This window comes from Aotus nancymaae, unplaced genomic scaffold (assembly GCF_030222135.1).
Source record: "Aotus nancymaae isolate 86718 unplaced genomic scaffold, 86718_ANA_hifiasm-v0.15.2.pri h1tg000025l, whole genome shotgun sequence".
Classification (NCBI taxonomy): domain Eukaryota; kingdom Metazoa; phylum Chordata; class Mammalia; order Primates; family Aotidae; genus Aotus; species Aotus nancymaae.
Genome location: NW_026988438.1, coordinates 35,994,821 through 36,283,178, shown reverse-complemented (window position 1 = coordinate 36,283,178; position 288,358 = coordinate 35,994,821). Strand labels below are relative to the sequence as shown.

The 288,358-nt window shown below is 40.1% G+C and overlaps 1 long non-coding RNA gene across 1 annotated transcript; it reads left to right on the top strand.

Moving 5' to 3' along the window:
* Positions 1-116,524: 116,524 nt before the first annotated feature.
* Positions 116,525-269,367, top strand: LOC105713923 (uncharacterized). Its single transcript, XR_001106676.2, has 4 exons — positions 116,525-116,582; positions 164,660-164,785; positions 184,476-184,511; positions 269,313-269,367. It is a non-coding gene; the product is annotated as an uncharacterized LOC105713923 (long non-coding RNA).
* Positions 269,368-288,358: the final 18,991 nt, after the last annotated feature.

The following is a 288,358-nucleotide window of genomic DNA, read 5'->3' as shown; positions in this document are numbered from 1 at the left end:
TTTGGGTCTGACTGTGTTATTTCAAAACACCTGTCTTCAAGTTCAGACATTCTTTCTTCTTCTTGATCAAGTCTGTTCTAGACTAGATTGTGTTTTTTAATTTCTTGAAGCTCTGGATTTTATTTTTAAATTTAATTCCTTGAATTCCTCAGCTCAAAAATTTGTTTTTTAAAAAATTATATCTATCTCTTTGTTGAATTTCTGATTCAAATAAAATAATAATTTCCCCCAATATCATTGAATTATCTATCTGTTTTCTCTTGTTACAGAATTCCCTTAAGATTATTATTTGGAATTATTTTTCTGCATTTTATATATTTCCTTATGATTGTGGTCTGTTGAGAATTATTGTTTTCCTTTGGAAGTGACATGTTTCTTTGCTTTTTCATGATTGTGTTCCTACATTGATTTTTATACAGCTGGATATTTGCTTCTTCCAAATTCATAGAGTAGGTTTTGTGGAGAAGGATTTATTTATAGGAATGAGTTTTAGCCTATAGTTTTATTGGGTTGTGCTGGCCTTGGTTCTAGATGGATGCAGGAGTGTAGTAATTGTATAGTTTGCTCAGCTTAATCCATACTACTGGCATTTGTGAATTTCTCAGAGGCCTAGACTGACAGAGTTTGTGGTGACAGTGGTGCAGCTTTGCCAGGAGAGGGCTCACTGGGCTATTTCTCAGGTTGAGGGCGCTTGCAGCTTGGTTCATGATTAGGGGTGGATAGGGAGTACACCTATCCAGGACAGTGCCACCATGTGAATTTCTGAAAGTTCTCCAAACTGGACTCAGAGCTTGTGAGATGGTGGCATTCTTCTGTAGTAAGAACTATAGGTGTTTGCAGTGACAATGAGAGCTGGTAGGAATCTTCTGCCTAATATTCCTCCTATCTCCAGGCAGATCTGATCTGATTGGAGGAGATGGGGCTACAGAGGCTGGGTGCCTCCATGTTGCTCCCCTGGACTTCCAGTCATTACAAGTGTGCCTTTACTCTGCTGCTGCACTCCAGCACTCTCCTTAGACATGCCAATCAAATCTTAGCTGTTTTTTCATTGCCGTGGTCCATTCTTGTGGGAGGGACTAGAGATGCTAGGCATCTTGCTGATGTCATTCTACTTTTATTTTTTTAAAATGTGGCTATAGTCAGGCACAGTGGCTCACATCTATAATCCCAGCACTCTGGGAGGCTGAGGAGGGTGGATTGCTTGAGCCCAGGAGTTCAAAACCAACCTGGGCAACGTGGCAAAATCCCATCTCTACAAAAAATACAAAAATTAGCTGGGCATGGTGATGTGTGCCTGTAATCCCAGCTACTTGGAAGGCTGAGGTGAGAGGATCTCTTGAACCTGGCAGGTCAAGGCTTCAGTGAGCCATGGCCATGCCACTGCACTCCAGCCTGGGTAATAGAGTTAGATCCTGTCTGAAAAATAAAATATGACGACTAAAAAATTTAAAATTACATTGGGACTTAGTGGTATATTTCCACTGGACAACACTGTGCTTGAGAGTAGGAGAAGAAAGGGTATTTTTATAGTGATTGCTGTGGGTTGTACATTTGGACATCTTTAAATGTTTTTCAAAGATGTTCATAGAGATTGGAATTTCTGTTCCTTTACTGAACATCTAGTAGCTTCTGGAAATATGTTGGTGAACAAGACAGAACCCTTTATGACTGAACAGACTAAGGGACTTGCTTTTCTATAAAGGTGTGTGTTGAGATAAATAGATAAGAAACAAACATGTTAAATGAGATAATTAGGGATTCCATTATATAAAGGAAAAAAGGAGGATAAGTTGGGGAATCTGCTTTAAATAGGGATGTCAGAAGACACTACCCTAAGGTAGTATCATTTTCAGGAGGAGCCTGCTGTAGGAAGAACATAAAAGCCTCTATTCACAGTCTCACAGTCCTGCCTTACCTCTTCTAAGTTTAGCATTAACAGTCGGCTTCACATTGCAATACAAAGCTTTTCTAATTAGTTTTATTTTCTTCTTCAAAAAAAGAGTGTGACAATTTCTCAAGTTTGTCAGGTAGGGAGGCAGAGACTGCAAGGATGAGTGCACTGATGATCCCCTGAAGACAGTGTTCCAGATAGTTTTTTGGGGAATTCCCTCAGCAGTTGGTCCACAGAGCCATTCAGCTCCCTTGGCATTTATTGAATTACTTGTCTAAATGGGATGCTTAAAAATGTGCCATTCCTCCAGGATGGGTTTTAAGATTCTTGCTTGTAAAGAGTGTTTCTCTTTTTTTTCCATGCAACTTAAACAAGGTTAGAAGTCTACTCTAAAATTGTGCTGTTATTCCTCTATCTTAGGTACCATCCTGTACTTCAATTTTTAAATAATAATAATTATAATAAAAATAATAGGCTGGGCGCAGTGGCTCACGCCTGTAATCCCAGCACTTTGGGAGACCAAGGTGGGCGGATCACGAGGTCAGGAGATTGAGACCATCCTGGTCAACATGGTGAAACCCCGTCTATATTAAAAACAAAAAAAAATTAGCTGGACATGGTGGCACATGCCTATAGTCCCAGCTACTTGGGAAGGTGAGGCAGGAGAATTGCTTGAACCCAGGAGGCAGAGATTGCAGTGACCTGAGGTTGTGCCACTGCACTATAGCCTGGGTGACTGTAGGAGACTCCGTCTAAAATAATAATAATAATAATAATAATAATGGCATAGTGTTAATGAAGCATATGGATATGTGCTACCATGGTTTACATACATCATATCATTTAATCCTCACAGCATGAAGAAGCTGTATAGTTTGGTGGTGAGTCATTCTCAGATTGCTTGGGGTCAGGTCTTAGTTCTGCTAAGCAATTTGACTGCTAGCAAACTTAGACAAATTACTTAACTTCTTTCCCTCATTCACTCATCTGTAAAGTGGGGATAACAATAGATTCTACTCAGTGTATCCCATGGGGCCAGGGGAAAAATGAAATGAATGAATATATGCAATGTGTTTAGAGAAATGCCTCATCTGTATTAAGCCCTATGGTATGGCTAGTCATTATTGAAATAAAGTAGCACCACCATTAGTCCCATTGAACACATGAGAAGACTAAAGTTCAAATTAAGTCTCCTGTCCAAGGTCACATACCAAGGTGACTTCTCCCACCGCCACATTGAGATACTGAGAATGTTGTCTGTTGGTCCACAATGCTTCTAGGTGTGGCGGGCTTTGAAAAATAAGCAGTACAGACTTGTTTTTGGCCCTGGGCTCCCTAGAACCATATGCTGTAATGGGCTGGAAAAATTAGATTTTTGGTAATTTTTTTCTGTAACTGTAAAGTAGACCTTTTCCTGCTAATAGCATCTCTCTTGACTGCATTTCTTAGTATGAAATGACAGTATGGACAGGACAGTTGGAGGCTTAGCAGCATGATGAGTTGTTTTGCTTTGGAACTTGTTTCTTAAACCTCAGGGAAAGAAAAAAGTTCATCTGTTATGTTAACTTTCTAGAAACTTGTTGCCTAGATATTAGGAGGAGAGCTATGGAGTCAGACAGGTCTGGGTTTGCATCATGACATTGGCATTTCCTTGTCAAGTGGGACTCTTGGATTAGTCCTTCATATTTTTGAAACTTAATTTCTTCATGTATAAAGTGGGGATGATGATCATGCCTACCTCATAGAGTTGTTTTGAGGATTGAGTGAGATAATACATAACAATCACAACAAAAAGATAGATAATATGAACTCAGGGCTGCATCAACAACTATTTACAATGATTATTCCACGTTAATAAATAAGGTCATATGTAGGGTTTGTTATGTAGTATTGGTTTAATAAATGTAAGCTGCTGTAATTCAATTCTCTAATGTCTTGAGTCTTTGGTTTAATTGAGCATGTTCTACTGTTAGAGAACCAAGGTTAGATGATTGTCTGGTTGGCATTAGGCACATGGGATTACCTGTCGCTCTTCCACCTTGAACTAAAGGTCAAATTGCTGACTGTTGGAATAATATTGACTCTTACACTCTTCTAGAATCTATTAATCTTGCCATTTAGTAAACAACAGAGCCCAGACCTTTCTACTGAGATCTAGGCCTATCTATCCAACTATCGATTTGGCTTCTCTATGTGGATGCCTTACAAATCTGGCCAAAATCTTGCCCAAACAGAGTTCACTGTATGTTCCTTCAAATATGTTTTCTTCTCCCAGAATCTGATCTCAGTAAATATCAACATCTACTGTGTTACACAAAGAAGAAAGGTCAAGTCTTCCTTGACCCCTCTGTTCCCTTTACCTGCTATAGCCTGTCAATCACCAAGTCCTGTTCATCCTTCTTTACATATATCTTTCTTGAATCTCCCTGATTCTCTGCATCCTATTGCTGTGACCCTAGTCTTGTTCCTGGATTACCACCTTAACCACCCAACTGGTCTGCTGACCTCAGCGCCACCCTCTTCCCATCCGTTCTCTCTCTCTTCTGCAGGCAGATGATCTTTTAATGACATTCCCCTGTTTAATCTCTGCAGAGGCTTCCAATTGTCTATAGGATAATACCCCACATTTTTGCCATAAGCAACATGACCTTGTATAATCCAGCCCTGTCTAGCCCTCTTGCTCCACCTGCTGCCCTCTGGATTTAACACAGACTCCCACCCTGGGGCTTCACACACACTGCCCCTTCTGCTGGGAATGGACTCTTCCAACCCCTTTTCCCTGACCCCCTTTTCGAAGCTACTTCAGGTCTTGGCACAAATATTTAAAATATCTCTTTCAAAGGCAAGTATTGTTCAACTATACTTATAGTATTGTTCAACTATACTTATACCCTCCCGTCAAGTTGAACCCCTGTATTACATGCTTATAAGTCTTGTGTAAGTATTCACCACATTTGTGATTATTTGCTTACTATCTGTGTTCTTTGCTAGAATATAAAGTCTGTGAAGGTTTTAAAATTTTGTTTAAACCAGAAGGGCCTGTCATCCTGTATCTAATCCAGTTACCTTAATTTACGTATTAAAAAAATGGAGCCCATAGAGTAGAGTATTCAGTTTCCTAATTTGTAAATTTTCTATGAATGTAACTGAAATGCGACCAGGCAATTTAATCCCTCAAAACATTTGTTGGTTTAGAGCAACTTCCCAATGTGGGGAAAGGGTGAGTGAGAAACTTCCAGTAGCCCACAGCCCCATCATGGAACTATACAGTTCTGGCCATGGGAGAACCACTTGACACTCTGAACCCCTGAAATGAACCCAGTAAGTGCTGGGAGACCATCGGATGTAACTGCCTCAGTTCTCATTGCTGGGTGCCACATCTTTTCTGAGACCTAAGCAGATAATACAGCAAGATGCCATTTTCAAACCTAGTTTTTGGCAGACTGCACATTATTTTGGGGCCTAATGGTGCCAAGAACTTTGGCATTACGGAAATGTAAGCTATTGTTCCTGAGGCTGGGGAGCATGCTGGGAATGCTACCGTATCCAGGGCTAAGAAATGAGTGAGGTGTGGGCTGCAGCTGCTGGTGCCAGGAAACGAGCAGGGTGTGAGTTGCTACTGGAATTGGGTTGTCAGCTGGGTGAGGGGCTCCTGCTGCTGGGGTTGAGGTATGAGCTAGGCATTAAGTACCACTGCCAGGGTAGGGGGCAAGCCCTTCTGGGACCTGTGTGTGAAAGGGGCACACATTCCCTACCCACTGGCCCAGGCTGTGGCCACCGAGGGCAGCCCCATTCTCCCAGTGGCAGGGCTTCAGTGCAGCTGCTATCACCCCTTACCTGCGCACTCTGCCTAGGGCCTGAGGATTGCTCTACCTCTGCCAGTGATGACTGGTGCCTGCTGTCACCACTGGGGGGCCTGAGCACAAGCATGCCCAGCCCAGTTTCATCCCCTCTCAGACAGAGCATATAGCCCTGGGTTCTGAGGGTTGCCAACTGCATCTACAACTTTGGGCACCTGAGCACTTCTCATAGGGGCCTAAGGTTGGGACTAGACTCCTGGCTGCTATTACTTCAGCTTGCACCTACTTGCAAGCACCACCTGAGGACCTGGGACTGGTCTGCTCAGCTCATCACAGCCTCTGCCAACATCAGTAGACACCATTCAGGACCCAGAGAATTGTCCTGCCACTGCTGTTGCCATTCCTCCTGCCACACTGGCTGCACAGAAGCCTAAGCACCTGCCCACCTACCCAGTCCACCACTGCCACTACTAACATCCAAGCAAGCCACTGGAAGGCTCAAGAACTGGCCTGCCAGCAAGTATAAACACAGGTGCCAGTGTATACCACTCTGGGGCCCAAAGATAGTCATATTCCTCCCATCACTGCCACCACTAGAGACTGAAGATTGGCCCACCTGGCATTTCAGTCCTCAGCAAAACTTTGCTACAGCCTCAACTAATAACCATGTCCTAACCTACTGAGGATATCACAGAAACCACTGACAATGTTTAGGACCAAAGAAATCATACTGAGACTACACTACTGCATGCACCAAGAATCAAGATCAATGTGCCCTATACAACCAATACCATAGATATATCTTCAGGAAAAAGTTATCCTCTGCCAAAGTAAATTCAAAAATAGGAAGAAACAGCTATTACACCATATGCACAGATATTAATATAAGGACACAAGGCATATGAAGAAGCAAAGACATATAACACTTCCAAAGGAACACAATAATTAGTAATTTGATCTTGAATCAAAATAAGTTTTCAAAGTCCCTGATAAATAATTCAAAATATTGATTTTAAAGAAACCCAGTGAAATATAAGAGAATTCTGAAAAACAATACAAATAGGAAAACTATTTAGGATGTGAATGAGAAATTTACAAAAGAGATAGATATTTTTCAAAAGAACCAAAATAGAAATTTTGAAACTGAAGAATTCATTGAAAGAAATACAAAATACATTTGAAATCTTCAGCAATAAAGTAGATTAGACAGAAGAAAGAATCACAGAACTTGAATATAAGTCTTGGGTCCCACACTTTTTGAAAGTTTTTTGAAGTAATCCAGTCAGACAAAACTTAAAAAAAAAAAAAAAGAATAAAAAAGAATGATCAAAGCACTAATCACATTTGGAACAACATAAACTGATTGAATATTTGAATGATTGGTATTACTGAGAGTGAAGAGATAAAGGAGTAGAAAACCCATTTAACAAATTACAGATGAAAATTTCTCAAGTCTAACAAGAGATTTAGACATCAAGATACAGAAGGCTAAGTATTCCAGGCACATATAATGCAAAAAGGTCTTCTCCATGGCACATCTTAGTCACTGTTCAAAGTCAAAGACAAAGACCAAATTCTTCAAAACAGCAAGAGAAGAGTGTCTATTTACCTATAAAGGAAAATCAATTCGACTAACATTGGATTTCTCAGCAGAAACATTATAGGACAGAAGAGAATGGGATGGTATATTCAAAGTGCGAAAAGAAAGAAACTGCCAACCAAGCAAAATTATCTTTCTCAAATGAAGGAGAAATAAAATCCTTCCTAGACAACAAGTGCTGAATGAATTCATTATCACTAGAGCAGTTCTACAAGCAATGCGTAAAGGATTCCTAAACCTGGAAGTGAAGTACCTTTACCATCATGAAAACACATGAAAGGATAAAACTCACTAGCAAAATAATTACACAAAGGAGGATGACAAAGGACTCAAATGGTACTTCTACAGAAATTGACTAAACCATAATGACAATAGTAAGAAAAAGGAACAAAGAATATATGAAACAACCAGAAAACAATGATAAGACAGGAAAAAAGCCTCACATATCAATAATAACCTCTGATGTAAATAAATTCTCCACCTAAAAGACACAGAATGGCTGAATGGATGAAATTCAAAAACCCCATAATCTGACTATATGCTACTTACAAGAAACTAACCTTAATAGTAAAGATACATACAGACTGAAAGCAAAGGGGTAGAAAAATATATTCCACACAAATGGAAAGCAGAACCAGGCAGGAGTAGCTATAGTTACATCAGATAAAAGATCTTTAAATCAAGAACAGTAAAAAAAGGAGGTCATTATATAATGATAAAGGGATCAATCCAGCAGGAGGCCATAATGATTCTCAATATATGCATACAATGGTAGAGTACCCATTATCAAATATCTAGCAAATATTACTAGATCTAAAGAGAGCAATAGACTGCAATATAATAATAATGGGAGCTTCCAATACCCCTTCTTAGCATTAGATAGATTTATCAACACAGAAAATCAACAAAGAAACATTGGATTTGAACTGGACTTTAGACAAAATGGCCCTAATAGACAAACATAATATTTTACTCAACAACTGCAGAATATACATCTTTTCATCAACACACGGAATAATCTGTAGGATAGACCACATGGTAGGCCACAAAACAAGTGTCAACACATTTAAAAATGTCAAAATCATATCAGTTATTTTGTCAGACCACAGTGGAATAAAACTAGAAATTAATACAAAAAGGAACTTTGGAAATTGTCCAAATAAGTGGAAATTAAACAACTTGCCCCTGAATGATCATTAGTTCAGTGAAGAAATTAGTATGGACATTTAAAAATTTCTTGAAACAAATGAAAATGGAAACAACATACCAAAACCTGAGGGATATAGCAAAAGCGGTGCTAAGAGGGAAGTTTATAGCAATAAATGCCTACATTGAAAGGTAGCAAGATTACAGATTAACAATATAACAGTGCATATTAAAGAAGTAGAAAAGCAAGAACAAACCAAAGCCAAAATTAGCAGAAGAAAAGAAGTAATAAAGACCAGAGAACTAAATGAAATGAGACTAAAAAAAATTACAGAGCATCAACAAAACAAAAGTTAGTTATTTGAAAGATAAACAAAATTGATAAACCACTAGCTAAACTAACAAAGAAAAGAGGAGACCCAAATAAACAAAATCAGAAATGAAAAAGGAAAAATACTCTTTTTCTCATACCTGAAAAATACAGAAGATCATCAGAGACTATTATGAACAATTATATGCCAAGAAACTGGAAAACTTAGAGGAAATAGATGAATTCCTAGAAGCATACAACCTACAAAGGTGTAATTAGGAACAAATAGAACAAACCAATAAATAATGAGCAGTAAGATTGAGTCAGTAATAAAAAGTCTTCAGACAAAGAAAAGCTTAGGACAGGATGGATTCACAGTTGAATTCTACTAACCATGCAAAGAAGAACCAATACCAATTCTCTTGAAACTATTCCAAAAAAATCTAAGAGGAAGGAATTCTCTCCAACTCATTCTATGAGGCCAGTATAACCCTGATACTAAAGCCAGATAAGGGCAAAACACAACAAAAACACTTCAGGCCAGTATCTCTGATGAACATTGACACAAAAATCATCAAAACAGTACTAGCAAACTAAATACAACATTACATTAAAAAGACAATATACAGTGATCAAGTGAGACTTTCCCCAGAAATGCAAGAGATAGTTCAATAAAAGTGACACATCATCACATCATCAGAATGAAGAACAAAAATCATATGATTATCTTAGTAGACACGGATAAAACATTTGATAAAATGCAACATCTCTTTATGATAAAAACTCTAAAACTGGGGATAGAAGGAACATATCTCAAAACAACAAAGGCCATATATGACAGACCCACAGCTAACATAATACTGAATGGGGAGAAGTTTTAAAGCCTTTTCTCTAAGAACTGAAAAAAGACAAAGATGCCAACTTTCACCACTTCTATTCAACATAATACTAGAAGTCCTTGCCAGGGCAGTTAGGCAAGAGAAAGGGAAAAAACATCCAAATTGAAAAAGAAGTCAAATTGTCCCTCTTTGCTGATGACATGATCTTATATCTTCGAAAACCTAAAGAATCCACCAATAAACTCTTACATTTGATAAATTAATTTGATCAAGTTGCAGGATACAAAATCAGTGTACAAAAATCAGTAGCATTTCTATACACCAATAATGATCTAGCTAAGAAAGAAATCAAGAGAGCAACACCACTAACTATACCTACAAACTCTCCTAGACATTGGTCTAGGCAAATAATTTATGACTGAGGTCTCAAAAGTATAGGTAACCGAAACAAAAGTAGATAAATGGGACTATATTGTATCAAAAAGCTTCTGCACAGCCAAGGAAACAATCAACAGGGTGAAGTGACAACCTGCTGAATGAGAGAAAATATTTGCAGACTGTTCATCTGGCAGGATGAATCTGGGCAGATGACTAATAAACAAAATATACAAGGAACTCGACACGAATAAAAAAAAATCCCATTAAAAATTGAGCAAAGGACATGAATAGCCATTTCTCAAAGGAGGACTTACAAATAGCCAACAGGTATATGAAAAAATGCTGAACACCACTAATCATCAGAGAAATGAAAATTTAAACCACAATGAGATATCATCTTACCCTTGTTAGAATGACTAGTATTAAAAAGACAAAAAAATAACAGATGTTGATGAGGATGTGGAGATAAAGGAACTGTTATACCTGTTGGTGGGAATGTAAATTAGTGCAGCCACTACGTATATGGTGGTGGTGGAAAGCCTCAGTGAGAAGGTGACATCTCAGTAAAGACCTCACTAAAGTGAAGTAGAAACCATGTGGCTATATGTGGAAAGAGCATTTTATACAAAGGGAACAGTAAGCACAAATGCCCTGAGGCAGGAGTGTGCCTGAATGTCAGTGGAACAGCAAGGATGGTGGAACGTCTGGAGCAAAGTAAATGGGGCTGGGGGAAAGAAACAACAGGCGATAAACTCAGAGAAGTAGCAGGGCCACCTTACGGAAAGAATTTGGATTGTCTCCTGACTGTATGGAAGGCTGCTGGAGGGTTTTAATCAGGAAGTGACAAGGTCTGATTTATAGTCATTTGGGGAAGAAGGCTGATGGAAAGCAAGTCAGGGAGACAGTTAGAAAGCCGAAACATAAATCTCCATTTTGTAACAATTTTTTCTGGTGGGGAGACGGAGTCTCACTTTGTCACCCAGTTTGGAATACAGTGGTGTGATCTCAGCTCAGTACAAGCTCCACCACCTGGGTTCAAATGATTCCTGCCTCAGCCTCCCCAGTAGCTGGGATTATAGGCGTGCACCACCATGACCAGCTAATTTTGTATATTTAGTAGAGACAGGGTTTCACCATGTCAGCCAGGCTGATCTGGAACTCTTAACCTCAGGTGATCTACCTGCCTCGGTCTCCCAAATTGCTGGGATTACAGGCGTGATGGAACAATTTAATTGATCATCTGAATCTGGAAAAATTACAAAGCTTCCTGTCTGGAACTTGCCCTTAGGAGAATTTGATTTGCCTTATGTTGATGACCTTCTCTCCCCAACCCTTAATAGACAAAACCTCATGTTACATAAATTAACAGAGAAAAATTGTCTCAATAAATTGATGGATCCTGAACATCTTACTGGACAAATACTGTGTCCCCATTCAAATGCTTGTCAGAATCCTTTACAAATAGCCCCTTACAGATTGCTGAGGTATAACCATAAGGTATAACCCCCTTTCGTCCCTGAGTGTTACAAGTCACTCTCCTCTCGCTGGAGTGGCTAAGCCTCCTCCCCTGCTGACCACAAAGTAATTCTTCAGTAGATATTAAGTTGGTACTAATATGCAAGAGAAGCTTTGCATAGCATGAAAAAAAAAAAAAAAAACGCAAAACCTTTTGCTGTGTAAAGAAACTGGGTGTGGTGGTTGCCCAGCACCTGGCTGTGTGGGTTCCTAATCTTTCTGCCTTCCTGCCCAGCTATTTTTAGAAAAAGGACAGTTTGTTTACAGTGCTGAGTCCATTGTTTTACATTCCCCAGCACCCAGGCCAGGGGTCTCTCTCTGAGTTCACCCAGAACAGAATCCAGCTCAAAGCTGGCTAGGCTTGATTACAGCTTCAGGGAGCAGAAGTTACTTTGGACCAAAGCTCACGACCTTTGCCTGGGGTGTCCTGTTAGTCAGGGGATCTTGTAAGACCACATGGAGGGGACTAGAGTGTTTCTATAGTGACAGAGAAGGAATTTCCTTGCAGTTCCTGGTGAGTGAATGTTCACAGCAGTTTTTATTTGATTTAGAGAGCTGTAGAAATGTGACATTTTAAAACCCTTAAGTGTTGTGGAGTTATATCCATGCCCACTGTAGCAGCACGGTCATCTGGGCAGAGCTGTGTAGATTTCTAGTTAAAAGCCAGGAAGTTCAGCAGTCACCTCAGGTGTGTTACTGATGGCTGTGCCCTGCCAGGTTTCTGAGGCTCAGCACATCGTAGAGTTGAAATACTGCCAAAGTCACTCATTTGTTTTGACAGTGATGAGGGTAGTGGAAGGCTCTGGGCGTCTTTGCTTCTCTAAAAATATAAGCTGCACAACCCTACTCTTGGCTTCTGTATAGTTATGGTGGGTTGAGAGGATCAGGCATGAGAGAATGTAATACAAACTGATAAAGATAATAATGCCAGATGTGGTGGCTCATGCCTATAATCCCAGCACTTTGGGAGGCTGAGGTGGGTGGATCACTTGAGGTCAGGAGTTTGAAACCAGCCTGGCCAACAGGGTGAAACCCCGTCTCTACTAAACATAGAAAATAATTAGCTGGGTGTGATGGCAGGCACCTGTAATCCCAGCTAGTCGGGAGGCTGAGGCACAAGAATTGCTTGAACCCAGGAGGTGGAGGTTGCACTGAGCTGAGATCCCGCCACTGCACTCCTGCCTTTCAACAGAGTGAGACTCCATCTCAAGTAAAAATAATAATAACTGGCATTTGCACAGCTCTTTAGAGTCTTCATACACTATTCTCAGTTGGTCCTCATGCTACAAAGTGAGAGGGGAAGGTTTGTTATTATCATCCTACTTTTACGGGCGAGGTAGCTGAAGCTCAGGGAGGTTGAGATGTGTTCCAGATCATACAGCTCTCAAGTTCTGCCTTGTGGTAGAACAAGCACTGACACCCACTAAACTCAATGCAGCTCATCTCTGTCCCCTGGGGTGGCTTTTCTTCTCGACCCCACTTTATATTTTGGTGAACTGAGGTGCAGAAATGTTAATTTGCCCAAGTTCACTGTAAGGTATATTGCTGAGTCAAAATGAGGAAACTGAGGCCAGCATAAGAAAATGAAAATCCAATTTATTCAGCTCCCGGGTGAGGTTCTATGGTCCAGGAAGTGGGGCCAGAGAAGTCGTGCTGGGCTTCTCAGGGCGTGGGATTTTATAGGGAGTGGAGGTAGTTGATTGGTTATCAGGGAAACAAAGAAAAGACAGTCTCATTGGTTATGGGGAGACAGGGCGCTGATGGGATGAGCCGCTATTGGTAGCCAGGCGGGGCTATCGGTAGGCGGGCTGGCTAAGGACGTCCGTGGAGAGCTGCTGTTGGGCAAGTCTTTGGCGGAATTTTTAAATTTTGGCACGGTAGAGTGTGGAATGCAGAGGTGGGTGTGGGGAGCCCGCATGGAGAGGCCAGATGCTGAGTAATGTGTTCGGAATGGTGACGTTGTTATCGGGCACGGAGAGGGATGGGTGTGTCCATTTGGCTTCCGGCGAGGCAACCGGCCTTACGTTCACACCACTCAGATTTCAATCAAGACCTCTGACTTCAGAGTGCGTGCTCTTTTTTAAAACTTCTTTTTAATGTTTTTAACATCATTTTTAATATTTGTTTTTAATGTTAATCAATAATTAGTAATTTTGTATATTTATGGGATATGATTTTTTTAACTTTCAACTTTTATTTTAGGTATGGGGGTACCTGTGCAGATTCATTACATGGGAATATTGGTGATGCTGAGGTGTGGAGTATGTGGTGAGTCACCCAGGTAGTGAGCATAGTACCCAATAGGTAATTTTTTAACTGACCGCCCTCCCTCCACCCTTCAGAAGTCCAAGTGTCTGTTGTTCCCGTATTTATGTCCATGTGTGCTCAGTGTTTAGCTCCCACTTATAAGTGAGAACATGCAGTATTTGGTTCTTTCCTGCCTTTATTTGCTTAGAATTATGGCCTGTAGTTACATCCATGTTGCTTCGAAAGACTTGATTTCATTCTTTTTTTATGGCTGTGTAGCAGTATTCTCTGGTGTATATGTACCATGTTTTCTTTATCCAGTGTACCACTGATGGGCACCTGGATTGACTTTGCTGTTGTGAACGGTGCAGCAATGAGCGTAAGACTGAATGTGTCTTTTTGGTGGAATGATTTATCTTCTTTTGAGTATATGTCCATTAATGGTAGTGCTAGGTTGAATGGTAGCCCATTTTAAATTCTTTGAAACATCTCCAGACTACTTTTCACAGTGGCTGGACTAACCTCATTTACATTGAGTCCATGCTCTTAATGAATGTTTGGGCTTCAGAATGGAGCAATCCTACTGAACCAGTCATTATGACATGTGCTGAATTTTTTTTTTTTGCATGTGTATCTATATAGGCAGATAAATGGAGAATGCCATATCTGCAAATCTCAAATCTTATTTGAGAGAATCCTGAAGAATCTGGGAAACACAACCCAGTGCTGTGTGCTTCATTCTACATGGAATCAGCGTGCAGTCAGATTTGGTTGCATGTGACTTATGAGCCCAAGAAAGCAAAATTGGAGTGGTGGAGAAGAAATGATGGGAAATACATTAGTGTAAAAGTCATGCCATAGATTCCAAACTTTTAACAAAAAATATTTTTACATTTTAGTCCCCTCTGTACAGCAAGACATACTCACTATGTAAAATACAGAAAACACAGGTATGTAAAAGCAGAGAAAAAAATTCACCTGAAATCCTACCCAGAGAAAAATCACTGCTAATTTGGTGCATATCTCTCTTTAGCTGTCTTCTATCCATATATAAAGCTTCAGGTGCTGTTAAGGTTCTTGATACATGTTGCCAAGTCTCTTTCCCTAAAGGCTGTAGAGTTTGCATTTCAATCTTCAGTAAATGAGAGAAACTCTTAGCACTGTTGTCTCACTAAGGCCAATGAGTAGTATCATACAATGTTGTCAGTTTGGTAAGAAAACGTAGTATCTCTTCTTTAATCATTTTTTTTTTTTTTTTTGCCACATCTCTTAAGATTTTTAGAAGGAAGGAAAATAAGAGCTCTGGGATATGAACTTTTTATTCTTGACCAGCTTAGCTCTCTGCTCCACCCCTTCTTTTCCCCTTTCACCTGGGAGCCCCTTGACTGAGGACCATTCTCTTTCAGTTTATGGAGGCCAATCTTAAACTTAATCAAGGAGTCTGCAAGGTTCTTTGTGTTTCTCATCCATGGCTGCACATTAAAACCACTGGGGAGCTTTAAGACATCCTTCAGGCTCTGGCTGCATCCTGGACCAATTAAATTAGAACCTCTGGTGGAGGAGATTTTCTTAGTATTTCTCAGTATTTTCTAAACCTCTCCAGCTCATCCGAGGAAAGCTCTGGATCAGCACAGGGTGATTTAAGTCAGCCTGGCTTTTCTGTTAAGACTCCTTTTTGCGGAATATGAACTTTTCTGGCTTCCACTGGAAACAAGGTCTCTACATTGACCCCCACCCTCCCGTAGAACTGATTATGGATCTCTGAGCTGTTCCTCAGATACTGCAGGATTCTCTCAAACCAGCAGATTTGAGGGCGCAGGAAGGAATGCACTTTAAAAAAATAGCCTGTGTATCCGCAGGCAGAGAAATGGAGAGAACCCGGTAGATGCACAGGCTATTTAGAAAAGCACATTTACTTCATGTATAGCGTTTCAGCTATTTCTTATCTGTATGAACTTATGCAATTATACCCCAATTTAGGGATAATAATACATTATAAGGTTGTTGAAATGATTAAGTAAGATAATATATGTCAAGTGCTTTTCACAGCACCTGGTGTACTTACCCACCTACTCCTAGCTGTGGTTGCCTGAGGCCTCTCATTCCTTTAGGAGCTGCCTGCCTTTCTCTGGGGTGCTGTGGGGGCTCCCAGGTCAGTGTGGAGGCATCTGCCTGCATCCATTTTCACTATGGCATCTGCCTGGCACACTTATGTTCATAAACACTCATGGAGCTTGGCCTAGGCCTCTCTCCCCTGGATAGTGCTGGCTGCACCCTGATGATATTTTTCTTTTGGACTTCTTTCTATGGATAACAAGCAGAGGTAGCAACCCCCTTTTCATCAGCTTATTATTTCCAGAACACACTGCAATTACTGAGTGTCAGCTTCTTTGTCCAGTTACCATTTAGTCATGCTTCTCATAGGTCACCTTGAGTGGATGTTGTGTTGGGTGTTTGAACAGTCTCTAAGCTTATATCAAGAGTTTGTTGCTCTAATCACTTAAACCCCCCTGTTCTCCCAGTCATGGCATTCAAGCTAGAGATTAAGAACACAGCTTTGGTACCACTGCCTAGGCTTGAATTCTGGCTTCACTACTCCAGAAAAGTGAATTCTCTTTTTTGAGCCCTCAGTTACTTCATATAAAATAATCAGAATAATACTTCTTCCACTAGCTTTTTATGGCAAAGCTGAAGTGACATGAATCTTACCATTTACCTAGTTATCCCAGCTGGGAAATGTTTAGGAAAAGCAAAGTAAAGATTTTAGATATCTCAAATAAGTAAGGTAGCTGATCTTACTAACGTGATAAAGTCTAAGAGATTTATAAAAATTACATATCTATCTGGTTAAACTGACAAGGTATGTAATGGACAATGCGGCTTTGGCTGGAGTAGGAAAATGGATTATTGGGAAGATCAAGGGACAGAGAGTTTTAGAAACTCAGGACAAATGTACTAAGAAAAGCCATCCAAATCAGAGAAGGATTTGTCAGCATCCTTGCAAAGCAAGATAAGAGTAAATCAGATGAAGTGCATGGTGAGATACGGCTGTATGACAGTTTGCAGAGATATTTTTCTTTTCCCTTCCAGACCCTATCTTAGTAATGATAAAACTAAAGTAGTAGGACATCAAGGCATTATTCTGTATTAGACCATTCTTGCATTGCCATAAAGAAATACCTGAGACTGGATAATTTATAAAGAAAAGAGGTTTAATTGGTTAATGACTCTGCAGGCAGTGCAGGAAGCATGATGCTGGCATCTGGTCAGCTTCCATGGAGACCTCAGGAAACTTACAATCATGGCAGGAGATGAAGGGGACACAGGCACCACATGGCCAGAGCAGAAGCAGGAGAGAGAATGGTGGGGTGGGGAAGGTACCACACACTTTTGAATAAGCAGATCTTGTGAGAATCCACTCACTGTCTTGAGAACAACACCAAGGGGATGGTGCTTAACCATTCATGAGGAATCTACCCTCATGACCCAGTCGTCTCCCACCAGGCCCCGCCTCCAGTACTGGGGATGACATTTCAACATGAGATTTGAGCGGGAACACACATCCAAACTATATCATATTCCATGGCATCAAACCAGCAAACAAAAGGAACACGAATCAAGAAGAAATTGTAAACATTAAAAATGTTTTTCAAAGAATTTAAGTGCTCCCTCCAAAATTAAGTGTTCTCAGGAAAACTGATTACTGAGAAGGCTAAAGAAGGAAGCAGTTTTCCTCCTAGAAAAGAATACAAAGAAGTTCCCACTTTAAGGAAATCTTGTATACAGAAAAGGCATCTTTCAAAGCCTGCAAAATGAGGCAAATATACTTCTATGTATGTGTGAATAGATAGTGCACAAAATGATCTTGCAAGGTGATCTACAAGGACCCTTTAAACAGGACCTCTTTGATGTATTCAGAGATTCCTTTTCCTCTCATCTATGGCATTGGCAATAATGTGGAGTCCGGAAACGGAAAACTACGGTTTAGAAGTGATGACAAATTGAATATTGACCAAAATAATATGCTCTTTAAAGCTATTGTGGGAGTCCAAGGAAAAATGAAGAGAGAAATTATAGAAGAAAGTGAGGCCAGATTATATTTTAATATAATTTAATATGGAATGCTCTAAATTAAAAGTTGTTAAATTGAAGTTGTTTATGAAATTGTTTAAATGGAAAAGAACTGACAGAGTAAGTAGCCTATATGAGAGAGTTACATGGGATCATTAATGGCAGTGCTTTGATCTGAATGTTTGTGTCCCCTCAAAATTCATGTGTTGAGATTCTAACCCCTCAGGGGGATGGTATTAGAAGACAGGGACATTTGGAAGGCGATTGAGCTATAAGGGCAAAGCCCTAGTGAATGGGATTAGTGCCCTTTATACAAGAAGCCCAAGGGAGCTTGTTAGCACCTCTGCCATGTGAAGACAGAGTAAGAAAGCACCATCTATGAACCAGAAAGCCAGTTGTCACCAGATACTGAATCTTCCAGTGCCTTGATCTTGAACTTCTCAGACTCTATAACTGTGAGAGATAAATTTCTGTTGTTTATAAGCTCCTCATAAGGGAGCTCCCCTTATAAGCTCAGAATGTTTTTTTGTAGCATCCTGAACAGACTAAACCAGGCAGGACTCTGGCCCAGCTGTGAACCTGGTGAATTCTTGGTCTTGTGACTTGGGGCATCAATGAACATCACTCTGGAAAGCCAGGGAGATTTTGTGCAAATCTGATGAGGCAATACATTGGAAAATTAAACGTGGTAATAACTCTCTGGTGAACTGACACATGACTCTCCTTTTACCCAGCCTCTGTCAACCCCTACTCATCTCCACTCGGACACTGGGGCAAAGGTTACTTACATTTTTCTGGCAAATATTTTCTGGTTGGTAAATACAGATAACTTTGAGTCAGATGGCACCTCCTATCACTCACGGTATTGCCTTACCAGAAAATAAAGTTTTGTAAGAAACTTTCAGTGTTATTAGGGTCCAAAGTGAGGGTTGCCTCTGGAGGCAGGATCTGGATGGGCTTGTGTGTGGCAGGTCCCTGAGAGATTCCTCACTGAGGCCCCAGTCATCTTGTATGTGTGCTAGGGGTCAGTCCTTGGCAATGCTGGGCAGCAGCTGCTCACACTTCAAGCTGTTCTTGAGTCCCAGGGATGACAACAGACTATTCTGAAGGTGCTTCATCTTAGAGTTCTCTGAAATGATTAGCTATGTCTCACTTTTACCCACTATTGAAAAGAAGATTGTGCGGCACCTTCTCAGGCTCCCAATAGCCCAAATGGAGCATTGTCCCTGTCTGTGGAATAGCTGTCAGTTTTGTGATGGAATTTGTCTGGCAAATACCCAAGAATACTTTCCAAGGCTGGCAGAGGTTCCTTCCTGTATTTATGAACAGGTGTGTCTCAAGAGATCGCTGAGGGGGCACCGGCTCTTCTCACAACCAGCTCTCAAAGTTTCTTCTCACTGTAGATGGGAAAGCTGGCTGCTGTTTGCCAAGTACACAATGGCCTGGTGGAGAGCACTCACTCGACCTTCCTCAGCAACAAAAGCATTAGTATTTTCAGATTCGTATTTCAATATAATATTCAACTGCATTAATATAGGGGCCCCTGGATTAGTTTGCTAGAGCTGCCACAACAAACCAGGGGCTTGCACAACAAAGTTATTTTCTCACAGTTCTGGAGGCTGAAAGCTCAAGATCAAGGGGTCAGCGAGTTTCTCCTGAGGCCTCTCTCCTTGGCTTGCAGGTGGCCAACTTCCTGCTGGGTCTTCACATAGTCCTTTCTCTTGTGTGAACTTCCTTGGTATCTCTTTTGGGTGTCCAAATTTCCTCTTGTTTCCACCAATCATATTGGATTAGGGCTCACTATAATGGCCTTATTTAAATGTAATCATCTCTTTAAAGGCCCCCATCTCCAAAAACAGCCACATTCTGAGGTCCTGGTGGCTAGAGCTTCCACACATGAATTTTAGGGGCACACAATTCAGCCCATCACAGTCACCTGGTTTTGCTTTCACTCAGTGTGAGCAGTCAGATTTATGTTTTCAAGCAGGTAAGAAAACCAGGCCCATTTTCAGCCAGTCTGAGGAGGAAAGAGGTCCTTAAAGAGGCCTGGGGTTTGACTGCTGGGACCTAGTGGGGCAAGTGGCATGGATCAGTTGAAGTTGCTCAGTGTTGGGAAAATCCTTTTATCCTTATCTTTTAAAAGGAAGATGGCAGTATAAACCAAATGCCAGTTTTTGTGTGTCTTGAAACCATTTAACACCCTGCTTTGTAGTCTGCCTAGGTCCCAGGTGTAGCTGCACAGCCTTGCATTGCCTGAGGTACCATCTAACATTGAGCATCTGCCTCTGGCAATTTATTCTTTGTTGGCAGCTGAGCTGTCTGTCAGCAACTCCCAAAGCCCAGAAAAGTACATATATCTTAATTACAGTGGAGAACGCATGGAGGGGCATGGAGTCTGGGGCAGTGGATCCCAAAGGACACATCTTTGGGGGAAATGTCTGTGTAATCTGTTTTGTTGACCTTGAATACTTCTTTGAAAAAAGAAAACAGAATAATGGCACGTTTTTCTTTCTTGATTTATGGTCTGGTCCTCATCAGCCCCTGCCTCTCATAGCATTTTGTTTGACAACTAAAAGCCGGGGGGTTGCTTTAAATTTCTTGCACTTTCCATATAATCGCTGGCTATGTTGTGATGTCAGTAAAAGGGGCATGGCGATTGTCCTGGATGTTCGTGTGGTGTCATTAACATTACTTCCAGGGTCTAAGTCCATCAAGTGGCAGGGAAAAGTGATACTTAATTGGATTTCTGCAATCTTAAAGGCTACAATTGCTCTTTTCTTTAGAAGCCATATATTGAGTTCAGAGTTGAACCAGTTTTGGTTCCAGCATTGCGTCTACCTATTAACTTCACAGGCAGTTAAATAGAGGAGCATAAAACCGCATGACTAACTGTGCTCACAGCAGCTGAAACCCAGATAAGGCAATCTTGAAATCCTTTATTCCAGCACACTGTGGGTACTACATAAATTTTCAGTGATAAATAATAATGCAAAATTTCCCTTTGTCCACAGTCCTTTCACTGCTCCTTACTGCCTGTGTAAAAGCTCAAATTTATTACTTGGAAAGAAATTTGAGAAGGTGATTTTGGAAGGTCTTCATAGAAGGAATTGTCAAAAAAGAACTTGAGAGGACAGGCCCCAGGAGAGACAGAGAAGAAAGAGTAAGCAGCAATCCTAACCATTCACGGTAGCAATGGGCCAAGACTGCTTGCAGACCAGTGGTTCTGAACCCCGGCTAACCATGAGAACCACTGGGAGGCTTTAACTGACACCGATGCCTGGACCCTTCCCCAGATTAACTAAATCAGAATCTCTTGATAACTGGATATTTGTATATTTGTATGTTATCTGTTGGTAACTGGATATTTGTTAAAAGCTCCCAAGTGATTCTCATGTGCAGCCTGGGTTTGTGAACTTTTGCTATAGGGAAATGGCAGTGGCCATGCCCAAGGGTTTAGACACCTGCTAAGGGTCCAGGTCTTGGAACTCTGATTGTTGGGGATCTTGCCAAGGTATGCATTCAAGAACCCTTAGAATCCCGTTGTAGGGGCTCCGACATGATTGTGTTGGAACTCGTGCACTGAGGTGCAGCTTATGCCTCACCCCCTTACCTCCTTGATTCCTCAAGCTGTGCATTTGATTTTCTTTCCTACTGAATCAGTATCAGCAAAAAAGAATTACAAATTTGGTGGCCAATGAGCTATGAATTTGTGCTATTGATGCGACTGTATGAAAGACACTTTTTCCTGACCCCTAGTTTTCTCATCTGTAAAATGTAAATAATAATAATCTAAATGCACTTCTTGAAGCAGGTTGTGATTAACCTTCCCACTGACATTGTCCCCACTGGTTGCTGTGAGCATAAACAAAGACATGGACTACATTCATTTAGAAGTCGGCATTATTTTAGGAGATCCTAAAAGGTTCTAACTATGAGCTTTACATGGAAGATCCCTCTGCTGCTTCTGAGGATCCTGTGGTCACAGGGGAATTGTCCAGGATGTATAATGAGGCCATTAAAAGCTAAAAGTCCACCCTAGCCATCAGAGACCTGAGACAGTCAGGGTTGGGAAGGGACTAGAATGATGGTTTTGGAAATAGAATAACAGAGTATTTAGGGGATTTGTGAGGGTACCCTATTAAAGATACCCACATTTTACCTCCTTGTAATAATATCCCTCGCAAGTGATGAATATAAACCACCCCCGGGAGGTGTGGGCAACACAATTTTCTAAATATGAACTTGATTATTTCATAAGACTGAGAGAATATGGCACAGGGCAACTTGGTTTTGATGGAGAAACAGGAAAAAAAAAAAGAAATAAGGAAGCACCTGGTATGTAGCTTTGCTTTAAAAATGGTGCTGGATGAATGAAGAACTATATTTGGGTTCCCACGTTACTGAGTTACTCTTTTCCATAAATTTGAGCTCAAAAAAGAGCAGTTAAAAAGCACAATAGGATGTTCATAAAACACCACGAATAACCAGGAAAAAATGTTGGCAGCTTGTGTTACATCGTCTTTGCTCACTGAAAACAGATTGGTTGGGTGTGATTCAAAATAACGTTTACGCTGCATGAAGATGTAGGGGCCACTTGAAATGCTTTTTTTTTTCTTTTCCTCCCTTGCTTCTTCCCTTCTCTATACCTACCTACCTACCTACCTACCTACCTATGGTACCATAGTGGTTAAAAAAACAAAACAAAACAGGAAGTGAACAAACAAAAATTAAAAAGCAGATGGGTAGTAGTGCATCTTAAGGACTTTACTGATGACAGCTGAGCAAAGGCCCTATCTCAAACCAACTTCTGAGATGGACAGGGGCACACAGGAAAGGTGTGGCCTCAGGGGTCTTCTGTTAACAACTGACTTCTTGCTTGTCATCCAGATTTCTTTCTTTATTTTAAAAATTCAGAAATAGAGTCATAGGGCTGGGAAATTTTCTCCTTGAAGAGTGGCAGCAAAGGAAAACTGGAAATGCATTAATCATAAATGAGTCAATTAATTACAGCATTCCTTCCCCTGTGGGGTCAGCACTGGCACCAGCAGGCCCTCAGTTATTTAAGGAATTAGATACCAAAGATGCCCTTTATAGAGCCAATTATGTGGAAATGAATTACTCTTTCAGATGACAATATGCTTTTCTCTCAGAACATGTGGAGAAGGCTGTTCTTTTTGTCTTGGAATAGTCTGGACACCATTTTCCATGATAATTAAAGCCCTTACAGCATTCGTGGGAAAGCAAAGGTTTCTTCTGGCTCTGGTTCTCTGGATAGAACAATGCTGCATGCCTAGAAAATGTGGGGGTTTGTTTTGCTGAGTGATGTGTTGACAGTTGAGTAGGTTTCAGAGGTGTGATGGAAACTCTCAGCAGCCCCAGGGGGGTGGGGGCGAGGCCTCGGTGGCAGACAAATGATGTATGCTCCTCTCTGAGCCCTTTACTCACCCTGAGAGAATAGCAGGTTGGAAAGCCTAACAACTAGGTTTCAGAACTCACACAGCCCTATTGTAAATACCCATGAGCTAGGGGCAACCAGGGCTTGAGGAGCCCAAGGAAGTCCCTGCCCTCCCTGGAAGCCCTGGCTGTGCTTTCTTCATCCCCAGCCCCTTCCTTTCTGGTCCTCGGTGTCCCCCATCCTCCACATCCCCACCCCCTAGACCTGACCAGTGTGGGGGAATGGAGTGGGTTAGGATGCTCACTGGAGCATGGTTTTTACTAGTGTGAAAGGAAAATAAAACTTGGGGCCCCAATTCACTCCACCAAAAGAAAAAATTAAGCTGAAAACTGAGTCATGCAAGAAGCTGCATTTCCTTTTGTTCCTGAGCAGATAGCTACAGGTAAAAAGTTAAATATCTCCATAGGTAGCCACTCTACATTCACCCTCTCTTATGAAAAGTGCCAGTTTGCTGAGTGTGAGATAATACATAATTAACTATTCCCTACCTGCTCCTTTTCTCTTATAACATGTGGATTCAGTAATGTGTCCTATATCTTTCCTTTCCCCTCCAGCCTGCTTTTGCCCTTTAAATACTGAAGCCCTCAAAATCTTCTTTGGAAAAAGGCACAGACCTGTCTCCCAGGCGCATCCTTAGCTTTGACAAAATAAATGTCTAAACTGATTGAGACGTGTCTATCTGACCTACAGCCAATCTATAGACAATCTATCAGATAGTCCGCACCCAGAAGAGGACTGGAGATTTATCAGAGAGAGAAATGCTCAGATGCTTTTTGGTTTACACTAGCAAAGCACTGAAAACATCCAACATTCCTCCACAGGGGAGTGACTAAAGGACCACAGAAAGCCTTCTCAGCCAGAACATCACATAGTAGCTGTAAAGAATTGGATAGAGCTCTGACTCCAGACATAGAGAATCCTCCAGGCATACTGTTAAAGAAAAAAGAAAGCTGTAGAATGAGAAATAAAGCTATAGAATCAGAAAGAAAGCTATAGAATCAGAAAGAAAGCTATAGAATCATGCCATATGGTATGATATATTTACATAAGACAGCCACAAACAAAACTGTATGTTTCCATATATATATATATATATACACACACACACACACACAAATATATTAGGCTGAACCACATGAAATGGCCTCAGTCATTGGCAGTTTCACATAGTTCAACTTAGAGGTTCTTAGCTGTGGCACTGTGGCATTTGGGCTGCATAACTCTGTTGTGGAGACAGTCCTGTGTGAGCACTAACTGCTAGTGTCACAACTTGGGTGTAACAACCAAGAATGTCTCCAGATATTGCCAGATGTCCCCCTGAGGGGTAAAATTCTCCACCCACCTTTGAGAACTTCTTTAACTTGATATATGTAAATGCAGAAAGCTGTGAAGAAATGTACACCATGCTGATTTGTTATCAGTCACTTTTGGGGAGGAGCCTGAAAATGGGGCATTGCAGCTTTAGCTTATCTGTGTTGTTTGAATTATTTAATAGTCAGATTACATTCATATGTTGTCTATGTAATGAAAAAAAGAAAAAGAAACTTGGATTATGTTTAAACTACTAAAAAAGTGTGGGGGAGAGGCAGGGGGGCCCTTGGACCTCATAAAAATAGCAGGAGACAGCTGTCCAGCCCCTGCTTCCTCACATTGCTTATGGTCCTGTGCTTTGGCACTGGGGTTTTAATAAGGCCATCAACAAACTCTAATGAATGCCTTTCTCTCTTTGGGGTGAGGGAGGGGTGTTTGGGACCTGAGCTGCATTAGGGAGCTGGATAGGCTGAAGGGGAGAATTTCCAAGGCCCTATAGGAAGAAGAACACGGGAGTGAGAAAAGCATCAAATACATAAATATGTCCAAGGCCCAACAAGCCAGAGGGTAGAGACGAGGATAACCCAAACCAACTGGGTCAGGAGTGGGTGTCAAAATTGAGGTAGGAGGGGAATTTGGGGCTAGAAAGGGGAAAATAAGCAGAACTAAATTAGAAGGAGATTCTGTGTGTGTGTGTGTGTGTGTGTGTGTGTGTGTGTGGTGGGGATGGTGGTGCATGACTGGTTACTTAGAACAAATGTTTGCTATCTGGGGCAGTGGTTCTCAAATGTGGCTGCACATCAGAATTACCTGGGGGAAAATAAAGAGAAATAGATTTCCAGGCCCCACTTCAGACTGGTTGAGTCAGAATCAGTAAGCAAAGGGCTGAGAAACCTGTAATTTTCTTTCCTTCATCTTCTTCTTCTTCTTCTTTTTTTTTTTTTTAAGATATAGGGTCTTGCTCTGTCGCCCAGGCTGGAATGCAGTGGTGCAATCATAGCTCACTATAACCTTGAGCGCCTGGGCTTGCAATTCTCTGCCTCAGCCTCATGAGTAGCTAGGACTACAGGCATGTGCTGCCATGCCTGGCTTATTTAAACGATTTTTTTGTAGAGACAGGGCCTTGCTATTTTGCCCAGGCTGGTCGTGAACTCCTGGCCTCATGCAATCCGCCTGGCTCGGGCTCCCAAAGTGCTAGGATTACAGGTATGAGCCATTGCATCTGGCCTGGAATTTCTAATAGAGACCACACTTTGGGAAACAGTGCTTTGTGGCTGGCTTGTGGATATGAGGATCCAATTTAAAAGGCCAGGGGAAAATACATGGATCATAGAATTGAGACTGGGTTCCAGGATGTGGGGGAGACTCAGCTCCCTGAAAGGATGGGTTCTTACAGGCCCTTGGTCTCTCACTCACCTAAGAATGGGGGAGAGGACCCCACCAGGCACGGTGAGCTCATTTTAAGTAAATATCAGACCCCAAAGAGTTTAGCAGAAAATCATTTATTTAGGCAGAGAGAGAGAAAAAGGAGAAAGAAAAGCAGCTCCCATGATTTCGTGGAAGGGGCTCCAGAGATGGAGTCCACCCAGATGTTGGTGAAGGGGATTTTTAACCTGGGAGTTATTCCTGCCCTATTCAGGTTTTTTGTCATATGAAAGGAGTTCCTTTAAACTTCTGCTAGATCTTTGATTCTGACCTTTGATTTGTTGTTTGGCCCAGAGTCCTCCCATAGCTTTTCGTGGGCTTTCTAGACAAAGGAAGCTCACCTGGGCAGTCTATCTGCCCGTGCGCATGAAAGTTAGACAAAGAACTCTAAGCTCCCAGATGGAGAGGTAGGCAGAGATATGGCCTGGGAAGTTCTTGCCTTTGAAACCACGCCCCCTTGTGGACCCAAGAAGAGAATACATTCTCTCAGTCCCCACTCTGAACAGGAAAGTCCAACTGCTGTTGGGATATGGGCGTCGATCGCTCTTTGGCTACTTCCTGCTGAAATGGGGTGTAGAAGGGGCCCTGCAGTTGAGGTTTCCTCCAGAGGGGAGACTTTCAAGGGTGCAGGTTGATCCTGAGGTCCATGATAGAGCTCATGAGCCAAGGACATCCGGGGTTCCAGTTGCAGGATTATTTGTGGCCTTATGGTTCTAGAAGAAGTGAATGTGACAGGAAGGTTAAAGATGAAAAGTCCAGAGGCCAACAAATATAGAATGGTTACAGACAGGCCTAGGAGAGGATAGAGCCAGGACAGCCAGTTGTTCAGCTCCACGATACTATTTCTTGAGGTTTTTAGCCCTGTGTTTGACTGATTCCTGAGTTCTTTAACTTTGTTTAAAACAATACTTAATTGGTTTATAAAGTAGCAGCATTTCTTCCTAGAAAGAGACAGGCTTCCTCTCTCTCTATTGTTAGCAGATTTAGGACCCTTATCCTTTGAAGAGTTATGGCAACTAAAGAGTTAAGCGGTTTTGCAGAGTGAGCAGCCTTTGCCAAGGGAATTAGCACCTTTTATGTTATTAATTAACTCCTGAGATAGCTTATAGTAACTGAACAGAGGTAGTAACTTTTCTAATGCCAGCACCAACTTTTCCTATTTTTCTGGCTTTGAAAGGAATAATTGGAGTTTGAACGATAGCAAAGTGAAGAGTTACAGTCCTGTTAATGCCAGGATATAAATTAGACTCATTAGTAGTTACTTTCCTGGGGTTCTTGTTGGAAGAGCAGATGTAGGTCCTCTAATGGCTCACAGGTGTATGAAGGGGTGTCTCCTGGAACTTCAGGCTGTGGAGTGGAGGGTTTATGACTTTCTTCAGGAGGGGTCCAAGGCTTCAGCCGATTGTGATGAATCCATGAGTCAATTCCCACCACCTAAACTGCCGTTGGGGTAGACAGAATAACCGAAAATCGTCCTTCCCAAGATGGGCCTAGAGAGGGAGAGTCTGAGGGGAGAGATTTAACAAGCACCAAGTCTCCAGGGCAGAACACCTCTCTCTCTTTTCCCTAGGGTGTCCTTCAGGTAAAGTTTTAAGAGCCTGTTAGTACTTAGCCAAGGAGGTTATATCTTTTATTAGATCTGCTGTTTCCTTGTCTAATACAAGATCATTAGTAAGAAAGGGCTGTCCATAAAGCATCTCATTGGGGCTGGGAGAAATATCGGGAGACTGCTTGTCCTAGGGCTCCTCAGACAGTTACAGACTTGGCGGACAGTTGTTTAGGACAGAGGAGTAATACTGAGAAGGCTGTGCCAGTGTCCAGGGGGAGATTAATTTCCTGGCTTTTTATGGTCAACTTTATCCGGGGCTCAGTGAGGATGATGACTTGTGCTGGTGCTTGCCCTGGACACCCTCAGACCTGCAGTTGGGTCATCTGTTTAGACACCTCAGGCCCTGAGAACCTTCATCCCCTGGGACAGTGTGCTTTCCAGTGATCCCCTTGGCACAGTGGGCGAGGACAAGGTGGTGGTCCATTCCTCTGGGGACAATTTCTTATAAAATGTCCCTTCAGATCGCACTGGTAAAAAGCTCTGCCAGACTGACGACTAACCCGAACCTTTCCCTCATTTGAGCCCCTGGGATCTGCTTGCCTCAGGGCCATAACTAGGGCTACGGCTTTTCTCTGGTCTCTCCTGCTCCTTTCAGCCTGTTCCTCCTGGTCTCTATTATAAAACACTGAGGTTACCTGGTTCAGCAGTGATTCTAGACTTCGTTCTGGCTCCAAGCCAGCTTCCGGAGCGTCCTCCTAATATCTGCTGCTGACTGCATAATAAACTTGTCCTTTAGTATTAACTGACCCTCAGTGGAGTCTAGTGACAGGGGAGTATACGTTCTTAAGACCTCCTGCAATCACTCAAGGAAAGCTGTTGGGTTTTCTTCCTTTCCCTGAGTTACAGTGGATAACATTGTATAGTTGATGGGCTTCTGCCTAGTTTGCCTTAATCCCTCAAGTATGCAGGTCAGGAAATGCCTATGGCTCCAGTCCCCCTGTTCTGAATGGATCCCTGTGAGGGTCCGTGCTAGGGACTGCTTGTCCACCTGTAGGAAATCTATGCTTTTCTTGTGGCGTCATTAGGTCATGTACTTGACCAAGGTACCAGGCGTCCCCAGACTCTTGAGCCACTGCTAGAGCAGCCTCTCTCTCATTGCTGGTTAGGGTTTGATTAAGCAATAGCATGGTATATTTCCAGTCTAATTCGAAGGACTGACACAGGCACTGCAGAACATCCATGTATTTGTCCAGGTCATCTGAAAACTTTCCTAAGTCCACCTTAATTTGCTCTAAGTCAGAAAGTGAGAAGTGGGTGTGCACCTTGGTTGGGCCAAATTTTCCTCCTGCTGCCTGTAGGGGGCAGAGTCTGGGACTCTTTTAGCCTGAGAAGCCTTGGCCGTCTTGGCCTTCCCTGGCTCCTCTTGGGGTCCAGGGGCTGAGGAGCCGTGGTTGGCATTGGTGGAGGTAGAAGCCACAGGGAGTCCTGAAGAGGGGCAAGTAGGACATGGGGTACAGGCCTTACAGAGCTGAGGCTTATTCCTTAGAGAAAAGAAAAGTTGCACATAGGGGACCTTAAACCATTTACGTTTGCTCTTACAAAACAGGTCTAGTTGTAGAATAGTGTCATAATCTATACTTCCCTTAGGAGGCCAGTTTTCTCCACTTGTCAGGGGGTATTTTGGCCACGCTGTTCGACAGAGAAAATGAGCTGTTTCTTCTTCAAAGATCGTGTGTCAAATTGGTCCCAGTTTTCCAGGATGCACTTTAATGGGGACCTTGTTTTGGGAATAGTAGCACCTATCTGAAATTGAACATGAGGGATGCCTGCATCTCTGGTTATTAATTGCAATCGCTCCATCTGAGGCATCCCTCTGGTAGGGCACAGGATCTGGGGAATCTGCCAGTCAGCCCCTTGTAATTGCCATATGTCCAAGATGCATAATCATCTTTGGGTCCTCCCATGTGCTGGGCTTAATGACGTTACCAGCGCCATTGGTACTCACGCTCACTGTCTCTGTGCCTTTAGTGACCACCATAAAGACATGTGGACTACTGGGATGGGTAGTTCATGCCAGCAAGTCCCTGAACCAGGCCAGTGAGGCTTGGGAGATGGGTACCACTATTCCCTAGGAAGAGTCCAATTTACATAGGCCTGATTATAAAACTGCCCTAGAAGTACAAACTTCTAGGGAGGGACCTTAGTGCACACAATTCAAAGCAGGTGGTGCCTTATGGCTGAGGCTGGAACAATACCCTCAGGACCCAGGCCTCCTCCCCCACCCCATTTTCCATTATAGAAAAATGCCCTTAGGGTTGTGGGGCCTGCAATTAACTATTTGGGCCTAGAACCCAGTTTGACTATGATCTTCTAGATAGAAAATTTCTGCCGTAGGGAGAGCCAGTCCTAAGCAAGACATCCCTCAGTACATTATTAGATTCTGGCACTATTCAGTTGCACTGGGAAATTTACAGGTGACACAAGACACAATGTCCCATAGCCTTAAGCTTCTGGATTCCCCAGAGGGTTCCCCCACTCAAGCCTGACCCTACCAGGAATTTGAACCAGCTACTTTGCAGCTGCCGGTCCTACACTTTAACCACCATGCCAACTGGCCGTTCCTCCTAAAGACAGGCCAGGGAGCTCCTTAAGTCTCCCCTGAATGAAAATGCTGCACCCTGCAGCACCTTGGGGAGGGGGAAGCTCAGCCATAGTGGTGTGCATTGGTCCTCCTCCCTGCACTGCTGCTTCTGACCCGGGGGGATGCCAAAGAGGCTTACCTGGCTGTATGCCAGGCTGCTGTGTTCCCCGGTGGGCCCCCGGGTGTGTGAACTTTTGAAATTTGGGCTCCAGGGCTGTGCTCCCACAGTGCCACACAGGCCCTGCCTCTGGGACCGAGCAGCAGTCCACGGTCCCAGTTCCTGGCTGGGATGCACAAGCCAGCGAGTGAACAGGCCAGGCACTTTGGGTTTTTGAGGGCCGCACAATAGCGGCAGGAGCCTGGATGGCTTATGGTACCCATGGAGCCGTGACCACAAGCCACAGTGCCTGCCCTGAGCGCTGTTGTCCACTCAGGCCCAGGCCTTACCTCACGCCCTCCCTGATGATTTGCTCCCACCCACAGCACCGGCAACTGCCGCTGCTGCTTGCCCAGTAACTTGGCCTAGAGAGGGAGCAAAAAGCAGGCAGAGAGAGAGAGTTTGGAGGAAACTGGGCACAGTGCACTTTTGAATTTGGCCGAGGATTTCTGCAGACACCTCGGGGACCCCATGGTCCCACACAGGTCTGGCTGGCTCCGTGCCTGGCACTTTCTCCTTAAAGTGATAGGACAGATTTTAGCAGGTGAAAGGTGTCCGATTTACTCATTCACCGCTCCGAAGTAACAGTCTCATATGCTGTACCTCCTGCCTGGCTCGCCACAGATGAGAACGGTTCTGGGATACAGGGGAGGCTCAGCTCCCCAATAGGATGTGTTCTTCCAGGCCTTTGGTCCCTTACTCTCCCAAGAATGGGGGAGAGGACCCCTCAGGGAGCGATGAGCTCATTTTAAGTAAATCGAACCCCAAAGAGTTTTGCAGAAAGTGATTTATTTAGACAGAGAGAGAGAAAAAGGAGAAAGAAAAGCAGCTCTCACGATGTCATGGAAAGGGATCCAGAGACGGAGTCCTCCCAGATGTGGGGGAAGGGGATTTTTAACCTGGGAGTTATTCCCGCCCTATTCAGGTTTTTTGTCCTATGAAAGGAGTTCCTTTAAATGTCCACTAGAGTGATTGATCTTTGATTCTGACCTTTGATTTGTTGTTTGGCCCAGAGTCCTCCCATAGCTTTTCGTGGGCTTTCTAGACAAAGGAAGCTCACCTGGGCAGTCTATCTGCCCGTGTGCATGAAAGTTAGACAAAGAACTCTAAGCTCCCAGATGGAGAGGTAGGCAGAGCTATGGCCTGGGAAGTTCTTGCCTTTGAAACCACTCCCCGTTGTGGACTCGAGAAAATACATTCCCTCAGTATTTCCCAGCAGGCTCCGTGCTCTGCTTTTTCAGTTCCCTGAGCAGTCCCAGAAACTAGGATGGAAACAATAACTCTCTAGGTGGAATTTTGGGTTGGTTGTGAGTTGAGGAGGATCTTCATAGATTTCATTTTTAAAAGTTTTGGGCAGAAGCCTAATTAATATTACCAAGTCATAATGAGCCACTGTTTTGGCTCCAAATTGGCATTTTGAGGTATTGGAAGAAAGGGGAGGTACCACTGACTCATTCAACAGCCAATCTATAGACAATCTATCAGTTAGTCCCCACCCAGGAAAGGACTGGAGACTTATCAAAGAGACAGATATGCAAACAACTCCTTGTGTGTAGGGCAGAATCACCTCAGGGTTGGGAAAGAGATAGAAGTGATGTGCCGTGGACCCAACGGGAAGGGCAGTGAGTAATCATGGGAAGCTTCATGAGGCTAGAGTGTCGAAGTTCCACATATTTGGATCATTACTACTCACTGCTCTGCTAAATCTTGTTTTGTTTCAATTTATTATGCAAGTGGCCAGAACATTCAGACAAAAACTGGGCTCCGTCTAAGTATTTTTTCCCCTTTATTATGATACATTTCAAATATGTGAAGCTTCCAGGAGTAATGTAGTGAACACCCAAATATCTTACATATAGATTCAACAATTGCTAACTTACATTTTGTCATATTTACTTTACCTTTATGTATTTTTGGTGTAAATTTTGAATGTAGTATGTAAGCTTCATAACAGTTCATTCTGCATGCTTCTTCTAAGAATAAGTACTAATGCACGCTTCTTTTAAGAATAAGAACTTTTAAAAATAGTTTTCTTACCTTAGGAAGTTAACAGTAATTTCATAATACTACTAAGCTATAGTTCATACTAAAGCACTCACTGTTGTCCCCAAATGAAATCTGTAAAGGAGCCTACGCTCCCCCACCCCTTTTTGAACAGGGTTCCATCTTCATTTTACATATGGCATTTAGTTGTTATGTCTCAATAGTTTTTCAAAACTTTAATTCTTTGAAGAGCCCAGCCTGGTTGTCTTATATATTATAGATTTGTCTATTTCCTCATGGAACATTTAACCTCTAGTCCCTGTTATTTCCTGCAAACTGAAAGTAAACTCTAGAGCTTGACTGGTAGATTCAGATTAAAATTTTTTTGGTAAGAATATTTAATAGATGATATATATTTTTTATTGTATCACATCAGTTCTTTAAGTTTTTTTTTTTTTTTTTTTTTTTTTTTTTAAGTTTTGAGGGCAAGTGGGCATGTATCCAGTGCCTTAGCCAAAGAGATATTTTGTGGTGTCAGGCTGATTTTAGTAGAAAATTGCCAAGTGGAAGGCCAGTGTCTCTTGTTACATTCTTTCAGGTTTAGAAAGCAAGATGGTGGTTGATGAAGCACCACTAGATTGAACATTTTATTATTTGTGTGTCTATTCATCCCAGGGTAATTGCGGAAAATGTAACTGGAACCAGACCACAGAAGGATGGAGACATTTCCAAGTGGGCTGGAAATCAGCACAACATAAAAGTGAATAGGAAAGCTCTCCTTGAGCCCTCTAGTCAGGAAGTAGGAAGGAAGAACCAGAAGAAATTAGGAAAAGTAATTTTCCTTAGCTGTTAAAGAACACTGCTTGTAGGCATTTGATAATTAAGCAAACCCTCTTCTATTATGGGTTTTGATCCACTCGAAAGATGTAATTGTCACAAGAAGATAAAAGTGAAGTGTCAGCCGCATTACCCTAGTTTGAGGTTCTCTAAGAAAGCTAGATTAGAGAATGTGGTTTGTACTGGAGGCAGAAATAGGACTCTCTACACAATACCCACCTCCCTGAACTGAAATGACTTAACTTCTGTATTCCTAATTTTATTTGTCAACTTGACTGGGCCATGGGTTGCCCAGCTATTTGGTCAAGCATTATTTTAGGAATGTCTGTAAGGGTGTTTTTGGATGCAATTTGATTTGGTCGATGAGTGAAACAGATTGCCCTTTCTAATGTGCGTGCCCTCACAATCAGTTGAAAGCTGAAGTGGAACAAAAAGGCTGACTTCCCCATGGGTAAGAGGAGATTCCTGCTATCTGACTCTTCTGAGCCAGGGCAATAGACTTTTGCTGCCTTGAGACTCAATCTGGAACATCGGCTCTTCTTGAGTCTCAAGTCTACTGGCTTTCAGAGTTTGCTTTCCTGCACATCTTAGCCTTCATAATCATATGAGCTAATTCCTTATAACAATTCCCCTCACCCTTTCTCTTTCTATTGGAGAACTCTAATACGTAGCTCCTGTGTTAGGAACCCCATTGGTTCTCTTTCTCTGAAAAACCCTTCCTAATACAGCCCTCCCACCTGCAGGTGGGATAGCTGAAGAGTTTTGCCTGGTCTGCTTCTGCATGGTAGGAAAAAGTACAACATGAATAGTGACATTTGTTCCTCTTCCACATGTCAGATAAGTCATCCTTGACCTGTAGGGATCAGTGAGTAAGTGGAAACCACAGTCAACGGTAAACGTTCTCTCACCAGCATCTGGAAAAATTGAGCATAGCAAGCAGCAAAAGGGCTCAGAGGAAACCTGAAGAAAGGAACTCCATGTATCAATTGGGTGTACTGAGGATCAGAACACACATAGTATGATATCTTAAATATTACCTGGAAAGAGAAACTGACCTGAGCTAACTTTAAAAAGAAAAGCTGATTGGAGATGGATTCAGCCTAGACCAAGAAAGGTACCACTTAAAATATACTAATAAACATCAAAAATTATTTTTAGCTGTTTGTCCTGCATGGACCAATGAACACAGCAAATCTTTCCTGGAGAATATTTTATTTGTATTTGAGAATATGAATTCTTCAGCTGTTGGATGGAATATTCTGTATATATCTGTTAGGTCCATTTGATCCAGAGTGTACTTTATACCTAATGTTTTTGTTACTGATTTTACATCTAGAAAATCTTTTCATTACTGAATGTGGGCTATTGAAGTCCCTGACTATTAATATAGTGCAATCAATCTATCCCTTCAGATCTATTAATATTTGCTTCATGCATTTGTGTGCTCTGATGTTGGATGGATATATATTTACAATTGTTCTGTCCTCTTGCTGAATTGATACTTTATTACTATATAATAAACTTCTTTGTCTCTTTTTATAGTTTGTGACTTAAAGTCTATTTTGTCTGATGTAAGTATACCTACCCTTGCTTCTTTTGATTCCCATTTGTACAGAATATCTTTTTCTGCCCCTTCGCCTTCACTCTATGTGTATCTTTACAGGTGAAGTGAGTCTGTTGTAGGAAGCATATAGTTGGGTCTTTTTAAAAAATTCATTCATTCTCTCTATGCCTTTGATTGGATAATTTAATCTATTTATATTCAAGGTAATCATTAATAGGTAAGGACTTACTACTGCCATTTTGCCAATTGTTTTTTATCCAGTTGTTTATAGATCCTTGTGTTCCTTTCTTTCTCTCTGGCTGTTTTCCTTTGTAGCTAAGTGATTTTTCTAGTGGTGTCTTGATTCCCTGCTCTGTATTTTTTGTGTATTTACTGCTAAAAGAAAAACTTCAGCCAAATTAGATTTAAAGGAGTTTAATGAGCAATGAATGATTTGCAAATCAGACAGCCCCCAGAATCACAGCAGATTCAGAGACTCAGTGCAGCCATGTGGTGGAAGAAGAATTACATACAAGAAAAGGGAAGAATTACAGACAAGAAAAGGGAAGTGACATACAGAAATCAGAAGTGAGGTACAGAGACAACTAGATTGGTTACAGCTCAGCGTTTGCTTTATTTGAACACAGTTTGAACATTTGACAGTGTATGAGTAGTTGGTGTGTAACTGCTGGGATGGGCCAAGACATAGCCACTGTTACACACAGATACTCTCAAGTCAGGTTCTCAGTCTTATCTACCTGTTAAATTAGGTTGCAGTTCTTCTACAAGGATTCAAATATAGAAGTACAGAGTCCTTCTCAGGCCATATTTAGTTCACTTTTTTTTTAATGTCATATATGTAATTCCTTTATTATGAAAATGACTTTTTAATTCAACTGCTTTGTAACAGAGAAATTAATAGAAACTTCCAAGATTTTTTCCTTGCCTGTCTGCTTGCTTGCTTTTGTTTGGTATCAACTCTCTGTGACCTTGGTTACATTACCTGCATTTAAAAGTTTATTTTTTATTTTTTATTTTATTTTATTTTTTATTTATTTATTTATTTTTATTGCATTTTAGGTTTTGGGGTACATGTGAAAAACATGCAAGATTGTTGCATAGGTGCATACGTGGCAGTGTGATTTGCTGCCTTCCTTCCCTTCACCTATATGTGGCATTTCTCCCCATGCTATCTCTCCCTGACTCCCCACCCCCCGCTGTCCCCCCGACTTCCCCCCAACAGACCCCAGTGTATAGTGCTCCCCTCCCTGTGTCCATGTATTCCCATTGTTCAACACCTGTCTATGAGTGAGAACATGCGATGTTTGATTTTGTGTTCTTGTGTCAGTTTGCTGAGAATGATGGTTTCCAGTTTCATCCATGTCCCTACAAAGGACACGAACTCATCGTTTTTGATGGCTGCATAATATTCCATGGTGTATATGTGCCACATTTTCCCTGTCCAGTCTATCATCGATGGGCATTTGGGTTGGCTCCAGGTCTTTGCTATTGTAAACTGTGCTGCTATGAACATTCGTGTGCATGTGTCCTTATAGTAGAACGATTTATAATCCTTTGGATATATACCCAGTAATGGGATTGCTGGGTCAAATGGAATTTCTATTTCTAGGTCCTTGAAGAATCGCCACACTGTCTTCCACAATGGTTGAACTAATTTCCACTCCCACCAACAGTGTAAAAGTGTTCCTATTTCTCCACATCCTCTCCAGCATCTGTTGTCTCCAGATTTTTTAATGATCGCCGTTCTAACTGGTGTGAGATGGTATCTCAATGTAGTTTTGATTTGCATTTCTCTAATGACCAGTGATGATGAGCATTTTTTCATATGCTTGTTGGCCTCATGTATGTCTTCTTTTGTAAAGTGTCTGTTCATATCCTTCACTCATTTTTGAATGGGCTTGTTTTTTTTTTTCATGTAAATCTGTTTTAGTTCATTGTAAATTCTGGATATCAGCCCTTTGTCAGATGGGTAGGCTGCAAAAATTTTTTCCCATTCTGTTGGTTGCCAATTCACTCTATTGACTGTTTCTTTCACCGTGCAGAAGCGGTGGAGTTTGATTAGGTCCCATTTGTCTATTTTGGCTTTTGTTGCCAATGCTTTTGATGTTTTGGTCATGAAGTCCACAATCAAGTTAGAACTCAGAATTCAGAAACCAACCCAGAACCGCACAGCTTCATGGAAACTGAACAACTTTCTCCTGAATGTTGACTGGATAAACCATGAAATGAAGGCAGAAATTTAGTTCACTTTAACACTACTATAGGTTTTTTCTTTGCAACTGTTGGGATGCTTACAAAAAAATTATATAGTTATAACAGGTTGTTTTAAGCTGATTACAACTGAACTTTGACTGTAAAAACAAAAGAAAATAAAAAGTCAACTCTATGCTTTTGCTCCATCTCCATTTTTTTTTTTTTTGAGACAGGCTCTCACTCTGTCACTCAGGCTGGAGTGCAGTGGTTGCTCACTGCAACCTCCGCCTCCTAGGCTCAGGTGATTCTCCCATCTTAGCCTGCCAAGTATCTGGGACTACAAGCATGTACCACCATGCCTGGCTAATTTTTTTTTTTTTTTTTTTTTTTTTGAGACGGAGTTTGGCTCTCGTTACCCAGGCTGGAGTGCAATGGCGCGATCCCGGCTCACCGCAACCTCCGCCTCCTGGGTTCAGGCAATTCTCCTGCCTCAGCTTCCTGAGTAGCTGGGATTACAGGCACGCGCCACCATGCCCAGCTAATTTTTTTGTATTAGTAGAGACGGGGTTTCACAATGTTGACCAGGATGGTCTCGATCTCTTGACCTCGTGATCCACCCGCCTCGGCCTCCCAAAGTGCTGGGATTACAGGCGTGAGCCACCGCGCCCGGCCTGGCTAATTTTTGTAGCTTTTGTAGAGACAGGGTGTTGCCATGTTGCCCAGGCTGGTCTCAAACTCCTGGACTCAAGTGATCCACCTGCCTTAGCCTCTCAAAGTGCTGGGAGGCAAGAGCCACTGCACCCCATCCTGTTTTTGAATTTTTGATGTCACAATTTACATCTCTTTATAGTACATATTTCTTAACAAATTATTATAGCTATTACTATTTTTTTTCTTTATTGTACTTTAGGTTCTGGGGTGCATGTGCAGATCATACAGGAGTGTTGCATAGGTACATACATGGCAATGTGATTTGCTGCCTCCATCCCCCTGTCACCTATGTCTGGCATTTCTCCCCATGTTATCCCTCCCCAACCTCCCCACCCCCTGCTGTACCTCCCCTAGCCCCCCCAACAGACCCCAGTGTGTGATGCTCCCCTCCCTGTGTTCATGTGTTCTCATTGTTCAACACCCACCTATTAGTGAGAACATGCGGTGTTTGATTTTCTGTTCTTGTGTCAGTTTGCTGAGAATGATGGTTTCCAGGTTCATCCATGTCCCTACAAAGGACACGAACTCATCATTTTTGATGGCTGCATAATATTCCACGGTGTGTGTATATGTGCCATATTTTACCTGTCCATTCTATCATTGATGGGCATTTGGGTTGGTTCCAGATCTTTGCTATTGTAAGCAGCGCTGCAGTGAACATACCTGTGCATGTATCTTTATAATAGAATGATTTATAATCCTTTGTATATATACCCAGTAATGAGATATCTGGGTCAAATGGAATTTCTATTTCTAGGTCCTTGAGGAATCACCATGCTTTCTTCCACAATTGAACTAATTTACACTCCCACCAACAGTGTAAAATTGTTCCTCTTTCTTCACATCCTCTCCAGCATCTGTTGTCTCCAGATGCCATTCTAACTGGCATGAGATGGTATCTCAATGTGGTTTTGATTTGCATTTCTCTAATGACCAGTGATAATAAGCATTTTTCATATGTTTGTTGGCCTCATATATGTCTTCTTTTGAAAAGGGTCTGTTCATATCCTTCGCCTACTTTTGAATGGGTTTGTTTGTTTTTTTCTTGTAAATCTGTTTTAGTTCTTTGTAGATTTTGGATATTAGCCAGTTGTCAGATGGGTAGATGGCAAAACTTTTTTCCCATTCTGATGGTTGCTGGTTCACTCTATTGATTGTTTCTTTCGCTGTGCAGAAGCTCTTAAGTTTAATTAGACCCCATTTGTCTATTTTAGCTTTTGTTGCCAGTGCTTTTGGTGTTTTAATCATGAAGTCCTTGCCTATGCCTATGTCCTGAATGGTTTTGCCTAGGTTTTCTTCTAGGGTTTTTATGGTGTTAGGTCTTATGTTTAAATATTTAATCTATCTGGAGTTAATTTTAGTGTAAGGTGTCAGGAAGGGGTCCAGTTTCTGCTTTCTGCACATGGCTAGCCAGTTTTCCCAACACCATTTATTAAACAGGGAATCCTTTCCCCATTCCTTGTTTTTGTCAGGTTTGTCATAGATCAGATAGTTTTATCTTTCAACCTTTGTAATTAAGATATAAATAATTTACATACCACCATTATGGTATTAGAGAATTCTGAATTTGGCTGTGCACTTAATTTTAAAAGTCAATTTTATACTTTTTTGTTATTTTTTTTTTGTGTGCTGTTCATCAGGATCCTTTTCTTTCAGTTTGAAGGACTTCCTTTAACATTTCTTGTAACACAGGTCTGGTGGTGATGAATTTCCTCAGATTTTATTTGTCTGGAAAAGTCTTTATCCCTCTTATTTCTGAGAGACATATTTCTTGGTTACTGTATTTTTGGTTGATAGCTTTTTAAAATTGCACTTTGATTATAATACCTACTCTGTCCTGGCCTGTAAGGTTTCTTTTCTTTTCTTTTTTTTTACTTTAAGTTACAGGATACAAGTGCAGAATGTGTAGGTTTGTTATATAGATATGCATGTGCCATAGTGGTTTGCTGCACCTCTCAATCCGTCATCTAGGTTTTTCTTTCTTCCTTTTTTTTTTTTTTTGAGACAAGTTTGCTCTGTTGCTGATGCTGGAGTGCAGTGATGTGATCTTGGCTCACTGCAACCTCTGCCTCCTGGGTTCAAGCAATTCTCCTGTCTCAGCTTCCTGAGTAGCTGGGACTACAGGTGCACACCACCACGCCCAGGTAATTTTCATATTTTTAGTAGACATGAGGTTTCACCACATTGGTCAGGGTGGTCTTGAACTCCTGAACTTAGGTGATCCACCTGCCTTGGCCTCCTAAAGTGTTGGGATTACAGGAGTGAACCACCACGCCTGGCCCATCATCTAGGTTTTAAGCCCTGCATGCATTAGCCATTTGTCCAAATTCTCACCCTCTCCTTGATCCTCACCCCCAGCTGGCCCTAGTGTGTGCTGTTTCCCTCCCTGTAAGGTTTCTGGTGAGAATTTTGCTGCTAGCTATATTAGAGCTTCTTTATATGTTATCTTATTTTCTCTTGCTCCTTTTAGAATCTTCTTTCTGCCTTTAATCTTTGACAGTTTGATTATAATATGTAGTCTCATTTGGATTAAATTTGGCTGTAGAACGTTGACTTTCCTGTACCTGGCTATTTAAATCTTTCTCCAGGTTTTAAAATGTTCTGCTATTGTTTCTTTAAATCAGTGTTCTACTCCTTTATATTTCTCTTCTCTCTCTTAAACTCCAGTGATTGAAAGTTTGCTCTTTTGATTCTGCCCTATAAATCCTGTAAGCTTTCTTTATCATTTTTTACTTTTTTCTCCTCTGATTATATATTTTCAAATAAGCTATCATTGAGCACACAGATTCCTTCTTCTGCCTGATCAATTTTGCTATTGATGCTCTCCATTGCATTTTTCATTTTATTTGTTGTATCTTTACCTCTAGGGTTTCTGTTTGATTTTTAAAAATTATTTTCAACTACTCTATTACTTTTCATTCTGGTCCCTTATTGTTTTCTTATTTCATTGAATTTTTTTTCTCTGTATTTTCCTGAAGTTTGCTGAGCTTTCTTAAAATAGTTATTTTAAAATCTTCATCATGCTCTTCATACATCTTCATCTTTTTAGGGTTGGTCACTAGCACTTTATTTTGTCCATTGGTGTTGTCATGTTTCCTTGATCGTTCTGTATCCTTGTGATTGTACATTAATGTCTGTGCATTTGAAGAAGTGGATACTTATTCCAATCTTCACAGACTAACTTTGTCTGGGGAACCCCTATGGCAGGTACAACACTGGGATGTGCCAGAAGCTGGGGGCAGTTGTGGCCAATGTGTCACTGGGGCATGCCAGAAATCTGGGGCAGCTGCAGCTAGCATGGCACTGCCAGAAGCTGCGGGCTTACCATGCAGGCATAGTGCTGTGGTGTACCAGAAGCCTGATGCAGTTGTGGCTGGTATAGTGCTGCCAGAAGACTGGGGCTAACTACAGCAGGCACAGTGCTGGTGTAGGCCAAAAACCTGGAGTGGCTGAGGCCTGTCTGCTGCTGAGGGCTATTTGGATCATGGGCTGTTGATATCAGCCCTGTAGTGGTGCAGGCCTAAGATCAAGTTTGTCACACACTTCTGAAGTCTGAGGTTATGAAATCCTGCCTGGTCCTGGGGCAGACTGGATTATGGGGCTAAGGGTATCTGTATAGAACTAGGTTTTGCTGTGGTGGACTCAGTGTTGGGGTCCAAGTCCAGGTTCTTTGCTCACTTTCATTGTGCTATGCTGCCTGTGGTTGGGGGAGGGGTGATACAGGTAATGTAAAACTATCTTTTCTTCCCTCTTCAATGCATCTTTTCTTATTATTGTGCTGCAACCAAGTGCTGTGACCTATCGTTTTGTTTCCCTAGCTCTTGAGGGTATATTTTTTGTGGATAGTTGTTTAAATTGATGTTTCTGTAGAGGGATGATTGCTGGAGAGTCTTACTTCACAATTGTTCTTCTCTCCTCCACAAGAATCCTACTGGTTATTTTGTGTAAGGGCAGCTTAAACATATCTGGCCTTTTCCATACTGGAAACAATTAGCTAGGTAACCAAGAATTACTGCCAAGGACATTTAGTTTGTGAAAAATTTTTAATGCAGATGATGAAAACCACAAAAGTACCCATATTTTTGATTCTTGTCTGAGCATTTAATAAGGTAATGCTACAAGGTTTTAAATGGACTTGTATTTGAAAGCAGTTTCTCTATGCCTCTTTGTCTTTTCTTATAGTATACTTATACTTAAAATGTACTTTTAAAAATATTGTTACTGTCTGATTTATCCTGACTGGCCTTTCCCCAGTCACCCATTAAACACCTCTGAAAACATACGGTTACCATAATTATTTAATTCAATGAACATCTGTACTCCTATGAAGTACAAAATCCCATGTCAGTTTTTAGAGATGCAGATGTCCCACACAGTCCTTTCCCTTAAGTGACTCACGATTTAATCAGCAATTGCTCTCAAAATGAAGGATGAGAACTGACTACATACCATTATCCGGAAGGAATTTCTGCTGCTTCCTCTGAGAGGCTGGATTAAGAAACTGTAGCCATACTGTTTCTGGTATGGCTGCTCCTATGCAATACAACATCTCCAGGTATAATTTGAAGGTGGCCCCTTAGTTCACTTCCACTGCATCTTCCCAGTGAAGCTCTAGAAACCAGAGCATCAGGCAGTCACCTCTCTCTGAACAAAAATTGCTTCTGGAGATGGCTGGAATATATGTCAGAACCAGTTTAATACTACTGATTATGTACCCTGCTAGGCATTTTTTTTTTTTGATAGCCTCAAGAGATAGTATAGTAGGGAAGACAGATATTTAAACAAGTAAATAGAAGAGAAATATGCACATGGAGAGAAGTAGTAGAGATTAATCCTGTCTGCATGAAGGATTAGCCATAAAAGTCTTAAACAGAAGTTTGAAGAATAATCTAGAGTTTTATAGTTGGGTCATATAGGATAGGATACTGCAGCTGGCATATTAAATATGTGCAAAAACATGCAGTTATAAAACAAAGATATGATGTCTAGATTATAAGCATCAACTCTTCTTTTAAGGCTGCAGTTTTCAAATATAATGTGGCTGAAGCTGGAGAAGAATGAAAAGAACATGTTGAGAACTCTCAGGAGTAAAGATGTTGAAAAGATGTAACTCTTCTTACATCACTTTTCCCCATTAAAGAAAGAGAACTGGTTTAAAGATGGACTCAGTTTCCCCGGGAAATGCATTTTCTTCTTTATAAATAGGGAATGATGGAGGTGGTCCAGTGTTGGGTGAAATTACTTTGTTGACTCAACTACTAAGAACTGGGCTCAAAGCTCTGCACACAACTTATTCTTGGCTTCATATCTGATGGATGATTCTTCCAGTTCTAGAGGGGACATTATGGAAAACACACTTGTACAGTCTGTTCTCCAATATAGGAACTGTATGGGTCCTCCTGGTTAATAATAAGTAAATAAACAGTTGAAAGAACAGCCTGTACAGCACCAAATAAGGGAGACAAGACACAGAATAAAACTATAAAATATAAATTAGATTTGCTGTGAGAACCAGAAGAAAATTTTAGAAGATATTTACTTGATGATTTTTATTAATATACAAAAGGAAATCGCCTCTATGCACAAGAAGAAACTTTAAGAAGGGATTTGTTGAAATGAAAACCATACTAGTCAAATTCAAATTCAAATTCATATTCAAGTCAGAAAAGAACAAAATATTCCACAGAGAAAATGGAATAAGTAATATATAACAGCAGTTTTGAAATGTTTAAAAAAGCTATGGATCCCCCTTTTTTTTTTTTTTTTTTTTTTTTTTTTTTTTTTTTTGAGACGGAGTTTCGCTCTTGATACCCAGGCTGGAGCGCAATGGCGCGATCTCGGCTCACCGCAACCTCCGCCTCCTGGGTTCAGGCAATTCTCCTGCCTCAGCCTCCTGAGTAGCTGGGATTACAGGCACGCGCCACCGTGCCCAGCTAATTTTTTTGTATTAATAGAGACGGGGTTTCACCATGTTGACCAGGATGGTCTCGATCTCTTGACCTCGTGATCCACCCGCCTCGGCCTCCCAAAGTGCTGGGATTACAGGCTTGAGCCACCGCGCCCGGCCTGGATCCCCCTTTTTAAAGAGAGCTTGTATAGACTCTTTCATAGACCCTGTAAAAGTAATGAATGCGATTGTGGTTGAAGTGCAGATAGGGCTCCAGTGCCTTATTGACTACACTTTCTTCCTCCACCCAGTGGATCCCAAAGGGGTTCTCTGGAACTTCCATTGAAGTTTCTTTAGAACACTGAGAACCACTGAGGTAGAGGCTAAAATTGAGAGGGGACCCCCGGAATAAACAATAAAAAATTGAAAATGATGAGAGAAGATAAGAGATAAGAAAGAGTGACCACAAAGATCTAGCCCAGGAATAATAAATATTGCTGGAGGGGGACACATGATTAATTAAGGTTGAATTAATTTATAATGCAAGTTATAATAGAAGAAAACTCCTTATCAAAACAAACAAGCAAATCTGAATCTAAAGATTGAGAAAACACTTGTACTGCAGGCAGGATTAAAAGATCCATGATTCTTTTTTCCAGGATGGTAGATTGGAGGCATTATTAGCATACCTCCTGCACTTAGAAAGACAAAATAGTGTGTAGAGTCACACTGTGAACTTTTTCCTGAGAAGCAACACAGGAGCTGAACAGGGAAACTGAAAGAAATCACAGTCCGTTTGAAAGAAGTGGTGGACTGTGGCCTACATGGGCCAGGTAGAAAACTGTAAGTCCTCAAAGTATGAGATGGGGAGAAACTGCCTCTGGCATATATACTCCCACTGGGAAACTTGGCAATTGAGGCCACAGGGGAAGATTTTAACCCTACCTGGTGATCGAGCTGATTTAGTGATCAGTGGGGAGGTGATGAGGAGCAGCTTCAGGGTGCCCTTTGTGTGGACTCTCGGACTCCAGCGGGAATAGAAGGAAGCTACTCCTGATCCTGTCTCATGGGGGACCTCACGGAAATAAATAACTCACGCAGTGGTCACAGGTTGAGAGAAGCTCCCAATTAAGATTTGCAAACCCCTTTGGCCAGAACCAAGGGGCAAGTGGAAAGTGCTATAGCCATGGGCAGGGAGCTGGATGTCCCTGCTTTGTGGGTGGACAGAGAGAGGCATGGTGTGGAAGCCGTGGTTTCTGTTTTGTGGGGAAGGTTTATGGCCTGGGGTAGTTTTGAGTTCTGAGCACAGACTGTCTGGAACCCACCTAGCTGCTGTTAGCAGAACACTGTGGGTGTGAGAACTGCCTTGCCAAGTGCGTGGGAGCTTGTTGGGGTTTACTGCCACTTGCTACTCCCCACTCCCCATGCAGACTCTTTTGTGTAGCAGAGATCGCTGCACTCCTCCCTGAAACATTACCGCAGTGCCCAAAGAACTGCTCTCTGATCCCCACTGGGGCTGCTGCTTGTGCCCACTTATGGGGAGCTAGAGCACAGACTTGCCTGCAACAGTCACCACCTGGCTTTGCCCCTTTCCCTGCCCTAGTAGCTTAACACAAAGGGCAGAAACTTTTGGGAGCTTGATGGCCCCACCCATTACCTGAGAGACTAGAGTACCTCCCCTGGGTAACGTAAGGCAGTCAGAAGTCCCACCACTACAAATACAGCTGGTGTTCTTTTTCAAGTGCTACCTCCTGGTTGGAAGTCAACTGACATAGTCCATTATAGCATCTGCAGGCAAAATAACACAGCACTCAGGAAGGAGAAAACTTGTGCATGATCTCAACTATCACTGTTTCCTGCATCACCTTGGCTAAGTAGGAGGTCCTGATTATGTCCGCATGGCCAGTTCATTACTACTGTAACTAGCAGTTGAGAAAGTCAACATACGAAGGCTGTTTATAACCAAGAAAATCTGAGAGAACCTACATCAACCCCCTGCCACACCCATTAAAGATGGTGCTGGTACATTCTGCTGGGAGACTTGACAGCTTACATCATGGGATTCTTGTAGACATTCCTTAGCGCCAGTGGCAGCCCCACTGGCAGCTAGACCCAGAGGAGCAGCAGACTTCCCAGTAGTCTAGCTCTTAGGGACTACTACTACTCCTAGGAGAGGAGGGAGTACACTGCATCAAGGGAGCACCCCATAGAACAATAGAATCCTAATGGCAGGGTTTCAGTCCAGACCTTTCCATTTGTGGGAAGTTTCTTTTAGCAGAGGCACTTGTGCAGTGCTGGGCTCAGTGGGGAACATCTACAGCTCTACTGCAGCAGGTAGGCAGCCCTGGTGCTCATGAAGGGTCTTGGAGAAGGGATCTTCTCCCACTCATCTACCATTGCAGACACAGATGGGGCTTCTCCCATGGGAGCTTGGCATGGGAGCACCTGTAGACACCCTTTATGGAAGACTTCAGTGTGACTGCATCCCCACAGGAGGAGTGCCTTCCAGGTTCAGCCTTGTATGACAGGTAGAATCATAATCCCTCTCTATATGGAACATCAGCATTCCTACAGATAAAAAGACATGCCTGTTTGATCTGAATAGCTGCAACACTGGGTCGGGAGTGTGACTAGGAGGTGAATCACCGTCCTACTGGCCTGGCAGGGGAGCAGAGATGGCTCCCTCCCTTCTCCCTGAAAAGACCTCAGTGCATTTCCCTGAGAGCTCCCTCAGCCACCTCTATGAAGGCACGGACCTCTGCCCACAAATGGGTATTGCATTTACTCATCTGCTTTAGCCACATCTAGTTTTACCCATGGACACCTCCTACTGGCCTAAAGCCTGAACCGTTCAACCCTGTGAATAAAATACTGGGGAAAAGAATAAATAAATAAGTCCACACCACTGGAGAATGAGATAAGCTTCAAGAGACCTCTCCCATTCCAATCCCACAGGAGACGGTAAATCTACATACACACCAAGCACATTGCTACTACGACCAGCATCTGAGAAAGCCATCATATAAAGACTCTTTATAACCAAGGAACTCATATAGAATCTTCACTCCTGAAAGCACCTAGAGTCCAGTTAGGTTATAATAAACTATGAACATTAAAGTCACATCCTCAAGGGGAAGATAAAGAAATTTTAAAAACCAGTCAAAACAAAAGTAAATTCTAAAATAATTAGTCTACCCAAATGAGAAGGAACCAGAAAAATAATTTCAGCAATATGACAAAACAGGGCTCTATAACACCCCCAAAAGATCACATTAGCTCATCAGCAGTGGATCCAAACCAAGATAAAATCTTTGAAATACCAGATAAGTAATTTAAAAGGTTGATTATGAAGTTACTGAAGGATATACAAGAGAAAGGTGAAACATAAAGAATTTTTTTTTTAATTTAGGATATGAATGAAAACTTTTCTAAAGAGATAGACATTTTAAAGAAAAACCAGTAAAGACTTCTGGAAATGAAACACACATTTAAGTAATTAGAACATGCAGTGGAAAGTGTTAACAATAGACTAACCAAGTAGAAGAAAGAAAGACACATTTAAGGAATTACAAAATGCAGTGGAAAGTTTTAACAATAGACTAGAGCAATTAGAAGAAATAATTTTAGAACACAAAGACAAGGCTTTTGAATTAACTCAATGAGACAAAAATAAATAAAAAAGAATTAAAAGAGACCTCTAGTCTGTTCAGGATTTCTATGTCTTCCTGATTCAAGCTAGGAGGATTGTATTATTTCTAGAAATGTATCCATTTATTCTAGATTTTCTACTTTGTGTGCATAGAGGTATTCACAGTAGTCTCAAATGACCTTTCAAATTTATAGAGAGTGAGATTGAATTAATAATAAAAAATTTGCCAGCAACAATGAAAAAAGCCCAGGGCCATATGAGTTCATAGCCAAATTCTACTAGGCATTCAAAGAATTAGTACCAATTCCACTGAAATTATTCCAAAAGATTGAGTAAGAGAGATCCTTTGTAATTTATTCTATAAAGCCAGTATCACCCTGATACCAAAGCCAGGAAAGAACTTAACAACAAAAAAAGAAAACTACAAACTAATACCCTGGTGAACATAGATGCAAAAATCCTCAACAAAATACTAGCAAATTGAATCCAACAGCACATCAAAAAGATTTCACCATGATCAAGTGGGTTTCATCTGAGGGATGTAGGGATGGTTCAACATATGCAATTCAGGGCTGGGCATGGTGACTCTCACCTGTAATCCCAGCAATTTGAGAGGCTGAGGTGCATGGATCACAAGGTCAGGAGATCAAGACTATCCTGACCAACATGGCGAAACCCCGTCTCCACTAAAATATAAAAAATTAACCAGGCGTGGTAGTGTGTGCCTGTAGTCCCATGTACTCGGGAGGCTGAGACAGAAGAATTGCTTGAACCCGGGAGGCAGAGATTGCAGTGAGCTGAGATTGTGCTACTGCACTCCAGCCTGGTGACAAAGTGAGACTTCATCTGAAAAATAACAATAACAAAATGCAATTCAATAAATATGATTCATCACATAAAAACAAAAACCATATGATCACCTCAGTAGATGTAGAAAAAGCATTCAATAAAATCCAATATCACTTTATGATAAAAACCCTCAACAAGCTAAGCATGGAAGGAAAATACCAAAAAATAATAAAAGCTGTATATAGCAAACCCACAACCAACATCATACTGAATGGGGGAAAGTTGAAAGCATTCTCCCTAAGAACTGTAACGAGACAAGTATGCCCACTATCACCACTTCTATTCAATACAGTACTGGAAGTCCTAGCCAGAGCAATCAGGCAAGAGAAAGAACAAAGGACATCCAAGTTGGAAAAGATGAAGTCAAACTATCTCTGGTTGCTGATGATATAATTATATATTTAGCAAGCCCTAAATACTCCTCCAAAAAACTCCTAGATTTGATAAATAAATTCAGTAAAGTCTCAGATTACAAAATCAATGTACAGAAATTGGTATTACTGCTATATACCAACAACAGCCAAGCTGAGAATCAAATAAAGAACTCAGTTCTTTTTTATAACAGCTGCAAAGAAAAAAAAAACAAGAAAGAAATACTTGGGAATACACTTAACCAAGGAGGTGAAAGATCTCAACAAAGAAAACTACAAAAACAGTGCTGAGAGAAACTATAGATGACACAAACAAATGGATATACATCCCATGCTCATGGACTGGAAGTATCAATATCATGAAAATGACCATACTACCCAAAGCAATCTACAGACTCAATCCAATTCCTATTAAAATACCAACATAATTTTCACAGAACTAGAAATAACAATCCTAAAATTCATATGGAAGAAAATAAGAGCCCAAACAGCCAAAGCAATCCTATGCATAAAGGACAAATCTGGAGGCATCACATTACCCAACTTCAAATTATACTACAAAGCTATGGTAACTGAAACAGTATGGATCTGTTTTAAAAGTAGATACATAGGCCAATGGAACAGAATCCAGAATCCAGAAATAAAGCCTAATACTTACAACCAACTGATCTTTGACAAAGCATACAAAAATATAAATTGGGGAAAGGGTATCCTATTTAATAGGTGGTGCTGGGAAAACTGAATAGCCACAGGTAGAAGAGTGAAATCAGATCCCTATCTCTCATCACATACAAAAATCAACATAGAATAAAGACAAATCTAAGACCTGAAGCCATAAAAATTCTAGAAGAAAACCTAGGAAAAAACTCTTCTGGACATTGACCTAGGCAAAGAATTAATTACTAAGAACCCAAAAGCAAAATGCAACAAAAACAAAAATAAATAAATGCAACCCAGTTAAACTAAAACACTTTTGCACAGCAAAAGAAATAATAATCAGACAACCTGCAAAATGAACAGACAACCTGTAGAATGGGAGTAAATATTTGCAAACTGTGCATCAGACAGAGGACAAATATCTAGACTCCACAGCAAGAAAAAAGCAAAACAAAACAAATGATCTCATCAAAAAGTGGGCAATGACATGCATAGACTTTTTTATTTTTATTTTTGGGATGGAGTTTCACTCTGTCACCTGGCTGGAGTGCAGTGGCATGATCTCAGCTCACTGCAACCTCAGCCTCCTGGGTTTAGCAATTCTCCTGCCTCAGCCTCCCAAGTAGCTGGGACTACAGGTGTGCGCCACCATGCCCAGCTAATTTTTGTGATTTAGTAGAGATGGGGTTTCACCACATTGGCCAGGATGGTCTCCATCTCTTGACCTCGTGATCCACCCGCCTCGGCCCCCCAAAGTGCTGGTAGCCACCGTGCCTGGCCTAGACATTTCTTCAAAGATGATATACAACTGGCTAACAAACATGAAAAAATGCTCAACATCACTAACCATCAGGGAAATGCAAATTAAAACCACAATGAAATACCACTTACCTTAGCCAGAATGGCCATTATTAAAATGTCAAAAAACAGTAGATGTCGATGTGGATGTGGTGAAAGGGAATGCTTACACACTGCTGGTGAGAATGCAAATAAGTACAACCTCTATGGAAAACAGTATGGAGATTTCTCCAAGAATGAAAAGTAGATCTACCATTCGATCCAGCAGTCCTACTACTGGGTGTCTGTCCACGGGAGAAAACGTCATTGTATGAAAAAGTCACCTGCATGTGTATGTTTATCACAGCACAATAAACAGTTGCAAAGATATGGAACCAATCTAAGTGCCTATCAACTGATGAGTGGTTAAAGAAAATGTGGCATATACATACTATGGAATACTACTCAGTATATGCATAAAAGGCAACAATATAATGTATTTTGCAGCAACTTGGATGGAGCTGGAAACCATTATCCTAAGTCAAGTAAGTTAGGAATGGAAAACCAAATACCGTATGTTCTCACTTACAAGTGGGAGCTAAGTTCCGGGTATGCAGAGGTAGACAGAGTGGTATAATGTGCATGGGAGACTCCGAAGGGGAGAGAGCAGGAAGGAGATAAGGGATAAAAAATTACACACTGGGTACAGTGTACACTACTCAGATCATGGTGCACTAAAATCTCAGACTTCACTACTATACAATTCATCTATGGAACCAGAAATCACTTGTACCCCTAAAGCTATTGAATAAAAACAAAATCCATGATTGGATGTATCCTGCTGAAATTTATAAATTTTAAGGGTAAGCAAAGAAAATTATTGATCATTCATTATATGCTGAACACTAAACATTATCATCCTTCGCAAAGGTGATATAAGACATAAATATATGTTTATTCAGCGATAAGATGAGAAAGCGGGGGCTCTGAGAAGTTGCATAACCTCATCCACGCCTCAGCTACAGTACCAGGTGATAGACTTTGGATTTAAACCAGGCATACAGGAAGATGAACAAGTCACCTAAAAAGGAAACAATTCACATTGTTGTTAAACTTTTTGGCAATCCAGAATACCAGAGAAACTGGAGAAATGACAATTGCAATGTTTCTGAACACTGTCTTCTCATCACAGTCATTTTTGGGGGTTTATAAAAGTCACAGTTGAGTGAGCCCCATCTTAGACTGATCAAACCTGGAAATGGGATCACATTGCCAGTTTTAAGATCTGCTGTTCTACAAAATTTGTCAGAAAAGAAAAAGATTATGATACAAAAATTCTAAGCCTACACAAATTTGTGTGTGAAAGCAATAAATTGGCACTCCCATGTCTTTAAGGTTTTTGCAAAATGTACCACATAGACATTCTTCCCAAAAAATATGTTTGTACCTATCCTTCTGTTCAATGAGAGCTGAACTCATATTAAATTGTGAGGAGTGTTAATAGAAAAAAAGTCGTACAGTGAAGCTCTGACACTAAAGAAATACACAGAAATAAGTGTGATAGTATGACTATAGTTACAATGTTGAAGGTAACAACTTAAAAATCATAAAGAGAATGTTACAGAGAACAGTGATAGAATTTGAAACCTCAAATTAACAAAGACCTGGAAATTGTAAAGAACACAGAGAAAGTGAAAGGACTTAATTACTTGGCTTCCAGTAGTAGGAAACAGAAAGTTGTCTGAATCTTGATCTTTATAGCTAGATAAAGGTTTAGGAATGTTTTTGAAAAGTGTACAATAAATCACTAATAGAATTTAAATCATGGTATATTGATGTCAGTGCAGAAAACCAAAAGTGAAGTGGGTTGAGAAGAGAATGGGATGAAAGGAAGTAAAGACAAGTACAGACACCATTTGCAAGGATGTCATCTGTGAAAATTAGCAGAAACCCAGGACAGGGGTTAGAGGAGAATGTGGAGTCAAGAGGTTTTCCTTTTGTTGTTAACAATGGATGCCAACAGACATATTCGTATGCCATCAGAAAAGATGCAATAGGGAAGGAGAAACTGAAGATGTGAAAGAGAAATAAGACAATAGCTTGGAGTGAAGTCTTTGAGCAAGTGAAAAGCAATAGGACCAAAGAAAATGGGTGGAGGGGTCACCCTTAGGTGGGAGTATACACAGTTTAGCCATTGTTACAGGATGAAAGGTAGAATTTGTGTCCATAACAATTATTAACTTTGTGTTCTATTGGTCAACTTAAAAATTTTTAATTTTGTTGTAGTAGTAACTCTTGACTTGAGCTCTCTACCCTCTTAACATATTTTTAAGTATGCAATATAATATTGTTAACCATAGCCACGATGTAACTCAGAAGATCTCTAGAACATGTTCATCCTGCATTATCGAAACTTACACATTGAATAGCAACTCCCCATTTCTCCCTTTCTCCTCTCACTGGCAGCCACCATTACGTTCTCTGCTTCTATGAGTTTGACTATTTCAGATACCTCATATATGGAACTATGCTGTCTTTGTCCTTCTGTGACTGACTTACTTCATTTTGCATAATCTCCTCCAGGTTCATCCATGTTGTATATGCATACTGCAGGATTTCCTGGGTTTTTTTAAGGCTGAATAATATTCCATTGTGTATGCCACACTTTTTAAATTTATCTGTCAATGGACATTTAGATTGTTTCAACTTGTTGGCTATTGTGAATCAACGCTGCAATGAACACGTGAGTACTGATATCTCTTCAAGATCCTGATTTCAGTTCTTTTGGATAAATACACATAAATAAAATTACTAGATTCTATGGAAGTTCTATTTTTAATTATTTCCGGAAACTCCACACTGCTTTCCTTGAAGCCTGCACCATTTTACTTTCCCACCAACAGTGTACAAAGATTCTAATTTCTCTACATTTTTGTCAAACTTGTCTTTTTTTTTCTTCTAATAACAGTCATCCTAACAAGTGTGAGATATCTCAGTGTCATGAGCTATTACTCAACTTTTTTGCCTTTAAATTTCAGTTCTATAAAATGGAGAAAATGATACTCACCTCATGGTTGTAAAGATTCAATGAGTTCATGCATATAAATTCTTAGAAGCAATACTTTGCAAATAGTAAGTAGTCAATAAAAGTCAGCTGTTATTATTTTCTTTAAAAAATAAGTGCAGATGAAAAAGTTCTGGAGAAAGATAGTAGTGAGGTTGCACAAAAAAGTGAATGTACTTCATGCTACTGAACTGTACACTTAAAATGGTTAAATGGTACAGTCTATGTAATATATATGTTACTAAAATAAAAAAATGAAGGTTAGTTAATGGCGTTTGGAGTGGTGCGATGAAATAGATTTGGTCTGTTGCATCTATTTTTTCTATGAAATTATGTCATTAAGGATGAGATGGGGAGGGGTTTTGAAGATTTGAGGAAAGAGACTAAATATAAAGTAATCATGGCAGAGAACAGGAGTTTACTGGGCAAGTATAATGAAGTTATCTATGGCAGTACACGGTGCCTTCCTGAAATCTGTGGTTATAAATTGGAAGTAAGTTGAGTCAACAGAAGCTGCTTTGGCACACAGGGATAGAGTAAGTGGGTTGTTGCGTTGACCAGGGCTGGTATTTTTCCCAGGGGAATTCAATAAAGGGAAAAAGGGGCAAAGCAGCAAGGGTGTTTGCAAGGGAATCATCAGGATGCTGAACTGTGGAGTTTGACACCATACAATAAAATAAAATGGAGATAAAATAGTCTCGGGAAGGCCTGATTAGGAAGAAGCACAAATAAAGAAATGAAAAATAGCAAATGAAAATAGACATTGAGGACAATATTATCATTTAACAAGACAGAAATGGCTATACAACATTTAGACAATTGTTCAAGAATTCAGCTGTCCTGAGTCCAGTGTATTTTAGTGTTTAGCTCAGAAACTAGACTTCTAAAAGAATTTTTAAAAAGACTTTCTGTTGTATGTGACAAGCCTCTGTTGAGCTATTTTCTTTCCCCTTTTGCTGTCATTTCAGACTGTGAGACCAATTTACTAGGAGTGTCTTATTAATCTTCACTCTGGCCTTCAGAGATGGGCTACTTGCCATACAATTCCAATTTGCAGAAGAGTAGGTTTAGGGGTGACTCCTTACAGTCATGCTTTACCTCAAATGTCAGTACCAGGACATCTACAATGAAGTACTAGAATATGGCTAGAAAAATGGCTCTGGAAATGGGTCTCTAGGTGTCTGTCAATTGAATGTGGGATGGTTTGTTCTTTTTCTTCCCAGAAATTGAAGTTAAGCTGGATTTGTTAGCAATTTTCAGACATAGCACAGTTCAACTTCACTGACTTGGTTATACTGACAAGAAACTGGTACCCATAAGTTTTCTAAAGAAGGTGGCTGCTTGCAAGATGGATAGAAGAAATTCTACCAGAATAATGACCACACAGAGGACTAAAGAAATTGCAAGTCAAGAAACCACTCAGTGTTCAGGAGCCACATGGCTCATAATCAGCAAATCTGTCATGGTTCATAGCAGGCAAGAGGAAGGGCTGCAGAAAAATTAGACCTTATGGAATCTGACTCATGGACAAGGCTAAGGACAAAAATCACTATTTTCAGCTATATTTCTATGCACATTTTTATAGTTAGCAGGACCCCTTTCTGTCCGACCTCACAACATATACTTCTATCTATGGCCTCTAAGGTCCTTGGATGAAAACAGTAAGAAAATAGGAGGCTGAAATTGCTTGGTGGACTCAAAATCATTTTTATTGGCTACATAGTCAACCCCAAACCATAGGAGTCAAGCAGTATCCTGGGCCAAACCTGCCTCGGACCTGAATCTTTTTACACAATCTCATGTCTTTGAACTATGAAGCAACTTAGCCCCCTTCCCCTATGTTCCATCCCTTCTCCAGCATATCATCATAATCACTCATGTTCACACTAAAGACAGGAGGAGGGGGGAAGGTAAGAGTCTCCATCATGTTGCCACCTTTAATTTGCCTTCAGTTCAGGAGATCACAAATATGAAGTACCATATGTGTTTAAATAGCATAGATATTCTAGGTCAGTTACTGATTTTCAGCTTAGCAGATCAGGTTACATCTGCTATAAAGTGAGATTGTATTAGCTTATATGGCTATTAAAAAATATGTTGATGAAAGAGAGAGCCAGAAGAGGGAAGACTGCTATGATTAGGAGGCAAATCATGAAGTGGGTGGTACTCCAAGATTTGGAGTCCAAGGTAATCTGGATTTGAGCCCCAGCTCTACGATTTTCTCTGTGTGCCTTTGAGCAACTATTTATCCTTTCTGAAATGTGGCTTTTGTATTTGTAAAATGAAGGCTCATGATGCTTGCTTCATAGGATTGTTATGAGAATTAAATGTTTGTAAAGGATTTAGTATAGTCCTGTTGTTTGAACATATGGTAAAAGTTCAATATTTAGCATTTTTATTCAGTTCTACAGTAAATATTATTAGCCTTCTAAGGTTAAGTACATTTTCTCCCAAATTAGAGTGAGTGTACTGCACCCACTGGCCCTTAGCTCTTAGCCAGTCAGTAGCAGCTGCCCTCTCAGCCCCGAGGTGAAGTGAGCAGCTCAGACGGAACTGAGAGACATTAGCTTTGTCTGACCAGCAGCCTGGAGAAGACCAGCCATAAGGCTGCTGCAACTTTAGGGAAGAAAGCCAACCTCCATGCTGAGGGTGGGTCGCCAACCTCCATGCTGAGGGTGGGTCGCCAACCTCCATGCTGAGGGTGGGTCGCCAACCTCCATGCTGAGGGTGGGTCAAATTCTAAATGTTTTTATTATAAAATGAATGATCAAGGACCAGGTATAGTTTTTGAGCACTTGGTACAAGTTGAATAAGTCATTGTTTGGTCCTCAAGAAATTTAAGATCTAGCTGGAAGGGATAAGACCAGCACAGAGGAAAAAGAAATTTGGTGTGTCAGAATGTAAAATGTGCCAAGTGAGTAATGGAGCTGATGGGTGAAGGCGAATGAGAACTTGTGATTCAGTCTGTCTCTGGGTTTGGCCTGGCCTTGGATTCAGGGCTGGATTCAGATGGAGGAAGAGAAGTGGGGGCATTCTAGGTGGGGACAGATAGAGGGAATAGGAAAGCCTAAAGGAGTCTGAATAGCCTGTTTCAATGATGGTTCAATGACAGTAACGGCAGCTAGTGCAAAATACAGATTCACAGATAGATTGTGATGTGGTTTGCATCTGTGTACCCACCAAATCTCACGTTGAATTGTAATCCCCAGTGTTGGAGGTGGGGCCTGGGGGGAGGTGATTGGATCGTGGGGGTGGGTTTCTCATGAATGATTTAACACCATCCCCCTTAGTACTGTTGTCGTGATAGTGAGTTCTTGTGAGATCTGGTCATATAAAAGTGTGCAGCACCTTCCCCCTTTCTCCTTGCTCCTGCTCCTGCCATTTAAGACACCTGCTCCTGCTTTGCCTTCAACCATGATGAGTAAAAGCTCCCTGAGGCCTCCCTGGAAGCAGATGCCCCATGCTTCCTGTGGAGGCTGCAGAACCTTGAGACAATTAAATCTCTTTTCTTTATAAGTTACCCAGTCTCAGGTATTTCTTTATAGCAGTGTGAGAATGTACTAATACAGATCGCAATCTGATTTTGAAGAACATTGAAGTACTAGGGTAAGGAGCTTGGAGTTTATCCAGTGGCTAAAGGGAAATCATTGAAAGTTTTCAAAACAGAGGAGGGATTGAAAAAAGGATATTATTGAAAGAGGTATAAGATAGCTTAGAGGAGGTAAATAAGTTAGCAAGTGACTGCAGTTACCTAGGCATGATGTAATGCGGGGTGAAATATGCATGTGCGTGAGTGGCACACAGACACATGATTTTAGCAGCCTACAAGTATGGGTCTGGAAGAGCTTTCAATATTGTTATTTACAATCAGTGCTAGATTTGGGTACTCAGTGCCAAAGTTTAAATCTAGTAATGGGAGCAGCAATACTCTATAGATTACTCTTAGAAAGATGGAGCCACAGCTTTTGAATGCTTTCTACAACAATTAAATGAGACTAGAATAAGATAGATAGAATTACTTAAACAAGGTTGTGTAAGGAAATTACAGTCCCCCTGGTTAGGGACAACATAGGAACAAGGACAAATGAGGATGGGAATCTGGGGCAGATCCACCAGTCCAGATACTAACTGCACATCAAGGTGATTCATAGTTAGATATGAAGTAAATAGTAGAAAGGATTATCCACCCAAATTCCATTAAGGAAAATGATCCCTCAAGAATTACTGAGAGAGTATCTAATTTTAAAGTTTGTAAAAGGATTTACAAGATGAAGAGTTTGCTATTTATAGAAATAAATTCCATTTAAAAAAACCTTTTTGTATCTTAATAGATACGATGTACACTCTTGGTAGCACACTCGATCTTTATAATTCCAGGAACCCAGGTTGTTCAGCCCCTGTGTTTTATTTAAGGAAACACAGTCCAATAGGTATTAAAATATAACTAAAATATTTTACTTGCATTTCTTATTGAACCGTAGAAGTGAGTGCGTGATCACTACTGGCCCCCCAACCCCCTCCAGTTTTCTGCCAACACTCAGATCTGTAACACTCCCCGTTTTCCTCACTCTTCCCATCCTCTTATTATGTACAGTGACTCGGCGGCTCATGAAGTTGAGCCCTGTTTCTTGAGATGAGGAGGGGGCCACTGGGTGAGAAGGAGTTGGTGGTGATGTGGCTAGGGGAAGTGTGTATATTAGTGTTAAATTTTGCCCTGATAATCTTGGAGTATGATCTGTAATTAAACCATTCAGGTCTAAGGTTTCTTTGGCATTCTTTTAGAGTCTGTATTTTGGTCATGCTGGACTACTTTTAAATTTCCCAAGTGTCACACCCTCTCTCACCTTTAGGCCTTCTTTTTGCCTGTTTTTTTTTTTCCTCCCCACTCTGGTTTGCTGTGTTGTCTGCTGTAACACTTTCTTTCCTTAACTTTCTTTATTTATTATTATTATTTTTTTTGAGACGGAGTTTCGCTCTTGTTACCCAGGCTGGAGTGCAATGGCACATACTCGGCTCACCGCAACCTCCGCCTCCTGGGTTCAGGCAATTCTCCTGCCTCAGCCTCCTCAGTAGCTGGGATTACAGGCACGCACCACCATGCCCAGCTAATTTTTTGTATTTTTAGTAGAGATGGGGTTTCACCATGTTGACCAGGATGGTCTCGATCTCTTGACCTCGTGATCCACCCGCCTCGGCCTCCCAAAGTGCTGGGATTACAAGCATGAGCCACCGACTCTTTCCCTTTATATTTTAAATGAAATCACTTTCTCCTGAATGCCTCTCCTGGTCCCAGCACTGGTTAGACACCCCTCCTATTTACTCTCGTGAATCCTCTGACTCACCTTTCAAAGCACCTGTCACTGCTTTGTAATTGCCTGTTTAGGTGTCTGTATTCAGAAATCCTCCCCTGGCCAAGAGCTGTGTTTCCAAAACGTGCCCTGACGCATAGTAGATATTCAGTAAATATTTATTGAAGATATAATTAAGTTACCTTTATATTCTGTACTGTGGTTGAAATTATGGTGTACATACATTTTTAACATAATATATTCTAAATATTTGGTCATGTCATTAAAATTTAATAAACATAATTTTAAATTGCTACATTATATTTTATTATATAGATATACCATACTTTAAGCAAGGGGTTGGCAAACTTTTTACAAAGGGTCTGATGGCAACTGTTTTCGACTTTTGAACCATATGGTTTCTTTCATTACTACTCAATTCTGCCTACTTAGTAGGAAAACAACCACATATAATATGTAAACAAATAAGCATGCTTATGTGCTAATACAACAGCCAGTGGGTTGGAATTGGTTCATAGGCTGCTGAGTACTACCTACTCCTAAGTTAAATAATAATAACTCTATTGTGAATTTTGATTTTCCCATTTTTTATTATAAATGATGTTGTAATGAATATATTGACTATATATTTCCCCTTAAGGATAGGATCCCCCAAATATAATTACTGAGCTAAAGAGTATCAGCACTTCTGAGGCTCTCCATAAATATTTCAAAATTGTTTTCCAATATACATTCCCATCAGTACAGTACGAGTCTATTTTGTAGCGTTCTTGGAAGTAATACAATGATAAGTATTTTTATTTTGAAGGTTAAGAAATATTTTAAACATATAGGAAAATGTAGAAAATAACATAAATAATACCCACCCATGTACCAAAATACCCACCGTCAAGGCAGTGGCCTTTGATGTGTAAAGCTAGCAAAAAGAAATGGCCCTAGTATTATCTCGGCTCCAAAACTGATTGCCTCACCTGTTGTATTTGTGCTCACCTGTTACATATGCCCTAGAATTTGCCCACTTCATCAAGCCTAATGGCCAACCTCAGGCTCTCCAAGATTTGTCATCCTTATGACTTTTTAGGACAAGAAGATTTTTACAATATTTAATGTGTTTAGTTTGAGGATAGCTACATAAAATTTTTGTTTTGCGATAACCTCCCTACCTTGAATGTATTTCTTTTTTCTCATATCCAGTTAATTCAGTGTGTGTGTGTGTGTGTGTGTGTGTTGCATGCCTACTCTGTCAAATTAGCTGGTGGAGGATTAGCACAATATATATAAAATTGGTGTTAGCTGGCAGTCCATTGGTGGGGGTCACTCAGTCTCGTTAAGTCATTATAGCGTTTACTTCAGTTTCCAAGCTTCTGCAGTCTAACCATGCGAACAGGTCAGTGCCAGCAGGCTCCAGAAAAATGGCTGTGTTTTATGTTACAGTTTTGCTTTCCTTATTGAACCAACAGTTACACATGCAGTGTTTTACAATACTTGTTGAAGAAGTCAGGACTCCTTTTTGTTCTTTGTTTAAACTCTTTTTAAAAATTTATGGTATTCTTTCATTGTGGCCTGAAAAGGTGGCTTGTATATTTTTTGCTTTTCAGCATTTATAGAGCTCTCCTATAGTACTCAATATTTGATACATTTTAATAAATCTTTCATTTACTCTTGAATAGCTGGCTTATTCTCTGCTGGGTTGAAAGTTTAACATACATCTAATGAATGATTCTAATTAATCATATTCCTGTGCATTTTAAACTTTTTACTTGGTTTGTGGAACATGAGAATAGTGTATTAAAATTTCTCATTACAATTATATTTATTTTGTTCCCCCTGCCTGTCCATGTATTATAGTTTTTAAAAGTTTCGGTTTTGTTACTACTATAAGAATTTCTCTTTGAACAATTTTTTTAAACATTTACCTTAATTGTGTAGTCATATTTACATAAATTTAAGCATAACTTTAATCTGTTTCCATCTTTGCCAAAAATAACTTTAGGTTTTAAAATGATCTTTTTGTATTCTTAATTTTGATTCAGTTGAACTACATCTTTGAGAAATATTTTTGCTGACTTCATCCACTTTTCTGTCTCCCCTTCCGCCACCCTAGTCCATTGGCTTCAGACCAGCAGCTTCGGCATCACATGGGACCTTGGTAAAATGCACATTATTGGGTCCCATCCCAGATGTACTGAATCAAAACTGTGGGTGGACCCAGCAATCTGTGTTTTAATAACCTTTCAGATAATTCTGATGCAGCTTAAGTTGGAGAACTAGTGATTGCAAGCCACCATCCATTCTTGCTGAGATATTGCAAGAGCCTCTACCTGGTTCCTCACTTTTTCTCCTTATCTGGTATCTGTAGACGTAGTTTGCTGTCTGCTAAGAAGTCATTTTGCTCCCTTTTTTGGTTAGAGGAACTCTAATTTTTTAGGGTTCATATATTTGAACAATCATATATGTACTCTATGGCCCAAAGGATGAATATTGATGAGTCTAACCATGGTAATTTGGTTTTCCTTGCCAGTTGTACTGTAGGCTAATGCATGTGTGACATTAGCCAATGGAATACAACAAGTAGAAATATGAGAAACTACTTAAAAAGTTTTCCTAGCTCTTAAAGAAGGACACAAGCATTGTCACGGTTGTCTTGTTACTGGGCTGGGAAACAAGAGGCTTACAGCAGTCAAATCACAGCCCTGACATCCCTGTGTTGCTGAATTAACCAACATGAAAATACTGCCTCCAGATTTTGTGTTATGTGAGATAAAACCCTCTGGTAACAGCCACTTGAGTTGGGGATGCTATCCCTTGTACAAATGGATCTTAATTCATTCACATCTCTATAACCTGTTAACCACCCATCATCTTTATCTTTATAAAATGCAAATAAGAATGAAAGGATGGAAGAGTACTAAGCTCCAGAAATCTTTCAACAGTTGCACTGGAAGAATCTGCCTAATGTGACTCTTTTGGAACTCTAGAGTCTGTTGAAGGCTTACAACTTCCATGGGAAGGCTTAGATGGTAAATTGCTGTTAATTTTGGTCAGTATCAGCTTGTAGGTTGGCAGTAGCTACCCACTCTCCATCCCACAGCTTCATGGCTGGCAGCCATACATGTGTTTCTGGAGCAGCTTGCACACAACTTATAGGAGCCAGAGTGGGCAAAAAGGACCCATGTTCTCCAAATATCAGAGATGGTACTCTGTTCACTGCTGCTTCTAATCACACAAGGAATTGAAATCACAAAAGTGAGATAGGCAGCCAATGTTTTTGTACCTTACCCATTGTTCCAAGTCCTCTTCCTCTGCCTAAAGTGACTTTCTGAGGATTTAAGAGGCTAATACCTTCCTCTCTTTCATTTTTCTTCTTTTGGAAGCCAGACATTAGAGATGTGGCCATTCAAAAGCAACTTCCTGTACAGAAGAAATTAGAAAGTAATCACACATGCCCAGAGAAAGATTCAGGCTCAGAAACTACTGGTGAAGACCTTAAGTTTATATCCCTGGCTGATCCTCATTATGGAGACAGACCATAACATTTAAAAAAAAAAGAGGTTAAAGAAAAACAAAACCCAGAAATCCCTGGAGAAGGGGGAAAATCTGATTTTCAGAGTTATAATATTATTAGATTCAAATGTCTAGTCTTCAATAAAAAATTAAAAAGTATACAAAGAAACAGATGTATGGCCCATTCAAAGGAAACAATAAAAGAAACAGTTCCTGAGCTAGACCTGATGGTCAGTCTGCTGAACAAAGACTTTAAAACAACTCAAAAAACTAAAGGAATATATGGAAAAAGGGAAGAAAACAATGTTTGAACCCAAGAAAAATATAACAAAGAGAACACATAAAAAAAAACAAAAAAGAGATTCTAAAACTGAAAAGTATAATAACAAATAAATTCTCTAGAGACATTCAAAAAAGATTTGTGCAGAGTGAGGAAAGAATCAGTGAACCGGAAGACAGTACTGTGGAAATTGTAGAGTATGAGGAACAGAAAGGAAAGAAACTGAAGGAATGCATTAGAACCTCAGAGAACTGTGGAATACCGTAAAGTGAACCAAGATAGGCATTGTGGAGTCCCAGAGGAAGAGAGAAAAAGGGGAAGAGAGAATATTTGAAGAAATAATGACTGAAAGCTTTCCAAACTTATTATCTGTATGATGAAAAATAAGAATATAAATATCTACAAAGCTCAATGAACTCTAAGTATAATGAAATTAAAGAGACCCACACCAAGACACATAATCAAACTTTCAAGTCAAAGACAAAGAGAGAATCTTTGAAAGAAGCAAGAGAGAAGTGACATTCAAGGTATTCTCAATGAGGTGATCAATGATTAGGGAGAGTGGAGCATGTGCCCGGCCTCCTGGTCTTTGAGTGCACTCTGAGAGATTGTTCTCTGCCTCACATTACACTGAGTGCTAAAGTAATCAGGGTAGTTCAGATGCCCGGAATAGCTAGGAAAACAGGGTGAATGACTTTCTGCAGCTGATATGAGTCTGTGAAATTGGGAAAAAGTACAGAACTGAGACTTCTTCCCAAGGAGGGTGAGAAAGGAGTGGAGCATATCTCCAACACCTCTAGCTTTTAGTGCACTTCCTGAGAGGTTGGTTTCTGTCTTGCCACACACCAAGTGCTGAAGGAACTGGCATAGTCAGACATCAAAGGGAGTAAGAGATTACAGGCTCCCGGGGTAAAAAAAAGTCTGGTTACCTGGGACAGCTAGGAACAAAGGCCCAGTGTCTCTACGTGGGCTGATTGGTGAAGGTCTTTTCTAGTCAAAACCAGTGTGTAAAGAGATACGAAGAGAGGTGGTGTCTTAGTTCATTTTGTGCTGCTATAGCAGAATACCACAAACTAGGTAATTTATAATGAGCAGAAATTTATTGGCTCACAGTTTTGGTGGCCAGGAGGTCCAATATCAAAGTGACACTCTGGGCTCAAAGAAAGCCCAATGTATCAAGGGCTCTCTCTGCATCATCACGTGGCAAGAGGTCAAGAGAGGACAAGAGAGGAAGGGGCTGAGCTTGCCCTTTTACAATGGCATTAATCTCATCCATGAGGGCAGAGACCTCCTGGCCTAATGACCTCTGTTTGGCAATAGTTTCTTTTTTCTTTTCTTTTTTTTTTTTTTTTTTGAGGTAAAATATACATGTAAAATTTACCATCTTTACCATTTTTAAGTTCACAATTCTGTGGCAATAATTACATATACAGTCTTCCCCCCACTTCATTCCTCTCTCACTCTACACTACCTGGCCTCTGGTAACCACTAATCTACTCTCTGTCTTCATTTTCTTGAGATCCACTTTTTTAGCTCCACATACAAGTGAGAACATATGATATTTGTATTTCTGTGTTGGGCTTATTTCACTTAACATAGTAGCCTCCAGAATTACAGGATGTCATTCTTTTTATGGCTGAATAATATTCTATTGTGTATATGTACTACATTTTCTTTATTCATTCATCCATTGATGGGCCCTGAGGTCAATTCCGTATTTTGTCTATTGTGAATAGTGCTGCATAAATGTGGGAGCACAGATATCTTTTTCATATATTGATTTCCTTTCTTTTGGATATAACCCAGTAATAGAATTGCTGGATCATATGGTAGTTCTATTTTTAATTTTTAAAGGAACCTCTGTACTGTTTTTCACAGTGGCTATATTAATTTACCTTCCCATCAGCAGTGTATGAGGATTCCCCTTTCTCTATGTCTTTGCAAGTATCTGTTATTTCCTGCCTTTTTGATACAAACCTCAAACTTTAACTAGGGTGAGATGAAATTGCATTGTAGTTTTGATTTGCAATTCTTTGATGGTTAGTGATGTTGAAGATTTTTTCATATACCTGTTGGCCATTTGAATGTCTCCTTTTGAAAAGTGTCTGTTTAGATCTTTTGCCCGTTTTTAAACTGGATTATTTGTTTCTTTGCTACTGAGTTATCTGAGCTCCTTGTATATATTCTGGATATTAATTCCTCGCTGGGTAGGTCACTTGCAAATATTTTCTCCCATTCTGTGGGTTGTCTCTTTACCTTGTTGCTTGTTTCCTTTGCTGTGCAGAAGTTTTTCAGCTTGACTTAATCCCTGTTGTCTATTTTAGCTTTGGTTCCTGTGCTTTAGAGGCTTTTGTAAAGGCTTTGCAAAAGGTCTTTGCCCAGACCAATGGAGTATTCCCCTAATGTTTACTTCTAGTAGTTTTTATAGTTTCAGGTCTTAGATTTAAGTCTTTAATTCATTTTGAGTTGATTTTTGTGTATGGTTAGAGAGACAGCTCTAATTTCATTCTGCTGCCTATAGTTATCCAGTTTTCCTAGGACCATTTTTTGTATGTTCTTGTATGTTAGGCACTGTGTTGTATGTTCTTGGTGCCTTTGTCAAAGATGAGTTGGCTGTAAGTGTGTGAATTTATATTTGGGTTTTCTGTTTTCTTCCATTGATCTATGTGTGTGTTTTCATGCCAGTATCATACATTTTGGTTATGATAGCTTTGTAGAAAATTTTGATGTCAGGCAGCATGATGCCTCCAGCTTTGTTCTTTTGCTCAGGATTGCTTCAGTTATTCTGAGTCTTTTGTGGTTCTGTATAAATTTTAGAATTTTTTCTATTTCTATGAAGAATGTTATTGGTATTTTAATAGGGATTGCATTAAATCTGCAAATTTCTTTGGGTAGTATTGTCATTTTAACAATACTAATTATTTCAATCCATGCATGTGGTGTATCTTTCCATTTTGGGGGGTCTTCAATTTCTTTCATCAGCATTCTATCGTTTTCCTTCTATAGATATTTTATGTTGGCTAGATTGAGTCCTAGGTATTATATATTTATTGTAAGTGAGATTGCTTTCATGATTTCTTTTTCAGTTTTTTGGTGTATATAAATGCTACTGATTTTTGTATGTTAATTTTGTATCCTACAACTTTACTGAATTTGTTTATCAGTTCTAACAGGTTTTTTTTTGTTTTTTTGTGGTTTTTTTTTGGTAGATTCTAAGTTTGTCTAGGTCATGTCATCTCTGAACAAGGCTAATTTGACTTTTTTCTTTCCAGTTTGGGTACCCTTTATTTCTTTCTCTTGCCTAATTGGTCTGGCCAGGACTTCCAGTGTTATGCTGCATAACAGTGGTCAAAGTGGGTATCCTTGTCTTGTTCCAGCCCTTAAAGAAAAGGCCTTCAATTTCCCCTCATTCAGTATGTAGCGGTGGGTTTGGTTATTGTTATTTCGAGGTATGTTCCTTCAGTATCCATTTTGATGAGGGTTTTCACCATAAAGGATGTTGAATTTTATCAAATGCTTTTCAACACCTATTGAAATAATCTGTGGTTTTTGTTCTTAATACTATTAATGCGATGCATCATGTTTATTGATTTGTGTATGTTGAACTGTGCTTGCATCCCTGGGATGAATCCCACTTGAACATGCTGAATGATCTTTTTAATATGTTGTTGAATTTGGTTTGCTGGTGTTTTGTTGTGGATTTTCGAATCTGTTTTAATCAGGGATATTAGCCTAAGGTGTCCTTTTTTGCTGAGACCTCATCTGGTTTTGGCATCAGGGTAATGTTGGCCTCATAGAATGAGTTTGGAAGTATTTGTTTCTCTTCATTTGTTTTTAAGAGTTTGAAAAGGACTGATACTCTCTTTTAAATGTTTGGTAGAATTCAGCAGTGAAGCCATCAGTCTTGGGCTTTGCTTTGATGGGAGACATTTTATTGTGGCTTTGATTTTATTACTCATTGGTTTGTTGAAGTTTTCTATTTCTCCATGGTTCAATCCTGGTAGATTGTGTGAGCCCAGGAATTTATCCATTTCTTCCAGGCTTTCCAATTTGTTGGTATGTAGTTGTTCATAATAGACTGTAATGAGTCTTTATATTTATTTTGTATAACAAACCTGTATAGTTTGTTGAGAAGCCTGTTGCCACACAAACTGGAGCTCCTTTATATGTTGCTTGCTTCCTTTCTCTTGCCACTTTTAGGACCCTCTCTTTTTCCCTGACATTTGAGAGTTTGCTTATTATATCCCTTGTAGTAGTCTTATTTGGATTGAATCTGTTTGGTGTTCTCAGACCTTCCTGTACCTGAATATTTATGTTTTTTCTCAAGTTTTGGAAAGTTTTCTGTCATTATTTCTTTGAATAAGTGTTTTACCTCTTGCTTTTGCTTGATTCTCTCTTGAACAAACATATCCAATAAAACATTCTATAGCATATTCAAGCAAACGTATCCAATAAAAACAAACATCCTATTGCATGTTTGGTCTTTTAAGGCACTTTTCTATATCTTGTTAGCAGTCATTGTTCCTTTTCATTCTTTTTCCTCCTCTGATATGTGTTTTCAAATAGTAGTCTTCAGGCTCACTAATTTTTTTCTCTGCTTGGTTCATTCTGCTGTTGAGAACCTCTAAGGAGTTAGTCAGTTCAGCAAATATATTTCTTGGTTTCAACATTTCTGTTTGATTTTTAAGTTATTTCAATCCTTTAAGAAAATATCTCAGGCTGGGCGCGGTGGCTCACGCCTATAATACCAGCACTTTGGGAGGCCGAGGTGGGTGGATCACGAGGTCAAGAGATCAAGACCATCTGGTCAACATGGTGAAACCCCGTCTCTACTAAAAATATAAAAATTAGCTGAGCATGGTGGCGTGTGCCTGTAGTTCCAGCTAATTGGGAAGCTGAGGCAGGAGAATTGCCTGAACCCAGGAGGTGGAGGTTGCGGTGAGCCGAGATCACGCCATTGCACTCCAGCCTGGGTAACAAGAGTGAAATTCCATCTCAAAAAAAAAAAAAAAGAAAATATCTCTGATAAATTTCTGGGTTTCTTTTCTGTGTTATCTTGGAGATCACTGAGTTTCCTTAAAACTACTATTTTGAATTTTTAGTCGGAGAGTTGACAAATTACTGCCCTGTTAGAGTCATTCAGTGGATTTTTGTTTTGCCCTTTTGGAGAGGTCATGATTTCCTGTTTGCTGTTGTTTCTTGTGGGTACACATCTATGTCTTTGCACTGAAGGATTAGTTACTTATTCCAGTTCTTTGTGTGGCTTGTTTTTGTTTTTATTGGATACGTTTGCTTACCAAATCTTTACCACTAGTTTACTGCCTCCTTTTTGGCTCGAGTGTTGACTGAAGCCCAGATTCACCTTAGTGCTAAACTAGTAAATGAACAAAGTGCTACTTTTCACAAATGCAGGAAGTCCCAAAGGGATTATTCTTGTATGGGTAGGCTGGATAGGAGTTCATGCTCAAGTGACCCGTGGAATGTACCTCCTACAGTGTGGTGCTGCTGAAGGGCCACTTTGATTTGGCATCTCCTTTGGCCAAGTTACAGAGCAGTTTCTGGTGCTGGAGATGATATTCCTGCCTCCCCACCTTCGTCTTTGCCCATCCTCGGGGTACTTCTTCCTTCAGGCACCCACAACGCCTCCTGTGGGTTAAGGTGAGAACAGTTCTCCAGGGAACCCAAATAATGAGAAAGCGGTCCATCAGCTCAATCTCATTTTTTTCCACTGTGGAAACTGTGGGATGGAGAAAGTCTCTTTATGTACTTGCTGCTGTTTGCTTGGAGGTTTTTGACTTCTCTTTGGCCTCAGGATCTGTCTCATCCTCGTAGCTGAGTTCTGAGTTGTTTCTCAGCCCTGTATATTTGTTTTCTGGTTTTCTGTGGGGTGAATGAAGCCAGCTTCTACACTGCCATTTTAAAACTGGAAGTGCCTAATCACCTCTTAAAGTTCCCACCTTTTAAAATTGTTACAATGCCACTTAAATGTAAACATTAATTTTGGAGGGGACAGACATTCAAACATAGTAGGTAGCTATTGTAAAGACTAAAAAGAAGAAAGAACAAAAAAGAGTGAAGAAAGCTTAAGGGGCTTCTTGGAGTCTATCACATGAACTAATATGCGTATTATAGGAGTTTCGGAAGGAAATGAGAGAGAGAAAAAGGGACATAAAGTTTATTTAAAGAAAAAAAATGGCTGAAAGTGTTTCAAATCTGTGAGGGAAATGAACATCTAGGTTTACAAAGCCCAAAGATAGAAATATGAAAAACCCAAAGAAATCTACATCAAGACACATTATAATCAAATTGTTCAAAGTCAAAGACAAAGAGAAAATTTTGAAAGCAATAAGAGAAAGTGACTCGTCATGTACAAGAAAGCACACATAAGACTATCAGCTGATTTCCCAGCAGAAACTTTGCAGGCCAGGATAGAGTGAGTGGATATATTCAAATTGCTAAAAGAAAAACATTGTGGAGAAAGAAAATTATATCTGAAAAAACTGTGCTTTAAAAAAATAGAGGCGAGATGTAGAGAATTTACCTGAAAACAAAAGCTGAGGTTGTTCATCACCACCCAACCTGCCTTACAAGAAATGCTAAAGGGAGTTCTTTTTTTTTTTTTTGGCCAAGCACAGGGGACTTTATTGATGGTACATGACAAGGTGGGGCTCCCTAGGCCCCAAGGGAGTTCTGTAAGTTGAAATGAAAAGATACTAAACAGCAACATAAAAGCATATGAAGGTATAAAACTCACTGGTGATGGTAAATGTGTAGACAAATACAGAATATTGTAATATTGTAACGGACTGTGTAAATCACTTTTGCCACTAGTCTGAAAGTTAAAGGACAAAAGTATGAAGAATAACTATAATTATAAAGTTTGTTAATAAATATGCAATAAAGAAAGACATAAATTGTGATATCAATAGTATAAAATGTGAGGTGGGGAGAAGTAAAAGTAGAGTTTTTGTGCACTTAAAGTTAAGATGTTATCAGATTAAAATAGACTAATGTAATTATAGGATGTTTTATGTAAGCCTCATAAAAACCACTAAGAAATACCTTGAGTAGATATACACATAAAAACAGAAAGGAATCAAAACCTGCTCACTTAAAAAAGTAATAATCAAGTCACAAAGGAAAATAGGAGAGGAAGAGAAAGACAAAAGAATTACAAAGCAGACATGAAACAATTAATTTAATGGCAAAAGTTAAGTTCTTACCTAGCAATTATTCCTTGAAATGTAAGTGGATTAAACTTCCAATTAAAAGACATAGAGTGGCTGAATGGTTTTAAAAACCCACTAAAATCCAACTAGATGCTTTCTGTAAAGCATTTTAGCTTTAAGGACAAGCATAGGCTGAAAATGAAGGGATGGGAAAAGATATTCTATGCAAATGGTAATCAAAAGAGGGCAGGGTGGCTTAATTATATCAGACAAAATAAAGCTTAAGTCAAAAACTCTGACAAGAGACAAAGAAGATTATTATATAATAATTAAAATGTGAATTTATCAGGAAGATATAATAATTATAAACATATATAAGCTCCCAATACCAGAATATCTGAATGTAAAGTAGACATTGATAGATCAGAAAGAAAAAATAGACAGCAATACAATGATACTAGGAAACTTTAAAATTTCACTTTCAATAGTGGTTAGAATGTTCAGGCAGAAAATCAATAAGGGAATAAGTAATTGAACAACACTATAGATCAAATAGACTTAACAGGCACACACAAAACATTCTACACAACAGCACGAGAATATACATTCTTTTCAAGTAACATGAAGCTGTCTCCAGGATAGATCATATATTAGGTTACAAAAAAGTCTTGACAAATTTAAGAAGACTGAAATCATACCAAATATCTTTTCCAGATAAAGTGGAATGAAACTAGAAATCAGTAACAGAAGAAAAACTGGAAAATTCGCAAATACGTGAAAATAACACATTCCTGAACAGCCATTGAGTCAAAGAAGAAATCAAAAGAGAAATTAGAACGTATCTTGAGACAAACTAAAATGAGAACATCAAAACTTATGGGATACAGGAAAAGCTGTACTAAGGGGGGAGTTTATAGCAATAAGTGTCTACATTAAAAAAGAAGAAGGCCATCAAATAAACTACCTAATTTTACACCCCAAGAAACTAGAAACAGAATAAACTAAGTCCAATGCTAGCAGAAGAAAGAAAAAAACAAAGATTGGAGCAGATGTAAATAAAGTAGAGAAGAGAAAAAAATCAAAATTAAGTGTGGATGTTTTGATATGAAAATGATTTTATCACTTTGAAAGATTTTTTTTCTAAGAAAAAAAGGAGAAGACTCAAATAAATAAAATCAGAAATGAAAAACACCTTACAACTGATGCCAGAGAAGTGAAAAGAATCAGAAGGTATAATTATGGACAATCAGATGACAACAGATTGGATAACTGAGAGGAAATGGATGAATTTCTAAAAGCATGAAACCTACAAAGACTGAATCATGAAGAAGTAGAAAACTTGAACAGACCACTAACAAACAAGGAGATTGCATCAGTAATCAAAAACCTCCAAATCAAGAAAAACCTAGGGCCAGGTGACTTCACTGGTGAATTCCATCAAACATTTAAAAAAGAATTAATGCCAATCCTTCTTAAACTCTTCCCCAAAGATTGAAGAGGAAATATTTGCAAACTTCTTTTATAATGCCAGCATTACCTTGAGACCAAAGTCATAAAAAGACAGTACATGAAAAGAAAAACACAGTCCAATATCTCTGATGAACATAGATGCGAAATCCTCAACAAAATACTAGCAAACTGAATCAATAGCTCATTAGAAGGATCATATCCCATGACCAAGTGATATTTATCCCTAGGATGCAAGCATGGTCAAACACATGCAAATAAATAAATGTGATAAGCCATATTAACAGAAGGATAACATCACACATTATGAAGAATGAAAATCACATTTTTATCTCAATAGATGTAGAAAAAGCATTTGATAAAATGCAATATCTATTCATGATGAAAATTTTGTCTTATCAAGTTGGAAGGAATTTATCTCAACATAATAAGTGCTGTATATGAAAAGCCCAAAACTAACATCATACTTAATGTTGAAAAAATTGAAAACTTTTCCTCTAAAGTCAGGAACAAGACAAGGATGCCTACTCTTGCCACTTCTATTCAGCATAGTACTAACAGTCCTAGTCAGGGCAATTAGCCAAGAAAAAGAAAGAAAAGACATCCAAGTCAGAAAGAAAGAAGTAAAATTATATTTTCAGATGACATAATCTTATATGTAGTAAACCTTAAAGGTTTCACCAAAAATTGTTAGAACTAATAAGTGAAATCCAGAGAGTTACAGGATGCAAGAGCAACATAGGAAATCAGTTACGTTTCTATAAATTAACAGTGATTTTCTGAAAAAAATTTAGAAAACAACCTCATTTACAACAATAACAAAAGAGTAAAATATTTAAGAATAATATTAGCCAAGGAGGTAAAAGATTGTACATTGAAAACTATAAAATATTGATGAAAATATTAGTCACAAATAAATGAAAAGATGTCCTATGTTCACAGATTGGAAGAATTCACATTATTAAAATGGCCGTATTACCCAAGGCAATCTACAGATTCAATGTAATCTTTATTAAAATCCCAATGACGATTTTTTAAAAATAAAAAACAATCCAAAAAATCATATATAGAACCACAAAAGACCTCAAACAGCCAAAGCAATCTTGAGAAAGAACAAAGCTGGAGACAACATCCTTTCTGATTCTAAAACATATTACAAAGCTACAGTAATTAAAGCAGTATAATACTAGTAAATACTTAAAATATAAAATATTTTTGTATGTATAAAATATTTATGTCTGTATAAAAACAGACATAAGTTCAACAGAGCAGAATAGAGAGCCCAGAAATAAACCCACATGTATGGCATCAACTTATCTTTGATAAGGAAGCCAAGAATATGCAAAGGAGAAAGGATAGTTTCTTCAACAAATGGTGTTGGGAAGATTAATATCCACAGGTAAAATGATAAATTTGGATTCTTATACTGTACATAGAAATAAACTCAAAATGAATTAATTATTTAAATGTAAGACTGGAAACTGTAAAACTCCTAGAAGAAAACATAGGGAAAATGTTTTCTGACATTGGTCTTGGCAATGATTTCTTACATATGACACCAAAAGCACAAACAAAAAGCCAAAATAGACAAGTAGGACTATATCAAACCTAAAAGCTTCTGCACAGCACAGGGAAACAACAGACTGGAAAGACGATCTATGGATGGGAGAAAATATTTGCAAACCACTTATCTGATAAGGATTAATATTTAAAATCTATAAGGAACTCCTATAACTTAATGGCAAAAACCCCCCAAACAAACCAAAACCCAGAAACAAATAATTAGATTAAAAATTGGGCAAAGGAATTAAGTAGATGTATTTCCACAGAAGACATACAAATGGCTAACAGGTATATGAAAATTGCTCAATATTACTAATTATCTGGGAATACAAATCAAAACAACAATCAGATATCACTTTATACCTGTTAGGTTAGCTGTACATAAAAAAACGCACAAAAAAATAACAAATGTTGGCAACAATGTGGAGAAAAGGGAAATCTTGTACATTTCTGGTGGGAATGTAAATTGGTGCAGCTGCTGTGGAAAGTAGTATGGAAGGTCCACAAAAAAATTAAAATAGAACAACCATATGACCAAAAAGTTCCACTTCTTGGATGAGAGTTTGAATTACCCATTATCCAAAAGAGAAGCTACTTAAAATTCTTATCCAAAAATAATTGAAATTAGTCTCTCACAGAGATGTCTGCACTCTCATGTTCATTGCAGCATTATTCATAATAACCAAAATATGGAAGTAACCTAAGTATCCATTGAGAGATGAATAAATAAAATGTGGTATATACATACAAGAAATACTATTCAGCCTTTAAAAAGAACATCCTGTACTATGTCACAAATGGATAACCCTGGAGGACCTTATTCTAAATGAAATAAGCCAGGAACATAAGGACAAATACGACATTATTCAACTTATATGAAATATCTAAAATATTTAAAGTCATAGAAATAGAAAATGAAATAGTGATTGCCAGGGGCTAGGAGAAGGGAGGAACGGGGGATTCCTGTTCAAGGACTATGCAGTTTCAGTAACACAAGACAAATAAATTCTACAGATCTGTCGTACAACATTGTGCTTATGGTTAAAAATGTTACAGTGTGCACTTAAACGTTTATTAACAGGGTAGATCTAAAGTTAAGTGTTCTTACCACAATAGAAAAGACTAATGTATTAAAAAGAATTGTTAGTTTATGTTTTTATATATATTATTCATAAAGATGTAATTCTTTGACACCAAGAACTGAAAAAGGTGGGGACTGAGCTGTAAAGGAGCAGAGTTTTTGTATGTTATTGAAGTTAAGCTGTATAAATTCAAATTAGAGTATTATAACTTTAGAATGTTAAATGTAATCTCCATGGTAACCACAGAGAAAGTGGCTATAGAATATTCACAAAAGGAAATGAGAAAGAAATGTAAATGCTTCACTATAAAAAAAAAAACAGCAACTAAATACATATGAAGAAAGTAATGCAAGAAATGAAGGACAAAAAGAAGCTATAAGGTATGTAGAAAACAAACAGCAAAGTGACAGCAGTAAATATGCATACACTGGAATATTATTCTACCATAAAAAGGAAGGCAATTCTGATACACTACAGCATAAATGAACCTGGAAGACATTGTGCTTAGTGAACTAAGCCAGTCACAATAAGACAAATACTGCATGATTCTATTTACCTAAAATATTTAGTTATCAAAATTGCAGAGACAGGGAGACTGAGGCAGGAGGATCACTTGAGGCTGGGAGTTTGAGACCAGCCTGGGCAACATAGCAAGACCCATCTCTTAAAAACATTAGCTTGGCATGCTAGTGTGTGCCTGTAGTCCCAACTACTTGTGAGGCTGAGGTGAGAGGATCATTTGAGCCTATGAGTTCAAGGCTAATGTGCCACTGTATTCCAGCCTGGGTGACAAAGACCCTCTTAAAAACATTGTAGCGACAGAAAGTAGAATGGTGATTGCCAGGTGCTGGGAGGAGGGAGAAATGGGGAGTTATTGTTTAATGGGTACAGAGTTTCAGTTCTGCAAATGAAGAGTTCTGGAGATGGACAGTGTTGATGGTTGTACAACATTATGGATGTATTTCACACTACTGAACTATAAATGTAAAAATAGTCAAGTCAGTACATTCTATGTTATGTATATTTACCACAAGAAAAAACATTGTGAAAAAATTGCACAGCAGAGAATGTTACCAGGGCGTTGGTACTTGCTGTTCCCACTACTGGGATGCTCTGTATTTAGGTTTTCTCTTGATTTGCTCATTCTAGTCATTTGGAGCTTAGTTCAAACTTGATCATCTTGTTAAGTAGACCCTTTTTCATAGCAGTTACTTGAAGTTTTCTTAGGCATTCATTTATTTTCCTATTTACATCTGTTTCCCTCTTAAAGGACAGTGCTACAAAAGAAACTGGCTTGTCTGCTTATTTACACTGTTTCCCCGTCCCTAAAGCATTATTGATATTTAATATTTGTTGAATGAATAAATATTTTTGTATAATTGCATTTATAAGAATGTCTTACTTTTGGTTTCAAAGCTGAATAACAATTGTACTAGGTCTGTCTTTCCATTTAAAATGGGCTCTGAAGCTCTATGAGGTTCTGAACATGGATATGAGCTTCAGGAGGATTTGTGAACCTTTTGCAATTGTTATGCCACAGTATCACACAAATGTGTGTTCATTTTTGTTGTTGTTAGAGAGTTTATAGCTTACATCATCTACTTGATGGAGCTCGTGTTTAAGAGGTTAAAAACCACTAGTTATTTTTCTGTCATTTTGTAGCATTTCTATTTGCAGAAGAGAAGATTTACTTCCTCTTTGGGTAACCAGGTTATCAGACCTGGTGTTTTCCAAAGAAAAGTGAAGAGTGGTCTGCTTTCATTGTCTGCTTGGTGCTAGGACAATCTCCCTCCTAGTTCTGCAGCCTGGTTGATGTCTCAGTAACTAAAACATTTCCCACTGTCTGGCAGACACTTATCTAGTGCAATGATTTTAAATTGCTTATTCTTTTTTGTCAAGAAACCTATTTTATAGATGAAAAATTATGCATAAGCTTGTTATTGCAAATAGGAAAAGGTGGCTCTGCCCTGATTGCGTTTGGGAGATGTGCTGAGCCCATCCATTGACCTGTCCTTTCTCTCTGTAGTGGGAGATATTTTTGAGAAATCTCAGGGCTCGTGGCAGCATGTTTGAAAAACACTGATTCTGGCCCAGCACAGTGGCTTACACCTGTAATCCAATCCCAGCACTTTGGGAGGCCAAGGCAGGTGGATCACTTGAGTTCAGGAGTTCAAGACCAGCTTTGGCAACATGGCAAAACCTGTTTCATTTCTTTCTTTCTTTCTTTCTTTCTTTTTTTCTGGTCAGAGCTCTGCTTTGTCCATGTTGATTTTATTTATTTTATTTTATTTTCAAAAGCCTGTTTCTACAGAAAATACAAAAATTAGATAGGCATGTTGGCATGTAGTCCCAGCTACTTAGGAGGCTGAGGTAGTAGGAAAGCTTGAGCCCAGGAGTGGGAGGTTACAAGTGACCCTAGATTGAGCCACTAGACTCCAGCCTGGGCGACAGAGCCAGACTCTGTCTAAAAAAAAAAAAAAAAGAAAAAACACTGATTCTGTAGGGATGAGATTGGTTCTTCTCTTTTACCACTTGCTCCCTGCCTTCAGCCTGGTCATGATCCTTTCATGTGATACAGGGAGAAGAGTCTACACTGCTCCCAGTGTCCTACTATCCCTGTTTCCACCTAGAGCCTGTCATGTGTAGGGATCCCACCTCTTAGAATTCAAGGGGTTTCCATTCTCCCCTTCCTCTTTCTCTTCTATTTACTTCTGAGTAACACAGTCCTGGTTTCTCAATGGATATAGGTAGAAAGGTGCCATTGAGGTTATAAAGGCAAGATCCAAACCCTACCTGCCTCAGCATCCTGCAGAGCCTGGGGGTGGTGGTTGTTTCCTGACACTCTGCATCTCTGGGTCAGGGAAGACAGAAGGGGAAGGAAGGCACAGTCTTTTCTCAGCCTCCGCAGAGTGGAACTGAACTGCTGTCCTTGAAAAGGCCTGCTTCCAAGGGTGGCCCTTGGCTCTCATCTGGAAACTTAGATTCCCACTATGAACTGATAAGAGTGGCTCACTGTGCTCAAACTGTCTTTGCACACAATGTGGCTTATGCTGAACACCTGCTTTCCTTCTGAGAGTTTGCAGTTTGGGTATGTGCCAGGCAGGAGGTTGCATATGGGGACATCCCCCGATAAAAGCCCTGCTCATTGAGTCTGAGAAGCTTCCCTGGTTGGCTACATTTCACACATATTGAGATGACTTGTTGCTGGGGAAATTAAGCATGCCCACTGTATTTCCACTAGGTGAGAAATCTTGGAAGCCCGTGCCTACTTTCCCTCTTACTTCACACCAGGGCCTTTTGCCTTTTGCTGAATGTGCTTGGTACCCTTTTGTTGTTATGAATCAAACCTCTGACTACAACTATATGCTGAGCCTTTTGAGTCTTCCTAGTGAATTGTCAAATCTGTGGGTTGTTTTAGGACCTCCTGACATACCGCCACTTTCAGACTAGCATGGCTCTTGGTTTCAAAGGACAGAGTGTTTGTAAATCACCAGCTAATTTTCTCAGACAAGCTCCATAGATTTGAGGCTGGTGGGCATGCTCTCAGATTCTGGCAGAAAGTTGCTAATTTCTTTTTTGTCTCTGTGATTATGTGATTTATTTTTTAATTTTTATGTTTTTCTGGTGTCTCCATATGTATTTTAGCAGAGAGGAAAGATTGTATCAGAGGCTCATAGAATTAACACTGTTGAAATCACAATTTTGGGCATCTCATACTTTAAAAATTTGAGAGATGAGAGAAGTTGGCTGATTCTGGTTTGCTTTTTTGTTTTTATTCCTCATCGTGGGTTGAATAGTGGCTCCCTAAGATGTCCAAGTTCTAACCTCCAGTACCTGGGAATGTGACCTTATTTGAAAACAGGGTCTTTGAAGGTATTATTAAGACTCTTGGGATTAAATCAAACTGGATTTAGAGTGAGCCCTAAATTCAATGACAGAGGGGCTTTAGAGACATAGAAAGGGAAAGTCTGGGTGAATGTAGAGGTAGAGATTGAAGTGATATGTCTACAAGCCAAGGAATGCTAAGAATTGCCAGTAACCACCAAAAGCTAGGAGAGAAGCATGAAAGAATTCGCCCTCAGAGCATCCAGGAGGAACCACACCTGCCAGCACCTTGACTTTAGACTTCTGACCTCCAGAACTATGACAGAATAGATTTCTATTGTTTTAAGCCACCTAGTTTATGGTATTTTGTTATGGCAGCCTTAGCAAACAAATACTATTCTTGTTGTTTGGAATAATCCCTGGGAGAGGGGAGTGAGGAGGGAAGCCCTGACTTGCAGGAAAGGATATCTGAGCAGAGTTTGGGAAGGTGTAAGCCACTTTCTAAAAATGTGCAAATGAGCTCAAGGCGGTGATTAAATCCCTCAAGATCTAGTCTTCACCTTGTTCTAAACCGCTTGATCTTGAGTGCTAGATGTTCTGGGTACTCTAGGCCTCTTGTCCATCATTGCCTTTTGTTTGGGCTCAGAGACCCTGCAATTCTGGTCTACCTGGGGCATCTGACTTTGAATTCAACCCAGACCCTTAGAACATTAGAGAACTCCAAGGAAGGCATAGCAGCTTGAGCAGTAGGAAGCACTTATTCCGACCCCCTGTTATCTGCCACCTCCCACCACAGACAAGCTCCTCAGGTATGCACTTTTGACATCCAAGCTCTTAAGGCAGAAGTTCATCTGTTGGAGTGTGATAGCAGCCAGGAGATAGGGAAGACCCTCTTTATGACTCATGGGCTTTTACTTCTCAGTGAAAGCTCTGCAGGCCTGAGGGTCACCCAGTGTAGAAAACAATGGGTGCAATGACAGGTGCCTGTCTCAGACCCATTCTAGATGTCTGGCCTTTACAGTCTCTAAAAGTGGCCTTCTTAGAGAAGGCATGGGACTGCAGGGTCAGGCCTGCTTGATGTCTCCCAGACACTTGAGAAATGCCTGACTTGGTGTGCAGGTCTCATGGTTTCATCACTCTGTTTCTTGATGTTGTGAATGTTGGTTAAGACTAAGAAATAGTTTTTCCTTAGCTGCCACAAAGTCAAGGGGACCATTAGCAATCAATCAGTGATGCCTTCATATCTTAGTGGAAATCCTCTGACTCTCGAACTCTGAAATTCCTTTTTCCTTCCTCATACTGGCCCAAAGACTTCCCTTGCTTTGATTTGATGTTTTCTCTGCAGGAACATCTGGCTATTCTGGCCCCCGTCTCCATACTCATTTTCCTGAACAGGATTCTTTAAACCCGTGGCAGAGACTTTTTGTTCTCTCTCCAATATCCATTCTCCTTCTATCCCTTACTACCAGAATTCCTGTGGCCTTTTTTTTTTTTTGGAAGGTAGCCAAATCCTTAGCTAAAACAACTATGTTTTCAAGTTTTCTTTGCTGGGAAAGGGGTGGCCAATGAAATATAAACAGAAGGCATTGGTTGGAACTTCTGAGGAAGCCTTGTTAAGGAGCTTGGTGACATTTCAGCCCTGCCTACCACTCTTCTTCAGGTTTGGAACACAGCACTGTACATGCAGCCATCCTGGGCTGTGGTGCCTTCCTTGAGGACGCAAACCACACACTAAGGATGATGGTGTGGAGAGTTGAAGAAGGCTGGTCCCCAAAGCTGGGACTTCCTCTCCAGTCCTGGATTATCAATGTCTGGGTTGCTTTTTCTTCATAAGAAAATATCTTCTTTATGCACTGTTAAGTTTTCTGACATATGCAGAAAAACTCAGTCCTGATTAACTAACCCTCCTCTTTGTCTAGGTTGGGACATTTTGATAGTATTTGTCTTTTCTCCATTTATATTTGCCTAACACAGGGAAATTTATTTAATAAACATATAATAGGTAATTAACATTCCACTAATATTATCAAGTATATGATTGCATCTAATGTACTCCACAATTCTGGTTAATAATTATGTACCAAAATAGGACACAAATAAACAGCAAGGCACTTTGCATATGCGTGATTCTCAAGATAATTATATTCCATTATATTTAGTTTTTAAGTTTCTTATTTGAAGATTTAATTTAATGAGGAAGATGTATGATGCTGGAATGCTACCTATGTCACCATCTGGCTCCCCATAGCTGCCTGTCAGTACTAAAAGCTCAAAGTGGAGCCATATGGGCCATTTCTAAAATAAGTTTTGTCTTTTAGACAGAACGGTGGTTCAACTTTGAGACTCAATTTTTGTGGCTCAGAGGATAAAGGATCAGTTATCACCTATAAGCTTTTCTCCACAATTTATATAAATAAAAGATTGTTATTGCCAAATGTGTCTGGTCTTTATGACTTACCAATTGAAATGGAAAGAATTGGGGACCATAACTTGAAAGATGGATTCACAGATTCACAGAATAAAATTCTTTATGCTTCTTTTTATTAACCTTTGTTTTAAAAGAACTCTTGTGTTAGTTAACTGGAAATTAAAATTGAAAGTGGGGATTTATTTCTTTTTATTTTCCCCATCTCCATTCTCTAACTGATTATTCATCTTTACTGAGCCATAACCTCCAAAAACCACCATCCGCAATTTACATTACTTTTTGCAGAGTGGTTTCTGTCACATCAGTAGAAATTTGCTTCTCCACAAGAGGGATTTTTAAAAGTTGTTTGTTTGTTTGGTGAAGCATTAAAAGATAAACGAAAACTCAAGGCAAATTGCACACAAAAAAAATTACAGGGGAAAAAAATACTTAATTTCCCTAATTTGGAAAGTTTCTAAAATAAATCACCTTTCACTAATTATAATTCAATAAAAATTAAACTGTTAATATGCCCCCAAACATAAAGAAAACATAAAGGGAACATGTTTACTATGAATCAGTTTCAAGGTAGTGTCAGTTTTAGATTTTCCCCTTGAGCTGAGATGGCAGCTGTTAGGAAGAGTGCGTTTGTGTGGCTAGTTCCCTGAAGAGCCCATCAACTTACTAAGCACTCACATATTCCCACGATTCTCTTTTTGTTTGACACAAGAGATCCATGCAGATGGTAAGTGGAAATTAGCTACAAGGGAAGATGAAAGGTCCATAGTTTGAGATGCATTTCACCTGAAAATAATGGGCAATCACCCATCATATACGTCTTTGCTTCTCTTGAATGGAACAAACTTCAAAGTGATACAAACAACTTTTCAAGAATGCAGTGCCTCTGAGGCTGACATAAAAGGCTCCTTTTTCAGGAAGCGGTGATGTTTGTGTGTCTCTGCTCTTCTCTGACTACATGTTCCATCTGTTAGGCCTGGGTGCCTACAAACCCTCCAGCAGTCACTGCGTTCTGGGTATTCATCTTGTTGCTGCTGTAGCGTCAGATATAGGGCCTTAACAAATCTTTGTGTCTCCTCCAGCTGGGCAGATTGCATTAGGGGCTGGAGCCCCAGGCATGATCTGTCTGTCTCTGCAGTGCCCCAGTTATGCATGTTGTGTTCCTCTAGAGCGAGTTTCAGCAAAGATGAGTGTGTCTCTTTTTGCTTGTTTCATGGACAAATGGCTTCTTTCAAGGCGGTATTCTTCAGTAATCTGTTTCTTTACTCTGTGCCTGGACTCTATAGCCAGGTGGTAAACCTAGCCTTGAAAACTAAGGAATATCTGCTCCTAATCCTGACCTGTGAGAATTGCTGGTGGTAGCATAAAGGCCTTGGTGCCTTATGAACAACTAAACTTTCCTTTGTATTTCAAAGATGACTCATTTGATGCAGTTGTTGGGTTAAGTTTCAAATGACATGTGATGTTTAAAATGCTTTCCCCACTGGGGTGAGCGTGCTGGTCCCTGAATAGTTTTGCTTTTGTACTCAGAGACTAAAGGAAATTGTTTCTCTTTTGAACCTGTGCTTGAGTCTCCCCAGTCCAGCCTCTGCATATAGGTGGGAGTTGGGGGGATGGGGGAGGGAACTAAAGAAGCCCACAGGAATGGAATGTGCTAGAAATCTCTAGCAAAATTTCTGGAGATGCGAAATAGACACATGTGAAATAATTTGGAAGGAAGCAATACATTCCAAAATGTAAGTATTAAGTGCAGAAAAATCAACTTTCAACTATAACATTTACTATAGTAGCAGGGAAAACCGTAGAGGAAATGGAGCTTGAAAAGCAAGAGAAGATGTGGGATGTTATTTGTGGAGTGGACACTAGCATAAGCCAAGTTCAAAGGCAAGGGAGTGTCAGCATTGGGTTGACATCAGACAACATTGCCATGGATTGTGGAGGGAGATGACACAGAGATTTTCTATAACACTGAGAGGGAGGCCAGATGCCTTTGGGAAGAGGGTACTTCTTTAGGTAACAAGCCAAATGTCCTAAGAGAGAGAAGGGAATGAGAGAACAGTCCAAAGGAAGAAAGATGGTTATTGCAAGGAGTTCAGGCCACGTGACCTGAGGCTTTCACAGTAAGAGGCAGGGCGCACAAAACTGACTGATGGGGGTAGCATTCTAAGGCAAGATGCAGGCCATCCAAAAGCACCTCCCCAGATCACAGCAAAGAAAGTGCTTTACAGCACTGAGGATCCTTATTGGAGATAATCTCCTCACACCTCCCACACTCCAGGCATCATAATAAGTGGCATCAAAAATGCCACCAGCTTCATGAGCTAGCTGTTGAATTAATGTTGCATTAGTTTATTTCAACTTATTACTATGAATGTGTATAAGAGTTTACATTCAATTTTTATATATTCTCAGGAAGCTACGTAGGGAGAAGTTGTTACTAAACAATGATAGGAAGAAATTAAATCACTATGTCTACTCAACTAATAAATGGGGGGTTAAGTCTGGAGCTTGATCCTTGTGACTCTGAACTGGTGACCCTGGAGGCCAGGTAAACAGAATAGTTTTGAGGCAGGAGACTTTTTCAAGTGTAGGCTCTCTACAAGTGCATATATTCATTCTGTTGGCTAAATATTTCCATTTCTCCTTCCTATCAGGCACGTGGCATGATTCCACTTCCTGGCTCCCATGTGAGTACTTTGTGGCCAATGAGTTGTGAGCAGATGTGTGTCCCTCCTAGGTAAAAGTGACTGCCTTCCAGCACAAGATCCTCCTGAGCACTCTTGCTCTCTGCCCCAGTGACTGTCAGGTTCCGGATACTGTCTGCCTGATCAGCATTAGGTCCCAGAGTATCTAGACAAGGAGAACTCCCAGCCATCCCATAATGAGCATGTATCATGAGGGAGAAATGAACCTTTGCTGTTCTATGCCACTGGGAGTTTAATTGCTTACTGCAGGAGAACATAGCCTGCCCTGGCTGAGACACCAAGTGTGAGGTATTGACAGTCTAGGCAAAAAATGGAGGCAAAGCAAGTGGGAAGCAAGAGATAAAAACTAAGGAGGAACCTATAGAACTTCTTAAATGATGGAATGTAATTATATAATTATGTAGGAGAAGCAGGCTTTGAAGACAATGTGAAAGTTTCAAGCCCAGGTACCGGAAGAATGGAAGTTACTTTGGTTTGACGATAATAAACTTAGCGTTTCTTTACTTAAAAAAATGAAAATAGCTCTTGTCCAGATTTTAAAAGCAAAATATACTGATCATAAAGATTCAAGAAATGCCAAAAATTATTAAGAAAAAATTAAAAATTGACATGATTTAACACACCTCAATAATGATTGTTTGCATTTGCTCACACACACAGAAGTGCTTATGTGTGCTTATAAACATATTTGGAAAAATTATAAACTATTGGACATGTACATAAAATGTATGTACATTTGAGGCATTCTTTTTTTTTTTTTAATTACTACCTACCTACCACTAAGCAGCCAGTAGATTAGGTGCTGGAGTATAAATGTTAGTGAATGAGTTACCATTTCTTTCCTCAGGGAGCTTGAGTACCAGTAAGGAAGCTTCTCATTTATAAGGGAGCAATTAGAAATATAGAATTGGAGTTCACTGTGATGCAGATTTGGGAATTTCAGGCCACAAGCAGCAGTTATGGCCCAGGAATGACTGATTTTCCAAAGGGGTAAAAAGAGAAGTAAAGAGATGAAGACTTCTTCCAGGATCCTGAGGTGCTTACTGTCTACAGAGAGGCCCCATCCCACACCCCTCAGTCACTCATATCTGGACACATCAGACCTTGTCAGCGTCAATAATGGACATACCTCTGATATTTGAACTTTGAATCTCACTCCGTGACCATGACTTTGTATCTTTCTAAGTCTTTAATCTTCAGCCTCACAGAACTCTTCGTACCCTAAATACAGTATTTTCACCTGGTCTGTCATTCTCTTTAGTGCCTTAATTTTTTTTTTCCTTACCAAGACTGCTTCCCATGGTGATCCCATGAATGACTTTATCACTAATAACCAAACTTGCATATGTTCCCCCTTTCTAACATGCTTGTCCAGCAACTACTTCAGTCCATTCTACAGTCCACCTCTACCGTCTCCCTACACTGAGGAGAGAGCATGGGAGTGTAAATTTAAGGTTTCCATTGTGAGCTGGGGGCTGAGTACCTCATTTACTTGCTCATTTAATGAGTGTATACTGAGTGCCAACTGTGTCAGGCACTGAGCTAGACGCTATGATATGTTGGTGAACAAACCATACAAGAAGTCCTGCCTGTGCAGAGTTGATATTCTAGAGGGGAGAGATATACAATAAACAAAAAAATAAAATATACAGTATGGAAGATAATGAACATGACATGGGGAAAAATAGGCTGGGAAAGGGTACAGGGAAGGGCTGGAGAATAAATAGAAATTTCAAAGATTTTTCACTGAGGAGGAGTCGAGTGAAGACTTGAAAAGGGGAGTACACCATGCAGGTAATCTGGAGGAAGAGAACAGGCAAGGGGACTATTCAATGCTGTGGTCCTGAGGCGGGGGATACCTGAAATATTTGAAGAGTAGCAGCCTTGTCTGATGTGGAGTGAGGGAAGTGGCCAAGAGCAGGAGATGAGGTTAGAGAGGTAATGAAGTCATTTTGTTTTGGACCTTGTCAGCCATCATAAGGAACTGTAGTTCTAGTCTGAGATGCAAAGTCATTTGGAGGATTTTGAGCAGAAGTGTGATATGATCCAACTTATTTTTAAAAAGGATTGTTTGGGTTGCTATGTTGAAAATAGTATTGGGGGGAAGGGGCAAGGGTTTGAAACAGAGAGACCAATCTTAGGGTCATTGCAATAATCCAGGATAATGTCTTTGTTTAGTACAAGTGGGGTGAAGGTAGTGTAAAAATTTTTAACTGTGGATATATTTTAGAAGTTGAGTCAAGATTTGCTTGCATGGATATATGAAAGAATAAGAAATCTCAGATGGAGTCAAAGATTCTGGCCTGAGCAGTAGGAAGAATAGAGTTACCATTAATTGAAATGGAGAAGACTGAGGAAGAGCAGGATTTGGTGGTGACCTCAGCAGTGAGTTTTAGATTTGCAGAGCCTAATGACTTTAGACATTCAAATGGACACCTTGAGAGAGTTTCGCCTCTGGAGTTGGGAGAGAGATTCTTGTGAGAAATAGAAGTTTGGGGACTGTGAGAATGCATATGTAATTTAAAATCACAAGACTGGATGTGATCCCTAAGAGAATGAGGGTAGATAGAGAAGAGAAGAGATCCAAGGACCGAGCCCACAGGTACTTGAACATTTAGAGATCAAGGAGTTAATGGGGAACCCGTGAAGAATGCTTAAGAGAAATGGCCCATGAAATAGAAGGAAAATCAAAATAATGTGGAGTCCTGGAAACAAAGCAAAGAAAGTGTTTTAAGAGAATCCCCTGTGTCAAGTATTGCTGACAGGTTAAATAAGATGAAGATTGAGACTTAGTTACTGGATTTTGCAACAAGAAAGTAACTGATCATAGCAGTTTCCGTGGAGGCAAAAGCCTGATTGGAATGAGCTAAAAAAAAAAAAAAAAAAAAATGAGGAAATGAAGTACTAATATGTACTACCACGTGGACAAAACTCAAAACATGCTAAATGAAATAAGCCAGGTGTAAAAGGCCAGGTATTTTATGATTGCATTTATATATAATGATCAGACTAGGCAAATCCATACAGACAGAAAGTAAGTTAGGGCTTGCCAGAGTCTCGGAGAAGGAGGAAATAAGAAGTAAGTGCTGATGGGTATGACGTTTCTTTTTGGGATAGTGAAAATGTTCTGGAATTAATATGATGGTTGTACAGTCTTGTGAATATACTAAAACTGTGTAATTGTCCATTTTTAAATGATGAATTTCATAGTAATATCTCAATAAAAAAAATAATGAGAGAAGAGGAATCGGACACAATGCATATAGACAACTTTTCCTGTTTGGCTGCAAATGGGAACAGAGAAGCAGAATGATGGATTGAAGGGGATAAGAAGTCAAGATTGGAAGAAGTTACAATAGGTGTCCTTTTAGAATGATTCAGTAGAGCGACGAAATTTGGTGATACAGCAGAAGAGGGGAATAGTTGCTTTGGCAATGTCCTTAAGTAGGCGACAGTGGGTAGGATTCAGGGAATAAGTGGAGAATTTGGCCTTAGATAGGAGTGGGGGCATTTTCTTTAGGAACACAATGAAATGTGTAATATATGGTACAGATACAGGTAGATTAGTACATGTGGTGGGGAGAGAATGTGGAAGTTCTCTTCGGCTGACTCTAGTGAAACAGAAACAAAGTTAGCTGAGAGTGGCAATGGGAAGAAATATTGGAGGTTTGAGGAGAGAAGAGAAGGTATAAATTTTCATCTAGAAGATTGGAAGATTGAATAGACCCATAAATGTCATAGAATTGTTAGGCAACACTAAGTGTCGACTTAAGGTTTGTAGTCACCAATTTGTTTATTTATTTGTTTGTTTTTTATATTGTTTTTTATATATATATTTTTCGAGATGGAATTTAGCTCTTGTTGCCCAGGCTGGAGTGGAATGGCACGATCTCAACTCACCTCAACCTCCGCCTCCCAGGTTCAAGTGATTCTCCTGCCTCAGCCTTCCGAGTAGCTGGGATTACTGGCATGCGCCACCACACCTGGCTAATTTTGTATTTTTTTAGTAGGGATGGGGTTTCTCCATGTTGGTCAGGCTGGTCTCGAACTGCTGACCTCAGGTGATCTGCCCACCTCGGCCTCCCAAACTGTTGGGATTAGAGTCGTGAGCTACCATGCCTCGCCCGTAGTCACCAATTTAGACTAGTCAGCATGATCATGTGGTTTTCTCCAACAAGGCTTAGTTTGCTTGGATGCAGGCATGGAACAGGTAGAAATTCAGATTTAAACAAGTTAGGAGTTTTTCCATGTGAGTTGAAGAAAGCTGAAAGTGAAGTAATTATAATGATGGATTAAGACAGTTAAGCTAGGTAAGGATGGAAGTGAGAACGTAAAGACATACAGAGTAAGATCAATGCCTGTAGGGCCAGTGGGATTGAAAAATTGTTAGAGGAGGGTTACCTAGTGAGCAACAAAGGTAGTGGGTGATGGGCAGAGAGGCAGATTGTTGAAACTGAGATTATGAAAAGGTTTTTAAATTGGTAATGACAAGGCTGAGGCAATGGCCATGGAAATGGGTAGCAGAGATGGGGAGAGCAAGGTCAGTAAGGAGGTTAGATATCAAAGCACTTGGTGTTAGGGCATATTCTGCATTGCTAGGGTCTGAATGTGTCCTTCAAAATTCTTACGTTGTAACTCTACTACCAACGTGATTTAGGAGGGCTCTGCCCTTATGGATAGAGTTTATGCTTTACACAAGAGGCTTCAGAGAGCTGCCTTCCACTTCCTTCCATCCTTGGCTATGTGAGGACACCAGATTGCACGATCTATGAGGAACAGGTCTTCACCAGACACTGAACCTGCTGTGTCATCTGGGACCTCATCTGGGACTTACATCCACCAGAACTGTAAGAAATGAATTTCTATTATTTATAAATTTCCCAGTCTGTGGTATTCTGCTGTAGCAGCAAGAATGATCTAAGACACACAAGGATAATAACAATGGAAAAAAAAAGTAACAAGATTGTGTTGATGAGAGTGACAGTGAGCTGGGAACTACAATCTTAAAACACTGAGAAAGAATAACCTGAAAGGTATAGCTAATTGCAATAAGGAGGGGAAAGTCGGGGATTATCTGTTGACGTGAGACCAAAAGCTGTTTATTATTTTTTGAAGAGGAGAGGAGGGAGGGACGAGCATGGTCTTGAAACGGCAAAAAATAAAAATTTAAAAATTTAAAAAAGCAAAGAGGATGCTACCCAATGTCCATGACCAGTGTGGAGAGCAGGGGAGCTAGGAAATAGCCACCGCTTGAGAGGCCCACAGAGGAAACAGACCTTGGGCAGAGCATGTTTTAGTAAAATAAGCAGTGAAGGAAATGTTCCAAGAAGGAATTTTGATAATGACTGAACATGAATAAAAGGTCAGTGAAGCCATAGTGAAGCATTTCAGGAGTCAGGGAGAAGCAGGAGATGGGGTCAGTACGAGCTGTTGAGAGCTGTATTAGGCATGAGATTAGTTGGGTGTCCTGGCTGAGCTTTGGAGGTACTAGATGCAATCAGGCATAAAGGGTACAACTGACAATCAGCAGTGTGTGCTTGTGGGGGTGGTCCTCTCTGGAGCTCCATGGTTCTTGACAACTCTCTTTCTGCTCATCTGCTTCCTCTTACTAATCCACCTGTTACACCCTTCTTCACTTGGCCAGCTCCTGTACATTCTTCAGCTACCAGAAACCTTTACCAACTCCCTTCAGTTCTCCCTTAACATCTTGTAAGTAACATCACTGAACATCTTAGCACTAATTGCTATTACCTATTTATATGTGTCTCCATAAACAGATTTTACATTTCCTGAGGGCAAGGCTGGTCTTGTGTCCTCTGTGCTAAGCACAATGTATAGGATAAGAGTCCATGAAAGATACCTGTTTGTTGCAGCAGCCATAGAAACCAGTGTGGAATTTAAAAAATATTTAAAATAGTACTAACGTATAATCCAGTAATCCTACTTCTGGGTATATGTCCAAAAGAATTAAAATCAGGATCATAAAGAGATATCTGCACTCCCATGTTCATTGCAGCATTATTCACAGTGGCCAAATTATGAAAATAACCCAAGTGTCCATTCATGCATGAACAGATAAGCAAAATGCAGTATAGAGGCCAAGGGAAAACTTTGCCTTCTCCTTTGGAAGTTTCATTGAAAAATCAACTGACAAAAGGCAGATTAATAGGAGAAAAGGTGTACAAATGTATTGACATGCATGGGAGCCTGACAAAATATAAGACCTCAAAGAAATGGCCAGATGGTTGGTGACAGTGTCTAGGTTACTGTTTTCCATGCACTGGAGTCATAATTACATGAGAATGCTATGCAAATGTGTTTGAATCAAAACTGTGAGTAATTTGGTTTGTGCTAAAATTCTGTGTTTGCCTGGAGTGTGGTTTTGATACATTGCTTCATCTGTCAAATGAGGGGATTGAAAGGTTATTGTGTGACCTTGGGCACACCAAGAAATCTATTTCCTGTATAATTAGGTGAATTCCTCACCTTGAGGCCCCAAGACAATTTAGGTCTCCTGAGCCTGTCAGAAAGTGACATTCTTTACTTTAGGAAGGCTGCACAGGGACTGTGTAGACAAGGTATGAGGCCAGCTTTCCAAGGGTCTTATATTTGCTCTATAAATCAACTTTGATTCTTTTTTTAAAATTAAAAAAAATTAAATGTTTTTTGTTTATATATATTTTTAAACTTTCACTTTAGGTTCAGGGGTATGTGTGCATGTTTATTACTTAGGTAAACTAATATCACAGTGCTTATACAGATTATTTCTTCACCCAGGTACTAAGTCTAGTACCCAATAGTTTGTTTCTGATCCGCTCCCTCCTCCCAACCTCCACCCTCAAGTAGGCCTCAGTGTCTGTTGTTTTCCTTGTTGTGTCCATGTTTCCTCCTTTAGCTCCCACTTATAAGTGAGAACATGTGCTGTTTGGTTTTGTCGTCCTGCATTAGTTTGCTAATGATGATATCCCCCAGCTCCATCCATGTTCTTACAGAGGACACAATCTCATTCTTTTTAATGGCTGTGTAGTATTCCGTGGTATATATATGCCACATTTTCTTTATCCACTGTGCCGTTGATGGGCATTTAGTTTGATTCATGACTTTGCTGTTGTGAATAGTGCTTCAGTGAGCATATATGTGCATGTAGAATACGTGCATGTCGTAATGGGATTGCTGGGTCAAATGGCAGTCTTTGAGGAATCGCCACACTGCTTTCCACAATGGTTAAACTAATTTACACTCCCACCAACAGTATATAACTGTTCCTTTTTCTCTGCAACCTCATCAACAGGTATTTGTGGCACAGATAAATCTATAGCTTGGCTAAAAGCTTTTAAAAGTCTAACTAAGATTTCTTATGGAATAAAGTTCCAACAAAACCACCTTAAAAAAAAAAAAAGAGCCTATGTGGCAAATAATTACTCTTACTGACTTTATGCAAATACTCAGGCCAAGTATAATAAGACTAACACTTATTTTACAAGTAAATTTGTCCTATAATTTGTCTTTAGTAAAAATAGAGACTGGAGAGAGAAAAATTATGTTTGAAAATAAACTACAGTATACCTGTTTTTTTGAAAAAGGAAATCTCTTTCCTTATATATAGCATACAAAGAGGGACTGAATGATGTCTATGTTGCTTCTGATTTCTGAATCCCTTCATTATTTCTTTTGAGGCAGTTGCCATAACTTGTGATCATTTTGTTTGCTTATTTTATTTAATTTTTAGATTATAGCACTAACTCGAATGTAAGTTCCATGGAGGTAGAGACCATGACGATTTTGTCCACTCATTTATCTGGCTAATGCTTACTTAGCATATCTTAGATGCTCAACAATAATTTCTTAAGCTGTAAATATGGTTATTTGGTCCCATAAAGAAAAACTATAATTTTTTTTGCAGGCAGATAGATTTATGACTCTGTTTTATATACATGGTCTTGATATTTTTTGGTACACATGGTACTGCTTAGCAGTGATGTTAACTTGATATTTAAAAAGAAATACCCAGCCCTGCATTAGTTAGGATACACCGTAATTCTGTAGTATATTTGTACAATGTCCATTTTAAAGATAAGGAAGTTGAAGTGTACATATTTTATACATGAATGGGCCTGGGCCCATTTCACTGAGCACATGCAAGTCACAGTACTTAGCGTCTGCTCCTGCTCTCAGCTACTAGTAAACTAACATGTTACTTACATGCTGTTTTTATATCTAGTGTTTGATATATGTGTGAGCACTTTAGCTGGTGCTGTTGTTTGGTCTGTAAAAAGGAAAATGAAATGTAAGTACATTGACTTTGACCTTGAGATCATCAATTAAGCCCAAACAGGTTTACAAAAGAAGCTTTTAGTTTCTTAAAGATATTAAGATTACACAGAGCACTAAAAGAACAGAGGCCCAGACCAATTACATCTCATTTTATGAGTTCTGGCAAGGATATATATTTGATTCTTGTTGTTTTTCCTCACAGAGTTCCTTCTTTTTTCATAAATCAAGACCAATCAGTCATAGGAACATGAAATTCCATTTATATTCTCAAATGACTAATGGCTTGGCTTTTGGTCCTTTAGTTCAAATTCTGATGAGACAGAATAGTAGCTATGTGTAATTCACAAATGGACCCTATCAGGTCTGGCCATGTGCATGTCCACAGGGGCTGAACCTGAGTGCAGGTGTCTTAATCCATTTTGTGCTGTTATACCAGAACACCTGAGACTGGGTAATCTATAAAGAACAGAAACTTATTTATCACATTTCCTGAGGCTGGGAAGTTCAATTTCAAGGTGCTGGCACCTTGTGAGGGCCTTCTTGCTACATCATCCCGTGGCAGAAGGGCAAAAGAGCACATATACATGAGAGAGAAAAGGTGACCAAACTTGTCCTTTTGTAAGGAACCCACTCCCAAGATAACAGACTCACTCCCATAACATTGGCATTAACCCAGTCATGACGGAAGAGCTCTCATGGCTTAATCACCTCTTAAATGTCCCATCTCTCAACACTACTGCATTGGGGATTAAGTTTTCAACACATGAACTTTGGGGGACACATTCAAACCATAACCCTCAGTCTCCTCCTTAATTTTTTTAAGGAGCTAATGATAAGCATGGCTATGACGGGGATGAGACTGAAAGGCCGCCCCTGCTTTCCTGAGATCCACCTCCAAACCAGCAGTGTAAGAGTCTCTAATTCAAATAAACTGCTGTGGGACTTTTCTACAGATTGTAGAATATGCTTTTTCCAGAGGAGGAAAAATGTCTCTGTTTAGTGGTCTGTCTGGTGTCTTGAAATGTGTATCCTTCTTTCCAATAACCCCTTATTCTAATGTCGACATTTACATAATGAATTTCTTAATATAATTGTGTAGGTTGATTTAAACCTGGAATATTGCAGATATATCTTTTCAGTAAGAAGTAGAAAAACAGGAAATAACATGGTAAGACAAGTGGGGTGGAGGGCTGTTTGAGGTTAACATCAAATAATAATCTTCTAGGAGCAACCTCATTTTTTTTTGTTGCTGGGTATTCAAGGCAGTAGCATTTGCATTTTCGGTTAGCATAGTCAGTAATAACAGCCTTCTGTGCTGTCACAGTCTAGAAACTGCCAACCCCAGCTCTATTTCTTCTGCTCTTAACTCAGCAGGAAACTCCTTTTAGGATGGGAACATAAAGCCTCTGGCTCAGAGGGTAATCAGAGCCATGCCAGTGACAGGTGATGGGAGAAGAAATTTAAAATGTTCCTTCCTGGAGCTTAAAACCCAGCACCTACAAACTCTTAGATTCACTTTAGGATCATAACTCTAGATACACTCTTTCCACTTGTTTGTGAGAGATAGGCTAAGTTAAGTCATCACATCTGTTGAATATCTTCTAGATATAAAGCTATTTGTGAAAGATGGAGATGAGACAAGAAGCCAGCACTGAAAATGATCAACGTTGCTCAGCAAAACCAACAAGTAAGCCTGTTAGCAATGAACGGCCAGTGAGGGTTTTCCAGCAGGAGAGTGCCTGGTTAGATCCACATTTCAGAAAGGTCATCCTGGAATATAGGTGACCTGAGACACATGATGATTATGTTAGACGCAAGAACTGATATTTGGATTAACACAGCACCAGAAGTGAAGGATGGGAGGAGGAGCCTTGTGAGACATTTGGGGGATAGACTCAACATATTGAATGACTCACTGAAAGTGAAAGTAAAAGAGAGGGGGAGTTGGTTGAACTTTCTAGCCATGATGTCATACTCCAACATGATGAACACAGAGGGTACAGCCCGTTTAGGAAGGGAATTTTGATTTTGATGTAACTGTGGGACTTCTAGGCAGTAAACAGATGGAAATAATGATTCTGGTAAACAGATGGAGATAATAATCTAGAGCATAGTAGAAAGTTGAGGGTGAGAGAGAAAGATTTAGGAGTCGTCAGTATAAGGGTGGGTCAATGAAACACCCAAGTTTAAAACTGTTGTCACTGGAGTGTCATCCCAAGATGGTGGCTGTGCTGGCACATATTTTTGCTCCTGCCAACAGCTACCTCTTTCCACAGAGATCTTGAAAAAGAGGAAACAAACCAAAACAACCAACAGCAGAAGCTGGGAGTGCGATTATTCACTTGTCCATAATGACAACAGAACTAGTAGTTCAGCCAGTGTAGCTCCTGGCCTCTGTTGCGGACGTTGTAAATTACACATTACACCTGAACCTGCCCTGATCAAGGCCACCTCTGTGGAAAAATTATCTTGTGAAAACACTGCTGCTTTTGCAAGGGTCTTTCATTCTTTTCTGTGGCTAGGCTTTTGAGAGCTCAACTGGTGAGAGCTACTTCTCTCCTTCCGTTTTGTCTTTCTTATGTGTGCAGATGGGTGCTGAAGTTCAAAGTGAATGTGCTCATGAGCATTTGGCCTTTGGGTGTTAAAGCATTTCTATAGGCACTGACTTTCTGGAGATGGCAATGGTATCACATTTTAAGCAACACTCAAAGTTGGACCTCAGTTGAAAGTGAAAATCTTCTAAATACAATACGAGGGACAAACCTTACTTTTCTCTCCATCTTAGAATCGTAGTGCCTTCAGTGTGTTTTCAAAAAAAAAAAAATAAGTAATTGCTTGGGGGTCTGTTAAGAGCTGGAGGTCAGCAAATGCTTTCTGTGATTCATATCACAGAGAGGTTATCTTAAGGCAGACTTGACACAAGCTTTGAGGTTATCTTAAGGCAGACTTGACACAAGCATCCTACAAGTCTGACAATACACAGTGCCTGGATACTTGCCATGTAAAGATCCCTCATTGCTATTGCTCCATTTGAGAAAGGTCTTAGATGAGTGATTAGAATATATGCCATGCATCCATCAAGATCATGAGCAATGTTTGGGATTTAAATTGCTGCATTAATGGTTCATTGATGCCATGTAGGCATCAATGATGTAGTCCTCTAGCAATACCAAATGAGACATTTTAGATGGCCTTCGAAATGATACTACTCAGCAAAACAGCGTATCTATGTGTTGTGGAAATTCAAAGACGCTTGTAATACAAAAGCTGTCCACAGTGTGCAGGTAAAAGAGAACACAGGAAACAGTGCTGCAGATCAAATTCCGTGAAGCATTCTTGCAGGTTACTGATCTGTCTCTGAAGGCTCTGGATGAAACTGACTTTCTTTTAGCAAAGTGAGTCTGAACAGCAAACTTCAGGGTTGTTTTTCAAGGGATCCCGTCAGGGCTGTTTCAACAGTGGCCTATTTGAGACCACATATAGAAGAGAACTTGTGTGACTACTAGCACCCAGAAATTGCAGCGCTTTCTTAAAAGGTTAAGGAGGAAACAGGAGACCTGGATCAATCTTCACAGACTAAAGTGTCTGATTTAGAAGGGACATCAGAGATCACCTTGTCCTAACCTTTTCATTACCCAGAGAGATTAAGTGACTTGCTTGACAGCGTCTAGACAGTGGCATAACTGGGCCTGGAAATGTAGATGCTCCTTTGAAAGCCTGAGGCTGTCCTGCCTTTCTGAACTTGATTATGGCAGGAAGGCACAGAGGAACGGGGATGGCATTAAAATCAAGAGACTTGTGTCAAGCTTCTCTAACTCAGTCACTACTGGCAAGACCTTTGATATGAAGATGGGCCCTGTTTGACTTTCTGAAGCGATACCTCATAGATTCACCAAATGGGGATAAGGAGCTTATTTCACAGGTGCCATTCGCTGAATCTCCCTCAAATCACTTCTTATCCTTGGCATTATAACAAACTGTTACAAATAGCATTAAATTGTCATGGTCAAATTGTTTGCTGCCGAGGACCAGAGAAGTCAAATCATCAAAGCAGCTTCCTAGAGGGTGGTGGTGGAGCAGGAATGAGGTGAAAGGATCTGTCTGGAGGTAGGGCTGGCTGAGTCTTCTGGTGGATGTGGGCTGCCCTCACTGGCAGAACAAAACAACCGAAAACTCTTCTCTTCAGTCATATATAATTTTTAGTAATTAACCCTAGGAAATGCTCAGAAAGATTTAGGAGAGAAAAATAAATGTTTTCTTCTTTCACACCAAGTTTATTTGAAATAGTTGGAGAGATGGCATGATTATAAATATCAGTATTTTAACAGACTGAAACTTGGTTTAGTTCAGGGCCCTTTGAGGACCCTCCAGAATACCTTTGAAAATGATACCCATGATTTCATGTTTCCCATGACTCTAAATGATCTGCTTTTATTCTCCAAGCTGGCTTCATGCTTAGCTGTCCTTTGTGGCAAGGGCTAAATGATATTTTACCCCCTTACCTTATCTGGCTGATCATTGCTACGCTTGCATGAAAACACCTGTGCCAAATTCAAATGCACTACTTACTAACCTCCTTACAAAAGCCCATCAATTATCTTCACAGAAGCAGAATCCTCTAAAAGCCTAGAGTTTTGTGCTCCATTTGTCACAAGACAGCTGTTCAGATTTGTGCTGCTTATGATGGGAACACTCACGATTGTGAGTCACGTGTACCATTCCACAGGGTGAGGAAGGCTGACTGCCAGGACACAAGGACCTTGTGCTGAATTGTACCTGGACTTTTATGAGTACACGTTATTAGAACCCATACGCAACTCTTCCCATCTATTAAAAGTCATGTTTCCTTCTGGCCTAACGTTAACAAGTCTTCAGTTGCTCTTACTTTTTTGCTTTAGGTTTTAAGATGTTTTATGGTTATCTTTATTTCAGACTTACTTAGAATTTACAGCAGCAAAGAAGGACAGTAACTAATGATCATTACATGTCTGCCATTTGCTAGTCGTCAGTTGGTATGTGCAGAGCATACTTCTCACCACTCTCTTTTCTTTGTTCTTGGCCCCCATTGCTAATCAGTCACGGGCACTCTTTCACTCAGCCTCGATAAGGCCTCACAATTCTCAGCAAAGCACTCCAGGAAACCACTATCAATTGGTCTGAATTGAGTGAAAGATGAAATCCTTTTGTTATTCTAGTAGTAGGCATTTGGTATTTTCTTTATTTCATTTCAACCTTGTAACAAAGATTCAAGCAGGCCATATTGTTTCTTACAGTTGTGCGTATTAGAGCTAAGATTGCTTAAATAGGTTGCTCAACCACATTCAGCTTGTCTAAATCCACATTTAGGTTTCTTGGACATAAATTCCATGCTGCTTACACTACATTATAAAGATTCCCATCGACAGGGCTTTGTGTGGCTTCTGGATCAAAACATTATAAAATATAGACTGCCCCTAATTTGAGAGGAGATTTTGTTCCAAAAGCTCAGGTAAAATAGTAGTGATGACAATCAATGTTTGTGGAACACTCGGTGTCTGTTCCTCTTGGGAATAGGCAAATGCAGAAGAAGTCAACACAACGGAATCTCTGGCTCCGTAGCTTGTCTATTCATTCATTCCACAAATATTTACTGAGTGTCTAGCACCATGACAAGCATTAGGTAGATAGTAGTGAAGTAAACAGACACGATCTATACGCTCATGGAACTTATGAGATAGTGGGGCAGACTGGCATTAAACGAATAAACCTAAATAAATATACAGTTACAATCTGTGATATATTCTAAGAAGGAAAAGAACAGCGCCTTTTGATAGAAAATAACCAGGAGAAACTGAAATTTCACTGAATGGTGAAGGCATTTCTCAGGCAAAGGTGTGCAAGCTGATGACCAACAGAGCCATAGGAATTAGCAAGGAGAAAAGTTGGGGACTAGCGTTTAGGAAGAGGAAATGGCTTGTGGGAAGACCCCAAGTTGGCAAAGAGTTTAGCTTGGTTAAAAGAGGCTTGTTTGTTCCTCTAAGAAACTTCTCTTACATTTTGTTAGTCCTTGGTGAAGGCAAAAGTAATAAATCTCTTCAGGACTATTTATAGAGATGTTGTCAAATAGCAGCTAAGACGGTCGTGTTTAGAAAACACATATGCCTTTACAAAACATGACACTCTTAGTCTGCAGGGATATGGTAGTACTTTTTAGTAATATGGTCACTTAGCCCCAAAGTAGAGAGGACATCTTGAGCCAGATTACATTCCACCCCCTTGCCCATGACATAATAAGAAATACATATTTGGTCTCTGTCCCTCATTCCTGACACAGAGCTCCTAAAACTTTTGAAATTTTCTGAGTGATGGTGGGGGTGTGGGATAAGAGCATCTTACTTGAAGGTCCTACATCTTTTAGAGTTTCCTGGATGATAGGAACATCTTTTGTTCTCATGAGATGACTCTTGGTGGGCTCCTGGATAGCTTCAGATTGGGGCTGGTTTCCAGAAACACCAAACCATGATTAGAAGCCTGGAACTTTCAGTCGTACTACCCATCCTTTGGGGAGGAGAGAGGAGATGGAGATTGAATTAATAATCAGTCACGTTTTTGTGAGGAAGCCTCCAAAAAAATCCCTAAACTATGGGATTCAGAGAGCTTATGGAGAGCTAAGGAAATAATTTAAGAAAGCAGTACCACTAATAGAATTTAAAATGGCAGCAGAAGCAATAACAAGAAGCAAAATTGACCTTATAGAAAACTAAATCACGATACAATACCATCTTGGTTAGATGGGTAATCCATCTAACCAAGTTTGTGTCCAAGAATGTGTTTATCACCCTGGATGTTTCCAGTTAAAGGATGGTAGCTGGGAAAGTACCAGGTATGTGGAGGTAGGAATAAATGGAAGATAGTCTTCTCTAATGACAGAAACATCCAGAGACACAGAGACAGATGTTGAGAAAGTGAAGGATCATTCTCTCTGTGTCTACTAGCAAGCTCCACACAATGAATGCCATGCAAATAATCATGTAGGCAATGTGGACTGTAGTTAAAACTTTTATTTAGATAATTCATATGCAGTTGTAAGGAATAATACAGAGAAACCTCATGTGCCCTTTTCCCAGTTTTCCAGTTTGTAAAACTGTAGTATGATATGGTAATCAGGGTATTGACATTGATAAAATCCACTGATCTTATTCAGATTTCCTTAATTTTACCTGTGATAATGTTGATTTTAAGGCACTGGAACCACCACATGAAAACGAGGTCCACTTACTTGAACTGTTTCCAAATCCAACTACCTCCACTATGTTGATCACCAAACATCCTGTCAACATATCAGCTTGTGATTGTGAAAGTGCTTAGGACAGTGGGAACTTAGAGAAGGCACTTCACGAGTTTTGGCTCAATCTCAATCTGAAATTCATTTTGGGGAAGCATAATAAATGTGCTTGCTAACAGTGGTCAACAAGGATGCTGTGCCTCAAAATTGTACATATTGTTCAAAACACTGTGAAATCAGTGTGTTCTATTCAGGATTCAAAACATAACGTGGAGTGGAAATAGAAAGCAGCGTAATTTTTTCTTTTGTTAGAGAAGTAACTAGCGTTTACCATGGCCCAAAGTAGGATATAAATGTTAATCTAAGAATAATTACCCTCACTTTTCAAGGGTAATTATTGTAATTAAAGGGCACAACAAGAACAGAGCAGTCAACTGCCTAGTTACATAGTATAAATACGGTAAGTGGCAACTTGAGAAACAATGTACAGGTATCAGGAGACAAGCTCTTTACAATATTCTGTTATGGTCAACCAAGAAGAGAAATGGAAATTTAATGTTTGCAAATGGACTTTATACAGGTACCCAGTACAACTCATTCTGAACATTGAAAGAAAGGGAACATTGAAAATAAATTTCCATCACAGGAAATCACAAATATGCTGAGGGATGCATGGATTCTGGATATGAGGGAGTGTTGTTAGTAATGAGGTCCTTGGTGCTGGCCCTCATGAGTTGAGTCATGAGTTCTCAAGGTGGATCATCTCTGCTTAGTTTGAGGCACTTCTTTTGAATTCTCATATTAAGTATGTGCTCTCTTTAGTTTCAGATCTGTGGTTGGTCAAAATCCTAACCCAATTAAACAGAAAACATTTAAAGAATGGTTTATTTTCTCTCTCTCAAGCAGTGTTTCTCAGGTTGTTAAATGCATGTTCCTCTGTCATTATCCTAAAAACCTCACTTCATCCTATATCCACTTGAATTGGATATAGACCACTTTCAACCTTTTCACCTTTCTCCACCAGTCAAGAAGATTCTGTTGTTTGTTTTATAAAGGAGTAGATATTTTTCACCTTTTAGACTGGAAATTATGTTATAATACTGCACATGCTTCTTGAGCCAGTTCCAAAGATTATGATTTGGGGCTGTCGACTATTGGGTTTCATTGCAGCCTCTATGAACAAGAGCACTGACAGACTGCTCCATTAAAACTTCAGTAAGATACTTCTACTTCCCTTGTTTGGCTGAGCTAAAAGGTAATATTTCAACTCACATAATCTCAATGCTTTTCCCAGGAGTTCCTTTCTGATCAACGGGCAGCACTCTGACAAAGCTGCATATAAAATCTCACTGTGGCCATTATTCTGATGTCAAGGAAAACATGACAAACACACCATCTTCCACTGTTGTTATTCATCTCCATAAATGCTCTCTTTCTGGATGGCACTAAAACCAAAGCAAAAATTGCAATGCCAGCCCCAGTTCTATACAGTCTGTGTGAATAGATTAAAAGAGGGCTAGAGCTGAAACAGCCTTAGAAATTGTTTAGTTGAGCTTCCTCATGTGAGTGATGAGGAAACCAAGGCAAAAATAAAATTGGAATCCACGTTTTCCTGATTGTCAATTTAACAAGATTTCCAATTTATGAGGACTTCCATGTATATTTTTATGTTTTGTTTGCTTATTAATAAGCAGTTAAGATTTGAAAAGATATATACATTTATAAGACATGTCCATAAAAAATGCTTTCACAAAAACTATATGAGGTAGATACTGTCATTATCCTCATTTTAAAGATGAGAAAATGAAGTTTAGATGGTTTATATGACTTGTCTAAAATTTATTTATCCAGGAAGAGACAGAATCAAGAAGGAGAAGAATTGAGTTTAACTCTTGATTCTAAAAACCATAGTATCCCCACTGTTCTGTATTGTTACAGGAAAATCAAGAAGATTGTTTTAGGCATCTTTGAATGAAGTGTGTGTTTTCATTTGCAAACCAGCTGCATTTGTGAAAGAAGTAAGCAACTCTTCAACATGACTATGCAGTCTTATCTCATATTGTCACAACAAAGCATAAAGTTGAAATAGACTCAGTACTGTTCAGTGGTTTAAACCCAGTACTGTCTCCTACTAGCTCAGTGATTTTGGGTAAGTTCTTTAACCTCTCTAAACTCTTACTTTACTCGTCTGAAAAAGTGGGACAAAAATGTCTACCACAGGGAGTTGTTATGAGGATAAATGAGGCAACAAGTTTAAAGGCCTAGCACAGTGCCTGCCACTTAGTAACCTTGACAAGTAGGACTTATTCTTGGTGCCTAGAAAATTAAAGGAAGGCGGAGGGGAGGCGGGGGGAGGCAAGGGGGTGGGGGTTGGGGAAGCTCCTGACCGCTATCGCTTCTGGAGCGTATATGCTGGTGCTGTGCTTATGGGCAAACTTTTTGTTCAGGCTATGAATTCTTAGTTACTCTAATGGTAAAAGAACCCAAAGGCAATCATTATAAGAATAGAAATAGAATTTGTAACCATTCAATCAGCGAAAGAAAATTTGATCTATCCACTAAAAAGGAAGCAAGTATAGTAAATGAAAAATATGAATATAGTAAAGAAAGCATAGTGAATGAGAGTCATAAGGTAAGATAGCAGAAATAAGTCATAATATCATGGTAATGAAAATTAGTTCAAATGGGTTACACTCACTGTAGTAAGCTGAAAAACACCTCCCTTCCCACAAATTTTTATACCCTAATCCCTGGATCCTGTCAGTGTTAACTTATATGGCAAAACCAACCGACCAAACCAAACCAAAACAAAAAAAGGACTCTGCAGATGTGATTGAATTTAGGATCTTGAGATGAGGAGATTACCCTGGATCGTTCAGGATAATCTTAAGTGTCCTCATAAGAAAGAGGTAGATGGAGATTGAATCAGACAGAAGAGAAAAGGTGATGTGACCACAGAGGCAGAGACTGGAATGCTGTGGCCACAAGCCAAGGAATGCTGGCAGCCACTGGGAGCTGAAAGAGGCAAAAACCAGACTTCCTGAGAGCTACTGGAGGGAGTGTGGTGCTGCTGACACCATGATTTTGGCTTGTGAAAATGATTTTGAACTTTCATCTTCCACAACTGTGAGATAAATAAGTTTCTGTAGTTTTAAGTTACCAAACTTGTGGTAATTTGTTACAACAGCTGCAGAAAACGAATATACTTACAAATTAGAAGAAATAATCTCCCAGACAAAAATAGAAGATCCAATAGTACATTTTCTGTGAATGACATAGCAGTGATATACGATGTCTGAATAATATAAATAATAAAGCTGAGAGTGTATATATATATGAACTGGACATCTACAAAACAGAGAAAATGCATCCTTTTTGAATTTGGAAAAGACATTTTCAAACATTGAGTATGTACTAGGCCACAGAAATCATAAATCTAACGAATTGATATTATGCAGCTTAAATTGATCTAATGAAAGCAGAATAGAAACCAGTAAAAAAAATCTGACTAGAAATATTTCCTATAACTGGGAACTAAGTAACAACCAAACAGCTCTTTGGTTCAAAAGAAATTATAAGAAAAATTACAGAATAGTTAGAACTGAATGACAACTAAAATATGACATGTCAACATCTGCAGAATATGGCTGAAGTGATATTTATAGAGAAATTTATAGTTCTAAATATTTTTTATCAGGAAGAAAAACATTAAGTAATAATTCAATTCAAGAATTTTCTTAAAAAGAGCAAAATTTCCAAACCAAGAAAGAAACAATAAAGATAAATAACCAAGAACAACAACAACAAAAATATAGAAGATTAACAAAATCAAAAGCTGTTACATTGAAAGAATTAATAAGTAAATGGATATGGCACGTTTTATCAAAGAAAATAGAAAGTGGACAAAGTTGAAATAGAGAATATGTAAGGAAAAATAACTACAGAAAGAACAGAATAGAAAATAGTAACAAAATTAGGGGCAAGGAAATAGAGAAGTGTAGATTGTTTAATAAATTGTGTTAGGAAACTTGGCTTATTATATGGGAAAAAAAATGGGATCTCAATTTACACAATACATTTGGACTCTGGATTTCTCTAACTTCATGTAAAGGGCAAAGCATGAAAATAATAAAGGTTATATCATTATGACCTATAGGTTGGAGAAGGAATTCTTAAACTCCCATAAGATTATCTATAAGGTGAAAAATACATACATTTGATTATATTAAAAAATAAAAATTTCTGTTCCAAGGAGGAAGTCATGAACAATGATAACAAATGATTGATATGCAGAAGATGTTTGCAGTGTCTAAAACCAACAAGAAACTAGTGTCTGAATAAAAGAATTTTGTAAATTAACAAGAAAAAACAAAATGTTTTTATTTTTAAATGGAAAAATAGACAAAGGTTATGAACAACATGCAATTCCTGGATGAACCCCAAATGGCTGAAATACATATGAGGAGATGCAGAAACTCATTAGTATTCAGGAAAATGCAAATCAAACACAGTTATGCTAGAAAGCCCAGATATTTGGTCAAACATTATTCTGGATATTCTTGTGTTGGTGCTTTTTCTGGGGGTAAGATTAGTATTAAAACCAGTGAATTTTGAGTAAAGCAAATTACCCTTAATAATATAACTGGGTAGGCTTCATCAAGTCAGTTGAAAACCCTAGGAAAATGATTGATGTGCCCTGAGGGAGAATGAATTCTGCCAGCAGATGCTCTTTGGATGCAAACTGCAACTCTTCCCTGAGTCTCCAGCCTGCCTGCCTGCCATTTAGATTTTGGATTTACCAAGCCTCCACAATTGCATAAGCCAATTCCTAAAAGAGAAATCTCTCTCTCTTTATATACATATAATCTGATCTCTTAGCTCTGAGCTCTGAATATTTTTGTCTGAGAGATTATTTCTTCTAATTGGTAAGTGTATTCATTTTCTGCAGTTGCTGTTACTGCCACTGCAAAGGAACAAACCAAAGACCAATAGGGTGTGTGGGTAAATATATAGATAGAGGTATGGATATAGTTTTGTCTTTAGTCTGTCCTTTGCAAGACCTTGATTAATACACACCCCAAACAAAATGTGCCCAGCTGAACTCGGTCAGTCCTCAGAATGACGAAAATAAAATAATAAATTATTTTAAGCCAATAAGTTGGGGAGAGTTTGTTACGCAGTGAGAAATAACTGGTGCACCTTCTACAGTCACTTTATTTAAACCTACACTTTATGTAAATGTGCCTAGCAGAGTGTATACTTTGGAAAAATAATTTTTGTTAAATCATTGAAATTTTTAGTTGGTCAGAATAGTTCTGAAACATATCTGATCTCTTACCTCTGAATTCTGACTCATACATTATCTACAATGTATTCCGTCTCAGACATAAAGGGACCATCAGCTACATTTATTTTATTTATTTGTTTATTTTGAGATGGAGTCTTGCTCTGTCACCCAGGCTGGTGTGCAATGGCACAATCTCAGCTCACTGCAACCTCTGCCTCCTGGGTTCAAGTGATTCTCCTGCCTCAACCTCCCTAGTAGCTGGGACTATAGGCACATGCCACCACACCCAGCTAATTTTTGTATTTTTAGTAGAGGCGAGGTTTCACCATGTTGGCCAGGATGGTCTCAATCTTTTGACCTCGTGATCCACCCGCCTCGGCCTCCCAAAGTGCTGGGATTACAGGCATCAGACATCGCACCCGGCCTACATTTGTTTTTTAAACCAAGTGTTTTCCACAATGTGATCCCATTTAATGCAGCTTTGTTTCAAGAAACCACCATTTCCACCAACAATTTGTCACTGCCCACTTTATCCCCACTGTACCTCTTCTGAACTTCCATCCATCAGTATTTTGTTGCCAGGAGTTGAGGACAGGCTTCTATTGTTTTTAGTGGATCCCATTAATTATCTCTGATTGCAGGTTATGTACGGTAGTAGTTAGAGCCACTGAATGCATGCCACGTAGTCTACAGGCATTTAAATGAACAGATTTTCAGGAGAAATTGGTAATAACTGTTATGCCTCACAATTTTGGTAGATAACTCCATAACTCCTGTATTAGAAGTGTATTTTGGTTGAGTGAAATCCCTTACATTGACTGGAACAAATGGAAATTTTGTTGTTTTTATCATTTGGTGATAAGCAATTTTCTCAGACAGCTGAAAGGGACAGCTATTTAGAAGGCTAAAAATTCCTTTAGTTTAGGCATGACATACAGTGCCTCACTTGTTTTTCACCCCTCTGTCATGAACTATGCCTGTTGGTACACATGACTTTTATCAGCTACTAGCTGACGGAACCTTGAGGGTCAGCTAGCACAGTCATCATAGCAGTGCTCTATAAAAATTTGTAGATTTGGAAGGCATGCTTCTAACTTTTCATCTCTTGATTCCCTTCATAACTATGAGCTGGGATAGAAGGAGTGGTTTTTTGTTTGATTGTTTGTTTTGCTTTTTAATAAAAGTTTTGAAGAGAGAGTGAATTCTGGAGACATCTGTGGTATGTAAGAGAAATTGATGGGAGAGGAAAGGGAGTTTCAAGAGGTATTGCTGAGGGCTATGCTTTCTCTTCAATCAAAAAACAAGCTCAGGTTATTTTGAAATTATTCTTTTTGATAGCATCTTTTCTCTTAACTGCTCTGAGGTGAGTTAAGTTACAGTTTATAAATGTTACACGCATTTTTTTAGAGTGGTGTGTGAAATGAATGAACTGGCTTTGAGGGGAATTTGTAAGGGCTATCCTATGAACTAAAATTTCAGTTCACTGGTGTTTTGATACCCATAACAGCTGTTGAAGAAAACTTATATCCCACTTCTTAATATTCTAGACAGGTTACTGCATAACGACTTACAGAAAAATTACTCATCAATGATAGACTGGATAAAGAAAATGTGGTACATATACACAATGGAGTACTATGCAGCCACGAAAAAGAATGAGATCATGTCCTTTACAGGGTCATGGATGGAGCTGGAGGCTATTATCCTTTGCTAATTCACACAAGAATAGAAAACCAAATACCGAATGTTTTCACTTACAAGTGGGAGCGAAACGATGAGAACACATAAACACAAAGAGGAGAACAACACTCACTAGAGCCTTTCAGAGGATAGAGGGTGGGAGAAGGGAGAGAATCAGGAAATAACTAATGAGTACTAGGCTTAATACCTGTGTGATGAAATAATCTGTACAACGACAACCCCGCCTAACGCAAGTTTACCTATGTAACAACCCTGTTCTTGTACCCCTGAACTTAAAAGTTAAAAAAAAGACTTACAGAAAAATTATTGTGCTATAACTTCCATTGCTCCTGCATGAAATTTCCATTCTTGATAGGTATAATTCTGGTATGGAACAACTGCTACTGCTGTCAGTGAGTGACAGGAGCTGTGGGGCTGTTGCTAGCAGGGGGAAACCTTCTTCCCTCCTTGTAATTGGCACTGTCACATTGAGTGGAGAGAATTTACCTCATGGGAGGTAAGAGCTGAGTTTTAGTCTTGTAACATAATACACTTGTTATGTTTAAGGAGTCACTATTTTTGCCCCTGGGTAGTTTCCTTATTTGTAGAAAGGATGGAAGTTGCAGGAACCCTATAATTGTCATCAGAGGAACACATGATGTAGGTGTATTCATCTCTCTTATAGCATAAAAATACCTGCCCTGGCTTTGCCACAGGCCTGACATTGCTTCTTGACTGGTTTGCCACATACCCTGACTATTAACTCCTGGAAGGAAGAGACAGATGTTTCTTCAGGGTTCTATCTATGCTTAATATCACACCTGAACAAAAACAGGTGCTTGATAATTATTTAATGAATGAAGGCAAGGTTTGAGAACATAATGTGATAACATATAAGAAAACTGCCTTGAAAATGTAAGATGTTTTAATTACTATCCTTGTTATGCTTCTCCTTGGAATTCTAAATTTTGTTTTCGGATGATATAACTAAACCTTCCCAGCTTTGCTGGAATAATCAATGTTCTTTAGAACAAGGCTATATGTAAATTTCATGTTCTAAAAGGTTTGAACTTTTACCAGGCACCTAAGCTCTGACAATTGAGATCAAAGCACAGGATCTTATTTAACAGATGATTGGCCTTCCAGACAGAGCCTTACTGATCAATGAACTTTAAGTCCTGCCTTATGCTAAATGTTGACAATACAGTAACAAGAGAGATGCATTCTTGACTTCAAAGTGCATAAGGTCTGATGTTATAGGTTGAACTCTGTCCTCCCAAGTTCATATGTTGACGTCTATGTCTCTAGTATTTCAGAATTTGATCTTCTTCGAAAATAGGGTCTTTACAGAGCTGGTTAAGATGAGATTATTAGGGTGAGAGAAGGGATCAGGCCTTGATTTTCTGAAGAGGGACATTTGATCTGAGACTGGAATAGTGAGAAGGAGATGCTGTTTGAAGCTCTGAAGGGATAATTGTCCATGCAGAGAAACAGTGGGTGCAGAGGCCCTGTGCAGAGTGAGGTTGGCATGTTGGAGAAACAGAAGAAGGGCCATTGTGGCCGGAGCACAGGGACCCGTGGGAAGGGAAGGGAGCTGTCAGGTGAAACTGGAGAGATAAGACGGTCATAGTAAGGCTCTTTCTAATCAGTAAATGTCCAATATATTCTTTTTTTTTTTTTTTTTTTTGAGATAGAGTCTCTGTCACCTAGGCTGGAGTGCAGTGGCATGATTTTGGCTCACTGCAACCTCTGCCTCCTGGTTCAAGCAATTCTCCTGTCTCAGCCTCCTGAGTAGTTGGGACTATAGGCACACACCACCACACCTGGTTAATTTTTGTGTTTTTATTAGATATGGAGTTTCACCATGTGGGTCAGGCTGGTCTCAAACTCCTGACTTCAGGTTATCCACCCACCTTTGCCTCCCAAATTGCTGAGATTACAGGCGTGAGCCACTGCTCGTGGCAAATGTCCAGTATATTCTGACATACTTGTGGCACCTGAATGAATTTTACATGTGTGTGACAATGTGTTTTCTCTCTTGTTTCTTTGCTTTGTTGTTTTTCATAGCTATCTTTCCTTCCTTATATTATTAGTGGATGGTTTAAGCCTACAGCCATGTTGAGACATGGTGGCTCAGCAGAGCTGTCTGGGGAAAAATGCATGTGATTGCCAACTTTTGCAGAGTTGAGAGACCGGAAAGAGTTCTTGCCAGCTGATGCACTTGGAGGAAGCGGAGTGTGCCGTGGTATCATTCAGTCTGCATCATTGACTCTGCAGTCTCTGCTGCCCTTATAACTTAATGTTCTGGGCAGTCCAGGTTCCCATTTATCAGCAAGGACGGTAAATTGCTAATGACTGCTGGCCTCTCCCTATTCTTAAGTTATCTGCTCACACAAAGCGACAGATTCATTCAATTTGGAAAATGTTAATAAGATGCCAAAAATGTGTTCAGGAAGATTAAAGAAAAAGCTTTTCAAATGGCTTGTATCATTATATCCAAAATTGAATTCCAACTGTCTCTGTTTGCACAAGTGAATTAAAAGACTATCAAAACCTTAAATGTTTCTATTAACTAATTAAACAGTGTCTGAATAGAGGCGTGGTAAAGATGAAAGGTGTTCATGGTTCATGCTCTATCAAATGAATTTCCATGACAAAAGATAATGAACACTTGCTCCCCCATCTAGAAAATCAGTTCTACAACTTTGATTCCATTATTTGAATAATATTGATTTTCTAGGATTAGGAAGTTCTTTTAAGTGTGTTAGGCTCTTTTTTTTTTTTTTTTTAACTTCACAGGCATGGATTTTAGTTTTGCAATACCCTGATTCTGGACATCACTGCTGTTGCTTGGTGTTGCTGCTTTCACCACCATTCCCCCCAGTTTGTGAGATATGTCACTACATATTGGGATCCCTCTATGAAGAGGCACAGAAAACTGGGTGTGAGAACTGAAATCAGTGATTTTTGAAATCAGTGAGCAATTCATATTGCTGCAAAAGGAATACTTGTTATAATTTCCAAAATTGAAGTTTGGGAGTTATAAATATTTCAATTATTTGTTTTATGCCTGAACAGTAGTGAATATTCTGATAGACAAAAATCTCTTCTTAGTTATAGATTCAATAAGAAAGATGCTGAAGATATTATGTTGTTTTATGCCCTTTATACGAAGACTGTGAGGTCAATATCTTTTAGAATTTTATACAAAAAAAAAGTTTTCCCCTCCTGAGGAACTTATATTGTTTCTGTAAAGATTTATTTTTGTATTTATTTAATGCTTTTTTAGTATTAGGAGATGAGTACCTTGTAAGCCATCTTATTCTCTTTTGCCTTTGCTGCCAGTACCATATGTAATGTTCAATAGAGTTATTTAACAATACCTCATATATTTAGTATATTAATTTTTCTTCTCTTCTACACCATAGTTTTTGGGGGTATATTTGATTCCTGTTATAAACTTCTTGACACAGTTTTTTGAAGTAGATCATAAATAAGTAAATAATACGTATATTGTGCTCAGATCCCTGAAGGATTTTTCTACTGGATTTGTATTTGTTTCTAATACGCTTTACTTTAGTAGCAATTTGGTATGTTTGTTTTACTTGCTTTTTCTGAGTTCTCTTACCTGTAGCTTGTCTAAATGATGGGACAAACATTTGTGACTATATTTCCAAATAGATTTGATGAGTTACAAGGACTTCAAAAATATTCTCATTCCTTTTGACTTAGTACTTTAAATTACAGCAAATGATATTAAGGATACTTTAGTGGGCATGCCAGCATCATGCAGGGTTTTGGCAGGTCAAGCAACTGGGCCATAATAAAGCACACTTGTCCTGACAGCCATGTCAATAAGATTTGGCTTAAATGATGTACTATCTTTCTACTACAAATGATATAAAGAATTGCTTTTCTGTACATTGATCTTTTTTAAAATGAGGGTGTCTTTTGTTGTCAGAGGGGGAATGTAGTTCTGATAGCGCAAGTGTTGTTGAATCAAGTAGAAACCCTTCCACGTCAAACTACAGGAAGTGTGTTGAAGAATGGAGCCGAATGCAGCAGCTGCCTAAACCACTGATGACTCATTGGCTAAATTGCAATTTAGCAATTTTGGTGTTGATAATTGGTAAGATAAGGTGACAAACCAACCAGTCAGCTGCCTCAAGGGTTTTAGTGAGTATAGCAGAGAATTCCAATTACTTTCTCACTAAGAGATCAGATTTCTCACTGGATGGCTTTTCCCCCTCTTTTTCTGATAATGTTCTATGCATGGTGAGACAAGTGATAGTTTTGTCACATCTTCCTGGCTGGAGGTTAAATTATATAGATTTTTGTGGTTTTTCTCTCTCTGGGTTTTTGTGCTTTACTCCTGTAAACCAAAGCACCTGCTTCTGACATCCTGCCCGACTCTCATCCAGGCCTGTTTTGAGGTTTTAGTTTCTCTCTTTCTCTCCCTCTGTATTTGTGCTAACCTCAATGAATGATAATTATTTAGTAAAGATTTGGAAGGAGATGGGGGTTGGGGTGCAAGGGACTCTTATATGGCATATCATGCAACAAAATCTCTAAGTATTCTCTTTATCCATCTCTTTCTTCAGTGTTTCTCTTCCTACAGTAGATGTTCCATTTCTGTCACTTTCCATCTTATCTTCCTGCTCTCTCCCATACCTTCTCCACACCCTTCTGCACTCCTCCAGGTAACTCATTCTAAGTCTTCCTCTCTAGATGTTTCTATCTCACTATCTTTTCTTGTGTAAAGCAGCTTAACCCTCCCCGGGCATTTGCAATATGCATCCCTATGTGCGCTGAGCCACCACACACCCTCAAAAGAGGCTTAGAGAGGTGGTACAATTTCCACCTTCCTCAGTAGGTAAGGAGGGAGGAATGTGAATAATTTGTGATTTTATTTAATTCTTTTCTTCTGAACATTTTTTCTTGACAGTTTTTGAACATTATGAAAGGCCCTTAACTTCACACTCTGCCTCTAAGACAAATCTTCTAAAACTATATTTTGTCTGTCGCCAGGCTGGAGTGCAGTGACGTGATCTCGGCTCACTGCAACCTCTGCCTCCCAGGTTCAAGTGATTTTCCAGCCTCAGCCTCCCGAGTAGCTGGGACTACAGATACGTGCCACCACGCCCAGCTAATTTTTGTATTTTTAGTAGAGACGAGGTTTCACCATGTTGGTCAGGCTGGTCTCAGACTCCTGACCTTGTGATTTGCCTGTCTTGGCCTCCCAAAGTGCTAGGAAGACAGAGTATGAGCCACTGCGTCCGGCCAACCATCTTTCTATACTCAAAGGAGTTAGATGTTATTCACAAAAAGCCCAGAGAAAAATGTAAAATCCCATGTTCATTCTTTTCCTTCTGTCTCCCTCTCCCCACCTCTCCCCGACCCCGTCTTTCAGTGTATGCATCATTTGTCTCATTCTCCCCTCTCCTCTATTTCGTCTTTCTTTCTTTATAAATGATGGAAATTGCAAGCTTTCCTTTCTTGACAGTTATGATTAAAGGACTGTGCACCTGCTCAGGTAGAATAAATGGGTGAAATGCTGAAGCAAGAATATATGCTAATTGAGTCTCCATTCTTGCTTTCAAAAACAAGCCTGCAACTTAGATAAGCTGCTCCTCAAATAAGCATGCAGAAAACCTTTCCATTCAAGCTCTCTGATGTCGAAAGAGGTCCTCAAGTGTCAACTCCATGAGGTTCGGTGGGGCACAGGTGCTGTTTCTGCAGAGATGAATGAGTGCTTAGTCACAGTAAAGGGGATAAACGGTCTCTTTTCTCTGTAAGAAGAAAGGAAGAAGGAAAGCAGAGGAAAGGGCAAAGACAAGAAGGTTTTAATAATAAAGGGCTTAGACACCCCTTCTCCTTTTCCCTCCCAACTTTTATAAGTAAGCTCCAGGGGTTCTAGAATCAAGTTTGACATACTTAAAAACACAGTACCAAATGCCCCTTAAGTTTGCATTCTCATTTTCAAAGCTGTATCCCACCCCACTGAGGCTTCTCATTCACATTTTCCCCTCTCTAATGGGAAGAAAGTCTCACTTGGCACATAACTAACTAGTAGGTAAACCTCACTGAATCAACAGCCTTTTCTTTACAAGACAAGCTTTTTGAAAGCAGGACACAGATTTTGTCTCTTTTCCTCTGTTCTGCTCACCTCCCCTTTTCTTCCCATTTTCTCTTACCCCCTCACCTTTATGGATGTTCCAAAAGATTCATCATTGCAATTGGTCAATATGTCTCTTAAGCCTCTTGATTTCCCTCTCCATTTCCTTTTTCTTTTTTGCAGTTATTATTTTTAGTAGAAGAAATTGGTTGGTTTGCTCTATATAGCTCTTACAGTTTGGATTTTGCTGATAATCCTGGAGGATTAAACATTGGATTTTAAACGTTTGAATTTTGCTGATAACCCTGGAGGGTTTAACATTGTTTCTTACATTTTCTAAAAATTGGTAGTTTTTGAACATTATGAAAGGTCTAAATGTTTGAACATTATTGGTAGGTCTAGATGTTTGATTCAGATTCAGCACTGAATTTTGGGGGACAAGACTACCTCACAAGTGGTGCTTTGTGCTTCCAATAAGAGATATGTCATGATTTTCAGTTGTCCCTCTGCTTCAAGGTTTGAAGTCAATAATAACTGCCTAGATTCAATAATTATTTGGTAGTTGCAAATGATGATATTTTAATTCTTCCATTTTTACTCTACTTGTTAGCTGGAAAACTTCTATAAAGGATATTTGTTCTTGTCAAATGTTTGGTAAGACAATTTCATCTTATGTAAATGAGGCTGGATAAATACTTGTTTCTTTTTTCTTGTTTACAGCTTTTAAAAATAACGAGTTCGTTCCCTAGCAGCCCTTGAAGGTGACTATCTTAGATAAGGGTTCTGGCAAAATCAGACTTGGAAACAGGGATCTGAAGGTGCAGGAAACACCAACAAGGGGAGTGGAGAAATAAGACCAGAAAGGGAAGGCAGCCCAACCAGAGCACGTGACCGAGCCAGCTAGCACAGAAGGTGATGGTGGGAAAGCTGCCTAGGACACTCTAAGGGCTAGTGCAGAATGCTTGCATGTTATTCCTTTTGAGGGAGCTATGCTGATGGATGTGCAAAACCCTACCCCTTCTGTCTTGATACAGGCCCTGGGGGTCAGAGAAAGCTCCCGAGCAAAGAAACACTTGTGCTAGCAGAGGGAAGTTGGGCCGTTGGCCCCTGACGTGGTAAGAGGGGATGTGGGTGAGGCACTGACAAAGACTGCTACAGCTCACCCTTTTCCCTGCGAAGAGACCCACAGTAAGTTTACTTTATTCAATCACTGATGCTTCAAGGTGGTAGTTAGTGACAATTAAAAAAGATAGACTTGCCACATGAATATTCACAGGACAATTTACATCCATCCCTGTTGCTGTAGCAGTCCAGAGACTGCAACTATTTGATCATCTCCCTCCTCTATCATCCATTCTAAACTCTCTATCACCTTGGCTAGCTGGTCTGGGGTATATGATCAGTGGGGTACCCCAGACCTTCATCTCTGAGGGATCAGAACCCCTGGTCATTTTGCCCTTGTTGGGCTGTGGTTGCTGTGGTTCTGCAGTTGCCTGTTTACTGGAGTCACTAGCAAGCTTCAAGGGGTAACCCACTGTAGCAAAGGAGGCCAGAACTTCCAGCCCCTACTGTGCAGCAGCAATCCCAACACCTCAGATAATCAGGGTCAATTGCTCAAGCTGATATATTACTCCTGCTTGTTGAACTACTAAAACAGAAGTCCTAAATGACCAAGTGGCTGCTGTATGTTGAGTGGAATCCTACATCCACTAGTGGAAGGATTCCACTCTTTGAACCACAACCTCTAGTCTAGCAGAACTTCTAAAGTGGCAGCACAAATTTCTCAAATGGGTCATTCGGAATGATGGTGAGAGGGGCTGCTCTTACTTCTTCTTAGTTTTTGGATCCAAGTATTTTACCTCTCAGCTACCTAGAGCCATAAGCTGGTGCCATAGCTATATTTGTAAGAGGCCATTCCAACATACTATTAGACTGGCTGCTTCTGAGTGATTCAATATATGGTAGGATCCTATGATCGTGGGCCCGTTTTCACATTTCCTTTGCGACAATGTGAGTCCCTTGGTTTGATGTGATGTTATGTGGTATCGTATGTCAGTAAATTAGATGCTCTACATGTTCTTAGATGATGGTGTTGGCAAGAAAATGAATACCCTGAATGCATATCAGCCCCAGGAAGGACATATAAATTCCCCTCCAGGATGAGAGGGCTCCAATGTAATCACCTTGCCCCAGGTTGCTGGTGGGTCTCTTTGAGGGATGGTGCCATATAGAGAGCTCAGTTGGTCTCTGTTGCTGACAGGTAGGACATTCAGTGGCAGCATTAGCTAGATCACCCTGGCAAGGGGTACCTGGTCTTTTGGACTCATGCATAGCCTTCATCCCTGCATCCATGGCTACTCCATTTATGGACTTATTGTATAAGCACTGGGGGACTGAAGTCAGAAGTTGGCTGACCTTCACTGGAAAAGCCACTTTGTTTACCCAGTTGTTCAAAGCCTGTCTAATTGTGGGTGCTTGCTGGTAGCCATTGACAGGAGACACAAAGTTATACACTTTGTTGTGTTGACTCCCATACATCCACCCACACGCTGCTTCTTAGAACTCTTTGTCTTGGATCTTTTTCCCTCCAGGTCCATGACCAATCAACAATGCCATTTGCCACCCCCAGGAGTTCACATCTATTTTAACCATATGCCTTCTCACAATAAGTTAAAGACTAGGTGTACTGTTAAAATTTTCCCCATCTGTCTTTCAGGGTCACCTGAAAGGCAGGGCTGTAGTGTGAGAGCAGTAACAATGGTACCATCCCATTTGTGAACCGTGTCTAGATTATCTTCCATCGGCTGGTTTTGGAGAATCCCCATGTGGCCAAATGTGTGAGCCCAGAGTGTAAACTTCCTTTATTCAGCCTTATATTTGGAACTGCCTCCAGCCCTTGTCCAGCATCATCAAGATTCATCCCCAGTCAGGCTTTCCAGGCCTCTGAGGGTATAAGTTAGCCAGGTGTTACAGCTTTTTTATCTTACAAGTATCTTACAAGGTATCTGCCTCAGGTGTAGCTTCTGCATGTTCTTTTGCAAGGGGAAGCCACGATCCTCCACCAAGGGATTGTGTACCACCTTTGCAGCCCAGAGGGTTCAGGGGCATCTGGGGCTAAGGTTCTCATTTATGTCCATCCAGATGTACCTATTTCCTCTCAGAGTTTCTTGAAGTGACTTCCATCTCTATAGGATGATGAAGGAAGATAAGGGTAGCAGCAATATTTGCTACCAATTACTGTTTATCAACCACAAAAGGGACTGAGTTCTAGGAAGTCATCAACATTATTGATGGCAGAGCAGAAAAATGAAAATAATAGAGGTCTTTGATGGCACTGCTGAATCAAAATGCCCTGAAGTCTGCCTAAAATCTGGACTACTAGATACATGACTCAATACATTATTTATTGTTTATACCATGTTTGAGTTGGGTTTCTGTAAATTACGGCCAAAAGCATGCTGTCTATCAGAGTACTATTATTAACACCATTTAACAGAAGAAGAAACTGGATCACGAAGAGGTAAGAAATCTGCTGAAGGTTGGCCTGGATAGTAAATGTCTAAACTGGCACTTGAGCCCAAATGTGTCTGAGTCGAGCCTTAATTACTTAATCACCATGTTGTTTGTAGCAAAGAGAAAGATAAGGCCCTCCTGAAAGGACTTTCCTCAATTTCCCCTCTAATTTATACAAGGGCTCCAAAGGCCCTTGCACGTAAACTAAACCACCGGAGAAGGGAGTCTGCCCACCAAGCCAAGTTCTTGTCATGTGAAGGAAACCATGAGTCCCCAGCTTAGAGTCCTGAAATCAGAAATCACCGTTATTGGTGGGCCAGGAGGTGCTGACTAGACGGCTGACTAGAAACAGCTGTGGTCAGAGGCTCCCGTGAGGAGAATGAAAATGGCGATCAAGTCCTGCACCAGCAACTGCAGTATCCAGGTTCTCTCACTGGGACTTACTAGGTGGTTGGGGTGGCCTATGGAGAGCGAGAAAAAGCGGGGTGGTGCGACAGCCCACCTGGGAGCCACACGGGGCAAGAGGAGCTCCCATCCCCCAGCCAAGGAAGGCGGTGAGTAATTGTGCTATCCTGCCCAGGAAACCGTGCTTTTTCCACCAATCTGCGCAAGCTGTAGATCAGGAGATTCCCCCCCTCCGCCAGAGCTCACGCCACCGGGGTCTTGGGTCCCAAGCACAGAGCTGTGCAGATTCTCTGCGGCCACTCAGCTGGAGACAGCCTAAGACTACCGAGTTCCCAGGGGGAGGGGCGGCCGCCATCACTGCAGCTCTGCCATTTTCCCCCTGACAGAGTTGGGGAGACTGGGCGGTGTGGGCGCAGCGGCTGTGGCAGATGTGGCCAGACTGCCGCTTTAGGCTGGACCCTGACTCATCCCTCCTCACTGGCAGAATTTCAGCAGCTGCAGTCAGGGGTTTAGGGACAGAACTCTGATCTCCCTAAGACAGAGCCCCTGGTGGGAAGGGTGGCCGCGGTCTCCGCAGATCAGCAGACTTTAGTCTTTCCCCCTGCTGGCTCTGAGGAATCCTGGCAGTCTGGACAAGAGGTGAGTCAATGAACTTAAATGTAGTCTAAACATAGCTCAGTGGCACAGTACCGGCAGTCTGTCAGTGTCTCAGATCTGAATATAAGCTGTTTATCATTTGTGAAGTCCAAAGAGGGTCCCAAACTAAAATCTTTGCCTTGTTAATTGCAATTCAAAGATGCCCCAAATTTCCCCTTCTTGTTTTGCTGTCTCTGTAGCAAAATTGGTTTCCTTCTTCAAAGCCTGGCTTCCCTGTACAGCGCTGACACCCTGGAAACAGAATGGCCCATCCCCTTCAAAGTTGACTTAACCCTGTGCAGTCAGTAGATTCACAGGAGTCTCAAGACACCAGCGCATGCTTATCATGTTTAGGAAGCTCACGCAAATGAGCTGCAATGTTTCTTTTTGTAAACAAGGACTGCCCTCCTTTCAAGCTAACTCAGGTTTGTCTTGTGGGGACCCTTATGGGGACTTCCATTGTTCAAACAAATCCTACTGCTTTCCCTTCCTGAGTCGGGTAATTCCACCCAAGAGCTATCCTCCGATAGGCCCAGCCTCTAACTGAGGCCAGGACTCCACCTGGCATTTTCCTGCCAGCCTGTATTTGTCCTGTCATCTTTTCCTCCCCGACACCTCGTCCCATGTTTTTCTCAGGCACATTTTCTCACTGTGTAGTCTGTGCCTGCCTCCCGATGTTGAAATTCACTAATTCCTGAAGTATTTTATGCTAGCTTTTGGGACCTGCCCCTTTAAGTTAGTGCAACTGTTCTATATATCTCCTGTAAGTGTTCCTGCCATTCAGAGTTTCCCCTTTGCTCTTATTAATTTACCACCTTCTGCTTGATGAGAATCTGGCTGTTGATGGTTCCTGATATTTTTTGATGGTGTCCCCAAGCCGTCATTCCCTCTGCTCTCTGTGGTCTCCCCTGCCTCCCTCTGTTGGATCACATTGGCTCCATCACCTGCTCTGATCTGGTAATAACTAAAATGTCCGGTTCATCCCTCATCGCAGCTCAGTGAGCAGTTAGTTTGGAATACAGCTTCTTTTTCACATCTGTTTAGCCTGGCCTTTGAGATCCCCTACTTTTCTCCTAAGGCAAGTTTTTCGTCCCTGGAGTTCAATCGTATGTCTTTTATTTTTACTTTTTCTCTTCTTTTCCCACAGCCAGTGTTCTGACTGAAAGATGAAAACTTGTGTCTGAAGCTGATCCGATTCTCCTGTGAGTAACCAAGTAAACCTTATTTGTAGATATAGCATGTTCTTGCTGAAGTCTTTTTAATTCCCTTCTAAGACTCTGGGCTTGAAATAAATTCCATGGGCTTTTTTTTTTCTGCTTTTCATTCTAAGAAGACAACTTATTTTCTCTGTAATAAACAACCCCACCTTTCTTTTGCTTGCCACTCAGTTCCTCTGTGTTTGCCCACTGACAAAAGCTGCTGCTGCTTGTGGTGGAATCTACAACTTAAGGCCCTAAAGTCCATCCTCATGGAGGGTTCACGTGGGTGACTTTTGGAACAGGTAGAGGTGACTCTGGTTTCTCAGAAGTTAATCTCTCTGCAGTTCATGTCTAGGTCTTGAGGATCTGAAATACAGGAAGGTAGTTTGGGGCAGCTGGTCTAGTGCCTCATACTGCTGCCCCGCACCAAGAAGGGTTGAAAGATCAGATTCACCTGTTAATGGCCCGTGGTGCGTGGGGAACTCAGTTGCTCTTTGCAGTTTATAGTCCTTGGCAGCAGTCCTGGCTAAGATACATTTAAAAGAAAGAAAATAGGCCCTCATCGCAAAAATTATTCCCTACACCTGTAGCTAAAAGGCCCACCTATTGAAGATTTTGCCTGCTCTGGGGTGAGCCTTCCCTGGCATGAAGAGACTCCCTCTCCAGGGAAGCAATATCTGCTTGACTGAGCCCAAATTACCCAGAGCCACAATGAGCTACTGTCCTGACACTGGCCCAAGGCCCATGTGCACTCCAGCCGGCTGCTGTGGCCCTAGAAGGGTGCTTGGTATCTCCAGTGCTGGTCCTTGTGTTTGCTGACAAGATTTCCTTTATACATGGGGTGATGGAGCTGCCAATTGCAGGCCTTCTCCCCTTTGAGTTTTGACCAATTGAGATCAGACAAAAGCAGCCAAATCAGGGACAGCCTGCAGCACCAGCGTTAGGCCTAGTGTGGCAGATCCCTTCAAGTTCATAACTGATGTGCCATTTCATGCTTGACAAGGTACGATGCAGACCATTCCCACTTCACAGCTAGCCAGTGAGGAAAAGAAAAGCAATCCCTGGCATCTGGGAGCTGGTCTGGGTCTACTAGTTAGGCCTGTGTTCTCCCATCAAACATGAGCAATGTTGCAGAACATCAAGAACTAAAAATAGAACTACCTTTGACCCAGCAATCCTGCTGCTGGGTAGCTACTCAAAGGAAAATATTTATTTCAAAAAAGATAACTGCACTCATATGTTTATTTCAGCACTATTCACAATAGCCAAGATACAGAATCAACCTAAGTATCCATCAGTGGATCACTGGATAAAGAAAACATGGTACATATACATAATGGAATACTATTTCACCATAAAAAAGAAATCATGTCTTTTGCAGCAACATGAATGGAACTAAAGGCCATTATCTTAAGTGAATCAAGTGAGTCACAGAAAGACAGATATAACATATTCTCACTTATAAGTGGGAGCTAAACAATGTGTACATAGAGTATAAAATAATAGACTTTGGAAATTCAGAAAGATGGGAGATTACGTGGGGGGAGGTGCATGATGAGCAATTACTTACCGGGTACAATGTACGTTATTCTGATGATGGTTGTAATAAAAGCCCTGACTGTACCACAATGCAATTTATGCATATGCATGTAACAAAATTACGGTTGTACCCCATATATTCATACAAAAAAATCTACACAAAGACAAAAACAAGACTACGCCTGGTGCCACACCAAACATGAATATTGTCCAAACCACAAAATATCAAACATCCCCTTTTCTGGTTTATGTGAGTGACTGCTGTTGTTTACCAAGTATAGCTTTAGCCTTGGTCTGGTCTTCCTGTCTTCTAGATAAGATTTATTAAGATACTCAAAGATAGAATTACCCCATTCTCACTTCCTGCAGCATCCAATTCAGAGGAATACCCCACTGCCTTGAACCTTCCCCCAAATAGCTGAACACAAGCCAAAATCCTGTACGTTCTTTCCAATCTCTGAAATGCACCACAGCCCCACTGTCTGCCTTCTCCTTCATTGCAACAAGCAATAGACTCAACTTGTTCAACTACAGGTGTGTCCCTGGTGGCCTTCGGTTGGAGGGCAACTGGCTTTAGGAATAGTTTATAAGAGAGACAAAGACACTTCATTCTTGAGTTTTAAGTTAAAATAAAATCTCCTTTCTTTGGTGTGGGAGAATATGGATTCACTCACCAATGTGAACAGACAGGCAGATTTGGTGTGCTCTGAAGCCCAGAGGAAGGCAGCAGGAGACTGGGGAGTGGTAGACAAGGAAGAATTAGGTGCTGTGCTCTGACTTTTCTCCTGGATTATCCCATCCTTTGGGGGCTGAAAGGGAGCAAGGGCCTGGGCTCAAGGGAACCCCTCCCTCGGCATTTGGGGCATCTGAGAGTGAGTGACCACTGGTGCCCTGCTTCCCACTGGGCCCTCCAAGACTAGCAGCTCCATTTGTGCCGTCAAACATAAGTGACAGCCACGTAAGCGGAGGGCATTTAGACGTGAGGATCCCGCGCCCTACCATATCATAAAGACAGATCAGTCATTTCCCCTGTCTCCTCATCGGCGTAGAGATGAGTCAGGGTAAAGAGTAAACATGTTTGTTTGGACGGACTTCGGTCAGGAATGGGGACTCTGGTGGTGCCAAGGGTGACTCGGGCCGCTTTGAGGATCTACTGTAATAGGTTACTGAGGCGAAGGCAGAATCTCACCAATGAGGAGAGCCCAGCAGCTAAGACCATCCATGTGTGCTGACCAAGGTTGAGAGGGTGTCCACTGGGCTGCAGCAGCATAGGTTCCTCAGGGCGTTTGAGTCAACTCAGGAGACTCAAACGCCCTGAGGAACAGGAGACAGGAATGGGAGTCTCTGGCAGAAGCAAGTGGATGAATTGACCCCAAAGATTATTGCTGCAGAAGGTGAAAAGACACAGAATTCTGTGTACCCATATACTGCGTTATGTATATTGGGTGCACAGAATTTGAATTCAGTTCTAGAAATTTAATATATACACACATGTGCATGTCTACATACATACATGTGCATTTGCTTATCAAGTGAAAATTCAGGCCCACATACTGGAACAGTGCAGTGGAGGAATGGCCCAGGCTTCTGCCTCACACATGGTTTGAAGGGACAGACTCAGTTCTGGACGAAAAAACTGAAGGGGGCTTGTTTTGGTAGATGAGCCCCACAGGTATGGGAATCAGAGGAGCAGAGTGTGCTCTCCCAGGAGCTTGCAGTTTTGTGTGTGTGTGTGTGTTGCTGAACTTTCCCATACTTTGCTATAGCAAAACACAGGGGAAATAGAATAGTTTTTCTTTTAAAAACTAGTATTTGTCCTGTGCACACACAGCTTTTGGGGAAGCTATTGGCCAACACCTGCCTGAGCTCTCAGCTCTAAGGACAGGATTGGGTTAAGGGGAGGAAAAGGGGCCGGCATGGTGGCTCATGCCTGCAATCCCAGCACTTTGGGAGGCTGAGGTGAAAGGATCACTTGGGCCCAGACTGGGTCACAAAGCGAGACCCCCATCTCTACAAAAAATAGAAAAATTAGCTAGGTGTGGTAGCATGTGCCTGCAGTCTCAGCTACTCAGGAGTTTGATTGCCCCTCTTTACTGCATCCTGGGTGACAGAGTGAGACTTTCTCACTCTCTCATTCTCTCTCTACTGCATCCTGGGTGACAGAGTAAGTCAGTCTCTCTCTCTCTCTCTCTCTCTCTCTCTCTCTCTCTCTCACACACACACACACACACACACACACACACACACGAAGGAAGAGCATGATTTGGGTACCAGCTGGGTTGGAGAAGGTCATAGAATCATGGAGAAAGCCTGGCACTGAGGATAGAATTTAGGCATTTCCCATTACTTCCCTTTAAGAAGTCTATTATTTAAAAATGCACAAATATATTCTTCACTCATAAGTGTATTCTTCTCATAAAAATTCAAACACCATTAAAATTTTTAAGTCCTCATTTACCATCAACTACAGACTAGTCTTTTGCCTATTGGTAAGCTCTATTCATTCATTCATTATTCAAACTTTATTCTATAGATAAAATTAATATTCCTAGGTATTAACAAATAGCATGCGATTTCTGTGTCATGCCGTCATTCTCTGCACATGTACTTACCCTATCCAAACTCCCCAAATTGGTATTTTACTGCACAGATTGTTTTGCAACCTGATTTTTCCCTGAAAAATATTTAATGAACATTTTCCTTAGTCTTTAGATTATAAAACATTTTTTTGAATTTTAATCTAAGCAAGATTACACAGTGTTTAAGATTTAAAGTAGTAATATAAGGCTTAAAATGAAGACCATCTATCCTCTCTGTGTATCTCTTTTTCCTAAGCATTTAGTTGTTGCTTTTGGTATTTACTTTTAAATGGTATGCTTATGTATTATTTAATTCACCATTTTTTTGACGTATCTAATAAACTTTTATTATAAAGGAGACTTCCCCTATTGCTTCTACTGTTTCTCCTTCCAGTCTACAAATATAAGCATAATTTTGGGTTAAATAAATGGAGTGAATGTATTCCTTCAGTCTTTCTTGTATCTCTTATTATGAAAATGGGAGTATTGTTCACTGATGAACCAAGGCACATGTTATGATCACATTTCCTTTCTCGTACAAGATTTTTTCCTTTGCTTAGCTTTCCATCACATTATCCAACAGAATTTGAGTGCCTTTAAAACTACTTACACCTGGTCAAACATAGCAGCCATCCCAGCCAGTTGTAGATACCTCTCTCCTGGAGGCCTCCATCTTGAATGATGCCCTCTCAGCTTCCTGTACAGCTTTACAAGGAGGACTTCCCATTGGCTCCCCACTATGTTAGCTCAGCTGTGTCTCAATTCTCGTCTTTTTTTTTTTGGCTTGTCCCCTTTCTTTGGTGGGGGATATCTTTCATTACTCTCCTAGCTGCCTAACCAATATCCACTATTCTATTCCTACTGTTTAGTGGAATCCTTATATTAACATGGGTTCATCAATGCTTTCGTCTAATAAAGCTATGTTCCCTAGGGCCCCCTTGTGGATAGATGAGATCAGTGAGATATAAGTGGGTGGGATTTCTGAGATAACTCTTTTCCCTGTGTGCTTTCTTGTTTCTTCGGCCTTTCTCCTCCCTGGCACATGGATGCTATGGCTGGTCTTCCGATAGCTATATTGATTTTTGAGGATGAAAGTGCTTACATTAGAAATCAGAAGGTAGAATGAAATATGTCCCTGATGATTTTTTGGAGTCACAAACTGGCTGGAATTCTTACCTCTCAACTTCTTTTACTAGAGAGAGACTGCAATTGGCTCTTTAACTATATAATTCCTAACTGATAAAATTGCTTCCTGAGAAAGAGTGCATGGAGATAACTTTTTTTTTTTTTTTGGAGACAGAGTTTTGCTCTTGTCACTCAGGCTGAAGTGCAATGGCACGATCTTGGCTCATTGTACCCTCCATCTTCCAGGTTCAAGTGATTCTCCTGCCTCAGCCTCCTGAGTAGCTGGGATTATAGGCGCATGCTATCACGCTAGCCAATTTTTTGTATTTTTAGTAGAGATGGGTTTTCACCATGTTGGCTAGGCTGGTCTTGAACTCCTGACCTCAGGTGATCCACCCAACTCAGCCTCCCAAAGTGTTGGGATTACAGGTGTGAGCCACTGTGCCTGGCCGAGGATCTTTCTTTTATAGCTGGTGTTCTGAAATTTCACAGTGATATGTCCTAAAGGAAGTATTTTTTTCATTAATTGTACTGGACATTCAATAGGCCCTTTCACACTCGGAATTAACATTCTTTAGTTCCTTTCTTGTATTTATTTACTAATAATTTATTTGCTTTCTCAGGTTTCCTTTTTCAGGAGCTATTAATCAGATTTAGTCATGAAATAATCTTCTAACTTTCTTACCTTTTTTCTGATTTTGCTTTTTGTTTTTGGGTCTGAGAGATTTTCTCAACTTCGTCCTCTTTTGAATTTTTAAAAATTCAGGGGAATTTTAGTTAGTTTGTTTTTCCAGAGCTCTTTCTTGTTCCTGGGTTTTCCTCTTTGCCCTCCCCTCTCCTCCCTTTCCCCTCCTCCTCTCTGTCTTTTCTCCTTCCTTTCATACACTGATCTTGTCTTAGGGATTCAGTATCTTTAACTTCTGACGATACTTCTTGTAGTCTGTGTTGTTCTGTTACTTATTTTTAGTTTTCTGCTATTGTCTATAGTATCTGTGTTTCTTTTGAGTTTCTTCTCTTTGTTGTTTGATTCTTGGTCTTTCATGTTAGGCTCTCCTCAAATATCTGAGGATCCTTTGAGATGTTTTCATGTTAGGTGCTAAACAGTTAACTGAAAGCTCTGTGTGTGTGTGTGTGTGTGTGTGTGTGTGTGTGTGTGTGTGTGTATTTGTTTGGTAGAGGTCATGGAAAACGATTCGCTATTTATTTGGGAGATTCAAGTACTCAGTGCTTATGGATAATATTTGTGCATCATGTTGGGCACCCCAAGATGTGCCATTTTGGGACAAGGATTATTTGGGGTTGAAGGCAATTAGGAAGAAGCAGACATAAGGAGAGTTCTCTGCTCTCCTGCTAGATATGTAACAGCAGGACATAAATTTGGGAAGGTTTCTACCTACCTCTTACCAGGAAGAGCAGAATTGTTAATCACCAGGAGACAACTGTAGACTCTTATCAGCCCAGAGGTATCAAGCACTAAGAAAAATGTACATAACAAATCTTGCTAAATAATCCTTATCTTCCAATGGCTTCTCCTTATATTTTACCTTTCTCCACGTATTTGTCTTCCCGCCCCTAAAAGCCTCAGCCCATTTTCCTTTGTCTTGTCACTCTTCCTGAAATTTACTCTGCTTTGTTAAGAAGCTACAAAAAACTCAAGTTCTAACCGCTCCTTTGAGTTACACATCATCGAGTTCTTCCACATGCATAGATGATGCAAGTGTTAACAAACTCTATTTTTCTCTTGTTAATCTGTCTAACTTTCTAGGCCCAACCGCTGAACCTAAGAGAGTAGAGGAATTTTTTCTCCCCTTACAGTCAATTTTTTCTGGGACCATTAGATTTTTTCCAGAGAAGAATCCACTCCTGTCCTCCTCCCCTCCGTTTAGCTGGGTGTTCTTCATGTTGAGTGAGTGATAGTGGTCTCCTGGTTCAGTAGGAGTCATCCACTTACCTTCATTTTTCAGTAGATGTCTTTGCCTTGCCTAGTGCTCTGGGACCTGGAGCCACTCTGGTTCAATTATTCCCCCAGAATAAACCTCCAGTGTCCTACTATGGTAGGGGAAAGGGGGTAGTCTGGCAGATGTGCTGGGGGAAGGAGGCTGGGGTTTAATCTTTATGTCAAATTCTAACACTCCTCACCCCTTTTTGGCCTCCTCGGTGATTACCATCTTGCCACTTCACTGTTCAGATGTTCTCTAATTTCCTGGAGTATGCCAGCCCCCTTACCCTCTGTGGCTCTTAGTGTCACCAGTCCATGAGTCCTGAGGGTCTGCAGTGTGAAACAGCTCAGTTCTCACTTTCATCTCTTTCTGATGCCACCTGGTATTTACTTTCCAAATCTCTTCTAATTCTGCAGTCCATATTCCAGCTTCTTATTTTGGTGAACATCTGCTGTCTGCTCTTCCCCAATTTCTTTGTCTCTTCTTTCACATACTTGTTATAACGTGGTTTCAGAGTAAACAGAATAAATTTGTATTTTACATTATAAATTAAATGGAAGACTTCTAACTTGCAGTTCAATGGAAAACTTCTAACATTATAAACAAACTGTGGCTGAAAATGTGATGTGGCTCTATTCAAGGGCACTTGGTTACTGGCAGAACTGGAATAGAACTCTGAAAGTTTTGACTTAGCTTCTGAGATGAGATTTATTGATAAGTGGGTTCAACCAAGCACCTTTCATTGTTGAGATTAAGGGCCTGAATTCTCCTCTTCATCCTTCTTTTTTTCATTTTATTTTATATTGATTGATTGATTGATTTTTGAGGTGGAGTTTCGCTCTTGTTGCCCAGGCTGGAGTGGAGTGTCACGATCTTGACTCACTGCAACCTCTGCCTCCCAGGTTCGAGTGATTCTCCTACCTCAGCCTCCCAAGCAGCTGGGATTACAGGCATGCCCTACCACGCCCAGCTAATTTTGTATTTTGAGTAGAGACAGGGTTTCTCCGTGTTGGTCAGGCTGGTCTCAAACTCCTGACCTCAGGTGATCCACCTGCCTCAGTCTCCCAAAGTGCTGGGGGGTGTGTGAGCCACCGTGCCCAGCCCATTTTATTTTAAAAACTAAAGAATGCTTTGAGGTTTTCTAGTTTCACATAAACTCCATTGGCCCATATGCTCATGAGAGAATCCCAGTAGGACAGTCAGAGACATGTGGCAGCACCAGTAGAAAAGCCTCATCTGTTAAGATTGCTACCGGAGAAGTGTGCTTGAACCTCCTGCAAAAGCCATCCGTATTTGTTGTCTCCCCCATCCCCTGCAGAGATAATGCAGCTTGAGATGTCATGGGCTGCAGTTTTAGCAAAAGTGCTTTGGAGGGAGGGAAGAGGAGAGGAAGGGGGCTGGCATACTCCAGGAAATTAAAGAATGTCTGAACCATGAAGCGGCAAGATAGTAATCACTGCCAGGCTGGCTAATTGAGACTTGGCTTACAGGGCTGACAGCAGAGGAAGAACAGTAGCCTGCTTTCAGAACCAAGATTAACAGGAGAGAAAAAAGATCTAATTGGAAGCTGCATTAACTTTTTGAAGAGGCAGATAACCGCTGAGAGGCAGGGCAACTCTGTTCATAGGGACAGGCTCGTCATGAAAAGGAAATAGAAGATTAATCCACTGTGGATTCTCTACGCTTGGACTGAGTTAATTTCCAAAGACCTCCTTCAAGTCTGCCTTCTCTTTGCTCCCTCTCAGGGTCATTACTAGACATGGAAAGGTAGCATTTGTGTTTCCCATCCATGAAATGAACCTTATGGGGCTGAAAAGGGGTGATAACCTAGTGGTGCCAGAGAGATAGATGGCTGTGTGTTATTGCCAGATAAAACCCTGGAGGCTCAGGGCTGTTCCAGTCGCTTAGGACCTCGGACAGATATTCACAGGGGCTGTAAAAGAACGATTGCCTCCTAGCTGCAGCCTGGCTGAGCGGGGGTCAGGCTATCGGAAGCTGCTTTACAAGGAATTTGTCAAAGCTGCTTTGCAAGGACTACATGTTGAAGCATTGGGGTTTTAAACATGGTAGGAAGGCACAGAGACAAAAAGCATTTAGAAAAAAAGGGGTTACTTGCAAAGAGGTTTGGCGATGGAGTCCAGGCTTTTAAAGATTGATCTCCAAGTAAAATATATTAGTTATTGAAAGAAAAGAAATGAAGATGACCAAGACTACTTTGTGTGTAGTATGTTCCCAGTATGCAAATCGCAGTTTTCTCACTGGATTATCATATACTCAAAGGTGACTATATGTCTGGAGACATCAAGACTTTGGAAGTCAGGAATAAAGTTTTCTGTTGGTATTTTTTGAGGAGTCCGTGACCTGATGGCTCAAGTTCTCGTTTATTTTGAGAACCAGAGCTAGAAAGGGTAATCCTGCCTTTGTTTCTTGTTTTTTTGTTATTGTTGATCTCAGGTACCAAGTGCCTTCTGGCCATGGTGCATGGTTTGCAGTTACTCATAGAGGAGGCACTGCAAGGTGTCAGTTTTGCTTTCATAGACACACCTAGTCCTTAATCCCCCCCAAAGGTGTTGACTTGATCATATAAGTTTGCTTAGCAATTTTATGATTCATATCATTAATTGGCTGCTTTCTTTTATTTGGCTGGTTTTACTAACCTACGTATAAAAAGGAATGTTGATTAATGTACAAATACCTTACTGTGATGTGGTTAATAAAACTAGAGTCAAAGGATTCTAAGGCGTGGGAGTTGGTTTCTGTCTGAAAGCTTTATAAGGCCTTTAGGGTTGAATTTTTATTCTTTGTATGTGCTGGAAGTATTTTTATTGCCCTTATTAAATTGTCTACTGAGACTAGGAACAAAGACATGTCCAATTCTCTCCCAAGTTTCACGGGCAGTACCTATAATTGTAGGGGCTTCCTACAGCTTCCCACTGCTTCTAGCCAGGCAGAACACGGCACTCTTTACCGTCTACAAGGCTAGGATTTCATAAGCTACAGAGCATGTGCCAAGCCAGATTTTTCAGTAGAAAATTTATAGGCATCATTTTCACATATGACATACAGTTCCTGTTCCTTAGTCATAGGCTTATCAAATCCAATTAAATGAGATTTATTTTTCCATGTGACATTTCTGGCATGGCTGTGAAAATTTGATTTTTCCAATTATATTTCAGTAGAAAGTAGGATATTCTTTTTTTTTTTTTTCACATTTCTCCTTTTATTTCATTCTTAGTTAAGTGAAATGCTCTGCCAGGAGAAAACTTAAATGACTGTCCAAAGGGTAGTTTTTAAAAATAATCTAATAAATTCAGACACTTTTTCTTTTTACAGCAAGTCACATATGACATTATGTTGATAAGTGTTTTTATTACTCTTAAACAATCGTTAACTTAAGCCAAAGTTAAATTTATGATTTTCTGAAATTTTTTTCCTTATCTTTCCTCTCTTCCTACTTCCTCCCCTTAAGAACTCCATTCTTATTTTCTCATTTATATTCCAGATGAGACTGTCAGGTATTGAAATGGCCTTTTGTAAGGCATGTAAACTTTTTTGGGGTTGACTTTTTTTCATTCAAATAGTCTAATATCAATGGGTATGAACTCTGGATTTTTAAAAAATTATACTTTTAAGTTCTGGGATACATGTGCAGAACATGCAGGTTTGTTACATAAGTATACACGTGCCATGGTGGTTTGCTGCACCCATCAACCCATCATGTATATTAAATATTTCTGCGAATGCTCTAGCTCCCCTTGCCCCCACCCCCTGACAGGCCCTGGTGTGTGATGTTCCCCTCCCTGTGTCCATGTGTTCTCGTTGTTCAACTCCCACTTATGAATGAGAACATGTGGTGTTTGGTTTTCCGTTCTTGTATTAGTTTGCTGAAAATGATGTTTTCCAGCTTCATCCATGTCCCTGCAAAAGACTTGAACTCATCCTTTTTTATGTCTGCATAGTATTCCATGGTGTATATCTGTCACATTTTCTTTATCCAGTCTATCATTGATGGGCATTTGGGTTGGTTCTAAGTCTTTGCTATTGTGAACAGTGCTGCAATAAACATACATGTGTATGTGTCTCTATAGTAGAATGATTTATAATCCTTTGGGTATATGCCCAGTAATGAGATTGCTGGGTCAAATAGAATTTCTGCTTCTAGATCCTTGAGGAATTGCCACACTCTCTTCCACAGTGGTTGAACTAATTTACACTCCTACCAACAGTGTAAAAATGTTCCTATTTGTCCACATCCTCTCCAGCATCTGCTGTCTCCTGACTTTTTGATGATTCCCATTCTAACTGGCATGGGATGGTATCTTACTGTAGTTTTGATTTGCATTTCTCTAATGACCAGTGATGATGAGCTTTTTTGCATGTTTGTTGGCCACATAAATGTCTTCTTTTGAGAAGTATCTGTTCATATCCTTGGGCCACTTTTTGATTGGGTTGTTTGCTTTTTTCTTGTAAATTTGTTTAAATTCTTTGTAGATTGTGGATATTAGCCCTTTGTCAGGTAGATAGATTGTAAAAAATTTTTCCCATTCTGTTGGTTGCCTGTTCACTCTGATGATAGTTTCTTTTGCTGTGCAGGAGCTCTTTAGTTTATTTAGATCCCATTTGTCAATTTTGGCTATTGTTGCCATTGCTTTTGGTGTTTTAGTCATAGTCTTTGCCCATGCCTGTGTCCTGAGTGGTATTGCCTAGGTTTTCTTCCATGGTTTTTATGGTTTTAGGTCTTTAATCTATCTGGAGTTAATTTTTGTGTAAGGTGTAAGGAAGGGATCCAGTTTCAGTTTTCTGCATGTGGTTAGCCAGTTTTCCCAACACGAGTATTAAATAGGGAATCCTTTCCCCATTGCTTGTTTTTGTCAGGCTTGTCAAAGATCAGATGGTTGCAGATGTGTGGCATTATTTCTGAGGCCTCTGGTCCATTCCATTGGTCTATATATCTGTTTTGGTACCAGTATGATGCTGTTTTGATTACTGAAACCTTGTAGTATAGTTTGAAGTGAGGTAGTGTGATGCCTCCAGCTTTGTTCTTTTTGCTTAGGATTGTCTTGGGCTCTTTTTTGGTTCCATACACAATTTAAAGTAGTTTTTTTTTCTAATTCTGTGAAGAAAGTCAGTGGTAGCTTGATGGGGATAGCATTGAGTCTATAAATTACTTTGGGCAGTATGGCCATTTTCATGATATTGATTCTTCCTGTCCATGAGCATGGAATGTTTTTCCATTTGTTTGTGTCCTCTCTTATTTCCTTGAGCAGTGGTTTGTAGTTCTCCTTGAAGAGTTCTCTCACATCCCTTGTAAGTTGTATTCCTAGGCGTTTTATTCTCTTTGTAGCAATTGTGAATGGGAGTTTACTCATGATTTGGCTCTGTTTGTCTATTATTGGTGCATAGAAATGCTTGTAATTTTTATACATGAATTTTGTATCCTGAGACTTTGCTGAAGTTGCTTATCAGTTTAAGGCAATTTTGGGCTGAGATGATGGTGTTTTCTAAATATACAATCATGTCATCTGCAAACAGAGACAATTTGACTTCTTCTCTTCCTATTTGAATACCCCTTATTTCTTTCTCTTGCCTTATTGCCTTGGCCAGAACTTTCAATACTGTGTTGAATAGGAGTGGTGAGAGAGGCATCCTTGTCTTATACTGGTTTTCAAAGTGTATACTTCCAGTTTTTGCCCATTCAGTGTGATATTGGCTGTGGTCTTGTCATAAGTAGCTCTTATTATTTTGAGATACATTCCATCAATATATCCCATCAAGTTTATTGAGAGTTTTATCATGAAGGGGTATTGAATTTTATTGAAGGCCTTTTCTGCATCTATTTAGGTAATCATGTGGTTTTTGTCATTGGTTCTGTTTATGTGATGTATTATGTGTATTGATTTACGTATGTCAAGTCAGCCTTGCATCCCAGGGATGAAGCGACTTGATTGTGGTGGATAAGCTTCTTCATGTGCTGCTGGATTTGGTTTTCCAGTGTTTTATTGAGGATTTTTGCATCAATGTTCATCAGGGATATTGGCCTGAAATTTTCTTTTTTTGTTGTGTCTCTGTCAGGCTTTGGTATCAGGATGGTGCTGGCCTTATAAAATGAGTTAGGAAGGAGTCCCTCTTTTTTACTGTTGTGAATAGTTTTAGAAGGAATGGTACCAGCTACCTTTTGTACCTCTGGTAGAACTGGCTGTGAATCATCTGGTCCTGGCCTTTTTTGGTTGGTAGGCTATTAATTACTGCCTAAATTTCAGAACTTGTTATTGGTCTATTCAGGGATTTAGCTTCTTCCTGGTTTAGTCTTGGGAGGATGTATGTGTATAGGAATTTATCCATTTCTTCTAGATTTTCTAGTTTATTTGTGTAGAGGTGTGTATAGTATTATCTGATGGTAGTTTGTATTTCTGTGGGCAGTGGTGATCTCCCCTTTATCATTTTTTATTGTGTCTATTTGATTCTTCTCTCTTTTTTCCTTTTTCTGTCTGGCTAGTAGTCTATCTTGTTGATATTTTCAAAAAACCAGCTCCTGGATTCATTGATTTTTTGAAGGGTTTTTTTTATGTCTCTGTCTTCTTCAGTTCTGCTCTGATCTTAGTTATTTCTTGTCTCTGCTGGCTTTTGAATTTATTTGCTCTTGCTTCTCTAGTTCTTTTAATTGTGATGTAAAAGTATGATTTTAGATCTTTCCTGTTTTCTCCTGTGGGCATCTAGTGCTATAAATTTCTCTCTAAACACTGCTTTAGCTGTGTCCCAGAGATACTGGTACATTGTATCTTTGTTCCCATTGGTTTCAAATAACTTACTCATTTCTGCATTAATTTCGTTATTTACCCAATAGTCATTCAGGAGCAGGTTGTTCAGTTTCCATGTAGTTGTGTGGTTTTGAAAGTGTTTCTTAATCCTGAGTTCTAATTTGGGATTGCACTGTGGTCTGAGAAACTATTTGTTATGATTTCTGTTCTTTTGCATATGCTGAGGTGAGTTTTACTTCCAATTATGTGGTTAATTTTAGAGTAAGTGCAGAGAAGAATGTATATTCTGTTGATTTGGGGTGGAGAGTTCTGTAGATGTTAATTAGGTCCACTTGGTCCAGATCTAAGTCCTGAATATCCTTGTTTATTTTCTGACTCATTGATCTGTCTAATATTGACAGTGGGGTGTTAAAGTCTCCCACTATTATTATGTGTGAGTCTAAGTCTCTTTGTAGGTCTCGAAGAACTTGCTTTATGAATTTGGGTGCTCCTGTATTGGGTACTCCCAACAAGAAGAGCTAACTATCTTAAATGCTCCTATTCTAAATGCAGGAGCGTTTAGGATAGTCAACTCTTCTTGTTGCATTGATCCCTTTACCATTATGTAATACCCTTCTTTGCCTTTTTTGATCTTTGTTGGTTTAAATCTGTTTTATCAGAGACTAGGATTGCACCACCTGCTTTTGTTTTTTCATTTGCTTGGTAAATATTCCTCCATCCCTTTATTTTGAACCTATGTGTGTCTTTGCATGTGAGATGGGTCTCCTGAATACAGCATACCACTGGGTCTTGACTCTTTATCCAATTTGCCAGTCCATGTCTTTTAATTGTGGCATTTAGCCTGTTTACATTTATTCACACATAATATTGTTATGTGTGAATTTGATCCTGTCATTATGATGTTAGCTGGTTATTTTGCCTGTAAGTTGATGGAGTTTCTTCATAGTGTCAATCGTCTTTACAATTTGGTATGTTTTTGCAGTGGCTGATACTGTTTTTTCCTTTCCATATTTAGTGCTTCCTTAGGGAGTTCTTATAAGGTAGGCCTGGCAGTGAGAAAATCTCTCAGCATTTGCTTGTCTGTAAAGGATTTTATTTCTCCTTCGCTTATGAAGCTTAGTTTGGCTGGATATGAAATTCTGGTTTGAAAGTTCTCTTGTTTAAGGATGTTGAATATTGACCCTCATTCTCCTCATGTAGGGTTTCTGCAGAGAGATCTGATGGACTTCCCTTTGTGGGTTATCCGACTTTTCTCTCTGGCTGCCCTTAACATTTTTTCCTTTATTTCAACCCTGGTGAATCTGACGATTATGTGTCTTGGGGTTGTTCTTCTCAAGGAGTATTTTTGTGGTGTTCTCTGTATTTCCTGAATTTAAATGTTAGCCTGTCTTGCTAGGTTGGGGGAGTTCTCCTGGATAATATCCTGAAGGGTGTTTTCCAACTTAGTTCCATTCTCCTGTCATTTTCAGGTACACTAATCAAACATAGATTTGATCTTTTCACATAATTCTGTATTTCTTGGAGGCTTTGTTTGCTCCTTTTTATTCTTTTTTTCTCTAATCTTGTCTTTATGCTTTATTTCATTAAGTTGATCTTCAATCTCTGATATCCTTTCTTCCACTTGATTGATTCAGCGATTAATACTTGTGTATGCTTCATGAAGTTTTCATGCTGTTTTTCAGCTCGATCAAGTAATTTATGTTCTTCTTTAAACTGGTTATTCTAGTTAACACTTCCTCTATTTTTCAAGGTTTTTAACTTCCTTGTATTGGGTTAGAACATACTCCTTTAGCTTAAAGGAGTATGTTATTACCCACCTTCTGCAGCCTACTTCTGTCAATTTGTCAAACTCATTCTCCATCTAGTTTTGTTCCCTTTGTGGCAAGGAGTTGTGATCCTTTGGAGGAGAAGAGGCATTCTGGTTTTTGGAATTTTCGCTTTTTTGTGCTGGGTTTTTATTATATTCATGGATTTATCTAGCTTTGGTCTTTGATGTTGGTGACTTTTGAGTGGGGTTTCTGTGTGGACATGCTTTTCATTGATGTTGATGCTATTTCTTTCTGTTTGTTAGTTCTTCTTCTAATAGTCAGGCCCCTCTGCTACAAGTCTGCTGGAGTATGCTGGAGATCCACTGTAGATCCTGTTTCCCAGGGTATCACCAGTGGAGGCTGCAGAACAGCAAAGATTGCTGCCTGTTTCTTCCTCTGGAAGCTTTGTCCCAGAGAGGCACCTGCCAGATGCCAGCTGGAGCTCTCCTGTTGAGTTGTCTGTTGACTCCTGTTGGGAGGTGCCTCCCAGTCAGGAGGCATGGGGGTCAGGGACCTACTTGAGGAGGCAGCCTGTCCCTTAGCAGAGCTTGAGCGCTGTACTAGGACATCCGCTTCTCTCTTCAGAGTTGGCAGACAGGAACGTATAAGTCTGCTGAAGCTGTGCCCACAGCTGCCCCTTCCCCCAGGTGCTCTGTCCCAGGGAGATGGGAGTTTGATGTATAAGCCCCTGACTGGGACTGCTGCCTTTCTTTCAGAGATGCTGTGCCCAGAGAGGAGGAATCTAGAGAGGCAGTCTAGCTACAGTGGACTTTGCAGAGTTGTGGTGGGATCTGTCCAGTCTGAACTTCCCAGTGACTTTGTTTACACTGTGAGGAGAAAACTGCCTACTCAAGCCTCAGTAATACTGGATACCCCTCACCCCACCAAGCTCTGACTCTTTCTTGCTCCCAGTCTATCATGTGAGATGTCTGCTTCTGCTTTGTTTTCTGTCACGAGTAAAAGCTCCTTGTGGCCTCTGCAGAAACTGAGCATATGCTGATGCCATGCTTCTTGTACAGCCTGCAGAACCATGAGCCAATTAAACTGTTTTTCTTTATAAATTACCCTGTCTTATGTATTTCTTTATGGGAATGCAAGATTGGCCTAACATACCTTTTAATTCAAATCATAATGTGTTATAATGCTCCTAATTAGCAAGAGAATTTAAACATAGAAGCAAAATTTTAATTAAAAAATCCATTTGTTGGAAGTTATTATGCCAGTCTTACAGAACCTTTAGTATATGCTATCCAATCTGAGCGATACTAAATTCTAAAACATATTGAGATTAATAACATTTTACTTGTATGTCATTAATTTAGGGAGTTTATGCTTCACTTCTGATATGCTAGCTCTTTTATTTTTGCAGGCTTTGATAAATAGTGCGAACATAAATAAAAACGTGGAGACTTTCAAATATATTCAACTTTAGTAATTATTCTTTTTCAAAATGTGGGAGTGGGAGACAAATCTTTGAAATTATTCAATCTGGAAAATCCTAAAGATTAGGTTATAAAGGATACATTATTTTGAATGAGGGGCCTAAATTGGGAAAGGTGATATCCAAAATATTTTTCAAAGGAAAAAAGCTGTAAGTTGAAGTCATAGGTGTGTAAAGACAAGAAATGAATGACTTCTGACAAAAAAGAAAATAACCACAGAAGCATGTAACTAATTATTTGAAATCCTAGCTTTTTCAGACTTTTGTTAAAATTCTTTCAAGAATGAATAAAGAAAGCACAAAGAGTTAAGAGGCTGCTGAGCAAAGAGAAGGCATAGAATGGTTAGTACTGTTTCTTGCTAACTAACTGTTATACAAAGACCAATTTGTCATTTCACAGGAAAAAAACTAGAGTCGAATTTTACTCTTTTTGCATTCTACACATGTAACATTTTCCTTTAATGGATTCACAAATTTTGTATGGGTTTCTGGGGTCCACCAACAAAGGCTCAGGGTCAGGTTCCAGTGGCACCCATTTGTTTACCCACTAACTGTGTCTGCTTTGGGGCTGCAACAGAGGAGCTGAATAGTTGCATTGGAAGCCTTATGGCCTACAAAGCTGAAAGTGTTTACTATCTGGCCCTTTACAGAAAAAGGTTGTCAACTTCTGAATCCTGCCTTAAAAATAAATCTATCAACTTAAACCAATTTTATTAAACATTGTAACACTTTTTATTACTGTAGGGAACCAGCCCCACACTGCACTTGTGGGTACCCTGAGTTCAGTGGCAACAAAGGAATGAGAAAAAGACAGATTAAGATTGAAAGTGGGACCGGGGACCATCACTTGTAATGGAGGCAGTGAAGGCCCAAGCTTAGGCCCCTACAGTGTTTATTGGTTACAAGCACTTTGAGCAGTCAGCAGATGGTGGGGTGAAGGTGACGTGATAGCTGGGAGAGGGTGGCGTGACGGTGGAGCATTCTTTGGTGAACAGGAACTGGTGCGTCATTCTATAGATTGCCAGCGGTGGTGGCTTTGTGGGAAACCTTGAAAAGCAGAAGCATGTGGTTATCTATAGATTGCATTCTAGGCGCAGCTGGAGGAAGTGAGTCTCACAAAGAGCCTACAAGTCTGGTTACTTTGTAATGCTACGAGAGGGGTTTTAAGTCTTCGAGCATGTTATGTACTGTAACAGAGTCAAGGTCACTCTGCACCTGGAACATGAAGGCTTAGGGAAGTTCGCCTCCCCAGAGGCCTGACACAGTTTGCCGCCTTTTATTGTTCCCAGTACTTGTAACCATGTTATGTAGGCACTCTGTAAGCCCTTCCTCTGTTGCTGTTTCCCCCAACAATTAGTTCTTTCAAACTCATTATTTGCAGACATTACAAACCAAGGAAAATATAATTCCTTTCCCCTCTGACCTTCTACAACTTACTGAATGTCCTCAAGCTTATTTTTAAATATTTCTTAACATTCTTCTATGATCAGATTTTAGGCCAAAGTTAGACTCCTCTTTTCTATGTAAACCAACAAGCAATTTCCATTATTTTATAAATGCATTTGCACTTCTTTGTAAATGCTTGTACCTAGTGTAGTCTTAATCTCTTATATTGGTTTCAACCTTGAACCAATGTAACTTACTTCCCCCAGCAGGTACAGAGGCATCTGGGAAGCAGGTTGCTGAAAATAGTCTATCAACACAAGGGCCTAAGTAGACCAGGAGAGCTCCCTGTGGGCTGCTGTGCCTCATGTGCACACATATTATACATCTACCCATGGTCACCTACATCCACTTCACCCTTCTTGAGGTAGAAGGAAGTAAATGGGTATGCTCACATTCGCCAGACAGATCTTCACATCTTTCTCCTGAAGCTGTTAGCTTTTCTCTGATACATAGAAAGAGGTATAGGAATGTATACATACCTGTATTGGGGTGTGTGTGTATGTGTATATATATATATACACACATGAATAGATGTGTGTGCTGCATGTATCTATATGGATGGATGTGTGTATGTACAGAAGTAATATACATAAACTAGGCTGTGTATTTTGCATTCTCTTTATTTCTATGAATTTTAATGTTTAAAAGATTGTTTAAGTAACCAAATATTTCTTAATATTAGTCAAAACTCTCAGAGTTAACTGAGAGTATTTCAGAAAATTATGTTCCTTAGAAAATGTCTAAGGATTTCAGAAATTATGTTCAGGCTCACACAATACAGATAAGTACAATTCCAGTTCCTATGATGAGTTTACTAGACAGAAGAAATTTAAATTTTATATAGATTCATAACTGTTAATCTTTTTAAATAAAGACATTGCATATCCTAATTTAATTTAGAATTTAGAATTTTTATTTTTGATAATCTTAAATATTTTGTGGAATTGATATATTTGACTCATATAATTATTTTAGGAAATTTAGATAGCTTAAAACAGTTAAGACTTTTCATGGGAAACTAAAATCAAGTTTTGTATAAAGTAGAATATTATGTTAATATTTTTCATGCAGTGATAAAACTGGGAATAATTTATTTTGTTGAGAGTTTACCTTGATTAGAAATATTGTCTTCATTTTACATATATATTTCATGTATTACATATATACACATATGCACAAATATGCATGTATAGCTTTAAAACTCTTTAACTTTTGTTTCAAAGTACTCAAGTTCTCTTAGGATAATTTCCTCCCCTACAACTTGCCTTCCTTTGCTTTTTATCTTGGAACTTAGCAAGTGTATTAGGCCATTCTTGCATTGCTACAAAGAAATACCTGAGACTGGGTAATTTATAAGGAAAGAGGTTTGATTGGTTCACAGTTCTGCAGGCTATACAGGAAGCATAGTGCCAACATCTCCCAAGGTCTTGGGCAGCTCTGCCCCTGTGGCTTTGCAAGGTTCAGCCCTCATGGGTGTTCTCACAGGTAATTGAGCTCCTCTGGCTTTTTCATGTACAAAGTGCAAGCTGCCAGTGGATTTACCATTCTGGGGTCTAGAGGACGGTGGCCCCCTCCTTAAAGGTCCACTAGGCAGTGCCCCAGTGGGCTCTGTGTGGGGGCTTCAACCCCATATTTCCCCTCAGCACTGCCCTAGTAGAGGTTCTCTGTGGGTGCTCCACCTGTGCAGTAGGCTTATACCTGGGCAGTCAGGTTTTCTTATGCTGCTTCTGAAATCTAGGTGGAAGCTGCCAAGCATTTTGTCTCTTGCACTCTGCATGCCCACAGACTTAACACCCCATAAAAGCCACCAAGGCTTATGGCTTGCATTCTCCAAAGTGGCTGCCTTTGAGCACTGATGGAGTGGGAGCAGCCTGGATGCAGGGAGCGGTGTCCTAAGGCTGCACAGGGCAGCAGGCTGGCCCATGAATGCATTCTTTCCTCTAGGCCTCTGGGCTCAAGATGGGAAGAGCTTCTGTGAAGGTCTCTGAATGCCTTTGAGACCTTTTCCCCATTGTCTTGGATATTAGCACTTGGCTCCCTTTTAGTTTTGCAAATATCTCTAGCAGGTGATTGTTCCACAGCTGTTTGAATTTCTCTCGTGAAAAAGCTTTTTTTTTTCTCTTCCACATGGCTAGGCTGCAGAATTTCCAGTTTTATGCTCTGCTTCCTATTTAGATATAAATTATAATTTGAAGTCATTTCTTTGCTTCTGCATCTGAAAGTAGGCTGTTAGAAGCAGCCAGACCACATCTTGAATGCTTTGCTGCTTACTAATTTCTTCCGCCAGATTCCTTAAAAAACTAAAAGTAGAACTACCATTTGATCCGGCAGTCTCACTACTGGGTATCTACCTGGAGGAAAAGAAGCTATTATTCGAAAAAGATACTTGCACATGTGTGTTTATAGCCCTACAATTCACAATTGCAAAATCATGGAACCAACCCAAATGCCCATCAATCAACGAGTGGACAAAGAAACTGTGTGTGTGTGTGTGTGTGTGTTGTGTGTGTGTACACACACACAACACACACACACACTCTCTCTCTCTCTCTCACACACACATACACATATAGATGGAATACTACTCAGCCTTAAAAAGGAATGAATGAACAGCATTTGCAATGACCTGGATAAGATTGGGGGCTACTATTCTAAATGAAGTAACTCAGAAATGGAAAACCAAACATCATATGTTCTCACTGATACGTGGGAGCTAAGCTATGAGGACACAAAGGCATAAGAGTGATACAGTGGACTTTAGGGACTTGGGGGTGAGTAGGAGGGCAGCGAGGGTAGAAGACAACATATATGGTGCAGTACATACTGCTTGTGATGGGTGCACCAGGATCTCACACATCACCACTAAAGAACTTACTCATGTAACCAAATACCTACCCCAATAACTTATGGAAAAATAAAATAAAAATTTTTAAAAACAAAATTTCTTCCACCAGATACTATAGGTCGTTACTCTCAAGTTCTCAATTCCACAGATGTTTAGGGCAGGGACACAATGCAGCCAAGTGTTTTGCTAAGGCATAACACGTGTAACCTTGACTCCAATTCCCAGTAAGTTCCTCATTTCCATGTGAAACCTCAGCAGCCTGGATTTCATTGTCCATATCGCTGTCAGCATTTTGGTACCAACTATTTTATCAGTCTCTAGAAGTTCCACATTCCCTCCTTTTACTGTCTTATTCTGAGCCCACCAAACTCTTCCAATTTCTGCTCATTACCCAGTTCCAAAGCCGCTTCAACATTTTCAGGTATGTTTATAACAATGCCCCACTCCTCAGTACCAATTTTCTGTCTTAGGCCATTTTTGCATTGCTATAAAGAGATACCTGAGACTGGGTAATTTGTCACAAAAGAGATTTAATTGGCTCATGGTTCCACAGGCTGTACGGGAAGCATAGTGCTAGCATCTGCTTCTGGGGAGGCCTCAGGAAGCTTTTGCTGTATGCAAAAGTTGAAATGGGAGCAGACACATTACGTGGCCAGAACAGAAACGAGAGAGTGTGTAGGGAAGGCGCCACACACTTTTAAATGACCAGATCTCTGGTGAACTCAGAGCAAGAGCCCACTTATCACCAAGGGGATAGCCCAAGCCATTCACGGTGAATCAGCTCCATAATCCAAACATCTCCCACCAGGCCCCGTCTCCCACACTGGAGATTATAATTCAACTTGAGATTTGGGCTGGACAAACATTTAAACTATATCAGTAACCAAGGATAATATTTAAAACTAAGTTCTTCCCCTTCCCCCACCGTATTTCCCTGAGATATTGCTTCAGTGAGCATCTGAAGCTTTCTCAAAGGGCTAGCAATTTAAGCAGTAGAAGTTCAAATGCTTTATTATTTTCTGAAAATCCTGGATTTCTTTTAAATATACTATATGTTTATTAGTCTTTATAAGACAAAAAAGTGCTATTAAAATTTAGAGAATTTATAATCTAATTTATTACTTTCCACTGGAAGTATATAAGACATACCAGTATATTTGCTCTGAAAATATTTCACACTCACACAGTTGAAGAATCTATTAATTCCTGGGCAAACTGGAATTTTTAGCTGAATTTCTCTTTATTTTATTGTATGCTGTTTTCTGTGGTGATTGTTCAGATTGGGAGTGACACCAAAGGCTCAACTTGAGGTTCATTTTTCTTTATATCTTGACTTGGCTCATTTGAATTCCATGTAATTATCTGTGTCTTTAAATAGAAGAGAGAAAAAGTCAGAACACTTGCATTTTCTTTGGAGGTCACAAAGCAGCAGACAAGCCAGCAGTCATCCTACCCTGCCCATTCTAACCCAGGTTCTGGGTCATCCACACGGTTCTTATAAAAATTGTTCAAAGTACACAAAGCTGTTACAGAGGCCTCGGATCTCTGTCTTCAAAGCCATACAAATCAGTTTCATTAAGTCTTTTTGTGCATTTTCTCCCCTACATGGTAGGTCTCTATGCTTGGATTATATATCTTATAATGTGCACAAATTGTAGATTTTTATGACCAACTAATTTTCTAAATTTTTGAGAGAGCAGGAGAGAGAGAAAGCAAGAGAGTGACAGTGAGCACTATTAATGGACATGGATATAGAAAGAAAGACAATAATTCAGAAACAAGTTCAAAGAGCTAGTTACCCTCCTTTTGTGGAGCAAGGTAAAGGCCTTTTTATTCATTTTTTATTTTACTTTAAGTTCTGGGATATATGTGCAGAATGTTCAGGTTTGTTACATAGGTATACATGTGCCATGGTGGTTTGCTGCACCTATCAACCCATCATCTAGATTTTAAGCCCCACATGTATTAGGTATTTATCCTAATGCTGTCCCTCCCCTTGCTGCCACCCACCAACAGGCCCCGGTGTGTGATGTTACCATCCCTGTGTCCATGTGTTCTCATTGTTCAGCTACCACTTATGAGTGAGAACATGTGGTGTTTGGTTTTCTGTTCCTGTGTTAGTCTGCTGAGGATGATGGTTTCCAGCTTCATCCATGTCCCTGCAAAGGACATGAACTCATTATTTTTTATGGTTGCACAGTATTCCACCATATGGTGTCTATGTACCACATTTTCTTTATCCAGTCTGTCATTGATGGGCATTTGGGTTGGTTCCAAGTCTGTTCTATTGTAATCAGTGCTGCAGGAAACATACACGTGCCTGTGTCTTTGTAGTAGAATGGTTTATAATCCTTTGAGTATATACCCAGTAATGGGATGGCTGGGTCAAATGGAATTTCTGGTTCTAGATCCTTAAGGAATCTCTACACTGTCTTTCACAATGGTTGAACTAAAGGCAAAGGCCTTTCTATTTACACACATGATATAAAGAGAACCAGTAGCCTCCATTTCCCAACTGCAGCACAAGTTAGCAAAATTCTCTGGTTGGTTACTGCTGGGTAACAGGAAGACCAGGGGTGCACAACAAATCAAAGACACACTAGTTAGCTGTTTCTTGAGTTACAATCTACTCTCCATTCCTAGCAGGACCAACTCTTTTGCTTCTTAATTGACTTTTTTCATAATGGTGTACAAACAGACAAACCACAGGGAGATAGCCAGAAGATGTCATAATCCTCAAACAAACAAACACAAAGAGACAATCCAGTTTCTGTCATCTTCCATTGAACAGAGACCAGATTGTCTGTCATCTGCCACCCACAAGAGACCAGATTGTTGGACTGTATAACCAAAGCCAGGTTTCCAGTGAAAATTATGAAAAATGGTGGCCAATGCAAACTCACCCAGAAACAAAACATAAAAAAAAAAAAAAAGAGGGAGTGAGACTAAAAGTGGTATTGTAACATAAGATTCTCCCCAGGAACTGGAAAAGATTTGCCTTGACACAAGAGTCCTGTGTGTGGTGCACCTATCTGTCTGTGGTAGTTGAATAGCTCTCATGAATAACACCCCAGGGCATCTCAGTAAAACCTCCAGATCATTTGTACATGCTTTTATCTTTTTATAATAATTTAAAATTTTCCATGCATTATCCATGGCCATACCAATGGATAAAATCCCAGACTAAGTTGCTGCTGTAACAGGAAATAGTATTCAAGTCACTCCTTCAGGATCGTTCCTCAGAGCAGTGGTTTCCAACTTGAATATGGGATAAAATATCATTGTAAGACACCTATCAACACATACATACACCACATATTGGCTGTGAACTAAGTAAATATGCATGCGTGAATTAACCAGTGTTGTATAAGGATTTTGTGCTGCTGTGGTGAATAAAATACAAATTAACTTAGAAATATATTGAATTTATAGTCCCTTTTTTAGTCATTTTGTATTTTTTTTCTATAAGTTATTGGGGTACAGGTGGTATTTGGTTACATGAGTAAGTTCTTTAGTGGTGATTTGTGAGATTTTGGTGCACCCATCACCTGAGCAGTATACACTGTACCCTGTTTGTAGTCTTTTATCCCTCACTTCCTTTCCACGCTTTCCCCCTGAATCTCCAAAGTCCATTGTGTTATTCTGATGACTTTGCATCCTCATAGCTTACCTCCCACTAACCAGTGAGAAGATACAGTGTTTGATTTTCCATTCCTGAGTTACTTCACTTAGAATAATAGTCTCCAGTCTCATCCAGGTTGCTGCAAATGCCATTAATTCGTGTATATATATCTCACAGTTTCTTTATCCACTTGTTGACTGATGGGCATTGGGTTGGTTCCACTATTTTGCAAGTGTGAATTGTGCTGCTATAAACATGCATGTGCAAGTATCTTTTTTGTATAATGATTTATTTTCCTCTGGGTAGATACTCAGAAGCGGGATTGCTGGATGAAATGGTAGCCCTACTTAGCTCTTTAGGCAATCTCCACACTGTTTTCCGTAGTGGCCATACTAGTTTACATTCCCACCAGCAGTGTAGAAGTGTTCCCTAATCACTGCATCCACACCAACAACTACTGTGTTTTGATTTTTTGACTATGGCCATTCTTGCAGGAGTAAGGTGGTATTGCATTGTGGTTTTGATTTACATTTCCCTGATCATTAGTGATGTTGAGCATTTTTTCATATGTTTGTTGGCCATTTGTATATCTTCTTTTGAGAATTGTTTATTCATGTCCTTAGCCCAGTTTTTGATGGGATTGTTTGTTTTTTTCTTACTGATTTTTTGAGTTTGTTGTAGATTCTGAACATTAGTCCTTTGTCAGATTTATAGATTGTGAAGATTTTCTCCCACTCTGTGGGTTGTCAGTTTACTCTGCTGACTGTTCCTTTTGCCGTGCAAAAGCTCTTTAGTTTAATTAAGTTCTAACTATTTATCTTTTTTTTAAATTGCATTTGTTTTGGGTTCTTGGTCATGAAATCCTTGCCTAAGCCAATGTCTTGAATGGTTTTTCCAATGTTACCTTCTAGAATTTTTTTTTTTTTTTTTTTTTTTTTTTTGAGACGGAGTTTCGCTCTTGTTACCCAGGCTGGAGTGCAATGGAGCAATCTCAGCTCACCGCAACCTCCGCCTCCTGGGTTCAGGAAATTCTCCTGCCTCAGCCTCCTGAGTAGCTGGGATTACAGGCATGTGCCACCATGCCCAGCTAATTTTTTGTTTTTTTAGTAGAGATGGGGTTTCACCAATCTTCTAGAATTTTTATAGTTTCAGGTCTTAGATTTAAGTCCTTAATCCATCTTGAGTTGATTTTTGTATAAAGTGAGAGATGAGAATCCAGTTTCATACTCCTACATGTGACTAGCCAGAACCGTTTGTTGAAAAGGTTCTTCTTTCCCCACTTTACGTTTTCTTTCCTTTGTCAAAGATCAGTTGGCTGATTTTAAGTATTTGGGTTTGTTTCTGGGTTCTCTATTCTGTTCCATTGATTCACGGCCTATTTTTTGGTGACCGGCACCGTGCTGTTTTGGTGACTACTGCCTTATAGTATAGTTTGAAATCAGATAGTGTGATGCCTTCAGATTTTTTTTTTCTTAGTCTTTCTCTGGCTATGTGGGCTTTTTTGGGGTTCCATAGGAATTTTAGAATTGTTTTTTCTAATTTTGTGAAGAATGATGGTGGTATTTTCATAAAGATTGCATTGAATTTGTAGATTGCTTTTGGCAGTATGGTCATTTTCACAATATTGATTGTACCCATCCATGAGCATGGGATGTGTTGTTTGTGTCATCTATGATTTCTTTCAGCAGTGTTTTGTAGTTTTCCTTGTAAAGGTCTTTAACTTCTTGGTTAGGTATATTCCTAAGTTTTTTTTGTTTGCTTTTGCAGCTATTCTAAAAGTGGTTGAGTTCTTGATTTGATTCTCCACTTTGTTGCTGTAGGTATATAGAAGAGCTACTGATTTGTGTACGTTAATCTTGTATCCAGAAATTTTGCTGAATTCTTGTATTAGTTCTAGGAGCTTTTTGGAGGAGTCTTTAGGGTTTTCAAGGTAAACAATAATGTCATCAGCAAACATTAAAGTTTGACTTCCTCTTTACTGATTCGGATGTCCTTTATTTCCTTCTCTTGTCTGATTGCTCTGGCTAGGACTTCCAGTACTGTTTTGAAGAGGAGTGGTGAGAGTGGGCATCCTTGTCTTGTTCCAGTTCTCAGACAGAGTGCTTTCAACTTTTCTTCGTCCAGTATTATGTTTGCTGTGGGTTTGTCATAGATGGCATTTATAACATTGAGGTTATATCCCTCTTATGCCAATGGTCATTGTGTATTTTGATGCTCAGTGGATACTGAAGTTGTGTGACTTGTATAGGGCAAATAGTGCTGTATTTTTTACATGAAGATCTTCACACGTGCTTTAAGGGAACTTTAACTGGGGTGGGAGGGGCTGCCATAAATTAATCTCTGTTTCTTTCATTGTTACAGTAAAGGTAGAAACAGAAACTTACCTAGCGTTTACCAAGAGTGACTACCCTAAGAAGACAGGAGCAGGGGGAGGAGCCTTGATTTTCTTGAAAGAAATTTCATGGAAAGAAAGGCAATTTCCTGGGAAAGAAAGGCAGCTGTGTTCTTCACCTTTGTGGTGAAGATTTGAAGTGAGTTTCAGTTCCATGTTCCTGGGGCCTGCTCTGTCTTAGGAGGAGTTGTAACATAAAATTGTGGTCTCTGGAGCTTTAGTTATCTGGACTGAAACCAGATGGGGTACAAAGACCCTGTGATTAGGTTTGTGTTGAGATTTACTTTTCTTTAAAAACCTGTGAAAGGGTTCTCTCTTCACTCAGGGAATATAATGGTGGTGTTTAAAAACCCTTAGGTTAAGGAATAGGAATCAAAACCAAAGAATAGGAAAACTTAATCATGAAGTGACAACTTGATAAGATGGAATGAAATTAATTGTGCTGAATTAATAATGAGAGCACAGACTCATAATTTATGAACATCTATGCTAATCTTTATGTGAAGGAAATTAAAATACCCAGGGGATATTTACAAATAGTAATGCTTCCCAACAGTCTTGTTTTTATAATTCATTTTCATAGCCCTTTTAGAGAATTCTATATTTATATTTATAATTCACTCTTGGAGCCTAAAACATCTTCATTTCTATTGTATCATCCTTAGTCACTTTGCAACTCAGACTTTTTTCCTGTCCTTCTCACTAGCTCTCATCTCAGAGTTAACTACCCACTCTTGAAGAGTTCCCTGTGATTTTGACATGTTTGTCCTCTGAGGTTTCTACTAGACTTTATCTAGAATGCAATCTGTAGGTCAGTAACGCTTCCTGAATCATTCAAGTTGGAGGTGAATCCAAGTGGACACTTAGCTCCTTTGAGCTAAGGGAAGGAGAACATTTTTCTGAGATCATAGCTAATTCATTCTGTGTATTATTGGGGGAAAATGGTCTTTCCATTTGTAGAGTTTTTGAATCCAGAGAAAGCATATTTGAATTGTAGACAATTGGTTTAAATTAAACTAGGAAATAATATGCACACATTTAAATATATGCAGTATCAGAGCTAAGGAAGCAGTTGATTGCCATGCAATATTTTTTTCAACTATTAGAAACTTTAATTTATCTACCAATTTTTTATTGTGCTTGGCTTTCATTGAGTATGTAAATTATAGGCAGTTTAATTTGGGCCACATGATTTTATAGACCTAGACTATTTCCCCCAGGGTTATAGTCATAGACTATTTTCATTTAATATATAATTTAATCTAAATAGAGGTCTATGAGCAAGTAAAAAACAGGTCTGTATTATTTGATATTTAAATTTTAAACTGAGGAAGCCACCTTCAATTTCTTTTCCTGTGAGAGGGAAGGGTGGGAGAAACAGATGAGGTTGAGGAGGGAGATTGCTATTCTTTTTTTTCTTAATTTTTATTTTTAAGTAACTACAGGTTTACAAGAAGGCTAGAAGAAATAAATGGTTCCTCATCCATGTTCCCCCATTATTGACATTTTATTTAACTATTGTATAATATCAATATCAAGAAATTGACATTGGTGCAATCTATAGAGCTTATTCTGATTTGACTAGTTATACAAATATTCATTTGTATAAAAAAACTCTGCAATTTTATCACGTATGTAGTTCCATGTAACCACCACTACAGTCAAGATTCTTTTTTTTTTAGGTTCAAGGAAAGATAAATTTTAATTTGTTATTTATTAATTTTGTTTTTATATTCTCTATTATTTAATTTTTTTTTTTTTGACATGGAGTCTCGCTCTGTTGCCCAAGCTGGAGTGCAGTGGTATGACCTTGGCTCACTGCAACCTCCACCTCCCAGGTTCAAGTGATTCTCGTGCTTCAGCCTCCCGAGTGGCTGGGATTACAGGTGTGCACCACCATGCCCTGCTAAATTTTATATTTTTAGTAGAGACAAAGGTTCACCATGTTGGCCAGGCTGGTCTCAAACTCCTGACCTCAAGTGATCCACTCGCCTCGGCCTCTCAAAGTGCTGGGATTTACAGGCATGAGCCACTGTACCTGGCCTATTTAAAAATATTTTTTAAATATATACATTGTAATTGTACATATTTATGGGGTACAATTTGATGTTTTGATCCATATATGTTGTATAAAGATCAAATCATGGCTGAATAATATTTCATTATATATATATATATATCACATTTTCTTTTTCCATTCATCCAGTTTTGAACACTTTGGTTGATTCTGTATTTTGGCTATTGCAGTGTTGCAGTAAACATGGGAGTGAAAATATCTCTTTGACATACTGACTTCATTTCTTTTATACCCAGTAGTGAGATTGCTGAATCCTATGAAAGTTCTATTTTTAATTTTTTGAGGAAATTCTATACAGTCTTCCATAGTGGCTGTACTAATTCGCAATCCCATCCACTGTATGTAAGTGTTCCCCTAACACGTGTCTTCTTTTGTCTTTTTAATAGTAGATACTCTAGAGATAGGTGGTATCTCATTTTGGTTTTGATTTACATTCCCATGATAAGTAATGATGTTGAGCATTTTTTCCATGTACCTGTTGGCCATTTGAATTTCTTCTTTTGAGAAATGACTATTAAGATCTTTCGCCCATTTTTAAATTGAGGTTTTTTGTTTGTTTTTTTGTTTTGTTTTGTTTTGTTTTTTGTAGCTGTTGAGTTATTTCAGTTTCTGTGTTCTTAGTATTATTAACCCCTTGTCAGATGTATGGTTTGCAAATCCCATTGTGTAAGTTGTCTCCTAACTGCTAATTGTTGCTTTTGCTGTACAAAGGCTAAAACTAAAAGTTTCATGTAGTCTCATTTGTCTGTTTTTGGTTTTGTTGTCTGTGCTTTTAAGGTCTTACTTTAAAAATCTTTGCCCATCTCAATGTTGCAAAACATTTCTCTCATGTTTTCTTCAAGTAGTTTCATAGTTTGGGTTTTACATTTAAGCCTTTAATCCATTTTGAGTTGTTTTTTTGTGATGGTGAGAGGTAGGGGCCTAGTCTTATTCTTCTGCATGTGAATATCCAATTATCATGTACCATTTATTGAAGAGACTATATTTTCCCCCAGTGTTTGTTATTGACACCTTTGCTGAAAATTCAGTTGGCTGTGGGTGCATGAATTTATTTTTGGGCTTTCTATAATATTCTATTGGTCTATGTGTCTGTTCTTATGCTAGTTTCATGTTCTTTTGGTTACTATAGCTTGTAGTATATTTTGAAATCAGGAAGTGTGATGCCTCCAGCTTTGTTCTTTTTTTCAGAATTGCTTTGGGTTTTCAGGGTTGTTTGTGGTTCCATGTGACTTTTGGAATTGTTCTATTTCTGTGAAGGATGTCATTGGTATTTTGATACAGATTGTATTAAATCTGAAGATCACTTTGGGTAGTATAGCTATTTTAGCAACCTAAGTTCTTCTAATTCAGGAATACGTGATGTCCTTTCATTTATTTGTGTCTTATTCAGTTTTTTCATTAATGTTTTATAGTTTTCCGTGTAGATATCTTTCACCGTCTTAGTTAAGTTTATACCTAAGTATCTTATTTTTTGTGGCTACTGTAAATGAAGTTGTTTTCTTGATTTCTTTTTCAAATGGTTTGCTATTAGTATATACACATGCTACTGATTTTTGTATGTTGATTTTGTATCCTTCAGCTTTACTGAATTCATTTATAGTTCTGTTTTTTGGAGGCATTTTTAGGGTTTTCTTTTTTTAACTTTTATTTTAAGTTCAAGGGTACATGTGCGAGTTTGTTACATAGGTAAACTTGTGTCATAGGGGTTTGCCGTACAGATTATTTCATCACACATGTATTAAGCCCAGTACCAATTAGTTATTTTTCCTGATCCTTTTCTGCCTTCTCCCACTCTCCACCCTCCAGTAGTCCCCAGTATGTGTTGTTCCCCTTTTTGTGTCAATGTGTTCTCATCATTTAGCTCCCACATGTAAATGAGAACATGTGGTATTTGGTTTTTGTTCCTGCATTAGTTTGCTAAGGATAATGGCCTCTAACTCCATCCATGTCCCTGCAAAGGACATGGTATCATTCTTTTTTGTGGCTACATAGTATTCCATGGTAGATATGTACCACATTTTCTTTATCCAGTCTATCTTTGATGGGAATTTAGGTTGATACCATGTCTTTGCTATTGTGAATAGTGCTGCAATGAATATATTTGTGCATGTGTCTTTATAAGAGAATGATTTATATTCCTTTGGGTATATGCCCACTAACCAGATTGCCGGATCAAATGGTAGTTCTGTTTTTAGGTCTTTGAGGAATTGTCACACTGTCTTCCACAGTGATTGAACTAATTTACACTTCCATTAACAGTGTATAAGCATTCTTTTTCTCCACAACTTTGCCAGCATCTGTTATTTTTTGGCTTTTTAGTAATAGCGATTCTGAATGGTGAGAGATGGCATCTCATTGTGTTTTTGATTTGCATTTCTCAAATGATCAGTGATGTTCAGCTTTTTATCCATATGATTTTTGGCCACATTTATCTCTTCTTTTTGAAAAGTGTTGATGTCCTTGGCCAAATTTTTTATGGGGTTGCTTTTTGCTTATAAATTTAAGTTCCCTATAGATGCTGGATATTACACCTTTGTCAGATGCATAGTTTGCAAAAATTTTCTCCCATAGTCTGGCTTGTCTTCTCATTCTGTTGATAGTTTCTTTTGCTGTATGCAGAAAGCTCTTTAGTTTAATTAGATTCCATTAGTCAATTTTTGCTTTTGTTGCAATTGTTTTTAGTGTCTTTGTCATGAAATCTTTGCCCATGCCTGGGTTGTTTTCCAGGGTTTTTAAAACTTTGGGTTTCACATTCAAGTCTTTAATCCATCTTGAGTTAATTTTTGTATATGGTATAAAGAAGGGGTCAAGTTTTGATCTTCTGGATGTGGATAGCCAGTTATCCCAGCACCAGTTGTTGAATAGGGAATTCTTTCCCCATTGCTTGTTTTTGTCAGGTTTGTGGAAGATTAGATGGCTGTAGGTGCATGACCTTATTTCTGTTCTATTGGTCTGCATGTCTGTTTTTGTACCAATACCATAATGTTTTGGTTACTGTAGACCTGTAGCATAGTTTGAATTCAGGTAGCATGATGCCTTCAGCTTTGTTTTTACTTAGGATTGCCTTTGCTATTCAGGATCTTTTTTGGTTCCATATGAGTTTTAAAATAGTTTTTTTCTAGTTCTGTTAAGAATCTCAATGATAGTTTGATAGAAATAGCATTGAATCTATAAATTGCTTTGGGCAGTATGGTCATTTTTATGATATTGATTCTTCCTATCCGTTAACATAGAATGTTTTTCTGTTTGTTTGTGTCATCTCTGATTTCTTTGAGCGAATTTTGTGTTCTCCTTGTAGAGACCTTTCACCTCCCTGGTTAGCTGTATTGTTAGGTATTTTATTCTTTTTGTCACAATTGTAAATGGGATTGCCTTTCTGATTTGGCTTGACTGTTGTTGGTGTATAGGAATGCTAGTGAATTTTGCATATTTATTTTGTATCCTGAGACTGCTGAAGTTGTTTATCAACTTAAGAAGCTTTTGGGCCAAGACTGTGGGGTTTTCTAGATACAGGATCATGTCATCTGCAAACAGGAATAGTTTGACTTCCTCTCTTCCTATGTGAATGCCCTTTGTTTCTTTCTCTTGCCTGAAATTGCCCTGGCTAAAACTTAAGTAGTATGTTGAATAGGAGTGGTGAGAGAAGGCATTCTTGTCTTGTGCCAGTTTTCAAGGCGAATACTTCTAGCTTTTGCCCATTCAGTATGTTGTTGGCTGTAGGTTTGTCATAGACAACTCTTATTATTTTGAGATATGTTTCTTTAACACCTAGTTTATTGGGGATTTTTTACATGAAGGGGTGTTGAATTTTATTGAAAGCCTTTTCTGCATCTATTGAGCTAATCATGTGGGTTTTGTCTTTAATTCTGCTTACATGATGAATCACATTTATTGATTTGCTTATGTTGAACAAGTCTTGTATCCCAGGGATAAAGCCTACTTGATTGTGGTGGATAAGCTTTTCAGTGTGCTGCTGGATTCAGTTCACCAGGTATTTTGTCGAGGATTTTTGCATCGATGCTTATCAAGGATATTGGCCTAAAGTTTTCTTTTGTTGTTGTTGTTGTTGTTGTTTGTCTATTTGACAGATTTGGGGTCAGGATGATGCCAGCCTCATAGAATAAGTTAGGGAGGAGTCCCACTTCCTCAATTTCTTGGAATAGTTTCAGCAGGAATGGTACCAGCTCTTCTTTGTACATATAGTAGAATTCAGCTGTGAAATCATCTGGTCCTGGGCTTTTTTTGGTTGGTAGGCTATTTATTACTCACTCAATTTTAGAGATCATTACTGGTCTGTTCAGGGATTCAGTTTCAGTCTTGGGAAGGTGTATGTGTCCAGCAATATATCCATTTCTTCTAGATTTTCTAGTTCATGTTCATATAGGTGTTCATAATATTCTCTGATGGTGGTTTGTATTTCTATGGGGTGAGTGGTAATATTCTCCTGTCATTTTTTATTGTGTTTATCTGGATCTTCCCTCCCCTTTCTTCCTCATTACTTTAGCTAGTGGTCTATCTATTTTATTAATTTTTTCAAAAAGCCAGTTAAACTGGATTTGTTGATCTTTTGAATAGTTTTTTATGTCTCAGTCTCCTTCAGGTCAGCTCTGATTTTGGTTATTTCGTGTCCTGTGCTAGCTTTGGAATTTGTTTGCCCTTGATTATTTAGTTCTTTTAGTTGTAAAGTTAGATAGTTAACTTGAGATCTTTCTAACTTTTTGATATGGGCAGTTAGTGTTATAAATTTCCCTCTTAAAACCTTCTTAGCTGTGTCCCAGAGATTCTGGTATGTTATATCTTTGTTCTTATTAGGTTCAAAGAACTTCTTGATTTCTGCTTTAATTTCATTATTTACCCAAAAGTCATTCAGGAGCAGGTTATTCAATTTCTATGTAATTGTACGGTTTTCTATGAATTTCTTAGTTTTGATTTCTAATTTGATTGTGCTGTGGTCCAAGAGTTTGTTTGTTATAATGTCTGTTCTTTTGCATTTGCTGAAGAGTGTGTTTATTTCGATTCTGTCTAGCTAAATGTGTGTTGATTTTTTTTTCTTTTTAAAAACATTCATTTTGTTTATCTTTTGATTTTTTCAAAATCTCTATTTCATTTATTTCTGCGCTGAGTTTTATTATTTCCTTCCTTCTGCCAATTTTATGTTTAGCTTAGTCTTTTGTTTTTGGCTTGGGTTGTTTATTAGAAATCTTTCTTCTTTTTTGATGTAGACATTTGTTGCTCTGAACTTCCCTCTTAGAACATTTTTTTGTTGTGTCTCATGGATTTTGGTATGATATAGTTCTTGTTTTTCTCAAGAAATTTTTATATTTTTGTTTTGATTTCTTCATTATCTATTAGTTATTTAGAAACACATTATTTAATTTCCATATATTTATAAGTTTTCTAAAGTTTTTCTTGTTGTTGATTTCTAGTTTAATACCATTGTAATCTGAAAAGATTCCTGATATGATTTCTAGCTTTTTACATTTGGTAAGACTTGGTTTTTGGCCTAACATATGATCTATTCTGGAGAATGTTTTATATGCAGTTGAAAAGGATGTGTACTCTGCAGCTATGAAATGAAATATTCTGAAAATACCAGGTCTTTTAGTAGAATGGTTTGGTTAAGTCTGATGTTTCTTTATTGATTTTCTGTCTAGATAATCTGTCTACTGTTGACAGTGGGGTGTTGAAGCTCTACTATTCTTCCGTTGCAGTCTAGCTGTCTCTTTAGATCAAATAATATTTGTTTCATGTATTTGGGTATTTCAATGTTGAGTGTATATATATTTACAATTGTTATGTCTTTTTGTCAAGTTGATATCTTTATATTTACATAATGACCTTCTTTGTCTCTTTTTATAGATTTGGCTTAATATCTATTTTATCTAATAGAAATATGACTTTCCTGCTCATTTTGGTGAGCTTGCATGGGATATCTTTTCCTATCCCTTCACTTTCAATCTATGTTTGTCTTTAACGGTGAAGTGCAGCTCAAGTAGACAGCATATAGTTGGGTCTTGTTTTCCTTTTAGCCATTCAGCCACTCTATATCTTTTCATTTGAGAGTGGAATCCTTTTATGTTGAAGATTATCATTGATAGATAAAGACTGCCATTTTGTTGATTGTTTTCTGTTTGTTTTATAGATTATTCTTTGTTATTTTCCTCCTCTCTTTTTGTTTACCACTGTGTTTTTGTGGTTTTCTGTATTGCTAAGCTTTGTTTCCTTTCTCTTTTCATTTGCATATCTGGTGTAATTTTTTTCTTTGTGGTGACCATTGGGCTAACAAAGAGTTTTATAGGTATATTTTAAGCTGATAGCAACTTAACTTTGGCCATACAGAAATACTCTAGACTTCCCCCTCACCCTCACAATTTATATTTTTGTTGCCTTAAGTAATTTATTTATGTTCCTTAGCCACTAATTATAACTGTTTTCTTTCTTTCTTTTCTTTTCTTTTTTTTCCCTTTTTTTTTTTTTTTTTTACCATTTTGACTTTAAACTTTTATACTAGAGGGTTCAGATATTTACATGGCACCATTACATCATGGGGCATTCTGAGCCTGTAGGCTGAGCAGGCAGGCATGGCTGTATTTTATAATTTACCTCTACTGGTACATTTTAAACTTTCATGTCTTTTCATAATAGTAATTATTGTTCTTTCATTTCCAGCTGTAGCACTCTCTTAAGCATCTCTTGTAAGGCCTGTTAAGTGGTGATAAATTCCCTCAGTTTTTGCTTATCTCAGAAGTTCTTTATTTTCTGTTTCATTTCTGAAGGATACCTTTGCTGAATATAATATTCTTGGTTGATAGTTTTGTTTTGTTTTTTCTTTTCCTTTCACCACTTCAAGTATATTACCTCCTTCTCTCCTGGTCTGCAATGTTTCTGCTGAGAAATCTGGTGATAGTCTCATGAGAATTCCCTTATACTGGGGGCACTTTTCTCTTGCAGCTTTAAAAATTCTCTTTTTGTCTTTGAGTTTTGACAATTTGATTATAATGTGCCTCAGAGAGGATCTTTTTGGGTGGAATATCTAATGGAGACCTTTGAGCTTCCTGAATCTGGATGTTCATACCTCTCCTAATACCAGGGAAGTTGTTGGTTATAATTTTATTAAATAGGTTTTCTGTACTTTGCTCCATGTCTTCTTCCCTTGGCACTTCTATAAGTGAAATTTATTTACTTAATAACATCCCATAAGTCCTGTAGGCTTTCTTCATCCTTTAAAATTTTTATTTCTTTTATTCCCTTCTCACTGAGATATTTCAAAACACTTGAAGTTTAGATACTCTTCTTCTTGATCTAGTTCCCCTAAGATTGTTATTTTGAATTCCTTTTCAGATATTACAGGGATTTCCTTTTTTTTTTTTTTTTCAAGAAATCTGACACTGGAGACTTTGTGTTCCTGTTTGGGTATCATGTTTCTTTGCTTTTTTATGGTTGTGTGTGTGTCCTTATGTTGCTATCTGTGCATCTAGTATAATAGTTGCTTTTTCCAGTTTTATGGGGTAGCTTTCCTAGGGAGAGACTTTTTCCTTTAGGTGGGTCCTAGGGTGTCAGTTGGGTGTGGAGCATTGACTTTGTTCCTGGGTAGACTCAGAGGTGTGGTCTCTATGCAGTTTCTTCAGTTGTAATCCTTGTCAATGGTGTGTTGATTACCTCAGTGCTCTAGGCTTTGGGTGTTTTTAATGGCATTGGTGTGTTTTTGCTGAGAGTGGGGGTGCCAGGTTGGATGCTGGACTAATCATGTGCAGTGATAGAGAGCTGACAAGGTGTCTAGCAGGCTTTACAGGAAATTTCTGCCAGGCTAGCTTTCAGAGGCTGGGCATATTTGCTAGTGGGAATGGTGAAGCTGGGCAGCTCTGTAGAGGCTGGTCTAAGGAAGCAGGGTTGCCAGAGGATTTAACTGTCATTCTGTGCATGAGCTTTCATGGGTGCAATGGCCCTGGGTGACTCCATGGAGGTCCAGTTGGGGACACAGCAGGACTGGCTGTCAGGTCACACACAGGTGCATGTAGGCATGGTAAGACTGGGTAGGCAACAGCCTGTCCTAAGGGTAGAGACACAGCAGGACCAGCTGTCAGGCTGAGTTTGAGTGCTTGCAGGCTCAGCAGACAGGCATGGCAGCCAACAGGATGTTTGGTAGCTTCCCTGCTGTGTAGGTTTGCCTTCCCCGCACCACCCCACCACAACCCCCTTGCTAAGGGGATGGTTGCTGTGTGAATTCAAACATTAAGTTCTCAGTCATTTTGTCTGGTCTAGGCTTCAAGCAGTTGGGGTTGTAGTGCTACAGGGACTTGTGTGAGAGTGGTGGAATGATGGCAAGGCCTCAGAGATGGAGAGAGTCAGTTGCTACTGACCACTAGGGCAAGATGCATTCTAGTAGTAGGTCCAGTTTCAAGATAGCATTGAGCAGTAGCAGCTTTGGCCATGGGGGTGGGCCAAGGTGGGTTGTTACTATCAGGCAATGTAGCTGCCTGGACTCCCAGCTACTCTCCATACTAAATTGAGGATCTGTGAAGACTGAGGTGGTCTCTTGTAGCAAGGATTGCTGGCATTTACGGTAGCAGTGGGGACTGCTGGTGTTCTCCAGCTTACTTTTTTTCCCATAGGAAGAAGTTTCCCCTAATCCAAGCTGATCATGAAGGAAAAGAGAGTGTTGCAGAGGGAGGATGCCTCACTCTCCTCTCTGTGGCGCTGTCCTGGGTTTCAGTACTCCACAGAGCTTTTGCCATTCTCCTGGTACTCTTTACTTCTTTGGTCACTCTTAGTTGAAATATAGGTCCCTTTTTGTGGAGGGGAAAAGTACTAGGTAACTCTAGTTGGCCATCTTCCTGACCACAAACTCAAGATATTGACTATTCCATCATCATAAGACTCATTTGTGATCTTGCATAGCTACTTTCACATCCTCCCTCCTGAAACTCTAATCCCTGGCAACCACTCACCTGTTCTTCCTCACTATAATTATGTTATTTCATGAGTGGTATATAAATGTAATCATGCACTATGTATTCTTTTGAGATGGAATTTTTTTCACTCATAATTTTCTTGACTTTCATTCAAACTGCTGCATGTTCTCAATAGTTTCTTCCTTTTTATTGTTGAATTGTTTTATATAGTATATTTGTACCACAGTATACTTAATCACTCATACATTGAAAGACATTGAATAGTTTCCATGTTTTGGATATTATGAATAAATCTCCTGTGAAGGTTCATATATATGTTTCTGTGTAAAAATAAGTTTTGATTTTGCTGGGATATATACTAAAGAGTGTAATTTCTGATTTGCATGGTAAGTCTGTTTTTAGTTTTTAAAGGTAATTGCTAAACTGTTTTCCAGACTGGTTTTACTATTTTACATTTCCACCAGCAATGTGTGAGTAATACAGTTTATCCACATCTTGCCAGCATTTGGTATTATCACAATTTTTTATTTTAGTTATCCTGAGAGGTGTATAGTGATATGTCATTATAGTTTTAATTTGCATTTTAAATGGCTAATGATGTTGACAATCTTTTCATATGCTTATTTGCCATATGTATATCCTCTTTGATGAAATTTTTCTGCATATCTTTTGCCCATTTTCTAATTGGATTCTTTCTTTACTATTGAATTTTGATAGTTATTTATATACAGTAGATATTAATCCTTTGTTAGATATGTGGTTTGGAAATATTATCTCTCAGTCTGTATCTCTTAGCAGGATCTTTTGTGGAGACAAATATTTTAGCTTTGTTGAAGTCCAATTTATCAAGTTTTCATTTTATGGGACGTTGGTTTTCTTTTCACCAAAACAAATATAGAGCTTGAAAGGACTTTACAAAGATTCTCCAGAGCAGTGTTTTGTAAATTTTTGTTATTATTTTAAGCTTTTATTTTGAAATAATTCTAGATTCACAAGGAGCTATAAGGGTAGTACACGGAGTTCCCATGGTTCACCCCAATGGTTACTTCTTATATAACTTTAGTACAATATCATAACCAGAAAATTGACACAATATAATGTGTGTGTAAAATTCTGTGTAAATTTATCACATGTGTACATTTACGTAACCACCTTATTGAAGATACAGAACTATTTCATCACCACAAAGCTCTCCCTGTTGCTACCCCTTTATTGCCGTACCCAACTCCTTACATGCCCCCATATCCCCAGTCCATAACCACTGGCAACCACTAATTTGTTCTCTGTCTCCACTATTTTATCATCTTAAGAATGTGCTGTATACCCAGACTTCACCACTGCACAATATATGCATGTAAGAAATCTGCACTTGCACCCCCTAAACATATAACAGTATTTTTCTTTAAAAGAATGCACTAGAATTGGTACTATATAGTATACACAGTTTTTTACATTTAAAAATTGATATATAATAGTGGTGCCTTTTTGGGGGGTACATATCATGTTTTGATACCTGTATAGAATGTATAACAATCATATCAAGGTAACTGGGATATTCAGTATATGACCTTTTGAAACTGGCTTTTTTTTATTTCATTCAGCATAATGCCATTAAGATTCATTCAAATTGTTGTGTGTATCAATAATTCATTCTTTTTTATTGCTCAGTAGTATTTCATGGTATGTATATTCTATAGTTTGTTTAACTATCCCTTGTAGGACATTTTGGCTGTTTCCAATTTATGGTTATTAAAAATAAAGCTGCTGTGAACAATCACGTATGGGTTTGTGTGTGGACATACGTTTTCATTCTGTGCGATAAATGCTTAGGTGAGTGATTGTTGGATAGTGTAATAAGAGTTACGTTTATTTTTCAAAGAAACTACCCATTTATTTTTCAGGGTAGCTGTAGCACTTTACATTCCCATCAGCAGTGTATGAGAGACCCACTTCCTGTGTATCCTTGCAAGTATTTGCTGTTGTCATTTAAAAAAAAAACAACTTTATTGAGATACAATTTATGCAGTATAAAATTCACCCTTTTAAAGTGTAAAATTCAGTGGTTTTTAATACATTCACAGAGTTATGCAAGCATTACTGCTATTTAATATGAGAACAGTTTCATCACTTTCAAAAAGATAGAAGTGACCTTTACCCATTAGCAGTTATTTTCCATCCCTTATCCCCCTCCTAGCCCAGGGCAACCACGAATCTTTCTGTTCCTATGGATGTTTCTATTCTGAATGTTTTATATGCATGAAATTCTACAATACAGCCTTTTTGTCTGGCTTCTTTCACTTAGCATGATATTTTCAAGGTTCATCCATGGCATGTGTCAGTACTTCATTCCTCTTTAAGTTTGAATAACAACCTATTGTGTGTTTATACCACATTTTGTTTATCAGTTCATCTTATGATGGATACTTGGGTTGTTTCCACTTCTGGTGATTATGAATAATACCAAACATTTTTGTACAAGTTTTATGAACATATGTGCACAAGTTTTTGTGTGGATATGTTTTCTTGACTCTTTGGTATACACCTAGGAGTGGAATCGATGGGTCATATGGTACCTCTATGATTAGCATTTTGAGGAACTTTTAAACTCTGCCAAAGTCCTGTATCGTTTCTATATTTCTACCAGCAATGCATGAAGTTTGCAGTTTCTCTGTGCCCTTGCCAACATTTGTTGTTGTCTGTTTTTAAAAAATTGAAGCTATCCTAGTGGATGTGAAGTAATGTCTCATTGTGGTTTTGACTATCCTAATGACTAATGATGTTGAGCAGTTTTTCACATTCTTATTTCTCACTTGTGTATCTTCTTGGAGAAATGTTGATTTAAATCTTTTGCATATTTAAGTGGGTTATATGTTTTTCTATTGTTGATTTGTGTTATTTATGTATTCAGAATACAAGTTCCATATCAGACATGTTATTTGCAAATATCATCTCCCATACTATCAGTTGTTTTTTTTTTTCATTTTGATAGTGTGCTTGGAAGCACTAAAGTTTTTAATTTTCATGAACTCCAGTTTACCGATTCTTTTCTTGTTTTGCTGGTGCTTTTGGTACCGTATCTAAGAAACCATTGCTTAATTCTATGTCATATTTATTCCTATGTTTTCTTCTAAGTGTTTCAAAAGCTTTGCTGTTAAATTTTGAGTTAATTTTTAATGTATGGTGTGATGTAGGGGCCCAATTTCATTTTTTTTAAGTGTGGATATCTAGTTGTTCCAGCACCATTTGTTGCAAAGACTATTATTTCCTCATTGAATTTTCTTGGCAGTCTTGTAAAAAATCAATTGGCCATAGATACAGTGAGTTTGTTTTGGGTTCTCAATTCTATTTCATTGAGCTATATCTCTATCCTGTTGCTAGTACCACACTGTCTTGATTTCTATAGCCTCATAGTAAGTTTTGAAATCAGGAATTTTTGGTTTTCCAATTTTGTTCATTTTTTTCTAAGATTATTTTGGTTATTCTGGGTCCTTGGCAGTTCCATATGAATATTAGGATCAACTTGTCAATTTTCGCAAGATAATAAAGCAATTGGATTTTGATAAAATTGCCTTAAATCTTTAGATAAATTAACAATATAAAGTTTTCTAATCCATAAATATTGAATAACTTTCCATTTATACAAGCATTTTTTCATGTTTTTTTCAATGAAGCATTATAGTTTTCAGTGTACAAATCTTGTATTTCTTTTGTTAAATTTATTCTAAAATATGTTACTGGTTTTGATGTTATTGTATATGAGATTTTTTAAAATTTAGTTTTTAATGGTGCATTGCTAGTGAATAGAAATACAATTGATTTATGAATATAGGTCTTGTACTTTGAACTTGTCTAATAGTTTTTGAATAGATTCCTTAGGATTTTCTACACAAGATTGTTAGAAATAAACTTTCAGTGCCGCAAAAGAAATAGCACTCAAATATAAATTTTCTCAGCAAGGCAATTTACTTCTTTAGAAGGGTGCATCTTGCGTATGGAGCAATGGCGAGAGCACACCTGAACAAGAGAGGGGAAGGGGTTCTTATCCTTGTTGCAGGTAGCCCCTACTGCTATGTGGTTCCCCTATTGGCTAGGGTTGGACTGCACAGTCTAAGCTAATTCCAATGGGCTGTTTTAAAGAGAGCAATGGTATGGCAGGGTGAGCAGTTTTTGGCTTGATAGATAGCTATGGAACAGGTGACTAAAGGTGACTCAGGTCAGGGCAGGTGCCCAGGGGTGATGCCTGTAAGAGAAGCAAGTCAAGGGTGACTCCAAGTGACTGGCCGAGCTGCAAGGGAATGGAGTTGCTGTTGACATTGGTAGGAGATGGATTGGGGAGCTTGGTTCCAGCTGACCAGCAGGTGACCAGGTGGCTCAGGATGGAGGAGGTGACCACGGGTGACTCAGGATGAGGCAAGTAACTAGGATGAGTCAGGACTCTAAATATGTGAGTTAGGAGGGGGTTGCTCAAGGGGGATGTGCAGTTTTGATGAGCGGAATAAGTGCATATAACCAAGGGTACAGATGTGAACTACTGATTAGAGCTGGTGGGAAGGTTGTTTACTGAAACTAGGGGCAGGGAGATGAGGGAGTTAAACTTTAAAATAGAAAACAACGAGGAAACTGAACATACTGACATACTGATTCATTGAAGAGAAATTTAGAACTCACTGTATTTAACAAGATTATGTCACGGAAGGCCTTGCTGATAATGTGGCATCTGAACAGAACATTTTAAGTGGGAGAAAGAGAGTGAAACAGAGACCTTGAGATGGGGCATGTTTGGTGGGTCTTCAAGGCATAGTGAGGAGGCTGGTGTGGATACAGGTAAGGCTTTGGATTTTATGCTGGGGAAGATGGGAAGCTGTGAGGTGGTTGAGGGCAGAGTAGGGGTATGGAATAATCCTCTTAGCCTTGGCCATACCTCTTTTTCCAGCCACAATTGCTGCAACCATTTCCACCCTGAATTTCACAAGTGCTTCACTGCAGGCTTGTGCCACTGGCCTAGTCTCTTGTCCTAGAAGCTCCTCTGGACCTGTAGTAAGAGACGTCCCCTTAGACTCACACAGGTACAACAGGCTCTTTAATGAATCCTTCATCACTGGGGAATAGAAGCTAGTGTTCCCCTTCTCTTCTCTCATGTGCATGTCTTTGAGACATATTAATAATGGTCATCAAGAGGTCCCTTGGCGACAAAGCATCACTTGCTTAAGTTATGCTTTCTTGTATTGACTCCACCTCTTTCCTGTTTCAATGCCTGCCCCTCACTCCTGGTCCCTGGGACCACAGTATCAAATAAAATGTGCATACAGAAGCCTTTGTCACATGGGCCCTAGGCAGACATGAGGACTTTACCCTCAGGGACCCTAGGCAGACATGCACAGGCTTTAGGAGAATCTCTCTGGCTGCTGGACAGATAATAGACTGGGGATAGGGGTGAAGAGCAAGAAGGAAGCAGGAAGAACAGTTAACTCTGATTCAGTTCACCAGGGAGATCTGATAGCAGCTCAGACTAGAGGCGGCTGTGAGAGTGCAAAGTATGGTTGGATTGCAGACATTCTGGAGGTACAGCCAACAGAATTTGCTAATGGACTGGATGTGAAATGTAAGAGAGCCGAGTCAAGGGTGAATCCAAGTGACTGGCTGAGCTACGAGGGAACAGAGTTGCTGTGGACATTGGTAGGAGCTGGATTGGGGAGCTTGGTTCCAGACAATTAAGCTTGAGAATCCTATTAGGCATTCAAATGGACATTCCTTATGTGACAAATACAGAATTAGAAACCAAAAAGGGTGAAAAATCACCTCTTCAAGGTCATATCAGTAATAAATAAAAATAAAAGCAGAAGAAAAGAAGGCAAAACAGCAACCCGTATCTGTGTAATATCGATGATATTACTTACTTACATTAGCATATATCAATATGTATCCTAAATGTCTCACTTCCTCTTTTACCTGACCACAGTGTGTTCCCTGAAATTTTTCTGGGAGAAAGGTCTTCTGTAGCAAGCCATGCTCTGGATTTGAAGTGGCCTTAGGACCAGGATGGCAGGGGAGAACAGGACTGAAAAGTTCAAGTGGGTGGTGATCTCAGGTGTCATTTCATGTCCTCCTGAACATTCTTTGATGATATTACTTACTCCCCAAAATAGCTGAGAGGTGGTGGTTCAAAATCCTCATTGCTACTTGAGGGTAAAGAAGGGAGGCACAGAAAGGCTGAGTAATGCGATTGAAGCTGTGTCATTAATAAAGTTGCTGCCTAAGTAAGGCTTTATATCCTGGTGTTCCCTAGTTCTGGTCATGCTACGGCCCCTCCAGCTTGCATGAATATTCTGGGGAGCAATAGGCACTTCCAAGGGCAGCTCTTCTCAGCCTGGCCCAGGAACTTTGGATCCTGGAGCCTCACTCTGGCTCCTCTGCATGCTCTCTGAGAAGGGCACATGAGAGCCACCACAGAGTCCCAGGTTCAGAGCTGTGTTCCTGAGAGGGACACTGTCCACAGACATTTCTGAACTGGGATCCTTGTCTAATGTCTTGACAAAAACTTGCAACTGATATGGCGAAAGATTCCTTTATTGCTATGGCATTAACTCAACAAGTAAGTTGTTCACTGGCCCAAGGCTAAGTTTAGCTGTCAGGTGCATGAAAGTTGTGAAGAGAAGATAATGCATTTTCCTCTCCAGGGAGAGGGGAAAATATGTTCTTCTCTTTCATCTGTATCAAAGTTACCAACCTAACTTTGTCTGAGCTTAGAAAACTGAACTTAAACATTAATGAACATTTATTGTTTTTTATTTTTGATAAAATGATGCATTTTTGTTTTTCTTCAAAGTGTTAGGAGTCTTTGTTCTGTACCTTGTATATTTGAATTTTCTGTCCTATTTGCATTACAAAATGTTTATATTATATGAATGGAAAGTTACAATCATACTTAGGTTTAATTCTAACAGTAATGTACACATAGTGTTGGCAAATGGTCAACAACAGGTGTAAGAATGAATTGTTTTATTAGCCAATAAGAACTGAGGCACTGAGATAGATCATCCTAGAAAATACTTGAGAATGAGACTTGGCTTCACAGGTCTGGTAAAATTTTAAGGACAGGCCATAGAGGGAACCATATGAAGTAAAAAAAAAATGGAGGAGAAAAGTCATTTTAAACATTTTCCTATTCAAAGTATTAGGAACTAATTAGCACCTGATACCTCCACCCAACAAAGGGGATAAATGCCAGGCTTTATTCAGTTTATCTTTTTATGTTCAGTGAAGATGCACAGCTTTGCACAGAAAGCCTTGAGGGTTTCATGAACAGCTAAGCAGCTCATCACCAAGGGAGCTGTGTGTCCAGGTTCCATGTGTATGACCAGGTTCATGATGTGGGGGTTGGCTTTTTGCCTTGTTAGTAAAAGAAGATGATCAGTAGTTATTGCTGACAGAACTCATGGAGAGGTAGAAACACACATGGATAGTTCGGTAAATGTGTTAGAACAACACAAGCTTCTGGTATGAATATCAACATTGTCCATTGGCAAGGGTGAGGTGGAAGCCATGCTAGTCTGGTAAGCAGTGCCTGGTCTGGGCTTGCATTGGCCAGCCAGACCATTTTCTTCTCCCCCATCCAGGTTCCTCATTGTCCATGTTATCCCTTTATTTAGAAGTCTTGCCAGGCATTTTCTTATAATAAGTTAGATACATATTATAACTAGGTATTGCTGACTTTGATCCATGTTTATAGTTTTCTATTTTGTAGTCCGCCACCCTTCCTACCTCAGCACCATGCCATAAAAAGGGAGAAGTATTGCTTACATGGAGGACTTAACGTGTTGAATTAGCACCTCTGTGGCTGATCTTCCTCTGCCTATTCTTTATACATTGATTCTTTCTAAGACTCCATCATTGACTGACTTCTTTTTTTTTTATTTATTTTTATTTGTTTTTATCCTTTTTTTTATTTATTTTTATTTTTTATTTGTGACTGACTTCTTACATTACACTCTTCCCTGCATGGTCACATCTACTCTTGTAGTTTCTGTTAATGACTTCCAATTTTCTAATCATTGAACACACAGTTATTTAAAGTCCTCTAAGAGCCTAGGTGCTGAGATCTCAAAGGTGAATAAGACAGTGTCTCTCTAGCTGCCAGTGTCCCACTAGACATCATATCTCCTTGGGTGTTCAATGGGTGTGCGAGAGTCAGCTTGTCCAAAACAAGCTCATCATCCTCTGAAAATATTTTCCTCCACTATCCACCAGTTAACCATCTAGAAGAAATCCTTCATTTCTCCCCTCAAAGCCCCATAAGTGATTTGATATTTTTTTCTAAAAATCTCTTGGAAGCACACAGCAATAATTATAACTTTGGAGTAAGAATTGCCTGAGTTTGAATCCTGGTTCTACAAGTTTAATCTCCATCTGACTCTGTGTAAGTTTCCTCATCTGAAGATGGGAATAGTAATGGCACCTGCCACAAAGTGACTGTTGTGAAGTTTAGAAGACTTTACCCATATAGAGGTCTTAGAACAGTGTCCAGTACACAGAAAACACTCAGTAATAATTATAAACATGACTATAATTACGTATTTTTTGTAAATTATAATTTTGCAATAATGCATACAATTATAAATGTATATATTCATTATATAGGTATACTGTATATACATTGGGTGTATATATGGAATATTGACATTCATACCATAATTTTGTTTATAATATATGGAATTATAAACACGATCATAATAATTATTTGTATGCATCCTCACTAGTCACCACCACTGCCTTTGTTTGGGCTGTCCTCATCTCTCTCCTGGATTATTGCAGTCACCTCCTGAATGTTTTCCCTGTCACCAGGCTTCCTGCTTCCTATCCATGTCTCATACTACCATCAGAATTTTTTTTTTTCAAATCAAAATTTAACCATTTTACTTCTCTACTTACATCTTTAGGATATTCAGAATGAAACCTAAGGTTTTTATTGTGATCTAAGAGACTCTTAGGCCCTGCCTTTTACTCACTTCTCCATTTTCGCTTTCTACTTCCTGTGCTTAGCTGTAACTGTTTTACATATTCCCTGCTCTCCTCCCCTACCCCAGCCCACCTTCAACTTCTTCTTCCAGACTCTTCTCAGGTGTTACATTTTCTAAAGTCCTTCCATGACCCTCTGGGTTGGGGCTAGAAATGTTTCTGACATGTCTGTGCTTGGGGCTCACCTCTGTCAAAAGTCTCATCATATACTATGGAGAGTTTGTCCCAGAATCTATTTTAATGATAAGTGGGAATATGTTTAATACTGTGACTTGTCAATCATATTACCCTTGACTTTAATGAAGTGCCCGTTATTTTTTTTAATGGAGGATTTGTCATAGGTCTTTTGTCCATGAGACTGTTAATGCCTCAAGAGGAGAGACCACTGTCATTGTGTCCTAGCATCTAATGCAATGACTATTGAGGCATGTAGTGGGCACTCAATACCAGCTTGCCAAATGGCCCATCACCCAGTGTACCACTGGGAGACCACAGTGTGGGGTTCATGGGTCCTTAGATTGCACCACAGGATCCTGTTGCCTATTTTGTCCCTTTCACAACTAACCTGCCTGTCTTTTCAGATCCACAGGGGCAGAAAGTGGCCAGGAGAGCTCTAGAAGAGCCAGAGAGTTTGGGACATACGCAGTGGATAGTCTTAGCAAAAACGAAGGCAGAGATTCGCCTACTGAGCCCTTCCCAAGTTCCAGGTATGGTGCTTTATGTACGTTCTCGTGTATGTTGGCAGTAACTCTATGATGTGAGTACTATTGTTATGCCCATTTTACATTTGAGGGAACAGAGGACTAAAATCTCACTCTTCCTGGTTGGCAGAATTGGAGTTTGGATGCAGGATTTGCTTGCAGAAAAGCTTATGCTCTTTATCCAAACTCTGTGCAAGAGTCCACCCCTGACGCCTGTCTGCCCTCCAGGGGCACCTCCAGCCTGTCTAAGAGAGGACTGTGTAGGAGGCTTAGACAGGCCCCCACAGGGGTGTCTGAGGCTCAGCAGAGTGCCAATTTGGAATGGGGTGCATGTTGGAAATGCCATGCAACTTAGTAAACAGTGCTTCTGTCTTGTTAAGTGACCTGTGCAAAAAATGTATATGCCGCCATTACTAGAGCTGTGGAATGATGGAGCTAAGGTCGGGAGGTTGAGACTGGCTGAAATGTGGGTGGGAGTGAGCAGGGTGGACATGAGCTGTGGAGGGTCTGACCGGTGGTGCTGTGATACTTTGAGTGAGTGATCTGTGTCCTTGCTGCCCTCTCTCCCCCTCCTTCTTTTCTTCCTCCATTCAAGTGGGGGCCTGGCCCTGCTCATTAACTTAGCGGGGGATGGGGCAAGGCAGACAGCAGAAATCTTGCTTTTGTTTTCAAAGCCTAAGACATGAAGTGGGGAGAGGTTCAGGGCATGAATCATGTATCCTGGTCAGAAACATGAAGGGAGAAGGATTTCTTCCCTCCAGAAGACAGTCCTACCTGCCTTCAGTGGAAGAGAGTAGAGGGGTCTGAATCCTTTAGGAGGAGGGCCCTGTGCCTCTCTTTCTGGCAATATGCTGAGAGAGGGATGCCTGTGTGGTTTATCAGGTAGACCTAGCAAAAGATTCCAGGTCTCAGGAGGAGCCCAGCCTGACCTTAGCTGCACAGAGACACAGCCACTACCAGAATTATGACACCAAAGTAGGTAGAAAAGGACGAAGAGATACCCCAACTTCTCTTTCCACCCTCCATCTCTTGCTGATAGGTCCCATTGAGCAAACTCAACTAGAAGCCAGACTGCAGGGAGGATACTGGATGAAACAGCACTATAAACTGGGTGAAACTGCTATAAGTATGACTTATAGAACCTAGCCTCTCCAAACTTGGAACAGAGCAGAGAATGGATTTGAAGGTGGGGGCAAATGGAGAGAAGTTATAAATCCAGATCTCCTCATTTCCCGTTTAATAGTCCTTCCCTACATCATTTTTTCTTAGACTCTGGAAATTGGTTAGCAGACATTGAAGCCCTCCCTCTTAGGAGTAGAGAGTTTCTAGTCTTCCTTCCTGGCATGGGGATTCTTACCTACTCACCAATGGATGCATCCTTTGTTAACAGCCAAGGTTTTAAAAGCCGTACATTTAAATTTCATTTCCTTGAGTACTCTAAATTTTCTTTGGAGGCTAAAGGCTATTAGTATACTTCTTTTTTTTTTTTTTTCTTCATCTCACTTACATGTAGTCAAAGAAGAATTACTTAGAGATTCCTCGGGATTATCTTGATTAGTATTTGAACTTCCCTATTTGATAGAAACTTAAGAATTTTATGGCACAGAGCCTCCTGAGCTCTGGTCTCTCCTGCTTATGGAATTTTGCTTCCAATTCCTGAACTTCATAATAGTGCAAGTTATAGAAAGCACAGAAGCTGGAGGGAAAATTGTGTTGAGGGAAATGTTCTTACTTTTAAAATTTACTTTTGAAAAATGTACCTGTTTTTATTGAAAAGATAATGCATGTAATTTACTTAAATGATATATTTACATATTGTTCAAGAAATTGGTTTTTTAAATTTGATGCTTTTTTGGGATTTATTCTTATTGATTGATAAATACAGATCAATTTATTCATTTTAACTGCTATAGAGTATTCCAGGGAATCAATTAAACAGTCTATACCAACATGGTTTTGTGATAGATAAATTAAGTTCTGTTGGCTTTTCACAACAATAAGCAATGCTGCAGTGATCACCTGGCTCCTGGGGTAGGTCTGGGAAGTTCAGTGGATGATGAGTTAGAATGGGCAGCTAGGAACGTTTTTCAGTGTAGTGGGCAGCTAGATTTGTCTTTGCTTTTTAATGTTTGGTTCAGTTCTTTCAGCTTTCTCTTATGGTACTATGTCTACTGCTGTTTGCAAACTTGGTAACATTATTAAGCACCTGCTGTGTATGGGGCACTATCCTAGGGAGAGGGAAAAACTGAGGTGAGTAAAGGAAACATAGGCCTTGATCTTAACGAGTGGACACCGTTGAAGGGAATAGTAACACAAAATCAATGGAATACAGCATATGTTTTGATTCTGTCTGCTGTAAGTATGACTGTGGAAGCAAGGAAGATAATGTGACTAACTTCTGGGGAAAATCTGGGAAAACCCCAGAAGTAACCACCAGGCCTGGGACATGGAAGCTTATGGTAAGGAGGTCGGTATGGCAGAGATACTGCAGGCAGTGACAACAGCACGGATAATCATGGGTACATGAAAATGCCAGGGAGGTAAATCCAGGGAATAGAAAGCAAATAAAAAGAATCTTAGGAATGCTGTGATTTTGTAGCCAATCAGCCTTTCCTGTGGTCTAGGTTACCACCAACTAAAACTCACTATCAGAGATGTGCCAGTTCATTCTTAGACACATTTGTTCTGTAAAAGGATCATATACAAAGTGGCTCCCAAATTCTGAAGGAACTGAGAAATCAAAGGATGAGGCAGACAAATCCAGTTTGTCACTAAAGGGTCATTTATTTGGGGAACTTATGGATGGAAATTCATGAGCAGCAAGACAAGTAGACCCTGGTGCTGTAAATCCCCAGACCTTGGGCTTATATGCTATAGGGAAAGTGAAGACATGCTCTACCAGGGACAATTAAAGGCGACCCTTCGGAACAGGCAAGAATGCTGTGTGCATCATAGACTATGATTCGTGCCATACATCAAAATTGACATGTTCTTGTACTAAGGACAGTAAATAAAGTAGGGAGCAGGAGGCATTCATGGGAATGGGTCCGAAAAGCCAACGTAATGAATCAGCATCCAAGATAGAGAAAATTTTGTTTCCATATCATCTTGTACCATGCCATTGTTTTAAAAAATTTCTTACTGAGGTCTGATTTGTTGCTATCTGTGGTTTATGTATATCCATTAGGTTTCTATCATAAGATGGGTGAAAACCAGCAACAATAAGTGCTTAAATAATAAAGAATAAGACTTCTGCCCCTTGCATTTGCCTTGATTTGTACCCTTTTTTCGTGCAGTTGTTGTGACAGTGTATTATGTACTAGTAATAAGTATAATCGATTGCTTTTATCACACCTCTCAAATGAAGCTCTTTAGGCTCATTAGCATCCAGCCTTCCTTACATTATTCTTGTGTTTCCTGCTGCTCAAGTGAATTTGTGAGTACTTCTCTTCGTTCACATAGTGTTAAAATTAAATGCCAAAGGTCAAAAGCTGATTAATTCGGAATTGATTTATCAATAAATGCATATTTAAGACTGGAGATACACTTAGGTTTATGGAGATTCACTTGGCTTTTACCCAAAAACTTAGGATGGCAGAAACTGTTGCCACCCCTCAGTATCTAGTATCCCTTTCTGTCTGTTAGTATTACAACTCCCTCCAAGGGTTTTAGTAGTATTCCAGGAGAGCCCATGCAGTTAGGTGAAGTGTTGTGTACAACTTCAGGGACATGCCCTTCTCCTGCCTTTGGCAGCTGCAACAAACTCTGATACAGGTGGAAGCACGTGTGGAAGATGGTGGAGCTGTGCCACCAGCTTTGATACCTGAGTGTACTCATGGAGCAGAGCTGCCTACAGCCCTGAACTGTCCATCTACTTCTAGTCTGTTATAAAAATAAATGTCTGTCTTATTTGAGCCACTGAATTTTAAAGTCTTTTCATTAGTAGCTTAACCTAGAACCTAACTAAAATTCCTAGCTAAAAACATATCAAATACCTCTTTTAAGGATATAGATGAATATGGCAGGCTGGCAGGTCAGCAGACTTTATTTTGTAGGAACGTCTAGCACGGTTTTTCTCTAATCTGAATACCTTTTGGTGAGATTTGCTCTTATTTCCCCCCAATTCACACTAAGTCTTATTTTCTTAAATCTACTTAATTCACACATTTATATTATCCTTCTGGCTTCTGTGGACATTTCAGCTTATTTCTGGGAATAATACAAACCGATTTTTTGCAAGTTGGAAACTCTCATTTGTTTTCCCCATATGATAATCAGCAGATTTTCTTAGCATTCTGTAGCCCAGACCTGATGACTTAGATCAGATCATGTCACTTATGACATTCACTGGAACCTGAGAACGCTGTGCTGCTAGGACCATCCTGATGTTGGTTAACCATGCCAGATCTTGCTTGCTTAGGTTCCTGGGGAAAGCAGATAAGAAAACAAATTTAGTGGGGTTCATGGGGGCATGAAGATAAAAAGTGTCACAGCCTAGGAAGCAGAAGAGCCTTGGGATTTCTCTTCCCTGCACATGACAGGGACACTGCTTAATAAAGCCTGAGAATGCAGATATTTCAGTTCCTTAAACCAGCATCCAGTGAAATTCAAAAAGTCAATTTTATATCTGAAAAAGAAGTGGATTTTTCTTCAGAGTTTCCAATCATCTTGACTTTTGTCACAGCGTTTTAGGAAGCACTGTGGATGTAAGGAAAAGCTTAGGTAGAGGCCTTTGGAAACCTTGGGCAGAGTGGCTGGCAGGGCCCAGGAGGTCTTACGGTTTATGATAGGAAATTACATGCGGTGGGGAGGTGGGGCAGAGCGGGGAGTCTCAGACTTATTTGGACCTGGTAATAGAAACCGTGAAGTTTGAAAACTAAGAGTCAAAGCGAATATGAATTGATGCAGGATATAAAATCACCTAAAGCAGAGTTCAGCAAAATTGAAGCCTCAAGTCAGCCTCTGTAGAGATCTGACTAAGAAAGTGGCAACAGGCATCAAAACACCAGCATGACAAAGAGAAGCTGTGAGGGACATCTGCCTGGCTTATCAGGGGCTCACATCCTACAGAGCGGCCCACAAGGCCAGAGTGGATGAGAAAGGGGCTATAGGTTTAAAATAGTCTAGAGTAGCACTTTTCAAAATTTCTTCCAGAATCGCCAGGGATATTTGTTCAACATACAGGTTTTGGGGCCCTCACCATTTTATTTCTTTTGGGGAATGTACACCTAAGCCACGTGAGATAGGGGTCAGCTCTTTTATATAAAGGGAAACCAGACCAGGCCTAAATCCCACCCCTTACCCTCACGCCTACATACCTTTCCTGAAACTTATAAACTGTGGGACTATAGGAGAGGGAACCAAATCTCATAAATTGCCCTCCCCTATTACCCCACTGAATGGCCATACAGGCTAAGCTGAATAATGACAAAGTTGAAAGGACCAATACAGCCTTTTTTATAAGTATTTTGAATGTTTTGCAAATGTATTGGTCCCTGTGTTGTATTTTGTAGCCTTTCCTGTGCTTCAGCTACCCTACTACTTCTTGTATGTGTATGCATACTGTAGCCAACCATTAAAGTCACACACACACACACACACACACACACACACATACACACACATACACACACATTAATTGCAATATGGGGGTCAAAGCCAGGAACTGCATTTTTAAGCGTTCCCTAGGTAACTTGAGAGTCCATCATACTTGAGATGAGGTTGACCAGAGAGCATCAATCTGCTCTGAAGCTCTAGGATGTTGTGAACATTTGTAGGGCTTCTACTATGTATTGGGAATACACTGATGAATGTGGCATTACAGTGGGGGACCAGAAAAATAAATGAAGAATTTCAGTACAATAGTAGAGATAGGTAGAAGATGCTATCGGGCCTTCGCCAAGGATGATGGGGAAAGCTTCACAGAGCAGGCAGTGTTTGACTAAGGTATTAAAGATAAAGGGGGGCCGGGCGCGGTGGCTCACGCCTGTAGGTCGAGGCGGGTAGATCACAAGGTCAAGAAATCGAGACCATCCTGGTCAACATGGTGAAACCCCGTCTCTACTAAAAATACAAAAAATTAGCTGGGCATGGTGGTGCGTGCCTGTAATCCCAGCTACTCGGGAGGCTGAGGCAGGAGAATTGCCTGAACCCAGGAGGTGGAGGTTGCGGTGAGCCGAGATTGCACCATTGCACTCCAGCCTGGGTAATAAGAGCAAAACTTTGTCTCAAAAAAAAAAAAAAAAAAAGGGGAATTTTCCAGAGAAAGAAGAGCCATTCCCAGCACATACTGGGTAGAGGTGGAAGGGCATGGAAACTGAAAGGCAGCAGCTGGGGTAGTGAGCCCAGGCAAGCCAGATCTTGAAGATGGTTTCAAGAGTGATGTGTGAAGAATGGATGATTCTTACTATCTCTGGAAACATGAAGAGGAAGTGCCTGGGCCAGTCTTTGGAGGCTTGTGGGATGTCTGATACAGGAGGTCCTCTGTGCTCATGCTAGTTTCTGCCCTGTGAGAAGGTATGATATTGAGCAAGTTGTCAGTCTGCTGGGGAGACAGAAAGGAAACAAATACACAGAATGTTTAGAAAATGGTTTGTACTGTGAAGAGACTAAAGCGGTGATTCCTCTTTTTTGAGAATATAGTCAGATTATTTGGACAAGCCCTCCTGCTGAAAACAAAAGCTTCTTGAAAGTATGGAAGGGCTGACAAGATAGTGAAACCAAAGAGAAACAGGAACTGTGAGAGGCAAGTGGAGCAGTGGAACTTCTCATCCTGGCAAACCTGAACTTGGGGAGGCAAGCCAAGGTTGAAGCTCAAGCCTCCCCCGGTGGAGATGCTGAGAGGAGGCCCTCAGGATGGGATGGATCCAGCCTGCCTGTGGCTGAGATTCCCAGAGCTGCCTGCTGCCTGTCCTTCCCAAGCCTCTGTTTTTATTCATGCCTTCCTTCTGGCTATCCAGTCTCTTGCTAGTAAATATACTTCTTTATTTTTCAAGTTGCTCACTATCAGTTTCCTTGGTTTCAACCAAAGATTCCCAATCAGCACAGTCTTTTTTATATTTTATCTTTTAATTTTGAAGTCATTTCAAACATACAGAAATCTTGCAGGAAGCATATGGAGAACATTTCCCCCTGAATCATTTGTAAGTTGCAGACCTGATACCCTGACTTTGGAATATTTTAGCATGTATTTGCTGCACACTAGAACATTCTTCCACATGGACATAATGCAACCATCAAAATCAAGAAATTAATATTGATTCATTAATATCATCGAATCTTCAGACCTATGCAAGTTTCACCAGTTATCCTAACAACATCCTTCATAGCAAAGAATCCAGCCCAAGATCATGTTTTGTGTTTACTGGTAGGTCTCTTTCATCTCCTTTAGTCCAGGACAATTTCTTCTCTTCCTTGGCTATCATGACCTTGACACTCTGGAAGATTACAGGACAATTTTAAAATTATGTAAATATCTTGTTTCTTATCAAATTTGTATTAATCAGTTTCAGCAACAATATGTTTCTTGGCTCAATTAGTTATTACTATGATAATTATGTAAAATTTTCTAATCCTATCAGTATTTCTACATTTATCAGTTGGCATTATATTGTTGTAAGAAGTAGCTTTTTTTTATAGCAAGGAGCTGTTCACTAATTTAAAAAATAAAAAAAATTAAAAAATAAAAGAAAAAGCTTTTTTTATTCATTCATTCAGTGGATTCCTACTGTATTCAATGAATTGTAATCTACTGATATCATTATTTATTTTGGTGCTCAAATGGTTCTAGATTTGGCCAGTGGGAGCTCTTTCAGTCTGGTCCCTGTATCCCTTTGACACATACCCATTAGTCTTTGAGTTCTTCCTTACTTTCTGACATAATTTTCCAGACACATCCTGTACTTTCCCTGCCCCAGCCCCAGAATCAGACATCTCTCCAAGTAGCACTGTTTCCTTTTAATGGGAGTGGTATTTACAAACCAAGATCTGCACACTGGACTTGCCCATTGCTGCTAGACACACACACACACACACACACACACACTCTCACCCACCCCATATTTGTTTCTGTATCTCTCCATACTGAGACCCATCAGTTTATACTAATACTTCCAATTCCAATCCAACACCACATTTGTAACCACCTTATTTAACAACAAGAAACTTGGTTCTAGTTATCCATAACATATTTCATTGTTGGATCAACCATCCTGGCATGCACTCCATCTCCTGTAACCATCACTTTCTCCCACCCTTGCCCCATGTGGATGTGGTCACCTTTCTCCTGCTCTAAACCCCCACTCTGAGATGCCACTGTCCCCCACTTCACCATGTGGGCCCCCGCCTTACCTCAGGCTGCATTGCTCCTCATCAAACCTCCTCAGGAACCCCAACCCATTCATCTTCCTCCTCAATGGAGGAGCTTGTTCATCTCAGTTAGCTTTTCCAACATCTGCTGTTGGCCATGGCCACACCCTGCCCTCCACACAGATGCTTCAGACGCTTTTCTTGCTTGGCCCACATAATGGCTTTTGGATTAGAGTGTCTGGAAAGGCAGAAAGGCAATCAGGAAAAGCAGGAAGGTAGAATTGCAGGCAGGAAGCTGATATGTTCTTGTTGGGGATCATTAGAAAAAGAATAAATAGAGGAATATAAAAAGCTGGTAAAAGGAGACAGTGGAGAAGGGGTGAAAGTTAATTTAGTGAACCCTTGGAATAAGTCAAGGAAAATGGAAACAGACCTTGGAATTGCACAGGAAGCATCAAGGGGAGAAAGGGGTAAGCTGTGTGTACGAGAAGGGGAGATAGGGCAGTAGATGCTTTCACATGAGGTTATAATGGATGGAGTTAATAAATGTTGTTGAAAAGGGAATTTAGAGATATCCAACAAGTAGGCTGAATAGAAGTTATTTAAAACTTTTTTTTTCTACAAAATAGCCAAGTTATTCTGGGCCCTTGGGAACATGGCAATTTCTCAGAAGCAGGATTTAGGAACTCTGAGTCATAAGACCCATTATTGTGCAAATTTCTATAACAAAGCAAAATGAATTTATAAATATCCTGTTGAAGCTCTCGGAAAAGTAAGCAAAAAAGTTTTTATCAAGTGTGGACTAGTACATGGAAATTGGTAATGCAGACCCACTGTTATTAATTAAAGATATATAAAATGTCATTGATTTCTTTTCTTTTCTTTCTTTCTTTATTTGACTTTCTGTCTCAAGTGAGTCCTTAAGTCTTAAGCTATTTCTTTAAGGACTCCCTACTTAATAGTTCTAAGAAATGCAATCTATGCAAAATGGCTGGCCCTCCAGAAATTTCTATAATGCAGCAAGAGCCTATGAGAACATCTAAAGAAATATGATTGGTGAATAATTTGCTCTTCTTCCACAGAAGTTGACATTTTTAAAGTATTTCATCACTTACATTTTAATGTTTGTTTCTATAAATATTTGACATTAAATTTATACATAATGGGATTTCTAATGCTTAATTTTATGCCATTTCCCTGTGTCATAAAAGGAGAGAAATGCTATTAAAACAAAAAAGAAAAGAAACATTTTAGCTACTTAACTATACCCAGATACTGGTTATGAATCAAGACGGTATATTCCTAATTAGCAGCTCTTTTATCTCCATTATTTTTCCAGTAAAAGAAAATGCAGAAATATTTTAGCTTTTACAAAGTAGCTGTTTTAGCCAAAATTATAAGCATTTTCTATGTTTGACATAAGTATTAAAAGAACTCTCTATATGTCACAAAATGCCTCAGAATCTGTAAATCTGAAATTGTTCGGAAAATAAAGTTTATTTTAAAAAATGGTTCAGCGGACTCTAAAAAATGAAAACACGATGGCCAAAAATAATGTCATATCAACAGATTCAAGAGGAAATGGAGACAATGAATTTAAAAATAATCTCATGAATTGCAAAAAGAATTAAAAGGTAGGACCAAACGTTAGAGAAATGATTTTCCTTGACCATGAGTCAAGCAAGTGACAGATCACACTTCCTCCATTTTCTAAGGGGGTTAAATTTAAGGAAAAGACCCGAGACGTCATGTGGTCCAACCCAACATTATGAAACCTGAGGAGAGTAAAGCCCAGAGAGACTGAGGAGCTTGTCTGAGGTGAGGAACCCTTAGGACTGAGCTGGTTCTGGAGGTGGGGCACAGCCTCTGGGGCAGTCATTTTCCTCATACCCCTCTGCTTCCTTAGTGAGTCTGTGCAGTTCTCCCTCTTACTCTGAATTATTCTTGGCTTTGCCTTTTTAGACTTTTAAAGTATCTTTAAAGATATCAAGGCATAATCATACCAATTTGAACTAATCTTGCATAATTATAAAGGAGCAGCAGAAATGAAGAGCAAGAGGAGGTTGCAGGAGAAGGGCGCCCCCTAGGATGTGTACGTGCAGTGTGGCTGGGAAAGAATGTTCTGGTACATGGAAGCTGAAATGTGATAGAGGGTGTGATTTTGCAGCCACTGTGTGCCCTTTCTTTTAATTAGTTGACTTTTACTTAATAAAACAATTTTGGCCTTGGTGCATTAAATAATAACAATTGTAATCATAATAGCCAGCGATAAACTTTATGTACATTGCATACCAATTAAATGATTATACAGTCAGATCTTTTTTTTTTTAAACTTGCTTTTAAAAAGGGGACGAAATTTTATTCACAAAGGGATCAGGGAAGATTAAAAGCTGAGCAGGATGTAACATCTCTGAATTTCCTTCTGACCTTTATGAGGCTGCAGCCAGTATGTACATGTTTTGGATTTCGTCTTTTTCTTTTTTCCTTACTTCATATCAGGCTTCCACAGCTGGACACAGTCCCTAAGCTTATCAGATTAATGTGACCCTGACAGATCCCCATTACATGTATATCCCCTAATTTTATCATTTGGCACTTGGATTGTTTCCAGTTTTCAGTATCTATAAACAGCCCTGCTAGGAACTTCTTTATGTAACTTACTTTTAGCTGTCTTTTAGGTTAACTGGTCATGATGTACCCCACAAAGTGAAATTGTAAAGTGTTGCATATAAACATCTGCTGGTTCTTTTTTGCATATTGCCGATTGCTCTCCAGATTGAAGTAACTTAAAATGTCAACATTAATCATTGTATGTTTCCACAGTATTGTGAACAGTGGGGCTTATTATTTTTATTTATTTTAACAGGAATTTAATGTTCCCTCCAAGCTTTTAAAATCTGCATTCTTGAATTGTTGCTGGGGCAGTACATTTTTTATAATTTGTCATTTTTTGCGTGTATTTCCTTTTTCCGATTATGGAATAAGACCTTACATATATGTACCAATTATGTATACTGAGTGCAAAATTTTAGTTACATTTATCATATTTCCCCCATTCTGTTGCATTTCTACTTATTTACATAGATTTTACCGTATTTTTAAACATTTTTATATTTATACAAATATCCATCTTTTCTCTGATGACAACTTCAATATTTTCAGTATGTAGAAGGGTTTCTCCTCTCTACAGAGATTCCATATGCTTTCTCTGATTTTATTTTCATTCTTAGTTGCTGAAGTCTTTAAACCCAGCAGGAATTTGCTTCAGTATATTGTGAGTAATACTGGATTCATATCACTTTTTTTTTCAACAAAGTTTTACTGTGTCCCTCCTCTGCACCCAGCTCTGTGCTAGGCATTGGTGATATTAAGAAAGGTGACATCTTAAGGGGCAGTTCTAGCCCTCAAGAATCTTACAGTCTACTGTGCCATGCAGGTGAGGATGGATAACTGCAGAGCAGTGTTTGGGATGTTAATAAGTTGAGGATATGGAGGAACACCAAGTAGTTTCCTAACAGCCGTGAGGAGTCGAGGAAAGACTCCCCGAGGAAAGGAATGTTTAATCTGAAAACTGAAAATCAAGTAGTAGTTGGCCAGGTAAGAAGGAAACAGTGAGGAAGACTGTTTTAGGCAGCAGAACAGCAAATGTAAAGCCTGTGGGAAGAGCATGGTGCTTTCACAGGGAAGTAAAGAAAGAGATCAAGGGCTGAGCGTGATTGTTGTACTAAAAGTACTTTGGAAAGCTGAAAGTCAAGGTCCTTTGTACTCACCTATAATTGCTGACTGCCAAAAATGGATCGTTTCCAGTTTGCTACCTTTTGCTACACTAAATCAGTGAAGCCCTGAGGTCCTCATACAGGTAACCAGCCCTAGGCAAAAATAAAGCCCTGGAGAAGGGAAGTTCACTTCTGATACAGCAAAATCAAAGATAGCAGGGAAAAGAGTGGGTGTTTGGTTTGTCTTGACATTTTAGTTTTCTCCAAAGAAGCTCTTGAAGTTAGAGGATCCTGTCATGACCCAGGAAGAGTCCCTATCACCATTTCTGTGCCAGCAAGAAAGCCTGGACCCAAGGGTGGGAGTATAAGGTGGACCGATGAGTGGCACCAATACTTTCCAAGAAACTCTGAGAAATAGGTCTCTTTCTTAAGAACCTGGTGCTACAAGTACTTAATTCAATTGGCTTAAGTGAATGGGTCAGGAAGGAATTGGGATATATTTGAAATAGAGTTTTTGTCAAATTGCAAATAATTGAGCATAGATTGCAAGGCCAGGAAAGGGTAACATAATTACTTAATTTTCTAGGATTTGCTTTTTTCACTCCAGTTGTGGTCCTAAGAGTCATCCATATCATTGCTTACTGCTATAGTTTATTCGCATTTACAGATATATAATATTCCATTATGTGAATATTTCATAATTTACATATCTGCGCTCCTGTTGATGGACCTTTAGATTGTTTATATATAGTCTGGAATTTGTATTTTCACTTTCATTAAGGTATATATTGCTAAATGCACATTTCTAATTTTAATATAATCAAATTTATCAGTAGATTTCTTCATTGTACTTTTGTGTGTGTTCTTTTCTATTTTAAGGCTATAAAAATTACCTTATCTATTAAGTTGAAAACTTTGCTTTTAACATTAAGCACTGAATCTACCTGAACTGATTTTATTTTGTGTGTGAAGAAAGGGTTATATTTCATTTTGTTTTTCCATGTGGATCCTCCCAGATCCACTTATTAAACAGCCATTTCCTACACTTCCCACTGATCTGCAAAGCCACTTCTATTAATCTGTATATGCAGGAATCCCATTTTTGGGTGCTCTATTCTATGTGATTGATCAATTTGTCTATCCCTGTATCAATGCTATAGTGATTAACTACTTCATCTTCCTAGCAAATTCTAATATCTGGTAGAGCACATTTCCTTTGTTTTTCTTCTTTGGAAATGCCTTAACTATTCTTGGCTCTTTATTTTTTCTTATACATTTTATGCCTGTCCTCTCTTCAGCAGGGCTTTGAGTTTGCCCTGATTTTACCCTATAGACATCTGCATGCCTTCTGCCTTGAGGCTGTGATTTTTGTAGCATGGAGGAGGACAGAACAGGACAGGAGCAGCTCTTCCCTCCTTCACCTTCTGACAGATGAGAAGTAGCCCCATTGGTTTATGTCTCGGTTTTGGTACCAGTACCATGCTGTTTTGATTACTGTAGCCTTGTAGTATAGTTTGAAGTCCAGCAGTGTGATGCCTCCGGCTTTGTTCTTTTTGTTTAGGATTGTCTTGTCTATGCAGGTTCTCTTGTGATTCCATATGAAGTTTAAAGAGGTTTTTTCCAGTTCTGTGAAGAAGGTTATTGGTAGCTTGATGGGGATAGCATTGAATCTATAGATTACTTTGGGCAGTATGGCCATTTTCATGATATTAATTCTTCCTTACCATGAGCATGGAATGTTTTTCCATCTGTTTGTGTCCTCTCTTATTTCATTCAGCAGTGGTTTGTAGTTCTCCTTGAAGAGGTCCTTTACATTCTTTGTTAGTTGTATTCCTAGGTATTTTATTCTCTTTGTTTCAATTGTGAATGGAACAGAACAGAAGCCCCAGAAGAAACACCACATGTCTACAACCATCTGATCTTTGACAAACCCAGAAAAAACAAGCAATGGGGAAAGGACTCCATGTTTCATAAATGTTGTTGGGAAAACTGGCTAGCAATGTGCAGAAAGCAGAAACTGGACCCCTACCTGTCACCTTACACTAAAATTAACTCCAGATGGATTAAAGATTTAAGCATAAAACTTAAAACCATAAAAACACTAGAAGAAAATATAGGAAAAACCATCCAGGACATAGGCATAGGCAAGGACTTCATGACTAAAACACCAAAAGCAAATGGCAGTAAAAGCCAAGATAGACAAATGGGATCTAATTAAAATTCAGAGCTTCTGTACAGCAAAAGAAACCATCATTAGAGCAAATCAGCAACCAACAGAATGGGAAAAAATTTTTGCAATCTACCCATCTGACAAAGGGCTAATAACCAGAATCTACAAAGAACTAAAACAGATATACAAGAAAAAAAAAACCCATTCAAAAGTGGGCAAAGGATATGAACAGACACTTTTCAAAAGAAGACATATATGAGGCCAACAAACATGAAAAAATGCTTATCATCACTAGTCATTAACCACATTGAGATATCACACCAGTTAGAATGGCGATCATTAAAAAATCTGGAGACGGGCCAGGCGCGGTGGCTCACGCCTGTAATCTCAGCACTTTGGGAGGCCGAGGCGGGTGGATCACGAGGTCAAGAGATCGAGACCATCCTGGTCAACATGGTGAAACCCCGTCTCTACTAAAAATACAAAAAATTAGCTGGGCATGGTGGCGCGTGCTTGTAATCTCAGCTACTTAGGAGGCTGAGGCAGGAGAATTACCTGAACCCAGAAGGCGGAGGTTGCGGTGAGCCGAGATCGCACCATTGCACTCCAGCCTGGGTAACGAGCGAAACTCCGTCTCAAAAGAAAAAAAAAAATCTGGAGACAACAGATGCTGGAGAGGATGTGGAGAAATAGGAACACTCTTACACAGTTGATGGGAGTATAAATTATTAGTTCAACCACTGTGGAAGACAGTGTGGTGATTTCTTAAGGATCTAGAAATAGAAATTCCGTTTGACCTAGCAATCCCATTACTGGGCATATACCCAGAGAACTATAAATTGTTCTACTATAAAGACACATGCACACGTATGTTCATTGCAGCCCTGTGTACAATAGCAAAGACCTGGAACCAACCCATATGCCCATCAATGATAGATTGGACAAAGAAAATGTGGTACATATACACCATGGAATACTGTATACATGTATACATAAATACATGGCTGTTTTTATGCAGCCATAAAAAACAATGAGTTTGTGTTCTCTCTAGGGACTTGGATGAATCTGGAAACCATCATTCTCAGCAAACTGACACAAGAACAGAAAGCCAAACACCGTATATTCTCACTCATAGGTGGGTGTTGAGCAATGAGAACACATGGACTCAGGGAAAGGAGCATCACACACTGGGGACAGTTGGTGGGGGTAAGGGGAGAGACAGTGGGGTGGGAAGGGAGGGGAGGGTGGGGAGGGATAACATGGGGAGAAATGCCAGATATAGTATGTACCTAAAGTTAAATAAATAAATTAAAAAAAAAAATAGCCCCTGGCCCAGGCTCTAGCATGTCCCATTCAAACCAGCTTAAAATAGTCTTTAGCCTCCTCTGCCCCCATTTCTGTGTTTCTTTCTTTTCATTATTCCTTATATTACAAATTTTCTTTGGAAAAGTTGGGGAACCAGCTAATCATCATCTTTGCAGAACTGGAAACACATTTGAACTTGCTGTGTTTTTGAAGAACTGACTACAGGTTCCATTGATACATTTTATTGTCTCTCCATTTTGTTGATTTTTAATTTCATTATTCTTTCCTTGTTTATTCTGGCTTGCTTTTTCATCCCTATTTAACAATGTTAAAATTGAATATAGTTTCCCCTTAAAAAAAAGATTATAGACATTTAGAGGAATAAATTCTCTATTGGCATCATGGTGTTCCACAAATATTAATGTCGTTTATTTGTATTTTATGTGTTAAAACATTTTGTGCTAGGTGTCGTGGATTTCTTCCCAGACTCAGTACTGTTTAAGAACTTTCCTTCCTCCTTTTTTAGTGTTTATGGAATTAGACACATTTTAATGCTTCAAGACTTTCCAATTTTATTGCACTATGAACTGAGAATGTGGCAGCCTGAATTTTTGACTTTTTTTTTGATTACATACACAGTACATGCCAGAATATGGTCCTTTTCATGAAAATTTCTTGAGTATAGTTGCAAATGCCTTTAGTTATCAGTCAAGTCTTCTCATTTGTCTATTACAACATTATTTATTGTATTGTTAACCCCCATAATCTCTTTACTCACTTTTTTAATCACCTTCATTTGCTTCATATTATTAATTTTGACCTTGGTTCATACTCTGGTACATTTCTCCTCTGAATGGCTGTGATGCCAAGAATGACTCTTTGTATATGTATGTATACGTATGTATATAATTGCTTCTGTTTGGAGGGCGTTTCTTCTGTTTTCAATTTTCCATTGCTTCTTACAGCCATCTTTGTACAGTAAGAACTTGTCAAATTATTTCAGTCATTAGGTTTTGGAATATGCTCCTTTCAGAGAGGAGAGCCAGCTGGCTGGCAAGCACCGTAATCTCACCTATTTTCTGGTTTGTGTGCATTCTCCCCCAGCCTCCACCTCTCCTCACTCAAGGCAAAGTTTGATACTGTTCTTCTCTTTATGTTAAACATTATCCTTTTCTTATTCTTTGTGATTTGGAGGAGTATTAATTTGTCTGGAATGTCTAAAACTTGGAAAGTCATTTTGTCTGAGTGGAGCCTTTCTTTGAGGATTACTCTTGAGTGCAACCCTATGCCTGTCCCTGCTTTAATACTAGGCTTAGCCTGTCGTTCAAGTGAACAGCATTTTTGTCCTTTCTCTGGCTGTGTGGTCTTCACATTTCTGGTCTTTTCAAGTCCATCAAGTTCAGTTATTCAGCATTGGGATCTCCTCTGTCTTCTAGGTCCATGGGAGAGTCAAGTTTATCTTGGACTGTGATCTTTGGCCCAAGAGTTTACTTTGGTTTGGATTTGCCATGCAAGGATACCTTCAGGATTGTCCCTTCTTAGCTGTCTCCAGACCAAGGGCTTTTCCCAGCTATTGTCCTAGGGAATAGTTGAAATTACTGAAGTTAGGAGATCTGTAAGAAAAAGAGATTAGATGCAGAATAGCAAAGGGCAAAGAAGTACACCCTGGCTTATGTCTTAGAGGATATCTGGGATGGGATTATGAGGAAGAAAAGACAGTGAAAGCCCAGAAGGATGAGTAAAGGGGAAGGAAAAGGCATGCCGGAGTTAAACATTATAACTGGGTGGCCCTGCAATTCGGAATAACTAATGTGCCCTGTTATTCCCAGAGTCCAAATATTTGAGATCCTCTCCACATCTCTGTCTTTCCAAAATAGAGTTTCCAAAGTTCTGACCATCTCCTTTCAAGTACTTATTTAACTTGTTAGTGTTCAGCGTTCCCTAGGACTAATGAATTTTAGGGTTGGGGAAGGCTCAATCTGGCTCAGTCCCGTCTCATTTTTCTGACTGTGAATAAATAGAAAGTCATCTTGGAGAGTTGTGTCCAAATAGCAGAACCTGGGTGAAGTCCCAGTGGTTCAGGTTCTTCAGATCCTGATGATTCAGGAAAGGCGGGCTGTGGAGGTTTGAGCCGCTGTGGATGAGTGCCCCAGCTGGTTCGGAAACACTCTGGGAAAGGGGTGTTAGGTTTCTTGTGTGGCTAAAGCTCAGGCATGGAGTGAAATTCTCAGCTGTACAGAGGGGCGGCCTCATGATGCTGGGAAAGCCATCCTGTAACCAGGGCTCAGACCACACTGCTGGAGGCTGGTCCTCTTCTCCTGGGCTAGTCTTGGTCTTTGTGTAAATGCTGTCTCAGCTGTTCTTTGAGAAGTGAGTTTCCAGAATCACATTCATTCATAGGGTGCTAAAGTCCCAGAGAGCTGCATTCTGCCTGCTCTCCCACTAGTGATGGGGTTCCCCAGGTTATATATCAAGTCGCTGGCAGGGCCAAAGCAGGAATCAGAGGCCCAGGTCAGAGTACAGCCCCAGTACAAGACTGCCTCTTGCCCCCTTGATCACCCACACCTCTCCCACCATGGACACTCTTTCCCCCAGCCCCTCTAAGGGAGGCCCCCTTTGGGAACAGCCAGGTGATTTCTTTCTCTCAGCTGGCACATAGGTGGCAACTTTTGTAACAAACACAGATTTCATCCATTCAGAGTGCCCTTCTGATAGGACCTCCACCATCTATCACTGAATGCAAAGGAAGAAACCATTCGGCAAGAAAGGGCACAAAAAGGAGGGTGGCCAGCTGGAAAGAGAACTGAGAAATTTAGCCAATATGGTGCCACTGATGACCTGTAAGAGCACAGTTTCAGTAAGTGAGATCACCAGAAGCTGTACTCAAGGGAGTTTTGAAGGAAATGAGAAAATAGAGATAGCAGGTGTATTCTTAGATTTAGGAATTTAGTAGTAAAGAGAAATATATGTCAGCTATGGACACTGGGTGATGGAATCTGTTTGATTTATCTTATCTCTGATTCTAGCCTTTCTAGTGTAAACCCGATGGTACTGCACACACTGTTAGAAGTGCCTTTTCTGCTTTGAAATATGCTGACTGGCCCAACTCCTACATATATTGCAGCAGGAGTCTCAGTACATGGCTCAGCAGGTTGTAGATTGCACAATGCATGCAAATGGTGTAAGTGGTGTTCCTGAGAATTGTACAGTGTACAGCCTGAGCAACCAAACACAGCAACCCTGATTTTAGCCCTCTGTTTTGAAGCAGAGAAGTGAGTATGTGCTACACTGTTTGTTTGACTCTGAATATATTCCTTTTTGTCTGCCATGGATGGGGAAATGATGCATCTGTCTTCTCTCATTTATGGCCAGAGTATAAATATCATTAAAAAGTAAATAATGACAAAAATAAATCTTATAAGCATATCTCTGACAGTAATAGTAGCTGTCTTGAGGAGAACATATGGTCATTGGCTGAGTATGGGATAATAAACACATAGAGAGAAATTCAGTAGAAACTCAAGGTCATAAATGTAATGATTCTCCATTGGAGAGCAGTATGCAGTTATTTTTTTCAAGTAATATTCCTTGCTTCACAGGAGTAAACAAGGCTGAATACATAAAACGTCTTGCAAAATCATTACCTGGTAGAAACATTAAGAAGGCTTGAATTTAATAGCATTAAAGCTACAGGAAAAAGTGTAAAAATAGTTCTTAGAAAATTCATCTTAATATATATTAACATCCTGATATATGTCAAGTATTAAACAAATGAGTGTACATAGAAAATCAGAAAATGAAAAATAACTTAATCTAAACTTCTCATTTTACAAAAGAAGAAACCCGACATAACAAGTAATTTTCCTAAAGTCACATAACTAGTTTGCATCAAAACTGGAACTAGAAAAGGACATTTAGATCCTTTACTAAGTGCAGCCACCAACAGATATTTACAAAATCATATTCTAATACATAAAAAATCTTCTAATTAAGGGAGTTAAAATAAATTGTTTTGCAAACTAAATCCACATGTATCCTACTTCAAGCAAATCTGATATGTAAAATTACACATTTAGAGAATATATAAATTAGAAGATAACTGTTTAAGGTGATTATATATATTACATATATATGTATATATGATAACTGGAATTATATCTATATGATTCCCTTAAATAGCAAAGTCTTTCTTTTCCAGATTCTTTTAAATAAAATGCAACCTGACTCACACAAGGTAAGTCAGCTTACACATTTAAAAAGGAATCATCTGTACAAAGTTTATCTATAAGTTGTCATCCAATTTGTAATTTTTAAAACTCCCATTTTCATATGTTCTACAGAGAAGCATATCACTAATAAAAAGGATTTATTGGTTTTCCTGAATATCTGCACCATCTTAAAGATTAGCACTTCAGAGCTGGCAAACACAAGACTTCTAATTATGGCTCTAGTTATAGTAGGATTCTGAATATATTTTCCCGCATCTATTTCTTGAACCTTCTGCATCTTAGTTTTTTCCTTAGTGATGAATAAATGCGTAGAATATGGATTTTTTTTGCATGCGATCTTGACCTAAGTATTATGGATGCAAATGGTATTAGAATAAGTTTTCTTGTTCCAAGTTTCATGTCAGAATTCAGCTCCTATTGAAGAAAGCTCTGTTAGGCTGAATAGAGAGAAATTTTCCAAGATTGGTAGAGACGGCCTCAAAGGATTTTGAATTCCATTGGTATTCAGTATGTTGCAAAAATGAAATTTTGCTGAAATTTCCTTTAATATTCAAGAATCGGCTGAGCAGAGAGGGATTTTGTCAGAAACTTAATTCCTGCTGACCCCACAGGGTCATTGGGAGAATCCAATAAGATGATGGTTGCAAAAGTGCCTTGTAAATGGTAAAACACCACATAAAAATGCCACTTAACCAGATTTAAGCTTTAGGTTGGCCAGACTTGTGGTAAGGACATTACTACAGGAGCATTAGTAAGGGGATATTATCAGAGCTGTGCTACCCTGGACGTGCCCCATCTCCTCTAATCTCAGAAGCTAAGCAGGCCAGGGCCTGGCTAGTACTTGGACGGGAGTAAGGGAACATCAGAGGACTGGCAGAGTCATGGTAGTGAGATGATTTTAACCCCTTCTGCTTTGGGAAGGGCCGGAAAGTGCTGTTTATGGTTTGCAGTCCAGTGCAGGAACCCAGAGAGGAGGTGGTTGTGGTGTAGGAGCTGGCTAGTCTGGGGTCAGAAAGGCCCCAGATGTCAAAACATCAAAAACACAGAAAATAAAAGGACATGCTTACTACAAGAGAACACTTTAAATGAAGATTTCTACTCCTTAGGCTGATGGCCTGCCAACACAGCCTCCCAGTGTATACTAAAGAGACTGTGAAATTCCCTCTAATGACCCCATCTTGGGATGGCTTGGAGGCCTAGAAGGAGGAGGGGGGCAATGCCACATAGGGGCCTAAGAAGCTATGGAAAGTCAGAAAAGGACTTCCGTGGGAGGACTCTTGATTTGGTGATTAACTGACATAATAACCTCTTTCCTACCAGTTTTGGAGATTGCTGAGAAGCACTTTCTCTACCTGGCCAGATTTAAAAGAGCACTGTGATACGGGTTTTTAATTTGACGCAGGACTCAGCAGGTACAGCTGCAGTTACGTTTTTCTTACTAGAAAGACCTTTCTCCTGTGTGTTGAACACGGGAGGTGGAGGTTGCAGCGAGCCGAAATCGTGCCATTGCACTCCAGCCTGGGCGACAGTGTGATACTCTGTCTCATTAAAAAAAAAAAAAAAAAAAAAGCTTTCATTTTCAAATGCAGCCGTCCCATCCTTTTATACCTGAGAGTGGGACTGCCAGAATTAATTACCTGGAGGCTCTTGTGTGGTGGTTCTCATGCCTGGCTGCTGAGGGGATTCTAGAATATTGGTGTCCATGCTCAAGCCCACTCACAACCAAATTAAATCAGAATCTTTGGGCCTGGGGCCTGGGCTTTAGTATTATTTTAAAAGCTCCCTGTTGATTATAATATTCGAGAAGGGTTGAGACTGACCACCTGATACCTCGGATCAGCAGCATTGACTTCACCTGAGTACTTTGTCAGACATGCAGAATCTCAAACCCAGGTCCAGACCTCCAGACCCAGAATCAGCATTTCAGCAAGATCCCCAAGGGAGTCCTATGAGAAGTGCTGATAGTTTCTGGTCCCATCCCTGGAGTAGTCAGGACTCAGCATGAGCTCAAGCACCTGCAAGCCTCTGCATTGGACAGAGCAAACCCTGCCTTGTGTTTCTCTGCCTCATCACTCAATATTGCTTTGTGAGTGAAATTAAGTTGTAATGTACATCTAGTGCAGCTTCAATGATGACAACAGCCAATCCAAGGTATGCAGAGAGAGAGAGAGAGAGAGAGAGAGACAGACAGACAGACAGACAGACAGACAGACAGAAAGAGCAAGCAGTCCGTGTGCTGCTTGGCTTTGGTGGCTCTGGTCACCAGTCAGATAAACGTGCTCCTGAGCCGGTTTGAGTTAAGGTTTGGTTGGCCTTTTGCTTACTTGAGCCTCTGGGCCACCTCCCTCTGGACTTCCTCTCTCTCACTTTTCTGAATTGTAGAAATAAGTGTTGTTCAAACCGGAGAGGTGGGAAGCAGGGAGTGTGGAACAATGCATGGCCTTGGAGGCAGACAGATCTGGATCCAAATTCCAGTTTCCCATGGGACTTCATGCAAACCCGTATCTCACCAATACCTCCTATTAGTCATTGGTGCTTAGGGATTGACACTGTTTCTCTTACGGGTATCAAAGAAAAACTCATTGTGAGGCAAGAATTAGCCAAGGCTGATTTTTCATAAACTTGTGGCAGGGGCATCCATCTTCTGTCCTTTCATTTCAGCAGGGGGTCGAGGATGTTAGAAGGAAAGTGAGGTTTTTAGGATAAAAAGGAGGAATCACTAAGGCAGTGTCTGATTGGCAGATGTTCTGTTAAGGTGGGATTTTTGAAAGCAGGGAGCACTCTCCAGCTGGCCTTCAGGTACGTTTGACAGTCAAGTTTGGCTGTAAGGGGACAAGCTTGGAAGGTTTTCTGTGGCTTGGCCATTTCCTGGAATCAGTGGGGATTGATGATGAGGTGCTTTTTCAGGGTCATTGCTACAGCAGGTTTTTTATCTCGCAAAATTGCAGAGAGGATATTATTTGCATCTCAGGCCTAGACATGGCAGACAACAATAGAAAAGTCCATCTTCCCAGCCTCCATGTCCTAGGAAAGCTGAGGTCTACTTTGTTGTTTCAATTCACAAATCTACCTTCATTCCTCTTGCTGTGGTTTATTCACTCTGAGTTTCAAGGTCAGATGTTTCACCTTGGGGATTTTATTCCCTGCCCAGAGTTGGAAAAGTGATAGTTTACAATTATTTCTTTCATACAGATTTCTCTTCAGATAGAAACAAGTATGAATAACAAATAAAACAAATAAAAACTCACCTAATGACAGCAAAGCAGCACTGAGAAAAAAAATGGGGGCATTAAATCACCATCCTTTTGGGTGACCTGTGTTAAATTAAATGTCATTCAAGTCATATAAATTATTCCCAGAGATGGATGAGCCACTTCTGCCTTTCTAACTACCAGTAGCCATCCCTACTGTTATGAAAGCAGTGAACTGCCTTTTGATGGAAATTGTGTGGTTTTGGCTGTCTTGAGGTTATCCATTTAATCGACGTTGCTGACTAAGAACTGGAAGAGTTTAATGCTCTAAAATAGGCCTTTGGAGCATGTGGAATACTACACCCTTGCTTGTTTTCCAATCCGCTATAATTCTTGTGCCTTCCAGGAAAACTAGGCTTTTACAGAGTGCCATGTGCCCTTGCTAATCCCAACTTTAAGACAAAGCCAGCCATTGGAATGTTTTTATTTAAGTATACTGATGTTGGCGCTGGGGAAATCTTACCAAGCCATCCGTCCGCCCACCTTCCCTCCCCACTGTGGGCTTCAGCATTCCTTCCCTACTTCTTACCATCTCCCCTTTCCCTGGCTAACACCTTGAAGCTGGTTACTAGTATAGGAACTTGGGATCAGTTTGGAGGAAAAGGGCTTCTGACAGTGGGAAGAAGGGAAGCCTGTCCTCCCAAATAATGAGGACTTTTGCAAAATTCTAGTGTGCCTGGGGCAAGAAGAAGTGATTTAAGTTTGTATTTTGGGGAAGGAAAACATGGATCAGTAGATGAGGACTTGTAAAGTCAAGGACAGGGAAGGAACATGTAGGAACCCAGCCTGAGAGGAGGCCTCCTGAGAGTGAGTAACTGTCCCCAAAATACAAGTGAGTCCCTCTGTGATGAATTTTGGCACTGGGTCATATCAGAGACACATAGTGAAGCCATCATAAAGTCACGATTCGTAATTCAAATCTTTACTCAGTCTCTGCAGGAAGTATGTCCCTAGTGCAGCAAACTATCTTAAAATTCTTTCTCTCTCTAACCCATTCTCAGTTCTATGCAGAATGCAGCTAATTCCTGAATCTCTCCTTTCCATTCCCTTGACTGTTAAGCCCAAACTTCTAAAATTCTGCATGACTCTTCTTTTCTCTGTCCATGTTACCCAGCATTTCTAGATGTTTTTATTTTTTTCTTCTTTTATTTCAAAATATCTTCTTTTCTTCTTTGATGTGAATCTTCTTCCCCTATGCATGACCCCACTGTGTGCAATGAAGTGTGAGCTGGGGGATAGACAGAGGGGAAAATGCCCTCTGAATTTTCAGACATTCCTCATCTTTGTCCCTGTCTCATCATGTTAAGAGGAAGATATGTGAATCGATCTTGGAGGAATCATGGGTTCCCAAAGGAGGCAGAGGAAGGAGGAAGAGCAAAAGGATAAAAGCAGAGGAGACACTCTGTCTCTTTCTCCTGGGTTGACTGCCTGGGAACAGGCACCTCATGGGGTTTTTCTGAATGAAGGCCCATGAGTCGGGTGGTTGTGGGGAAGGCTGCTCTTCCTTCAACAAACATAGTGAGCGTTAGAGAGCAAAGGCATTGCTTTTCTGCTGACCAAGGGCTCTTAGAGAAAGAGCTCTGGTCGTGACACAGAAGTGGGAGAGAGGGCGGGAAGGACAGACAAGCCTGAAGTTTAGGGCTGGGTAAGTACTGCCCAACCTGGGATAAAGCAGAAATGACTTGGAAGAGACTTAAAGAGGCATCAAACCATGCCATGCTAACTGGGGCAAGAGAGACTATGAACTTACTCTTCTGTAACTGGGTTGTGCTCAGAGATGCTTCTTCCTTCCCCAGCTCATCAGAGGACCACATATAGCTGTTGTTCCTAGGGCAGTGCCTGACCCCTTCTTGTGGAAGGTCAGATTAGGACCTAGGGGCTTTAGAAGATGAGAAGGGCGAAAGGGCATGTGTTATTTGAGATCTGAGTTTGCAACAGTGCTTGAGAATCTCTACTTCCTTCCTTAATTCAGCAATCATTAATTCAGTGTCTGTGATATGCCAAGCACTGTGCTGGTCTCTATCATGTCACAGATGGAAAGCTGAGCTTCTGTAATCAAGCCACTCTGTGAATTCTAGTCATTTGCCATTTTCTCCTCTGTGAATACAAAGGATCTCAGCCTAGAGTAGAATGACATCTTTGATAGCCCAGAACTTTCTATTCCTAAACCCAGTGGACCTTCCCAAGACATGAGCTATTGAAAATGTCTTCTTTAATTAAAAAATTTTCCTTAGATTGAGCATAGCCCTGTGGGCATTTCTCATACCATTAGTCACTGGACACATTCAAGAAATGCATCTGCGTTTCTTGTAAGTTGCATACAACTTATTTTCTGTACATAATGCCAGTCAGGATTGAGCTCTGGACTTTCTGTGCATGTTAGCAGCTGCAAATTATACACTGGGCAAAATGCCACTTGTTTGAAACACTGGTGGGGTGCATCTAGGGGGTAATGGGTTCCTTTGATATAGAGGCAGGAAATAGTTCAGTCAAACTGTAGGAAAACCACAGTGATATTTCATGTTTAGACATCCCAAGGCCCCTTTTATTACAGCGTGTCAGAGAAGCATTTGAATGTACAGTAATACCTCTTAGTTATTCAAACAGTATGTTCATGAAATCTTTTGGCTTTTCAATAATACATTATTGTAAAGGGCTTATATGTCATTTCCTCTTTTTGAAGGAAAAACAAAACAAGACCAGGACAAAAAGAGAGAAAGGATAGAAAAGAGGGGAAAATATTGTTTTGATTTTAAATGCACATAAAAAAATGAATCCTCAGAAGTGAGTCTAAATTATGTCAGATTTGACTTTCTTGGATGGATGACGCACAGGTGGGATGCGAGGAGGAGGCTGAGTTCCTCTTCCATTCTGAGGGAGAGTGTGTGACTGTGGGGCAATGAACTGAGGACCTCAAGCCTTCTTTTCTCTATAACTCACAAATGTGAAACCCTGAGGCTCAGCCGCACACTGGACCCTTGTAATGATTCTGCCCCATACATGCAGGGCATTGGACAGAGGGAACAAAGTCTTGTGGATTCAGTGTTTCAAGGCTGAGAGACTCAGGGCTGTAGAAGAGGCATCTGGTGTCTTTCTCCCCATTGTGGTCCACTGGCAGTGAATTTCTCCAACAGTACTGGGTAGTCGAGGAAACCCTTCTTCCATTCATTCATTCATTCACTCATTCATTCATTCCTCCACCAACAGATGCACATTATGACTTCAGTGTCTCAGGAGGGGTTTGTATGTTTAAAGTTCCTAACTTAATTAGCCAATGTTACAAACATATTTTTTCCAGAAGGAACACAGCCATGCAGGGGGCAGCAGAAGCAGCAGGTCTCAGCAGAGCACCCTCTGGCCCTACAGTCAGTAACAGAACACTTTGTTTGCAAGGACACAGTCTACCACGGTCTGAACTGATCTAGAAACCTTTTTCCTTGCCATGTCTCTGCCCTTGTAGCCTCACTGCAAATAATTCATACTAGCAGTCTATTTGCTTTTATTTCAGTAACTATTACAAATATTACTCTTTCTGATTCTTGTGTAAACAGCGTCGGCAAGGATCCTTCCTCCTCTGAGAGGATAAAGCAGAATCAGTGCCCAGGAGTTTAAACTAGACAGTACCTCTGCCTTGCAAAATCCTACTACAAGTCAAGAACTGGCTTCTCTGGGGACTCTGTGATGAGCCAGACACTCAGGGTCTATGCCCCGGAGGAGCTTGCAGTCAAAAAGGAAAATCAGGAATGTGCCTATGCCCAGAATACACAGCAGCCGGGGCAGAGTGCTGAAGAGGGGAGATCTTAAACACAGTACAGCCCTCGTGACTGTGCTGCCAGGCTTCAGTATCACTCTGCCACTTACTAGCGTGTGAGCTTAGGCAAGTTATTTACGTGGTCTGTGCCTCAGTTTCCTCAGCTGTAAAATAGGCTTAATACTAAGCCTCTACCTCTTAAAGTGGTCCTGAGGAGTAAATGTCAATATATGAAAAGTGTGTAAACAGTGCCTAGTGAATAGTCCATGTTGCCTTTTGGTATTATTTTCTACATCTGCTTGTTATAAAGGTCAGTTCCCACTACTATGGAACTCATGTTCATTGTTAAAAGCAATAGTGTGTGACCTTCCCTTGTCTTTTTATTCTTTGGAGCTTGTTTTGTAAAGAGAGTGTTATCTGAATAGCAATGCAGCAGACCTTTAGAGACAGCACCAAGTTGGTGACTGCACGTACTGGCCACACTTCCCTGTGCTGTCCAGAACCTCATCAGCAGGTGGCCCTTACACCCATGTGACTCAATGGGATGGCCCCATGGTTGAGCCTCGTTGCCCAGGGACTTAACAAGCACCATCCCTAGCTCTTTTGGACCCCACAGTAACTCTTCAGCTTAGCACTTCCTTCCTTTCCTGGACCTTTATTTTTTTCTGAGATGGTGTTTTGCTCTTGTTGCCCAGACTGGAGTTCAGTGGCACAATCTTGGCTCATTGCAGCCTCCGCACCCCGGGGTTCAAGTGATTCTCCTGCCTCAGCCTCCCAAGTAGCTGGGGTTACAGGTGCTTGCCACTATGCCTGGCTAATTTTTAAAATATTTTTAGTAGAGACAAGGTTTCACCAGGTTGGTTAGGCTGGTCTCAAACTCCTGACCTCAAGTGTTCCGCCCACCTTGGCCCCACAAAGTGCTGGGATTGCTGGCGTGAGCCGCCATGCCTGGCTTCTGGATCATTTTTAAATGATGTTTAAATGTGTTATTCACACTTCCTAGATTTCTTCTAATGAGAAGAAAAGGGCTAATTAAACTGGAAACCTTCTGGAAGCTTAGTCCCCTACTCTGTGTGATGGCATCTTTACGTCCCTCTCCATGCTTATCTCTGAGTCTCTCCTCTGCAATGACGTGGCTTTTCTTTATTTCCAGCCCTCCTAGGGCCTCTTATGGTCTCTTACCATCTGTCTTCCATGTTGTTGCCAGACACACCACCACCTTTTTGTGGCATGCGTTTCTGGTGTTCCAATCCTGGCGGCTTCAGGAGATGTAAATGGGGACTCTTAGAGAACTGAAAACTGTGTATATGCTTGAGAGGATGGAATGGAGATAAGATAGCCAGTTGTTTAAGTGTTGGTGGCTTGAAATCAGCCCTGGTAGGAGTCACAGAACATCTTGGAACTTGGCAGATTCAGAGTACTCCTTGCAACCTTATTTTCTGGTATTTTTGGCATGAATTAAAAATAAGAAGTTGGAGCTGGAAGCAAACCAGAGGTATGCTTTCTCCACTGTCTTCTTGAAAGGTTGGCTCACTGCCTTAGAATCCAGGCTTTTCGACTTCCTAAAACAACAACAACAACAATAAAAAGACTGTTAGATCGCAAGATTTAAACAAAACAAAACAGATATTTTTCTGAGACAAATGCTCATCTTTTTTGCCATGCTAAACTAGATTCCCAGGAAACTCCAGCCAGATAAATGAGAACAGAGGAGTGAATTCTCCTAGGAGCTGTGAAAGAGGAGATATTCATTAAATAACCCAGTGTGGGGTTGCTAAATGTCACCATAATTAAGCAGGTCTACCTAGAGACGTTTAACTGGCCCCAGCATGTTGTTGGTGATGATTCCTTTCCAGAAGGCCCCCGGGCAGTCCACAAGACTCCTGCTCCCAAGCCAAGGATCTGAGCTTCTCTGTCTTTCTGGCCAAGCAGTGTATGCACGGCTTTCCATTTCCCTTTTTACGGAGTCTCCTGGAGAGGATGTGTCGGGGGCTGCTTCATTTAGCAGTTAGCTTCTCACTGATCCATAAATCACTCAGCAGGCAGGGGGCATGGTGCAGAATAGCCAAGTGGATGTCAGATCCAGTGTTGGGACACTGGGGAACTGAGCAAAATGTTGGTCCTGACTCGAAGGCAGCTGCTGGTTCGAGCTGTGCCAGCCTGCACATCAGACAGAAGAGATGCTGGCCCATCAGCCATCGCAGAGTCCCAGACCCATGGACTCAACCCCGGGGAAGGTTGACGTCAGCTACTCATTAGGATCATCTGTGGCAGTTTTTTAACCTTTCAGTGGTTGAAAACTAAAGATGCAGCTTAGACCAATCACGTGAGAATCTCTGGTGGTGGTGCCTGGGGATAAGGGGTTTTGAAATCTCCCTTGGTGATTCCATTGTGCACTCAAGGTTGGAAACCACTGCCCTGAAGACCGAGGGCAAATTCCCAACATGGATCCAGCTGGTGGTTCTCACTCTGGGGTGGCACAGCCCCTCCAGGGGGACATTAGAGAACCTGAGAAGGTGTTACAGCAACTGGGGCTACTACTGGCATTTAGGGAGTGTGGACCACAGGTATTCAAAACCTCTGTATTTTGTAGGACAGTTCTTCACAGTGATAAATGCCAAATCTCCAAGATAGGAATGTGTGTGTGTGTGTGTGTGTGTGTGTGTGTGTGTACTGAATGTGGAAGACACTGGATACATGTGGTCTCATTCTCTGTGGAGGAGGGGAGGCAGCCTAGTCAGCTTCAGTTGGGGATATTAGTAATACAGACACAAGATGTAGAGGCTTTTTCTAGAAAATCAATAAGCTGCTTGAAGAGGCCTCTCTCTAGTGATTTGTCTAGAGTGAGCACACTGGCTTTGTATGTGCGTGTGTTTAAAGTAAGCTGCAAAATTCTTTGCTATTTTTCCCATTTCTGTTTCACAGAATTTTCCTGAATATGAATGTGACTCATAGCTGAGAGGCCAGGTCAGGGATGTTGGGGAAGAGGCATTTGTGCAAATGGCACTGGCCAGGATTCCCCAAGAAGGCAACAACTTCTCACCTTCTTAATTTGGCAGATTCCACATGATCCACTTGGTGCCCAAAACAAAACAGATAAAATAGCCATCCCCATGCCAATTATGAAACACTTATGAAATCTGCTATTACAGGCAAGAAGTCAGTTACGAACTATGAAGGTGTGTTGTCTAAATTTGATCAGCCACCTGCCCTGCCTGCATGGATGTGTTGTGTTTCTGTGGTATTTCCAGCATCTTTCCTTAATGTACAACCTCGCCTTGCCCATCATGGCAGACACGCCTTATCATGGCTTGCAGACCACGGCAGACACACCTCATCATGGCCTGCACACTACATCAGGTGTATCTTTTCATGGCTTGCAGACCATGGCAGACATGGCTCATCATGGCTTGCACACTCTATCAGGTGAGCCTTATGGCTTGTACACCATGGCAGACATGCCTCATCATGGCCTAATGCAGGTTTTCACCATGGCTGGCACAGTGGGGAGACTGCAGCAAAAGGAATGGAGAACCAGCTGGACCAAGAACTGAAGGTTCTCATTGGCCATGTTTCCAGGCTCTGCAGGGATGCCTGTGGTCACAGTCCTAGTGAGTCAGAGTTCTCTCTCGAAGAATCTGATCTTGCTGAAATCACCATCAACTGGTTTTTAAAAAGTGTTTATGAGCGACTCTGCCTGAGGACAGAGAATACAAGGCCACTAGGGTGTGGGAATCTGGTGACTTGAGAGTAAAAGACCAGACGTGGGGTTCCCAGTGCCAGATACATTAGAATAAGCTGAGCGAGCTTTTTACAAAACACCACCTGTGTTCCTACCAGAGGCCATTTGAATCAGAATTTCTTCCAGGGGTCCAGGTATTACTAAACTCTCCAGGTGTGGAGGACACACTCTAGGGTGACCCCTGATAAGTCACACCCTGTGGAATCCCCTCCTGCTGAGTGTGTATAGAACCTGCGACCTGCTTCTAACCAATAGAATATGGCAAAGGTATGGGATATCATTCCTATTAGGTTATATGGTAAAAATCAAGGTATTTTACAGCCATACTAAGGTCCATAATCGGTTGCCTTTGAGTTAATAAAAAGTCAGATTATCCTGGGTGGGTGTTATGGATGTGACCTTTACAAGAAGATTTAGACCTTCCAGGAAGTCAGAGACTTAAGGCAGCAGAAACTCTCTCTTCATTGCTGGCTTTGAGGAAACAAGATGCCATGAATTCAACAATCACAAGAAAATTAATCTTTCCAGCCATCTGAGGGAGCTTGACCCCTCTTGATCAAGCCTCCCTATGTCAGTGCTCTGGCCAACATCTTGATTTCAGCCTTCCGAGATCCTGAGTAGAGAATCTCTGCAGGCCATGCCTAGGCTTCTGATCTTCAGAACTGTGAGATAATGGGTATTTTTTACTAAGTTTCTGTTAATTTGTTATACAGCACAGAAACTAACATTAGGCGATTGTAACATTCACCCAGTGTCAAATATCCCTGGACTATGTGATTTCCAAGGCCCTGTGCAGTTTGGGAGTGCTCTTATTAATAATGAGGCTATGCATGATTTTCCAGAATTCAGAAATAAAGCAAAAAGATGACTTGTATGACTTTTCAATGTCATTGTTAACAGGCTCATTCAAGGTTAAATTATCTAGGGGAATGAACTGGTGTTTGCTTACTATTTGATTATATCCCAGATACTGTGTTAACTTGCATCCTTTTGTCCAGTGGAAATACAAATTATATCTACATGGTAGAAAAAGATAATCCCAAAGGTTATAACGTATTGCACTGTAGTATCTTCACCAGTTTTTTTTTTAAATTGCATTTTAGGTTTTGGGGTACATGTGAAAAACATGCAAGATTGTTGCATAGGTGCATACGTGGCAGTGTGATTTGCTGCCTTCCTCCCCTTCACCTATATGTGGCATTTCTCCCAATGCTATCCCTCCCCAACTCCCCACCCCCCGCTGTCCCTCCCCTATTTCCCCCCAACAGACCCCAGTGTATAGTGCTCCCCTCCCTGTGTCCATGTCTTCTCATTGTTCAACACCCTCCTATGAGTGAGAACATGCGGCGTTTGATTTTGTGTTCTTGTGTCAGTTTGCTGAGAATGATGGTTTCCAGGTTCATCCATGTCCCTACAAAGGACGCGAACTCATCGTTTTTGATGGCTGCATGATATTCCATGGTGTATATGTGCCACATTTTCCCTGTCCAGTCTATCATCGATGGGCATTTGGGTTGGTTCCAGGTCTTTACTATTGTAAACTGTGCTGCAGTGAACATTCGTGTGCATGTGTCCTTATAGTAGAACGATTTATAATCCTTTGGATATATACCCAGTAATGGGATTGCTGGGTCAAATGGAATTTCTATTTCTAGGTCCTTGAGGAATTGCCACACTGTCTTCCACAATGGTTGAACTAATTTCCACTCCCACCAACAGTGTAAAAGTGTTCCTATTTCTCCACATCCTCTCCAGCAACTGTTGTCTCCAGATTTTTAAATGATCGCCATTCTAACTGGCGTGAGATGGTATCTAAATGTAGTTTTGATTTGCATTTCTCTAATGACCAGTGATGATGAGCATTTTTTCATGTTTGTTGGCCTCATGTATGTCTTCTTTTGTAAAGCATCTGTTCATATCTCTCACCCACTTCTGAATGGGCTTGTTGGTTTTTTTCTTGTAAATCTGTTTTAGTTCGTTGTAAATTCTGGATATCAGCTCTTTGTCAGATGGGTAGGCTGCAAAAACTTTTTCCCATTCTGTTGGTTGCCGATTCACTCTATTGACTGTTTCTTTTGCTGTGCAGAAGCTGTGGAGTTTGATTAGGTCCCATTTGTCTATTTTGGCTTTTGTCGCCAATGCTTTTGGTGTTTTGGTCATAAAGTCCTTGCCTACGCCTATGTCCTGAATGGTTTTGCCTAGCTTTCCTTCTAGGGTTTTTATGGTGTTAGGTCTTATGTTTAAGTCTTTAATCCATCTGGAGTCAATTTTAGTGTAAGGTGTCAGGAAGGGGTCGAGTTTCTGCTTTCTGCATATGGCTAGCCAGTTTTCCCAACACCACTTATTAAACAGGGAATCCTTTCCCCATTGCTTGTTTTTATCAGGTTTGTCAAAGATCGGGTGGTTGTAGATATGTTGTTTTGCCTCCGAGGCCTCTGTTCTGTTCCATTGGTCTATATCTCTGTTTTGGTACCAGTACCATGCTGTTTTGATTACTGTAGCCTTGTAGTATAGTTTGATGTCCGGTAGTGTGATGCCTCCCGCTTTGTTCTTTTTGCTTAGAATTGACTTGGCTATGCGGGCTCTCTTTTGGTTCCATATGAAGTTTAAGGTGGTTTTTTCCAGTTCTGTGAGGAAGGTCATTGGTAGCTTGATGGGGATAGCATTGAATCTGTAAATTACTTTGGGCAGTATGGCCATTTTCACGATACTGATTCTTCCTAACTATGAACATGGAATGTTTCTCCATCTGTTTGTGTCCTCTCTTATTTCATTGAGCAGTGGTTTATAGTTCTCCTTGAAGAGGTCCTTGACTTTCCTTGTTAGTTGTATTCCTAGGTATTTGATTCTCTTTGTAACAACTGTGAATGGCAGTTCGTTCTTGATTTGGCTCTGTTTAAGTCTGTTATTGGTGTATAGGAATGCTTGTGATTTTTGCACACTGATTTTGTATCCTGAGACTTTGCTGAAGTTGCTTATCAGTTTCAGGAGATTTTGGGCTGAGATGAGGGGGTCTTCTAGATATACAATCATGTCATCTACAAATAGAGACAATTTGACTTCCTCCTTTCCTAATTGAATACCCTTTATTTCTTTTTCTTGCCTGATTGCTCTGGCTAGAACTTCCAGTACTATATTGAATAGGAGTGGTGAGAGAGGGCATCCGTGTCTAGTGCCAGATTACAAAGGGAATGCTTCCAGTTTTTGCCCATTCAGTTTGATATTGGCTGCTGGTTTGTCGTAAATAGCTTTTATTATTTTGAGATACATTCCGTCGATACCTAGTTTATTGAGAGTTTTTAGCATAAAGGGCTGTTGAATTTTGTCAAAGGCCTTCTCTGCATCAATTGAGATAATCATGTGGTTTTTGTCTTTGGTTCTGTTTATGTGGTGAATTACATTTATAGACTTGCGTATATTGAACCAGCCTTGCATCCCCGGGATGAATCCTACTTGATCATGGTGGATAAGCTTTTTGATGTGCCATTGTAATTGGCTTGCCAGTATTTTATTGAAGATTTTTGCATCTATGTTCATCATGGATATTGGCCTGTAGTTTTCTTTTCTTGTTGAGTCTCTGCCGGGTTTTGGTATCAGGATGATGTTGGTCTCATAAAATGATTTGGGAAGGATTCCCTCTTTTTGGATTATTTGGAATAGTTTCAGTAGGAATGGTACTAGTGCCTCTTTGTATGTCTGGTAGAATTCGGCTGCGAACCCATCTGGACCTGGGCTTTTTTTGGGTGGTAGGCTCTTAATTGCTGCCTCGACTTCAGACCTTGTTATTGGTCTATTCAGAGTTTCGACTTCTTCCTGGTTTAGGCTTGGGAGGAGGCAACTGTCCAGGAATTTATCCATTTCTTCCAGGTTTTCTAGTTTATGTGCATAGAGTTGTTTGTAATAATCTCTGATGATGGTTTGAATTTCTGTGGAATCTGTGGTGATATCTATCCCCTTTATCATTTTTTATTGCATCTATTTGCTTATTCTCTCTTTTCTTTTTTATTAATCTGGCTAGTGGTCTATTTTGTTGATCTTTTCAAAAAACCAGCTCCTGGATTTATTGATTTTTTGTAGGGTTTTCCGTGTCTCTATCTCCTTCAATTCTGCTTTGATCTTAGTTATTTCTTGTCTTCTGCTAGGTTTTGAGTTTTTTTGATCTTGCTCCTCTAGCTCTTTCAATTTTGACGATAGGGTGTCAATTTTAGATCTCTCCTTTCTTCTCATGTGGGCACTTATTGCTGTATATTTTCCTCTAGAGACTGCTTTAAATGTGTCCCAGAGATTCTGGTATGTGGTGTCTTCATTCTCGTTGGTTTTGAAGAACATCTTTATTTCTACCTTCATTTCATTGTTTATCCAGTCAACATTCAAGAGAAAGTTGTTAATTTTCCATGAAGCTGTGCGGTTCTGGGTTGGTTTCTGAATTCTGAGTTCTAACTTGATTGCACTGTGGTCTGAGAGACTGTTTGTTATGGTTTCCGTTCTTTTGCATTTGCTGAGGAGTGATTTACTTCCAATTATGTGATCAATTTTAGAGTAGGTGTGATGTGGTGCTGAGAAGAATGTATATTCCGTGGATTTGGGGTGGAGAGTTCTGTAAATGTCTATTAGGTTTGCTTGTTCCAGGTCTGAGTTCAAGTCCTGGATATCCTTGTTAATTTTCTGTCTCATTGATCTGTCTAATATTGACAATGGTGTGTTAAAGTCTCCCACTATTATTGTGTGGGAGTCTAAGTCTCTTTGTAAGCCTTTAAGAACTTGCCTTATGTATCTGGGTGCTCCTGTATTAGGTGCATATATATTTAGGATCGTTAGCTTTTCTTGTTGCATTGATCCTTCTACCATTATGTAATGTCCTTCTTCGTCTCTTTTGATCTTTGTTGCTTTAAAGTCTATTTTATCAGAGATGAGAATTGTAACTCCTGCTTTTTTTTTTTGCTCTCCATTTGGTTGGTAAATCTTCCTCCATCCCTTTATTTTGAGCCTTTGTGTATCCTTGCATGTGAGATGGGTTTCCTGGATACAGCACACTGATGGGTTTTGGCTTTTTATCCAGTTTGCCAGTCTGTGTCTTTTGATTGGGGCATTTAGTCCATTTACGTTTAGGGTTAGTATTGTTATGTGTGAATTTGATCCTGTCATTTTGATGCTAGCTGGCTGGTTTGCCCGTTGGTTGATGCAGATTCTTCATTGTGTTGATGCTCTTTACCATTTCGTGTGTTTTTGGAGTGGCTGGTACTGGTTGTTCTTTTCTATGTGTAGTGACTCTTTCAGGAGCTCTTGTAAAGCCGGTCTGGTGGTGATGAAATCTCTGAGTTCTTGCTTGTTCACAAAGGATTTTATTTTTCCTTCACTTATGAAGCTTAGTTTGGCTGGATATGAAATTCTGGGTTGAAAGTTCTTTTCTTTAAGGATGTTGAATATCGGCCCCTACTCTCTTCTGGCTTGTAGGGTTTCTGCTGAGAGATCTGCTGTGAGTCTGATGGGCTTCCCTTTGTGGGTAACCCGACCTTTCTCTCTAGCTGCCCTTAGTATTTTCTCCTTCATTTCAACCCTGGTGAATCTGACGATTATGTGCCTTGGGGTTGCTCTTCTAGAGGAGTATCTTTGTGGTGGTCTCTGTATTTCCTGGACTTGAATATTGGCCTGCCTTGCTAGGTTGGGGAAGTTTTCCTGGATAATATCCTGAAGAGTATTTTCCAGCTTGGATGCATTCTCTTCGTCACATTCGGGTACACCTATCACACGTAGATTAGGTCTTTTCACATAGTCCCATATTTCTTGTTGACTTTGTTCATTCCTTTTTACCCTGTTTTCTCTAATCTTGCCTTCTCGTTTTATTTCATTGAGTTGATCTTCGACCTCTGATATCCTTTCTTCTGCTTGGTCAATTCGGCTGTTGAAACTTGTGCATGCTTCGCGAAGTTCTCGTGTTGTGTTTTTCAGCTCCATCAATTCACTGATAGTCCTCTCTAAGTTGTCCATTCTTGTTAGCATTTCATCAAGTCTTTTTTCAAGGTTCTTGGTTTCTTTGCATTGGGTTAGAACATGTTCTTTTAGCTCACAGAAGTTTCTTATTATCCACTTTCTGAAAGCTGATTCTGTCATTTCATCACACTCATTCTCCATCCAGTCTTGTTCCCTTGCTGGTGAGGAGTTGTGATCCCTTGTAGGAGGAGAGGTGTTCTGGTTTCGGGTGTTTTCATCCTTTTTGTGCTGGTTTCTTCCCATCTTTATGGATTTATCCACCTGTCGACTTTGTAGTTGCTGTCTCTCTGATTTTGGTAAGTTTAAGTCTGCAGCAGCCAAACTCATAAACCCCCTTTTCTTCCCCCCAGGTGTTCTGTCCCAGGGAGTTAGGGCTTTATGAATTTCTTCTGTGCTGCTGACGTTTTCCCTGCCCACAAGGTGGCAGCCTAGTCACACTCAGCCTGCAGAGGCTTCGCTGAGCTGCTGTGGGCTCCCCCCAGCTTCCATGTGAACTTCCCTGCAGTCCTGTTTATATGGGTGTAGTTAGAACTGCTTCTGCTATGTTGGCCCGCCTCTGTAATGATGGAGTCTCTGTGGTGGCGGGTTGCCTTGGTGATGGCAGATTTCCCTGGGAACTGCAGGGTGCCTCCATAATGGCGGACGCCACTCCTCCACAGAGCTGGACCGTCCTGGGTTCAGTTGTGTTTGCCGCGGCGCTTTTTTGCCCGGGAATCTCCTGGCCTAGCTCCCTGTTTCAGCTCCCCTTGCTAGCTAAGAGGGGACGCCATCTCGTTTGCTCTGCCCCAGGAGCCGCTGTGTCAGCTGAATCCGCGGCTCTGAGATTCGTGGTGCTTTTTTTGCCCGGGAATCTCCTGGCCTGCCTCCCCGTTTCAGCTCCCCTTGCTGGCTTAGAGGGGACTCAGTCTTGCTCACTCTGCACTGGGAGCCACTGCGCCAGGGCAGAGGCCAAGTGGCCACGCCGGCCAAAACAGCGGCGCTGGCAACCCGTGGGGCTCCTCCGCCTGTGAATCTCCTGGTCTGTGGGCAGTAAAAATCCATCTGGAAATGTGGCGTCCACTCACCCTCTGCGCTTTCTCTCGGACCTGCAATCCCGAGTTCCTCCTAACCGGCCATCTTGCATCCAATCCTCATCTTTACCAGTTTTGTAACTAACCCAGCAATTTTATTCTAACATTTCTTTATTATATATAAATACTCTTCCTCAAATGCTGTTTGGACTAGACTTTCTAATAATGATTCCTTCATTAATTAATGAGTTAAATAAAATCTCTGACACATGTCCATTTTATGTTTGTGTGATTCATTTTCAATTTTCTGTAAATTAAACTTTGATAACTTTTACAAGGTGATTTTCAGTTAACAATATTTTATACACACTCTCTTATTTGAGTGTATGTTACGGCTGCAGTGGCACAGGTAGGAAGTAAAGATGTATATTCATTTTGCAGATGAAGATACCAAGTCTGAGAGAATGTAAATAATTTGATTAGGACCACAAAGCTAATAAGGGCTCCTGCCTTGGCACTAACTCAGATTCTCTGCCACCAAGTCATGTGTTCTTTCCCAGCACCAAACTGTCCTTCTGCCTTAGACAAACAGCACTTTATAAAGAGTGTAAAAGCATTATTTCCCATTTAATCCTTCTAACAGTCTTTGGACATAGGCACTGTATAACTCATTTTAAAATTAGGAACTGAACACAAAGAGTTGTATATAACTTGACCCAAACCTCACAGTGGCAGTCAGGATTCAAACCAGGCAGCCTTCTCTTACTCCTCATGCAGTGGCTCTGAAGAGGATTCTTGATGAAGCAATTGCTTACTGACCAAAGGTCTCCACTCCCCTCTGAAACAACCAGTAAGTGGCTCTAGGAGGTTGGAACTGCTCTGCTCTGAGATCAGGTTGAATAGCCCACCAGCCCAGGACCTGAGAGAGACTGTCAGCTCCTTCTGTGCAGTTCTCATGGTTCCCTTTGTCTTCCACAGTAGGCAGCCTAGAGATTTGCAAGTGATTACAAGTGGGCAGCTGCAGTCATCTACAAATGTGTCTGATAGGCAATACCTAGCCAAAACCCAGCTGTCTACTTTGAACCGTTGATTATGAGTGAAAGAAAAACCATTGTTTCCCCTATGGGAAAGAAATTTATACTAATTTACAGGGGCAGTGTGAGCTCCCTCAACCAAACAGAACTATAGCTAAATTGCCAAGATTTTTAGAGACAAGAGAGAATATTTGGGTTATCAAATAATGGAAAATGTCTCAGTAACACATAATGTCTGTATCTTAAACTTCTTTAGTTTTTATGGATCATCCATAATTTCATCTAGCTCCAAATTCTCTTTCCTGCCAGAACCAGCTCTTAATATACCTGTTGTGTAATTAGGATAATGCTTTCATTTTATTTGTCTGAAAAAGATCTCTCTGGGGCATCAAGGAACATGGCTTGATTCCACTGTTGAAGGGCCAGAACTGATCTGTGGCCATCCGTCACCCACTCATATGATTGTATTCATCATGTTATTGGCTCAGTTTTCCTCTTTCCAAACTGAAGATTTTCATTTCTATAGTGGCAACGAGTCTAACATGTATGACTGTATCATGCCAAAGGGCCCCAGCTGAGGGAGCAAATAGAATCTGAAGCTCAGTCCCCTCTCTGCAGGCCAAGTAGGGTATCCCAGGGTCAACTATGTTTGCCTAAAGGAAAAGGCTTCTCTTTCTAATTCACATGCAGAAGGTATATGGGCAAATAGACCATCCTCTGTAACCTGTCCTCACATGGAAGCTAAAATGGAGAATTCCTCTTTAAAAATGGTCAAAACACAAGTAAAGAAATGTTTAAAACTTTATGCATTTAAAGAGTGTTCAGTTTTTAAGAAATTCTCTAAGTCTTTCTCTATATCAGCAGTCCCCAATCGTTTTGGCACCAGGGACTGGTTTTGTAAAAGACTGTTTTTCCATGGACTAGAGTGTCGGGAGTGAGGATGGTTTGGGGATGATTCAAGTGCATTACATTTATTATGCACTTTATTTCATTATTATTACATTATAATATATAATGAAATAATTGTACAACTCACCATAACGTAGACTCTGTGGGAGCCCTGGGTTTGTTTTCCTGCAATTAGACCATCTTATGTGGGGGTGATGGGAGACAGTGACAGATCATCAGGCATTAGATTCTTATAAGGAGCATGTGACCTAGACCTCATGTGCAGTTCACAATAGGGTTTGCACTCCTATGAAAATTTAATGCCACCACTGATCTGACAGGTAGAGCTCAGGTGGTAGTGGAGAGCGGCTGTAAATACAGATGAAACTTCACTGGTTCGCTCCGCCACTCACATCCTGCTGTACAGCCTGGTTCCTACCAAGTTGTCTGTGGCCCGGGGTTGGCGACCTCTGCTCTATATGACAGAAACATAGCACAGGAAGTCAGCTAATATTTCCATGGAAACTTAATATTTCCTAGTTGATGTGTTCATCATAAAAACTATTGCCTTTGCTTTGTTATGGCCATGTATACTTACGTGAATTTTAATCTCAATCATATAATTTTCTTGAGAAAAGCTGTACTATTAGTCACAAATTAGGTCCAAGAAATTGTACAGAATCCAAAGAAATGATAAATGTTTGAGGTGATGAATGTGCTAAATACCATGGTTTGATCATTACACAGAGTATACATGTGTCAAAACATCACACTGTAATATGTATAATTATATGTCATAAATATGTATAATTATGTGTCAATAAAAAACCAAAAACAAAACAAAAAACAAGTCAGTATTTTACAATGATTGCTATTATAGCTGGTGGCTTGCTTATTTCTAAAATAGCTCATCCTTCAAAATAGTGTAAGGAAATATAACATTCAGTGGTTGTTGTGGAGATGTTTCCTTGAAAAGCATGGTTGCCTGAATTGATTCTCTTTTAAGGAAAGAAAATAAATGTATGAATTGGCCTCCAGTGCTTAAACTGCACCCCCTTACACCCCCAAAACTCCTCTCCTCTTGTCTTCTATCAGATATGCAAGCCTAAGATGCTATTACTCTAAATCTCAATTCATGGCATTAAAAAAAATCAGGTGTATTGAGGTCTAACTTCACACAGTAAAATAAATCTTGTTAGAGTATAGTGCAGTGAGTTTGACACATGCTTATAGTCATGTAAGGACTACCACAATCAAGATACAGAAAAGTTATATTACTCCAAAAATTTCTCCTCGTCAACTTTTTTTGTAGACCACCTCTAACTCCATCTCTAACCCCTGGAATTCACTAATCTGACTTTTTGTCCCTATAGTTTTGCTGTTTTAAAAAATGCCATATAAATGGAGTCACACAGTGTATAGCTTTTTGAGCCTGGCTTCTTTGATATAGCATAATGCAGTTGAGATTAACCCATGCTATTGTGGGTGTCCATAGTACATTCCTCTCTGCTGCTAAATACTGTGGATGTACAACACTTTGTTCATCTATTCATCCGTTAAAGGATATTTGAGATGTTTATGGTTTCTGGTGATTATGAATAAAACTGCTGTAAACATTCATGTGTAAGTTATGTGGACATAAGTTCCATTTCTCTTGGGTGAGTACCTAGGAATGGGAGACTTAGTGAATTTGTTTATCTTTGTAAGAAACTGCCAAACTATTTTTGTTCCCAGGTAGCTGTATGATTTTGCCTGAGCAAGAGATCTGGTGGCTCCACATCACTAAAACTTGATACTGTCATTTAAAAAATTTGTTGTAGCCCTTCTTTTTTTTTTTTTTTTTTTTTTTTTTTGAGACAGAGTTTCACTCTAGTTGTTCAGGCTGGAGTGCAATGGGGTGATCTCAGCTCACTGCAACCTCCACCTTCTGGGTTCAAGCGATTCTTCTGCCTCAGCCTCCTGAGTAGCTGGTATTACAGGCATGTGCCACCATGCCTGGCTAGTTTTGTATTTTTTAGTAGAGACGGATTCTCCGTGTTGATCAGACTGGTCTCAAACTTCTGACCTCAGGTGATCTGCCCACATTGGCCTCCCAAAGTGCTGGGATTACAGGTGTGAATCACCATGCCCAGCCTATTGTAGCCCTTCTAATAAGTATGTGGGAGTAGTCATTGTGGTTTTAATTTTCTTTTCTCTAATGACTAATATATGAGCACTTTTTCATATGCTTATTTGCTATTTTTATACCTTCTTTGGTTATGTAACTATTGCCACCCCCTTGTAAAATTGGGTTGTTTTCCTAGTGTTTTGTTTTGAGAATTCTTTATATATTCTGGATACAAGTTCTTTACCAGATATGTGATTTTCAAATATTTTCCTCCAAGTCTATGGCTTGTCTTTTTGTTCTTTTAAGTGTCTCTTCCACACTGTTTACTTTTAAGAAATCCCAAATGATCACTTTTTTTTGTGATCAGTGATCACATTGATCATGCTTTTCATGTCACATTGAAAAAGTAATAACCAAACTCCAAGTACCATGTATTTTTACCTATTATTTCTTCTAGACATTTTATAGTTTTAAGTTTTACATTTAATTCTATGATTCATTTTGAGTTAATTTTAGTATAAGGTGTGAGGTGGTATGAATTGTTGAGGTTCTACTTTGTGTGTGTGTGTGTGTGTGTGTGTGTGTGTGTCCAATTAATTCAGTACCATTTATTGAAAAGTCCATTCTGGCCAGGTGCGGTGGTTCACACCTGTAATCCCAGCACTTTGGGAAGCCACAGAGGGCAGATCACAAGGTCAGGAGTTCGAGACCATCCTGGCCAATATGGTGAAATCCTGTCTGTACTAATTAGCTGGGTATGGTGATGTGCACCTGTAGTCCCAGCTACTCAGGAGGCTGAGGCAGGAGAATCGCTTGAACCCAGGAGGCAGAGGTTGCAATGAGCTGAAATTGCACCACTGCACTCTAACCTGCGTGACAGGGCGAGAGTCCATTTCAAAAGAAAAAAGAAGAAAAAATTATGTTCCTTCTCCATTGAGTGGCCTTCAAAACTTTGTCAAAAATAAGTTGATTGTGTTTGTGTGGTTCAGTATCTGGGCTTTCTATTGAATGTGTCTATCCTTTTGTCGGGTCTACACTATCTTGATTACTGTAGCTTTATAGTAAATTTTGAAATTGAGTAGTGTGAATCCTTGAACTTTGTTTTTCTTTTTAATTGTTTTTACTAGTCTTTCCACGTAAATTTTAGGATTGGCTTGTTGATATCGAAGCGAGAGCTGTTTGACTGAGATTGCCTTGAGTCAATTAGAGAGAATTGACATTTGAACAATATTCAATCTTCTGATCCTTGAGTATGGTGGATCTTTCTGTTTATTTAGATCTTCTTTGATGTACTTCATTGGGGTCTTTCATCAGTGTTATCAGTATACAGATCCTGTGTATATTTTGTTTAATTTGTAACTAAGTGCTTCATTTTTTGTGCTATTGTAAATGGTTTCTTTTTTAATTCTAAATTCCAATTGTTCACTGCCTGTATAGGGAATATGATTGGCTGTTGTTAATTGGCTTTGTATTTCTACTAATTGTACTCATTAGTTCTATGAGCTTTTTGTGTACATTAGTTAGTTCCAGAAGCTTCTTTTTGTAAATTGTTTGGGATTTTCTACAAAGACAAACATGTTGTCTGTTAATAGATTGTTTTATTTCTTCTTTCCCATTCTATGTGTCTTTTATTTCTTTTTCTTCCCTTTCTGTATTGCATGGGCTACAATACAGACAATATTAAATAAGAGTAATGAGTGGATATTTCTTTCTTGTCCCATTTTAGGGGGAAAACATTCAGTCTTTCAACCATTAAATATGATGGTACCTGTAGATTTTTTTGTAGATGCCTTTTTTGGGGTGAGGTTCTATTCTTAGTTTGCTGAGAATGTTTTTCATGAATAGGTGTTGAATTTTGTGAAATGATTTTTCTGTACCTATTGAGCTGATCATATGGTTCTTATTTAGTCTGGTAATATCATGCATTATATTTGATTTTTGAATGTTGAATCAACCTTGCATTTCTAGATGATGCCAACTGTTTCATGATTTTTAAAATTACTGCTGAATTTTATTTGCTATCATTTTCTATGTGTCTATATTAATGCATCTACATGAATGAAGGATATTGGCCTGTAGTTTTCTTACTTTGCAATGTTTTTGTCTAAAGTTGGTTTAAGGGTAATGTTTTTCTTGCTTTTATGTGTATCTCTTAATTTTGGATTGAATATGGATACTTTGTGAGATGGTAGAGACTGAAGTAAATGTATTTAACCTAGAAATGAACATGGCTCTTCTGATTGGCCACGATAGTGTGTTTGATGTGGGGTGGTTGGGTGGGAAGATGAATTGATCTGGAGTTGAGCTGAATTTTGGTTGTTTTGTTGCTGTGGTTGCTGTCAGTGCACCCCTTTACTCATGGTAGAATTGCCTTCCCTTCCCCCTTGAATTAAGTGTAGGCAAGTGACTCACTTCTTGTAATAAAATGTGAGCAGAAGTGACGTGTGCCACTTGGAGGTGGAGGTTTTCAGAGCCAGTGTATCATTTGCCAAGTTTTCATTTTACTTCTTTCACAGCAATGAGCACTGTTCCACATAGAGACTGACAGGTTGGGTCCTAATGTGGGGACACAGAGCAGGGTCCCCATCTGTCCTCAGTGAACATGTAGCATAAGTAGAAATAAAATTGGAGGCTTGTTTGTTATTGCAGCATATAACCCCAGGACTAATACACATAGGAAAAGGAGCAATTGATACTTGCTAAAGTTTGGCCCCTAAGATTTTAGGGTCCTAACTTTCCTTTCTCTGAGCTTGTTACAATGCTCCCATTTGGCTTACAGAGCCAGACAAGGGGTGTGCAGGGGCCATCCTGGGGCCACACCCTGCCCTGGCTTCTCTGGCTGAAAGCAGAGTAATTTGTACTCACCCACAATTGTCCTTTGTTGCAAGAACATTTTTGGTTTATATTTAACCTTTCGCTGTGAAATCCACCTATTCTTTTACTGCTTGGGCTTCTATAACAACATACCTTAGACTGGGTGGCTTCAACAGCAGAAATTTATTTTCTTACAGTCTGGAGGTTAGAAGTACAAGATCAAGATACTGGCTGATCTGGTTCATGGTGAGGACTGTCTGGCTCGTAGACAGCTGCTTTCTCACCGTGTCCTCACATGGGAGAGAGCGAAAGACCGAGTGAGGGAGAGAGAGCAAGAGAGTGAGCACACAAATGCAAACTCTCTGGTCATTTCTTACAAGGGCACTAACAGTCCATCTGGGGGGCTTCACCCTTAAGAGTTAGAGTGAGCAGTTTATTTAAAGCGAGCTAAATATGGCCTGAGAAGGACTCTGTACTTCTATATTTGAGTCCTTGTGGACAAACTGAAACCTAGCTTAACAGGTAGTCAAGATTGAAAACCTAATTTAGGAATGTGTACCTGTAACAATAGCTGAGTCTTAGCCAATCCCAGTGGCCACACTGCAACCATTCATAGACTGCTGAGTGTTCAAACTGTTCAAATAAGGCAAACACCGAGCTGTAACCAATCCAGCCGTTCTGTACCTCACTTCCCATTTCTGTATGTCATTTCCCTTTTTTTTCTATAAATCTTCCATCACGTGGCTGCACTGCAGTCTGTGAATCTGCTGTGATTCTGGGGGCTGCCTGATTCACAGGTTGTTCATTGCTCAGTTAAATTTAAATTTAATTCAGCCGAAGTTTTTCTTTTATCAACCCTCATGACTCAAAAACCCCATCTCAAAATACCATTGTATAAGCTTCAACGTATACATTGTGGGGATAACAATTCAGTTGTTAATGGGAGAAATTAATGGCTTTAACTTTTCTTTCTGAATGTGTGGCATGTGATGAGAAAGAACGTTCCGTCCTCTTCCCATGCTTTGTACTGCACATGGCGGGATACAACGGCACACCTAAAACCACAGCCTCAAGTCTAAAGACTGTGGGATTAACAGAGAAAGTTGATTTCTGACCCTGGAAAGCTAAGAGCAGGTAACATAGGTAGGGAAGGACGAAAACCTACAGAGACCCTGGAAACCTTCCCTGTTTTGAAGCAAAGGTGATTGTCTTATTCCTGCACTAGTTTACGCATTTAAGTATAATCCTCAGAAGTGAAGTTTTCATTTAGCCTGTTGTTTTTAGAGACTTTTTCTCCTGAGTGGGTGGCATGGATAAAGATCTTTTTCATATGTTTTTAAAACAAACCAGTTACCACTGCTTAGCCCACAGACTTGGAGAATGATTCACATGTTGAGGAAAAATAATTGTAAATCCCTTAATGGAATAGCCCTGTACATATGATTAACAAAGATGTCTATGTTCATGTTTCTATTTCATAACAATCCAATAAGTTAATTGGAATAATCTAATTCCCATTTTATAGCTAAAAAATTGAGATATTTAATGTCTGAACTATGTCAACGATAGTGAACAGTGGATTGACTGTGTCTCTTCTCATCACTGCCACTATGCTGGACCATGCTGAAGTGGAAATTTTTATGCCTCTACAGACAGCTCTTGATTATTTGCTGGGAAATAGATCCAATGCAATTAATTGGAAGTCCACTCCCCATCACCAGCTCACAGTTTAGCTTCCTCTGCAGGCTCATCACTACCTTGATTTAAGGCTACATTTCCTTACCACACCTTTCTCCTTCCATTCCTTTATCTTGGTTTTTAGATCCCCCGTAGTGATGCTATCATGCATTTAAAAACATGCAATTCAAGGATGAGAATAAAGGAACACAAAAATCTACAAACTGGCAAATGAATAATGGAAAACTTGGTGAGTTTTCAGCGTTGTGTTAAGTGAAGCCAAGTCCCGTGCTGAGCATGTGGTGGGTAGAGGCTGCCATCTCCATATCTGCATGGTAGGACACACTGTATAGCTTTTTCTAATTCAGCATCCTTTTCCTTTTTTCTGTTGCGGCCACTACCTTAATGCAGTGTCACAGTCACAGTAGTTGGGAAGAAAGTTGGAGGACTCTGGAGATTGACTCTTTGTTATGTTGTTACCTGTCAGACTTTGAAAGGTCACAGATTGTTCTGTGTGAGGCAATAACTGTTGGTTCTGCTAATGTGAAGGGAGTGCAGTGCTGACTCAGGTCAGGAGAGGGCCTCTGGGAGAGGGAAGAAGGGGGAAACAAGGTCATCCTAAGCTGTAGAGGGCTGCAAAACCACAGAGAATCTGCCTGCTCCTTAGAACTGCACAGGATGGTAGAATGATGTTGCACATTTTTCAGACATTTCATTCATTTATTCAAGAAATTGTGGTGAGCAGGTATTATGGGCAGGACATGAGGGGTAGGATGTTCTCATCTAATACAATCTTGGAAAGAGAGTCATGAATTTGAAAAATAAGCAAAAAAACTTTTACATCACCAAGCAGAGTGACAGCTGAGGTGTTTACATTTAAGAGTACCCAAACTCTTTTCAGATGGGACACAGGGGTTTGAGAGCTTCATGGAAGAGCCAGTGACTTAATGGCTTTCTCATTTTCATTACAACCTGATCTAACTCAGTCCACTCACATTCCAAACCTAACGTTCTTTTGGGGATGATAAAAACAGATGCCAAAAAAGCCATGAAGTGGGTAGGGCCTAAGGCTTTTCCATAAGCTGACTACTGTGTGATATGGAAGTAAGACCAAATCCTCCCACGTGGACAGTTATTTATGGAACAGAACATACATCAGCAAGCACTCATTAGTTAACATCCTGTTCCGTGAAGTCAGTAAAGTCCTGGACCACTCAGAAAACCAGAATCTTCCCAATCAGTGGCTGGACACAGGACCATTTAGAGAACTAAAGCACCTTCCTAAGGGTGCAGGTGACAGCATAACTGGACTCTTATACCCTATGGAAGCAATAAAGAGATATGTCTCTAAGGATTTCAGCCAATCCATATATTTCAAATATCTGTAATTTTTTATCAATGGCAGCTCGTTTTTAGCATTGATCATTGCTAGTTAGCAAATCACTATTTTCATAATAAAAGCCCATTTCTGACATTCACTTTGCTGATTAACAAGGTCTTGGGCATTGATTGCTAGATGGATTGCTGAAGCACGTGCAGTCATTTCTTTTAAACGGTAGTGTTTCTGATGTATTGCCAGCTGGCCACCTTGAAAATGTGGGACCTCTATTAGGGTAGTTGAATGCTTACAGAGTTGATGTTTACACTGGTTGTCAATTTCATAATGTCACACTATCTGTACTGAGAACTATCTTAATGTGACACATGAGTAATATTGGCACTTTTTATTGAACATTTTCTTATTGACTTGTCTGTTGGTACTGGTCTCTGCCTCTACTGTCACTTTTCTGGAAATTACTCCACCCTTCCAATCCCATGATAATTAATATCTATGACCCTGCCCTCCCTGGTCAGTGATGAAAATGACCCAAGTGTGGCCAAGTAGCCTCTCATCCCATAAAGTAGGAATTGGGGCTCAGAGGGAGAGCCAGTTACTTTTTGACTAGCTAGACCCACCACCATATCAATTCCAAAGCTCCCCAGTGGGCTACTCCCCAGCAATAACCTTGCACAGCAGGATGAGTTCCAGGCCCATTTCTGCAAGACACAAGACTCCTCAACCCAGAAACTTTGGTTCTCAGGTGCCTTGGGGGCCTGCCTGGGATGTTCTCGAGCTGAGCTGCAGTCCAAGCTTTTTCCTTGCCCAACCCTGCTTCCTTCCCTCTCTCCTCCACAGGAGTCAGACCTCCACCATGGTCTGCAGGCTCTTTTTGTCTTCCCCATCTGCTTCCCCTACTTCCTTTATGGGTAGTTACTCCAATTAAACTCTTTTACAACTAATCCCATCTTGGCATCTGCTCCAGGCAGACCTGAACTAACACGGTGGCTCTAGTCTCTTCCTGAGGCTTGATGATATTCCTCCTCTTGGGCTTTATGAGCTGTTTGTGTAGTCTAATTTTAATTTCCATTTGTAATGCTTAACCCACATGAGCAATTTACTGTTATTTTCTGTAAATTGGTACCAAGTACCAAGGGTTTTGCTAAGCTCCACAGATTTATTTTCTCACTTAATTCTTGGATTACCCCTGAGAAGTATGGATTTTTATCACCATTTCCCAGAAGAGGAATGAGTTTTAGAGATTGAGCAGTTTTCCCAGGATCACACCTTGGTTCACACACACAGTCTTGAGAGTGGAAAATCCAGGATTTTAACTCAGAACTCTCAGATTCCCTGAGACTCAGACTCCAGAGCTTATCTCTAAGCTATTCTGTTCTGTTGGGTGCTACATGATGAGTTAGTTCAACTTGATACTTGACCTCTGCCTTTTAAACCAAACATCCAAATAACCCTCTTGGGATATCTTCCTGGACCTGGATAACTCATTGCCCTTTCCTTCTTGCCTCTAAATCAATGTTGAAATATTCCTCAGTCCTTTCATCCTCTGAGCTTGAAACATGAGCCATCTGTGGGCTGGAAGATAATCGGCTTCATTCCTATAGCAAATAAGGAAAGGTAAAGATTGCATGGCTGCCATCTCTCTGCCATCCCATAAATAGGCCTCATTTACATTGGTGTGAGAACTAGAGGAGGCAGAATAAATGATGCCTTGTGAGGGACAGACATAATTCAAAATGCAAAAGAAATTACGAAGAGACTTTCATGTGTTGTGCAGTGCTGCGAGTCAGGAGAGACTTGGTGGCTCTCCCTACAGTGTTAGAAATGGATTTAAAAAAAACACTGAAAACATAACCCAAGTAAATAGTTTGATAGATTACTAAGAAATGCTATATTCTTGAGCCACCGAAGCAAGATTTTCACTCCCTTTAGAAAACAGCCCAAACTGGGCAATCTAAAGTATGAAACCCCATCTGGAAACAAAGTACAAGATGAATACATCTATGAACATGGAAAGCGGTCAAGCAAGAGCCATTCCCTTTCCTAGCACACACAAGCTGCCTACCTGGGGGGGTTATGCCCCTCCCCATGCACTGCCCTTAGGCCACAGCCAACAACTGACTACATGGAGAACAAAAGCCTGGTCCCCTTTCCCCACAGAGGGACGGGCTATGTGGTACATTCTTATTCCAGAGCTGTCATGAGACCAGGCGACAGTCAGGGTTCTGCTGAGATGGCACACTTGCTTAGTCTCTTTCTCTGCCTCATCCTGCTTGTTTCATTTCTCTTTTGAGAACGCTCCTTCTTCAATAAGTCACATCTACAAGAATCTTTGTCTTAGGCTCTGCTTCTAGGGAATCCAGTATAAAATAGTGGCTTACAGGAGTTTTATTTTGGAAGAACTGGAATGTAGGCTAGCATCCTGGGTACTTTCTTGGACCCTGGGAAATGTTGGAGAATGAGTTTTGGGGTGGTAGAAAATCTTTAGAAAAAGGAGAGAGAGAATGAGAAGAATGGTGAAAAGTGAGAGAAGCTAGTGAACAAATGAAGCAAGAAACTCTTGAGGGAGGAAAACCTTTCTCTGTAGGAGATCAGATTCTTAAGAACACATGAGCATATCTGTCACCTTTTCAGGCTGTCCTTAATCTGGAAGATGGCGTATTTTGAGGATGTTGCAACAAATGCTCTTCTTGGATTTTGACTCCACTCTTCCATTCTTTCTGATTTGAACTTATTTTTAACACTAAAAAGATTTCCTTAAACTCACTTCCAGTCATGCTCAACGGGGGCTCTCGGTTACTCAGCAGGGGCTCTCAGTTGCTCTGCATAGGCTCTTGGTTACTCAGTGGAGATTTTGCATTCCTCTAGCTGGCAGCTGGCATTGATTATCCTTCCACAGGACAATTAGAGTGCTGGTGCCTCCATAGAGTACAGCATCTGTACAATGATTTGCTATAATAGCTAAAGGAGATTCAAGAATTAGTCACTTCTTTTGTTCAGAACAGTCTGTGAGCTACCATTTAAGAAGCACGTGTCCAGGACTTAGGGAGGCATGAAGTTTTTCAGACAGCAGTAAAGTGGAGGGGTTCAAAGCTTGGGCTCTGTGGTCAGCTTCCCCTTACAGGTTTTGCAATGGTTAAATGAGACGATACTTTTAGAGCATGTAGCACAAGGTGCCATGAAGTAAGTACACACTAAATGTCACCTGTCATGAAGATGGCTCCTGAGCCCCTCCGGCATTGGTTCCATGGGCCCTCTCATACTTCCTCTTCCCTTTGCTCTGTCTAGTTGTTGCTGCTTTAGGGTCTCAAACAGCAGATGCTGTTTTTGAGGATGAGCCAGACCCTCCTTGTTGACTCCCAAACTCTTTGATCTTAGTTCACAGATGATCAATCAGCTCCATAGGAGCCCCTATGCCAGCTTCTGACCCTATACCTTAGCAATGCCCCCTTCCCCATCATCCCCTAGTTTCTGCTTTTGGCAACTTATGCCTGGCCCTCCCAGTCAGCAAATCTTGCCCTTCAGTTTTTTTTGTTGTCGTTGTTGTGTTTTTTCGAGACAAAGTCTCACTATGTTGCTCAGGCTGGAGTGCAGTGGCTATTCATCGGCACAATCATAGTGCACTATAGCCTTGAACTCCTGGCCTTAAGCAATCATCCTGCCTCAGCCTCCTGAGTAGCTGGAACTGCCCACTGCATCTGGCTGCCTTTCAGATTTGGACATTTACTGTGATCTTGGGTGAGAAAATATTTCATCCCATTAATTTAGCTAAGGAGTTACCCGGAAACCTGTCAGCTACACTGGCCTTCCCACCCACTGAGTGGAAGGGAGTGTACTCCTCTCTTGCTTTGAGGCATGAAAAGCAAAGACTTGGGAAGAAAGAACATACTCTGGTTTTTGTTTTTGCTTTTTAACTCTACCTTCAGCCTTGGATACCAACACAGGGTCTGTATTACCAATCAATATGCACATTGGAAACATGTTTTGTGTTAACTTAGTTGGACTTCATTGCTATTTTTTACTTCCATTTGACTGGGAAATTATATGCTTTTTTACCATTTTACTAGCAACTCCTCACTATCTAGTCATGGCTCAATGCTCTCCATTCCTTTGGTGGTCAAGTGCATTACTGATGAAGACATGAGCAGAAAATTTATGCAAGACAGATTTCTTGTACTTTGTGATTTTCAGAGGTACGTCCTGTCATGACAACATATCAGTGCTTTGCAGCCTCGAGAGATTTGTGTTTGGGGAATGGGAGACAGTGGAGTGGGTGTCTCTAGTCAACCTTTCTGCCTGAAACCCTGTACTCCACGTTCCTGATCTTTGAATTTCTCCAACTTTCCTACCTTAAGGTTCACACCACGGCTTCTCCCCAGTTCCCCATCATCCCACTTTGTGTAGGGTGTGGGGATCCTGGCCAAGGCAGCTTTTTTTCTTTGTTTTTTTTTTTTACTTGAGAGAAGAGTTAAATGCTCAAGAAACATGGAGCCTAACACAAATAGGCACTTGAAAAAAAACTAGCAGTTTATTTGCTTATGTGGTTTTCTTTTTTTTAAATGAAATCCAGCAGTGCTGGCGATGATTTTTGTTGTTTGCTCTTTCTAGTCATTTTGTTGAAAGACAAAACTGGATGCTAGCCCAGCCCAGGGTTCTCCATTTAGCAGCTGTGGCTTTGGACACAGGACTTCACCTGGTTAAGACTTGGATTCCACGTCCTTAGAATGGGGACAATAACTACTCAGTGGAGTTGTTAAGAGAATGAGCACACCTGGCACACAGGAATCATCTAATACATGATGAACATTACCATTATAAACGGCAAAGATTAGTCATAAAATATCACAGCTGGAAGGGGACCTCTATTATTGAGAAGGTTGAGGTTTTCAAGAAAGAAAATAAAGGTACCAGATGCTGCATTCCCTTTCCCATAACTTTCCATAGAGCTATTGAGTGTGATATGAAACCACTACACAGGCAGAGGCATAAAGACTGCCGATTTACTGTCTAATGAGGTGTTATTCATGTTTACTAAGGTCACAATAGATATACTTATATTGCTCACTCTTATTTCTTATGATCCTAGAATTTATTTTAAAATATCCTTTTGAGATAGAGGTTGAGAAGGGAGAGGCATTGTGGTTGAAGGTAGGGAATAAAGCTTGTTCAACTCTAGGTATGTTTAATTCATGTTTGTGAACTATTAGTACAATAAACGCTGATTTCATTCACAACCAAGTGGGGCTATTTATGTTTGAATGAAAAGCACATGCACTTGCTCACACAAAGCTCTATTGTGAACTAAAAAAATCAATTGTTATTGTTCAAACAACTATGCATTAACCAAAGGCCCCAAATGAGGGTTCTGAGAATTGTGGGCATAAGCTGGGAATGTTAATGTGTTAGAATTTTTATGTCGTTTCATAGGATGAGTTGGGGTGCAATAGAGGTGAGCAGGCTCAAGAATATTTTCCAATGGCCTTGACGCTGCCCACTTAAGCTTTATTATGTTGCACTGGTGATCCTATAGCACACAGCAAGATGAGCCTTTCATTTATTGAGTTTCCTGGAGAATGAGAGATAACGTCTAAAGAAGCAGCAGCTGTGTTTCTGAACACTACCTCACTTAGGGGTTGGAGAGACAAACAAGGAGTGCCACACGTAGAGAGCCCACAAGTGCCTTCAGAACAAGAGACTGAAGCTCTGGGGGTATAGAGAGAGGCCAGAGCACATTCTACATTCCCATTGGCTTAGACAACTGGCCACAAAGCCAGTTTTCAGAGAATGGCCATTCCCTGTATGTATTTTATACTTATATATATGACCTCCACAGGCAGAAAGCCCCTTTAAATAACTATCTTCTCTGATTTATATGAAGAATATTTATAAATTGGGAAAATTCAATAAAATGGAAATGATTAATATCTTCTCAAGTTTTTCCCAAAGATAACCTCTGTAACATCATGGTGTGAATAAATAGCACATACAATATACTTAATACAGTGTTTAGAAGGTAGTAAGTTCTTAATAAATAGCTAAAAATGTTTCATATACAATTTTTCTTTCCATTTTTTACCCTATTTATATGCATGCATTTGTTGAATAAGTGAATATCCAACAAATATTCACTCAATACCAGGCACTTTGAAATGGGCTGAGGAGAAGGGAATGATACAGTGGAGTGAACAAGACATAGTCTTTTGCCCATAAGTTGCTCACAGTTTTAGTAGAAGATACAAACAGGTAAATGGGCCATTGCAATATAATGGGGGGGTGACATAGAATGTGCTACGTTGAGACTAGCAGAGTGCTATGGTTTGGCTCTGTCCCCACCCAAATCTTATCTTGAAATTATAATCCCAGCTTGTTGGGGGAGGGACGTGGTAGGAGGTGATTGGATCATGGGGGCAGTTTCCTTCATGCTGTTCTCATGATAATGAGGGAGTTCTCATGAGATCTCATTGTTAATGAATGGCTGGTATTTCCCTTGTGAGCCCGTTCTCTGTCTTTCTCCTGCCATCTTTTGAAGAAGGTGCTTGCTTCTCCTTTGCCTTATACCATGATCATAAGTTTCCTGAGCCATGTGGAACTCTGAATCAATTAAACCTCCTTTCTTTATAGATTACCCATTCTCAGACAATATCTTTATAGCAATGTGGACTGCTATAAAATGGACTAACACAGAGAATTAGTAACAGGAGTTGGGTACTGCTTTAAAGGTAATATGAAAATGTGGAAGTGACTTTGGAATTGGTTAACAGACAGAGGTTAGAACAGTTTGGAGGGCTCAAAAGAAGACAGGAAGATGTGCAAAAGTTTGGAACTTTGTAGAGATTTGTTGAATGGTTCTGACCAAAATCCTGATAGTGATATTAACAACGAAGTCCGGACTGAGATGGTTTCAGATAGAGATGAGGAACATATTGGGAACTAGAACAAAAGTCATTCTTGGTATGCTTTAGCAAAGAGACTGGTGGCGTTTTGCCCCTCCCCTAGAAACCTGTGGAACTTTGAACTTGAGAGAACTGATTTAGGGTATCTCGTGGAAGAAATGTCTAAGCAGTAAAGCATTCAAGATATGACCTGACTTATTCTGAAAGTGTTCAGTTATATGTGTTCACAAAGAGATGGTTTGAAATTGGAACTTATGTCTAAAAGGGAATCAGAGAATAAAGGTCTGGAAAATTTGCAGCCTGATCATGTAGTAAAAAAGGAAAACTCATTTTCTGGGGAGGAATTCAAGCCAGCTGCAAAATTTGCATAAGTAACAAAGAGTTGAATGTTAATAGCCAAGACAATGGAGAAAATGCCTCCAGGCATGTCAGAGACCTTCATAGCAGCCCCTCCCATCACAAGCCTGGAGGCCTAGGAGGGAAAAATGGTGGGCCAGGCCCAGGGTCCTGCTGCTCTGCTCAGCCCCAGAATATGGCACCCTGCGTTCCAGCTCCTCCAGTTCCATCTACTGCTAAAAGGGGCCAATGTACAGCTCAGACCATTGCTTCAGAGAGTGAAAGCTCCAGACCTTGGTTACTTCCATGTGGTGTTGGGGCTGTGGATGCACAGAAGAGTTGAGCTGAGTTTTGGGACCCTCAACCTAGATTTCAGAAAATGTATGGAAACTCCTGGATGTCTATGGAGAAGTCTGATGCAAGGGTGGAGCCCTCATGGAGAACCTCTACTAGGGGAATGCAGAGGGGAAATGTGGGATTGGAGCCCCAGCACAGAATCCCCATTGGGGCACTGCCTAGTGGATCTGTGAGAATAGAGCCACCATCCTCCAGACCCGAGAAAGGAATATCCACCAACAGTTTGCACCATGTGCCTGGAAAAGCCACAGGCACTCAGCGCCAGCCTGCGAAAGCAGCTGCAGGTGCTGTACCCTGCAGAGCCACAGGGGTGGAGCTGCCCAGGGCCTTGGGAGCCCACCTCTTGCATCAATATGCCCTGGATGTAAGACATGGAGTCAAAGGAGATCATTTTGGAGATTTGAGATTTAATGACTGCACTGTTGGGTTTTAGACTTGCATGGGGCCTATGGCCCCTTCATTTTGGCCAATTTCTCCCATTTGGAAGAGGAACATTTACCCAATGCCTGTACCCCCATTGTATCTTGTAAATAACCAACTTGCTTTTAATTTTACAGGCTCATAGGGTGAAGGGACTTGCCTTATCTCAGATGAGACTATGGACTTGGACTTTTGAGTAAATGCTTGAATGAGTTAAAACTTTGGGGGGCTGTTTGGGAGGCATGATTGGGTTTGAAATGTGGAAAGGATGTGAGATTTTGGGGGGCCAGATGTGAAATGATCAGGTTTGGCTCTGTGTCCCCACCCAGATCTCATCTCAGATTGTAAGACCCACATGTCAAGGGAATGTCACAGGATCCTTTGGGTATTGCCTCAGCAGCCAGCAACCTCTGTTACTGGTTCCACTTACTTCACCCACCAGGCTATGCTTGGCTCATGCTACTGGCCCAGATTCCACAGCCGCCAAGGGTGAGCTGGGTGTGCAGTGGTAAGGGGTATGTGAGCAAGCGTGAGGTCCAGCCACTGTGCACAGCCAGGCATGTTGGCTGCTGTGGCAGGGTGGGCAGCTCTAGGCACTGGCACAGGTGATGTGGCTGGACCAGGAATACCACAGGTGGCTTCCACTGTGGGTGCCCATGTCTGGACGGGGGATGCAATGGCAACCAAAAACTCAGTGATGCCAGCAACTGTGGAGTCCCAAGCAGTGGAAGGTGGTGTGTACAGCTCTCATTCCTACTGCCTGCAGCTCAGCAAATGGTGGGGACATGTTTTCAGCTTGTTCAGTCCCACCCCCTTGCTCCGACCTGGGCTCCTGGGCTGGCCCAACCCTGCTGCCCCTTCCTGTCACATGGGGTGGCCACCCAATGGCAGCAGAGGGTGGGATGGCTATAGTGTTACAGCTGTGGCTAGGGGAATCTGGAGGTCTGGGCCCCCAGAAAGGTCACTGCTTTTCATATCCACAGTCTGGCAAATAAGAGTATGTCACCATTCACATCTTAGTGAGCCAGCCAGAAACATGTTACAGTGCTTTTCACTCCCACCTGCAGCTCGGTGAGCCAGCCAGAAAAGTGTTACAGCCCTTTTTGCACCCGCCATTCAGCAGGTCCCGAGTTCTTGTCCCTGTCCAGTAGGCATGAGGTTAGGTGGAAAACTGGAGGGTGAGCAAGGCAGTGAAGAGTTTTATTGAGTGACAGAACAGCTCTCAACAGACAGAAGACCTGAAGTGGGTAGCTCCTATTAGCAGGCACGCAGTCCCTATGTGTGGCTGAGTCTGGGTGCTTTTTATGGGCTCAGAATGGAGCAAGTGCATGTTGATTGGTCCATGGGTTGGCGGAAGTGTGTGCTGATTGGTCCATGGGTGGGCCTGGAAAAAGAACCATTTGATTGACTGAAAGGCATCAAGGAAGTTCTCAGTCCAGGTTGTGGATTCTACCTGGAACTGGCAGTCTGGTTTTCAGGCTTCAGGTTGTCTTTGTCTTGAAGGTCTGCTTTCACTGGGGACCTTCCTCTATCTGCCTCAGGATCTGTCTGCCTCCTGCTGCTATCAGGAAGGACCTGGTGGAAGGTGATTGGATTATGGAGGTGGTTCCCCAATGCGGTTCTTGTGATAGTGAGGGAGTTCTCATGAGATCTGGTTGTTTGAAAGGTATCTGGGATCTCCCCTGCACTTTCTCTGTCTCCTGCCACCTTGTGGAGAAGGTGTTTGCTTCTCTTTTGCCTTCTGCCATGATTGTAGGTTTCCTGATCCATGCAGAACTGTGAGTCAGTTAAACCTTTTTCCTTTATAAATTACCCAGTCTCAGGTAGTATCTTTATAGCAGTGTTAGAACAGACTAATACACAGAGGCTCCTTAACCTTGGAAGAGGGCTTTCTGGAGAAACCGACATGCATTTTCAGAACTGAAGGTGAAGCAGGAACTATTGAGTTAACGGAGTAGGAATGAGAAAAATGTTTCCCACAGAGAAAACAAACAAGCTGCATTCCTGAAGCAAGAAAGAACATCACAGCCCATTTATGAAATGACATAGAATTCTATGTGGCTGAAGTGTACACAGTTGTGATGCAATGAGATCAATGGTGGGAGGGTTGGAGGGTGGACGTGAATGGGTGGGAGTGGGAGGAGTCAGCAGGAATAATGAACAAGGATACTGAGATGTGAGTGAGGCTCAGAGAGTGAAGGGCTGTGAAGACACCCTGGGAGAGAATTGAAATTTTATCCCGAGGGTAGTGAGGAGCCACTGAAACATGAGAGAAACAGGATCAGATTTGTGCTTTAAGAAGAATACTTAAAATCAATACAAAATAGATTGCCAAATAATAAAACAGTTTGAGAAGGGTGGTCAAAAACAGTCTAGCTTGAAACCTTAAAACATCTGTTATATTTTAGATATAGCATAAATTTAATAATTATAAAATTATAACACTGACATCACTACATATTAAAAACTGTGGTGTTTGGGAAAAATAGCATCCTGTTTTTTATAGGCATGAAAGTATTTATCAGAAACTAATAAGAAGTGAAGGTAAATGACCTAAGTCTGCATAAAGGATAAAATAAATGAAACAGAACATAAAAAGTATATATGAACAATAGAACCAAAATCAGATACTTCGAAATGATCAGATAAAACAGTTTAAGATAAAATGGATGACACAAATAAATAGCATTAAATATGAATGTGAACATACCACCAATAAGACCTTTTAAAAATGGCAAGAGAAAGCTATGTGCAAGTTTATACCAATATGTTTAAATAAGATATACATGATTTTCTATGAAAATATAGATAATTAAAATAGATTCAAAGAAACAGAAAAACTACAGACTAGTAACTGTAGAAGAAACTGAAAATATGGTTCCTGAAGAAGACAAAATTATTTTTTAAAGTAAATTCTACTGAAATATAAGTTGAGAATAATTACTATTTATATAAATTCTTTCAAAGAATATGAAACATTTATGAACAAGGATACAAGAGATAAAAAATCATATTTTTAAGTTGAAGCTAGCAATGAAATGATAATACATTATGACAAAGCATGCATTATCCTTGAAATGCAAGGATATTTTAATATCAGGGATTTGATACTATAATTCATTACATTACTATATTAAAATATAGAAGTCATATGATAATCTCCATACATACTGAAAGAGCACTTGATAAAATTTTAACACCTACTGCCAACAACAGTTCTTGATCAACTAGAAATAGAAGAAAACTTGCTTAATTTAAAAAATGTTAATAGAAACCTATAGCAAACATCATGCTTAATAGAAAAAGGAAACATTCCTATTAAGTCAGGAACAAAGCAAGCCTTTCAGCCATCACTTCTGCTGTTGAACATTGTACTGTAGGAAAACAAGAAAACAGGTAGGAAATGAAAATACTGGAGAATTAAAAGCAACTTATTATTTGCAATACTAGGTTTTAGGAGAATCAACTAAAAACCAAAAATTTAAGTGATGTGAGGAAGTTGAACAGGTAGAGGATCTGAATTTTTCAAAATGAATAGCTTTCCTATATTCCTATTAGAAATTGATAGGGAAAAAGAGCCCACAATTACATCAATACTAAGAATAAGCCAACCAGTGACAGAAAAAAGTGAAAGGCCAATATGGAGGCATTCAACCAATCTTAAAACTTTGCTTAAGGCCATAAAGAAAAATTCAGCAAGAGATATTCCATGTTTTTTTACTCTAAAGGCTCAATATTGTAATGAAGTTAATTCTCCCTGAATTAATTGCTAAATTAAATATAGTCCAATATGATTTTTTAATGAGTCTTGGCAAAATAATGCTAAAGTTCATCTGGAAAATAATATGAACAAGGATGAAAAATTTTTAAAAAATATAATGAGATTTTCATGCCTGATAAAAAATACATGCATAGAGTAATGATAATTAAAACAATGTGATATTGGTCAGAAGTTAGGAAAATGGATTAATGAAATAGAATTCTTAAAATCCATAAACAGAGACCTGTGGAAACAGCTCATGTGTAGACTGTCCATTTAGTATGTGATAACGGTGGCATTTAATTTTATTGGAAACTGTGAATTTGATTTAATATAATGGACTTTATGTTGACATGGTTCAAAAATGAAACAACATAAAAGCTGTATATGAAGAATATATTCAGTCTTTTACTAATGTAAAAACTTGCCACAAACTTGGAGGTTTAAATAACCAAAATTTATTATTTTATAGTTCTGTAGGTTAGAGGTTCAGCCTTGTTCTCAGAAGACTGAAATTGATTACTCAGCAGGGTGCATATCTTTCTGGAGTCTCTAAAGGAGAGTCCATTTTCTTGCCCCCTCTAGCTGCTGGAGGCTGCCTGTATTCCTTGGTTCTTGGCCCCTCCTCCATCTTCAAAGCCAGCAACCTTGCAGCTTTCTGCGCCTGCTTTTCTTCCATAGTCACCTTTTCCTCTGACCCTCACCTTTTGCCTCCCTCTTCTGTCTCAAGGCCACTGTGCTTACATTGGCTCCACCTGGATAATCCAGCATACTTTCCCTATCTTATGGTCATTTGGTTAGAAACTAATTATATCTGCAGATTCCTCAAAGAGGAAACTACCAAAAAGTGGAACCACCATTCCATTCGACCCAGCAATCCCATTACTGGGTATATACCCAGAGGAATATAAATCATTCTACCAAAAAGACACATACATGTGAATGTTTACTGCAGCCCTATTGACAATGGCAAAGACATGGAATTAACCTAAATGCCCATCAGTGGCACTTTGGATAAAAAACATGTGGTACATATACACCATGGAATACCATGCAGCTATAAAAAAGAATGAGATCATGTCTTCTGTGGGAACATGAATAGAGCTGGAGGCCATTATCCTCAGCAAACTAATGCAGGAACAGAAAACCAAATACTGCATGTTCTCATTTGTAAGTGGGAGCTAAGTGATAAGAACTTTTGAACACAAAGAAGGAAACAACAGACACTTTGGTCTAATTGAGGGGGGAGGGTAGAAGGAGGGGAAGGAGCAGAAAAGGTAACTATTGAGTACTGGGCTTAGTACCTGGGTGATGAAATAATCTGTATAACAAACCTTTATAACATGTGTACCTGTGTAACAAACCTTCACACATACCCCCCTAACCTAAAATTAGAGTTAAAAAAAAAAATTCCTCTTTGTCACACTACCTAACATATTCACAGGTTTTGGGTATAAGGAAACAGTCATATTGGGGTGTGGAGTAATTGCTCTGACTGCCACAAGGAAGTATTATTCCCATTTCTGCCCCATTCACTCCATTCTGTCACTTCATACCTCCTTCAGATAATCACTTATGTTTTTGTTTATTCTTTTAGTATTTCTTTATGCAAATATAAGCAAAAGCAAATACATAGTTTCTCCCTTTCTTACATGAATAGTATATGCAGTCTTTCCATGCCATACTCTTTTTTCCACTTAATAATATATCCTTCTAAGCTTTCAGATTGACATTAGAGAGGTTCCTCATTTTGCATAACATCCATTGTATCAATTAACAATTGTCTATTTTTTAAGCAGAAGGTAAACAATTTAATAAATGGCATTGGGATTACAGAGAGTGTAACACATACATACATATATGTCTTAAATGCCTAATAAAGTATCTGGAAGGATAAACAGACTTTATTAGAGGTTGCTTTCAGAGAGGGAGTTGGGGTAGGGAAAATGAGAGTAAAAAGCAACTTTCATATTTTATCTAATATTTCCATTTTACATAAATTTTTTAAAAATGACATATTCATGTATTACTTGTATAATTATATAAACATAAAAGTGTTTTTATAAGCATTTTTCTATTGCTTACATTATACAATGTACAATATGGAAACTACATCTTTGTGGATATTTATGATTACTATCTACATTTCCAGAAGTGAAATTTTCAGATCCAAGGTAATTTACAATGCTCCCTAAAACAGAGCTCTCCAGAATTAACTTACACACCCATCGAAGATAGACAAGAGTGTTCATTTTCTCCAGGACCTAATCAATAGGACGTTTTTCCTGTCTACATTTTGCTCATCAAATATATACTAAGAACAATTTTTCCCATTGAAATTAAACTGATAGCTGTCTATGTAGTAAGTAAATATTTTGAATAAAAACTTATCATTTGTAAGTAGTACTAAAAATATTGAGTTGATCTTTCCTAGAAGTGACACGTGCTCTTTTTGAAACTTCACATTCATTTCTGATGTTTGGGGTGTGAGGCTTGGTTCATTTTCAGGGGATGAAAGAGGGTAAAGAAAATTTATCAAATAACTACTGTGTCCCAGGTGAGTTCACCTACAGTATTTCACCTGTGAGATTTTATATTATTTCATAGTAATTAAGGGTCAGAGAGTTTAAGCCACCATTAAGGTTATGAAACATCAACCACAAAGAAAATTCCAAGCCCCCAAAGCAATCAAATGGACCCCATTCTCAGACAATGGGATTCCAAAGAAACCTAAAAAACTAGTTCAGTCCCCATGGCAAGGAGGGGTCAGACATGCCTCATTATACTTCCTCCCTTATGGAGTTTAGATAGAGCAAACTAGCATTAACATTAAAACAGAGATCTTAAAACTGACGAAAGAGACTCTTTGTAGCAATAAAATAACAATTTCAACCTGAGTCTGGTATAACATCACATGACACATAGCAGGTCCTGAAAGAAACTGAAATATTTTACCTGGAAATATATCTCACGGACATATTTTGAAAGGGCCCTGCAAAGCTGTCTCTTGTAGGGGGAATTTACATTCTTTGCAGGTCTTTTTCTGATCCTGAAGAGATTAGCTGAGAATCTAGCATATTTTAAAGGTCTGAATAGGAAACATTTGCCATCTATTGCTTCTAAAGGCAGCTTTCTGTGAGACTTTATCTACATAATAAGAAGTTTGATCTCCACGACCCCTTATCTTAACCCAGACACTCCTTTCTATTGATTCCAGGCTTTTTAGATAATAATTTAACTCTTTCAGCCAGTTGCCAATCAGAAAATCTTTGAATTCACCTATGACCTGTAAGCCCCTGCTTCAAGTTGTCCCGCCTTTCCAGACCAAACCGATGTACACCTCACATGTATTGATTGATGTCTTATGTCTCCCTAAAACGACAAAACCAAGCTGTAACCCAAGCACTTTGGGCACATGTTCTCAGGACCTCCTAAGGCCAGGGGTTATGATCCTTAACCTTGGGAAAATAAATTGAGACCTGTCTCAGGGACATTTTTGGCTTACACATAGCCAGGGCATGGCAAGTTGGCATCTGAATCAAGCCTGGGTCCATAGCCCCTCCCTGCATGTCCCACCATATGTCACACTAGCTTCCTTTCCATTTTCCCTTCTCTTGGCCTCTTAGCAACCCCCAAATGAATTTTCTCCCCAGATGCTTCATTCAGAACCATGAAAATCTCAGAAGAAATAGCTTTTCCTGAATCATTAATCCCTACATCTCTTTTCTATTTTGGTTGATAATCTTGGGCATTTAAAACCTGGACCAGTTTAGACCTAGAGTCCTGGATCCTGCTCTTTAACCCAGAGTCCCTTTTTCCTGGACAGCATGAGGGAGCACCATTCAGTGATAAACTGCACCTGGTGTGAAGAAAATCTTAGGGATTTTAGCTAGACCTAGCCATTTCCTAGAGCTGCTTTTACTTCTTGACAGCTAATTTATTCCGATGATTGGCCCTGGACCCATAAACCCTCTAGCTCAGCCTGGCCATTTGTGAAGGCACAGGCAATCAGCTGGCTCTCACCTCTGATACCTATGGGAACCAGTTACTCTGCAGCAGGGCCTGATGTGTGGCTGGAGCATCTGTGTGGACCACATGGGCCCTTTCAGCTTATAAGATGTGTGGTGACTTGGAGCTGTTTGTTTTAAAGGTTCCTTTTGCATTATCAGCAAAGAATGTGGAAAACTGCTCAATTTCAGCTGATTACCCACTAAAGTGCCTGGGAGCCACTCTGTAATTTTCATCGCTGCTTGCTGGGCTCTTCAGCAAAGTTTGCAGGAGAATTTAATGGAACGTATTCAGTCTTCTTGAATGGCAGACAGACAAGACACCAACTTCCTGTTCCTTTTGTTTGGATGCATCTGTTATCACAACATAGTAAACATTTTTTAAAACTGTTCTGAGAACAGTTATTTGTGAGATGCCTCTCCAGTGTAGCCTTACACCCAGACTTTAGTTTTCCTACAACCTCAGCCCAGCAGGAATTGTCTCTATCACCCAAGGTGACTATAGCCACACACCAATGAGATTGACTGTAACAAGGACTCCTAGTAAATGGCTCCTGGCCATCTAGATGGATAAATTCTCCTAACACTAGTTAGAATCAAATGACTAAACTCTAGGCCCATGGCCAATCACACAATGGTGCACTGGTCAACAATTAAAAATGGTGTTGCAGATCTGGGCTTTTCATACCTTACTGTGCAAATTGGTCACTTGGGATCTTGTTAAAATGAAGATTCTAGTTCCGTAGGTCTGGGTGGGCCTCAGGTCCTGCACTTTTAACAAATTACCAGGTGATGCTGATGCTGTTGGACCTTATAATTTAGTGGAATGTTCCACTAAATGTGTACTCATCAACACAAACTGATATAGGATCTCTTTGCACATTCTTACATGTGGATTTAGCTTAAAGTAGAGGAAAACAAATTATATGAATATTCCATATTTTAAAAAATATACATGATATCTAGATTTAGAGATAGATGTTCTATAAGATAAGCAAGCGTCAGACAGTACTGTTTAAAATATACTGTTGGCTGGGCATGGTGGCTCATGCCTACAATCCTAGCACTTAAGGAGGCCAAGGTGAGAGGATTGCTGGAGACCAGGAGTTCAAGACCAGCCTGGCAACATAACGAGACCATGTCTCTATAAAAAAGAAAAATTATCCAGCCATGGTGGCACATACATGTAGTCCTAGCTACTGGAAGCTGAGATGGGAGGATCGCTTAAGCTCAGGAGTCGAGGTTATGGTGAACTATGATAGCACCACTGCAGTCCAACCTAGGCAACAGAGTGAGACTTTGTTTCTAAAAATTTTTTAAATAAAATTATGTTATAAAATTATATGGGTTTGTAGGCATAGATATATATAATTAAAATGCAATTTTTGTCCGAATCATCACTGCCACTGTATAAAAATGATGTCAGGACTTTGGCTTCTCTGCTCATTTTAAGTAACTGGTAACAATTACATTAAGTTGCAAACAGTTTTCATTGAGTACAAAAATAGAATATCAATTCTTTGTGATGGGCAAACTTCCCACCTGCTTTAGCCTTAAATGTTCGCACCTCCTGGAACTCAGATCTGGTGCTGGGAAGGAAAAGTGGGCTGCGGCCACTATACTCTCTATTGGGAGGCCCGGGATGCAAGACTTGCTAAAACTGGAAAGTCCCAGGCAAACTAGGGCGAGAGGACACCCTGAGCTGTGTCTTTACAGCACTTGCTCTTAGGGTGATCTCATGTTTCTGAGCCCTCTCGGCAGAAGTAGCACAAGAGCTGAAGGGCACAAGTGCAGATTTCTCACCTGGATTGGGAGCTTCATGAGGTGATGCTAATGCCTGGCCCTGCTCCCAACCGGTGGGGATAGCTGGCTTCCAGGCAAGCCCAGCAGGGAATGAGTTTAGTCTTTCTGGTGCTTAGTTGATTCCTCAGATTATACATATGTATGTATGCATATGGATGTATATATGTATGTATGCATATATGCACAATACATAACTAACTTGCAATGAACATGTGTTACTGTTGGAAATGGGTTTATAACATTGGGAAAAGTCCACACTGAGACAGTGGATCACTCAGGAAGGCTAGTTACTTTCTGCAGAAAGGGTACAACTCGCAAGCAGTCTTGCTATGAGAGCACGCCTGAACATAGGGGACAGGGACATTTGTAACTTTCACAACCTGATGCAGTCACCCTACTGCTCTGTCCGTTTTCCACTGGCTGGAATGGAACCTCACATTCTATGCTTGACCCAATTGCCTAAAAACCTGGACATTTCCTCAATAGATAAGGGGAAAAGAAGACAAGGAAGGAAAGGAAGCTAGTCAGGAGAAGGTCAGGAAGGTTTCCAAATAAGGAATGGCATGCACCAGGATTTGGAGCTTGCCCAGTTCTGTTCAGACATGCTGGCGCAAGTCACGGTAGCTGATTTAAGACATAGCTGACTTAGAGGAGATATATATATACATGGGTATATGTTTATGCTGATCTTGGATAATGGCCATAGAGCAAAAGAGTGTAACTCCTTATAATGTAGTCTAAGATATAAACTTTGAAGAAGAACTTTCCCATCTCTCACAGTTACTTTTATAAATTAAAAAAAAAAAAAAAAAAAGGCTGGATGTGGTGGCTCATGCCTGTAATCCCTCATGCCTCAACCTCCCACTTTGGGAGGTTGAGAAAAGAGGACTGCTTGAGGCCAGGAGTTCAAGACTGGTCTAGGCAACATGATAAGACTCCATCTCTACAAAAAATTTAAAGAACAGCCAGGCATGGGGGCACATATCCCAGCTACTTAGAAGGGTATTGCTTAAGCGCAGGAGTTGGAGGTTGTAGTGAGCTATGATCAAGCTACTATACTCCAGCCTGGGAGACAGGGCAAGACCCTGCCCCTTAAAAAATAAAATGAAATTAAAATAAATTTTAAAAAGACAGAGATGTTATTGTGTCAGAAAACCCAGAGGAACAGTCTAAACTCAGTAACTTTCTAATTGTATTTAAACTACGTAACAACTAGCCATAATTAAAATGAGATTGTTTTGTGTCACACAAGTAATTAGTTGGTAACTTTATCATTTCAACAAAAAACATATTCAAATTTAAATAAAATTATAAGGTAAAAATTTACTTCAAAAAGTTTTCCTCTAGGTTCTGTCTCCTGGAGTTATTTTATGGAGAAAAAAGAGATTCTTCAAGGCCAGTGGCTGTGGGGAGTGAATTATTTCAGGTTCTCGATTTGCACAGGCGCTAGGGTAGATGGAATACTGCAGCAGGGACTCCAGTGCGTGGGACGGCGAAGCGGGCTCTGCTCTGTTTCTGCAGCCGTGTTGATGAGCTGGCCCTCTATTAACGGCCTTTGGGACTAAACTGTCATGTCTCAGGGATGTGCTTCTTTCTGGGTGGCTCATCATTGCCTCATAAACACCAGGACCCACAGTTGAAAGACAACCTAACAGTGAAATTCACCTTGTTACCTTTTCCTTCAACTTTCATGTGAGAAACTGGTGGAAACCCAGGCCTCTGGGTGGCCCTGAGTAGTCTGTGGGTAGATGGCAATCCATTGAAACTGGCGAATCTGAATTAATGGCTAGATGTGTCCCATGTTTCTGTGCTACCCTTTAATGCATGGGCAGGTTATGCCTGTGACCTCTGAGAATGGCCCCAGGGAACGTGGAGGGGATGAAATGCCATGGATAGAACCAGTGTGCCCAAAGCCTGCCATGAGACCTCCAGTAAAATCCTGCATCTTCCAAATACTTGTCTTGTGTCTGAGAGTGGTGCAAACTCTAAGAACATAAGCATGTGGAATTGGAAATATTATAGAAGACTGGAAAGTTCTAAAGTTAAACATGTGTCCTAGTTCATAGAAATTAAGAAATTTAGCTACGAAAGCATTATGAATGTTATACATGTGTGGGCACATATATATGTATATATATGCATTTATATATTATCCTAAAAATATTTAGCTTGAAATTTTATCTTAAAATCTCTATTTAGCTTTTATCTTAAAAATCTATATTTTATCTTAAAATGCTCTTATCTTAAAATCAGTGTTTCTCACCAACATTTGTAAGGCCTGACCCAGCTGCTTCTCTCTCTGCATCTCTGCTCCCTCAACCTGCAGCTTCAACTCCTACTACATGCTCCAAGCCTTGCAAACTTCTCTTATAAGCTCTGCCCCTGCCTGGAGCATTCTTCCCTCAATCTCCTCCCTGTACCACCCTCTAGGCATCCTTTCTGTCTCCCCATGCTTACCTCTTTCTTCTGGAAGTCTTCCAGGCCTCCAGGTGCTCTCTCTAGACTCCATGCAGCTGTCATTATTTTGGACGGCCTGGACAACTTGCATCCCTGCAGGTTTAGGGCAGTGAGGCTACCAACTTTCCTCTGCGCTGCATCCACAACATCTGGCACAGCCTCAACTTGGCAAATAAGTGCTCAAAACTATTTGTCAGGGAATTCAACAGAGAAGAACATAGGAAATCATATATTGAAGACTTAGTATTGGAAAGATGTCAGTTCTCTCCAAATTGATGTATAGATTCATTGAAAGCCAATCAAAATAACAGTAGTTGTTTGTTGCAATTAACAAACTAATTCTAGAAATAATGTCAAATCTAAATAACAAAATAGATTTGGCAACTGAAGAAGAAGAAAAAGGAGAATAAAAAGAGGAAGAAAAGAAACAGTCACAATGAAGCTTGAGCCCCTCAAGTCAAGAATTATTATAAGGATGTAATAATTTAAAACAGCTTGCTATTCTCACAAGAAATGAGAAAAAGTTCAATGGACTCTTTTGGCAAGTCCAGAAACAAACCCAACACTTATACAGTCACTTAATTTATGATAAAGTTTACAGTGTAGTGGGGAAAGAGCGATGTTTCAATAAATAGTACTGGATCAAAACAAAAAAAAGAACACAGGAAATAAAAATACTTTTCTTAATGGTAAGACAGGAGAGTGGTAGATTTTTCCACTTTTCTATATTATAAAAGAAATGTGAAAGCTTAAAAGTAATTTAAAAACAATAATTGTACCACATTAACAAGTAATCTTCATTTTTCTTACTTTTTGTCCATACATACCTGTTTTAATAGTTGTGCATTGTTACGCATTTTGATCTGTTCTGAAGTTACTGTTACTATTTAGGATGATAGTGTGTAAGCATACTCCATTTTTCTACATAGTGCTTCATTTATATTTTTACAGGTTGTATAATGTATTTTTTTTTTTTTTTTTGGTCCTTTTTGGGTACGTGGTCCGCTTTGGGGGCTGCAGCTGCCTGCAGCGAGGGTGGTGGGAGGGACCCCCTGGCCCCGGTTGTGGGCCCCCAGCTGGCCAGGCCTGAAGGGGCAAGTCAGGGAGCATCCCTGGAACTGCCTGGGGAAGGTGGGGCACTTTCCTTTTAATTTTGTGATTGTCTCTGGTCTAGTGAATTTCCTAAACTCAGTGAAATACAGGCATAAGCAATCTGTTTTCTTCTAGTTACCACCTCCTTTGCCTGTCCTTCAGTGACATCTTGGGATGATCCCATAGGTTTAAAGTCATATCTCATTATTAAGGGTTCTGTCTGGTCCAATTTTAATCCAGTCTCATCTTCTCTTTTCCCTTCTGTATCTGGCTAAATCATGGTCTTTGGAACCTGTAGTTGAGAGGGGATATGTTTTGGTTTTTACCCATCTATCACCAGGGGGTTGGGTGAGCAGGAGAAGAAATAGGGGTAAAAAAGGAAGCTGTTTGGTATGGTGGCTCACGCCTGTAATTCCAATGCTTTGGGAGGCCCAGGCAGAGGACTGCTTGAGGGCAGAAATTATAGAACAGCCTGGGCAACACAGTGCGACCCCCATCTCTAAAAAAATTAAAATTAGCCAGATATGGTGGCACACATCTGTAGTCTCAGCCACTTAGAAGGCTGAGGTGGGAGGATCACTTGAGCCCAGGAGTTTGAGGCTGCAGTGAGCTATGATCATACCACTGTGCTCCAACCTGGGCAAGACTCGGTGTCTTAAAAAGAAAAGAAAAGAAAAGAAAAGAAAGAAGTGGGGAAGGCTGGGTTACCTACTGTCACCTGTCAGTGCAGTGGTGGGCAGTGGCCCTGAGCTTCCTTTTGGTCACTGTGGTTGGCTGTTGGTATGTCCTGCTGACATCGTCTTTGTCTTGTGATTTTCTGAGCATGTGTTTCTGGTCCCTTTGTCACTGAAGACCATCTCAGAAAGGAACAGGGGCATCCTTTTTAAGCCATGCCATTGACACACACCCTCAAACCCCTGTCTCGGTAGGACATTACTTCCCTTGGCCAGGGGCACCATATTTCTGCCTCCCTCTTTACCCCTCAGCTCCCTCATGTGAGCCAGAAAAGCCACTAGTGTCTCCTCCACACCCTGCAAAAGCCACAGGTGACTTTAGGGTGGAGTGCCATCTTTTACCCAAGCACAATTACACCATGATCCCTTCTTGCTGCTGGTGTGAGCTGCCCTAGCAAGTTCCCACCGTTAGAAATCTTCAGCCAAGTAGCCATCCTCAAAGTGGGCCTGCAGCGATTGAAGCCTGGTACCTATCCAGTCAGCAGGTGGATGCTGGGCTCCTTTTGCCTAAAGGCACCTTTAATCTCTATTTTTTGGAGTCCCAATTTCTTGACCGCCATAAGAAAGAGGGGAGGGCAGACCTGCTCAGCAGGAACACTGTACTCCCAATGACTTCAAATTCCTGTCTCCGGATGGTCTGCTGATGCCTGGGAGAGGGTGTGGGTGATGGCTGAGTTAGCCTCATTTAGCAAGTATCTGGCCCTAATTGTTTTCTGCTCAATTAAAAGTGTTGGAGGATGATTATATTTATTTGATTGTGGTGATGGTTTCTTGGATGTACACATAGGTCAAAACTTAACAAATTATACACCTTATATGTACTTCATTGGCCATCAAATACGCTTTGATAAAGCTGTAAAAACTGTCAGGGGAACTTACTGCCTGTCCTCTTCAACATTTAGTTACACTTTCATAAATAATGCTGTGTGAACGCTTTTTCCTTTGATGTTTTCTTGAGATAAATTTCTAGGAGTTTGGATTACTGGCTAAAAGATAAAAACCATTTTTATAGCTCCCAATACATATTGCTATATTATTTTTCCCAAGAATTGTGCCAATTTCCAATGTAGCCATAAGTATGAATATACTAGTTTAATAGCAACCTTATACTTGAGTATTATTTTAAAAAATTGTTCCTAGATATAAAATGGTACATTAATTTTTATTTCTTTGATTAAGATAAAGGATAACACACTCGTGTATGTTACATCAATTTTTATTTCCTTTTATGAGAACCACCTGTTCTTATTCTTCATCTATTTACCTACTGGGTAAATAAATGAATTCTGATGTTCTTTTATTTTGATTTCTGTAGATGTTGTTGTGAAGTTGTTTGTGAAATAAAAAGAATGTTTTCACCAAAAGTAATGTTTATTCCCATGGTTAGAATTTGAGGACAAATTGACCCGAGTAAGCGAGACCTAGTTACAGATTGTGCGGATTCATAGCTGCCTCTCCTGATTTCCGGAACAAGGGTCCCTCTGTGTGGGCAGATCAGATTGGTTTCTCCGGGGATCCCTGTCTGCCCCTAGTCACATGGTCTCCCTGATTTTTAGCTTTCCTACTCTTCTGAAGCTGATTTGATTAGAGTGGCACGTTTCCTTTTAGGACAGTGATTTTGAACCTCGGAAAGGAGTATACCTAGGAAGTGGCAATGTAGGGGTGGGGGTGGGGTGTGCAATTTTGTAAAAGTCTGTGGAAAGAATTTAACGTCCCTGTCAAGGCAGTCATAATTTGATTTATAGTATTTTGAAATTTCAAATAGTATAAAAGGATTTATGTACAAAAATAAGATACCTAAGATTTTTATAAATGTCAAAACAGAATGAAGCCATTTTAATTGAGATTTCTGCTCTCTGGTTCTTTTCATGACGGTAGTATGAGTTAAGGTTTTAAACTGTTCCAGATACAGTGCACATGCACGCATAAGTGCACAGATACACACACACATACACACCCCCCAAAGATAGTCATGCTCAAAAACAAACATCTATGTAGACAAAGGTCAAAATGGAAGCTTCTAGCCATAAGTGCAGGCTGAGGCCACCAACACACTGGATTTTGAATCTAGAAATGCTCAGAGTTGCCGAGAACTTGGATTTCTGTAGGGTAGAAAGGACCAAGAGCACCTTGAGCACTAATGGATAGTAAGAGTGATACTAGGGAATCGGGGGAGCGTTTCTTACCATGAAAAGAAACTGGAAGGAAGCCATGGTCATAACTGGGCAGTAGCTTGTACATATTTAATTCAATACTGGCAATTAAAAGAAAGCTTCTTGTTTGTTTGTTTAAAGGAGTTAATATAAGTAAAGCTAAGTAGCTGTATAGCCAATGTGGCCAGAAGAAGCAGAGAAGATCATGGAGACAGAATCTATGTCAAGGTACCTGCTGATTCATTGGCTAGATTTGTGTAATTGCCCCAAGAATGGAAGCCCTCAGCTATTGACATAAGGCCTGTTCTAGCATTGGAGTGCCAGGAGTTGGGTGGAAGTGCTGCAAAACCACGAGAAAAGAAAACCATCATTCTCAGCAAACTGACACAAGAACACAAAATCAAACACCGCATGTTCTCACTCATAGGCAGGTGTTGAACAATGAGAACACATGGACACAGGGAGGGGAGCACTACACACTGGGGTCTGTTGGGGGGAAATAGGGGAGGGACAGCAGGGGGTAGAGAGTTGGGGAGAGATAGCATGGGGAGAAATGCCAGATATAGGTGAAGGGGAGGAAGGCAGCAAATCACACTGCCACGTATGCACCTATGCAACAATCTTGCATGTTCTTCACATATACCCCAAAACCTAAAATGCAATAAAAAATAAAAAAAAAGAATGCATGATGAGAAGGGAAATAATAAAACACCTAACAAAAATCCACTTTAAGAAAGCAAGTCAATAAATTGAATGTGAATAATTAATTATTGAAAAAATAAAAATTAAACATTCTCAAAATGAATTAAAAATATGTACAAGTTATTCAGAAATAAAAGAAAAAATAACCATAAAATGTTTTGTGAAATTTAAAAGTGGGTCAAAAAGAATCAAAGATAAATGGATATAAAGAACTAATTTTAAAAACTGAAACTAAAAAATATGTATAATAATTGAGATAAAAACAATAATTGGGATAAAATCTGATGGGAAAAATTAAAGAGAATTATTGAATTTGAAAATTGTATTGAAGAATTACCAAGAAAGAAGCACAAAAAAATAAAGAGGGAAAAATATTAAAAAGATGTTAAGTGAAATAACAGATGGATTGAGGGACTCCATATTGTTCCTCCCACCTGCAAAATTCAACCCACCCACAAACTCCTCTTGAAAGCACTACTGAAAAACCTTCTGGGTCAGAATGTTCCTTAGTAGTTCTTTAAAAAAAAAAAGAGAGAAAACCCAGAATGACATGGGATGTAAGAAGCATTAATGAACAAAGTAACATAAAAAGATGTTAAATTAATTACTGAAAATTCAAGTTTAACATTTTTGTTTGCTTAAAAGGAGGTTGTGAATAAAATGTAGACAGTAAATACAAGGAGGATGAAAGAGATGGAATTCAATGGGCCAATGCCAACTAAGGTCATCACTTTGTTTAGAAAGGATACTAAATTTATTTAGATTGTCAGGAAATATGCCATTTTAAATTCATGTTGAAAGTAATCACCAAGATAACAGAAATGCAATCTATAGCTTCCAAACCATTAGAAGAGAAATAAAAAGAATAAATATAATTTTATCAATCCAAGAGAAAGAATGTAAGGGAGAAAAAGAAGCAAAAATGAGGTTGGGGGAGGTGGTGAGAGGAAGCTTATACAACAAAAACACAGCAAAGAAGTGTATAAATTAACCCAACTATATCAGTTATCACAATAATTGTATATGGGTCAACCTCAGGCTATCTAAAGAAGAAGGTGATTATATTTGATTAAAAGAAACAAATGAATGCTGTTTATCAAAGACATACCTAAATCAAAACTACCTAAGGCAACTGAAAAAGATGTAACAGGCAACTACTAACAAATAGAGAATTTGTTGTAGCAGTATTCATATCCTATAAAGTAGAATTAAAAGCAAAATCATCAATAGTGATAAAGAAGCAGCTGAGTTATGAGATAGTTTTCCTAGAAGATAGATATAACAATTGTGTATTTTTATGCATTTAACAACATGACTTCAATACATATAAAGAAAATCTTACAGAATTATAAAAAGAGACAAATTCACAATCATAGTGGATAAATGAATATACTCATGTCAGAAATAAAGGCATCAGACTGGGCACAGCGACTCATGCCTGTAATCCTAGCACTTTGGGAGGCTGAGGCAGGTGAATTGCTTAAGCCCCATAAGTTCAAAACCAGCCTGGGCAACATGGTGTGACACTGACCCTGCAAGAAAGAAAAAAATTATCTGGGTGTGGTGGTGCATGCCTGTAGTCCCAGCTACATGAGGGGCTGTCCTGGGAGTATCAGTTGAGCCTGGGAGGCAGAGGTTGCAGTGAGCAGAGATAGCGCTACTGCACTCCAGCCTGGGTGACAGAGCAAGACCCTGTCTCAAAAAAAAAAAGAAAGAAAGAAAGCAATCAGACAAAAAATATTTAGTAAAATATAGAAGATTTAAACAACATAATTCACAATTAAAAAGCTTCTCCAATAAATATTTAAAACATCAAATTAATGTTCCTCTCAATCATATAATAAAGCATCTACAAGTTTATTAAGAACAAGTCTCAATACATTTAAAAGGATTTAAATCACAGAAAGTATGTTTTCTGAACCACAATGGAATAAAATCAGAAATCAATAATCAAAAATATCTATAAAATCTGCAAATATTTAGAAACTAAGTAGCATGCTTCTAGATAACCTGTAGATTTAAAAAGAAATCTAAAAGAAAATTAGAAACTATTTTGAGCTGAATGAAAGTGAAAAAACAATATATAAAAGTTATGGGATAACACTGAAGCCATAGCAGAAAGAAAATTTACAGCAGTAAACATCTTTATTAGAAAAGAAGAAAGATCTATCTTAGAACCAGTGACTTCAACTGCAACCTTAAGAAATTAGAAGAGGAAATTCAGCCTAGAGTAAGTAAGAAAAAGGAAATAATAAAGAATAAGGAAGAAATCAATAAGACTGAAAACAGAAATGCCAAAAAATCAAAAATGAACAAGGTTAATAAAATTAATAGACCTCTAGCTCTGCTAATCAGGAACAACAGGGAAGACATGAATTATTAATGTAGGGCATAAAAAAGGTGACATGACTCCAGATTCTAGGATACTAAAAGGATAATATGGGAATATTATGAACAATTTTATGCTAGTAAATTTAATTTTTTTTTTTTTTTTTTTTTGAGACGGAGTTTCACTCTTGTTACCCAGGCTGGAGTGCAATGGCGCGATCTTGGCTCACCGCAACCTCCGCCTCCTGGGTTCGGGCAATTCTCCTGCCTCAGCCTCCTGAGTAGCTGGGATTACAGGCATGCGCCACCGTGCCCAGCTAATTTTTGTATTTTTAGTAGAGACGGGTTTCACCTTGTTGACCAGGATGGTCTTGATCTCTTGATCTCGTGATCTACCCGCCTCGGCCTCCCAAAGTGCTGTAAATTTAATAATTTAAATGAAATGGATAAATATCCTGAAAGACTCATATTACTAGAGACTTCTTAAGAAAAAATAAACTGATTAGCTTGTGTCCATTATAACAACTGAATTTTAAAATAGTAGTTAAAAATATTCTCACAAAGAAAACTCCAGGCCCAGATGGCTTTACTGGTGAATTCTGCCACATATTTAAGGGAGGGAAAAAAATATCAATTCTATATTAATTCTTCCAGAAAATTAAAGAATAAGATATACTTCCAAAATAATTGTATGAGTCCAGCTTTATGCTGATAGCAAATACAGACAAAGAAATTACAATAATGTAATGTAGTAAATACAGAAGTAAAAATGATAAACAAATTTAACAAAGTACATTATTTTGAGATATGTTCCATTAATACCTAGTTTATTGAGAGTTTTTAGCATAGAGGGCTGTTGAATTTTGTTGAAGGCTTTCTCTGCATTTATTGAGATAATCATAATGGGTTTTGTCTTTGGTTCTGTTTATGTGATGGATTATGTTTATAGATGTGTGTATGTTAAACCAGCCTTGCATCACAGGGATGAAGCCAACTTGATTGTGATAGATAAGCTAAAATTAATGTGCTGTTGGATTCAGTTTGCCAGCATTTTATTAAGGATTTTCGCATCAATGTTCATCATGGATATTGGCCTGAAGTTTTCTTTTTTAGTTGTGTCTCTGCCAGGTTTTGGTATCAGGATGATGTTGGTCTCATAAAATGAGTTAGGGAGGATTCCCTCTTTTTGTATTGTTTGGAATAGTTTCAGAAGGAATGGTACCAGCTCCTCTTCATACCTCTGGCAGAATTCAGCTGCAAACTTGTCTGGTCCTGGACTTTTTTTGGTTGGTAGGCTATTAATTGCTGCCTCAACTTCATACCTTGTTATGGGTCTATTCAGGGATTCAACTTCTTCCTGGTTTAGTCTTGGGAGGGTGTAAGTGTCCAGGAATTTATTCATTTCTTCTAGATTTGCTGGTTTATGTGTATAAAGGTGTTTGTAGTAATCTCTGATGGTAGTTTATATTTCTGTGAAATCATGGTGACATCCCTTTATCATTTTTTATTGCATCTATTCGATTTTTCTTTCTTTTCTTTTTTATTAGTCTGGCTAGCAGTCTATCTATTTGTTGATCTTTTCGAAAAACCAGCTCCTGGATTTATTGATTTTTTGAAGGGTTTTTTGTTTCTCTATCTCCTTCAGTTCTGCTCTGATCTTAGTTACTTCTTGTCTTCTGCTAGCTTTTGAATTTGTTTGATCTTGCTCCTCTAGTTCTTTTAATTGTGATGTTAGGGTGTTGATTTTAGAGCTTTCCTCTTTTCTCATGTGGGCATTTAGTGCTATAAATTTCCCTATAGACACTGCTTTAAATGTGTCTCAGAGATTCTGGTACATTGTGTATTCGTTCTCATTGGTTTCGAAAAACATATTTATTTCTGCCTTCATTTCATTATTTATCCGGTAGTTTTTCAGGAGCAGGTTGTTCAGTTTCCATGTAGTTGTGTGGTTTTGAGTGAGTTTCTTAATCCTGAGTTCTAATTTGATTGCACTGTGGTCTGAGAGACTTTGTTATGATATCTGTTCTTTTGCATTTGCTAAGGAGTGATTTACTTCTAATTATGTGGTCAATTTTAGAGTAAGTATAGTGTGGTGCTGAGAAGAATGTAGTGTGGATCTGGGGTGGAGAGTTCTGTAGATGTCTATTAGGTCCACTTGGTCCAGATCTGAGTTCAAGTCCCGGATATCCTTGTTAATTTTCTGTCTTGTTGATCTGTCTATTGTTCAAAGTGGAGTGCTTAAGCCTCTCATTATTATTGTGTGGGAGTCAAAGTCTCTTTGTAGGTCATTAAGAACTTGCTTTAAGTATCTGGGTGCTCCTGTATAGGGCGCATATACTTTTAGGATAGTTAGCTCTTGTTGCATTGATCCCTTTACCATTATATAATGCCCTTCTTTGTCTCTTTTGATCTTTGTTGGTTTAAAATCTGTTTTATCAGAGACTAGGATTGCAACCCCTGCTTTTTTTTTTTGCTCTCATTTGCTTGGTAAATCTTCCTCCATCCCTTTATTTTGAGCCTATGTGTGTCTTTGCACATGAGATGGGTCTCCTGAATACAGTACACCTATGGGTCTTGACTCTTTATCCAACTTGCCAGTCTGTGTCTTGATTGGGGCATTTAGCCCATTTACATTTACGGTTAATATTGTTATGTGTGAATCTGATACTGCCATTTTGAGGCTAGCTGGTTGTTTTGCTCATTAGTTGATGTAGTTTCTTCATTGTGTCGATGGTCTTTACAATTTGGTATGATTTTGCAGTGGTTGGAACTGGTTGTTCCTTTCCATGTTTAGTGCTTCCTTCAGGAGCTCTTGGAAGGCAGGCCTGGTGTTAACAAAATCTCTCAGCAATTGCTTGTCCATAAAGGATTTTATTTCTCCTTCACTTGTGAAGCTGAGTTTGGCTGGATATGAAATTCTGTGTTGAAAATTCTTTTCTTTAAGGATGTTGACTATTATCCCACCCTCTTCTGGCTTGTAGGGTTTCTGCTGAGAGATCCGCTTTGAGTCTGATGGGCTTCCCTTTGTGGGTAACCCAACCTTTCTCTCTGGCTGCACTTAGCATTTTTTCCTTCATTTCAACCCTGGTGAATCTGACGATTATGTGCCTTGGAGTGGCTTTTCTTGAGGAATATCTCTGTGGTGTTCTCTGTATTTCCTGAATTTGAATGTTGGCCTGCCTTTCTAGGTTGGGAAAGTTCTCCTGGATAATATCGTAAAGAGTGTTTTCCAACTTGATTTCATTCTCCTCGTCACATTCAGGTACGCCGATCAAACGTAGATTTGGTCTTTTCACATAATCTCATATTTCTTGGAGACTTTGTTCTTTTCATTCTTTTTTTCTCTAATCTTGCCTTCTCATTTTATTTCATTGAGTTGATCTTCAATCTCTGTTATCCTTTCTTCTGCTTGATTTATTTAGCTATTAAAACTTGTGTATGCTTCACAAAGTTCTTGTGCTGTTTCTCAGTTCAATCAAGTTGTTTATGTTATTCTCTAAGCTGGTTATTCTAGTTAGCATTTCATCTAACCTTTTTTCAAGGTTCTTAGTTTCTTTGCATTGAGTTAGAACATGCTCCTTTAGCTCGGAGAAATTTGTCATTACCCACCTTCTGAAGCCTGCTTCTGTCAATTCCTCAAACTCATTCTCCATCCAGTTTTGAATCCTTGCTGATGAGTTGTGACACTTTAGAGGAGAAGAGGTGTTCCAGTTTTTGGTGATTTCAGCCTTTTTGCACTGGTTTCTTCCCATCATCATGGATTTATTTACCTTTGGTCTTTGAAGTTGGTGACTTTCAGATGAGTTCTCTGAGTGGACATCCTTTCTGTTGAGATTGAAGCTATTTCTTTCTGTTTTTTTCATTTTCCTTCTAACAGGCCCCTCTGCTGTAGGACTGCTAGAGGTCCATTCTGGACCCTGCTTGCTTGGAAATCACCTGCGGAGGCTGCAGAACAGCTAAGATTGCTGCCTATTCTTTCCTCTGGTAGCTTTGCCCCATAAGGGTACCTGCCAGATGTCAGCCAGAGCTCTCCTGTATGAGGTGTCTCTTAGGATATACAAGGCTCAGGGAGCCACTTGAGGAGGCAGTCTGTCCCTTATGAGAGCTCAAGTGCTGTGCTGGAGCTCTGTTTCTCCCTTGAGCGCTGCTGGGCAGGAACATTTAAGTCTGCTGAAGTGGAACTCACAACCACTCCTTTTCCCAGGTGCTCTGTCCTGGGAAGGTGGGGCTTTATTTATGAGTCCCTGATGGGCTGCTGCCTTTTTTCGGAGAGGCCCTGCCCAGCAAGAAGGGAATCTAGTCACAGTCTGCCTGCAAAGGCCTTGCTGAGCTGCTGTGGGTTCTGCCCTGCTGCTATGTAAACTCCCCAGTGACTCTTCATACCGGCAAGGTTAGAACTGCCTCAGTAATGGCGGATGCTCCTTCCTTCAACTGTCCCAGTTCAAGTTCAGACTGTGTCCTGGCTGTGAGGATTTCAAGCCAGTGGGTCTTAGCTTGCTGGTCTTTGTGGGAGTGGGACCCACTGAGCCAGATCACTTGGCTACCTGCCTTCAGCCTCCTTTTTTTCAGAGGAATGAGCGGTTTTGTCTTGCTGACGTTCCAGGCACCAGCTAAAATGACCACCCAGTTTTGTGCTGGAAACCCAGGGTGATGGTGGTGTAGGCACTGGTGAGAATCTCCTGGTCTGTCGGTTGTAAAGACCATGGGAAAAGTGCAGTATCTGAGCCAGAGTGCTGGAGTGTCTGGAAGAGTCCTTAATGGCTTCCCTTGGCTAGGATGGGGAGTTCTCCAGCCCTTTGCACTTCCCGAGTGAGGCAACATCCCACCCTGCTTCGGTTTGCCCTCCTTGGGCTACACCTACTGTCTAGCCAGTCCCATTGAGATGAATCTGGTACCTTGGTTGGCATTGCAGAGATCACTCACCTGCTGCATCGCTCTTGCTGTACTGCGGAGCTGTTCCTATTTGGCCATCTTGGCAGAAGCACTATCCTGATTTTTAAACAAAATTTTATTCTATATATTTCCTCTCTATGACAGTAGCCAGACATTTAATTTATCAAGTGCTTATTACATGCCAGACCCTAGACTATGTGGTTTGCATAGCTTCCTCACTGAATACTTGGCAGTGACCCAAGGAGCTAGCTATTATTAACATGCTTTATTTACATAAGAGGGAACTGAGTCATAGAGCTTTTAATTACCCTCTCCCCTTACCCAGGGTTACATATTGGGGATGATATCCAAGTCTTTCTCTAAAGCCTGTGCTTTGTGTACACAATACTGTCTCACATCTTGAATGGTTTCAAACCATCAGCTTACAGCTAATATGCTGTACCCTGTGGGTATGCTAATTCATATGTTTGTTAAGCTAATAGGACATTTCCTCCTTTGGACTGAAGGATCAGTGATTTGGTTGGCTTGCTGGCCTCTACATTCATTTTCTGTGGAGCTAATCCAGAGTAAACTCTGGCTTATGTTGTCAAATAATTTAATATTAGCAGAGTAAGCTATGATGTCAGTAACTATGAAATGTTGTGAATAGTTTAATAACAAAGTACCTGGGGAAATGAGCCTATTGGTTTGGCAGAGAATGGCTTATAATAATAACTTATTTAAAGATAGCATTTTATCCCTCTTGGTATAGAAAGCAAACCCTGGGTGTCAGTAGAAATCGACCTCTGATTTTTAATGATCCGTTCATTACTTGAAGACTTATCCTGATTATCTACAGTCCTTGCTTTAGAGCCTACCACAGAACAAACAAACATGTTGTAGGAAGGCTCTGCTCTTACACTGCTGAGCATTGACAGTCTGCTCCTGGTGCCTGCCCGCTGCCAGGCGGGAAGGACACCAGGAGCTTGCACTCTGGAAAGTTCCCTCGGCTGCTCTGCGCACACTCCGTATGACTGTCATAACCGTAGGGCAGTTTGCCCTGTTAGGAGGCATCCTCTGTTGTCCTGCCACCCTGCTGGTGGAGCTGAACAAGGTTGTAGCAGGAATTTCTAATTTCATGTCATCAAACATTTATTTGGTGACCCTTAAATGTGCCTACCTGAGGGCGGTAATGTGACACAAGAATGAATTATCCATGAAACTTAAAGGCAGAAATCCCTTTCGAAGCAGGTTGTACAATGGCACGGTGTGTCATGAACCTCATTACTGAATTCCAAGTGTGTTCAAATCTTTGAATTTATGATTTAATTAACCAAATGCACCTTTCAGAGCAAGGGAAAAATGGAAGACTCTGAAGGTCCTCAAATTTCTTAGGTCCCTGCTGTGAACTACATTGAGCAGGTACCACCTTGCAGACAAAGATGGAAACTTCTACAAGCCTGAAGGCACAAGGCTGCTTCCTACTGGAGCTGTCATGAGAACAAATGTCAGAAACAGGAAGTCTGTACCACATGGTGGAATTTATGCCACAAAATCAAAGGGATATAATCCATTTGTTCCAGCTTCACAAATAGAAAGGCCTTGGGATTCGAAACATCTCTTTCCAAAAAAAATGAAAGTTTTTGAGAAAGATTATTATTAAAAACTTGAACATACCACACTTTCCACTGTAAGGAGAAGACAAGCAAGAAGCTTTGTAGATTCTATATTCCTCCAGCAAGCCAGGGATGTGAGTGAAGAAAAAAGGGTACTTCTGAATTCAGTAAGAATTTGTAACAGGTCTAGGCTTTGTCAGAAATTGTGTTAGGTGCTCAGGGTGAAAGTTGGATTAAGGAAAATACAGAAATGGCCTTGAGATTTGAGGAGAGATACATAAACATCCATAGGTGATAACTAAGTAGCGGACAAAGAATGGGTACAGAGAGCAGGCAATATTGCTTGGGAGAATAAGAACGTTTCGCAGAGGAGGCAAGGTTTGAACAGAGCCTAAAAGGATGTTTAAATATTTGTGGGGAGACAAGGGCAATCTGGGAAGAGGCCACAGCATGTACAAATGCGTGGAGCCCTGAAAACGATCCACACCTGTGCCGGAGACAGATCATCAGGTCATTTATTGTCTCAGTCCATTTGTGTTGCTATAATGAAATAACTGAGGCTGAGTAATTTATATAGAGACAATGTTTGTTTGGCTCATGGTTCTGCAGGCTGTATAAGAAGCATGGCACCAGCATCTGCTTTTGGTAAGGGCCTCAGGAAGCTTTTGCCAAGGGTAACTGATGGGTCACATAGTGAGAGAAGGAGCAAGAGAGAGAAGGAGGGCTGCCACGCTTTTTTAAACAACCTGCTCTTGAATGAATGGAGTGAGAACTCACTCATTACTGCAGGGGAGGGCACAAAGCCATTCATAAGGGATCCACCCCCACGACCCAAACATCTCCTACTGGGTCCCACCTCCAACCTTGGGGATCACATTTCAACATAAGATTTGGAGGGACAAATATTCAAAATCTCTCACCTGTGTTTAAGAATTATTGAAAACAACACAAAAAAAGAATGTCCAGGTGTGGTTAGAGGGGACATTATTCTGTGGATTTACAGTAGGGGCATAGCTGGATCCTATTTGTATTGGGGAAGTGAATTCTGAAAGTAGCATGGAAATGAAAGAAGGCCTAGGAGTATACAGACACTAAGAAAGCCTTGCAGTGCTCTGGGTGAAGATGGTGTGTGCTAGACCATGGCTGAGGTTGTGTTTAAGTCTTTGCTGTTATTTGATAATGAGGTTTGCCAAAGGACATGGCCTTCATCATCACCTGCCTGGTTCTATGACTGAAGGGTTTTTCTGGTTCCTCCCACGTTTGTGTTTTTGTCCTGGACTAGGCAAAACTGTGCTCTGCTTGAGTGTCAGACAGGCCTGTGGTGGAGTCCCATCTCTATCTTCTTTCAGCTGTGAGACTTGAGGACTTTCTGGTCTAATGTGCCTCATCTGTGAAATGAAACAATGGTACCTAGTGCAGTGCCTTTAATAAATTTTGGCTGACTGTGCCTCTTAGAAGAGGCAAGTAAGTCTTATACATTTTCATAGGCTGGGCTCAATGCATGGATGTTAATTAATTTGTCTTGATTCAAACAATAACTTCAAGCAAGGGATTTAATCTCCTGGACACCTCAACTCTTCTGTGTAGTGTGCTGTCTGTCATCCTTACACTTCAGCGTGATATGAGAAATTGCTTATGTTAACTTTCCTGAGCATTGCTAGATGACATGGTTAAATTTTGGAGCCAGACATGCCTGTAGCTATCATCTGCTAAATTTTCTTCTTCTTCATCCATCCATTCATTCAGCAAACAATGACTAAATATCTAAACGTAGCAAGTGTTAGGACAGATGGAGGCAGAAATGAATTAAACCAAATCTCTGCCTTCTAGATACCCAGACCCTCTGCGGGTTGTAAGCACAGTTTGTAATACAAAGTACTGTGGGATTTTGGAGAGGAGAAGAGAAACAGAGCTGGAATGAGCATCCTCTGAAAGGATGCAGAGAGTTCATGAAAGAGTTGATATTTGAGCCAAATTTTGAAAGATCTGTCCAGGTTTACCAGGTTGGCACTGGAGGTGAAGGTGGGTCAAAATTCCAGTATTTTTGTATAACAAACTACCTTAAAACTCAGGAACTTGAAACGTAAGTTTTAAATTTCTCATGATTGTATGGGTTGGTTAGGCTTACTGGTGTAGTTCTGTTCCACATGGTGCTGACTGAGGTCTCTAAAATTGGGGGCTCTGATAGGTTAGAAGGTGCAAGGTAGCTTCACTCACATGCCAGTGCCTCAGCTAGGATGGCTGGAATGACTAAGGTCTAGCTGAATCAACTCTCTCTCTCCTCTCTGTCTCTCTCTCACCATTTCATTGTCAGCCCAAACTTCTCTATGTGCTAGGCTGGATCCCTAGAGGGAGAAAGGAAAGCTGCAACACCTCTTAGGCCCAGAAGCCACAGAGCATCACTTCTTCCATTTCCTATTGGTTGAGGCAAGTCATGAGCCAGCTTGGATTCAAGGGCAAGGAAGCGCTTTCCATCTTCTGATGGGAGGAGTAGCCTGCATGCAGACTGGCGAGAGGAATGGTTGGTGGCCATCTTTGGAGATAATTTAGCCCAGTCAGTCCAGGCAGAGGCCAGAGTATTTGTAAGAGGGGCCTCTACTCTCAGTAAAGGAAAAGACAAGGTCAGCTGCCGAGAGCAAGAAGAAAGGGGAGGGCCAGGGACCTGAGAAGAATAACAGAATGGATGAAGATGTCTGAAAGAGACCCTGAGGGTTACAGAGCCATGTTGTAAGCCATATCACAGTGGTAACTACAAAATAAATGTTAGTTCCTGCCTCTCCCCCCCTCTTTGTTGTGAGATCATCTCCAGTGGCGCTCCTCAGGGGCAGGAGTGGAAATGACCTGTGAGGAATCAGACCCAGAGAGAAAAGAAGTTATCTCAGGTCACCCAGCAAGACAGTGGCAGAACCACAAGTCTCCCATACGAGACAGTGCTGGGCTTTCTGTGCACTCCAGGAATTTTTTTTGATACTACAAATTGCTACTGTCATCACTTCTGCTTCCCTTTCAATGATCTAGGATTGGAGAGAAGGTGGACACTCAATGGGATAGGATAAAAATAGTAGTTATATATCTTTCTGAGGCACTGGCTCCAAGAGATCAACTCATTCTAACCAACATTTATTGAGAATCCATGATGAACCGGGAACTAAACTGCAGACATAAAAATGAGTAAGACATGCATCTTGCCCAGAAAGGCTATTCATTTCAATACAATGTGATCAGAGAGTGACTGACCACTACACAGAGAGGGGGAGAGGTCAGGAACTAACATTGATTTTATACTTACTATTGTCGGAGACTGTGCCAGTTACTTTATCCTCAGAGGGACACTCAAAGCAGGAAGACGAGTTAGGAGATCGGTGTTCTCAGGCATTTGAGAGCATCTTACTCCGAAGAACTTGAACTTCGTTTCTTCCTGAAGAAAAAGCAGTAGGGAAATATTCAAGAATCAAAGACTGCAGATTGTCTCTGTGAATACTTTTTTTACTTGTTTCTTTTAGCAAAGTTACTGTTAAGGCAGTGAGAAAGATGAATTGGATCAGAAAAATACTCCAGCAGGAGTGCAGTTGGGAGGCCAGTGTCCAAGATGAAAGGGTTCAAGTGCTTCTTACCCCAACCAGTGGGTTTAAACTATTTTACCATCACCCCCACACTAATGGGTAGGCCCAACACCTGGTCAATGGTGGTTCACCCCACTCATGATTTTCCTGAGTGAATTAAAATCGAGTAGGACTGATTAAAGGTTTGCTGCCTTGACACAGCAAGGCAAGAGAGTGAAATTTTCGCTTCCCCTTCTAGTGCCCCTCCTCATTCTAGCCTCTCCTCCACCCTCCTCATTACTGTTTATCCTGTGTTTTATTTCACCAGATATTTTTGGCATGTCCATTGTGTGAGAGATACTGTCAGGCACTAGGGAAATAACAGTGAACAAGACACAGTTTTAGACGGAGTGGTTTACTAGTAGGAAGGTTATGGGAGGACACTTTTTTTTTCTGAGACAGAGTCTTGCTCTGTCACCCAGGGTGGAGTGCAGTGGTGTGATCTTGGCCCACTGCAACTTCCGCCTCCCAGGTTCAAGCGATTCTCCTGCATCAGCCTCCTGAGTAGCTGGGATTACAGGTGCAGGCCACCACACCCAGCTAATTTTTGTAGTCTTATTAGGGAAGGGGTTTCACCACGTTGGTCAGGCTGGTCTCGAACTTCTGACCTCGTGATGGGAGGACACTTTTATATGGGGTGGGGAACCTATTTATTATCCTCCAAATCATGTCACGGAAGCATACTCTTAGCCTGCCTCAAAGAACTAGTTCTGCAGAATGAAACAATCCCCACATTTCCCCCAGGACAAACTGATGAAAATTACTCAACATGGAGGCATGATGGTATTAAGTTGTTACAGTCAAGGATAGAGGAAGAATTCTTTAGATGTCAGGCTTAAGAAAAAACAAAACTAAGTTACCCATAAGTGGGTAAAATGGTGCTGGCCTCAGACTTCCCCACAGTCGCAGTATCTGGAGACAGTGTAGCAATGTGTAAAAAATTTCGAGGGAAAAAAAATTTATGACACAAGAATAAATCCAGGCAAGTGTTTGTACATACATAAAGGCATCCAGCAGATATTCCCAAGCACATAAGAATTTAGGTTTCAGCATTTCTGAGTCCCCCTTGAAAAATCCACTTGATAAACTCCAGTCAACTAAGACATGAATCAGAATGAAAGTACTCAGGAATGAAGAAGCTATGTGACAAAAAGACAAGTAAGCAATAAATCCATTTAAACTGAGAACCTAAACTACAAATCCTGGAGTTATGAAGTTACTTCCAAATCCTGAGAATTATGAGTATAGCACAGAATGTAAATGCTAAAAATCTTAATAGAGTAAAAAGAAGTAAATTAATGAAAATCAGAAGGTGTCAGAACGAGAGACTAAGGGCTACTTTCCTCACCTTTCATAGCAGAGAATTAGTTAATGCTTTGAGTGTTTCTTACCGCAACCACTGGGTTTAAATTTGAAATATGAAATATATAGGTCAGGCACAGTGGTTCATACCTGTAATCCCAGCACTTTAGGAGGCTGAGGTGGGCAGATTGCTTGAGCCCAGAAGTTCAAGACCAGCCTAGGCAATGTGGCTAAACCCCGTCTCCACTAAAAATACAAACAAACAAACAAAATTAGCTAGGCATGGTGGCAAGTGCCTGTAGTCCCAGTTACTCAGTAGGCTGAGGTAGGGAGATCACTTGAGCCAGGGAGGTTGAACCTGTAGTGAGTCTTGATTGTGCCACTGAACTCCAGTCTAGGTGAGAGAGTGAGACCTTGTCCATCTCTAGTCGTTTTTCATAAACTTATTTTCTTAACCCTACAGAGCTTCTTTAGAAAACAATATCTCCTGCAGAGACTGTTTCTTCAGTTTACTGTTTTTTATTCGTAGAATCAAGTAAAATATAATTTTACACACTTTATCTTTAGAAATAATTGCTACATTTTGTCTGTGTGTCTAACCAGCTCCAGCTGGGTGTATATGTGTATAGCAAGGTATCTGGAATAATGCTTACCCTAGTATTAATAATATTTTTTTCTGGGTGTTGATGATGTAGATTATTTTTGTTTTATTATTCACACTGTTATGTATTTATTGTTTTTTAAAAAACAATTAGCAAATAGTATTTCCATAAAAACAATAATTTTAATACTAAAGAAAAAAGGCAGAGAAAGAAAGAAGGGAAAAAGTAACACCTATGACCTGTTACTGGGAGGGACATGGCAGGCATATGTCTGGGCATGAGAGGCAGAGCTTGACTTTAGGTGTTGGCTTCTTTTCTCTCAGCCTTGGTGTCCTCACCTGTGAATGGGATAATTGTACCTGCTTCTGAGGGCTGCTGGGAGGAGCAAATGAGAGAATGCCTGGGAGGCACATGGCACAGTATCTGACACATCAGTAGTTCAATACACGTTGACTTAAAAGGATAAAATTATGCAACATGAGAACTAGAAGAAACCTTAGTGATTCACCTTTTTATCTAATTTTACTCACGAGAAAACTGAAGCCCACAGCTGGTTGCCCAAGATCACATGGCTAGGTATGGCAGAACCTTGGTCCTCAAAGCCAGCTCCTTGTCTATCCCATCCAGCAAATACAGGAATGGTAACAGAGGCATATATAATACACAGTCATCAAGTAATACTAAAATTACTCTTTAGTATACTCAGAGCACACACCAAAAGATACATAATAGGAGAGGGTACCTATCTGTCCCTAGCTAAGGAGAGACATTTGCTTAAAAATTATGCCCCAGAAAACTCCACAGCATGGATTACACATTTGTGGCTAATTAAGTGGTGACTGAAGTTGGTCCTTTTGTCTCCATCCAGCAAGAGTTAATCCCGTCTTTATCATCTCTTTCACTCTGAGATAGTGAACTGAATAGCTGAACTCCCAATTGTTCGATTAATTAGATTTTTTTTTTTCTATTGCCACTCTATGGCAATAAACATGGTGTCTCAATAGACCCTGCCTCTAGAGTTTTTTCCTGAGTTATTGGGAAAAGCCTATACATTAATATTCATCGCAGGGTGGGCATCAAAGTAGGCCTCCTGGCAGAGATTTCACATGCCATTTATGCAGTTAATGAAGATTAGTGATTCTTGAAACGGATGGGGTTTTGCAAATGGTGGAAAGGAGAGAAATAAAAAGTAGAATTCATAAGCAATTTTAAATTTAAAAGTACAACATCAAGAAGCAACCTCCCAGGGAGAGATGTGATTGAGTATCATTGTGAAATTTGTCAAAAAGAAAAGTCAAGTTGACAGCCTCAAAGCCAGAGCAGCGATGTTATCACTTCCTGGTGGATTATCTTTACAGTGGAGCAATTAGACTCTTACAAAGTAGGCCTAAGTAAGAGGCCCAGACCATCCAGCTGCCTAAGTTGATTAATGATATGCAAATGGCTTTACAGACTAGAGTCATCTGTTTGCTTCCTCTAGGTTGTCTGTCTTTTCCTAACCCTATCTTTTGCTTTCACTAACATGAAGAGAAAGTACTGTGAATATCAGTTAGGCAGCAAATTACTTTCTCTTTTTCAATTTTAGCTTTCTGAGCTATGATTCAAGCCATCAAAAGTCTATCTCCAGCCTATAGGGAACTGACATATTCATTGTTGTATGTCATTTCTCAAACTCTGCTGCCATCATTTCAACTAACCTTAGATTGAATACTGTCGGCGTCAGCTAGAATCCCTAACAAATGGCGCGCCTCATCACCATACTAATTGAACGAAAAATGTTCCATGATTTAAATACCTATTGCTTCATCATTTCCCCCATCTTTGGCTTCCATTTTGTCAGGCATGAAGTTGGTGATTAAACTCAAGGCATAATTATTAGCAACAGAGAAACCGTTGTCCCATCTTGCAGTTTCCTGACCAGGTGCAGACTCCCGACTCCACACTGAGCATTTCTGTCAGTCTTATGAACAATCCCCGCAGAATAAGTGACTGATTTTCTCTTTATAATCACGGAGGCACTTTACAGCAAATTGTCCCACTAGACCTCTACTTCTGAATGGCATAATGAACATTTCAGTGTGGTGAGAAGTTTACGTATTGAAAAGGGGTGTCACAGTTGAAACTAGGATGCTGGCATCTTTTATCAATACACCGACTGTGGCTGCCTCCCACCACTCTGGCCTCTGTTGCTTTTGACAGTTGTGTAAAATGAGGAAAACCTTACGAAGCAGGGTGGGAGAAACCTGTTTACAAGTTCTTGGTTTGAGTGCAAGTTAAAAAGAAGCTTGTCTGAGTCTGAAGTGCTGCGTACAGGAGGGGCGTTGTCATAGACAGCAATTTACACAGGAGAATGAGGATGGTTTTGTGTTTGGGAGTTACAGAAAGGACACTTTTTAAAAGCTCATTTCAGAGACTAACGAAACAAGACTGATTGACTTTAGATTTGAGTTACTCGAATTTGGTGCATCCAAATCGGTGAACTTGTCTACCAAGCTATCAGGGAGAAGGTACCTGTGAGAGTGCGATGAAAGACCCTCAGAGTGCTTCTCTTCCTCTGCCTACCACTAGAATGCAAAAGCGTAGCTGGTTTTTCTCACTCATCCAGTAGTAGAAGCTCTGGGTTTTGGAAGTCAACATGCTTTGTGGTTCAACCCAGATATCTGTGGACTTCATATGGGTTCTGCTTGCACATTCTAAATTCTGGGCATTTGCCCATTGCAGGGATGATGTATCCCCTGAAGAGACCTTCCCATAGCATCATCGTCTTTAAAAAGCTTTCACATTACTAATATTCATTTATGTCCACATTAAATCAAAAGGTAGAAATCTTCTAAAACTCAAATCTGGATCTGGCAGAGACTTTTCTCTGTGTTAATGCTCTTTTTCTTGCACCCATATGCATATCTGTCAACTGAGGCTACATTCATGAGCCATTTCCAAGATGTATTATTTTCTTTCTTCTCAACTGCAAGGTTTACAGATAACTTTAGATTATTTGCAGATATGGAAATGCCTATCATATATTTATAAACTATAAATCACATAAAAAGAATATTATCTTTCTAATTTACAGTTTTGAAGTTTAAGTACTTGATAACTTTATGTGAATAAGTAGCCTGAACTTCTGGTGACCAGTTTTTATTATTTTAACTTTTGGGAATAATTTATATAACACAGAGAAATGCCAAATGCCCTTAGAGTAATAGACCATTGCTGGGTAGTTTTGAATAAAATCTCTTCCTAATGACAATTCAAATACATTAGGCTACAGATTTCTTCTGCTTAAAGTTTAAGGCAGTATTTTTAATGTCAAATTTTTATCCATTCAGACTTTGAAAAAGTGTTTTTTTCTGCATCAAATTCAAAGGCAATGTGGTGTGAAACACCAGAAACTTGGGTGTAAATGTGAAAGAGTCCCAACTGAACCACTTGTTGGCTGGTGACCTTGAGCAAGTCACTTTACCTGGCTGTCAATCATCTGTAGAATGAGGGGTCATGACTGTAAGATTCCTTTCAACTTTAAAAATTTTGTGAATTGACTCTCAGTGTTTTGGAGAATGCAGAATATAAGATGCCTGCTCTGGATATGTTCAGAATCTATTTGCTAGTGACATATTGAAAAATATCACAAGGATAAGAAATTCCATTGGCACACAAATAGTAATTTTGACTTGGAAATAACAAGACAAATGGCTAACTAATCACCCTTGATTCAGAGAAAGTCAGGTTCAACCCCAGGATAATACATTATTCTTGTATGACAATGTGAGAATTGTATAACAGAATACAGAATCTACTTCTATTAAGTGAATACACTTCTTGTTATAGAAAAAGCAATGTTTTCAAAAATAATCTTAAACTCAATAAAGTCTGGGACGCATTAGAACTCACTGTAGAAAGTATTGATGATAGTGATCAGTAAATAATGAATGAATGAATGAATGAATGAAGGATATAATTATAACAGTGGCTCTCTGAGTGTGTGTTTTAAATAGGATATACTGTGAATATTTGTGCCTTGAAAAGTGCTAGGGTGAATTGTATGACAAATACATGACTTTGAAGGTTTTCAGGTCAACTGTAATGTGACAGCAAATGTTATGAGCCTTGCTGATCTCTGCCTCCATTTGTTGTGATGCCATAAAGTCATTCTGTGACACATTACACCATGACTGATACTTTGACCACTGCTCACACATTGTTGAGAAGTTAAGTTTTCTGGCCAGTTTCTGGGGGGAAAAGGGAGAAACCACCTCCCATAATCCATCCATTAACCATCAATAGTATGAGTCAGAAATTTAGGAAAATTTTCACCTGCTTATTTGATTTGAGTCAGTTCTAACTGGCTACTCATGGTAGCATCATTTTCCAGGAGGTTTACACAAAAGCAGCTAGAGGAAGTGGCCCTAATTCCCTACATTAGTCAGTTCCTTTTTCCTTTTCTGGCAGGTTGAACCTCAGTGTTCCTGCACGGTTTGGGCTTTGCCCACTCTCACTGATCTAAGTGGAGGAGATCGTATCATGCTCTGGCCTTTTCCTCCTCTCAGGGCAGGGGACAGTCAGAGAGATCTCTGACTGTCAGAGATCTCTCCCTACCTGGTCACCTCCAAAGGTCTCACAGTGTTGACTTGCCACATTTCAGTGGGCTGCCTATTCTTCCTTATCCTTTCCTAGAATCACAGCATGGCTTTGTATATATAAGAAGATTGAAAGATTCAGGTATATATAGCACAGAGAATATGGAACTTAGACTGCACAACAGCCAAGACACAATGCAGCAACAAAAGCTCAACCATGAAAGGAAAAGATATGTCTAGTGCTTACAACTGATCTTGGCTCTGGCTGTTTATACTGATGAGTGAATGAAAGGTGCTTTGAAAGAGCAAGGATTCATTACATTGTTTCTGTGCCACATATTAAATCCTTATAAAAGAGACAAGCCTCAAAAGAGAAAGCAGAGGAAAGCCAAGCTCTTGGGCACAAAGAGGTATATATGGAGCAGACTCTTTGCCCTGTCTCTGATTAGATAGAGACCCTTTTGCTGGTTGGATAGGGATCCTTTTGCTGAATCAAGGATGACTAGCACTTTCTTAGAGAGCAACATTTTTCCCCAACCCTGGTTTTCAGATGATGTAACTGAGATTCTTAGAGACTGATGGACAGCCTCAGGATTACCTGGAGATAAAGGAGGAATAAAATTTAAAAAAGATTCCAGACTTTCAGTTCATACTATTTCCTTGTGAACATGAGGAAAAATGAGTTTTAAACATAGACAAACTGGTAGTAATAGAAATCCACTCATTCATTTATCAATTATTTCTCTACTCTGTGCCAAGGCCTACTCCTAGGGTCTGGGAATACAGCAATGAAATAAATACAGTCATTGCTTATATTCTATATGCGACTAAGCAAATAAACATCAATTATAATGTTAGGTTCCTATTAGTGCTAGGTACAAAAATAAAGCAAGTAAGGAGAGAAAAGTGATATGGGTTCTGTTTTAGATGGCAGGAAAGCCTTCTCTGAGGAGGTGGCATTTTTTTTTTTTTTTTTTTTTTTTTTTTTTTTTTTTTTGAGACGGAGTTTCGCTCTTGTTACCCAGGCTGGAGTGCAATGGCGCGATCTCGGCTCACCGCAACCTCCGCCTCCTGGGTTCAGGCAATTCTCCTGCCTCAGCCTCCTGAGTAGCTGGGATTACAGGCACGCGCCACCATGCCCAGCTAATTTTTTGTATTAGTAGAGACGGGGTTTCACCATGTTGACCAGGATGGTCTTGATCTCTTGACCTCGTGATCCACCCGCCTCGGCCTCCCAAAGTGCTGGGATTACAGGCTTGAGCCACCGTGCCCGGCCAGGAGGTGGCATTTGCTCAGAGACCAGGACATAGTGAGGGAGCAAGTCAGGTGAGGATGCGGGCACAGGACATGCCCAAACTGACCCTCTGAGGATGGTTCATGTGTTTAAAAAACACTGTAAAGTCCAGTGTGGCTGGATAAGAGTGAAACAGGGAGGGAGAGGCAGGAAAAAGACTGGAGAACCATCAGAGGTCAGATCCTGGAAAGCTTTGGATTTTATGCTAAGTGGCAAAAAGTGACAGGATGTGATTTGCTTTTGAGAACCATCAACCTGGTTTTGGTGTGATTAATAGACTGTGAAGGGCAGGCATTTAAGCAGGGAGACCAGGTAGATAGTCCAGGAGAGAAATAACAGTGGGTTCATATGCTGACTGCACCATGGCTCACCAAGCACCAGTTCTCCATTTCCTCTCCCTTTCCTTCATCTGCTAGGCAAACTGAAAAGCCAAATGCTTGGTTTCCTGATTCTCTTTGCAGCTCTAGGTGGCCATGTAACATGGCTCCTGCGAGTGAGATACAAGAGATAATCTGCTGAGAAAGCTTTAGGGCGATCTCTGCTTTTCTTGGTAAGAAGGGTGACAGATAGGATTGACACCATTTTTTTCCTCTTTTTTCTCCTTAGCCTATCCCCTTCTTCTTACATGGGATTTGAACATGAACCTGGAGGTACAGTAGTTTGTGACTGTAAGGCAATACTAAAAAGATCTTTTGTCCTTCATATCATTTGGCCCCTGCACGAGTCTCTGACCACATACCTCTGGTTGTCCTTACATAAGCCTAGTAATGACACCCTAAAGTCAGGGGTCAGGAAAAGTTTTGTGTAAATGGCCAGGTAGCAAATATTTGAGGCTTGATGGGCCAAATAGTCTCTATCACAAGGACAGCTTTGCTGTTGTAGCACAAAAGCAGCCAGAGACGATACACAAAAGGATGAGAATGGCTGTGTTTCAATAAAACTTTGTTTACCAAACTAGATGGCAGGCCAGATTTGATCTGGGGACCCTAGTTTGCTGATTCCTGGTTTAAGCTTAAGTTTTCTCCAACTCTAGCCATTCTTAAGTGATTCATGTAAACCAGAGTGGCACTCATGGAGGTGGCAAAGGTGATTAAATTCAGAATTTATTTGATATCAAGGATGACAGTAAAGTTTGGGGCTTGAAAAACTAGTTGAATGGTGCCATTTACTGAGATGAGATACACTAGGAAGGATTAGATGGAGGGAGAGGATGGAAAGCAGTAATTTTGTCTTGGATATTTTAGGTTTGAGATGTTTACTTGCCATCCAAATGGAGATATCAATGAGGAAGTTGAAAGAAAGGTTGGGGCTAGCATCCATATAAATGTGGATGCTATCATTGAAAGCCATAGGATGGGAGATCACTTAAGGCGGAGTGTAGATAGAAGTTCAAGGATTGAGCTCTTGGAGATTTGAACATTCAGAGATTAGGGTAAGAAGAATGATTTGGCAAAGGGGACTCAGAATACATGGCCAGGTATTTAGGAAGAAAACCACAAGAGTGTGATTTCCTTGAATCCTAGTGAAGAAAGTGTGTTAAGTACTTTTGAGAGGCTGAGTAGCATGAGGACCAAGAATAGGCCATTTGGTTTGGCATCATGGAAGTCATTAGAGACTTGACCAGGGAGATTTTGCAGAGTGTTTTTGATGGAGAGGTTTTGGTGGAGGACCGGGGATAAAACCGTAACTCCAAAAGATGAATGGGCAGTAAGAAATTGGAGGTATCAATATTACAGAGTTAAAACAGTTAACACAATTTGGTGCCAATGAAAGGATAAACAAATAGACTAATTAGGGCAGAATAAAAAGCCCAGAATCAAACTCATGCATATATGGACATTTGATTTATCAGAAAATATTATCAAGATCAGTGGAAAAGGATGGCCTTTTCAGGGAATGGTGCTGAGACATTTAAATATCTGTGTGGAAAGAAAAAGTTTCAGATTGTACACAAGAAACAATTACAAATATACTGCAGACATATTTGTGCATAAAAGATAAAGCAATAAAACAACTGTAAAGTAACATAGAGTAACACCTTCATGATATTGGAGAGACAAATATTACTTAGAACCCAAAGAGCACTAACTATAAGGAATAGATTAATAATTTTAAAATTAAGAACTGAAATTAAGAACTTCTTTTCATTAAAATACAGTACATGATTAAGAGATTGAAAAACCAAGCCACTGAAAGCTGTGACATTTGCAACATCTATAACCAACAAATGATTTATATCTAGAATATGTAAAGAACACTGAAGCTCAATAAGAAAAAGATAAAAAGCTTAGTGAAAATACACACAAGAGATGTGAACAGATACTTCTCTAAAGAAGATGTCCAAATGGTCAGTAAAGATGTGAAAAAGTTTCAACCCCATTAGCAATAAGGAACATCAAATTAGACCACAAATGTCTCTACATATCCATCATAAAGATTAAAATTACAGACCCCAAAACCAAGTATTGGCAGGAATATGGAGCAACAACCCTCATACTTTTTTAGAGAATAAATTGGTACACACAACCACTTTTAAAAACTGTTGACAGAATTCTGCAACTGCAGCAATGCAAACTCTTTGATCCCACAATTCCACTCTTAGATACCCTACAAAAATGCATGCAAATGTGTGTTGGAGAAATGTACTAGAATCTTCATAGCAACATTGTTTATCATAGCCCCCAAACTGTAAATAACCCAAATGCCCATCACTAATATAATGTAGAAATAGTTTGTGGTAAATTTCTACAATATAACACAATAAAATAAATGAAATATAAGTATTATACAATAAATCATGAGATCTCACAAACACAATGTTGAGTGAAAAAGGCAGGCCAAAAAATACACATGGTGTATGACTAATTATGTAAAGTCCTCTCAGAGAAGGGAGCAGGCAAATGTGATACACAGGATTTAAGGATGCATGTGATTTTAGGTGGCAAAATCATTTTTAAAAAGCAAAGGAGTGGAGAGAGATCCAAGATGGCCAGTTAGGAGCAGCTCAGGACTGCAGCTCCAGTGAAAAAGTGCAGAGAGTGAGTGGACGCCGCATTTCCAGACGGATTTTTATTGCCCACAGACCAGGAGATTCCCAGGCAGAGGAGCCCCACGGGTTGCCAGCGTGGCTGTTTTGCTGGCACCCCGGGGCGGCGGTACAGCAGTTCCCAGTGCAGAGTAAACAGGACTGAGTCACCACTTAGCCAGCAAGGGGAGCTGAAAAAGGGAGCCAGGCCAGGAGATTCCCGGGCAAAAAAGTGCCATGAATCTTAGAGCCGCGGTTTCAGCTGGAGCAGTGGGTTGCCGCACAGGAAATCACACAGATCCCAGCGCCTTTTTCAACAGGTGACCAGGACACCTGGGAGAGAGCCGACCGTTCAACTAAAAAACAAAAGGCTCTGAGGCAGGGAGCCAGGTGATCAGGCCCGGCTGGTCCCACCCCCACAAAAACAAACAAAAAAACAGCAATTGGAAATGCTCTGGGTTGAGAGTTTCACAGCAAGCACAGCTGAACCCGGGATGGTCCAGCTCTGTGTGGGAGGGGTGTCCGCCATTACCGAGGCACACCATCACTATGGAGGCAGCCCACCGTTGCCGAGGCAACTGCCATTACAGAGAGAGTCGTCATTACAAAGGCAGGACACCATTGCCGAGGCAGTTCTAACTACACCCATATAAACAGGACTGCAGGGAAGTTCACATGGCAGCTGGGTGGAGCCCACAGCAGCTCAGCGAAGCCTCTGCAGGCAGAGAGTGACTAGGTTGCCTCCTTGTGGGCAACGCAGCCCTAAAGGAAAAAAAAAAAAGGCAGCAGCACAGCAGATACTCCTAAAGCCCTAACTCCCTGGGACAGAACACCTGGGGAAAAAAAGGGTTTATGAGTTCTGCTGCTGCAGACTTAAACTTACCAGCCCAGCAGCTCTGAATGAACAACAGAGCTCACAGCTCAGCACTTGAGCTATTATAAAGGACAGACTGTTTCCTCAAGCAGCTCCCTGACCCCCGTATATCCAAAGAGTCACCTCATAAAGGAGAGCTCAGACTGACATTTGGCAGGTATCCTTCTGGGACAAAGCAGAAGAAGAAACTGGTAGCAACCTTTACTGTTCGGCAGCTGCTGCAAGTGATCCCCAGGCAAGCAGAGCCTGGAGTGGACCTCAGGAGTCCTACAGCAGAGAGGCCAGACAGTTAAAAGGAAAACTAAGAAACAGAAATAACTTCATCAACAACAAACAGAACGTCCACTCAGAGACCCAATCAGAAAGTCAGAAACTACAAAGTCGACAGGTGGCTAAATCCACAAAGATGGGAAGAAACCAGCGCAGAAAGGATGAAAACACCCGAAACCAGAACACCTCTCCTCCTACAAGGGATCACAACTCCTCACCAGCAAGGGAACAAGACTGGATGGAGAATGAGTGTGATGAAATGACAGAATCAGCCTTCAGAAGGTGGGTAATAAGAAACTTCCGTGAGCTAAAAGAACATGTTCTAACCCAATGCAAAGAAACTAAGAATCTTGAAAAAAGATTTGATGAAATGCTAACGAAAATGGACAACTTAGAGAGGAATATGAGTGAATTGATGGACCTGAAAAACACAACACGAGAAATTCGCGAAGCATGCACCCAGCAGAAGAAAGGATATCAGAGGTCGAAGATCATCTCAATGAAATAAAATGAGAAGGCAAGATTAGAGAAAACAGGGTAAAAAGGAATGAACAAAGTCAACAAGAAATATGGGACTATGTGAAAAGACCTAATCTACGTTTGATAGGTGTACCTGAATGTGACGAAGAGAATGAATCCAAGCTGGAAAATACTCTTCAGGATATTTATCCAGGAAAACTTCCCCAACCTAGCAAGGCAGGCCAATATTCAAGTCCAGGAAATACAGAGAACACCACAAAGATATTCCTCAAGAAGAGCAACCCCAAGGCACATAATCGTCAGATTCACGAGGGTTGAAATGAAGGAGAAAATACTAAGGGCAGCCAGAGAGAAAGGTCGGGTTACCCACATAGGGAAGCCCATCAGACTCACAGCAGATCTCTCAGCAGAAACCCTACAAGCCAGAAGAGAGTGGGGGCCAATATTGAACATCCTTAAAGAAAAGAACTTTCAACCCAGAATTTCATATCCAGCCAAACTAAGCTTTATAAGTGAAGGAAAAATAAAATCCTTTGTGAACAAGCAAGTACTCAGATTTCATCTCCACCACGCCTGCTTTACAAGAGCTCCTGAAAGAGGCACTACACATAGAAAAGAACAACCAGAACCAGCCACTCCAAAAACATACCAAATGGTAAAGAGCATCAACACAATGAAGAATCTGCATCAACTAACGGGCAAAACAGCCAGCTAGCATCAAAATGGCAGGATCAAATTCACACATAACAATATTAGCCCTAAACGTAAATGGATTAAATGCCCCAATCAAAAGACACAGATTGGCAAATTGAATAAAAAGCCAAAACCCATCAGTGTGCTGTATCCAGGAAACCCATCTCACATGCAAGGATACACAAAGGCTCAAAATAAAGGGATGGAGGAAGATTTACCAAGCAAATGGAGAACAAAAAAAAGCAGGAGTTGCAATTCTCATCTCTGATAAAATAGACTTTAAAGCAACAAAGATCAAAAGAAACAAAGAAGGACACTACATAATGGTAAAAGGATCAATGCAACAAGAAGAGCTAACGATCCTAAATATATATGCACCTAATACAAGAGCACCCAGATACATAAGGCAAGTTCTTAATGACTTACAAAGAGACTTAGACTCCCACACAATAATAGTGGGAGAGTTTAACACACCATTGTCAATATTAGACAGATCAACGAGACAGAAAATTAACAAGGATATCCAGGACTTGAATTCAGACCTGGAACAAGCAAACCTAATAGACATTTACAGAACTCTCCACCCCAAATCCACAGAATATACATTCTTCTCAGTACCACATCACACCTACTCTAAAATCGACCACATAATTAGAAGTAAATCACTCCTCAGCAAATGCAAAAGAACAGAAACCATAACAAACAGTCTCCCAGACCACAGTGCAATCAAGTTAGAACTCAGAATTCAGAAACCAACCCAGAACCGCACAGCCTCATGGAAACTGAACAACTTTCTCTTGAATGTTGACTGGATAAACAATGAAATGAAGGTAGAAATAAAGATGTTCTTCAAAACCAATGAGAATGAAGACACCACATACCAGAATCTCTGGGACACATTTAAAGCAGTCTCTAGAGGAAAATATATAGCAATAAGTGCCCACATAAGAAGCAAGGAGAGATCTAAAATTGACACCCTATCATCAAAACTGAAAGAGCTAGATGAGCAAGATAAAAAAAACCTCAAAAGCTAGCAGAAGACAAGAAATAACTAAGATCAGAGCAGAACTGAAAGAGATAGAGACACAAAAAACCCTTCAAAAAATCAATAAATCCAGGAGCTGGTTTTTTGAAAAGATCAACAAAATAGACCACTAGCCAGATTAATAAAAAAGAAAAGAGAGAATAACCAAATAGATGCAATTAAAAATGATAAAGGGGATAGATAACACCACAGATTCCACAGAAATTCAAACCATCATCAGAGATTATTACAGACAACTCTATGCACATAAACTAGAAAACCTGGAAGAAATGGATAAATTCCTGGACAGCTGCCTCCTCCCAAGCCTAAACCAGGAAGAAGTCAAAACCCTGAATAGACCAATAACAAGGTCTGAAGTCGAGGCAGCAATTAAGAGCCTACCATCCAAAAAAAGCCCAGGTCCAGATGGGTTCACAGCCGAATTCTACCAGACATACAAAGAGGAGCTGGTACCATTCCTTCTGAAACTATTCCAAACAATCCAAAAAGAGGGAATCCTTCCCAAATCATTTTATGAGACCAACATCATCCTGATACCAAAACCTGGCAGAGACTCAACAAGAAAAGAAAACTACAGGCCAATATCCATGATGAACATAGATGGAAAAATCTTCAGTAAAATGCTGGCAAGCCGATTGCAACAGCACATCAAAAAGCGTATCCACCATGATCAAGTAGGATTCATCCCGGGGATGCAAGGCTGGTTCAACATACGCAAGTCTATAAATGTAATTCACCACATAAACAGAACCAAAGACAAAAACCACATGATTATCTCAATTGATGCAGAGAAGGCCTTTGACAAAATTCAACAGCCCTTTATGCTAAAAACCCTCAATAAACTAGGTATTGACGGAACGTCTCTCAAAATAATAAAAGCTATTTACGACAAACCAACAGCCAATATCATACTGAATGGGCAAAAACTGGAAGCATTCCCTTTGAAATCTGGCACTAGACAAGGATGCCCTCTCTCACCACTCCTATTCAATATAGTACTGGAAGTTCTAGCCAGAGCAATCAGGCAAGAAAAAGAAATAAAAGGTATTCGATTAGGAAAAGAGGAAGTCAAAGTGTCTCTATTTGCAGACGACATGATGGTATATCTAGAAGACCCCATCGTCTCAGCCCAAAATCTCCTGAAACTGATAAGCAACTTCAGCAAAGTCTCAGGATACAAAATCAATGTGCAAAAATCACAAGCATTCCTATACACCAATAACAGACTTAAAGAGAGCCAAATCAGGAACAAACTGCCATTCACAATTGCTACAAAGAGAATAAAATACCTAGGAATACAACAAACAAGGAACATCAAGGATCTCTTCAAGGAGAACTACAAACCACTGCTCAACAAAGTAAGAGAGGAAACAAACAGATGGAGAAATATTCCATGTTCATGGTCAGGAAGAATCAGTATCATGAAAATGGCCATACTGCCCAAAGTAATTTACAGATTCAATGCTATCCCCATCAAGCTACCAATGACCTTCTTCACAGAACTGGAAAAAACCACCTTAAACTTCATATGGAACCTAAAGAGAGCCCGCATAGCCAAGTCAATTCTAAGCAAAAAGAACAAAGCGGGAGGCATCACACTACCGGACATCAAACTATACTACAAGGCAACAATAATCAAAACAGCATGGTACTGGTACCAAAACAGAGATATAGACCAATGGAACAGAACAGAGGCCTCGTAGGCAACACAACATATCTACAACCATCCGATCTTTGACAAACCTGACAAAAACAAGCAATGGGGAAAGGACTACCTGTTTAATAAGTGGTGTTGGGAAAACTGGCTAGCCATATGCAGAAAGCAGGAACTGGACCCCTTCCTGACACCTTACACTAAAATTAACTCCAGATGGATTAAAGACTTGAACATAAGACCTAACACCATAAAAACCCTAGAAGAAAACCTAGGCAAAACCATTCAGGACATAGGCGTAGGCAAGGACTTCATGACCAAAACACCAAAAGCATTGGCAACAAAAGCCAAAATAGACAAATGGGACCTAATCAAACTCCACAGCTTCTGCACGGCAAAAGAAGCAGTCATTAGAGTGAATCGGCAACCAACAGAATGGGAAAAAATTTTTGCAGCTTACCCATCTGACAAAGGGCTGATATCCAGAATTTACAACGAACTAAAACAGATTTACAAGAAAAAAACAAACAAGCCCATTCAGAAGTGGGTGAGAGATATGAACAGATGCTTTACAAAAGAAGACATACATGAGGCCAACAAACATGAAAAAATGCTCATCATCACTGGTCATTAGAGAAATGCAAATCAAAACTACATTGAGATACCATTTCACGCCAGTTAGAATGGTGATCATTAAAAAATCTGGAGACAACAGATGCTGGAGAGGATGTGGAGAAATAGGAACACTTTTACACTGTTGATGGGAGTGTAAATTAGTTCAACCATTGTGGAAGACAGTGTGGTGATTCCTCAAGGACCTAGAAATAGAAATTCCGTTTGACCCAGCAATCCCATTACTGGGTATATATCCAAAGGATTATAAATCGTTCTACTATAAGGACACATGCACACGAATGTTCATTGCAGCACAGTTTACAATAGCAAAGACCTGGAACCAACCCAAATGCCCATCGATGAGAGACTGGACAGGGAAAATGTGGCACATATACACCATGGAATATTATGCAGCCATCAAAAACGATGAGTTCGCGTCCTTTGTAGGGACATGGATGAATCTGGGAACCATCATTCTCAGGAAACTGACACAAGAACACAAAATCAAACACCACATGTTCTCACTCATAGACAGGTGTTGAACAATGAGAACACATGGACACAGGGAGGGGAGCACTATACACTGGGGTCTGTTAAGCGTAGGGACAGCGGGGGGTGGGGAGTTGGGGAGAGATAGCATGAGGAGAAATGCCAGTTATAGGTGAAGGGGAGGAAGCCAGCAAATCACACTGCCACATATGCACCTATGCAACAATCTTGCATGTTCTTCACATGTACCCCCAAACCTAAAATGCAATAAAAAAAATAAATAAAAATAAAATAAAATAAAATAAATTATTACATTTTGCTTTTAAAAAAAAAGCAAAGGAGTGATTACTTTAAAAATTAACTCTCTTATGGTGGGTTAGACTGGAAATTAACTCAGATGGAGTTTTGCATGCATATTTGTTGGCAAGTGCTTTCATGTACAACACATGTAAAGAGGTAAGAGAAGCAAGTCTATGGACAGAAGAGGAAGTTAAACTGTAATGTAATCACAAGGCCTTAGCTGATCCACAAAATCTCTAGAGGTGGGATGGTCTTTAATCACCCACTGAAGCAAGGTGGTTAGGCCTTTTTACCCCATACAAATCAATTATTGGATACTGGCTTCCCCTAAGGAGGGGACCTATTTGGAGTGAAGCAACACCCAAAGGTGATTTCCGGAGAAAGCCTTTTTCTGGTAGCTGAGGAAATGAATGCCTTTATCCTGAAGAAGGGACCTGTGGCATATCACAATGTTCACTACATCAGGATAGTGGTTACCTTTAGTGGGCAGGTTGGGTGAACTCAGCATCTCAATGGTGTAATAAAGGATTCCATTTCTTTTCTTTCTTCTGCTCCGCTACCTCAGTGTGTCGGCTTTTCTCCATCAGCTGGCAGCTCTCATGGCTCCAAGATGGATGTTCCTGTTGATGTAGACATCAGTGTCCAAAAAAGACAAGGATGGGTTTTGTGAACTTTTTAACAGCAAAGCGAATATTCTTAGGCACTCCCCACAGGCTTCACCTCATATTTTAGTGATCAGAATTGTGCCACATGCCCATACTTAAACAAACCAAAGTGAAGGAGACAGGAACTACTCATGATCACCTTGATCAGGAAAATTCCTCTGGGTGAGAGGAGGAGGGGATGGTGGGTGAAATCCAGGTGTCACTGAGACACATGGTCAACTGACACCTAAACAAAATCATGGTTTGCTTAGAAAGATAGAATGGCTATTGGGTGGAAAACCACCTGAATGCCAAAGGATACAACTGAAGGCCTTTGACTCATGTCACTTGGGTGCAAGATGGAAAAAAGGGCAAAAAATTAAAGGTGGCAGTGCATAGACTCATCCAAATTTAGATGAGCTACCAAGGCAGTCATAAATGATAGGCAAGTCTATGGACTGGACTTCCCAAAGCCATTGAGCAAGACTCTTTCCACTGTCTTCAGCTTAACATCCTTTCCTGTGCTGCTTGTTCCATGAAATTTTGTATCAGATTTTGCCAGATCAATCTACATTTTAATGCAGAATAAAATCCAATCTAGAAATCAAGTCTGTTCAAAAACTGGTGAAACATGTCCACAGTGTGCTATTAATGTACCATTCTGTCAGATTTGAAAGCATCCTGCTGGAAAAAATAATCTATAAACCATGTTTCCCTGCTTTTTACTTTATTATATTGGTAAAACTCTATTGGCTATTATTTTCCTCTGTCTGTTTCAAAACACTATTTATTGATGTGGAACTGGACTAATCAGTGACCTTTCAAGTGCATCCAACATGCCCCTGAAACAGGAAAGCAACAAGAGGATATGTTTATGGTCATTATGCACAGATTCCTTTTTCTCCTTCAGCCTCTTTCAAAACACATGCCCTGTTATATCAAACATATTGACAAGGAAGCTCTAAATAGGTTTGCAAATAGGTTTAAAACATATCACTCTAATCTCACTTAATGCATGTGCAATAGTACAGCCATGCCATTTTGATCATTCTGAGCAAATGTAACTGAAATTGATTAGTAAGTATTTACTGAGAACTTCCACCGTATTTGAGGGGCTCTTTAGAACATAGAATTAAGCAACATTCCTTACCAATAGAGTGTAATTTTCAGGGAGAGTCCAAGTGTTTAAAAATAAGATAAATCTTTCAGTCTTATAGGGTTTTCTGAGAGATATTGTTTCAAGGGAAATCAGAATAGAAGTGTAAAAGAAAGAAAAGGTACCAAATTATTAGGGAGATCATTTTAGAGCTCAATAAATCCTGATCTATCCCCTACTAAGCAGTCTTCTAAGAATTGCTTAGCAGAAGGTTTTTTTAATGACTGCCAAGGTTTTATTTTTAAATTGACCAAAGGGCTTCTGATTTAGAGGACTGGTTCATTAGGCTGGCATAATGAGCCCCTTTAGGATGATGGGGTCCTTTGGAAGCAGCTTTTGCTGGAAGCCACCCACAAATACATGAATGATCAGTGTAAGGATGATGTAAAGAAAACTTAAGATAAATCTCAACAGCTTTCTCTGGACTGGCAGAAAAAGCCACGTCCTGGGAACTTCTGTGGCAGTTTCAAGGAGGGTCCACAAATTTTCACAAGGAGGCCACTGTATGGCCCACTTTTTTCATGACCAGTGTCTCTGTGGCCAACCTATTTATCTGAATTTACGGACAAGGTCATGGCCACGAACATATTTGTCTCACTCAACACCATTTCTCCTTCCACATCCATGTAAGATTCTACTAATTACTAGTCAGTAAAATATCACTCTACCCTCCTCCAAGCTCAGATGACACCTCGGCATCCTTCTTTGCAATGGTCTCCAGTGGACTGGAGATGGACTCAAAGCCTTCACCTTGTGATTATGATTTTGGTCACCTTTATTGTTAGCAGTATTGTAATAATAAGCTGTTTATCAATATCATTATTACTAATATTAATATATTAGCAACTGTTTGGCTTTACTTTCTATGTTGTCTTTCCCACCCACTGTTTGTTATGTAATGGTTGCTAAAAGCCCTTTATAAAATCCTCATATTATATTTTTGAATTTGATATTGATTTTACTTTGGATTTTACTTTAAGTAATTAATCTTGCCCAGTTAAAAAAAATCTGAGTTTACTTTTCCTCACTAGCATCTCTCTATTCTGTTCACAGATGTCCATGCCATCTTACTGTGACCTTTCCATCTCCCTGCAAAGAAACAAGTCCAATTCATCGGCTACTGCTCCTGTGGGAAAGCTCTCGTTCTCTCCTTTAGGGGCTCCTTTCTGGTCCTGAGGTTCCCCTTGTCCCCAAAGACTGAAATCTGGCTCAGGGAAGTCAGTGTGGACTGGGAGTAGCCTGGAAGACTCCAATGAAGAGCCTAATTTGGGTAGAAAGTGACTGGATAGTTTTGCTGGGCAGTTAAGGCAGGCTAGAGGCATAGGCATCACAGCAAGGGGAAAGTGTATCTGTGGCCAACCCTGGCACTGGCCTATACAGTATCCATTATGACTCTCTTTTCCTACTAGCGAGCTCAGTTTGCTTTTGCTTTTGGTAATGTGCCCAGTTGAAATGTGCATCTTCTAATACTTCTTCTGGGGCTCCTGGGTCTTTGATGACATCACTGACTGCAACATAAGCTCTTGCCTGGCATCCACGATACTACTTATTGTGTGAGACACACTTCTTAATTATTTAAATCACCGCAGCACTAGGATTTTTCTGTTGCTCAGGATTGGATGCAATCCTAAAGGATCAGGGTTTCCTGATGACCTCAGCACTGTTGACATTTTGGACTGGATATTCTTTGTCATGAGTGGGGTTGGGGTGGTGTGTTGAACAATGTAGGATGTTTTGCATCATCCCCTGACCTCCACCTCACTCAATTCAGTAGCCACCCACAGGTGGTGACAACCAAAAATGTCTCTAGACATTGCCAGATGTCCCCAGAAACACTGCCCTGCTTGAGAGACTGTGGCAGAACCTCCAAAGGCATGGATATGTAAATCTATCTGTGCAGTTACCGGTTTGAGTGGACAGAGATTTTGTTCAGATCTATCACTGTATCTCTACAGTGCAGCTTCGAGTTTGCTTTAGGTAACACTCAGCCTTGAATGTTTTGGGTTTTCCTGTGGCATTTACAAGCTAAGCACTGTTTTTCAGTATTGCCATGTATTTTCCCTTGTCATTACTGTTGCCTTTTTAAAAAAATTTTACATTCTATTTTTTAGGTAAAAAATAAAATATTCTGCTTTAGCTTTACCCCAAGATACCTGTCTATTAATTATTTATATTTAATTTGTGCGAGGTTTGAAGTTTAATTTTAAACCATGAGGAATTATTTGCATTTTTATACATATTTAATATTTATGACTATGCAAAAATCAGTAACACAAATTAAAACTGAACAATATTTTCTATAAGAAATGCTATACCTTGGCTCATTTCCTGAGACAGTCCCCTTTCCTGATTCTTTTTTATTGTTAGGAAGAACAGACACATTTACTATGTGGTATGAGCAGGAAAGAGGACAAGGCCCACCTTAGGTTACCCAGGCTCTAACTGGGTGGCCAAGACCACAGATGCATGCCTTGGTGGCACAGGCGCCTTTGGGAGGATTCAGCCTGCAGAGGACGGGCTGTGAGATGACTCAGCCTCACTCAGCCTCAGCCAAGCACCTCGAGGCCCCAAGTGCCCAACACAATCATATGTAGAGGCTCTGTTTAGGGAGAATGAAATATTATTTGTTCAAACTGAGGTTCTCCAAGGCCATTCTGGCTCTATTAACTGAGACAGTTTCTAGAACAAAGGTTCAGTCTTCTAGAAAGAGTTTCTAGAACAAAGGTCCAGAACAAATGGCCTTTTAGAATTACCACATATTTGCTGCTTATCCAGACGTTAGAAGATAGTTAATCAACTGCTTCCCAATTTAATATTCTTTAAAATTATAGACACAGCCTCTAGATAAGAGGTGGTGCAGTCTGCTGCTTCCACATCTTTCCTTGGGTTCCTCAGTTTTAGAAAGCAAAACATCCAAAAGATTCTCCTAACAGCTTCTCAGAATTTCCTCCCTGTGGTGGAAATCTCTTCTGCATACTGAGTCCCCGGAGTTATGTTATACTAAGCAGACGCACATATGTGTTGCTAGTGAAATTAACAAGGGACTTCAATCATGGGGCTCAATTCTGATACCCCAAACCCATGCTAAGTAGAATGTTGATACAATAATATCTATTTTTTGGAGTGTTAACTGAAAGCAAAATAATACTTTTGGAAAAATTGTAGAAATCAAAAGTAGTTTGTGAGCCTGTGGTTACATGTTTCTTATTAAATAGAAAACACTGGAAACATCAGAAGAATAATAAAGCCAATCACTTCAAACTGTCTCACATCCACTTTAGGCAAACAGGGTAAAAAAGCATATTGAAGAAATATTACTGCTATTGAAATGTAGGAAAAAAACACCTAAAAATTACAGAAATGATGGCCTGTTACATCTTTATTTCAGAGCAAAAGATAGTAGAAAGAAGTCTTCAATAAACTCTTTTACTAGAGAGTAGAAAGAACATTGGGGAAGTGGATCTTTTATGCCTAGTAATGGTTCTTTTACAAGGCAAGATGGGACCTTTTAGGGCCCTGGATTACCCGGAAGGACCGTTAGAAAGTGGTGTTTAAGTTTTTGGTTTTTTGTTTCATAAAGTTAGAACCATGCATTTGTCCATCCAGATCCAAAACAAATTCAGTGGCGTTCACGTGGAGAAGATTTGGGGAGCTGATTGGGAGCTGGTGGGCAAGAGGGACCTGCTCCACGTGACTTCAGCATCGCTGGCCTACAGAGTTTGGCCAGCTGAGTAACCTTAAGTAGGTAACTTAACGTCTCCAAACCTCAATTTCCTGAGCTGCCTAGCTGGTGTCAATGATGGCTGCCTCACAGGATTGAAGAGAAACAAGAATGGATTGTGTATGTGAAGCTAAGTGCTAAAGATAATAGATGCACTGAGAAGCTCATTCTTTGACATTATCGAAATAGCTGCTGCATCAGAATCACCAAGGAAAGGGTGCAGGAAGCTGCGCCTAACAGGCCCACCTGATGACACTAATGCACCTGGCTTTTGAGAGCCACTGGTTAACTAGATCCATTTCCACTTACAGCTGGCTCAGAGCCCACTTCTGGAATCTACTCTAAAGAACAATTGACCAACTGCTGCCAAGTCTCTGAGTGCACTCAAATGATTCTGGAAGTGGCAGTTTCAAGTAACTGTGGATGAGGTGGTGAGCAGTGAGTTGCTCCTCACTCATGCAGTGGGCCCTGGAATGAAGTGGAGGAAAGCAGACTTGGTAGGCAACTTGCCCTGCCCTAGCCCTGGCTCAACAGGAAAAACAGGTTGGAAGAACACCGTTTCTTAAAGATGCTCTAATGCTGGATGTCTGTACGAGAGGGACACAGACAACATGGCTTCTTTGACAAGGGACATCCAAGGGAAGTCCTGGGGCCACTCAAGTGCCCAGTTCTCTACTCCTGGGCTATTAGGCTCCAGGTCTGGGCAGAGGCAGGAGCCTGGGCTCACTGGGTTTAAGAGGCAGTGAAGGAAGAAGTACTTTCCTGCCAGAATGCTGCGGATTCTCCTTCCTCACTGCTTCCTCCTTCCGGCCCCCTCCAGAAAGTCTTGTTTTAACTATAACAGAGCTATTTTACTCCTAAAAATCCTATTATGAATGTGCCTTTTTTTTTGTTTCGGGCAATGCTATATGCTAGGCGCTGCACTAGGAACTTTACAAACCTTTGCTCTTTTGGCCCTAACAACCATCCTATCAGGTGAATATTATTATTTTAAATGGCTGCCATTCAGACATGCTTGGTGGGAATTTGTTTCTAGATGATGGAGTCAAGAGTCCAACCAAGGCTCCCAGTACTCCAACCCACATATAGTTCATTCCAAAGCTTGCACTTTTTCCTTTTTTAATGTGACAATGCATCTAATTGTACTTATTTATTGACCTGCTTATTATTTGCCTCTGTTGGCAGTGAAATCACACACACACACACACACACACACACACACACACACACACACCCCTTTAAAATATGCTAGATTTGCCTCTGCGCTATTTAATTTTAACAGTAAACTCTGTGCTTACTTAGATGCTCCTGGTGATTATATGTTTTGAACTTAAATCAGGATATATTCATCACAAAGGAGTTTTTTTCCCTCTTATTTTAAATGCATTTCTCTGAAGAGACAATAGCAGGGCAAAATATCTGTAATTGAGACTGTCCCAGAAAATCTGGGACAAATAAATGGTTGCTGTGAACTGTCAATGTAAAAACTATTCAAAGGACTGTTGCCAGTTATCATTGCTGGTTGTTTAAAAACTGTGTAAAACAGGAGGCCGAGGCAGAAGCATTGCCTGAACCCAGGAGGCGGAGGTTGCGGTGAGCCGAGATCGCGCCATTGCACTCCAGCCTGGGTAACAAGAGCGAAACTCCATCTCAAAAACAAAACAAAACAAAAAAAAACTGTGTAAAACACAATTCCTTTCTTCCACTTTGCCATTTCTCTTTTTTTCCCCCTTAAAGTAAAGCATACATGTATTTTCTTTCTTGGAAATAAAAGGAGAAAAGGGAAAATTAACTATCAAAAGGAATGTGTCAGGGCCGATGAAGACACAGAGAAGCCAAGGACACGAGTGGTCATTTCTCCCACAATCATCATAAAAAGGACAATGTATCTGTGGTGACATCAGGATGACTGGGGTGATGAATGGCAGACACCGGTCTGGGAGAACTGCAGACACAGAAATCAAACAGAGTTTCCTCATAAAGCGAAACACCAAGGAAATGAATGTCTTGCTAAAAACAAAGCAGCAATCTGGTGGCTGCTCCCAGGAAAGCTCCCTCCTGACAGCCACAGGCAAATCAAAAAAAAAAATCCAATACAAAATTTTTATCATTTAATGGCAGGAAGAGGCCATTTGCATCCAATATGCCAAAAGGCATACCTTACCGAAATATTTCTTAGATTTGTAATTAACTCTTCAAAGTGCTAAATCTGCTTAAAGAAAAAAAAAAAGGCCCCTGACAGTTTAAAGGTGGAAGCAGTTCTTTTTTAATGTACAATTTATCAAGATTTACCAGGCACAGGGAAACTCACAGCCAATTAACATCCTTGGAAACTGCTTTACTGAAAAAAAGGTGAAATGGGCAGTTTAATTACATAGGCATATGTGCCCTTATTTCTCTAATTTTTCAATTAATGGGTCTACAGATCGCTTGGAAGAGAATAATTCAGTAGCCTAACATCCCAGCAGGAGACTCTAAACCCGTTAGCACTGACACTTTTCTTTAAGAATAAATGTAAGTTGTGTCTATTGCTTTTCAACTAGAAAATTATGCCCCTGTACAAATGGGCCTCTGATAAGAAACTACTGGAGCAGGAGGTCTTTATAGGAGACGTTTTGGAAGTACCTGCAAGACACAGGGAAATGTGTGGTCCCAGGAGAACAAGGATGTGTGCAATGAACACACAGAATGAGGGGACAGGTGCGATTTACTAATGAAGGATCAGACAAGATCAGTTACTGACTTCACTATGCATATGAAGATGAGAAACATAGATGCACTCATTCTTGGCTTTTCTGGGATAGAGGCTGAGCCAGCACTAACCTGGTGATGAGAGTAGCTCTAAGTGGGAACTCTGTTCAAGAAGAATTTAATATTGTTTCTATTTTTCCTTGTACTACAAGGAAAAGTTCAAGACCCTGTGTATTTCTTGAAGAACTGCATCTAATGATTCTGTACTTTCATTGCATTGGAAAATGAGAGATCGTTTCCTGTGGTAATATGCCAGGAACAACTGTTTTCTTCTTACAAGAGCTGTGCTACTTTTTCATGAATGGATCACCTTGACTGTGAGAGTCAGAGTTGCCTTCAGGTTAGTTCCAACAACCACTCTGCTTAACTGAGCAAATACTTGCCAGATCTCATCATGGGATTTATTCCATACTTTAACCTTCCCCCAAGTTAGTCATTTCCCCACTTCTAGGTGAACCCTGGTTGAAGTGCAGTTTCCTTTGGATTTAGTAATAGAGGTCTACCCTCGTTAGCCCCTAATTAGAACATGAACCCTCATACATCTGATGGGATTTGTAGTTTGTTCCAGAATGGGCTTTGAAAAGTGACATTTCATTAGGGAGGGCAACAGGATGGATCATCTGCCTTTTCAGTTTCCCTGCAGCCCCAGGCCACAAGGGCAGTCAGTGGACTAGAAGGCAGAAGGAGGCAGAGGACAGCTCTGAGACCTTGGCTGGGCACAGCACTTAGCAGAGTGCAGCTGGCTTGTCTGATCTCAGGATTGCCTCCCTTGTCCTGGATTCCAGCTGGCCAAGGTGCTTGAGCAAGTAGTAAATTGCTATCTAAGGCTAGGAGCCTCAGAAGCATTACACAGGCCACTCCCAGCTTACAAGGTCCTTGGGTTTTTAAGCTCACTTGTTAGTCACTAGTTAACAACTTGGAATGTACTACATTCCCAGGCCAAACCACAAAAGCTTATATAAGCTGTAATATAACTGAAATAAAATATGATAAAATCAAGTTTTTCGTGTATCTTAAAACCTTATTCTTGAGGGAAATCTGGCTTACCTAGAAAGGCAGAGAAGGACTTGAGGGATTCTAAAAACGGCCTCCTTATCACTTTGAAGGACTTCCATGGCTCTGGCTCCTCATGCTGTCTAAGCAAATGTCAAAACATCCAGCTTCCTTTTCCTTCATGTGTCTCTAGCAGATTTTTATCATTCTGTTTAAGACTTCAGAGTTTTTCTCCTTCACTTGTAAATGGAACAAAGAACGAGAGAGGAGGGGAAATGGAAGTAACACAGAAGAAGATAAAATAGTGAGGTGTCTTGTGGTGAAATTAAAGAGCTGATAGAAAAAAAGAAAAGGGAAGCAACTTGCAAACCCCTGCTGTCTGTAATGAGGGCAGGAAGGCAAGTGGTTTCAGAATGATGGGAAGAAGAGAAGGTAGAGTTTGGCCTGTATGAAGGCTTGTTGATGATATTATAGAAAGTGTCAATAGTGCGGCACATTCTAGCTTCCAGAGGTGACTGTGAAAATCTCTCCCATCCCACATGCTCCTGGAGGGGAAGAGGTTCAGGTTTTCTCCTCCTTGACTCTGAGTGAGCTTGCGACTCACACGTAACCAGTAGAACGCAGCCTGAGTGGTGCTGTGTGACTTCTGAGACTCATCACAAGAAGTGATGCAGCTTCTTCCCTTTCTGCTATGACACTGTCTTTTGGAGCCCAATTACCCTGAAGATCCTACTGGGTGAGAAAGCCCAGACCACATGGAGAACTCAACTGTAGGCGCTCCTGCCAAGCCCCTGCCCAGGCCTCAGATGTGTATGAAGAAGCCTCCAGGTGATTCCAACCCCCAGCCCCAGCCTTGGAGTCAACCCCAGACCAGCAAGTCTTCAGCTGAGGCCCCAGGCGTCATGGAGCAGGAACAAACCGTCTCTGTCATGCTTTTCCTGAATGAATTTCTGACCCACAGAACCCACTGTTGTTATTTTATCCTAAATTTGGGGCTGTTTACAGCAGAAACAACTGGAATACATAGCAGTCATCATTCTTATTGAAAATAATTATTCCATTTTGCTATTTCTAATACTATTTTCAAACCTAGGCTTATAATACTCTTACAACAGAGGAATGACCCAAAGCTTCTAACCCTTGGGAAGTTTGACTCACTGTCATCTAATGGCAACACCCTCTGAATAGTTAGATTTCCTGACTATGCAACGAACTCTTGACTATTTAAAGAAAGTATTTATGGGGAAGGTGAAAAGCCTGGACAACTTTCAAATGCGAAGGAGCATGAGTCAGAGTTGAGTTAGCAAAGCCTTAGAATCACCTCAGCCCATCAGCCAATTCTCAATTCCAGGTGCATTGAGTTTGAATCCGCCAACGTGCAATTTACTGACTCAGAGCCTGTTTCATCTTTGGACACTTCAGACTGGTCAAGGTGTTTCTTGCATTGATCCCAAACTGTCTACTTGAAAGTTTTCACACTTTGGACTTAATTTCACTCTATAAGCCCAAGTCTAATCTCTTTTTTTCAAAAGTTTAGTGGGGGCATGAATGGAGAACATCAGAATTAACATTATAACATTATTTTGTGCAGACAGCATTGAAGTGCTGTGTACATGGACTTCCCTGCCACCCCACCACCATTTTAACTATTGTAAAGTGTATAATCCACTGGCTTTTAGTGCATTTACAGTGCTGTGCAACTGCTACCTCTACCTAGTTCCAATACATGGACTCTTAAACCTACCCTTCTCTCCAGCCTTCATTAAGCTTCTCATCTTTAAGAGTTCCTTCTTTTTGTCAAGAAACAACAGATGTTGACAAGGTTGTGGAAAAATAGGAGTGCTTTTACACTGTTGGTGAGAATGTAAATTAGTTCCATCATTGTGACAGACTGGGTGGTGATTCCTCAAAGATCTAGAACCAGAAACACCATTTGATCCAGGAATCTCATTACTGGGTATATACTCAAAGGAAGAGAAACCATTCTATTACAAAGATACATGCACCTGTATGTTCACTGCAACTCTAGTCACAATAGCAAAGCCATGGAATCAACCTAAATGTCATCAATGATAGACTGGATAAAGGAAATGTGGTACATATACACCATGGAATACTCTGCAGTCATAAAAAGGAATGAGATTGTGTCCTTTGCAGGGACATGGATGGAGCTCAAAGCCATTACCCTCTGCAAACACAGGAACAGAAAACCAAACACCGCATGTGCTAACTTCTAAGTAGAAGCTGAACAGTGAAAACTCATGGACACAGGGAGGGGAACAACACACACTGGGGCCTCCTGAGGGCTGAGGTAGGGGGAGGGAGAGCATTGGGAAAAATAGCTAATGCATGCTGGGCTGAATACTTAGGTGATGAGTTGATAGATGCAACTAACCACCATGGCACATGTTTACCTACATAATAAACCTGTACATGTGCACATGTACCCTGGAAGCTAAAATAAAAATAAAAATTTTTTAAAAACCATGAAAAACAACAAAAAAGAATTTCTTCTTTTCTCCTCACAGAACAAGGTGTGAGTCCACTACAGGACTCCTCATCCTTCTAGCCCTGCGATGGAACCAAATTGGTTAGAAGTACCCACCCCAGGGGACTTGGATTAGGCCTTCTAGTTGGTCATTTCTCTTCTCCATTGAAAGGGTGAAAGTGGGCCAATTACATTCTTTATCAAGACTGCATATAGGTATTTTGAATTTCTACTTATTTTTGTGTCTGAGGTATATTAAGATTTGGAAAAACAAAAGAAAGGGAGTCGAGAAGTTAAGTAGAGATTTGCTCATAACATATCTGCAGGTGCTGGGGAGTTGACAGTGCTTCAAGTCACTGACCTCCTGGAGGTCACTCTAGAACACTCTGGGGAGGTGGTACCAAGGAATGTTTCAATGACAGCGAAAATTCATGCACCCTGAAATATTAGAGGAAGAACTCAGAGCATCTGACCCAATCTACTCATATTACAGATGGAAAAACCTGAGACCTAGACAAGCAAGTTCTACTATTAAGAATGAAAGAGAAAAATCATATGATCATTTCAACAGATGTCCCAAAAGTATTTTATAATACTCAACATTCACTCAAAATAAAAACATTAAGGTCAAATAGAAACTTCCTTAGTATAATATAAAAATCATACAGCCAATATATTAAATGTTGAAATACTGAAGATTTTCATGCTGAGATCAGAACAGAACAAGGATGTCTGTTAGTATCATTTCTTTTTTTTTTTTTTTTTTTTTTTTTTTTTTTTTTTTGAGACGGAGTTTCGCTCTTATTACCCAGGCTGGAGTGCAATGGCGCGATCTCGGCTCACCGCAACCTCCGCCTCCTGGGTTCAGGCAATTCTCCTGCCTCAGCCTCCTGAGTAGCTGGGATTACAGGCACGCGCCACCGTGCCCAGCTAATTTTTTTGTATTAATAGAGACGGGGTTTCACAATGTTGACCAGGATGGTCTCGATCTCTCGACCTTGTGATCCACCCGCCTCGGCCTCCCAAAGTGCTGGGATTACAGGCTTGAGCCACCGCGCCCGGCCTAGTATCATTTCTATTTAACATTGTGTTAGAAGTATTATCCAATATAAATAACAAGGCATGAAAAAAATGAAGGATATAAAAATAGAAAATAATGAATGTCATTATTTGCACACAACCTGATTATGTTCAGATAATCTATTAGGATTAATACACATATTTAGCCAAAATGGTTTAAAGGTAAATATTTAAAAATCGACTGCATTTCTATATACTAGCAGAAAAACAATTATAAAATAAAAATTATAATAGCATTTACATTAGCATCAAAAATTAAAACAGAAACAAATCTAACGAAGGATCTCTTAAACAGGAAAGTACCAATGGTTACTGAGAAAAGTTTAAGAAGTCCTAAAATAGTTGTGGTCATTAACAAAGTTCATGGATTAGAAGACTTAAAATTGTAAAGACACCAATCGCCCTCCAAACTGATCCATCAATTCAGTGCAATCCAAATAAAACTTCAAGTAGCATTTTGGGGTAGCTCACAATCTGGTTTTAAAATTTACACAGAAATGCAATAGGTTAAGAATAGCACTGATCTTTTTTTTTTTTTTTTTTTTTTTTTTTTGGTCAAACTTGTTTCTCTAGTAAGCACTGCTAATCTTGAAATACAGAGTTGAGTAACTCACAGTGCTATCAGGAATTACTACAAAGTTACACATATTACAACATCAAAGCATTGGTACAAGAATATACAAATAGACAGTGGAACCAAGTAGAGTCCGGAAACTGACTTACACAGAGTCACTTGCTCTACAACACAGGTGACGCTGACATGCAGGGGTTGGGAGTGGTGACAATCTTTTCCGTAACTGAAGCTGGACCAATTTGATAGCAACATTGGTAGGAAAAACCTTGATTCTTACTTCACATTATACTAAAAGATCAATTCCAGAGGAAGTTGTATCAGTGGTTACTTTTTGGGAGTGCAATTTCTAGGAGGATCATGAAAGAGCCTCCTGTAATGCTGGTAATGTTTCACATCTTGATTTCTATTGTGGTTTATTAGGTGTGTTTGCTGTGTGAATATGCGTCAAGCTTACTCTTAAGACTTGTGTACTCTTCCATATGCATGGTATACTTTAAAAATTACTGAAATCTGTATATTAGGCATATGTTTTATTAATATATTAGGTTGCTGCAAAAGCAATTGTGGTTTTTGCCATTACTTTTAATAGCAAAAATACATCACATTTTCCTTTATGCTTGGAAACTTTTATTAAAAAAATAATAATTGGGAATCCATATATGCTAGGCAATGTAAGAAACACAGTATAGACATGTGATTGTCTGATGTGATAACATACATTGGCTGGGTAATGAGTACATCTGTCCTCTGCAGCCTCAGGACAGAAAAATCACTCTTTCTTTCCAAACTCAACATCTGGTTATGTCACCTCTCATTTGCAGGCTTTCCATTGCTTACAGGAGTAAGCTCAAAACTCCTCAGCAAGATATGTAAGATCACTGTTTCCAGTGCAGTCTTACTTCCAGATGTATATGCCTCAGTCACACTTCGCCGCCGCAATCCATTTCTCTCCACTGAATGGGCCAGTTATGTGGAAATGCCCCAAGAGTGGTTGCAGCTCTGTATCTTTGCTGTCCCTTGTTTGTAATACTGCTCCTCTCTTCCACCTCGGCCTTTCAGACTCCTCCTAGCCCTTTAAAATTCCAGTTCCTAGACCTCTTTTACTCTGAAGCCTTCCTTAATGTACCCAAGTAGAGCAGAGCTTTCCCTTCTTTATACTACTGCTTTGCCTTATATTTGCAATGATTTGTGATTTTTACTCAAAATGCATAAGCAATACATACTATCCTTTTTAAAAATGAACCTTTGTGAGGATGCAGGACACAAAATCAACATAAATGTAATTTTTGTAATCAGTTGCATTTCTATACACTAACAATGAACTATCCAAAAAAGATTAAGAAAACAGTCTCATTTACAGCATCATCAAAAAGGAAAAGAAAATACCTAGAATAAACTTAACCAACGACGTTAAAGATCTGTACACTGAAACCTATAAAACATTGATGAAAGAAATGAAAAAGACCAAATAAATGGGAAGATATCCCATATTTATGGATTGCCAGAATTAATATTTTTAAAATGTCAAACTTCCTGCCTTAGTCTGTTTGAATTGCTATAAATAAATACCTGAGGCTGGGTAATTTATAAAGAAAAGAGATTTATTTGGCTCATGGTTCTGCAGGCTGTACTGGAAGCATGGCACCAGCACCTGCTTCTGGTGAGGACCTCAAGAAGCTTCCAATCATAGTGGAGGGGGTGTGAGCATGTGATGTGGCAAGAGAGGGAGCAATAGAAAGAAGTGCCAGTGACTTTTTAACAAGATCTCACAGGAACTAATGGAGTGAGAAGTCACTCGTTATCCCAAAGACAGAACCAGGCTAGTCATGAGGGATCCACCCCCATGACCCAAACACCTGTCACATGACCCAAACATCTGTCACCAGGCCTCACCTCCAACATAGGAGATCCAATTTCAACATGAAATTTGAAATTTGGAGGGGACATATATGCAAACTATATCACTACCAAAAGCAATCTACAGTTTCAATGTAATTCCTATCAAAAGTCTAATGGGATTTTTCACAGAAATAAAAAAAGTAATCCTAAAATTCATATAGAATCACAAAAGTCCCCAAATTGCCAAAATAATCTTGAGCAAGAAGAACAAAGCTAGAGACATCACATTTCCTGATTTCAAAATATATGGCAAAGCTACAGTAATCAAGACAGTATGGTAGTGGCATAAAAACAGACATATGGACCAATGGAACAGAATAGAGAGATCAGAAACAAATCCACACATTTACAGCCAACTAATCTTCAACAAGGGTGCCAAGAACACACAATGGAGAAAGGATAGCTCTTCAATAAATGGTATTGGGAAAAAAAAAAAGGTTAAACTCTTTTTTGACCATAATTCCTCATTCATATTACTTCCCCTGCCACGTTTCCAGGGGTAACCACTGCTCAGAGTTTGCTGTGTATCTCTAGGGACCTTCTTTCCAAGACACTGTGTCTTAAAGACCTGTCTATATTGTTACCTATGGAAGGAGATCCTCTAGTAACAGCTATATAAAATTCCATAGTGTGCATATGCCACATTTTATTTAGCAGTTATTATATTGATAAATATTTGGGTTGCTTCCAATCTTTTTAGCCCAATCATACTACAGTAAACATTTGTAGCTGCATCTTTCCAACTGTGTGGACATTTCTTTAGCTAGTCTCTGAAAAATGCAATTGCTTAATTATAAGTTAGGCAGCAGTTTCTTTTCTTTTCTTTTCTTTTCTTTTTTTGGCAGAGTCTTGCTCTTTTCCCCCAGGCTGGAGTGCAATGGCACAATCTCAGCTGACTGCAATTTCCACCTCCTGGGTTCAAGCTCTTCTCCTCTCTCAGCCTCCTGAGTAGCTGGGATTACAGGTGCTCACCACCATGCCCAGCTACTGTTTTATATTTTTATTAGAGATGGGGTTTCACCATGTTGGTCAGGCTGGTCTCGAATTCCTGACCTCAGGTGATCCGCCCACTTTGGCCTGCCAAAGTGCTGGGATTACAGGTGTGAGCCACCACTCCCGGCCATCAGTTTTAAAAATAATTCTATTTCAGCTAGCTAGATTGTGAGCTGCTGTCATTGTTTTTTTTAACTGTAAGCTTACACAGAGCCTGCTGTGTGTGTACTGTAGGACCCAGCAATCCTACTCAGTGTAGTAAAGGGCTCAATGAATAGGGAATGAATGAATGAGTGAATAGATGAATGATTTTCAAGGTAATAGATTTGGCTCAGTTCTTACTGATATTTCCTGCTAGAACTTTGAAAATTAATGAGGATCAATTAGAGAAAAAAACCAAACCTTCCAATATAATGCCATAAGTGAAGTGGGCATTAAAACATACATCGATAAGATGATTTTAAGGAGATAAAATGGTGAGACTACAATTTTAGGGGCAAGACCCGTAACACAGTATCTAACAGAGTAATGATGACAGAACCGGGTCTTGGGAAACGCAATGTACAGAGCAACATGCTGTGGCCAGCGAGGCAGGTGCTTCCTGTCCTTCATTGTGTACTGGTACTTGGAACACCAACCCTGCTCTTTGTGGCTTTCATGCTGGTCATGATTTCCAAGAACAAATGGACATGGACGGATATTTTCTCAATTATTCTGTAATTTTTTACCCTTCTAGTTACTTGGTAAACATTTTAAAAATATATCACCCAAAAGGACACTGATAAAAGCAGCCTGTTCTTGGTGTAGAAGCCACTTCCAGGGCCGGAAGACAGCACACAGGGAGAGTGCATGATGTGCTCCACAGGCACAGCCAGGGCATCAGGACCTATTTTGGTTTTACCCAAATAAAGGAGTCAGGGTAACAGAAAGGTTCAGGTGCCCTGGTCTGCTGTTTAGGAGTTCCCCTTACAGAATCAAACCAAAATTGGTGCTATTGACATTTTGGCCAGATAATTCTTTGTCGTGGGAGGCTGTCCTGTGCTTGGTAGGACATTTAGCAGCATCCCTGATCTCTAGTCACTGAATGCCACTAGCATCCGTCAGTTGTGAACAACAAAAAAGTCTCCACACATGGCCAGGTGTCCCCTGGAGACAAAATTGCCCCTAGTTGAGAATTACTGCATTAATTCGATTTTCCTGATTCATTTAAGAGATTCCTTTAAAATCCTTCAAAGACATGTTTAAAACTTTGTGGGTTTTTTCAAGTTTTATTTTAGAATTAGGGAGTACACGTGAAGGTTTGTTATGAAGGGATGTTGCGTGATGCTAATGTTTGGGGTATGATAGAACCCATAATCAACACAGTGAGCATGGTACCCAACAGGGAGTTTTTCAGCCTTCGGCCCACCTTTCTCTAGCAGTCCCCTGTGTGTATTGTTCCCATCTTTATGTACATTTGTACCCAATGTTTAGCTCTCACTTAACAAGTGAGAACATGCAGTATTTGGTTTTCTGTTTGTGTATTAGTTCACTTAGGCCTCCAGCTGCATCCGTGTTGCTGCTAAGAATGTGATTTCATTCTTCTTTTTCGCTGCATAGTATTCCACAGTGTATATGTACCACATTCTAAATACCCAGGCCACTGTTGATGGGCAGCTGGGTTAATTCCATGTTTTTGCTATTGTGAATAGCACTGTAATGAACATATGGGTTCATGTGTCCTTTTGGTAGAATAATTTATTTTCCTTCGGGTGTATATCCAGTAATGGGATTGCTGGGTCGAATGGTAGTTCATCTCTTAGTTTCTTTGTTTATTTTGATTATCTTGTTCTTTTAGATTATTTTGTACATGCTTACTTATTTGTAAATGAATTTACACTGGAGGTGTGTACTGCAGAGGCAGCACAACAGGATTTAAGTTGGATCCTCCAACTTCTAGCTTTATGCCTTCATGTGAGTCACCTAACTTCTCTGAGCCTTAGTTAACCTCACCTGCAAAATGGAGACGCTACAGTGCTTGCTCAGAGGGCTGCTGCGAGGGTTAGATGAAATGATATGTGTATAAATGGAGACGCTACAGTGCTTGCTCAGAGGGCTGCTGCGAGGGTTAGATGAAATGATATGCGTATAAATGGAGACACTACAGTGCCTGCTAGAGGGCTGCTGCAAGGGTTAGATGAAATGATATGCGTATAAATGGAGACACTACAGTGCCTGCTAGAGGGCTGCTGCAAGGGTTAGATGAAATGATATGCGTATAAAGTTCCGTAACTGCAGTTTCTTCTAAAAATCATAATTTTATAGCCCCATGCGTGCATGTTGTCCATTTATTTTAAAAATGACATAATGACTAAAGACTATTATGTAATCAGTCATACTAAAAGAATTTGTATTTGAAACATTATAGCACATATAAGTGCCAGGCATTGCATTTGTTCAGTATATAGGAAGTGCTTAGGGTCTGTGTGAATTCTCAGACCTCGTTCAATAATCCATTGCCCTTAGGGCTTTGGGGGCTGCAGACTAAAGGTAACTGCCTTGAGCACCTCTATAGTGTTTACTTGCATTGTGCTTTGTAAGGGAAAGACTTTCTTGTCCCATCTTCTGGCCAAGGCACATCAATGAGAAATTGCTCCTAGCTGGAGGTCACCCTCCCACCACCTCAGGGAAGTCTAGAGGTGAAGCTTCTGCTGCTCTTGCTCACCCTAAGAACACCTGCCACCTGTAAGTAGAGGGCCTCACACCCTCTGGCCTCCTTTCCCTGGGAGCACTTGCTCTTCCTTGCCTTCTTTTGGGGTTAGCTTTCTCATTCCCATCTCCATGACTCCAGGAGCAACCTGCAGCTCTGAGATGACCTGCCTTTCATTTCAGTCTCAGGGCAAGCTACGCTGTCTATGAGAAGACAGCCACTGGGCTCCCAGCTCACTCCTACCTGCAGGCCTTGCAACAGACTCTGTGAGTGAGTCATCCGTATCATGTGGCGCTCACCTGTATACACCAAAGGGTGCTTGTCATGAACACTTGTGACTCTGCCCAAGAATGTTTCAACCTGTAAAAAGGAGTTAGTGGCCTCAAAGCAGATGAGCTCCAGCATGGCCTGACTCCACAACACAGGCTTTGTATTCTTCCTTTCCCTTCCCTGTCTCATTTCCCTATACCTACCACTGTTTCCTAGGATCACCTCACAAAAGAGCTTATATTCAATCCTTATCTCCAGCTTGGCTTCTGGTGGGGGGCGCCCAAACCCATAGAAAATCTCCCTCAAAGCTGCATTATTATTGTTTCAAAACAATTACCTTTGGATAAAAAACTGTTTTTCAGATTTAACCATTAACTTGAGGACAAGCAAAGCTAGTGAAAAGTGAAAGGAAGTGGAGGTTAAAACCATAGGCACTAGCTGATGAGCAGTATGCAGTAAAATGAATGATAAAACCAGATGCTTTCGGAGTGAGGAAAAATCTGATCTATTATTTAATCTAACTTCCTCATTTTACAGACATAAAGATGGAGCTCAGGGTCCCACAGCCTCGCCCCGGCAGGCCCAGCTCTGTGCCTGCCTGCAGCCACAGACCTCCAGCCTTCCACTAATGTCAGCATTGCCTGCCCTGGGGCAACCCCTGTTTCTCTGTGTGTCTCCTCGCAGTCTGGGCATGGTGCCTGGGGAGCCAGTGCTACTTTGCTGCATTGTATAATTTGGGATCAACTTGCCTGACACAAAGACCTGAAACTTCGGGAGGGTGGAGCCTTGTTGGAGGAGGTCACTGGCAGGACCACAGTAACCTCCAAAGGGCAGGGGTCTATGTCAGCTCCAGCTCCTCCACCAGCCCAAATCCCAAAAAGCCTCCTCCTGTTCTTACCGTGGCTCTCTGGCTGTCTCCTCAACGTGCATCTCTGACTTTTCAGGCCCTGACCTCTATTCTAACCCCTCCCTCCTCACCCCAATCCAAAACCTTTCAGGAGAAGCTTGCATTTCTTGTTTGCAGCAGAACTCTCTTTAAAGAAGTTTATCTTTCTACCCCTACCCACAAAGCTTTGATGAGCTATTTAACAGTCATTATTTAATCTTTCCTGTGGACAGTTCTCTGTGCATTCACCCAGCCTGGAATATGCACTTTTTGCCCTTTTGTGACTTGATCAGATTTTTCCTCCCAGCACGCTTCCTCCTCTCATGCATACAATGCCTGAAAAGAAACACATATTCTTAAATGATGCTGTCACCTCTCACTCAGAGGAGGAATAAATGTGCCAGAAAGCATTCACAGCTAATTCTGTGGAACAACTGGGACATTTAATAGCTAGCATTTTGTTAGCTCCATAGGGAAGTTAATGATTTGATTTGATTTATTGAGGAGTTTTGTTTGTTATGCTTTGCTGTGTTTCGCCTCCATGCAGAGAAGGAGAAAATGACAAAAGAAGTGTAAGGCTCAGGTAGAGCTCTCTTTTAAGGCAAGATTTCTCAGCCTCAGCACGGTTCATAGTTGGGGGTGAATAATTCTTTTTTGCAGGGGACTGTGCTGTGCATCAGAGCCTGTGGAGTGGTGTCCCTGGCCTCTACCCAGCAGATGCCAATAGCACCCTCCTTCCAACTGTGAAGATCGAAAATGTCTTCAGACATTGCCAAGTGCCTCCTCAGAGCCAAAACCACCCCTGGTGGAAATCACCATCTTAGAGTCATCAAATATTGGTTATTCAGATGCCACATCATCAAATAACCTTCTGCTCCATCTCAACTTTTCTCTAACCCTTAGTTAAGGGATTGCCACTTACTGGTTATCAGATGTGGCCTTTTAGTTATGTCTGAATCTGCCTATAAATTAAGAATACATAATAATACAAAGATAATCTAGTTTATAAATCTACTGTTAGTTTAGCTTAAGTGAGTCCCTCTTCCAGACATGAATATACACTGAATTAAAAAAAAATAAGTTTCTGAATCAATAAAACTGACTGTCAAAACATGCACCAAGGAATTTTGGCTGAAAGACCTGTACCAGCAGCACAGGCTGGATTTTATATCCTAAGCAACAAGAGGGTGCTTAGGGAATGAAACCAAGGAATAATTACACACATCTAAATAGAAAATTACATACAGTCTGTCTCAACTCAACTTGTGTCTCATCTGTGATTAGTAAATTTACAGTTACCAATGACATATAACTTAATGACATGGAAGCTGTCTTGGTTCATATGTGTTTTTTCCCAAGGCGAAGGGAGCCAGAGAGGAGAGGGTCAGCAGAATTACAACCTCCAACAGGAAGAGAAGAGCCTCTGGCTTGCCCGTGCGACTAGAAGGAGACCATTCAGATCTAGCGTATCATGCTGTAACATAAACACCTATGGTCACAGGAAAAGAAAAGGCTGGAAAACATCTAACCAGGGAATGTTCTGGCTGATAAATGGGCATGGTGGGGTCCCCTCATAAGGATCCCAGTGAGCATGAGGTACTAGTGATTACAGACTTCTCTACTTTCTTCTGTTATTTAGGAGATAGATAAAATTCAAGATACCTCAGGCTCTCAGCAAGTCATGTCTGGATGACAAGAAAACAGTAAAACATGATGCTGTCTGAGCAACTGGTACAGGAAGACTGGACTCATTGC